The 288,358-nt window shown below is 44.8% G+C and overlaps 3 protein-coding genes across 3 annotated transcripts; 1 reads left to right on the top strand and 2 right to left on the bottom strand.

Annotated features, from left to right (window-relative positions):
- Positions 1-60,149: 60,149 nt before the first annotated feature.
- LAYN (layilin) lies at positions 60,150-100,813 on the bottom strand. The gene is made up of 7 exons (XM_066606966.1): positions 99,421-100,813; positions 90,421-90,718; positions 80,634-80,791; positions 77,969-78,013; positions 66,981-67,055; positions 65,215-65,311; positions 60,150-61,589 (listed from the first exon to the last, which is right to left on the bottom strand). Exons 1-7 carry the CDS (start codon positions 99,497-99,499, stop codon positions 61,226-61,228), a joined length of 1,116 nt encoding a protein of 371 aa, XP_066463063.1. The 5' UTR covers positions 99,500-100,813; the 3' UTR covers positions 60,150-61,225.
- Positions 100,814-118,388: 17,575 nt separating this feature from the next.
- HOATZ (HOATZ cilia and flagella associated protein) lies at positions 118,389-187,879 on the bottom strand. Its single transcript, XM_066606965.1, has 6 exons — positions 187,655-187,879; positions 185,051-185,086; positions 177,417-177,487; positions 138,681-138,740; positions 130,818-130,870; positions 118,389-118,637 (listed from the first exon to the last, which is right to left on the bottom strand). Exons 1-6 carry the CDS (start codon positions 187,833-187,835, stop codon positions 118,577-118,579), a joined length of 462 nt encoding a protein of 153 aa, XP_066463062.1. The 5' UTR covers positions 187,836-187,879; the 3' UTR covers positions 118,389-118,576.
- Positions 187,880-227,831: 39,952 nt separating this feature from the next.
- BTG4 (BTG anti-proliferation factor 4) lies at positions 227,832-230,073 on the top strand. Its single transcript, XM_066605601.1, has 4 exons — positions 227,832-228,212; positions 228,909-229,046; positions 229,125-229,332; positions 229,843-230,073. The coding sequence occupies exons 1-4, from the start codon at positions 228,040-228,042 to the stop codon at positions 230,026-230,028; spliced, it is 705 nt and encodes a 234-aa protein (XP_066461698.1). The 5' UTR covers positions 227,832-228,039; the 3' UTR covers positions 230,029-230,073.
- Positions 230,074-288,358: the final 58,285 nt, after the last annotated feature.

Below are 288,358 nucleotides of genomic sequence, written 5' to 3'. Positions count from 1 at the left end.
CTTTTGAAGGACTCCGTTTCCACAACCCTATACGGCAGCATCTCAAGGCTGATAAATTTGGCTATGTGGACGGTTAACGCTTGAGCGTGCGGGTGCGTGGCGGCGTACTTGCGCTTGCGCTCAAACACTTGCGCTAGCGACGGCTGGACGGTACGGTGCGAGACATTGGTGGATGGGGCCGAGGACAGCGGAGGTGAGGGTGTGGGTGCAGGCCAGGAGACGGTAGTGCCTGTGTCCTGAGAGGGGGGTTGGATCTCAGTGGCAGGTTGGGGCACAGGGGGAGAGGCAGCGGTGCAAACCAGAGGAGGTGAACGGCCTTCGTCCCACCTTGTGGGGTGCTTGGCCATCATATGTCTGCGCATGGTGGTGGTGGTGAGGCTGTTGGTGGTGGCTCCCCGGCTGATCTTGGCACGACAAAGGTTGCACACCACTGTTCGTCGGTCGTCAGGCGTCTCTGTGTAAAACTGCCAGACCTTAGAGCACCTCGGCCTCTGCAGGGTGGCATGGCGTGAGGGTGCGCTTTGGGAAACAGTTGGTGGATTATTCGGTCTGGCCCTGCCTCTACCCTTGGACACCGCACTGCCTCTTGCAACCTGCCCTGCTGCTGCCCTTGCCTCCCCCTCTGAAGACCTGTCCTGAGTAGGCATTGCACACCAGGTGGGGTCAGTCACCTCATCGTCCTGCTGCTCTTCCTCCGAATCCTCTGTGCGCTCCTCCCTCGGACTTACTGCCCTTACTACTACCTCACCGATAGACAACTGTGTCTCATCGTCATCGTCCTCCTCACCCACTGAAAGGTCTTGAAACAGTTGCCGGAAGTCCCCAGCCTCATCCCCCGGACCCCGGGAACTTTCCAATGGTTGGGCATCAGTGACGATAAACTCCTCTGGTGGGAGAGGAACCACTGCTGCCCAATCTGAGCAGGGGCCCGAGAACAGTTCCTGGGAGTCTTCCCGCTCCTGAGCATGTGTCATTGTAGTGGAGTGAGGAGGCTGGGAGGACGGAGGAGCAGCAGCCAGAGGATTCGGATTTGCAGCACTGGACGGCGCCGAACTGTGGGTGGATGATAGCTTGCTCGAAGCACTTTCTGCCATCCACGACAGGACCTCCTAACACTGCTCATTTTCTAATAAAGGTCTCCCGCGTGGACCCATTAATTGGGCGATGAATGTGGGGACGCCAGAAACGTGCCTCTCTCCTAATCGCGCAGCAGTCGGCTGCGATACACCTTGATCAGGAGCTCGGCCTGTGCCCACACCCTCACTTGGGCCTACGCGTCCTCGGCCGCGTCCACGTCCTCTAGGCCTACCCCTACCCCTCAGCATGCTGTATTACCAGTGATTTCCCAGCCAGGAAATAAATTGGCGCAAGCCTGCAGGCCAAATAGAATTTTTCCCTTTTTTTTAAAAGGAAAGGCCCACTGACTATATTCAATCAATTAACAAATGTGTTCTGTGGCCCTGCTGTGTGTCACAGAAGTGCAGTGTTAATATTAACTGCAGCAGAGCGGTGATTTCGCAGCCAGGAAATAAATTGGCGCAAGCCTGCAGGCCAAATAGAATTTTTCCCTTTTTTTTTTAAAGGGAAGGCCCACTGACTATATTCAATCAATTAACAAATGTGTTCTGTGGCCCTGCTGTGTGTCACAGAAGTGCAGTGTTATTAACTGCAGCAGAGCGGTGATTTCGCAGCCAGGAAATAAATTGGCGCAAGCCTGCTGTTACACTTAGCTGGCTGCCTATGATTTTTTTTTACGTACTCCACCCACCACACACGTACCCAGAACGCTGAGGACTGTCAGAGGCAGGCCAAATAGAATTTTTCCCTTTTTTTTTTTAAAGGGAAGGCCCACTGACTATATTCAATCAATAATATATGTCTTCTGGCCCTGCCTACACAATTCTGTCCCTGTAGTATTACTGCAGGGCGCAATGCTCTGCACAGCCGATTTTGAAAAAAAAAAAAAAGTGCAACACTGCTAACAGCAGCCTGCACAGTACTGCACACAGTTAAATGTGGCCCTAAGAAGGACCGTTGGGGTTCTTGAAGCCTACACTCACTCCTAACACTCTCCCTGCCTAACCACCACTTCTGTCCCTGTAGTATTACTGCAGGGCGCAATGCTCTGCACGGCCAATTTTGAAAAAAAAAAAAAATGTGCAACACTGCTAACAGCAGCCTGCACAGTACTGCACACGGATAGATGTGGCCCTAAGAAGGACCGTTGGGGTTCTTGAAGCCTACACTAACTCCTAACACTCTCCCTACAGCAGCTCCAACACAATAGCACTTTCCCTCAGCTAACTCACAAGGCATCTGTGGCAAGCCGCGGGAGGGGCCGATTTTTATACTCCGGTGACACCTGATCTCGCCAGCCACTCACAGCAGGGGGGTGGTATAGGGCTGGAACGTCACAGGGGGAAGTTGTAATGCCTTCCCTGTCTTTCAATTGGCCAGAAAAGCGCGCTAACGTCTCAGAGATGAAAGTGAAAGTAACCCGAACATCGCGTGGTGCTCGTTAAGAGTAACGAGCATCCCGAACACCCTAATATTCGCCCGAGCATCAAGCTCGGACGAGTACGTTCGCTCATTTCTATTTACATGCAAGAAAAAAAACAGTTACAAGAAAAAAAGAGGAAAATAAATAAATATTGATCTAAACACAGGATTCATCGCTTTCTTATGGTCACTCTGTTGACCGCACAAGAGGTTTCTCTACAGATGTTATTTTCTCTACATCATTTATTAATTGGTGTTTTTGGTGTTCTTGGTACCCTGCGCATAGGAGTCTTTTTGTTTTCTTGTAACTGTTTGTTCTTAGTCCCTTCTGGGGTTCTCTGATACCCCAGAACGTCTCCTTGCATTCGCTCTCTTAGGATATCCTTTGGGACAGGGTGTCATCCGCCACGAGCACGTCCTCTATTTGAATACCACAGACACTACAACAAACTCTTGCAGGTTATTTCTTCAAATATTTGGTTGCAATCAACACCTCCATCCACAAAGACCCTGTCCTGATTATTTTTGGGCTTTACATGCAAGAAAGATAGGGCAAGTCCTATGCTTTCTCACGTGTAGTATCAGAATCCCAATAGTGAAAGAAAAAACATTGCACTCAACGGTTTTATTTAGTTCCGTATTTTCACGGCGGCAAAACGGGACAAAAAGACGTCCATCTGTTTAAGTCCTCGATGTGTGTTTTTGACCTTCAAGTGGTGTTCCAGGTAAATTAAGTTCTCCCCTATCCACGGGATAGTTAGCTGATTGGTGGGAGTCCAACCACTGGAAGTCCCACCGATCACGAGAATGGGGGTACAAGTGGTCTCCAAATAAGTAGAGTGGAGGTTGCACATTTGTGCTGCTGCTCCATTCATTTTAATGAGAGCATCTGAGATTTCCGAGTGTTTGTACTCCGCAATTTACGATGTTCTCATTGAAATGAATGGGGTATCAGCGCACATGTTCGACCGCCACTCCATTCATTTGGAGACCACACAGACCCCCAATCTTGGGATCAGCAGTGGTCCAAGTGGTCAGAACCCCAGGAATTAGCTAGCTAATGATACTCCTTTAAACCAACTACAGACAACTGGAAATCCACTAAGTAAGCAACAAGACTTATTGAACTGTAGGTTCACCTTTACAGCTTGTATACAAGAAGTTTAGTTTACCATATGAACCATTTGACTTATGTATAGATTATAACTAAAGAGACATATGGATTAGACAAGGCAATAGGTTCATTGTCCTGTCCATAAGCTACAATGAAAACAACATAGAGATGAATGTGTATACATTAGGGAGCTGCGTAGTCTATTCACTGCAGTAGACTAATATCCATGGCTTCTGTTAACCATTAGGCCAACTAGACATAAACCGAGGGCCTGGAATCAGGTAGGATCTGGGAAGATGTATAAAGAATGCACCTGAGATTCTCGGGCAGGACTAGTATCACACAGTACATGGATGCTCCGTCAGTGTACTGTGCGATGCGTGAGACACTGCATATTGCAAGTGCTATTCTCACATGGAAATAGGACCAGTTTCCGTTTTTCTGTCTCGCACTATAGGTGTGATAGGAAAAATTACATAAATTAACCCATTGAATACAAGTTTTTTGGCGTATGTCGTGCACATTTACTCATTGCGCACCGAGACAGGTCATGCCGCTTATTTTTTTCATGTGAACGAACCCGTTAAAATGTAAAAATTGTGCATGTAATGTGCTGCGCAAATACGCTCGTGTGAACGAGCCCTTAGTCTGTATATTCAGGTTGGAGGAGGCCAAATTTAAAGGGGTTGTCCCGCGCCGAAACGGGTTTTTTTTTTTTTCAACAGCCCCCCCGTTCGGCGCGAGACAAACCCGAAGCAGGGACCTAAAAAAAAATCTGCACAGCGCTTACATGAATCCCCGTGCTCCGGTGACTTCTTACTTACCGGCTGAAGATGGCCGCCAGGATCTTCTCCCTCGGTGGACCGCAGGGCTTCTGTGCGGTCCATTGCCGATTCCAGCCTCCTGATTGGCTGGAATCGGCACGTGACGGGGCGGAGCTACCAGGAGCCGCTCTCAGGCACGAGCGGCCCCATTGAGAAAAAAAGAAGAAGACCCGGACTGCGCAAGCGCGTCTAATCTGGCGATTAGACGCTGAAAATTAGACGGCACCATGGAGACGAGGACGCTAGCAACGGAACAGGTAAGTGAATAACTTCTGTATGGCTCATAATTAATGCACAATGTACATTACAAAGTGCATTAATATGGCCATACAGAAGTGTATAACCCCACTTGCTTTCGCGGGACAACCCCTTTAACTTTGTTTGTAGGATCCGGCACACTGATGCTGTCTATATTTCCACATATTCCATATTGTTTCCTGTTTTGAGGCTATAAAAGCTAAAAATATAATCTATACATTTAAGTAGCATAAAGTAATGTTAGTGAATACAACAATAATACTCAATGATTAACCCATTAGTGGTATTAACGACAGGCACCACATTTACATTTTTCACCCACTTTACCATATATATATATATATATATATATATATATATATATATATATATATAGGGACCAAATGAAATCTGTTCTTTAGTATCTTTTTTCCATCCCATCTGGCTTTTACTCAGACCGGCTGGCACGGCATTTATGAAACAGTATAGCAGGTTACGTGTAGACGGCACCTTGTCAAGTCATGCAGTATTCATTTTGGAGTTGGGTAAACCAACCCTTTCATTGCAGTAATAGCAGCCTCCTATCTCTCATGATATCTCTTCATTCTGCTCAGATACAACATCACATTGTTTAATGTTCCCAATAGACTTACGTCATGAATGGAACAGGAAGTCTAACAAGGACAGTCATGGTGAATTCCTAAACTCATAATCTAAAGTCCGGTTATTATAACCAACATGATCCATCAATAAAGTCAGAGTTCAGATATGTACAAAAACGTTGTCATATAGTATGTTTAATTCTGTCCTGAAGCACTACAGGGGTTCGAGCCTCTATATAGACCAAGAAAATGGACATACCTATACAATATCCATGCCATATTGCATAATACTGCTAGCTGTACAGCGTACTGTTCATTGATCAGAGAGTTATTACACCCATATCCTCCTCACAATATGCAATATGCGCTAAAGACAGGGAAGGAGGTTGGCTATGCTATGCGCAGAGTCGCAAAGGGCGACAGGCAGTGCAGCAACATGCTTGTGATACTGAAAGCAACATCTGCTTGCTGGTGGGACAGAGGGGATGCAGGAGGAGGTGGGCAGTCACAGTTGTGTCATTGCGTAAAGGACTAATCCCAAGGGGTTATATGTGCTATAGAGATTGACTGAAGAGATGTACGGAAAATTATGCCAAAATTGCCTTGTGTGCCAACATTTGCACCAAATTTTGGGGCAATGGAACCGAGTATGCTCACTGGGGACTGACTAGAGGTTATGAAAGTGAAAGGGTAATTTGGCTGCTTAGCTGAGTAGGTGCCAAATTGAGGAGCAAGGAGGCTGCTGACTGAGAGAGGAAGAGCAGGAAAATGAATGAACATACCGCCACCGGCAAGAGTACAGAGAGAGGAGTGGAAAGTAGCACTACCGACCTCCAGACAATGCTTTGGTATTTTGATGGGGTCGGTGGAGCTGTGACTCCCACACACCGAATTGTAAGTGAGGCCGGCTTCAACTAGAACTTAAGTGTGCACACTATTAGGGTCAGAAATAGCTAGCCAGGAGGCCTGCTGCAGCGGGCAGAGCCTACACAGAGGAAGACAGACTGCTGCCAAGTTTCCATCGCTCCCACCCCCTTTTACAGACCGAGATATTTTTGCAAGGGGAGAAGCAAAATGGACTTTACCCACAGCCCGTCTTGGGTGGCATGCAAGCCTCAGATAAAAGAAACATTGCAAGTGTTTTTCATAATTTATATTTCTGTGTAACTATATCAGTAGTAAGGTGCTAAGGGATTGTCCAGTTACCGAACAACTCTGCTTCACTAGCACTGGCCACTAAAAAAAAATAAACTGAAGCATACTTACCCCTCCATGGGCTGCAGCACTGGATTCCAATGATTGCTGGGACATTATGTCACAGGAAATCAGCTGACCGTTGCAGTCAATGATTGGCTGCAAAGTCCCGTTTATGAACTCCTGGCATCATGACACTCAGGATGTGAGGGCCAATGCCAAAGGAATTTGTGACTACTCTGCAGGTTCTCATTGGCTGTAGAGGTCACCTGATTTCCTGTGACATCATATGTCACAACAATTACTGAGCTGCAATGCTGGATCCCAGTGGCCGTGGAGGGGTAAATATGCTACAATTTATTGTTTTAATGCCAGTAGTGCTATTGAAGCAGGGTTGTCCGATAACCAGACAACCCCTTTAAGAATACTACTTGGAAGATATTACTGCATTAGAGTTGATAGCAAATCCTGTCTAATAAGTCGAAAAGGAAAGTTCAGTTTCTTACTGTTATTAATCTATTGCTTACTTTTATTACTGCATTCTTATATAAAACTTGTATGTTTTGGTTACTCCATCTGCTGCATCATATCCCTAATCCTGCATTGCTACACCTCCAGCCACGACAAACTGTGGTGAGGGTGGCCTCTGTGCCCCCATGTTTTGGAGGCCCAGTCACAGTTTCTCAATTTGACTAGTCCTGAACCCTAGAGTTATACTTAATTGCTATACACAGTCAGCACTGATGTATTTTTTGATTGTTTGTACTGTTAATGGAATAAATTGTGTTAATAGTATTTTAGGGATTTACCTTATAAGCAGTTCCCTCATAAATTCACATTGAACCAGTTACATAGAATATTAGACCCCATTTACACAGTTTTGGTAATTAACCATTGAAGTCAGAAGAGCAAGTCCTAAACAGACACTAAGGGCAGGGGCGTAACTATAGAGGATGTAGGGGATGCGGTTGCACCCGGGCCCAGGAGCCTTAGGGGGTCCATAAGGTCTCTCTTCTCCATATAGAGAGCCCAGTACTATAAGTAAAGCATTATAGTTGGGGGCCCTGTTATAAGTTATGCATCGGGGCCCGGGAGCTTCAAGTTACCCCTCTGACTAAGGGCCCCTTCATATGAGCGTATTTGTGTGCGCAATACGCAGAGAATAGAACCCATTGATTGTAATTGCCTCATTATCATCACCCTTTTTTGTGCATATGGAAAAAAACGCACATACTCTATTTTTGTGCGTACGAAAGGTTCCCATAAAAGTCTATAGGAGATGCACAATACGCTGCACAGTTCTGCTGTAAAAAGAACACATTTGGAACTTATTAGGATAAATAGCCTTTAAAATCACAATTATGGTGTATCTCGCGCCCATGTGAACTGACCTTGCAAGCGCAAAAAGTACAATAATATGTACAAAAAAGTGTGCAGAATTGCATTGTTCAGGGCGCTGTGCTTGTGTGCAGGGGCCCGTAGTGCTACATTTTAGCTTGGCACATAGCCTGTATTTTTAATATTTCCTTTTGTAGGTGGCATTATATATTGTTTATACAAACATAAGCACTTACTACAAACATTGTGTGATGTTTTGTTCTTTAGTGCTACATTGGAATGGTGAATAGATATTCTGGTGTGATAACAACTGCTCTCATTGGGCATTTTCAGATGCTTTTGATTTGGCAGTGCCCATCTCAGTCTGGGCTGAGGGTGCCATAGGTTGTGTGCGGACAGGCTGGCTTTCCTACACTTTTGCACTGGCTGCTGTCACAGTAATTATGAGTTTTTGTGTCCTTAAACAAACTCTTCTTCCAGCGTTCTGTTTCCAGATTGCCAAATATTTCTATGTATTTGCTTTTTCACACACAAGATAAACCAAATATTTATCTGTATTTACCTTTTAACAGTTTCCACATAGATGTATTCTGCGTAGCACAAATGTAAATGGTTCCCATGCCAATGTTTCATGCAGCTCACCCAGGCCAGGCTTAAAAATAAAAGTTTGAACCCCCCCCCCAAAAAAAAAAATCACTTTGCTTGGCTACAGTTTGTTTTTTTCTGTTCTTTAATAGTGCCACTTGGGTACCCCAATGAGTAGTGCCATATTACTGGTGCCATCAGACTGGCCTCACTAAAGCAGATCTGTAAGCCTGAATGACAATTAGGCAGAAAAGCGTCATGGGATCTGAGTGTTCAATGGTTGATTGTCTTTTAGATATACTCTCAGTAATGAGGGTTTTAGGTATTTAACCTAGTGCTTGAGTTCATTTCAGAGTCAAATGAGATCATCCATTGAAGATTCCTGAATATCTGCCCCAGTAACAGCTGGCTTGACATTGGCCAGTGTGAAAATTCAGGAGAGGAACAGCTGGCCTAGTAACTAGGTCTGATTGGATGGCGGTAAAATGGCGGGAAGGAGTGGCGCTATAAGGAATTTGGAGTGATTCATCAGCAGTTGAAGAATTCAAGTCAAAGCTCCCCCACCCTATCTCCCCTCTTTTGATTTATGCTGTCGTGGCATTTAAGTAAGTGCGACATCACTCGCTAATGGATTTGATGTCTAAATTTATTGGTTGCGATGGGGACTTGGATCTGAAAGACGGCTCTCATTGAAATCAACGCAAGCTGTGCCTGCAGTTACAAGCCCTGTCCACTACACAGAGGTCAGCGTGGAGACTTCCGCTACTTCTGCTTCAACCTCTGTGTATTTGCGATGCTGACAGCATGCACCCGCTCAGCTAATCGGTTAGGGTCCTGAGCGATGGACCCCAGCCAATCAACTACTGATGACCAATCCTTAGGATAGGTCATCCATAGTATTTTCCACAGAAAACCCCTTTCATTTGGTTTCATGGCATTAACGCATAAGATCCCGTGTCACCTGAATATGCTGCCCTATATAAGGACTGCATATGACAGGGACATATTAGAGAATTGGCTCTTATGTGTGGTCTTTGACCTACTTGCTAACTCCACTTGGGGATGGCACAGTAACTGATGTGGACACAGTAAATTTAGGAAAACGTTTGCTATTTATAGTCTCAGACTCCACCTTTGAAGGAGCCTGTGTGGCGACCTTAGGTTATGGTGCCCATAGGACTTGACAGTTTCCCTTTATAGTGGGTCGGTCAGGTTCCTTAATGGATAGGCACGTAGGGAGGAAGGTGTTATAACAGGAGTGCTTACCCGGGGTATCAATATGGTCTGAGAGAAACGCCAGAAGAAATCCTGGTTGTATGGATTTCTAGGCAGCAAATGGTGAGGCGGTAAGTAGGCAGGAGTTGTCCAACTGCTTGATAAAGTTGACTAATTAGCATAGGCATTCTGGTATTCACAAACTTTAACTCACAGCTCAGGTAGTACAAGGGTAGCTGGTGATGGTGGATGGCACTTATGGAGGCGCTTTTCCATTGCTGGTTATCTGACCACTCAGCAGTTTCTAGCCCTGACTGCTCCCTCTCTTTGTGGTCGCATTCAATCTCTCACTCTCTTCCACTTTTGGGAGTTTTCTCCTCCTCACTTGCTGAGTAGTTACTCTCCCTCTTAATATTCCTATGTGGGGTCTTATGTAGATCTGGACCCATCATGGTTCTTATAAAGACCTGGGGCCATTGTGAAGCCATGTCTCATCATTATTGCACAAAATGGCGCTCACATTTAAGTGACATTACACAAATCGTGCATACTATAAAAACAGTACTTAACTCCTAGAAATAAACTTGTTGCTGACAGTAGACCCTCTATTACCTTTATCTCTTTAGACCCTACAGTACCTGCATAAAATGTGGTTAGCACATAACATGGCAAAACAGTGCAACAGCAAAATGGCGGTATTAAACTTGACAATCCTAGTTATGGTCAGTACGACCTTAGCAATTCACAACAGAACAAACGGTAATAAACTTTTGGTAAGGGGGTGCGGTACATGGTGGCATGTACATTAACCCTCAGACATGCCTGCTCTTCTCTTTGGCCAACTGTCCTAAATGGCAGACTCACACAGATGTAGCAAACGTTAACTTGACATTTAACACATTATGATAACTTAACTACTATTTACTACAGTGCTGTAAATCGAGTTATCATGATGTTCCAGTCAAGTTATTGATTGTTATATCTGTATGTACAAGTCCATAGTATTTATGAAGTAAGAGCTCCTCTCTGTGCTAACTGATGGGTGACAGTTGCATATTTAAATGATGCAATAGTCAATTATCACTAGTGAGATGGACTGTGCTCTTTGATATTTTTGTGCTGCTTGGTCTGATAGGAAAGGGGAGCTGTGCCTGTACTAGGCTGACCTTACATAGGGTAGTGGGTTTATGTCATAGATCTGTGTTAACAATATTGTAAGGTTCCCTCATTAGTAGTAGCATCATCAGGTGGTCCACAGCAACAATGCAACTGTTTTACTCACATAACCTCTGATTAACAGCCACAAGGGCAGTTTCAGACAAATGTGTTTTTTCACCCTTATGCCACTGCGATATTCACGGATGCATAATGGGAGAAAATAAAAATAACTGATATTAATGGATTTCAGTGGTTTCTATTAGGTCAGCTTCTCAGACTTGTCTTCCCTCTGCTGTTTTTCGCAGATGCGGGCGTCATCCTGCTTTCTCCACAATATGAACTGCTGCACACTTCTTGTCAGCATGTGAAGGGTTACCTTCTCAAGTGCTCCCAGCTCAGCTGTAGAGCATGGGCAATTACCTTCTTATTCAGCTGAGCTGGGAATCCTCCCTCATTGCCTCAGTGTTGGTGTGTGTTTGTCTCAGACACCTAGCATAGGTCTCTTTTCTCACTACTTTGTTTGTGCTTATGTTAGGTATAGCAGACAGGTCTGCTGCTCTGCCCTGTCTGTTATCTGAGTTTTTATTTATTTTGTTTAAACATCTCCGGGGGTGATGGTTCCTGACTCCTCCCCCCAGCTACAGGCTGTTTGCCAATCACTCCACTATATAGCTTCCCCAGAGCTGTTATCCAGTGCTTCTGGGTTGTTGTTGTACTTTATGATGGCTGCTGGCTGCTGCTCTTGCAGTATCTCTGTAACTATTGATCTCAAGTCTGCTGTAGCTGTAAAGTACTTGTGCTTCATCCTGATCTTATTTTCCTGCTTACATCCTTGGTTCCTGTTTCTGTGTGGTATAACCTGTTCTGGTTAGGGCCTTGACAGGGTGATACAGCGCCCAGGTTCTAGCTCGGGTTCATCCTTGTCGGGGCAATCACTCCGCTCTGTTAGACAGGGACTTCATTACCCCTCACCAGCTCAGGGCTAGCTTAGTTCCAGTCTCTGCCTCATACCAAGCTCTGGGTCGGTTGTCAGTCGTGTCAGGTGGTTTTCCTGCTCGGAGGAACGACACAGTGGTTCCACACCCGAATACGTAACAGCTTACTCCTGATTCATATCTGTATTCATATGTTTGCTGCCTCATAGTCTTTGTTCAGATCCTGTCTCTGTCCTCATTATCTGTCTCTCTGTCTCTTGTCCGTGTGAATAATCATGTCCGCACAACGGGGCAAAACAAAACCACTGATTTGAATGGATTTCAGTGGTTTTGTTTTCACTAGCTCTTTTGTTGGCCATTAATACTACAGCCAAGAAAAGATAATACTTGCCCTATCATTCCCGCACATAGTATTAACCACATGCGGGAAAAATAGGGCAGAACCCATCTTTTCTAGGCTGTACAATTAACCCCTTCAGTGGCAGGTTTATTATTACCATGTCAGCGCAACAAGCGCTGGAGATTTTCCTGAGGTAATTCGAAGTGGCAAACGTGTACAGTGGCACAATAACTGTGTGTCCTGGCCAGCATTTCAGTACTAGAGCTGTCCAAGGAAATCTTCCTGGGCTTAACTGCATGGTCAGTGCAGCAAGTCCCGGAGATTTTCTGGGCGTGCCACTAAAGGGGTTAAAGGACGAGAAAATACCCAGTGAAAATAAAAGTGCTGAAGTCCTTTTGAAATCAGTGTTTTTGTTTTGTCCCATGTGGCCAAAACCACGTTTGTCTTAATTCGCTCTTAAGTAAATGAAGCGCATAAATATGCTGTAAAAAAACCACACACACTTGCATATACACACTGCATTTTTATGCAGCATATCAACGTGACCGAAACCCGCAATATGCCCGGTTGGACCTATCTTCCTGTGTTTTAAGACTTAGCTCCAGTAGAAACGGCAGAGCAAGCTGTCTCGTCTGCATCCATATCGCATATACACTGTGCACCCATCTCTCCATTCATTCTCTGTCTGCATGCGATGGAGAGTGCTGTTCTTTTCATAGGTAGGGGGCCCAGAAGATTAGACCCCACAACTATTAGATATTTATATAATTATGCCATAAATGTCTTTTGTGGAAAATAAACTCTTTCAGGCCAAACTATTATGGACATTAAAGAGTTAATATAGAGTTCCTATCGGATATCATCTCACTATCAGTTCTTATGATGCCATAATCAGGAGACTTATCCAGAGACTTCCCTAAACCAGTGTTCTCTGGAAATTAGATTATTCATCATCCATTATTAATATAGTGCTGACATATTCCACAGCACACTACGGAGAATACATTCACTGACATTAGTCCATGCCCCAGTGGAGCGAACTCTCTAATTTCCCCCATATCTCAGCCATATACGTCTAATTCATCCCACTCCACAAGTCACCAGAGTCCCTTGTTGAATCTTGTTGCCATTGCAGTGTGATGACTTGTCTTTCAGCATTATGTGATAGATAGTTGTGAGCCATAACGGTGACTTCACTAATATGTTGCGGCTGGGGATTTGTACCGCAGTAAAAAAAAGCTGAATTTAAAATGTAAGTAGAGTAGTATGTTCGAATTTTCCACCATTTTCAGTCATTTTTAGGTATTGGAAAACACCTTAAATATTGTTTATAGGAAAATAATCTTTCTAGTTAGGTAGATACTATGCATTACTAAATCGCTTCTAAGTGATAGTGGTCTGGTAAGAAGCACATGCTGATGCATGCAGTTTTTCTGCAGTTGTAGGACTTGGTATTCCATATATGCTGCGTTCCGCATTGTACTTTTTCTCCCCATTGTAGTTATTTAAGTCATTGAAAATTTATAACCTGTATTTTATTGCACTAGTTCTTTCATGTGGCAGAGGCACCTATGGGACACCTTGGGCACCAGTTCCAGGATGCAACTACATCCCCTGCCCCTAAAAATGCACCCGGTGATGTCATACATGGAAATCAGTCTTATGCCGTAATGTACTCAATGATACCCCACCATAGGGATAACTCTACAAAGCAATAATAATGGTAGTGACATCATAGCAGATAGGTAATAATGACCAAATTGAAGCAACAGCACAGGAATAAGAGTCACAGTGAGGTCACAGGGATACAGGAATAGTGTGATGTCAGAATGCAGAAATAAACATAATGATGTCACAGTGCAGGGTAATAGGCAGTATCACAATACAGTGACAATACATTCACTGATGTCCTGAACCACAGGCAACATAAAGCAGGGCCAGGTATGTTCATTACCTCCGTGTATGCTTTATTCTGAAACGCCATGGCATATCAGAATAAACACACTTTGACTTGGAGTTAAGCTCCGAGTCAAGAAGACGGGCCAGCTGGCCTCTTCCCGCCTGCATCATGCAAAGTGACAGCTCTCTTCCTATATACAAGAGGAGAGAGCTGTCACTCTGCATGATGCGGGTGAGGAGAGGCCAACATGGCCCGCCTCTGTGACTCAGTCAAACTTTAAAGTGTGTTTATTGGGAAACGCCACAGTGTTTCAGAATAAAACATAGACAGGGGTAATCAGCATACCAGTCCTGGGCTCATGCTGCCTGTGGTTCAGGCAAAATGAACTAGGCGACATAATCCCTTTAAGGCCAAATGAGTAAAAAAAAACCCAAAAAACAACATTTAGGCCTCATGTTCACGGGCAGGTCAATTCTGCATTTGGGAGCCCGCAGCGGAACCCAACCCTGCCCACAGACAAGGACCCTACTTAGCTGTCCGGGTCTTCTTTTTTCTGTACTGCGGATGTGTGCGAAAGTGCCAGCCGGTCTCTGACAGCGTGAGGGCTCCTATCCACTTGCACTTTCTAATATTAAAAAAGCATCGCAAGTTTGTGCTTTGCTATTTTTGTGCGATGCGTTTTTAACATTAGAAAGTCCCATTGACATTCACGTTAAAAAAACGCAGCATTAAAAAAACACAAGTGGGTAGGAGCCCTGAGTCAGATTTCTGCTGCCTTCCAATCAGAGGCTGTAGTGTCACTGCCCGTTCTCCCAGCGTCAGAGCTCACATTCTGGGCACCATGATGCCAGGAGTTTGGAACAATGACACTGTTGCCTCTGGGTAAGTACAGTTTGTTTTATTTGTTTTTAACTTACTTGGCTCTAATTTTAAACAGTCCGTTTGTAACTGGACAGCCCCTTTAAGGCATGAGACATGAGAAGCAAATGAACAAAAAGAAGAAACCAGGAAGCCAGTGCAGAACAGTGTATAAAATAAGCTGTACTTGCGCAGGCGTACGTGAGCAAAAACGCGACAATATGTGGGGATACGGAGCGTATTATCATATGGTCATGTGATTCTGGCCGAATAGTTGGATGAAACAGTGAAGCCTAATAGACACATCTAAGAGGTGTTGCACATAGTTACGTCCACGTACAAGTAAAACAAACAGTGATCTCACAAGTGTTTCCTTGTCAGAGTGCAGTGTCCCATAGGGAGACCCCGAACACCTGACATACGTGGGGAGCTGGGAGGGTATAGTTTTGGCTTGTCACTGCGGTACTTACCAAACCCTTACCCAGAGGGAACATACGCAGCCAAGGCCAGAGTATTGCTGCAGGCCATCTGGGACACCCCTAGGATAGGGAGATTCCCACTAAACAGGATAACAGGGGTTGTAGTTGTCACAGGTGAAGCCACCGTTCCTTCACACACGGGTATGACCCTTGGCGGAGAATAAATGCAGCAACAATCAGTTCTTGAGTACCACGGGTCTCTAGGAATGGTTAGAACCCGGCGTAAACTTTACTTGAAAACTTTAAACAGGTAATACAAGGCAGTTCTATTAAAGACTTTACAGTGCAGGCAAATGACTTCTGAACATAGTTCCTCCACACAGCTCTCATTGGCTCTAAGACGCACATGTGTGAACAAAGCTTGTTAACTTGCAGTACCTCCACCCCAACCTGAAGACGCGTGGGCGTGATAATTAAAGGGTGTATCTCTACGCGGTGATCCAGGCTCAAGACTGCTGCATAGGAAAACTTAGACGATTAGGTAGTACCTCTGCATTGGCCTTGAGAAGAAGTAGATACTTACAAATGCTCTCTCACTATTGGGGGCTCACTCCACTTACATTCAGAACACAAGCAGCACGGGAAATCTCTCCTCCTCCTCCGTCTTCACCACAGGAAGGCTGAAGGTGCCTTCATGTGGCTCTGTGTTGGGTGAACTAGGTGGCAGGCAAGATGGTAGCCCTGCTACTCCAGAAGATGGAACTCTCCTTTCCCACTCTCAATCACTCCTATTAATACCATCTTTCATAACATACCACATGACATGGCAAACTTGATACATTTACATGCTGGCTTTGGATTTGATTAAAAGTTTAACCTCTTAGGCACTGGAAATGACAAGACAGGCTTGCACAGTGCATCCACATAAGACAAACATGTATGACATTTATGGAGGAGACTAGGATGATGTACTGGGTCACTATAGAGTATAGTTGGGCTCCTTCAGGGAACGCAAGAATGGAAAGCTGTATAAGGGTACTTTCACACACTGGAATATTCCACTGTCCAAATCTGCACCAAAATCTAAATGTCTAAATATGCATTTTAACATGGAATTGCCAGCAGAATGAAATTATTTCAATTATTAGATTTTGGGGGGGATTTTTCTGCTCAGTGCAATATTCTGCAGCGGCTTGCAGAATATTCTGATACATGTGAAGACACTCTTAAAGGGGTTGTCTCACGCCGAAACGTTTTTTTTTTTTTTTATTCAATAGGCCCCCCGTTCGGCGCGAGACAAACCCAAGGGATGGGTTAAAAAAAAAAAAAGTTTATTACTTACCCGAATCCCCGCGCTGCGGCGACTTCTTTCTATATTTAACAAGATGGCTGCGGGGATCTTCACCCACGATGCACCGCGGGTCTTCTCCCATGGTGCACCGTGGGCTCTGTGCGGTCCATTGCCGATTCCAGCCTCCTGATTGGCTGGAATCGGCACACGTGACGGGGCGGAGCTACGAGGACCAGCTCTCCGGCACGAGCGGCCCCATTCACCAGGGAAAAGACTGGACTGCGCAAGCGCGTCTAAAAACGCCAGAAGACAGCGAATTTAGACGGATCCATGGCGACATTTGATACATGCAGTCCCACCTTTGTGACTCATGCCTATCTCTAGTTGGGGTCTTCATGGCTCCTGGTCCAGCAGAATACAGTAGTCAGGAGTTACAGAAACGGCCAAGCGGCTGCACTTCGCTCTTTCTGTACCTCTCTACTGGGCCATTGAATTCAGTCAGGCCACTGGGACCAGAACTGGAGATACGCGCGGGTCACAAAGGTGAGTGAGACCTGCATGTATCAAACATGTCAGGTGAATATGCCATGAAAGCCTCAGATTGGAATATCCCTTTAAATTCTAATGCACATAAATTATTTAGATTCTTCTGAAAAACAATAATGTTAAAATAATACAAAACTGAATTATGGAATTTTGGGGACATGAATCGATAAATATCTGTACATTTCGGCAAGAACTTTCAGCCACACTTCACGTTTTAAATTTCTAATTGTTTCCATAGCAACTGAAAATAGGCCACCCAAACTAAAATGTTTACTTATTTTCACTGCAAATTAACAAAAAAATACCAAAAAACTGAAAAACAGTTTCTAGTATGACATAGAGAGAGTCATTACAATGATGTACTGACTGCAGAGATACACTGTGTAATGAGTACGCATGCATTATCTATAGCGTTCCGCAACATTCTGAATCCATTATAACTCACGTTCTCCCTCTGCTGGTAGGAGTTGGGCAGCAATGAAAAAACATCTTTTTTTAAAGCCAGTATTGTTGCTACTATTATGGCTCGCCCGGACAGGCGTAAACGCATTTCGGTCACGTAATTATGCTGCATATTTATGTAATTGAAAATCTCTTACACCCGTGTATTTCGCCCGCGGGTTTTCATGCGGTCACATACAGTATTTGCACAAGCAAAAAAATACATAGATGGCCCATGTATTTGCTGCACAAATATGCAGGTTTCCTGCGGATTCACTGTATAATTGCACCGACCCTTTCTCTTCAGTGGCCTAATGCCTTGCCTAATATGCGCCAAAATAGGACATGTTGCCTATTTCTTCCCGCAATCCAACATAGCGTTAAAAAATACACTCATGTCATGTTGGTTTATTCAATATCTTATAAATTGTTAATTTCAGAAGGCAATGAATTTGTTTATATTTGTAATGACAATAGTGATATATAAATAAAGAATTTAAAAAAATAAATAAATACACTCATGTGAACAAACCAATCGAAATCAATGGGTTCTGTTCATACACAAATATGCTCATGTAAATAAGGCCTTAAACACACTTTACAGACATTAACTCATGGTTAACAAATGCCCCCTGTATGTAGTGATATATCTCTATGAATTGTCACACTGATTCAGTTGATGATTGTTCTTTGCATATTGTACCACTAGTAATTATTAGGAAATTATAGTACCAGCGTTTCTCATGGCGCAATGCGCCACACAGCTCTGCTGCATGCACGTCACACACACAGCACTGCTACATACATTGTTCATCCCATAGAACACGGATCAGAAGCAACACAGCACTGGAGGTGAAGAACCTGTAATGACGTCACCATCATGCTCCGCCCCATGTCACATAACGGTGACGCTCATCCTGAGTGATGGGAAGGTCATCAAGGGTCCTTTATTGCCAGTGAGGGAGTTACATGCTCCGCGCCTTATCTCATGACGGTGACGTCCTCAAAGGTCCTACATCCTTGTGCAGATTAAAGGCAAACTACAAACCTCCTACGGCCTCAGTTGCTGTGGAATACTAACACCTAACCAGCCAGCAGCCGTGTGCGTACAAGACCTGTGATGATGTCACCGTCAATTGATCAGGGGCGGAGCATGTAAGTCACTCACTAGGAAAGAAGGACCTTTGTTGACAACACCATTATGTGATCAGGGGCAGAGTAAGTCACTCACAAACCCACTCACTCACACATGGACAGATAGGTCGTCATTAGTAGTTTGATTATGTATCCAGATACCCTTTACTTTACCCTTTAAGCTCTGATTGGCTGAGACAGTCAATGAAAGGCTGTGATTGCGCATCGAGCCAGAGCCGACAACCAATCACAGCACTCTATTGCTGGAGGCAGGGTTCTCAAACCTGGCCTACAGCAATAGACTTGGAGGTGCAGAGGAAGCCTGGATCAGCGGCAGAGACCAGCGGCCGCGACCCGGACTGCAGCGGCTAGGTGAGTACTGCTTTTTTTTTTCTTTTCAGCATCCTTGGCTGCGTTTTCAGCCGAGCTGAAAACGCAGCCAAAACGCTGGCATAGAGTATGCCAGCGCTGCTGAAACTGGCCGGAATCTGCAAACGCCCTGTGTGAGGGAGGCCTTAGAGATACAGCCTGCAGAGGGGAATATGGTGATAAATGCAGGATACAACTCATAATGGCTAGTTATAGAGTTATTGCTCATGTACACACATAGCAGCTTATTATGAAAAGTCACCTGAAAGTGCACGTATAGTATGCTTTTAACTCTTTGCTTACTGAACTAATTTATTGTGACTAATTGATACAACTCTTTACTTTGCTTGTTTTCTGTTCTTGCAGACTCATACACCACCATACCCACACAGCACAACTCAGCAGTCCGCACATACATGACTCTCACATGCAGAAAGCTGCAAAACATGAATTTGAAAAAGTAGCAGTTCATGTGACCCGAGTTTTCTAACAATCTCAATGTACAAAGATTTAATTAAAATTTTGTTAAACCGTGTTAGCCTATCTTCACATTGCATTTACATTTTTTTATATCTTTCGCAGACCCTCCCTGTCTCTGGCCCTAGTCATATACCTAGTTGCCTAGTGGTTAAAACATCCCTTCTCCTTGTACATACAGGATTTGTTAAACTGAAAAACATAAGAAATCTTCACAGCAATTCTCAAACATAAAGCATATTCTGTATGAAGTCATGCTGGTCCCACATGATTGGGTTTGTGGAATCCACGATCGTCACCCACATGGACGATCCGCGGTATTCTGCACACATTCAAACAATAGAACATTCGCATGTCCGCGCAAATGAGCGGACAGCTATTGCAATTTTCGCTTTCGGAAATAAAATCGCAGCATGTTCTATTTCAGTGTGGATTGAAGTCAATGGAAGGCGTTCGACCCACGGCCCACCTGCAATTGATTTTGCGGATAGGTCGAGAGTACCCGCATCATTGCCTAGTGATAGCGTGGGAAAAAGAAAGATTTAAAAAAAAAAATCTGCACTGCGCATCTCCGACGGCGTCTTGCTGTGGCCATCCGCAATACAGCATATACCAGGTACATGCTGTCGCCAGTCGGGGACAGGGACAGATTCCGCTGCGAGCTCCCACATGCGGAATCTGACCCGTCCGTGTGAGACAAGCCTTACAGTATATTATATGCGGGAACTATATCACAGTAGTATTTAGGTTCTTCAAGGGAGTGTTGTTTGGGTACTGCATATGATTTGCTACAATATAATATAGACCCGAGGGAAATCTAGGCTAGGTAATGGCCAAATAAGAAAAATTGCCCACTGGGCATAAGTAAGCCTAAAAACGTAACTTTTATTAAACACATATAATACCACCTACAGAAGTAAATATTAAAAATACAGGCTATACACCATGTTAAGCCAAAATGTAGCACTAAGTAACAAAACCACTTGCTTATATATTCATACATACATATGGGTATGAGTGTGTGTGTAATATATATATATATATATATATATATATATATATATTACACTGTATGTGTATATATATTACACACGCACATACAGCGCATCCGGAAATTCTTCACTTCAGGTCCATTTTTTCCCATTTTGTTATGTTGTGGCCTTGTGCAAATTTAAAAAAATCAAGTGTTCCCCCGTCATTCTGCACTAATCAATGCCACATAATGACAAAGTGAAAACAGAAATCTTAGTTTTTCAGTTTTAAAAAATTTACAAAGATTTTGCATTGATATTGTAACACCCGAATACTCTTACTGTGCATATGGCCGGAGGCCTAGTCCTTGTCAGGGTGACACCACCCCCTAATTGGACTCTCCAGATGATATGCCGCAAAAATGACAGGGATGAGTCCAGTAAATTAGTAATATGAGAGTGAGCAGATTTACAAATTTGGGTAATTTGCAATGAACACAGTGGATTACAGTACTTGGTGAAATGTAGTTGAACAAGATTACAGGTACAGCAAGCAGGAAAAGTACAGTTGTAGTGATGACATTTGAATTTCAGCACTCTCTATATTATATTTACTGTAGATTAATGGACTAGACAATTTTGCCACTAGTAGATTTGACTGAAGAATTGATTTAGGTAAACTGAAGAATAAGTGAAGCAGAAGGCCAAGGGGCTTAAAGACTGATCACGGCTTTGAATTCACTGGAAAGTTATGACTCACTATTATTGTAGAAGTGGATCTCGGAGAGATGCTTCTCTTCCTCTGCTGTGGGATGCCAAGGGAACGGGTGTTAACTGCATTCGACCCTGGGGCAAAACATGCTGCACTCCTCGCACTCCCTGTCTGACATCCTCCTCCTTTCTGACTCTGATGACGACTGACTAACTGCTCTGTCTACCTTCTATTTATAACATCTCTCTTTCCTTCCCGCACTTTCTCAACTCCTCCTCCTCCAATTAGAGGCCAGCTGACATCAGGGATGAGCTCATTGCTTAGAGCAGAAGGTGGAGACACAGGGTCTCTCCCACAGATAGCACCTTTTGTATCCAAGGATGGCATACAGACAGGTAAGGCAGGGCAGTGTGCTATGTGTGTTTTGTAGTGCCCGCTGGGACACTACAATATAAGTATTCAGACCCTTTAGTATGACACTTGGAAACTTAGCTCTGGGGCCTCCTATGTCTCTTGACCTAACTAATTGGATAAAATCACCTTGGTAAGAGAGGTGATCAAGAACCCAATGGTCACTCTAGCTGAGCTCAAAGATTCTGCGTGCAGAGAAACTTCCAGAAGGTCAACCATCACTGCAGCACTCTACTAATCTGGGCTCTATGGCAGAATGGCCAGAAAGAAGACCTCAGTAAATCATACAGGAAAGGTTGCCTAGAGTTTGCCAAAAGGTATATAAAGGACTCTCAGATGGTGAGGAAAAAAAAGGTTCTCTAATGAAACCAAGAGTGAACTTTTTGGCTTCAGTTGTAAGCATTATATCTGATGGAAACCAGGCACTGCTCATCACCTGCCCAATACCATCCCTACAATGAAGCATGGTGGTGTGGAGGTATTTTTCAGTGGCTGGGACAGTGAAACTTGTCAGGGTGGATGAAAAGCTGAATGGAGCAAAGTACAGAAATATTCTTAATGCAAAGGGACCTCAGACTGGGCAGAAGGTTCAACTTCCAACAAGATAATGACACATAGCGTAGACAACACAGGAGTAGCTTACGGACAACTTTGTGTCTTTAACAGTCCCTATCCAACCTGACAGATCTTGAGAGGATCTGCAGAGAAGAATGGCAAAAATCCCCAAATCCAGGTATGGCATTATACCCAAGAAGACGGGAAGCTGTACTCGCTGCAAAAGGTATTCAAACTAAGTACTGAGTACAGGGTGTAAAAACCTACATAGCATCCAGAAACCCCAGCAGGTATTGTGTTAGCTGAGTGAGGTGTTTAGTGCAGGACAAACAAATCAGAGGCTGGATACTTGTAAAAACAGCAACTAGAGGTTTACTGAACATTTAGGCCTCTTTCACCAGAGCGACAGCGATATCGGCGCGGGAAAATAGCAGCAATATCGCTGCGTTTTCTCGCTGCGATATCGCGATTTTGTGTTGCTTTAAAGTCACACGACTTTGTAGCGCTCTTTTTTCAGGATCTTCAGGGGAGCTTGAAATATAAGCCTTACCCTGAAAATAAGCCCTGGCTGCATTACAATTTTAAAAAAAAACATCACCTAACAGCCTCTATCAAGTCCGCCGCATGGCTCCTTTTTAGCTCTGGCAGACTTGCTTGTAGTTTTTAGCAAGCAAGGTTTGGAGGTTCAAAATCCCCGCCTCCAGGAAGTGCTGGCTGTGATTGGTTATTGAGCACCGTGGCTCAGCCAATCAGAGTCAGCGCTTGATGAACCAATCATAGCCATTTAATGCAAGCAAGTCTACCGGAGCTAAAGAGGAGACACGCGTCGGACCTGACAGCGGATGTTAGGTGATGTATTTTTTTAATGCAGCTATGGCTTATTTTAGGGCTTTTACAGTAGGACTTCCTACTGTAAAGGTTTCATTGCACCGCATGAAAACCGTGTTTTCCTGCAATGCGATGCAACAGACAAGAAGGCTCCATAGGGAAACATAGGCTACAAAACATAGCTAATCGCAGCAATATTCAGCAACCTGCGATTTTTTCCCCCCCGCAATGCAGTAATCTACAAAACACCGCTAATGTAAAAAGAACCTATTGGAAAGTGTGGGCTTCACATACATGTGATTTGTAGCACTGTTGCATCGTGAGAAAATCGCACGATTTTGACACCCGTGTCAAACCAGCCTTAGCAGCAGGTTACAGCCAATTTTTTTTACCATAGCCACAACAATCACAGCACTTGTAAAATCCACAGTATCCACCATGTGTAGCTCTCACAAACTCGGAGAGCTCTGCTGTATCTCTGCCAGCAGCTTAATCAGATTGACTTACTTTAGGTGATCCCTACTTCTCTCCTGTACTTTCACTAGCCTGCATCCCCTCACAATATCGCTTGTACCTTATCCAAGCCTTGGGGTTCACTTTGAGTTCACTCCAGGCATATTTTACTCCTGCTGGTCTCCTTGCACAAGCTGAGGCTCCCTCTAGGATTGGCAACAATTCTGCAGTGTTGGGTGCTGTACGCCAAATGAGCAGATAATCCACTACACACTCTGCTCTGTAACAACTCTACACTACATTGTACTGACCCAAATAGAAACCTCTCCCTCCAGAATGGTTGAGGAAGTAAGAGTGGCTGGGACCTTAGGAGTCAGTGATCATGCTATCCTTGAATTTTGATAAAAAGAGGAGGAGGAGATGAGAAGACTCAGACCTCAAGGTTGGATTTCAGAAAGGCAGATTTTAATGAACTCAGAAAGAGGATAGGAATAATTCAATGGCTGGATGTTCTTAAGGACAGAGATGTCCCGAAAGGTTGGGAAATATTTTGAAATGAGATTCTCAAAGCAAAATCGTTAGCACTCCCTAAAAAAAGGAAGAATGGGAAGCATCAAAAGAGACCAGGATGGATGAACAAAGAACTTGCACACATGTTAAAAAGGAAGAAAAATATGTTCATCAAATGGAAAGAGGGGGGAATATCTAAAGAAGAATATAATGTGGTCTGCAGAAACTGTAGGGCAAGTGTCAGAAAAGCTAATAATGAATTGAGGTTTGCAACAGAGGCGAAAAGCAATAAAAAAGGATTTGGGGGGTATGTCAAGAGGAAAGGAAAAGTCAAAGATGCTATTGGATGCTTACAAGATGAAAATGGTGAATTAGTTAAGAATGATGTTGAGAAGGCCAAACTTTTAAATTCCTATTTTGTATCTGTTTTCTCTCAGAAAGTAGATGTAACATCAGCTGATCTTCCCTGTGCAATTGGGGGAATAAAAGAATGCAGGCTATCTATAAGCGGAGAGATGGTGAGGGAACACTTAATTAACTTAAATGAATTCAAGTCTCAAGGTCCAGATGAATTACATCCTAGGATACTAAAGGAAGCAACGGAGGTAATTGCTGAACCACTCGCTATAATCTTTGAAAATTCCTGGAGAACAGGAGAAGTCCCAGAAGATTGGAAAAGGGCAAATGTTATCCCTATCTTCAAAAAAGGGAAGAAGGAAAATCCAGGAAACTACAGGCCTGTGAGCCTGGCTTTTATTTCCAGAAAGATATTTGAACAAACTATTAAACAGCATCTATGGAAGTACTTGGATGAAAATGGAGTAATTAACCAGAGCCAGCATGGGTTTGTAACAAACCCTTTTTCCTTCTATGACAAAATCCCCAACTGGGTTGATCAGGGAAATGCAGTGGATATCGTATATCTTGACTTTAGTAAAGCATTTGACAAAGTATCTCATACTATACTTATTGAAAAAAATGACCAAATATGGGATTGACAAGGCAACTGTCAGGTGGATTCACAACTGGCTGAGCGATCATACTCTAAGAGTAGCTGCACATCCAAGTGGAAGAATGTAACAAGTGGGGTACCACAAGACTCTGTCCTAAGCCCAGGGTTGTTCAACATTTTTATAAATGATCTGGAGGAGGGAATTGATGGGAAACTGATCAAATTTGCCGACAACACAAATCTAGGAGGGATAGCTAACACTAGTGAAGAGAGGGAGATTATTCAAAAAGATCTATAATAGCTTGAACAGTGGGTGCCAACTAATGGAATGGTGTTTAACAAGGAGAAATGCAAAGTCCTACATGTGGAAAAATGAAAAAACACATACAGAATGGGAGGAATTGGGCTAAGCAGCAGCACATGTGAAAAAGACTTGGGTATACTAATAGATCATAGACTGAACATGAGTCAACAATGTGATGCAGCAGCCAAAAAGGCAAACACAATTCTGGGATGTATTAAGAGAAGCATAGAGTCTAGATCACGGGAGGTAATTATCCCTATCTACTCTTCCTTAGTCAGACCTCATCTGGAATAATGTGTCCAGTTCTGGGCACCCCAATTTAAAAAAGACATAGACAAACTGGAGCAAATTCAAAGAAGAGTTACCAAGATGGTGAGGGGTCTGCAAATCATGTCCTGTGAGGAACGGTTAAAAGATCTGGGAATGTTTAGGTTGCAAAAAAGAAGGCTGAGAGGAGACTTAATAGCTGTCTGCAAATATCTGAAGGGTTGTCACAGTGCAGAGGGATCGGCCCTATTCTCATTTGCACAAGGAAAGACTAGAAGCAATGGGATGAAACTGAAAGGGAGGAGACACAAATTAGATATTAGAAAAAACTTTCTGACAGTGAGGGTGATCAATGAGTGGAGCAGGTTACCACAGGAGGTGGTGAGTTCTCTTTCAATGGAAGTGTTCAAACAAAGGCTGGACAAATATCTGTCTGGGATGATTTAGTAAATCCTGCACTGAGCAGGGGGTTGGACCAGAGGACCCTGGAGGTTCCCTTCCAACTCGATCATTCTATGATTCAGAAGCTTCTAGCATCTTGTAGCTCAACTGCTCCTTGACCAATCAGTAGAGGATTTCCCAGTTGCTAAGGCCAGGCCACATAATTAAATACAATATTTTATATGTATATAGTAACATTACTCAGTAGTGCCAATATTGGGTCACTACACCTATGTCAATCCAAAGTGTTAGTTTTTAATTCTTTAAAAAATTACAGATATTTCTAAGATGATCAGTTGTCACTTTGCCATTATGGGGTACTGAGCGCAGGAAGATGGTGAAATCTTGAATTTTTTCTTGCACAAGATCAGAACATAACAAAATGTAAAAAAAAAAGTGAAAGGGTATGAAGACTTTCCAGACCCACTGTATCATATGTGTGTGTGTGTATATATATATATATATATATATATATATATATATATATATATATATATATATATATATATATATATATATATCATACAAATGCTAAAAGTTAAGTTCTAATACATTATGGGACATTTACCTTAGGTATCCTTTTGCCCAATCTGCATATTATTTCGGCACTATATGGTGGTATTATTTAGGCTGCGTATAACAGTATTATCTTGGCACCTAAAGCTTTATGCTACCTAAGGTGAAGTGTGAAATGCACCTCACCCCATCCTGCCAAAAAAATACTCTTTTTAGAGACATTGAAAGTGCCAAGACACCCAAGATACCCAACATATGTTTGAACCATTGAGGTTTGTCTGAAGTGACAGAGTAAGGCTGGCTGTCTACGGGCATGATACACTTTCCATAGGATAACTATGGAAAAAAAAGACCAATGAACATGAGCGGAAAATTGCGGCATGCCACGATTCTCCGCGATGAACCTATCATTAGGATAGATTCATCGCGGGAAATCACTCAGAAAATTGCGGTGACATTAGTGCTCCACTGCAGCTGAATATCGCTCGCGATATTCTGTCCCGTCCTTGAATACTCAGCCTAATAGTGGCCCAGTAGTAATAGTCACCCACTTAATGGGCTAGTAGTAATACTATCCCTATTAGTAATAGTGACCTCCAGTAATAGCCCCAATAGTAATAGTGATCCCCTTTATATCCTCAGTAGTAATAGTGGCCTGTTAATGGCACAAGAAGTGGTAGTAATGACCGCAATAGGAGCCCCAGTAGTAATAGTCGCCCCGTCAGGGACCCCAGTAGTGGCCCCAGTGTGGTCCCAGTAGTAATAATATTCAGTTAGTGGTCTCAGTATTAATAGTGACCCCCATTAGTGGCCCTAGTAGTAATAGTGACCCCATAGTGCCCCTGATAGTGGCCCCAGTAGTAATAGTGACCCCCACAGTGGCCCCAGCAATGATAGTGTCCCCCATAGTGGCCCCAATAGCAACAGTGTCCCTGGTAGTAAACCTCCAGCCAAGCAGCAACCTGACACGTATTAGAGTCATTCCATCTGCAGCTCCTGTCTGGATACCGCTGCTGCTGCCGTAATCAGTCTGTGGCCCCTGTCCACACAGACACCAAAGAGTGAGGTCAGGGGTTATAGACTGATTACAACAGCGGTGGCCACCAGTACAGATGGAGTGAGTGAAATGCTTGTCGGGTTGCTTCCTGACTGGCTCTCAGCTGGCAATTGTTTTTTATCATTTATTAATATGGCCGGTATAAAATAAAGACCAGTCAGGCCAGTGACTGCGCTACTTGTTCTGTTTGAAGAATGGAAATGAAATGAAAGAAAATGGAAATGAACAGAAATATTTCCTTTTTTATGAAAACACTGAAATCAATGGAGAGAAACCCAAAAATGTTTAATTCTCTTTTTAATCTCCGTTTGTCTACTCTACGAATGGAAGAGAGAAATGGAAATGCTTATTGGGACTAACACCAGTGTGAACGAGCCCCAACATTGTGCTGACAAAGACAAAAAGAAGATGATATAAAGTAGCAGAAGGCCTGGCATCAGTATGTCTGAGGTCCGTGGCAAAAACATCCACCGCAAGCGAAGAATCAATCAATATTTACCTTGAAGCAGATGAAATATGATTGGAATTCCACATGGGCTCTTATGAAACTGGTCTGACGTTAGCAGCGGAGGACTATGGCCGGGGAGATTCCTATGTGGGGACCACACACAGACGTGTACTTTGCTTATTACAGTTAATGTTAGGAGAGCAGACTAACTGCCAAGATGACACTGATTTACAGAGCTTATGTTTGCTGCATGATTATGACGAGCTCAATGGCAGCAGCTAACATGTAGTCATACCTGGTAAGTAGCAGTGGTGATAACTTATGGCCATCCAGCAGCTTGGGAAACTACAATTCCCAGCATTACCTGACAAGTTCTTTGTAATATTGCTGAATGTAAATGGACCCACAGTCAATCCGGTCTAACTCCGTGCTTGATCCAAATGAGGAATAATCCTAAATAGCTATGCAATGTTGCTGAATGGGGTCTAATGATAGGGTTAGGCCTTTGTTATTACATGTGGAGGCAGAGACTTTAACCCTTCTTCTTGCAACTGAAGCACTATGGGTATATTACCAACATTGGTAAATTAAATTCCATTGTCTTTCTACTTGTCACTGAGACCCTATGGGTATACTGATAGATAGGGGCGTAACTATAGAGGATGCAGGGGATGCAGTTGCACCCGGGCCCAGGAGCTTTAGGGGGCCCATAAGGCCTCTCTACTCTATATAGGGAACCCAGTACTATAAGTAAAGCATTATAGTTGGGGGCCCTGTTACAAGTTTTGCATCGGGGCCCGGGAGCTTCAAGTTACGCCTCTGCTGATAGATATGTCTAGTCATCGTAGAATTAATCAGGGAAGGCCAACGTGGCATTGAACTAACACTATACATGAATGTGCCAAGTGGAGGAGCAGCGGAAAAGCAGCTTCTTGTCACGGTGGCGTCGCTGCTCTCCTCTCTGGAAACTATGTGTTTTTGGTGCGGTTTCGACAGGAGAAAAAAAGGCAGTTGTCAAGTTTGTGATGCCAGTTCATATACAGACCATGGTCTATGCCGGACAAAACAGTAGCAGAGCTATTGGAGAGGATAGAGCAATGCAGCGCAGACTTGTTATCTGGACAACAAATAGTCTCTTCCCACAGTGAATAAGCATGGGAATCTTTCCTATCCCCTATACTCTGACCTCCTGATTCGCTCTCTCCTATTTCTTTGAGTTTCCTTTCTTCTAGAACAGGGGTGTCAAACTCATTTTCACTGAGGGCCACATCAGGTTTTTGGTGAACTTCAAAGGGCCGATTGTAAGACTGTATAGTAAGGGCTCGTTCACACAAGTGTATTTGCGTACATAATATGCAGTGAATAGAAGCCATTGATGTCAATGAGTCATTCACATGATGTATATTTTCACACAGCAGGACCTATTTTGTTGTGTACTACGCACCCCAATAGGCCATTCAAGTGAATGGGCCGCGTAAATACGTGGTGAATGCGCAGGAAACCGATGTATTCAATGCATATTTGCGCACCATCTCAGTGGGCCCATCTGCGTTCTTTTCTGCATGCCCAAATACGTAGGCATAAGCGATTTTCGATTGCGCAAATACGTAGCGTATTTGTGCGACCGAAATACGATTACACCCGTGTGAACGAGCTCTAATAGTGACCCCTATAGTGGTCGCAGTAGTCATAGTGACTCTGATAGTGGCCCCAGTAAAAATAGTGACCCCTATAGTGGTCGCAGTAATAATATTGACTCTCATAGTGGCCCCAGTAAAAATATTGACCCCCACAGTGGGCCAATTAGTAATAGCGATCCCCACAGGGGCCCCAGTAGTAACAGGGTACCCCACAGTGGCTCCAGTAGTAACAGGGTACCCCACAGTGGCCCCAGTAGTAACAGGGTACCCCACAGTAGCCCCAGTAGTAACAGAGTACCCCACAGTGGCCCCAGTAGTACTAGCGACCCCCACAGTAATATTAACCTCATCCCAGCAGCAATATAACCCCCCCCACCCAGCAGCAATATTAACCCCTCCCCCCACACCAATATTAACCCCCTCCCAGCAACAGTATTAACCCCCACCCCCACCGAGCAACAATATTACCCCCCCACCCAGCAACACTATTAACCCCCCAGCAACAGTATTAACCACCACCCACCCAGCAGCAATATTAACCCCCACCAGCAATATTACCACCCCACCCCCGCAGCAATATTAACCCCCTCCCAGCAGCAATATTAACGCCCTGCCAGCAACAATATTAACCCCTCCCAGCAGCAATATTAACCCCCCCCCCCCAACACACCAGCAATATTAACCCCCTCAGCCCCGGCAGCAATCAGCAATATTAACCTCCTCCCAGCAACAACAATATTAACTTCCCCCTTTCCCAGCCATATGCTTACCTCCTCCTTGCTGTCAGCGCCGCTCCTCCTCGGATCGTACTGAGCCCGGGTGGCATGTTATCTTTTTCCACAAGACTTCTGCACTATTGAGCAATTCCAGCAACCTGATTGGTTGTTTGGTGAATTAGCGAACCAAAACAACCAATCACTGTGAATCAGCCAACCCAGACAACCAATCACGTTGCTGGAATTGCTCAATAGTGCAAAAGTCTTGTGGAAAAAGTTAATATGCGCCCGGGTGCGCTCTTACATCTGTGTGCAGCACGGCATGCTTCCTCCCTGAGTCCTCTCCTGCGGAACTGAAGAGCAGGGGACTCAGGGGAGAAGGATTCCGACTGCACACTGATGTCAGAGTGTGTGCCGGGATCAGCGCTGTCAGTGTGATTACAAGTGGGGAGCTGCGGCACCCCAGCTGGTAATCACTACAGTGGTGAGCAGCCGTCGGCATGCCGCGGGCCACATAACATGAGGCAGCGGGCCGGATTCGGCCCGCGGGCCTTGTGTTTGACACATGTGTTCTAGAACATTACAGTTACCGTATATATTCGAGTATAAGCCGACTTTTTCAGCACATTTTTTATGCTGAAAAAGCCCCCCCTCGGCTTATACGCGAGTGAGGCAGGTAAAAAAAACCCGCAATACTCACCTCGCAGCCGGCAGCCGCGATGGTTTCCCCGGTGGTGTGGCAAGCTGCTCTGTATATCTCCCCACTGTCAGCTCTTTCTGCTAAACGCTTTGAATTTCCCTGCCGTCAGCAAGTTAGCACTGAGATTGGATCGAGCTCCAGCCAATCACAGCCGCCACTCGATTATTCACAACCATTCAGTGAAAGATATCACTGAATGGCTGTGCTTGGTTCATCGAGCACATAATAATGCATTCTCTGAGCCTCAGCATCCTAATTCTGCGTCCCTCAATCCACCATAATCTAATTGCATGTGCTCTGTGCCCTACAATCTAATTGTGCATCCCCTGTGCCCCGGTCAGCAAGTGACAATACTCGCTCTGTGCCTTTGCCCCCCCAATAGTCGTCTTCTGGAACCTTCATTTGTATGGGACCTTCATATCTTTATTCTGCTCCCCTTCACATAGCATGCAAGCGGTGCAGGGCATTGTGTGCAGCCTGCATCCCTCTCCCCTGACTGCTGTATTCCGGTATCTCTGAGAAAAGTAGAGGAACCAAGAAAGAGTCAGGAGATGAGAATACAGGCTGCACACAGTGCCGTATTCCGCCGGCATACTGTGTGAAGGGGAACTGAATAAACATATGAATACTGGAATAACTATAGGGGATGCAGGGGATGCGGTTGCACCTGGACCCAGGAGCCTTAGGGGGCCCATAAGGCCTCTCTTCCCCATATAGAGAGCCCAGTACTATGAATAAAGCTTTATAGTTGGGGGCCCTGTTACAGGTTTTGCATTGGGGCCTAGGTGCTTCAAGTTACGCCTCTGCATTAAGGGGTTAAGAGAAGTTGGGGGGCTCCAAGATAAAAATTTGCACCCGGACCCATGAGCCTTTAGCTACGCCCCTGGATATGAAGGTACTAGATGAGTCAGTGCTAGTGTGGCAAGGGGGGGCTTTGGGCCCCCCAGACTTAAAGGCCTGGTTGCAATTGCGACCCCCTTTGGCTATGTCAAGAGATAGATAGATAGATAGATAGATAGATACTATTCCTATCATGTGTGCTGAGTAAACAGCAGTACAATATCCATACAGCAACAACCTGTACGCTAGCAATCTCTTGTCCATAAAGTGAACACGCCATAACATTGTGGAAACATTTTGTGTTGTTTCTCCATGAATCCCATGGTCCGTTTGCCAAGTCCACTCAGTAGGCACACATCAAAATTTTCCGCCTGTGTTTTACATCACCCATCATCATGCCATCTCTCTGAAGTGCAGTAAAATCCCATGTTGACACTAGGCAGATGATGTACAGAGACATTAATTACAATGATGAGCCCAGACCTGCTCTGCTATTTTATTCTCTGAAGTCTTGGCCAGACAGCAATGGGCCAAGTGTCTGTGTTCTAGGTAGAGAGGATTAGGAAGCTGCTCTTTGAAGTGTTATTAGAATATATATACAGGTGTATCCTCTCCCGGAGTCTCTCTGTCTCTCTGCCCTTTTCTCAGGATATTGTCCATAGTGCTCCAATGCCAACAAAATGTCCATGGCTGTATAAAAAGAGAGTGCAATTTGGAGCTATGTCTGAATGAGAGATATACCTATGCACTGCTCAAAATAACTGACAGAACACTTAAGCATCACAGTAGGACACCAAGTCATTTAAGGCCTTCTTAGACAGGTCGCTTATTAGCCCTCAAAAATGACCCGCAAACAAGCGACCTCCGGTTCATCAGCTGATCATTCAGTTTTAGCGAGCATACAAATGCTCACTGTGGGGCAGTACATCTCCCTATGTGAGCTGGGAGACGTATAGCTGGCCTATGGGGACAATCGAATGTAGGAGAGATCGTTTGTGTGTATATGCTGATTCTCGGCGCATTTAAAAGAAAATTAGACGAGTGCCAATTGACATGCATGTTGATTGGTACTCATTACATCAACTCAACAATTAAACTTTGTGGATATCAATCTGTCCAGTAAGTTTGCACTTAGACAGCCATGTGTGAGTTGTGCCCAAGATGCTCAGGTTAAACGTTCCTCTGAATGAACCCTAGGGGTGCTATTACACGTTAGTGTTTCTCCATCACTCAACACAGATGTATACTGGTCTACATGGTTGTTACTAAACTGTCAGAAACAAACTCCATGAGGGGAGCCCAATGTCCTGTAGTGGGACCTGTAATCACAGCCCAGCATTGTGTAACTCTATTGGCACTTGAAAACACCGGTACTATACAGTGCCACTGGTACTGGCAAGTCTGGTTCTCTTGAGGACCTTTCACACAGGACGGAATTACACCGCTGGATGCAGCAAAAGGGCTCATGCCCATGGGCGTTTCGGTAGAACGCTGTGGGGATACCTGCAGCATTTTACCGGTGTCTATAATGCTGGCACAGAGAGGCAAAGACTGCGTATGGGCAAGTGTACTGTACATGCCCAAGTATTTCATGCACACGGATACGCGCATTTACTTTCATTGACTCCATTCCCCACCGTACGTGTAATACGCGGTGAAGAAACGCCCGTGGACATGAGGCCACATATGCAGCTGCTTAATTCCAAACTAAAATCTGCAGATCTAACTGCATATTCTGATGCCGAATTGCAGGCAGGTTATAACGCTTTCCAATCCACTGTCTGACGTCTTCCTACATTCTGATTGAAGCTTGTACAGCTTCAATGTCAGAAGACGTCCGACAGGGTATTCTTACCATCTATTGGCGGCCACACAGCTGTAGGAGCCTCCCTGGCACACACACACTGGCGTTAGCCAGCAGACGGCACCGTTGTATAACAGCAAATAGAGAAAGCCTTTTAGGAAACCCTGAATCCAAATTTGGATTGGAAAGAGTTAAGCCATGCAGATTTTGGTGTGGAATTTACTGCAGCTTTGCGACGAATTGTGCGGCCTATTCTGTCCCACGTGAATGGCCCCCACAGATGACAACAGGTTCACACTGAGCAGATATCCCTCATTAAGAGAGATCCGATGTGTGATGTAAGTCTTTCATTAATTTGTTGAGGAGTGTGTGTGTATATATATATGTATATATGTATATATACATACCCAAAATATATATAGAGAAAAATGACACTGCATGTTAATTCATATTACAAAACATGTTGCAAGGTAAACTGAGGCCCAGATATATTAAGGAGAATTCTCGCAGCAGGACCCGACCTGAGCCCCTGCAGAGAGCAGCGCGTACTCACCTGCTCCTGCGGCCCCGGCTGTTTGATGTGCCGGCTGCCGGGCAGCCGGCGCAGGCCGGAGCTGGTGAACGGGGAGTGAGATTTCTGTGCAGGGCTCGCAGAGCCCCGCACAGAAATAGAGCATGCAGCAATTTGTTTGCCGCGTGAGATTTCGCGCGTACAAATCGCGGCCATCTGCCTAGGATTGCATTTGTTAACGCAATCCTATGGCAGCTTCCACGGGCGGAAATTCCACGGCAGGCAGCCTTAGATAGACGTTTCCTACAACTGTATTACTATAATGTGCGCTGAAGTAAGATATGACAAATTTATTAAGAGGAACGTGCCTCTTACTAAATTTTGCACATTTTTTGGCAGTCCATCCTGGCATAGCTTTACACCAAAATTGAATCCAGTCTTTGGTGTAAATTCGACTTAAAACTATAGGGTCACATGCCTCCCGCTGAGCCCTGAACATGTTTTTAGAAAGCAATGTGTAAAAATAGAAAAAAAAACTCTTAAGTTTTTGCAACTTTTGTACGCCTACAAGCTGGCACAAGTGCCTTGATCCCTCCCCCCCCCCCCCCAAAAAAAAATGTTTTGCCTAGAGTACTTTGATAAAGGGTTATTTGAATGATACCAATTTATGTTTCCTTAGCACAGTATAGAGTATAATGGAGAGTGCCTATATAAGTCTTCCCTATTTCTCCTCCCATTTATAGTCAGGTTCTAAGACACAGAAGTGGAAATGGAATTCATGTTCTCCCGATCAGTGAGGGTCCAGCAGTGGGACCACCAATCCAGTGGATTTATGAAAGCTCATTATGGGTATACCAGTTTAGTAATCAATAGGAGGGTCACTGTAAGATAACGAAAAGGAAAAACAAAATGATCCATTTCCAATGTTAAAGGGAATCTGTCACCTACTTTTAGCCCTATGAGCTAATATTATGGGCTAAAAGTAGGTGACTCACTGAGTCCAGGGATGTAAGTATTATACTTACCTTCCCCGTCCTCCCCCCCCCCCCCCCCCCGGTGTCAGCGCTGAAAGCCGCCACTCAATGCATTGCACGGCGGTGCTGGATAATCCTCCCCTAGAACGGATGGTCTACTTCGTGTGGGCATTAACAAGCCCAATATGTATTTATCTTCTAGTCAGGTTAGTTTGTGATGCTTTTACATGGATCTACCACTCAAACTGCCTGTAGGGGGACACAGGCACTCCTATCACAGTTACTGATGATGATCACGCAGCTCCTGTGATACAGTTATAATAGAGGAGATCACAGGTCACCTTCCTAACTGTATACTTAGCCTAATTTCACATGGGCGAGCGCGATATGAGGTCGTGAATCCCACCCCCATATTGCACTCCCCACCATGTGAATTCCTCGCAGATGCGAGGCATTTGTAAGTCAAAACAGCCTTGGGGATGTAGCGATCCTCCGCCGTGGCTGTCATTATTTTCAATGGGGGACCAGCCCCACTGAAAAAAAGGGCACTGTGATGCGAGAACACGCAAAATAATAGAACATCTTGCAATTTGTTTCCTGCATCGCATCGTGGTGTCATGTAGGAAAACATCGCTCATGTGTATGACCCTATTCAAAAGAATGAGGTTCATATTTGTGCGTCTCGCCACACGCACAAATTTCCTGCGATTTTCTCGCCAGTGTGAAGGCAGCCTTATGGTCTGCAGCTTATATAGATGAATACAGAAGGTAATGATAATTAAACTGCCTCCCCGAGCAGGCAGAATGGTATAAACTTAGTTAATGTTCTGCTGATGCATCATGGGATAGATGATAAACTGAAAATAAAAAATCTCAGCCTTCAGATGGTGCCTTATAAGCATCAGACAGGGGGCTGCACTTCATGGAAGGGACTGGAATACACAGAAGAGACCTCCAGAGTGTGACAGGCAACCATCCGTGGGAGACAGGCATGGAAAAATGTGTTTCTGCTGGATTGGCCCCTTAAATGTACAGAATAGATGATTCTAAACATTCTTGTAATATGTTTTATTAACCTATTTTGTACATTTTTCCTTCAGATGAGGACATTGCTAGGTAAATCTGTATTCACCTAACTGCATAGCAGAAGAGGGTGCTCCAGCTGTGTCTGCACTGTTCTCTATAGTGTGCTGCGAAGACCCTAATTTAGCTCTAATGCGCCGCCTATTGGCAGAAATATGTTCTACTCTGTAAAACAAAAATGATAAATAGTGCTGTGAAAGAATGGTGTAGCTATATAACATATTTGGTGGATCCCACATCTGTAACATTTCTGATGGCTGACTAAGACTCTAGTTAAGTTATTCAATTGTACACACATAGCAATAAGAATGGCCGGCCCACTTAAAGGACTACACCAGGAAACTAAAATGACAGCTTTAAAGGGATTGTTCCACATTAAATTTAAATGTAATACTCACCTCTCTTCTTTTCCAAGTAAGCTGCACAATGGTTCCCATAGCACTCATGGTCTAAGTTTACATTTAAAGTCAGGTGACTGCTGCAGCCAATCAGAGGCCACAGAATCACAATCCCCAATCCTGGCAACATGCTAACACAGAGGTGAGTATTGCTTCTTTTGTAGTTTCAGGTCATGGTCAACTTTTATTTATTTATTTTTTTTACAGAGAGACAACCCCTTTAAGATATGTCAGTAGTTTACTGCATACGGAACTAATAAAACAAGTACATAGGGAATGTTTTGTCTCGAGACATAAATCTTTATATTATGGAATGGTTATTACGATTTATTGCTTGACTGTGCAAGAAATGGAATAATTGAATATGTTTGCGCAGACATGTCAGGAAGAATACATCAGGAATGTGAGTTACTAACATAATGTTTGTGTACTTGGTGATAACACTGGACATACCATTGTTATTAGATTATCTTTGTAGGAGAGGTTTCCTTTGAGTCACATGCCATTAAAGAGGAGAACACTCCAATAATAAGTCACTTAGTACAGATGCAGATACTCATGCCTTTGTTAAAGGGAATCTGCAGGTCCTATGACCCCATTAACTAAAGTTATGTGTTCAAAGGACAGGGGCCAATGAGTCTGGGAATATGACTTTCAAACTCGCCTGCCTACTTGTTCCCTCAAAGTCCGCCGGGGTACATGCATTGGACTCCTTTCTACATTGCATCCATGCGTGCACATTCTGTCTTCTCATTATAAACTAGGATGAGGTCAATGCATATGGATTTATACCGTACATCTCCTACCCCTTCTATGTATTCATAGAAAAGGAGTATAATGTTTTATATAGTGAGCTCCCTCTAGTGGTTGCTGCAGGTAACAAGGATTCTATCAATTAAAGATGTCTCATTACCGGACAACTTTGCAGCTACAGCTTCAATTGTCTTAAAATAAGAAAATGAGCTGTATGTTAGAGCTTGCTTCTGGGATCTGTTGTTCTACATGTCTTCCCAGCAGCTCAGCTTCACAGGTGTGATTGATTGTGCTGCCTGAGTGTTGTTTGCTCCAATCCCCAAGGTTTGTGCTCATATATATACCAGCTCCTTTGTCAGTGTCTGGTTTTCCTTTTTCAGTGTGAGCAGTCTTGTGTTCCTGCTTGTCTTTACAATCTTATGGGTCTGTTTAAGGCCTTCTGATCTGTCTGTGCTGGCATTGTTGCCAGTTCTGTTTCTGTATTTGTGTATTTGTGTGTGTGTATACCTAAGCTGCTTGGATCATTTACCATCTAGAGCTAGTTAGGTCCTTAGGTTCCAGTGCGGGGCCATCCATATCGGGGCGATCGCCCTGCTTGCAGGCAGGTATCCTGGGGTTAGTTGTCTTGTTAGAGTAGAAACCAACAAACGCAAATAGTGGCAGCAACAGCGGTGTAGTATATAAATAAAAAATAAAGACCTAAGGGTCGAAACTTTGCCTGACTTTTAGCATGGAGCAATAAAGTTTCTTTTTTATTTATATACTTCATCGTTGTTGCTGGAAGGAGTTGGAGGTCCATGACTCCTGGTTTGTGGCTGTGCAATTCTCCTCATCCCTCTCCATAAATGGGATAATGAAGTGAGAGCTGCTGGATCCTTTCATCTATTCACTGTTAGAGTAGGAACCATGAGACATCGAGAACCCTTGAAGTTGGGCTAAAGTGACTGGGCCAACTAATTCCTCTGACTTTTTTTCCATCTGTTCAATCGTGCGGGTATGCTGGTGAGTGTTTTGGGTGTTTGGCGTTTGTCTTGCCTCTGTTCGTCTGCAAGTATGTAGTCTGTCTCTGTCTTGCGTTCTGTTTTGAGTTCTGTCTATGCCTTCTCAGTTCTGTCTGTATTCCTGTATCTGAGCTCATTCTGAATTCCTGGCTACAGTCCCTCTACCTGAGGAGTCAGCTGCCGACCACTCCAGGACTGGCCTCAGCTTGGATGGTTGGTCTAGTTGATCCACATTCCGTAAATCTGTAACACTGTACTTACCCATCCTCAGCCGTGGGGAACCAGCACTGTTGCTTCAACATTCATTTGGTGATTTTTGTGAAAGATGATGTCACAGAAAGTCACCTGGCTGCTATAGCGTCACCATTCTGAACTCCTGGCATCATGGCGCCCAGGATTTGAGCGCTAATGCCACGTGAACAGGCAGTGACGCTGCAGCCTCCGATTGCCTGCAGTGGTCAGGTAATTTCCTGTGACATCATCTTCACAACAATCACCAGCGGGGCAATGGTGCTGGATCCTCATGGCTGAGGACGGGTGATTACAGATCATTTTCTTATTTTAAGACACTTGGAGCTGCAAAGTTGTCCAGTAATGAGACAACCCCTTTAGTTCTCAATCAAACGAACATTGGTAGAATATCCTGGAGAAATACCAATAAGTATAAAGTGTGACTGTTCCCACTAGTCTTTTATGACCTCTTGGGGAATACGTTATATAGTGGTTATTTATTTTAGTTTTCCCTGAACAGGTGGGTATAAACTAGCTGCTATCATACTCCCATATACAACACGCACAGAGAAGAGGAGACCCTGCTGCTCTATCACTATCTGTCATATAGAGAGAAGCAGCAGCAGCATGAGGACACTGTAGAGGAGTATACGGCATAGATATGATCCCAGAGACAGTAAAACACTTATGATTAGCTGCAGCAGTGTCTCTATGTGATTCTCTACCTCTGTCTCCCTTCTACACTTACATCCTCCTCCTCCTCTGCTCTCCATAGACTTCTACTATAGGCATCATGCAGAGGTGTAACTGCAAGCTCTTGGGCCCCGATGCAAAATCTCTAAAAGGGCCCCTTACCTACCATGTGCTGGTGACTTCTCATGTGATGGAGGTGCCTTTGGGCCCCCTAAGGCTGGGCTCACACACGCCGGAATCCTGGTGGAAATCTCCTGGTTTGGCCGCAGTGAAAAACCGCGAGATTTCCCCCGGGAAAAAGCGCTGCTTCAAATCCCGCAGCACTTAGCGGCTGGTTTTGAAGCAGCCTGGCCGCACGCTCTTCCGCTGCGGCCAGCGTTCCTATAGAGGAGAGCGCGGCTGCAGCGGAAGAAGAAAAAAAATGAACATGCTGCGGCCGGCAAATCCGCACCGCAGCGTCGGCTTTGCCACAGTGGTTTCACCGTCCCGTGTGGAAGAGATTTCTGAGAAATCTCGTCCACATGGCTGGCTAATCCCGGGATTAGCGGTCGCAGGCGGATTTTCCGTGGCGAAATTCCAGATGGAATATCCGCGGCAAATCCACCCAGTGTGAACCCAGCCTAAGGGTCCAGGGCCCAGTAACAACTGCTACTCCTGCACCCTCTATACCTACGCCCCTGCAGTAAACAGACTCATCCACTTTTTCTAATTCATCTCAGGTTCTCTGCTGCTAGAAATGGATTTCACATGGCAATAGGCAGTAAGCAGCAAATTAGAAGTAAGTGAGACCTCTTAGTGACCAGCATTTGAGATGGATGTATGCACAATTGCACACACTTCAAGCAACACATTTGTGCTGTGAACAAGGTAGATTTGTGCATGTATCAGCGCATTTCATTGTACTTTCTGCGCAGGGCATGTTCACATGGGTGCGGGACCCCCCCGCCCTACACCCGCTGTACTTTAAGAGGCTATTTAACCTAATGAGGTCCAGATGTGTTCTTTTTTTCACAGAATTGCACGCATATCGCGCACATTTGTGCACCTCTCGTAGACTTCTTTGGGGAGCATGTCCTATTTTTTACCACAAAATGTGTGCGCAAAAAAAGAAAAGTGATAATGGACCCATTGAAATCAATGGGTTTTATTCTTTGCATATTGCTTGCTCAAATACAAAATTGAGCTAGGAAAGCTGTACGTCCATCTGAAGGAGCCCTTGGGCTACCTGCACACGGGTCAAGTACGATGCTGGGCTGAGAAACTCGACCCCATATCACACTCCCCAGCGTGAATTTTCATGCCAATGCAAGGGATTTTTCTGGCAAAAATGCCTCCCATCACTTCTGTGAAGTATCGATCCATCAGCGCGGGAAACCTGGCATCGCACTCCCATGCATATCGCACACCGTGCAATGTGTTTTACTGTCCCATTGAAAACAATGGATGATGCATTCCGAGGAATGCGAAAAGATAGGACATGCAGCGATTTTACATCGCTCATGTATATGACTCCATTCATAGTAATATAGTATGTAAGGCCGAAAAAAGACACATGTACATCCAGTCCAGCCTATTAAAGGGGTTGTCCCGCGAAACAAAGTTGGGGTATACACTTCTCTATGGCCATATTAATGCACTTTGTAATGTACATTGTGCATTAAATATGAGCCAAACAGAAGTTATTCACTTACCTGTTCCGTTGCTGGCGTCCCCGTCTCCATGGTGCCGTCTAATTTTCAGCGTCTAATCGCCCGATTAGACGCGCTTGCACAGTCCAGTCTTCTCCGTGTTGAATGGGGCTGCTCGTGCTGGAGAGCTGCTCCTTGTAGCTCCGCCCCGTCACGTGTGCCGATTCCAGCCAATCAGGAGGCTGGAATCGGCAATGGACCGCACAGAAGACCTGCGGTCCACCGAGGGTGAAGATCCCGGCGGCCATCTTCACAAGGTAAGTAAGAAGTCACCGGAGCGCGGGGATTCGGGTAAGTACTATCCGGTTTTTTTTTTCAACACATGCATCGGGTTTGTCTTGCGCCGAACGGGGGGGCTATTGAAAAAAAAAAAACCCCTTTCGGCGCGGGACAACCCCTTTAACTCCCAATGTTGATACAGTGGAAGGTAAAAAAAAAAAACAATGAGGTGGAAGCCAGTTTTCCCCATTTGAGGGAAAAAAATTCTTTTCTGACTCCAATCAGAATAATCACCGACCCTTCTGAAGTAATTAGTGATTATAAAATATAATATTGTAACGCTCAAGAAAGATGTCCAGGCCACCCTTGAACTCTTTTATTGAATTTGTCATCACCATGGTCTCATGCAGAGAGTTCCATAGTCTCACTGCTCTTATAGTAAAGAACCCCTTCTATGTCAGTGTAGACCTTCTTTCCTCTAGATGTAGAGGGCGCCCCCTTGTTACAGTCACAGTCCTGGGTATAAATAGATGATGGGAGAGATCTCTGTATTGTTCCCTGACATATTTAAACATAGTTATTAGGTCGCCCCTCAGCTGTCTGTTTTTCTAAACAAAATATTTCTGATTTTAATAACCTCTCTGGGCATTGCAGTCCGCCCATTCCATTTATTACTTTAGTTGCCCGTCTTCGTACCCGCTCAAGCTCTGATATGTCATTCTTGAGCATCGGTGCCCAAAACTGTCCACAATATTCCATGTGTGGTCTGACCAGTGACTTGTAAAGAGGAAGAACAATGTTCTCATCATGCGCCCCTAGACCTCTTCTGATGCACTCCATGATCCTATTTGCCTGGGCAGCAGCTGCCTGACACTGGTTGCTCCCGTTAAGCTTACAGTTAACTAAAGCCCTCAAGTCTCTTTCCATGTCAGTGTTACCCAGTGGTTTCCCATTTATTGTGTAATGGTAACCTGTATTTCCTCTGCCTATGTGCAAGAACCTTACATTTATCAGTGTTAAATCTCATTTACCATTTTTCTGCCACCAACTTCTCCAGATCCTCTTGGAATCTCTTTGCATCCTCTCTTGTGTTCATTTCTTTACATAGCTTTGTGTCATCTGCAAATATTGTTATTTTAATGCACAATCCTATAAGGTCATTAATAAATACATTAAAAAGAATACGGCCCAGTACTGCCCCCGTGGTATCCCACTAGTAACGGTGACCCAATCAGAGTATGCACCATTTATAACCCCCTCTGCTTTCTATCACTGAGCCAGTTACTTACCCACTTACACACATTCTCACCCAGATCAGCCATTCTCATTTTATATACCAACCTTTGATGCAGCACAGTATCAAACGTTTTGTCCAGAAACACAAAATTCAGTGACTCTCCCCGGTCCAGTCTAGAACTTACCTCCTCGTAGACGCTGATCAGGTTGGTTTGACAGGAGCGATCTCTCATAAACCCATGTTGATATGGAGTTATACAGATATTTTCCTTGAGGTATTCCAGGATAACATCTCTTAGAAACACTTTAAACATTTTACCCACAATAGAAGTAAGACTTACTGGCCTGTAGTTACCAGGTTTGCTTTTTAACCCCCTCTTTGAATATCGGCACCACATTGGCTACGCGCCATTCCAGTGAAACAGACCCAGTCACTACAAAGTCCTTAATTACAAGGGTCTGTCTATCATATTACTTAATTCCCTTAAAACCCTGGGGGTGTATGTCATCGGGACCCGGTGATTTGTCTATTTTAATCTTTCTAAAACGGCTCTGCACTTCTTCCTGGGTTAGACTAGTGACATTTAGTAGAGTGTTTACTTTATCATACTTTATCTGCATCGCATCTGACATTTCATTTTCCTCTGTGAAAACACTGGAGAAAAGGCTGTTTAATAGATTTGTTTTCTCCTCATCACCCTCTACAATTTCTCCTACATTATTTATTAAAGGGCCAACACTTTCAGTATTTAATCTTTTTACTATTTATATAGTTGAAGAACAGTTTAGTGTTTTTTTTACTCTCTTTAGCAATAAGTCTCTCTGTCTCCATCTTTGCTGTTTTTATCTGATAATGGGGTTCATATTCGCACCTTCCAATGCACAAATCTTGCACGAGTTTCTCAGCTGTGTGAAACCGGCCTCAGAGAGATATTATCTAGCACATAAACAAACATTATAGGTAAATAAAGCCATTTACACTTTTGCTAGTTCTTACATTTCTATCACATAAGCCCTAGTTTGTTGTAAAATTAGGGGCCATTTAAACCACCATGTGTGGATAATCACAAAAAAGTGTGTGGTCTTTTGGGACTAAAGCATTCCGGTTGTTAAGGGGTAATTAGTGTCAACTGGGGCATTTAATTATGGAATAATAATATTGCATGCAGAAGCATTATTTTTCATCAGAGGACTGTGGAAAGTGTGCTGCGGACCAGCTGATCATAGCTGCAAACACTGTATGTTCTACTAGGGTGTGATGTTCCAGGTAAGACTTATCAGTTTATCTTCCATAGACTGTAGCCACATTGTCATCAGTGCTATGGACTCCGCCAACTGTAACATTACATCACCGCCACGGTCAGACCTGACGGAGCTGTTCCACCAGTCATGTACATAAGCACTAGAGTAAGCAGGGCCGGGTTCCTGTCTGATATTTACCTTCAGATCCAGACAGGAGGCATCAGACTGCAGACACTGCTGCGCTTGCTGGGTTAACACTTCAAGTGCCATCACAGAAGATCAGTACCTTTTGCTTTCGGCCTTTTTTTAAAAGTTCTATAGAAATAAGTGTTAGTCTGCATTCACACGGGCGATATCACGCTTGTAAAGCTGTAATGTTCACTGCCAGTGCATAGAGACTTTGGAGAAAATCGCATTGCTGAATATGCGATTTTCATTAAGAAAAATTAAACATTGCACTTGCATGAAACTTGCATGTACATGCAGGTGCAGTGCGATTTTTTTATTTTTTTTATTTTTTTTTATGCGTTGGAGTCAATGAGTAAGATTTCTGTGGACCTGCAGAAAAAGAAGACATGTTGCAACTTTTCTATCCCACAACTGCTGTCAGACAAAATTGCACTTGTGAATAGATCCATTAACAACTCTCCAGATACTCGCCCGTGTGTATACACCCTCAGGCTAGCTTCACACGGGCGTATTTAAACATGTATAATTTGTGCGCCTAATATGCCGAGAATAGAACCCATTGATTTCAGTCGGTTTGTTGACATTTCTGTATTTTGTTCATACATTTCAGTCGTGCATTCTTCTGCGTATTTGCACACCAAAGGTCCCCATAGAAGTCAATAGGGGGTGCGCAAACACAAACGCAATACGCAAGAAGATGCGTAATTCTAACGCATGAGAATCCCGCTAGTGAAACCATTGAAATTAATAGTTTTGTTTTACCCCGTTTTGCTCCCGTGATTTTCATGGCTGCATAAAGGGACTAAGACACGGCCATCTGAAGAAGCCCTAAGGGTGCTTTCACACAAGCAGAAGTATTCCACAAGATGCACTGAAAGTCATAGAAAATTCTGCACTAAGCTCCATATATAGGCATGTAGGTACCTGAGCGGAATCCCACATGTAGGCACATCTAGGCCACCTATACATTACATTGCGTATGGGTGGTGTACAGCGCGGGAAATGTAAAAAAAAAAACAAGAACAGGAAGACTGCACATGCAGAATGTGTGGGATATGCTGTCATGCTCAGTATAATATCACTGCCATACGTGGTGATAGGCCGGCTCCACAGCGGTAAAACCGTGCGTGACTCACACAGGGCTGTACGCATACAGTCGTGTGAGCCCAGCCTAAATACAGGTTTGTCTCCATCCCAAAAATCCAACTTACCTGGGATTCTGCAGTCCAAATACCTCTGTCTAATTCCTCTGGATCATGATACCCTTTACAACTGCACAAGGGTGGATATGGCGGGGTCCAGTAGTGGACATGTCTGCAAAAAATAAAGTCGGCACCTCCAACAAATAAATGGGAAGGCACATGTGAGCCATGGCTGCAACAAATACAGTAACAGAAACACATGCTTCTGCACCCAAACACATTTACTATCCCAATAAAGCGCCACTATTGTTTACACACAGCCAAGTCACATTATTATGACCACCTCCTACTTCCAATGTCAGCGGCATGTAGACCATGAAGGAAGGGACGTGTCGTGGGCTGGCTTGGTGGGTGTAGAAGATGTGTGATAGGCTGTCAGCTCATATACCAACTGTTGGGTAAAATGGGCGATTTATCAGAATTGCAAAAAAGGGATGATTATAGGATTTTTAGTCTGGCGGTATTTTTCAAACAGTGCAGTTTGTGAAGCTTTAAAGTGCTGCTGCGATGAAAGTGGCACCACTGAGAATAACAGACGTGGAAACTGCGGAGCACCAGGTGCCATGGATGTGAGAGGTGAAGTCAGATGTGAAGGTGCGTGAGGGCCGACAGATACAAGGGAGCAGCTCACCATGAAAATGAAGTGTGGGGCTACCAGACGAGTGTCTAAAACAACAGTTCACCTAAATATTTGCTGGAAACAGCGAACTTGGGTGATAGTTGTCCTGTGTACACGCTGCCACTGACAGGCACTGAGCAAGAAATCGCTCACTTGTCGGGGGGCGCTTGGTTTTTAGCTCACGTAAAAACAAAGCAACTATTGGCCCATGTAAGCAGGCGCCGCTCATCTATGAATGACTGCGTGCTTACAGGAATGGAGGCAGGCAGCCGGAAGAGATCTCCAGCCAGCTCTGCCTTTGTTCTCTGAACAGCTATCGCTCCCATGTGAAAGCACAGAAGTGATAGTTGGTGGGACAGCTGTGTGGCACTTGTGTGCCCAATAGTCATTCTGTGTAATGGTACCTTAAAGGGAACCTGTCATGACCTTTGAGCCCCATAGCACTATTTTATGCTCACCGGAAGTCCCGCTCCCTTGCTGTGTCCCTAGCACTAAACTGTTGATGACCCATCCTCAGGATCTGTCATCAATAATGGGTGGGGGTCTTTCACTTGGGATCCTGCCGATCAGCTGAGTGCCGCTATCCCTTTAGTCCTTACCGGACACAGCGCAGTATGGTGGCTGTGCTTGGTATTGTAGTTCTGCCCCATTCACCAGGTCACGTAATGAATGAATGTACTGTCACTAGCCTGAGAAGAGGCCGCAGTGCTTGCTGGAGCACCGCAGCCTCTTCAATCAGGTGTTCAGTAGGATCCTAAGTGGCAGACCCCCAGGATCAACAACCCATGATAGGCCATCAATAGTTTAGTCTCTGAAAACTTCTTTAACTATACCACCATCTTGTGATGAAATAAGGAACTGCAGGCTGAATAGCTAGGTAGAAATTTGCAGTAAATTCAAAAACAAATCCCAACAATATCATGACACCTAAGTGTAACATGCCAAATTGTGGAGAGCGAGCAGGACTTGTGCAAGAGGTCATGAACTGTTTTGAAATGGAGTGTCTTTACAGCAGCTCTGGATGTTATCAGCACTGTCCGTATGCTGATTTGTATCACTGCTGAACTGCTATCACAGCAGGATGCTGTTTGCTGGCATTTTAGGTCAGCAACACAAAAGTATACAAACATAATAAACTATTAATATAGCTGTAAACTGCCCCCCACCCCCCAACACCTTCTATATGCCCTGGCTACTTGCCCTCAAGCATCTATGTGGACATGCGGCAAGTTGTAGCTTTGCCATCACTGCTGATTCACCGCTGGGGACCACTGCAGTAGACCAGGGCTCGGTGATTTGGCTGAAAGATGACATTCATTCTTAGCATTTGTCTACCAGGGCCAGTGATTCCCAACCAGGTTGTCATGATGCTCCAGCTCTCAAGATGCATTCATATAATGCAGGTGGAGACAAAAAAAATTCATCCTCTAGTAGATTAGCAGATGTGCCAAGCACTAGGCATGTCTGCTGGAATTACTGCCTCCAATGTGTCCAGAAGGTATGAGATAAGTGTGGGCACCATTGTATGTCTGCCACAGATCAGCGCGTTCTGCTTATTGCTATGATGGCCGCACTCTGAACGGGATCCCTCAGGGGGGTGCTGGGGTTTAAGCTGTAAATATGATTACTTTGGTGGGAGAGAATGGGGAAGCAGTGGGATGTGATTACATTTACCGATGACTCGATCTAAATTAACATAGTCTGGTCTGATTCATTTAGCGATCTCGAGTCTAAATTAATTGTGGCATCTGCCAGCTGAGCTAATTTTTTTTGTATGGGGTACAAATAAAATTTATGGTCTCATGTCTAAAATTGGAATTTATTTTGGGGTCTAACGTCTAGAGTTTGCTGTGTAATGTTTTTCAGCTTTTTTCTTAAAGGGGTTGTCCAAGTATAAAATAAAAAAATTAAAATGGCCAGGGATGGTATAAAAAAAAAAAAAAAAAAGTACTTACCATTCTTCTTCCCTGGTAAACAATGGAGCGGCTCTGGTGAAGATCCCGCTGTCAGCACAGATTGGAAGTCAGGTGACTACTGCAGCCAATTGGAGGCTGCAGTGCCACATCACAAGCTCCTAGCATCATGGAGCACAGGATATGAGCGCTGATGCCAGAAGAATGGGCAGTGATGCTGCAGTGGTCACCTGACTTCCGGTCTGGACTGACAGTAGGGTCTTCACCGGAGCCACTTTGCTGTTTATCGGTAGGAGAAGAGAGGCAACTATTGCTTCTTTGCTTATTTTATATCATGCCCATCTATTTAACATTAGGCCAGTTCCAAATGCAGCAGATTTCCTACAAATTTACTGTGTGGATTCTGCAACTCAAATCTGCAGCAAGTTACAGTACAATACAAAGCAATCTGGTTTCCAGAGCACCATCTATATGAACCAGAAAATGTCTTCATGGAACTCGAAGCATGCTGTAGATTTCCTAGTGTTCAGCACGCTCAGGGCGGTTTCAGACAGCCGTATGAACAGCTATGCTTGCTGCTACGGAGAGCAGTTGCGTATGAATGGGTCTTTTTCTTCTTCTTCTCCTGCTGTTTAAACTCTATGCCATAGCACAGGAGTTTTAAAATAACAGTGGGACGATAGGTCCTGCCCTAGTAGTATTAACTACGTGCGGGAAAAATGGGGCTAGTCCTATTTTTTTCTTGGGTGTAGTATATTTTTCATAGACTACATTGCATTGCATGCTGCACTTTTGTCTGGGATTTTTTGCCATATCTGCAGCTGAGGTTTTGAATGGAACCTCTGACGCACATGTGAAAAGGCCCTAAAAATCTCTAAGGATTTCTGCTGTTCCTTTACATATCTGTTGAGTAACTGCTTTCTTTACATAATTTTCTGGACAAAGAAAGCTGGGAGTCTAATGGAGAATGAGCGATGTAAACCTTTCCTAATCATTATATAGAAAATGTCACTGGCCACATGGATGTTGGCTCCAGACAGTCTGTTAGAAGTGTTAATGGAGGGGGCAAGGGGTATCGAATATGGATTACATTGATTCGATTATGTTGATGTGGAATGTGTACTTTTCAGCCTAAAGGCCCATTTACACACAACGATTATCACTCGAAATTCGTTTAAACGAAGGCATATGAGCGATATCTTTGTGTGTAAACACTACCATCCTGCACTTTTCGTCTGAACAATTATTTTTAGGTCAGCTTAAAATCCATCGTTCATGCTGTGTTCTCCATGGGAGCTGGAGATTACATTGTATTCTTTCAGTAGCCTGTGCAAGGACAATGGATTGCAGAGCTCAGACCACATGCTGGGTTTTGCACAGAGCTCCAGGAGGCTCATTAACACAGAAATGAAGATGATAACGTGCTAATAGACATTAGTGTCTATTAGCACTTTATGAAAAACGATTGCAAAAACTGTCAATCTTTCAATCATTTAAAAGATTGACTTTGCGTGTAAATGGGCCTTTAGGAGCCTTTTACATGGGTCGAGAAATCATTGAGATTCCTGCGATCAGCAAAATTCTAAACAATTATTATTCAATCTAAATGCATGCACGACTAAGCAATGAACGATAAGTTTGTTCATCGTTCAGTTCCTGTATGCATAACAACTGAATGGTGAATCGGCCACTGTAAACTGTCTATGGATGACTGCCTGTTTACTTGGAATGGAGGTGTGCAGCCCTGATCGGCTTCCATTCACTAGGAATGGTCCTTCCTGTGTATAAGCACAGGAACAATCACTGATTTGGCATTTGTAAAACAACACTAAAACCTTCTGTCTGAGCTTGTCAGTAAAAATAAATACAAAAGGGGGGAATGACTGAAAGTGCAAATTACACCTACCTGAAAAAGTTGATTGAGAACTAATACTTAAAGGGGTTGTCTCACGGCAGCAAGTGGGGTTATACACTTCTGTATGGCCATATTAATGCACTTTGTAATATACATCGTGCATTAAATATGAGCCATACAGAAGTTATTCACTTACCTGCTCCGTTGCTAGCGTCCCCGTCGCCATGAATCCGTCTAATTCTGATGCCTTCTTGCTTTTTTAGACGCACTTGCGCTGTGCGGTCTTCTCCCCTTCTGCTCGGTCCAGGCACGAGCGGCGTTCTGGCTCCGCCCCCTTCTACGCGTCATCGCGTAGCTCCGCCCCATCACGTGTGCCGATTCCAGCCAATCAGGAGGCTGGAATCGGCAATGGAACGCACAGAGCCCATGGTGCACCATGGGAGAAGACCCGCGGTGCACCATGGGAGAAAACCGCAGTGCATCCCTGGGAAAGGACCGGCGGCCATCTTGGGAGAAGATTTTTTAAAGTCCTTATTTCGTCGGATCGGTAAGTAGCAAGCGGCTTAAAAAACGCTTTACTTTGCTATTTTATGCCAGGGGGGTGACAGGGGGAATGGGGTAAGGTAAAATTTTGAGGTTTGCCGCGAGACAACCCCTTTAAGCTAGAGAATTTATGAAGCAAACATAAATGTATGTATCTTTTGGGAGTAAGCAATGGGAAAACAAAAGAAACGATACAGGCCTCTTACAGGAGCCATTGATCAGACTTGGATGTTCATATGTAGCTTAGTTTTCCCAATTAAAACACTTGCTCATCAGCAGCACATCTCATCATGTCAACTAGGGGAAGCCCTGACGACTAATGCCATCTGTATGAGGACAAAACAACTGTTCTTCTCAATAACAGGGATCTTATGCCTCATAAATGCCAGTAAAAAGCAACTATCAACATGCTAGTTTGTTGATCATCTCTCCTTAACCAGCAGAATATATGTAAAAGGCCCTCAAAAGTCCAGCTTTGTTTTCCCCTCCCCTGTATTTATTTGATATTTTTCTGTAGAGAATACTGTCAATCAATGGACCAAGCATATTGCATGGGAACAAGCAGGACACTCAATTTCATGTATAAGAGCTAAAACAGACTGGCGCATGTGCAAATTCCCTTGCCGCTACGGAGCGTATTTGCACATGAACCAGGTAAAAAAAAAAAAAAAAGAAAAACTGCACATGAGAAAGATAGGGCAAGTCCTATCTTTTATTGCTCGTAGTATTAACGCGCGAGAATCCAGCTAGTCAAAACAAAACCATTGAAATCAGTGGTTTTGTTTTGTCATGTTTTGCAAAACATGACAAAAACACGGCTATCTGAAGAAGCCCTAAGGGCGCCCACCCACTGGCGATTTTTTTCCCTGCGAAATTCGCAGCATTTTTTTCTCTGCAGGGGTCTATGGGACTTGTAATGTTAAAATCGCGATCGCGCAAAATCGCGATTTTGCGGTAAATTGCGATTTTGCGCGATCGCGATTTTAACATTACAAGTCCCATAGACCACTGCAGAGAAAAAAATGCTGCGAATTTCGCAGGGAAAAAAATCGCCAGTGGGTGGGCGCCCTTAGGCTGCATTCCCACGAACGTATATCAGCTCGGTTTTCACACCGAGCCGATATACGTCGTCCTCATCTGCAGGAGGGGGGAGGATGGAAGAGCCAGGAGCAGGAACTGAGCTCCCGCCCCCTCTCTGCCTCCTCTCCACCCCTCTGCACTATTTGCAATGGGGAGAGGTGGGACGGGGGCAGGGCTAATTCCCAGAACTTAGCCCCGCCCTCGCCCCACCTCCTTTCATTGCATGAAAACCGAGCCGATATACGTTCGTGGGAATGCAGCCTTACAGTGGATTTTTCTGGTTGTTATCCAATAAAATAAAGACATTCAGGTCTATGGCCTTTTGCAGATTCACCATAATCAAGTTAAATCTTGATAAAGATAGCAACAGACTCAGTTCATTGGCCACAAGCAAAAACAATAGCAACCCATTAGTGAATGTGTCATAACAGGGGATGTGGAACCACTGTGTTACGGACCAATTTTCGTTTGGGCTACTCCGCAGGATGGTAAATAGGGTTCCCTGTTTCTTATCCTCTAACCACTCCGTGTTAGGTGCACTGTTCAGACACAATCTTCTGCTTCTGTGTCTGGCAAATATGGGCGTTATCCCTTTCTCTCTGTTCCCTGAGTTTATATTCACTCTCTTCCAGCACTCCTAGAGTTAATAGCTTCTGGTCTCCTGGTCAGCTGATGCTCCTTTTCTAATCACCATCTTATATAGCTGCCCTGGGCCTTTCAGATCTTGCTGCAGTGTTGTTGGGAGTTTGTTCCTTTCACTTCATGTCCGGCCACTGCTTCGGCAGTTACCTTGCTGTCTGCTTATGTTCTGTGTTCTTCATTCGTGTACTCTGTAGTCTGTTGTTCCCGTTGTCTGCTTCTCTGTTTATCCTTGTCCACTTGTTTCTCCTTTGCTTCTGTACTCCCCGGTGTTGTTCTATCTTTGTCCTATAGGTGTTCTGGCCCGCCAGGGTAAGTCAGCACCTAGAGGAAGACCGTGGGGTCATCCTTATCTGGACAAGTGCTCCACTTCTAGGCAGGGGTCTCCCTTTCCTAGTTATCAGTTCAGGACAAGATACCTTCCCTAGTTTCCATCTATATACGGGGCTGTTCATCTGGTATCTTACCTCCCACGCTGGGGTTGGCTGTTCGCCGTGCTTGATCGGATCTTCACCTACCCAGTAGATTGACACAGTGGTTCCACATCCGCAGTCCTTACACTCCAATTGGCATCTGGTCTTAGCTGCACATCTTAAGACTAGTCTTGGTCCAGTGGCAGCCGACATGGACAGGTCAAAAGCACAGAAACACAGTACTGGTGGAGTAAGCAGAGATCTAATCGATACACAAAGCCAAGGTCAGGATAGGCAGGATTTGTGTGTTATAGCGAGACCAGCAGAAGGTCAGGGCAGGCAGCAAACAAAAAAATTGTGATCACAGTACAGGTAAGCTTGGTGAATCAGGCATGGGTCAAACCAGGAGTCATCAGGATACTAAATCATCTTTGCTGTACCACAGTTCCCCTACAGTGGGGGAGAGTGCCTTAAAGTGTAATTGCTATTTTTAAAAACGTTTGATATGCCAGATTGACATGCCAAACGTTTTGATCAGTATCGATCTGGGTGCTTAGACCCCTGCTGATCGCTGACATGACAGGGATGTACACTCATCAGAGCTCTGTGCCCTTTTGATGGAAATCGTAGTTTGCCGGCTGCTAATGGCAGCTGAAGACAGATGCATAGACCTATAGATTTCTACAGATCTCTATGCATATGTCTTCATCAGCTGAGTGGAGCCCACAACGAATGATGACAGCTGAAGGGGCACAGTACTGGGGTGAGGACTGCAACCCATTCATTTCAAGGATCGGTAGGGGTCTCAGCACCTGGACTTCCTCTGATCAAAAATGTTGACAAGTCTCTATGACATTGGAGACAAAAGAACTCTGGAGACTGTACCTACAACATTTGCTAATACTAGTCGTACATCACTTCAACTTCATTTTCAGCACTTCCATCCATATTAACAATCCCTAGCACCTCAGCTTCAAGCACTAGTAGGCCATCTCCTTCACTTTTTAAACAGTTCTTCCATCCATATCAACAATCCCTAGGACTTCTGGTTTATTGAGTGCATTGAGCTTTTTAAAGATTGAATAGTTTATTTGTATCTTAAGAATGCACTCGATCCAAAAAAGTACTTATTACAAAAATCTGAATCAATACTTATTCCCAGCAATAGATGCAGAATGGAAAAAGGAACAGCAGTCGGCTATGGAAACAGTCAAAGAGGACCCAGCATGCCTAATTGGAGATAGACAGTCTTGCAACCCTGGATATTCTGCAAAGTATTGTATTTACTCACTGATGGACATGGCACCTAAAAAAAATTGTGCATTCACAGTTAAACAAATTGTTCCTCCATTATCTTCTGTTGTTCTCAAAAACATTTCCTTAAAAAAACTTAATACCCTTTCAGAAAAGGATATTCAAATTGAAATGATAGCAGCGACAGACATGTTTCTATTTGAAAAACAAGAAGTAAAAGCTACCCAGAAATAATCCATCAATTTAATATTTGGCATATCGCAGAATAAGTAAGAAACAAACTTCTAGTAGCATCCAAAACTAGAGACTGAGAATGAATATCCAATAGGATAGCAGATATTAAGAATCACCTATGAAGGTGCACCGGAACTTGTGATCTATTACTCTCCCGTTGACTGTCTGTTAGGGCTGGCCAGGGCAGATGGACAGGGACTCCCTATGCCAACCCTCTCCCGTGTCCCTACCTACTTGCCCCCCTGGGCGACGGTCCCTGTGCTGCACTAGTGTCGGGGATCCCGGGAAGAAGGGATTGGGAGACAGACAGGTGGGAACCTGAATAGTTACTGGACGTAATCAGCAACCAGAGAGTAGTCAAAAACCAGGCAGGGTCAGAACCAGAAAGCATGTGCACAGTACCGAAGGATAACCAGAGGCAAAGTCAGAGGCAAGCAGTAGGCAAACACTAGATGTCAGGTCCATGAAAGCGGGTGTCAGCAGAACGGATCAAAACCAAACACTGGCAATGAGAGACTGGCCGACCAGGTTTATATGTAGAGCTCCCCGCCCAGAGGAGTTCTACATATGACCACTGGGGGAATCATAAAACCGCTACCCCCCCCGGCGGTGCGCACTGCCCAGAGCGCCGCACAGCGGACCAGTGGACGGGCGAGCCCGTGCATGATGCGGGGTGCACCGCCGGCCGCCGAGACCAGCCACCAGAGTGGGGGAACCCCGGACAGAGACGCCAGCCCAGGCCGCCGCACCCCTGGTGGTAACCCCAATTCTAACACTGTCTTTACGGCAACACATCTGAAATATCCACCAGTTGGGAGGAAGAGGATACTGAATAACAATGTCTTCATGAGACCTATAGCAACGAAGATGTCCCAGAGATGAAATGATGTATAGCTATGTATAGTTACACCCTTCGTTGTTTTGTAGACTGCCCGCTGTATCCTCAAGTGGACTGGGTCTTTTTTCATCGGGACCACAACGTGAATTGTTCTGGAACCAAAATGGGTTAAGCTGATTTTCTTCATCTATTCCCTCACTTAGTCTTTGTAAAAGATGGTTGAAACCTCTAAAATTAATTTGAAAGGTAAAGTATTTTTAATTCCATAAAAACTGAAATGAAAGCATTGAAACCTCTCCTTTCTCCATTCCAGCAGGATCATGTTCATTCCTGGCACTTTTGCAGAAAACAATTACGTGGTTGACCACATAATTCTTTCCGCCACAATTGTGGATAGTCCCCCTGATATGTATATGACAAATTACATGTTCTCTTACATCTGAAGTGTATCCAAGGAAATGTTTACATTTCTAGCTCTGTTCTGTGTAGGTATTTGTACACAAAGTTTAGTTGTCCCCATCAATTCAGACAATGGGGTTCCGGAGGATTCCACAATGATTGCAGTGTTGCTTAAACACCATTACATTCATTTCAATAGGATTACCAGGGACAGCTGAGTCTAAGCTTATGGCTTCAAAGGAATTTCATTGGCAATCCCCTTTATTTAAAGTTGGGTCTTGTGACATAAAATGATAAAAATCCGTAATGGCACGCTCCAACACTCAAGTCGTGTAGTTTCCTTAGAGTGTAAGTCAAACTGTAATATATTACAATACTACAGGTGAGGGGGAGCGCTGTAACTGCCGAAATCAGATGCGGATACACTGCTGATTTTGAGTCAAAATCTGCAACAAGCCACAGCATTTCTGCTATGTATGAACATGACCTGAATGTTGTACTATGTGAAATAAACATGGTAACCACATCGGAAATTCTGTACAGTGTGTTGCAGTGTTATGCAAATAAGGAAGATTAAAAAATACCTCTGCAGTGCCACCTATTGGATGGCAGCATTCCTTCAAGTCAAAGTGACTTTATAAAAAGTCTTAACAATGATTGGGAACAGGAAACCAAGCCAGAAACAATGCACATACAGCTGTTTCGGGGTGCTTGCCCCTTCATTGGTGTGCACCAGGCTTCTGGCTTAGTTTGTGAGAGGCCTATAATATGGGTCAGGAGGGGTGTTGTGTCTCCTTAAGAAGAGCACCCTAAAAGTGTGTGGAGACACCTAGGGGGTGAGTGGGTCGGGGGATAGGATAGTTTCTCCCCAAGGAGACCACCTAGAAGGTGTGTGGGGACACCTTAAAGGTGAGTAAGGAAACTTATAAAGCCATACTAGCTTCTTTATTTGCATAAATTACCCAGAGGAGCTAGCATTGCTCCACACACCTTTTGGGTGCTCTCCTTAAGGAGACATGACACTCCTCCTGACCTAAAAGAAATCCTGCCTCTGGCACATCTGTATGCATGTGTGGTGTCCATTCTGGTCCAGAAGGTTGTCGATCCGCAGGCGAGTAACCCCAGGAGGCCAGATATGCAGTTGCCATGGGGCATCGAAAGCTGCAGGCTGCAGTTTAAAGGGCCGGGAGGCAGAAACTGTGGTTGTCTGAGTGGCAACAAAGGTGCGGCAAAGGACGTGTCCGCAAAGTAAGTTGGTGGACTTGTCTGCTGCGATGAGAGTAACTACTAAAAATGCAAAGAAGAATAAAAAGAAAAGGAAGACTGATTTTAGAGAGACAGAAGAGGTAGTCCATATGGACCCTGTTCAGAAAGAAAAAGAAAGTAAAAAGTTGCGAACAGCCCCCCAAGATATGGAGGAGCTGCTGAAACAACTGGTTCAGAGGGCCACCCAGAAGCAGGAGACAAAGCTACTCCTAATTAAGCAGATGGTTGCACTGACAGAGTCAGTCAGGGCTGAGGGGAATGAGTGCCTCATAAGATTAAAACTGATTACAGGTTGTTGCTGAAACAGAAAACCGTTCAGTGTGAACAAGCCTTAAAAGAGTTGGGAAGTAAGAAAAATAAATATGAGGGATATCTTTCAAATGCCCATGAAGATACAAGACCTCAGAAATATAGCCAGAGATTAAGCTGGTCACAGAGTATGCCTAGAGGTGCAGTATGAACAAGACTGTAAGAAAATGCAAGTAAGAACCCAAAAGTTAGAGATGACATGTTACAAGTTAGAAAGAGCTTCTACAGATGTATGTAATCAAGCTACAGATTTGCATAATCATGTTGCAGAGTTGAAAAGGCAGTTAGCAAAGAAAAATGGTGAATGGGAGTTGCAGATAACTGAGCTCAAAAAAAGCTAGAAATGGAGAAAGCTGCTTACAGCCAGGCAGAGAAGCAAACAAAGGTCTTGCAAAACATACTTGATTTCAAGGAAGACCAGGAAGCACTCCATGAGCGACTGGTGGATCAGCTTCAGATGAGCTTGGATGAGGTAGCTGAAGAATATGAAGCTCAAATCCATGAGCTTCAACAGAATCATGCTCTAGTAATGGGGAAACTGTCCAAACGGTTAGAGCCCACTGGAAAGGTGAAAGAAACTTTGGAAAATGAGTGTACTGAGCTGACCTATTGGAAGACAAGCCTGAGTCTGAATTCAAGAGAAATGCAGTAGAGATGCAGCTTGAAGAGCTACAAGTAAAAATCACTGAAGGTGACAGAGTGCAGGCAGAGCTGTCTGAGAAGCTGAACAGACTACAGGTGGAATTGGAAGCTCAGGTTGACGGGTCTCAGAAGTTGGTGCAAGAAGAGACATGCCAGAGGCTTGTCCTTAGTGCACCCCTGAAGAGCATGGAAAGTGAGAGCAAGGTGTTTCTCAAGCAGTTAGAGGAATATGCAGAACCTAAGAGAAACCTGGCAAAGCAGATTTGAACACTTCAGGCTCAGGTGTCAGATATGGAGAAGAATAATGCATGCTTGGATTCTGTGGAAAAGCAGAAGAGAGATTGGTTTCAGACTTGACAAGTGCTCAGAAGGAGATGAAAGTCAAACACAAAGCATATGAGAATGCAGTTGGGATCCTGAGCCGGCGTCTTCAGGAAGCACTGACTAGAAAAGAAAGAATGGAATTTGAACTCAATAACCTCAAAGTGCAAACTTCTGAAGGAGGCAGCAGTCAAGCTTTTCAGGAAAAGCTGAATGGATTAAAAAGTGAATTAGAGACTGTAAACCATAGCAAGGCCATGCTTGAGCATGAGCTACAAAAAATCATACTGCTCAACAGCCAGGAACTTGAAGAATATAGAGAGAAGGTTCTTGAGCTGGAATATTAGCTGCAGGAATCTCGTGGCTTTAAAAGGAAAATTACAAAAGTAGAACTCAACAAGAAACTGGAATTAGAGTTTGAACGAGGGAAGCTGACTGGACTTGGACAATCCAATACTGTTCTACATGAACACCACAGTAGATTTGAAGCTGCTCTGGCAAAGAGAGAGGCAGATTTGGTTCAATTGAACTTACAGGTTTAAGCAGTAAAAAAGAAGAATACAGGAAAATGAGAGAACTGGTACAGAGTCTACAAGATGCCCTGGGAAAAGAGAAAAGATCACCAATTTGGCTGAAGCACTGTCCCTGTTTGTACGTCTCCAGAACGATCTAGGTGATCAACTTGCTAAGATGTCACAAGTTAACCAAGAGGTAGTAAAAATTAAAAGAGACCCCAGAGGCTGGGGTTTTGACCCTGGTGGGGCTAAAGCTGTGATAAGGCCTATGGCCTTTATTGGGGAAGGGAGGGAGAGGGCGGGGGAAGAGATATGAAGAGGAGCAGTTCAGAGAATGGCCTGCAGTGCCTGAGATGAATGAGAACACCATTGGTGTGAGAGGAAGTTGGATAAAGTGTCAGTTCCTGCCAATCTGACTACTTCAATACATTCCCTGTATAAATGGAATTATCCCTCCCTACTTAAGAAACTTGCATTGGACCTGCTGAAATGGGATAAACCCTACTTATCATGGGTGGGTAGGATTAACTTGATTTAACATGGTTACTTTGCCAAGAATACTTTCTCTCTCTTTAGATGCTTACCAGTACATATCCCTCTGCCCGCCCTCCGTAGCTTCCAGTGTACTGTACTTCAGTTCATATGGGCGAACAAACGTCCAAGGATCAAACATACTATAATGTACTACCACTGATGACTGGGAGGCCTCTCAATGTCCAACCTAGTTAAATATTCCAAATCTGCGTGATTAGCCCAATGGGCTACATGTTTGGGTAGCACAAATAACCCGACGTGGGTGGATATTGAGAAAAGAAGCAAAGGAAATCCCAAAGCCCTGCGGGGATTCTTCTCTCTCTTCCTGGAGCAGCTGCGCCGCTGCAACCCTATTCCCAACCCCCTTAATAAATTTGGTGCATGTCTGGCCAGTTTGTGTGTGAGTATATGAAATCTATGCCAGCTAGACCTCCATTATAATTTACGCCCAATTCTGGTGTAAATTATAATAAATGACTTGAGCTGATGAGGCCACACACCCTTTTTATAAAGTCACATCCAGTTTTAGAAAAGTGCACAGCAAGTAGCAAAAATGTCTGAAAGTCGTGAATTTTTGTACAATTTGCTAAAGATTATTCAGACTTTATGTGAGAAAACTGGTTTAAAGTGTGCCTGAGTTTACAGATGCCTTTTCAGAATAAGCTGCTGTGTGCACACGAGGAATAACACTCTTTTTGGCTATTATAGGACTTCTATCTTGAATTTTTGTGTATATCTGATTCTCCATCCTCTCAGGGCTTCTGGGAAGAGACTCTGCTGTGTTGTGTGTGCTGAGTTCTATAGACTATGGCAGAGAACTGTGGAGATCCTGCTCTCCAACTGTCTGTTAAACACACACAGATAACCTCCCCATGTAGGAGTATACCGGAAGATTTACCATTGTACATGTGTATAAACAGCAGTAGATATTTCACCATTAGCTCCAGTATTCAGATTGTGTGTTAGTGTCTCTCCCTCCTCCTTCACTGCATACAGTTCAATGAGCCCAGTTGGCTTAATTCCCCTGCTTTGTTTGAAAAGTTAGTGTCCATTTAAAGGGGTTGTCCAGTTACTTCTTGTATTTGTTTCTTTCACATATCTGCACCTTATATTATATTTTCATCAGTACTTACCCGTTCTCGGCCTGCCAATCGGAAGCTGTGGCATCACTGTTCTGAACTCCTTGTATCATGGCAGCCAGGATGTGAGCGCTGATGCCAGGAGAACGGATGGTGACCCTGTGGCCTCTGATTGAAAGCCAATGGTCACTTGACTGGGAGAATCCCGGCGATGCATGCTGGATCGCCAGGGTCCAGGACGGGTAAGTTCTGCTGTATTTGTTATTTTAATACATCTGCGCTTGCTGTTTAAATTTTTAAAAAGTAACCAGACAACCACTTTAAGTTGGAAGCACTGGCGTAACTATAGGGGATGCAGTTGCACCCGGGTCCAGGAGCCTTAGGGGCCGATAATGCCTCTCTTCTCCATATAGGGAGTCCAGTACTGTGAATACAGCATTATTGTTGGGGGCCCTGTTACAGGTTTTGAATTAGGGCCCAGTAGCTTCAAGTTATCCCCCTGCATTAAGGGGTTAAGAGAAGTTGGGGCCCCAAGATAAACTTTTGCACCTGGGCCCATGAGCCTTTAGCTTCGCCCCTGGTTGGAAGATAAATTCTCCCCATAGTGTGAAAATGTAGCCTCTTATAAAACAGAAATGTAAGTATTTTCGGATGAAATAAGCACATAACAGCTGATAACAACAGCCAGGAGTGGTTTACTGATGGAGGGCAGTTTACACAATGCATCATATTGCTGAGTGTCACGGCCGATCTGCAGTGCTAGGAAGAATCTGCTACATGGTGGTATGTTCACTCTTCAGTCATATAACCCAGTGGTAAACAGGCATAGGAAATACTGCGAGCTATCTGCAGATGATCACATCTTTACATTAGGATAATGCATATTTATATTTTCATCATACAGGCAGATACATACAATTGTCCAGAGAAACTGAAATTCGGCTGTGCTGAAGCAATTTTGTCTTGTCTGGGGATTTTGAGGTAGTTTGTAAAACAGGATCAGCTCCCCAAGGGAAAACCGTGCGAAACACATGACAATGAGAACCAGCAGCTTGCAAAAAAAAGAAACCAGTACAGTATGCTTTTGTTTCTTTAACTATACTGCCATCTTGTGGTGAAATGAGTAGCTGCGAGCTGGATAATCAGAAATCACAGTGGGTTCACTCCGGCATTGTGATTTTCAGTCATAATTCCATCTCTCTGTTCTATTTTTGGAGCAGAGAAACGGAATTAATACGGAAATAAACATTTCCATTTTTTTTTCTTAGTTTTCAATGGTTTTTTAAAAAGAAATGAAAGCAAACAGAAAGCCTTCAGGTTTCTTCTGCTCCGTTAAGTTTCTTTTTATTTTAATTGACCAAAACTGCACAGTTTTTCCTGTTAAAAAAGGACATCTGATAGAACAGAAGCTAATTGAAAGCTTTCCATTTGCTTTGAGTTTAAAAAAAAACAAAAAAACATTGAAATCAATAAGAAAAAATGGGAAACATTTATTTTCTCTTTCATTAAGTTTTTCTACTCCAAAAACGGAACAGAAAAACAGAATTATGCTTGAAGGCCTTAACACGGTGTGAATGTGTCCTAAATTGAGAAAATAATAGAATATCATTATTGTTCTTCGTTTGCGTTTTTTTCCACAGGTTTCTCGAGAGGGCCAGTCTCACGATGTTAAGTTCCCTTAAGTTGTGTATTTATTACACAGAAGCGCAAGCAGTCCTCCTTACAAACGATATCTCCTTAGTCCATTGTATTCAATAACCGTAGATTTCGTTTTCTACCCAGCCTGACTCTGTACTTCTGCCATACCTGTCGTTACAGAGCTCGTAGAGTTCGTTAGTGACAAAGCCGCTTTCTGTGCTGGCTAGAGTAACAAATCCGCTCTCCGAATGATGTCCTGCTATGTTGTCATAATCGCCTGAGAGGTTATCAGCAGGTGACAATTCTCCAGAGAGACCTCGGAAGGACGTGTTCTGAATATCTGGTCTTGTGCCTGTTAAGTCTGCTTCCGTCTGCTTCTTAATGACATTGTAGATTTCCAGGCTTGGGCTGTTCCGCCGGTTTGGAGCTAACCAGAAGCTGGGCTCCTTAACTGATGCTTCATGTCTTACTTGTTTCCTTGAAGAAAACAAAATACCTCTGCATTAAACCCAAATCAGAAAATATCATAAAATGACAAATTTTCTATTATAGAATCTCTAAGTATATTATAAATAGTAAATCTCCCACCTATGTCAAGTGTATGTTAATAGGACCCCATATGCTGTCCTTTGGTCAGTCAAAACAAAGCATGCAATAGACAGCAGTTTCCAACCTGCAAACATGACAGCTGTTGCATAACTGCAACTCCCAGCAAGGGGCTGTCCAGCCATACTACAAGTTATAGTTTTGAAAATGCTGGAGAGTCACAGCTGAAGACCACTGCACTAGTATTGGCCTGGTGAGTTGGCCCCTTAAAGATGATACACTATTAAAAGTTTTTTTACAGTTGCAATCAAAATTATTTAACCCTGTGAATAGAACCCATCATAAGAGCAGACATTTGCAAATCAGATGTTGTCTTAAGCACACCTGATGCAACTAATTAAGGGCTTCATTAGTTGTATCAGGTGTGCTTGAGATAAAACACATCAAGTAGCTGGACTGCTTATGGCTTTGCTGACTGTGATGTCTGATTGCATGTTAGAAGTATGGCAACAGAGTGGTCCAGAATGTTAAGAAAAGAGATCATTGTTTTACACAAACAAGGAAAAGGATACAAAGAGATAGCAAACTCAGAATGTTCCTAGAGATACAGTTGGAAGCATAGTTCACAAGTTCAAAGTTAAAGGAACACTGGTTGCACTACCTGCATGTGGCAGAAAGAGGAAACTATCACTAGCTACCACCAGATTCCTGAGGAGACAGATGCTCAAAAACCATCAGGGGACTGCAAAGACCTGCAGCAAGATTTAGTGGCAGCAGGCACTGAGATTTGTGTTTGCACAGTAATGCGCATACTAAATGCTGATGGTTTCCATGTTCAAACTCTAAAACACATGTAACTCTACTGACCCAAAAGCACAAGAAGAGTCAGCTTCAAGATGCTCAAAGTCATATATATATAAGTCACAGAAGTTTTGGGGATCCTGTTCTTTGGGGTAATGAAACAAAACTGAAACTTTTTGGTCTTATGGACCAGCGGTATGTCTGGAGAAGGTAGAATGAAGCATACACTGAAAAGAATACCCTGCCTACAATGAAACATGGTGGTGGCTCAGTGATGTTCTGGGGCTGCTTTGCTTCCTCTGGCACTGGAAACCCTCAGTGTGTGGAGGACAAGAAGGATTCAATCAAGTATCAGGAAGTCCTAGGAGTAAATGTCATCCCTTCTCTGAGGAAACTGAAGCGTGGACATCCTTGGACCTTCCAACAGGGCAATGATCCCATACATACCTCAAAGTCCACCAAGGCTTGGATTGGAAAATACTAGAGTCATCACAGTTGCCTGACTCAAACCCCACAGAAAACCTCTGGTGGCATTTGAAGAATACCGTTTCAGCACACAAATCCAAGAATATTAGTGAACTGGAGGTCATTGCCCATGAGGAATGGGCTAAAATACCTCAGAAACATGTCAGAAGCCGGAATCTGGATATGCATCAGATTTTCAGAAGGTCGTAAAAGTAAAAGGTGCTTCTCATGAAGGGGTTGAATAATTCTGAAACTGCAGGAGTCATTAAAAGTGATATTTTGTGTTGAACTTGGAGAAACCACTTGTTATATTAGTTGTGTTCAGCTATTTAAATTGTTTGTCTTTTTGCAAACAGGTGAAAGTTTGTAAATTTGGCAAGTAAACCTGATTTGCAATGGGGGTTAAATCATTTCGATTGCAACTGTAACTAGGCCAGTGCTACCCAAACGAGGTGCTGTGGCACTCCAGCTCTCCAGATGCATTAATATACTGTAATGCCGGTGGTCACAAGAAATTCAACCTGAATTCTCTAGCAGATGCGACAAACACTAGGCATGTCTGCTAAAACTACCGCTCTCATTGCCACGCTGCCCTCCAGAGAGGAGCATGAGATGCGCGTGTGGAGACTATTATGTGTCTGCCATGGATCAGCACTCTCTATGTATTTCTAGGATGGTGCTGGGCTGTGAATATAATTACTTCAAGGGGACGGATTACTTGGAATGATGAAGCACTGTATGTGATTACACTTACTGATGATGGGGTCTGAAATAATACAGGGGTCTAATTAATTTAGGGGTCCCTGTATCTCCCATATTACTTGTTTTTCCATAAGTAGGCCAGTTTCAGATGCAGCAGATTCTACACCTCAAATCCGCAGCAAGTTACGGTACAATACAAATGGGTGGGGTTTTCATCATCAACAGGAACGGAAATCAGGGCATGCTGCAGATTTTCTAATCCACAACACACAACCCAACCACAACCTTGTGTTGGGGAAATGCAACAGATGTTACGCTTTGCAGCGCAAAGAGTGTAAACAACTGCAAAATATGCTACAATATCCGCATGTAAGATATGAAAATTTTGCTACAGATTAATTGCAGATTTGCAGTAGATCCTCAAAGGAAATGTTCTACCATGTCTATATATAGCCTAAATTGGCAGGGAATCCCAGAGAAAATTTCAAGTGGGAGGTCTCCACCGCTCACTAGAGATGAGCGAACGTACTCGGTAAGGGCGATTTCGCAATCGAGCAGCACGATTTTCGAGTACTTCACTACTCTGGTGAAAAGTACTCGGGTGCGCCGGGGGTGAGCGGGGGGTTGCAGAGGGGAGTGGGGGGGAGAGGGAGAGAGAGAGGGCCCCCCCCCCTGTTCCCCGCTGCTACCCCCCGCTCCGCCCCTCCCCCCCTGCCCCCCAGCGCACCCGAGTACTTTTCACCCGAGTAGTGAAGTACTCGAAAATCGCGCTGCTCGATTGCGAAATCGCCCTTACCGAGTACGTTCGCTCATCTCTACCGCTCACCATCAATGAAATCTGACATCATCCATTGACAGTGTTCTAATTGGACTTAGTACAAGGGAATGGAGGAAAGTAGAGAGACAAGTTGTGAGAGAGTCAGAGGGGCCACAGCTGCAAAGCTATCGTGCAGCCCCATTGACATGAGGACATGACAGGTCACCACCGTCTCACTCTTAAAACGGACTACACTGGTCAGCAGGGGCTGGAAAATCATAAACTTCTACTGCCCTGTCTTTACCTAATGAGCCCATTCTTCTTCACAATTGGGTTCCAAAGTTATCCTGCACCGTATGCAACTCACCAGGGAAGAGTTATCTGGCCATGAAGAGTCTCGCTAATTCATGAACCGCTGAACTAACCACAAGCCCTTTCTCTTGGTAGGCAGGATTTCCTGTGTGATGGGGGATGTCCAATAAGCTGTCCATGAAGAGGAAGTGGTCGTGGTTAGCTTTGCAGCTCATGGATCGCTGGACTCCTCTTGGCCAGATGACTCTTCTCTGCTGAGTTGCATACGGAGCAGAATAACTTTAGAACCCAATTGCAGAAGTACATGGGCTCATTAGTAAAAGAGAGGGCATTAGAATTAATTGATTTTTCATCCCCTGACAATCCAGTGAGATTTGTTTTGGGGTGAACTGGTGGTGGTATGTTTTTTTTAAGGTTAGGGTGCTCTGTACTAGTTCTCATAATTAGCAATAGTGTTTGCATCTGTACTGTTCATACATTTCTCTTAAACATTAATGCAAATGTACATGTAAAACTTGCCTCCTCTCTATGATGCAGCAGCACAACACTCCAATGAATATCAGCAGCAGCGTCAGAACGGGGATAGTTGCAATAAGGATGAAATGCAGATTGGACTCTAAGAAAAGAAGACAAATTATTTCATCTACAAACACCTTAAATTCAGAGCTGTCATTCAAGCTCAACCTAACAAGATGCCCGCGCCCCATACCCTGCGCCCCAGAGACTACAGTGCAGTTTTGCCTATTTGATATAAATAGTTCTCTTGGTGCAGACCTCCAATCTAGTGCCAAGTGTATACAGCAAAGCAAGTGTGCTAAACTATATTGTCTACTGATAATACACTCATTGCTTATGTCCCTCTTTTCCACCACTTTGTTATTAAAGGGGGTTTCCTTAGGATAAGCCATTACTATCAAATGGTCTACCAGCACCCCTGCTGATCAGCAGATCGTCGTGTCCCCTTTATAGTTTACCAGGCACATCGCTCCATAAATTCCATAGTGGCTGTGTCTGGTATTGCAGTTCACTGCATCTCCTTCCCATGTAAGTGAGTGGGTCTGAGCTGAAATACAAGGCTAAAAAAGTACAGAGCTCTGGAGGGTAAAGGATAAGGGAACAGGGCTTTCACTGAGGGGATGGCCCCCTCAATTAGCTGATCAACAGAGGTGACGAGATCAGAGCCCCACCAATTAGATATGTTTGGGTGACATGGGAATACCCCTTAAGAAGCCTTAGGCATATTCAGTCTCCTTTACCCGAGATATCCCAGTCACCAGTAGTGGTGAAACAGTGGCCTCCCACCTACTAGAAAGTGCGTACAATGAGAGTTAAGTCATATATGTGTCCAACTCTCCACTGTAAACAGAAGGGCATTCAAATGTAACATGTGGCCCTAGGATGGAGTCAAAGGCTGCATCTGAGGCTCCCATAGTGTGCTACTATAGGTTGACTACTACTAAAATAGACTGTCCAGTGGATATTAGGTTGGCAGTCGGATATGATCAAAGTACAACAGGTTTCTCTCCTTTATCTCTTCATCCTCCCTATACATTACACGCTGCCATGTGTGACGCCACATAAGAATGCAGCCCATTTATGAAATTCTAGCCAATGTCATTGCTAGATATCAATGTATCCAGTTTTATATACCTCCCAGTTAAAGGAGATGTCCCGAGGCAGCAAGTGGGTCTATACACTTCTGTATGGCCATAATAATGCACTTTGTAATGTACATTGTGCATTAATTATGAGCCATACAGAAGTTATAAAAAGTTTTTTACTTACCTGCTCCGTTGCTGGCGTCCTCGTCTCCATGGAGCCGACTAATTTTTGGCCTCCGATGGCCAAATTAGCCGCGCTTGCGCAGTCCGGGTCTTCTGCAGTCTTCTATGGGGCTCCGTGTAGCTCCGTGTAGCTCCGCCCCGTCACGTGCCGATTCCAGCCAATCAGGAGGCTGGAATCGGCAGTGGACCGCACAGAAGAGCTGCGGTCCACGGAGGAAGAGGCCATCTTCAGCGGTGAGTAGAGAAGTCACCGGAGCGCGGGGATTAAGGTAAGCGCTCCGGTGAGCTTTCTTTACCTCCCTGCATCGGGGTTGTCTCGCGCCGAACGGGGGGGGGGTTGAAAAAAAAAAAAACCCGTTTCGGCGCGGGACAACCCCTTTAAGTCCTATCATACCGTACATTCACCAATACACAAGGCTGAGCAACATAACTGTAACTGCTTAGGATTACATTTTTATGTCCTATCTTATGTAATATGTATTGACGGAGGACGTCCGTTACCTTCAGCGTCTTTAGCTGTCTGATTGACATTCTTTATGGAAACATCCGGGGGTCGGCTGGCAACTGGTTCAACATCTTTAAAACAAGAATAATTGAAATGTACTAAGAATTTACCAGCAGTTTCTTCTCTTTAGAGATATCCATTTGGCATGTACTGTATGTGATGGGAACACTTTTAGCAGGACTAATACACTGATACAGAGTGCCGGGTCCGAGCAGATGGAGCCTGACACACAGATTCTCTCTTTGGTGGTCTCTGAATCCCTTGTGTCATCTATCGCCCCCTTCACTAGGCATCAGTGTATTAGTTTCACCAAGAGTGTTCGTTTAAAGGGAATCTGTCACAAGGTTCATGCAACCCAAACCACAGGGGCAGCATGAATCCAGGACAGGTATACAGAAAAAAACAAACAAATACACTTTGAAGTGTCACTTGAGAACCGAGCTCTGAGTTTCGGAGGTGGACAGCGCCAGCTTCTTCCCACCTGTAGCATGAAGACTGACAGCTCTCTCCCTATACACAAAAGCAGGGCTGTATTTACACTACTAGTACAGTTTTTATTGATATTTAGAGTTTAATGTCTCAAATGTACTTTGAAATGAAAGCGGAGAACAAATAAGTTAAGATGAATAAAAATAGTGGATTAACTTTGTTTCACTAAATTAAATTTAGATTTTTGGACTCTTGAAAGTAGCCCCCTCTAGCTGATGTAACAGCTTTATACAATGGAGGCATTTTCTACAATTACATTCAGAAATTCCTCAGAAAATTCCTTCCAATATTGTTGCAGAGGTTGTAGGTTGCTTTGCCTTCACTCTTCTGTCCAGTTCATCCCAAAGAAGCTCAATGGGATTTAACCCTTTCCAATCCAATGTCGGGCCTGCCCCGACATCATAATTTCCCTCCACAGCTCAGGTCCGACACTGCAGGGCAGAAGTGCATCTGTACCCGATCGTTAGACACATCGGGTGCAGATGCACTACTGCACTGATACTCATCAAGCACCCCTGAGGAGAAGGCAGAAAGGGTTTTTAACCCTTTCTGCCTTCTCCTTTACACATTACATAGCGCTCAATAAGCGCTATGTAATGCAGAGAGATTCCTGCCGGCGATCATGTGACCGCCAGTGTTAACTGACCCCCAGCGGTCCCATGAACGCCGAGCCGGGAGCCTGCGCCGTGGAGGGAATGCGGAAGTAATACTTCCGCATTATCCTTCTGCCTCCCGGCCCGGCAATCATGTGACCGCTGGGTGCCACCTGACCCCAGCGGTCACATGATCACTGAGCCGGGAGGCAGAAGGGAGAATGCGGAAGACGCCGGACAGGTAAACAGGTCCCCTCACGGTGCAGTGAGCACCTGCACCCTTCTGAACTCTGTCAGTTCAGGAGGGTGCAGGGAAAATTTATTTTTTTCTCATCCATTCTCCCCAGCTCCAATTTATTTGGAGCTGGGGATAATGGATGAGAAAAAAATAAATGGATTAGAAAGGGTTAAGTCTGTAGACTGTGCAGGCCGTTCCATTCTTTCAAGCCTCACAGCTTCTTCTTATCTCCTTATGTTCTGGATCATTGTCTTGTTGTTATATGCACCCCTGACCAACTAGGCGTACACCAGAGGGTATTGCATGGTGAGTAAAAATGCGGTGGCAGACCTTTTTGTCCAGGTTGCCAGTCAGCCCGTGCAAGTTACCAACTTTGGAACCTTGAAAAGAGCCCCAGACCATCAAACTTTCTTCTCAATGTCTGACAGTTGGTGTCACACACTCAGGAACCATCCTTTCATCTACCTGACAGTGTACAAAAGCCCTGTGTGATGTACCAAATATGTCAAATTTTATTTTATCAGTCCATAAGACCTTTTTCCACTCTTCAGTAGTCCACTAGAGGTGCTGTTTGGCCCAGGTAAGTCTTTTTATATTGCAATCTTAGCAGTGACTCTACCTGTCAAGCCTGCAGATAGAAGTCTTCTCTTAACAGCTGAGATGGAAACTGTGCTGCGCTTGAAGATTTTGTGCTGTGAAGCGCTGATCACACAAACTGTTGACTCCAGTTTCCAAGTGCCTTTTGATGGTATAAGAAACTGTACGGACTGCCACCTTGGCTTTCTTGGCAATTTCTCTGTAGGACAGACCTGCAGTTCTAAGGGTTATAATTAGAGATGAGCAAACGTACTCGTCCGAGCTTGATACTCGTTCGAGTATTAGCGTGTTCGAGATGCTCGTTACTCGTAACGAGTACCACGCGATGTTCGAGTTACTTTCACTTTCATCTCTGAGACGTTAGCGCGCTTTTCTGGCCAATTGAAAGACAGGGAAGGCATTACAACTTCCCCCTGCGTCGTTCAAGCCCTATACCACCCCCCTGCAGTGAGTGGCTGGCGAGATCAGGTGTCACCCGAGTATATAAATCGGCCCCTCCCGCGGCTCGCCACAGATGCGTTGTGAGATAGCTGAGGGACAGTGCTATAGTGTTGGAGCTGCTGTAGGGAGAGCGTTAGGAGTTAGTGTAGGCTTCAAGAACCCCAACGGTCCTTCTTAGGGCCACATCTAACAGTGTGCAGTAGTGTGGAGGCTGCTTTTAGCAGTGTTGCACATTTTTTTTTTTTTGGTATATCGGCCGTGCAGAGCATTGCGCCCTGCAGTAATACTACAGGGACAGAAGTGGTGGTTAGGCAGGGAGAGTGTTAGGAGTTAGTGTAGGCTTCAAGAACCCCAACGGTCCTTCTTAGGGCCACATCTAACCGTGTGCAGTACTGTGGAGGCTGCTTTTAGCAGTGTTGAACATTTTTTTTTTTTTGGTATATCGGCCGTGCAGAGCATTGCGCCCTGCAGTAATACTCCAGGGATAGAATTGTGTAGGCAGGGCCAGAAGACATATATTATAGATTGAATATACGCAGTGGTCCTTTTGAAAAAAATATTTGAAAAAAAACTAGTTGGCCTGCCTGTCACTCTGCTCAGTGTTCTGGGTCTGTGTCTGCTGCGGGTTGTAGTTCTCCAAATATATAGGCAGCCAGCTAAGTGTTACAGCAGGCGTGCGCCAAATTATTTCCTGGCTCTGAAATCACCGCTCTGTTGCACTTAATAACAGTGCAACACTGCAGTTCCGTGACACACACATCAGGGACAGAATTGTGTAGGCAGGGCCAGAAGACATATATAGATTGAATATACGCAGTGGTCCTTTTGAAAAAAATATTTGAAAAAAAACTATTTGGCCTGCCTGTCACTCTGCTCAGTGTTCTGGGTCTGTGTCTGCTGCGGGTTCTAGTTCTCCAAATAAATACGCAGCCAGCTAAGTGTTACAGCAGGCGTGCGCAAAATTATTTCCTGGCGTTCCGTAAGCGAACTCAGCCTACAACCACAGGCCAATAAGCGGCACATTAAATTACAGTGTTGTGTTTCTGCATTCCTGGTAATACAGCATGCTGAGGGGTAGGGGTAGGCCTAGAGGACGTGGGCGCAGCCGAGGACGCGGAGGCCCTAGTCCGGGTGTGGGCACAGGCCGAGCTCCTGATCCAGGTGTATCGCAGCCGACTGCTGCGGGATTAGGAGAGAGGCACGTTTCTGGCGTCCCCACATTCATAGCACATTTAATGGGTCCACGCGGTAGACCCTTATTAGAAAATGAGCAGTGTGAGCAGGTCCTGTCGTGGATGGCAGAAAGTGCTTCCAGCAACCTATCGTCCACCCAGAGTTCTGCGCCGTCCACTGCTGCAACTCAGAATCCTCTTGCTGCTGCTCCTCCTTCCTCCCAGCCTCCTCACTCCATGAAAATGAGACATTCTGAGGAGCAGGCAGACTCCCAGGAACTGTTCTCGGGCCCCTGCTCAGATTGGGCAGCAGTGGTTCCTCTCCCACCAGAGGAGTTTATCGTCACTGATGCCCAACCATTGCAAAGTTCCCGGGGTCCGGGGGATGAGGCTGGGGACTTCCGGCAACTGTCTCAAGACCTTTCAGTGGGTGAGGAGGCCGATGACGATGAGACACAGTTGTCTATCAGTGAGGTAGTAGTAAGGGCATTAAGTCCGAGGGAGGAGCGCACCGAGGATTCTGAGGAAGAGCAGCAGGACGATGAGGTGACTGACCCCACCTGGTTTGCTACGCCTACTGAGGACAGGTATTCAGAGGGGGAGGCAAGGGCAGCAGCAGGGCAGGTTGCAAGAGGCAGTGCGGTGTCCAAGGGTAGAGGCAGGGCCAGACCGAATAATCCACCAACTGTTTCCCAAAGCGCCCCCTCGCGCCATGCCACCCTGCAGAGGCCGAGGTGCTCAAAGGTCTGGCAGTTTTTCACTGAGAGTGCAGACGACCGACGAACAGTGGTGTGCAACCTTTGTCGCGCCAAGATCAGCCGGGGAGCCACCACCACCAGCCTCACCACCACCAGCATGCGCAGACATATGATAGCCAAGCACCCCACAAGGTGGGACGAAGGCCGTTCACCGCCTCCGGTTTGCACCGCTGCCTCTCCCCCTGTGCCCCAACCTGCCACTGAGATCCAACCCCGCTCTGAGGACACAGGCACTACCGTCTCCTGGCCTGCACCCACACCCTCACCTCCGCTGTCCTCGGCCCCATCCACCAATGTCTCTCAGCACACCGTCCAGCCGTCGCTAGCGCAAGTGTTTGAGCGCAAGCGCAAGTACGCCGCCACGCACCCGCACGCTCAAGCGTTAAACGTGCACATAGCAAAATTTATCAGCCTGGAGATGCTGCCGTATAGGGTTGTGGAAACGGAGTCCTTCAAAAGTATGATGGCGGCGGCGGCCCCGCGCTACTCAGTTCCCAGTCGCCACTACTTTTCCCGATGTGCCGTCCCAGCCCTGCACGACCACGTCTCCCGCAACATTGTACGCGCCCTCACCAACGCGGTTACTGCCAAGGTCCACTTAACAACGGACACGTGGACAAGCACAGGCGGGCAGGGCCACTACATCTCCCTGACGGCACATTGGGTGAATTTAGTGGAGGCTGGGACAGAGTCAGAGCCTGGGACCGCTCACGTCCTACCCACCCCCAGAATTGCGGGCCACAGCTCGGTGGTGGTATCTGCGGCGGTGTATGCTTCCTCCACTAAACCACCCTCCTCCTCCTCCGCAACCTCTGTCTCGCAATCAAGATGTGTCAGCAGCAGCACGTCGCCAGCAGTCGGTGTCGCGCGGCGTGGCAGCACAGCGGTGGGCAAGCGTCAGCAGGCCGTGCTGAAACTACTCAGCTTAGGAGATAAGAGGCACACGGCCCACGAACTGCTGCAGGGTCTGACAGAGCAGACCGACCGCTGGCTTGCGCCGCTGAGCGTCCAACCGGGCATGGTTGTGTGTGACAACGGCCGTAACCTGGTGGCGGCTCTGCAGCTCGGCAGCCTCACGCACGTGCCATGCCTGGCCCACGTCTTTAATTTGGTGGTTCAGCGCTTTCTGAAAAGCTACCCTCGCTTGTCAGACCTGCTCGGAAAGGTGCGCCGGCTCTGCGCACATTTCCGCAAGTCCCACACGGACGCTGCCACCCTGCGCACCCTGCAACATCGGTTTAATCTGCCAGTGCACCGACTGCTGTGCGACGTGCCCACACGGTGGAACTCTACGCTCCACATGTTGGCCAGGCTCTATGAGCAGCGTAGAGCTATAGTGGAATACCAACTCCAACATGGGCGGCGCAGTGGGAGTCAGCCTCCTCAATTATTTTCAGAAGAGTGGGCCTGGTTGGCAGACATCTACCAGGTCCTTGGAAACTTTGAGGAGTCAACCCAGGTGGTGAGTGGCGATGCTGCAATCATTAGCGTCACCATTCCTTTGCTATGCCTCTTGAGAAGTTTCCTGCAAAGCATAAAGGCAGACGCTTTGCACTCGGAAACAGAGCCGGGGGAAGACAGTATGTCGCTGGATAGTCAGAGCACCCTCCTGTCTATATCTCAGCGCGGTGAGGAGGAGGAGGAGGAGGAGGAGGAAGATGAGGAGGAGGGGGAAGACACAGCTTGGCCCACTGGTGAGGGTAGACATGCTGCTGGCCTGTCATCCTTTCAGCGTGTATGGCCTGAGGAGGAGGAGGAGGATCCTGAAAGTGATCTTCCTAGTGAGGACAGCCATGTGTTGCGTACAGGTACCCTGGCACACATGGCTGACTTCATGTTAGGATGCCTTTCTCGTGACCCTCGCGTTACACGCATTCTGGCCACTACAGATTACTGGGTGTACACACTGCTCGACCCACGGTATAAGGAGAACCTTTCCACTCTCATACCCGAAGAGGAAAGGGGTTCGAGAGTGTTGCTATACCACAGGACCCTGGCGGACAAACTGATGGTAAAATTCCCATCCGACAGCGCTAGTGGCCGAAGGCGCAGTTCCGAGGGCCAGGTAGCAGGGGAGGCGCGGAGATCAGGCAGGATGTACAGCACAGGCAGGCCAACACTCTTTAAGGCCCTTGACAGCTTTATGGCTCCCCAGCAAGACTGTGTCACCGCTCCCCAGTCACGGCTGAGTCGGCGGGAGCACTGTAAAAGGATGGTGAGGGAGTACGTAGCCGATCGCACGACCGTCCTCCGTGACGCCTCTGCCCCCTACAACTACTGGGTGTCGAAGCTGGACACGTGGCCTGAACTCGCGCTGTATGCCCTGGAGGTGCTTGCTTGTCCTGCGGCTAGCGTCTTGTCAGAGAGGGTGTTTAGTGCGGCTGGGGGAATCATCACAGATAAGCGTACCCGCCTGTCAACCGACAGTGCCGACAGGCTAACACTCATCAAGATGAACAAAGCCTGGATTTCCCCAGACTTCTCTTCTCCACCAGCGGACAGCAGCGATACCTAAGCAATATGTAGGCTGCACCCGCGGATGGAAGCATCGTTCTCTATCCCCATCAAAAACGGGGACCTTTTCGCTTCATCAATCTGTGTATAATATTCCTCCTCCTCCTCCTGCTCCTCCTCCTGAAACCTCACATAATCACGCCGAACAGGCAATTTTTCTTAGGCCCACAAGGCTCAGTCATATAATTTTTCGAAACAATTTTTATACGTTTCAATGCTCATTAAAGCGTTGAAACTTTCACCTCCAACAATTTTTAGTTTAACTGGGCTGCCTCCTGGCCTAGTTACCAATTAAGCCACATTAACCAAAGCGATTAATGGGTTTCACCTGCCCTCTTGGTTGGCCATGGCCAATTTTTCTGATGTACATTAGTACTGTTGATACAGCAATTTTTGTGGGCCCTCGTCTACAGTGTAATCAAATGAATTTTTAGCCCACCTGCATTACAGCTGACGTTACATCCGCTGTGATGGGCAATGCAATGGGATATTTTTATGTACCGCCGGTGGCTTCCTGGCACCCACCCATGCTGTCGGTCCACACGGAGTTGTAAATGCATCTGTTTCCACTTCTAAAGAACCCCAGTCTGACTGGGGCATGCAGTGTGGGCCGAAGCCCACCTGCATTAAACATGACATTACTACCTCAGCTGTGTTGGGCAATGCAATGGGATATTTTTATGTACCGCCGGTGGCTTCCTGGCACCCACCCATGCTGTCGGTCCACACGGAGTTGTAAATGCATCTGTTTCCACTTCTAAAGAACCCCAGTCTGACTGGGGCATGCAGTGTGGGCCGAAGCCCACCTGCATTAAACATGACATTACTACCTCAGCTGTGATGGGCACTGCAATGGGATATTTTTATGTACCGCCGGTGGCTTCCTGGCACCCACCCATGCTGTGGGTCCACAGGGAGTTGTAAATGCATCTGTTTCCACTTCTAAAGAACCCCAGTCTGACTGGGGCATGCAGTGTGGGCCGAAGCCCACCTGCATTAAACATGACATTACTACCTCAGCTGTGATGGGCACTGCAATGGGATATTTTTATGTACCGCCGGTGGCTTCCTGGCACCCACCCATGCTGTCGGTCCACACGGAGTTGTAAATGCATCTGTTTCCACTTCTAAAGAACCCCAGTCTGACTGGGGCATGCAGTGTGGGCCGAAGCCCACCTGCATTAAGCACGACATTACTACCTCAGCTGTGATGGGCACTGCAATGGGATACATTTATGTACAGCGGGTGGGTTCCAGGGAGCTACCCATGCTGTGGGTGAACACGGAATTCCCATTGCGGAGTTGTACGTGCCTGTGACTATTTATAAAAAACCGCGGTCTGACTGGGGCGTGCAGACACCTTGACAGAATGAATAGTGTGTGGCACATAGGTTCCCCATTGCTATGCCCACGTGTGCAGCTCCAGATGGAGGTGGCACAGGATTGGATTTCTCATTGCTTCTGTACAGCATTGTGGGCTATCGCCCCGCCCCTTTTAAAGAGGGTCGCTGCCTAGCCGTGCCAACCCTCTGCAGTGTGTGCCTGCTTTTCCTGTGGCAGACGCCCTTATAAATGGACATGAGGGTGGCGTGGCATGTGGGCAGCTGAAGGCTGGGCAGGGACAGTTTGGTGTGCGCTGTGGACAGTGGGTCGTGGGGGGGGGGGGGAATTGGCAGCATTGTGGCTTAATAGTGGGACCTGGGAACTTGAGATGCAGCCCAACATGTAGCCCCTCGCCTGCCCTATCCGTTTCTGTGTCGTTCCCATCACTTTCTTGAATTGCCCCGATTTTCACAAATGAAAACCTTAGCGAGCATCGGCGATATACAAAAATGCTCGAGTCGCCCATTGACTTCAATGGGGTTCGTTACTCGAAACGAACCCTCGAGCATCGCGAAAAGTTCGTCTCGAGTAACGAGCACCCGAGCATTTTGGTGCTCGCTCATCTCTAGTTATAATGCTCTGTCTTCTTTGGTTAATTGTCTTTTTCTTGCCATTATGATAGCAATGTGTTCTGTCCTGAAGAGTAAATCTGTCCAAATCCTTCCCTAGAGGTTATTGTAATGCAGTCTGTTCCAACACTGGTTATATAGAATCAGAGGGTTTACAAATAATCTACAAACATTGAGACACCATTGGGAATAGTTTGCATCCCATTTCAAACCACAATTTGCTTTCTGTACTACAGAGCAGCCGTCCTTGATATGTTCCCTGAAAAAAGGCCCTTTAATTAAAATCATAAAATCAGACTTCTGTTGTGCTTCAGGTTAACATTTTATAATATTTCTATGTTTTTAACTTACTTTTGAACCATTTCACATTATTTGCTGGATCTTAATTGTGTTAATGTCAGAAATTACTGCAAAAATGGAAGAGTTCTAAAACTATTGAAGGTAGTGTACAGTTCATGCTGCCCTGGCACGAAGCCTGAATACATCCCTAATAACCCTTTCCAATCCAGTGTTGGACCTCGTCCGACATTGTGATTTCCCTTGCACAACTCCCATGTCGGGCGAGGTCCGATACGTTTCTAACACTATACAGAGGAGAGCTCTGATGTCAGAGGCGGTTCTGTATATGAATATTTCACTATGCAGAAGAAACAGCTCCAATGTCAGAGCTTTCTACTGCATATGTATATTAAAAATAGTGCAATGCAGGATTGATAATAGGAAATATTTTACTACTTTTTATTTTTTCAAATATCTAATGAAACTTGTTTGACTTAGTTTTCCATTTTTTTTCAGTCCCCACTGGGGACTTGACCTTGCGAACTTGGTTCACTCATAAAGTAAAAAGCAGTCTATGAGGCCCTGCTTATGGTAGTCCCCTATGCCACTAACACATCTCCTCAAGTACTAGCAGTCACTCTGTGCTCCTGACCACCTCCCCCAAATAATACTAGGCACTTTGTAACATGCATTAAACATTTCATATTTTTAATCAAAATTGTTGTAGCTTTATTTTAACCCCCTCCTCACCACCACCCCTCCAGCACACTCTGTACTGCAAAGAGCTCTAGTCTTCTGTAAAGAGCTCTGCGCTGCTGTAAAAACGCATGGAAGGCGGTATGTGCACCCAGATTCATCCTCCCACCTCCTCCACTCTAGTGTGCTTTTGTGTAGTAGAGGATCCAAGAGGGAGAGGTTAGGGGCATCCCTGAAGCAACACTGAGTTCTTTAGAGAAGAAACTAGAACTCTTTACAAAAAAACTGATTGAAACTATGCTGTCAGTGTGGCCATGAGTGAACAACGTCCTCCGCTGGCAATATTGCTTGTAAGGCCAGCAAGGAGGGGCTTAAAAATAAAGTAATTAAAAAAAAAATCAGCTGGCCTGGAGCCGCCCTAGGCACTGGACTTCCGGTGTCTAAGAGTAAATACAGCCCTGCACAAAAGAGGAGAGAGCCATCAGTCTACAGGGAGAGGCCAACGCAGACGGCTTCCATGACTCGGAGCTTGGATCGATAGTCAAACTGTGCTTTTATTCTGAAATGCCATATCTGTGCTAAATGCATATCTGTCTGGTTCGGACAGCAAGAACATTGAGGCAGATTCCCTTTAATTATACAAAAACAAATCATTAAAGGGGTTGTCCCGCGGCAGCAAGTGGGTCTATACACTTCTGTATGGCCATATTAATGCACTTTGTAATATACATTGTGCATTAATTATGAGCCATACAGAAGTTATAAAAAGTTTTTTACTTACCTGCTCCATTGCTAGCGTCCTCGTTCCCATGGAGCCGACTAATTTTCGCCCTCCGATGGCCAAATTAGCCGCGCTTGCGCAGTCCGGGTCTTCTGCAGTCTTCTATGGAGCCGCTCGTGCCAGAGAGCGGCTCCGTGTAGCTCCGCCCCGTCACGTGCCGATTCCAGCCAATCAGGAGGCTGGAATCGGCAATGGACCGCACAGAAGAGCTGCGGTCCACGGAGACAGAGGATCCCGGCGGCCATCTTCAGCGGTAAGTATTGAAGTCACCGGAGCGCGGGGATTAAGGTAAGCGCTCCGGTAAACTTTCTTTACTTCCCTGCATCGGGGTTGTCTCGCGCTGAACGGGGGGGGGGGGGTTGAAAAAAAAAAAACCCGTTTCGGCGCGGGACAACCCCTTTAATGTATGTGGGAAAGTTCTCTCTACTGCAATAAAAAGAGCACACATGATGTGATTAGTTTTCACATACTTACCAGCCGATGACCCATTCCGAATGGGGGGATGTGTTGACTTCACTGCTAAATAAAGAAAAGACACAAGTTTTAAAACCAGATTCCTAGTCAAGGCGGATTATATTACGCTCTACAGTGATGTTCTATGTACATACCTCCCAGCATTTGCATCCCGATTCACAAGACATTTTTAAGCCCCACACAGATTTGCATAGGAAAGCCTACAAAACTTCCTCAGCATGCCCATTTTCATGCATATCTATCCAAGCCCCCCCAGTTTGTGACCGCTTTCATGGGATAATTGAAAAGGATGCAGAAATGTTAAATTCTCAAGTACTGAACATATATACAATGGGTTCGGAAAGTCTTCAGGCCCTTTTACATTTTATTATGTTTTGGCCTTGTGCAATTAAAAAAATAAAGTCAGGTTTCCCAATCATTTTGCACTTAATACTGCATAATGACAAAGTGAATACAGAATGCTACAAATCTTTGAAAATTATAAAAAAATAAGAACTAACATTTTGCATTGACATAAGTATTCACACCCTGTGCTCAGTACTTAGTTGAAGCACCTTTAGCAGTGATTACAGCCTCCATTCTTCTTGAGTATGATGCCATAAGGTTTACACACCTGGATTTGGGGGTTTTTGCTATTCTTCTCTGCAGATCCTCTCCAGCTCTTTCAGGTTGGATGGGGGCTGTCTGGGGACAGACATTTTCTGGTCTCTACAGAGATATTTGATTGGGTTTAAGTCAAGGATCTTGTTTCTCAGTCTGAGAGCCCTTCAAGTGCTTTATGCCAAAATTCAGGCAGGCTGTCATGTGTCTTTTACTGAGGAGATGCTACTGTCTGGCCACTCTGCCTAGATTGGTGCAGTGCTGCAGTGACCTTCTGGAAGTTTCTCCCATCTGTACACAGAATGTTTGCAGTACATTCAGTGTGACCATTGGCCCTTCTCCCCCGATTACTTAGTTTGGTGGTTCAGCCAGGTCTAGGAAGAGCCCTGGTTGTTCCCCTCCTCTTCCATTAAAGAATTATGGAGGCCACTGTGCTCTTGGGAACTTTTTGTAGTCTTCTCCAGATCTGTACCTAAACACAATCCTATCTCTGAGCTCTAAAGGCAGTTCTTTCCTCCTCATGGCTTGGTTTTGCTCGGATATACATTGTGAGCTGTGACACCTTACATAGACAGGTGTGTGTCTTTTAAAATTATGCCTAGTTAACTGAATTTACCACAGGTGACTCCAGTCAAGGTGAAGAAACATCTCAAAGATGATCAAGCAAAATGGAAGGCCGCAGAGCTAAGTTTTAAGTGTCATACCTAAGGTTTCTAAATACTTTTACAAATCTTTGTAAATTTTTAACATTGTTTCCACTTTGTCATTATGGGGTATTGTGCAGACTAATGTGGGGAAAATTAAATTCTTTTTATATTTGAACAAGGCCACAAAATAACAAAATGTAAACAAGTGAAAGGGTGTGGAGACTTTCCAGACCCCCTGTATATCAATAACGCGAACAGAAGCAAATTTAAGGGTTGTTTCCTTTATTTTACTTTGGGTTGTTTCCATCACGGTTTCAAATAATACTTTATACTCTTCTGTGAACGCCCAATAATCCTGTACAGTCTCCAGGCTTCTTGGATATGATGCTACAAGGTTTGCAACCTGGATCTGGGGTTTTTCTGCCATTCTTCTCTACAGATCCTCCCAAGTTGTGTCAGTTTAGATGGGGACTGTCTGTGGACAGACATTTTCAGGTCTCTCCAGAGATGTTTGATTAGGTTCAGGTCAGGGCTTTGGTGGGACCCTCAAGGACAACACAGAGATGTCCCTCAACCACTCCTGTGTTGTCCTGGCTGTATGCTTAGGGTCATTGTCTTGTTGGAAGGTGAACATTCTGCCCAATCTGAGGTCCCTTGTGCTCTGGATCAGGTTTTCATTAAGAATATCTCTACTTTGCTCCATCCAGCTTTGACTTTCCCAACAAACTCTGACAGACTGTAGTTATAAAGTAATACTGGGTGTTGAAGTTTGCTTAAGAGATAGAGGGCCACAGATTTGAAATCATGGATCCAGGGCAGAAATAAACAACCTTTTCTGTTCTAAGGGCCATGGTTTCAGTTTGGATCAATCCCAAGAGCCACAATAAAACTTAAAGTAGTATTACCACCTAAGACATCCATGGCATATAGAAATTATGTCCTGAATATCTGACAGGTTGGAGTTCTGAAGTGGAACTGGCACCTATTGAGAGAATACTGGTCTCCCTCTCCCTTGTTCACACTCCAGAAAAGAGATGATGTATGCGGCAATCTTTAGTGTAGTTTACGTGAGAAATGTTTTATTGCCCCCATAAAAGTACAATGAAGATAGTGGCTCTCATGCATGACTGCTTCTCCACCTTATCTCATTTCTGGAGAGCTACACAAGGGTCGAGAGACCTCGTTGCGCTGATATACGGTGGTCCTGGAGATTGCCACATAATGTCTTTGCCCCATGCTACACACTACTCCTCTCTCACATACAAAATCCATGCGAGCAGCCATCAGGCACATGTCTCTAACCAGATGGTTGGGGGCACACAGAATGGTATTGAAGATTGTACACCGGTGAGCAAGGGAGTGGTATGGAATTGGATGAAATGTTAATGATTTCTCATAATAACCGAGACAAGACTGACCTTCTGAATATTTACATATGAAATTGTTCTTCATGTTGCATCGGTCATCATTCCATTGGAACATATACCGTCCACCAACACCAGGGGGAGCAAACGGCTGGTAGTACATGACTACACAGACCTCACTGCCACACGATGGTTCATCCGCATACCAGTTCCTGTCAAATGAAAAGTTTAAAATTCTTACAAATAGTAGCAATAGACTATAACCTGCATGTGCGCCAGAAAAGTAACACTATCCGCTCTAGAGGAGTCCTGGGATTGTACATGGATATGGTTTTTTCAGTGAAAGTTACTGAAACTTACACAAAAAGTCAATAATGTTCTTAAGGCCCTTCTACATGGAACGATTATCGTTCAAAAAAATCATTCAGACGAGCGAAGGTGAGCGATAATCGCTCAGTCTAAATGTAGTCAACGACCGAACGATAAATGATAAATAGTTCGCTTTTTGCTCATCGTTCATTTTACGCAGAAATAAAAATCATCGTTGGCTCGTTCACTAATTGTTCAGTTCAAACAGCAATCGTTCAGTTGTTCTCGCTCACTTATAAAGCAAATGTGAACAACTGAATGACTTCTCATCTGAACGAGCCAGTGATGTATCTGTATAAACAGGCCGCCCAAGTGAACGAGCGGACTCTGACATGATTCGCTTGTTCAAATGATATATCGTTTGGTGTAAACGGACCCTTACTAAAATAATGGAAGACCCTTTCCTTCCACTGGTCAATTATACACTGAATGGCCATTTTCTTTTTTAAAGATATGATTGGAACTTCGCTGTTTGGAAATTAGTCCTGTGACCCCGGAGTGCAGCATAAAAATGAACACATTTTCAGTGGATCAGTTTCAGTGTGAATCCACATTAGATGGGAAAAGTCCAGCCAACTGAGCGACTTATAACAAGGTCCGGGCATTGTGGCTAGACTAGCCGGAGTCAGGATTTCGCTGCCAACTGTGTCAGGTTTTCTCATGCAGCAGTGTGGAGAGTATTCTAAGAATGGCGTAATCAAGGGAAAACATCCAGTAAAAGTGGGTCCTATGGACATAAACAACTCGTTAACTAAAGGGATCACAGGAGGATGTCAAGAACTGTTCTGACAAACAGGTGTGCAGTCAAGCAAATTGCAGTGAAATAGAATTGGTGCTCCAACTAACATGTCCGAACGCATAACTTATTGTTCCTATATGCCAGGGCAGTCAAACTCATTTTAACAGAGAGCCACATTAGCCTTATGGTTGCCTTCAAAGGGCTGATTGTAATTGTAAGCCCATTTGGTAATATTGACCCCCATAGCGACTCCAGTAAAAATAGTGACCCCCATAGTGGCCCCCTTAGCAAGTGTCCCCCTATCGTGGCCCCAGTAGTAATAGTGACCCCCATTGTGGCTCCAGTAGTAATAGTGACCGCCATAGTGACCCCAGTAGTAATAGTGACCGCCATAGTGAACTCAGTAATAATAATTATTCCCATAGTGGGCCTAGTAGTAAGAGAGACCCTCATAGTGGCCCCAGTAGTAACAGTGACCCCCTATAGTGGCCCCAGTAGTAACAGTACCCTCTATAGTGTCCCCAGTAGAAATAGCGTCCCCTGTTCTGGACCCAGTAGTAATAAGTGACCCCATAGTAGTCCCAGTAGTAAGGGCAACCCCTCTATTGGCCTCGGTTGGGCAACATCCCTACAAGCATTTCGCTCACCTATGTTGAAGTCCTGGTCCAGGGGCGGCAGCAGCCATTGCTGAGTCTGTGATATTGACCTCTCCGCTTGACATCTACACTGCATAAAGGATGGCGCATGCTGATGCCGGGTGTGTGTGGGTGGGGATAGAGGTCAGTGGTCACAGACTCTGCACTACTACCACCAGACTGTAGCTGCAGGCTAGTTGGGTGGAATGGCAGTTAAGTTGCCGGACAGCTGGTGGGCCATGCAAGATGAAGTGATGGGTTGGATTTGGCCTATAGGCCTTAAGTTTGACATGAGTGCTTTATGCAAGTGGAAGATGGAACAATGCCTCTGCAGCACCACCTAGTGAAAGGCAACATTCCTGCAGGTCAATATCAGACCTTTTAACAAATCTTGTAACAACAATGACTGGGAATCCAAAGGCAGAGCTACTCCAGAAGGAAAAGATAAAGAGTGCAGACTGGCTGTTTTAGGATTACCCCTTTCCCCCCAAACAGCCTGTCTGTGTACAGTTTATCTTTTCCTTCTGGAGAACACTCTGGCTTTGGCTTATATTCCGGTCACTGTTACAAGGCTTATTAAAAGGCTTGAGATTGACTTGCAGGAAAGCTGCCTTCCAATACATGGCGCTGTAGAGGCATTGTTCCATCTTCCCATTTCCATAAATTTCCTAGAGAAGCATGGATGGCTTTATAAGTCTCCTGACTAGCTTCTCTCCTTAAGGAGAAACCATACCCTTCCTGACTTGTCATTCCTTAACATGGATGGGCTATGACAGCAGACGACCAGTTCCAGCACCATTGCGGTCTATGAGAAACAGGAAGACAAGACTCAAGTGGGCAAAAGACCACAAAAATTAGACCACTGAGACATGGAAAATCATCACCTGGTCAGATGAATCCACACTTGTGTTGCACCGTGCTGATGGGAGGTCAGAGTTTGGCACAAGCAGCATGAATAGATGAACCCTTCCTGTCAGCTGGTCAGAGAATGTCAGTACCTCCATCTAGTTTGCCCTAACTACAAGGACGCTTTCTTGTCCAATATTCCTGCAGAATGAGTTAAACACCCAGTGGAATCTATGCCACCACAAACTGCTGTGATTCTAAAGGCCACAGCAGGTCCAATGTGCTACTAGATGCAGTGTCTAATAAAGTGGCCACTCAGTGTAAGTGCTGACTGCTCCGGACAATGGTTGTATACCAGCCGAGGAAGTATTGTGCAAGCACATATCACAGCATTTTTAGACACTGTCTGGCGTTGCTTTCTGAGCAGATCTGGTACATTAGTTTGCAATACACCCATAGTTTATCTTCTACATCATGTGGTCATTTTCTGAAATCATGGCTCTTGTGTACGACTGTAATGGCCAAAGCTATCAGATACTAACAGCCAACAGATACAAAGCACAATTTATGGCTCACGTGTGTCCAATTATTGTATGTTATGTGTATTTCCAATGTCCTTTTTAGCTCCAAATTATATTTTGATTAATTCTTGTAAAGACTGGAACTCCATTTTTCAGGTACAGACCTACCAATCTTCTGCCTAGCTGTAGATTATAAATTATACGGTAATCGGTTTTTTAAAAAAATGTACAAAAAAAAAAAAAATTATATTAGGATTAAATTAGTGATATATTATGTGGCGCAGAGTGTAAGCTATCGCTCATGACCTGAAGGTTGCAAGTTCAATCACTGCATGGTTCAGGTAGCCGGCTCATGGTTGACTCAGCCTTCCATCCTTCCGAAGTCGGTAAAATGAGAACCCAGCTTGGTGGGGGGTAATAAGTAATAATTACCTGAAAGCGCTGCAGAATAACTTGGTGCTATACAAATAACAAGATTTGTTTATTTTTTGATTTAAGATTAGTAACTGATTGGAGCATTCCTGATTATGTTCAATGATTATAGTGTTATATATGCTTCCATGCAGGTCATTTATATGAAGGCGTTTCTAGATTTCCTATTTTTTAATAACATTATGAAAGATTGTCAAAATCGATGTGGTTTAAAAAAAAGGATTGTTACGTAATTCATCATCTTTTAAACTTATCAGCTCTATGAGTTTAGAAAAGGGAGGCATGTATGTTTTTCTTTTCCAAGAAGGTCATGAAAGCAAGTGTTTTTACAAAGGCGTAGCCTTGGTGTTCCAGACAGTCATTTGGAACGCATAAGTATAAAACGTGATGACGCGCACGCATCACTCCTTCTAGCGTCATCACGTTGTAATCCCTTTGAGGTGAGATGTGTAGGACACATTGTGTGTGGTTTTGTCACCGCCTGGTGACGTCGGCCGTGGCAATAACTGTTAAGTCGTGGTGTGGTGTCACCGCGTAGTCACGTCGTGAGGCAGAAGAGCTCTAGAGCGTATTTAAGAAAGGGAAATTAACATATAAGGATGCTTGAAAAATGGGGGCTGTTGTCCCGAAACGCGTTGCATCGTGCAGGATATTTTCTATTTATGTTATGTTTTAATTGTTTGTTTGTTCGCTTGTTTAATAAATTAGTGCCTATATATATTTTGGAAGATCGTGAATTGGACTTCTCGCCTGGGGAGGTATTTCAAGGCTGTTTCATTCAAAAGGGGGGGTCTCCAGGGAGGGGACTTCCCCACGAAGTAAGTGCTTTTCTCATGAATTATTGAAGAAGTTTCGTTACACATCCCATCCAATAAGGAGCGCAGAATACATATGTTGTTTTCTCTCTGGTCACATTTCCTGGGTTCCTGTATTGAACCTGGTGTTCAGGTTTCTGCGGCTCACCAGAAGGCTCTATATGGTTAAAGGAAGGGATCTGCTTGGAATTGATTATGTGGAAGATCGATCCCTGAGGTGCAGCGGTTGGTTTCTTCCTTTATTGGGGGGACAAGACCCCAAGCACCAGGTGAGTCTCCTCTACTTTTTGAACAATTTTTGAATATATTGAAAATCATATACCTTGAGCGCTATTCCTGATATATGTGTTCTCAGGATCGGTGAGGGGCACAGTGCTCAGACCCTCACCAGCATTAAATGATCCTCTAATCTGTGGATGGGGGATAACTTTTAACTTTGCACAACCCCTTTAATTTTATGTCTATGCTAAGGATTTGGAAATCTTCATCACAAAAATGGACCTGCATCTGTTAGAGATTAATGGGTTCTATCACTTCAGTTTTGTTCCTTCAAGTACAGTATGACTCCCAGGACTGGGGGCTGCGAATCAAACACACACTTGATCACTGACTGACTACCAATAAGAGCTCCAGGCCTCATATCCACGGGCGTTTTTTCATGAATGGAGTCAATGTATTTTTGTTGATCCGTGCACATGTGCGCCTGGACACTGTGTGTCGATATGCGTGAGAAAAAAAATTGCAGCATGATCTATTTTGCGTATTACGTGCGTACAGCCCTATTGATCTCTATGGGTGCGCGTAAAAACGCATTTTGCCAGGAGAAATGCAATGAAGTGAAAGAAAAGCAGGAAGAAGTTTTTTGCGCTTTTTTGCACGTGCCCTGAAACGTGGTGTAAACGCAGTACGTACGCAGGCATACGCATATAAAAGCACACACAGACGTGATCATATGCTGGGAAAAAGAATCAATGTGCGTGGATACACAGCTAATTACACGCAGCGTTTTACACATACACCCGTAGACATGAGGCCTTATGGCTCACTCACATGGGCGTATGTGTGTTAGGTATGTAATGCTCATGTGTTTTATACACAGTGCTAAAAGCCCATTGATTTATATTGGGAGATTCAGACATGCGTTTTTTTCACGCGTGTAAAAAACATAGCAGCCTGTCCCATTTTGGTGAGTAATACACATTATAGTCTATGTGGGTTACAAATACGCAATTAAATTCATGTGTGGCTAACTGTGTAATACGCATTCCGCACGTGAAAAATATTATATGCAGCCCCCATACACCCGTGAGAGTGAGCCCTAATGTGTACCATAGGCTTAATCACAAGAATTTGCACTTTCTTAAGAAATAATCTGTAATTAACCCCTTGATGCTATCTGCAGTGTATTTATGATGGATGGTACAAGGTGTATGGAGGGGCTCAGAGGATAAACCTGTTCCATATGTAGTGGATGTTAGCTGTGTGTTACACTCAGCAACAATGGAGCTTCTACCCAGACATTTAGCTTTAACCCCCAGCACCCGTGGCATTTAAGCAGTTAGACAGGAGGGGGCTCCCTTTTCTCATCACCCTCCTCCCGTGGGGGTTGATAAGTAGTTATGGCGGCTGGCGCCTGATTTCACTGGAAACTTCCAGTGAAAAATCTGGTTTTGTCACAGTTCACAAAATAAGATATAAAATATGAGTGCAACTCACATAGACTTGTGTTATGACGGACGACCGCACATAATAAATAAGTTGCCGTTATTATAGTAGGTTGGTTTATATTGATTCGGTGCGGTTGACTGGCTGGTCCCTGGACACAAAGTCCCTGAGCATCTGTTAAAGTGATATATTATTATTGCGGACTCTGTTTTAAGATCACAAGCAGACAAAATGTCATCATTTATTAAAGGGGTTGTACCAGAATTTCAAGTGGATAGGTGATAACTTTCTAATCGGTGGGGCCTAACCACTGAGACCCCCACCAAATTTGAGAACATCCTCCTCATTGTGGAGTTACTGCACCCCCTGCAGTGAGGAGGAGACTGAATGAAGCACTGGTTGCACAAGCACACCAGAACTCCATCCTTTCTCCTTAGGGAGAGCCCCTACACGGTGAGCGAGTGAGGAGACTTATAAGGCCAATCATGCTCCTATGGGTAATATGCAAATAGGGAGATGGAACAATACCTCCACAGTGCCACCTATTGGAAAGCAGCCCTACAGTAGGTGGCACTGTGAAGGTATTGTTCCACCTCCCTTATTTGCACCAGAACTCCATTCACATTCGATGGGACTGTCGAGATGCCCAAGGGGCAACCGCTTGGGCATTTCCATCAGCCTTATTGAAATGAATGGACCGCTGACCGTGCTGGTATGGCCAGTGCTTCAGTCATAGCGGGACAGAGGAGGTCTGTTTTTGAGATCAGCAGGGGGTTTCAGCAGTGAGACCCCTGACCGGTCAGCAAGTTAACACCTATTCTGGCAGATAACTTGAAATTCTGGTAAAACCCCTTTAAGAAAGTTCATCTGTCAAGCACAGTTCTTGTGTCTTCAGCCATGTCTTCATAACTAGGGGAGCAGATATACCGCAAATTAGGCAGACTAAAGTGCCATTTACACGGGATGATTATTGCTCTAAATTCGTTCAAATTAATTAAATTGAGCGATAAATCGTCCAGAGTAAATTAAAAAAAATTGTTTACTATTAATTCACTTCTCATTATCGCTGACTTTCTGTCAGCATGAAAACCATTGCTGGATCGCGGGCTGGTCGCTGCATGTAAACGCTCCCCGTGCAATACTTCACATGAAGGCGAAGCGCTGAGCGAGAAGCCAGCGATCCAGCGGTGAACTCCACCTTTCCAAACGCTCTGTACGAGCACTAACGTTCTTAGCGGTGACATCAACGCTCATGCGGTCGTTTAGATGTACATGGGACATAAGGGATGACTGTTGGGCGCTTAAGACTAACTTCACAAGGGCGAGTGATTTCCCCGTGGATGTGAGGCGTTTTTATCACAAAACCGCTTCGCATCACTCCGGGGAAGTAGCCGGAAGTTTCGGCTTTCAGCCACAGTGAACAATCGCTGAGTTTCTCCCATTACTTGCAATGGGGAGACCTCGCATCGTATGCACCTAGCACGTGGCGTGAGGCTGCCCCCTCCTCTTCTCCATCTACGCAGCTCCTATTGGACAAACCATCAGGAGATTTGGCTTTCAGTATTATCTCTATGCTGAGGACACCCAGTTATACACCTCCTCCTGTGATATCACAGCAACATTCCTCCAGAACACCACGACTGTCTGTCCACCGTCTCCAATGCTAGGTCCTCTCTAAAACAAGACCTACTGGTGTTTCCATATCTCCTAAACCAAACCCCTCTGTACTCCGGCTGATAACATGCTCCCTGACCTACTGACTGCAATCCCTGCTAGCCACTATCAACTGCTCCCTGCAGTCATACCGATTCGGCCACTATACGGCTCACTTTGACCATTGTCTATGTATAGCACCCCACACTCTCTATCTCCCCGTACCGTGCACATCCCCAGCCCCTATACCTTCTGTATCACCCCCACTATTCCTGTAGTATGTAAGCTCGTTGGAGCAGAACCCTCACCCCTACTGTTTCCATCAATTGATTACTTCATGTAACTGTAGTTTTGTTTCTGTTCCCCCTGTCTTGTAAGCGCTGCGGAATATGTTGGCGCTATATAAATAAAGATTATTATTATGACATCAGGCCCAGTTTTTGGGCCCGATACCGCACTCACGTAATGTAAAACAGTAGAATGCATTCTATTAACCAGTAATGTTAATTCAATGTCATTTAAGACCATATAAATGATCCGTACTTCCATCTTACTGGTAATAGTTGTTAGAAAATCCCCACTATTCCTGTTCTGGTCGCTGAGATACATTCTGATAGAGTTCACTTCGGCTTATTCCATTAATAGTAATGCAGCTGTGGTCTGGCACACATCCTAAACACATGCAGGACTGGCATTTACTGTTGGCGCTACCTCAGGCTAGAAATTGTGCAGAAGCAGCTCTTAGAATAGGGCTATTTGTTCTTCATGGTTAGTTTTTCTTTGAGTTTCTGGTATTTTAACTGAATTTGCAGATGTCTAGTGCTGAGCATACAACAAAGGTGTCTGACAACTCACCTAAAGGGGGACTCTGGTTTAGAATGCCCACTTCAAGTACCCCATTAACACTTTTATTATAGAAGAGAGTCTAACTAACTGGAGCCGATAGCGACTGCAAGAAGTGCCCCTTTTTTTTTCTGGAGGACCCAGCATATCCATGCAATGCATGGAGAGCCCATAGTGTTCAATGGACACACCATATAATGCTTCATTCCTCTGTAGTGGCGCTGCAGGGGAATTAAAGATTTGTTGCCAAGGTTTCTTGCAGATTGCTGCTAATTGCAGTGTATTCCAGCAGCAGGACTTGTGATCAGATTACTTTCCCTGGACCCTTTAACCCTTTGCAATCCAATTTCTATCCTGGTTTTCCTAGGGGGGCTTACTCTCTTTCAGCTGTTATACAACGGTGCTATATGCGGACTAAAGCCAGTACTGCATGAGGTGACACGTTGGATAGGCTCCTACGACAGAGAGGCTGGCAATATACAGTAAGAGAACCCCGATGGATGTCTTCCAACATCGGAGCTGTACAGCCTTAAATCATAATGTCTTCAGAGGTTAGGCAGTGGATTGGAAAGGGTTAAATCAATGAAAAAAAAATTATCAAATGCAAACAAACCTGTTAACATTTAGTAAAGGATTTGGTACAGCGGTAATCAACACAGCATGTTATGAAGGCCTCAAAGAGAATACGTTTTGGCCACAACTGGTTTAGAATTTGCCTTTAGGCTGCCCATACACATTAGATAGCTGTCAGACGGATGCTTGTTCAGCCAACTGCTATCTCACCTGATACCCCCAGAAACATGCGAGGTGGGCTCGGCCGTGTTCTGAATGCAGAGTGGGGAAGAAACAGCTGTCAGAGATGCGAGTTTGCCTCAGGGCATGGGCATTAGACACTTGAAAAAACTAACTGCCTAATCCTTATCTTCCCCTACATCTGCCATCGGGGGAGAGTCAGGAAGCCTCCATATGTAATAGATGATTGGCCAGATTTGCCAATATTGGTGGCTTCATTATGGTTGTAACTATAGGGGATGCAGTTTCACCCAGGCCCAGGAGCCTTAGGGCGCACACAAGAATTCTCTTCTCCATATAGGGAACCTAGTAGTATGAATAAAGCATTATAGTTGGGGGCCCTGTTAAGGGTTTTGCATTGGGGCCCAGCAGCTTCAAGTTATGCCTCTACTTCAGCTTAATGTGTTCGGTCAGTCTTAGTCCAACACTTGACTTTAGCTATGTAGTTGCAAGATCTCATTGTAGCCAACTACTACTAGAACTTCCAAAAGATAAATAGAAAAGAGCAGAACGGCATTTACTTCCACTTACCAAAATGTTGGTTTACTGCCATCAACCCATGTGTACAGACTCTGACAGTCACTAGAAGTTGGCGATTCATCTTCAGTTCTCCGGAGGCCTAGCCAAAAATCCCCGTCAGAAGCTGTGAGACTCTGGATGAGCTTCTGGATGAATTTCTGCTCTGCTTCAGACTTTATAGTTATCAGATGACCACCGTCCCTTTTACATTCATCCTGCGCTTCCTGGAAGGACAATCTTCTTGATGTATCATGGAAGTAAATGATCTTATAACAGGGTTTCTGTGACCCTTGCCTGCAGACAATTTGTCCTATAACATAGAGAGAATACATTTACATGCTTGCAGTGTCATTAGAACATCGAGAACCGCAAGGTTTTACTTTAGTGTCTGTTTTTAGTTACTTTTTATTACTTCTGACTATGTAGATAAGATTGAAAAGTCAATAGCACATGTTAGAGTGCGCCTCTCAACAGTCATAATTTTCATGGCCCTATCCCACAAAAGGGACTCTAAAAATGCAGATATTGTGCAAATTTGCAGTTTTGCCAGAATTCCTTGGCAGAACAGGTTGGGTTGAAATGTCAAGTGATTTGAGAACCAAATGTTGGGAGGCGTAGTTCGTTACAAGATTAAATTGGTGAGGATCTGAGAGCAAAGTCCTCACTTAACAACTGGCTGTGTCTTTACCGTTTCCATAACTCCTATTCACATCTATAGATGTAAGAGAAACGTGGTAGAACAGCCAGTTCTGGCGTTTCCGTACTCCTTGCCACCCCGTCTGCAACGTATGAGCTGGTATTTCCAACACAGCAGTGCTTAGCTGAGATGGGAATACCCCTTTAAAAGAACAGATCATTATTGTCACAATGTGTTGCCACCGCTCTCCTACCTCACCTGTCACTCAGTGCCGCCATACTGCATGCCATGCTGTCATCTTCTACATCCCTGGTGTCTGCCCGTAGGGATCACATGTGCTCCCACCCTCACTCTTAAAGGGTCAGTGTGCACTCCCTAATGTAGTCCCCTTCCAATCACATTCCTGCACCTGCTATACTAGGCATTTACCTCCTAGAGTAGATGCCTAAGCAATTGGTCTACTACAACCATTTGTAATAAAGCTCCAGTTTGTGTATAGTCTTGTTCTAACCCTTGCCAGACTGACTATTCTGACTTCTGTGCTCTCTGACCTCGGCTCTGTAACCTTGGACTTTGTTTTTGCTTGCCGCCTGCCCTGACCTTCAGCCTAGATCTTGCTATTGTACCTGTGCCGTCAGGCCTTACCATAGCCTATAGAAAGACTCTTGTTTAGTCCATCAGCTACCACACCTCAACCCAGTGCAGTGTCAGCAGTCACATTACCGGGACTACGTGTGCGTGTAACTATTTTGGATCTACTTTTGCTACATAAGCAGTTGCCTAACATAAGGTGAGCTTCACTTTAAAGTCTATAGAAAATGACCTATTGTAGAAGTCAAGTTTTTATGTTAAACATATTTTTAAGAATTTTTCCGTTTTTTTTAATTTCTCCATCTATAATTGAAAATAAATCCTTAAATCCTGCATTTTTCACATTGACCACCACAGTTCGTCCCGTGTAAAAGGGCCCTAACCAGCCACCCCATATCATCTCAGGCAGGATTGCGATTGAAAGTGGCACCTATATATAAATAACACAGGATATGACAGTCACAATAGGTGATGGTCACAGCTCACCTCCTCCCCCTCCCTGCACAAGTCAAAAGGCATGCTCACAACACGGTCTCATAGAAGTCAATGGATCAGCTCCTGTTCATTGTGTGAATGGTTCATGATTTCTACTGTAAAGCATCTTTAGATGCCGTTATCTGCAGGTCAGGTAAGATGGCCACCCTCATACTTATGTACAGACAATAGATTAAAAAATATACAGTCAGAAAAGAAGAAAAGTTTAGAAAAATAGAATATGTTCTAATGTAGAATAGATCTGCATTATCTGCTTTTAAAAAGCAAGAAATTATAGGTGGTACTTTATTTTTAACTATTTCACTTCTAGAAAGGATTGAACCACATGACAAGGAGTACCCTAATAACAGACTGTATATAAATAAATGGGAAAAAGAAATAAAAAATAGCAAAAATACCTACCTGGTTTATGTGTTACATCCACTAATGGAATGCAGTAAGACAAAGAACATGTAATATTATTAACAAATATTCATTTCTATACAAAACGTCACAGAATTAATTGGTTGCTTCATGTGCTTTAAACAGTATGCTTAATTATTAAAGGGGTTATCCAGTTGTAGATTTCGGATAGGTATCAATAGAAGATCAGTGAGGATCTACCGCCTGGGATCCCTGTAGAACAGATATTCATGCAGTGAGCTGACTTCTGCATGAAGCAGACAGCTCCGTTCTCACTGCAGTGGGCAGGCTCGGCATTACGGCAAAGTTCCTATTCACCCCAATTGGATCTTTGCCTGTAATACCAAGCCTGATCACTACAGTAAGAACATTCTAAATCAAATCAGTATTTGGTGTGACCGCCCTTTGTCTTCAAAGGAGCATCAATTCTTTTAGGTACACTTGTACAAAGTAAATTTCTTATAGTTTTGTTTCTACAATTCCTATGTGTCTCCACGGAAACAGACAACAAACGAACCCTGTGCAGTCTGATCCTGGGGTCACTTTCTTATCTGTCCTCTACTTCCAACTAGCCTGCCAAATAAGACAGTAGAGGACAGATGGAAGACAGTGTGACTGCAGGATCAGACTACATGAGTTTATTTGTTGTCTGTTACCATGGAAACATATAGGCCTGTATAGGAGTTGTAGGAACAAAATGATAGGAAATTTTTAATGAAGATGATTTGCAAAGATCTTAAGTTTTTTGTTTTTTTTAGATACAATGGGGATGTTACCATAACTTTTGGAGTTAGTTGGCTTTCAGTCACTGGAGGCTTTAGCTGTTGGGAAGGGACCGTACATGCACTGTTATGCAGGCCCTGTAGATGTCAAGCTTAGGCTATATTCACACAGGGTGAAATTTGCTGCGGATTTGGTGTGGAAATCACCGCCTCATTCGAAGAGGAGGAATCCGCACAGTATTTCTGCTGTATAATTGACATTCTCTGAATTGAAAATCCACACCGCATGTCAATTTCAGGTACAGATTTTGTGCGGATTATTTCTGCAGCATGCGGATAAGATTTTGAAAATCTCTTCCACTTTGCTGCTATTGTAAATGCTGTAGAATTTCCGTGTGGAGGGTCTGCACAGAAAATCTGCCTCTTGTGAACATAGCCTTATGGTGCAGCCACATACAGGGGAGTTGTTCTACTGTGACTCTTGTAGCAAAATCCACAGCAAAATCGGCATACAGATTGTACTGAAACTTACTGCAGATTTCACAGCTATACATTGAAGGGCTGAAATCTACATTGAAAATATGCAGCACACTCATTTTTCCACATTTTGGCTACATGTGGAAGTCGTAGCAGATTTGGCTTGCCAATTGAATTCGATGGGGAAAATCCACAGCAAATCCACAATCGATCTGTGTCATGAATGTACAAGTTGTGGATTTAAAAATCCACTTTGCAGGGCAATTTCCTTGCAGAAAATATTTCCCCAGTGTGTGAATGAGAATTGTTCAGATCTCATCTACTTTGCTACAACTAATCCCCTGCGGATTTTCTATGCAAAATTCCGGAAGAGAATCAGCAACATTTACTTCCCTCGTGAACGTAACCTTATGGGGGTCCTGACTTTTGCTTCACATTATCATTTCATGTTCAAATTTTTTGGTAGCTTGACACTTCGGAGAATTTCCAGAGAGACAGCACACTGTGTCAAAAAGGTTCTTAACTAGAGATGAGTGAACGTACTCGGTAAGGCCGATTTCGCAATCGAGCACCGCGATTTTCGAGTACTTCACTACTCGGGTAAAAAGATTCAGGGGGCGCCGAGGGGCGTGGCGTGGTGTGGTGGAGCTCTCTCTCTCTCCCTCTCCCCCCCACTCCCCTCTGCAACCCCCCGCTCACCCACAGCACCCCCCCGAATCTTTTCACCCGAGCAGTGAAGTACTCGAAAATCGCGGTGCTCGATTGCGAAATCGCCCTTACCGAGTACGTTCACTCATCTCTATTCTTAACGTCTGCTCTAAATGATTCTGTTAGTCGGCCGCTCGGGATCCCTGCCGATCAACTGCTCATCTGGCCGAATGTCAGTGCAGTGTGCTGAACCTTGTCATCGGTGGCTGAAAGTGTAATAGCCAGCTTAACTCCCATTGAAATCCATGCAAGCAATGCCTCTTATTGCACGTCTGGCTCCTCACTACCATCACAGCTGGAAGTGTAATCGGAGGCAGCACTCCCATCGGTTTCAATGGGAGTCAAGCCGTCTATTACACTTGTGGCACTGCCCACCAATGACGAGGTCTGTACTGACAGCGGTCCGGAGTTTCAGCTGATCGGGGATCCCGAGCAGCAGACCCCCACTGAAAAACTACTGACGACTAATCCCGAGGATAGGTCATTAATAGTAGATGTCCCGGAATACCCCTTTAAACTACAGTTCAGTCTGCTTATGTAAATGCCCCAGTATTCTATACCATGAGATGTTTAGCTCCTTTATAAGTAGAAGGACGATCTAAGCCTTATAAAGACCCAAAGATATTTTTCAGAACATTATATACATATTTTCAGACCATGAGACAGGAAACACATTTTATTAATCCATTTCTTCAAGGGCAAGAGTTCAGCAGATGAATAAAAGATCCTTTCAGCAGTGAAAAGCCACTGCCTGAATATACTGTGTCATGATGGAAGCGTTTCACTGGCCAGTCTTGTAGGGATAACACAGTTTAGATTGTGGGTTCCCTTTGGATCAGGGGGGTCAAACTCATTTTCACTGAGGGCCACATCAACCCTATGGTTGTAATAATGTATAGTAATGGCTTGCTCACACAAGTGTATTTGTGCAGCATATTACGTGCGCAATTTTTGCATGCATAATACACAGTAATAGAAAACATTGATTTCAATGAGTTTGTTCACATGAGAGTATATTTTCACGCGATTTGCGATCTTGTAGAAAAATATGCGGCACAACCTTTTTTGGTGCGTATTACACACTGCAATAGGCCATTGAAGTGAATGGGCCCGTGCAAATATGCAGGAAGCCTGCGAATTCACTACATATTTGTACACCATTTCAATCAACGTAGTAGAGGGAGGGGTATTGTCACTCCTTAAAGGAAATTAAAAACCAAGCCAGATTCCATACACAGACAGCTGTTTCGGGGTGTTTGCCCCTCATCAGTGTGCAGTAGGATTCTCACCAGCCAAGCCAGAATCCTACTGGATATTGATGAGGGGTAAACACCCCGAAACAGCTGTCTGTGTATGGAATCTGGCTTGGCTGGACATTGATTCGAAGGAATGCTACCATTCAATAGGTGGCGCTGTCGAGGTATTGTTCCATCTTACATAGTAAAGCGTTGCTGGCCTTGCATTGAAATTAGTGGGGGGTTTTATGGCTCATGCTGACAGCCCTCCAGGGAAAAGAATGCTCGAAGGCTGGGTTCAAACAGGTGTAAATCCAGCAGAAATCTCATGGAATGTCTGCAGCAGGACCGCACGGAAATTCCGTGAGATTTCCACAGCGGAGAGGCAGCTTCAAAACTCGCGCCAGTCGTCGCAGGTTTGAAGCGTCTTATCTGCCTGTATTCCGCTGCAGAAATTTCTCCCCATAGAGAGGAGAGAAGCCACAGTGGAAATGGATAGATAGATAGATAGATCAAATGATCGGAGTTGGATGGATTGAAGTTGGAGAGATAAAACAGGAATTAAGGTTCTTTTACAAAGGAGCAATTAGTCATTGGAAAACATGAACAAGTCACTTGAATTCAAATGACGTCTGTTCACACGTGCAGATAAGTGTTAAAATGTTTTCGGCATTTTTTCATCATATCTTGTTCAGTCCATTGTTGGTCTTAGGGCATTGCTAGAGAGTCGTAGGCCCGGGTGCAAAACTCAGCTGGGGCCCCACCCATGTGCTGCATATTACCACCCTACCGTGGCAAGATAACATTGCCATACTGTGACTGTTTATTAACTGCATACCGTGACTAAATAATAGCAAAAAACTCGGAGAAGAAAACACCACCAAGCCGTGACCAGATAATGCCACCATACAGTTGCTGAATTGTATCACTACACTGTAAGTGAACAATAGTATAATATTAAATAGATTGTATGAGTTATATATTTTTTTAACTAATGTTCTCCGTGCCTGAAAATAATACCATATGCCAGAGGCGTAACTTGAAGCTTTTGGGCCCCAATGTGAAATCGGTAACATGGCCCCTGACTATAATGCTTTATTCATAGTACTGGGCTCCCTATATGGGGAAGAGAGGCCTTATGGTCCCCCTAAGGCTCCTGAGCCCCGATGCAGCCGCATCCCCTGTATCCCCTATAGTTACGCCCCTGCCATACGCTATACTTACCACTCCCGGCTCCCTACATGTCCGCTGCCAGCAGCTCTGATATCCCGTATGACACAACATTTACAGGTTGCGGATAGCCTGCGTACGGGACATCACTGCCTGCTGCAGCCAATCGCAGAAGCGTTTTAACACAGGCTGACTGCAGCCTGTAAACACGAAGCCACTGGTGGGATTGGAGCTGAAAAAGGGGAGTATAGCATATTTTATTATTTGCAGACATGGAGAGCATCAAGGCAAAAAAAAATTATACTTCAGAGAATCCCTTTAAGAGAATGGTCACACGAGGCGGAAATGGTGTGGAATTACCATAGTGGAAATTCTGCAGCAAAAAATGCATCAAAATCTGCTGCTGATCAAATGCTGTAAATTTAGACTTGGGTTTGGTGCAAATTCCCACAAAATCTGCTGCAGATCTTGCTGTGGATCCACACCAAAATTCACAATGTTTAAACACTTCCTAATAGTGATTATAGTGCCACCACACAATACTAATGTCCCCAAATATGGCCACTTATAGTAATATAGTCCTCGAAAGTGGTCTCTTTAGTAATAGTTCCTCCAATTGTGGCCCCCAAGGATGGCCCTTTACCCTATTTTAGGTGCGCTAGCCACCCAGCTTTTCTATCAAACACTAATTTCATGCATTACGCTCAGTCATCTAACCCAGAAGTGTCAGAGCCCAACTCTTCATCCGTGGTCTGCAGCCCTGCAGGGTTAGATGACTGAGTGACAGTGACAGGAAGGAACTCAAACTTTCTCTCACTGCCATGTACTCACCTAACCCAACAGTCTCAGAGACTGACTTCTCTGCATTCTGCTGTAGGTAGACCAGGATTCGGGCTCTGACACTGCCAGGTTAGGTGACTGAGCGCGGTGACACAAAATTAGCGCTTTGATAGCAATGCTGGGTGGGCAAAAGCAGACACAGCAGACATATTAATGTGGCAATTCGGGGGTCCTGCGAACCCAATAGCTGTGCCACTGGATACCAGAATACCAGAATGTACCGTACAAAAATGGAACATTTTGCTCTACTGGCTAACACGGTACCAGATCTTTGTTTTCATTATACCTACTGGTTGGTCTGTTAGGGGGTTCTGAAAATGCCTCGGAATGGTCTGCAAATGACTAAATGATCGCCTTTTACAAGAAATGACTGGCAAATGATGATTTTTACGCTTGCAGAAAAGGAATGACGAACAATAAACAAACTAATTATTGTTCATCATTCAATTGTTGGGAGTGTTTACAATAAACGCTTATCATTAATTTACACATGATTCAATGATTATTTGAATGGTAATCGTTCCGTGAGATAGATAGATAGATAGATAGATAGATAGATAGATAGATAGATAGATAGATATGAGATAGATAGATAGATAGATAGATATGAGATAGATAGATAGATAGATAGATAGATAGATAGATAGATAGATAGATATGAGATAGATAGATAGATAGATAATGAGATAGATAGATAGATAGATAGATAGATATGAGATAGATAGATAGATAGATAGATAGGTGATAGATAGATAGATAGATAGATAGATAGATATGAGATAGATAGATAGATAGATAGATAGATAATGAGATAGATAGATAGATAGATAGATAGATAGATAGATAGATAGATAGATAGATATGAGATAGATAGATAGATATGAGATAAATAGATAGATAGATAGATAGATATGGGATAGATAGATAGATAGATAGATAGATAGATAGATAGATAGATAGATAGATAGATAGATAGGCGAATGTGAATGGATGGATAGATTAATTAACAGGAGTTGGATGAATAGATTTTAGATAGATAAATAGAATTTACACCAATAGATTGCATTTGTATTGGAAGATTTCTTGTGTTCTTTATAGGATCGATCAATATATAGATAGGAGTTAGAAAGAATATGGGACGGATCGATGGATGGATTGACCTATAGGAGTTGGATGCATAAATAAGAGTTACACAAATAGATTGTACCAGTATTGGGAGATTTTCTTTGGGCTTAATGACTGTTCTTTAAGAGATAGCTAGATAGATAGAAACATTTTTTATGCTGTTTACCTGGACACTACAATTTCATACATGATATAGAAACCAGATAGGTAGATAGATAGCATTCGTAGCCATACACACAAAAAAAGATCCATAAATACTTCCAAAATTTGATGACGTTCAGTGCAACTTCCTAAAAAAAAAAAGCAGACGTGATACGCGCGCGCGCGCACACACACACACACACACACACACATTATATATATCTCAAAGCTTGCTGTATAATTACAGGAATACATGGATAACTGAATAAAACTGCAAAGTACGATAGAAGTCTCAGCAATAAGCTGTCCCCAACTCTAGGAATCTGTAGCAGTACATGAGTAAAATATACTAGAAAGTGTAGTAAAATACAGAACATTCATTTTGTAGCTGTGAGGCTGTATATGATATAGTCATATCTGTTGTATGATCAGTCCTTGACAATAAAATATTCTTCCTGATTGTACTCACCACTCTGCAGCCTTGTTCCTCTACAGGAGTGGAAATAGATGAAGACAATGCTGACAAGCGCTCTGAGAAGATCCATCATTTCAATGCTAACTTGTATTGGAGGTTCTGTATAGAAGGTGCGCAGAAGAAGCAGGTGCAGAATGCTGGTGTTCAGAGAGTCCAGATGTGCAGCAGAGCCCGCTCATCCTCTGGGGATCCTTGCCCTGAAGCGGTGGTCTGCAGAGCTCTGCCCGCTTCACACTCCTGAGCGAAAAGAAATTCCGCTGTACGGTGATCAATACAAGTCTATGTGACACATTGCTGGAGGGGCAGGATCCAGCCTCAGCCAAACCAATCCAGAGAGCTGCTTGATGTCTGCTTCATTAGAGTAAGAACTTGTCAGGAGTCCCATAGCTGAGCATTGTCATTTTAATTACTTGAAAGCAGTGACTTCTTAAAACCTTCCGGATTGATTCTGATTACCAGCAGCTTCTAGGAGTAGCTGACATGCACTAAATATCTCGATAACTCAGCTGCCTTTCACTACAGGTGATTTCTGCTTCCAGGATGATAATATATACGGTAGAGAAATTCAAGTCCAACTTTTTAATCTCAGAACAGATGGAATATTATTAATCTAAGAACCCAATTCCGGGACGGAAATTATTGATTCTATCATAGTAATCAATAGTTAGACTATTGATTCTGGAAGATGGGGCTAATATCTGGAGACGTTACTGGAAATTAGGCAAATGATGATGGCCAAAATATTAATTTGCTGATGAATTGATGTAGAAAATGTATAAATGGTGCAACAATTCCTGTTTTCTATGGAAAAAGCACAACAATATACAGATGTAGCAGAGCTGAACTTGTAGGCATGGGTTTATTTCATCATATCAGGATGCACAAATTAAACAGTTCTGCTACATTTGTAGTTCCGCATGATTTCTCTAATTACTGCAGAACAGTTAATCCTATGGAGCTCTTTCTAGTAATGCTATAATAAGATATTCTGAGACGCTGCTGATATATTTTTCTGCCCCTTCTAATAAGCCGCTAGTCATTAAATCATCACATCCTTAGAAAAGAAAGGATAAATCTTCAGGCTGCTGCTCCTGTATTAAGACAGTTATTGATTCTTCGGGCCTCCTTAACATTTACAAAAAATGCACATTTTTCTTCCTGCGCTGGGCTGTGTCAGCAGAAAGCCTCGGCGCTCAGAAAGGCCGTTAACTTTTCTCTCCTACTTTCTTTATGGAAAACTTACTCAGCAAAAATGTCCAGAAACCTGAAGCTTTCCAAGGTGCGAGGAGCCCACGCTTCTTGTAAGAAGTTAGCAGCTTGGCCCAGTGCGTCTGGTCAGGAGGTCTCATGCAGAGTTGTGGTGGGGAGCTGGAAGACCCGCTGGATGTCTCTGCTCCCTGCAATCCTCCTTTTGGCCGAGTATTCATAAGCCTGAACACTATTTCCTTTTTCCCCTGCTGCAGAGAGATGAGTGGAGCCAGAAAGCAGTGCAAGCGCAGATGATCCGGCTTTTTTATAAACTTGCGAGATGGAGTAGTGAAAGAAACTATTCATGGAGTCCGTTCAAGACATTTCAACAGGCAGAACTTCTTAAAGCAGAAATCCCCCTATTTTAGACAGATCGCATATATTAAGATCGTCTAAATTAGATGTCAGAACAGCCTGTCCGATTTTGATCTGTGAAAAGCGGACCGATTTTAATCTGCGCATGTCCGTGTTACATCCGTCTGTTTTTTTATTCTGTAAGCCCCACTTTTTTTTAACATTGCTTAGCAGCGATACGTGAAAAATGGAATGCATACAGATGTGATGTGCGGGCACTATATTTTGCACACTAATGGGGTACTGATGTCTGACAAGTTGGACCTGAATAGGACACGCTGCGATTTTTTTCTTTTTACATTGATCATCAGTCCATATAAAACAAAGAAATGTCCGCAGTAGCCCTATTGACTGATATGGGTCCGTGTGCTGTCCTTATGTCGCCTGTTGTGGACCTGGATAGTACATGGATGTGAAAATCGCATGTGTAAATAAGCTGTTAGTGGCACACATTAAAAGGGGTTGTCCGGGACATTAAAAAAGTTAAATCGGCTTATAATTAAGAAAAATTTAATACTTACCTATCACCTATCCTGGTGGTTCCCCGTCCAGCGCTGCATCCCCGATATCTGCCGCTCGGGACTCGGAAGACATGGCAAGTAGTTACATGCCTTTCATTGTGCAAGAGACCGCCTAGCCAGTTACATGTACATTGCCAGAGTGGGCATGTACAATATACGGCATGTGACCACCTGCTGCTTCTTATGGGTTCTGGGCCATGGGGACCGGGGCTGCAGTGCTGGACAGGAAGCTGCCTGAGTTAAGTGATCTGTTGGGGGACCAGGGGCTGTGACTACAATTTTTTTGCATGCTCCTTTTTTATATACCCCTTCCTTAAAAGTAATAATTCCTTAGCGAGCCTTCACCACAGCCATGTCTTCTTCTCAATCATAAGTGCTGCAGCTGCTTCCCCTTCTTTGTGTATACACTGAACGGCTACTTTAATAGAGACATCCATGTAGTAACATCTTGGGCCTTCTTTGACTTTCAAAAGCGCAGTAATTTGTCGTGGCATCCATCCACAGGTATTAGAGGACCCAGAGTGTGCCAAAACTACATACCCCACATCATTACTCCACCTCCACCAACCTGAAGGGTTGACATTTGACAGGAAGGGTCATCAATTCATGCTGCTTACGCCAAATTCTGCCCCTCCTATCAGCATGGTGCAACTGAAATCTGGAGTTATCTGACTAGGCAATGTCTTTCCACTACTACTTAGTGATCCAATTTTTATGCCCACTGGAGTCTCGTCTTTCTGTTAAAATCCTGGCCCGGCTAGTCTAGCGCCGATGACCAGGCCTCTCTGATCGCTGTGTTTTCCCATCTAATGTAGATTCACCTTAAAATGATCCACAAAGAAAAAAAAAAATAAATCACATGATTTTATGCTGCACCCCGCGGTCATGGATCTAATTTCCATACAGGAAAGCTCCATTTGTCAGAGGGACAGTATCTCTAATAAAGTGGGCTTTCAGTATACATTGGGTATTTGAGACCCACACTGGCTAATGGCAGTGACTGAGTCTCACACACCCTTATATAATATGCCATTGACCATTTTAATGAAAAAGGGAGGTGACAGGCCAACCTATGAGGATGCAGTTCTCCCCTTTCTTTGTACGATCAATCAGAAGAAAAGACTGGTTGCCTAATTCCAAAATTGCCTCGGTAGATCATGATCTTGCATTTGGGCACTACTGATTTAGGGGTTGTACACAACGATGGTAAGTGGGCTTACTTCGTGGAATTACAACCCCCCCTCCCCCATATCTGTTCCCCTTTTAGATATCCCTTATTACTGAAAATTTCTCACTCTGAATGTTAAAGTTATCATAAGAGTAAAGCAATTATCATTGTTTCTATTAGAAATGTAAGAAAATTTCCAAAATTGATGAGAAAAAAATGAAATGCATCAGCCAGAAAAGGTTCACAAAGCCCTCTCCATCAAACCGCAGCGAGAGACAAATGGCAATAACCTAGAACAGTTGTGAGAGTGTTCCCAAAGGGGACTGTTTCCAAAAACAATCCAAGGGTTCAGTGACAACTCATCCAGGAAGTCATAAAATCCCAGAACATTCAAAGAACTGAAGGCCTCTCTCATCATTCAAGACTACAAAAGAAAATGGTTATAAATGTGATTCATAGAAAATTAGGAAGAAGGAAATCACTGCCAAGAGTAACATTCATCTCACACTAATTAGTGCAGCATGACTATGACCCAAAACACAGAAGTCTACATGTGAATGGCTGAGGAGAAACAACATTTTGCGGTCAAAGTCTTGACATGGACCCAGTAGAGAAGAACTGAAACAAGCATTGGATGGTGTGAAACCTGCAAACGTGTATAGTATCAATTGAGCTGATCCCACCTGAACAGATCAGCATATCCCATCAGCCAATCAGAAGAACAAAGCGGTAATAGCAGTAACAGAGATGGTCACATGCACTTTACTACCAAAAGAACCAGAATTGGACACTTGAGAAAGAAAAATCAAAGATAATATTTATTTACATATGTTAATACTTCGGGGAGTCCCTTTTGGCCCTAATGAAATCGGATACTCTCCATGACACACTTTCTTCTAACATACAAATGGCAAGATGGAACAATGCCTCTACAGTGCCACCTATTGGAAGGCAGCATTCCTGAAAGTCGGTCAGATCTCTTAACAAGCCTTGTAACAATATAATAACATAGCATAGTATGTAAGGCCAAAACAAGATATATATCCATCTAGTTCAGCCTATTAGCCCCTACTCCATGTTGATCCAGAGGAAGGCAAAAAAAACTCCAATATGAAGTAGATGTTAATTTTCTCCATTTAAGGGAAAGAATTCCTTCCTGACTCCAATCTGGTACTCATAACATTCCCTGTATCAACAGCTCTTCTGAAGTTATTAATGACTATAACATATAATATTCTAATGCTCAAAAAAGTTTCACTGCTCTTACAGTAAAGAACCCCCTTCTATGTCAGTGTGGTAAGCTTCTTTCCTCTAGATGTAGAGGGCGCCCCCTTGTTATAGTCACAGTTCTACGTATAAACAGATGAGGGGGGGAGATCTCTGGATTGTCCCCTGATATATTCATACATAGTTATTACGTCGCTTCCCAGCCATCTTTTTTCTAAACTAAATATTCTCAATATTGATAACCTCTCTGGGTATTGTAGTCCTCTTATTCCGTTTATTACTCTAGTTGCGCACCTTTGTACCCGCTCAAGCTCCAATATGTCCTTCTTGAGTAGCGGTGCCCAAAACTGTCCACAATATTCCATGTGTGGTCTGAGCAGTGACTTGTAAAGCGGTACAACAATGCTCTAGACCTCTTTTGATGCACCCTATAATCCTTTTTGCTTTCGCAGCAGCTGCCTGATACTGCACAACATTTCGACCGGCACACAGGTCTTTGTCAAGCATTGTGCTTAACAAAGAACTGTGTGCAGGTCGAAACATTGCAGCTATTCATATGGAGGAATAAAGCACAGATGTTATTGCATCACTGTATGCTGCCTCGGACCACTCTCTGCTTTCTATTATTGAGTCAGTTACTTACCCACTTACATACATTCTCGCCCAGACTGGGAATTATGAGCCAAAGCAAGAGTGTTCTCCAGGTGAAAAACATAACCATGCACAGACAGCGGTTTCGGTGGGATTGCCCCCATCGGTGTGCAGTAGGTTTTTGGCTTGGATAGAATGTAATCGCGGACCACCAACGACGTCACAGCGGGAGTCGGCTCCCTCTGTGCACCCTTTACATGTCATGATGTACATAGATAGCAGGATGTAAGGGGTTAACAGCGGGAATTGTTGTTTTTATTGATCCCTGCTGTTGCAGTATGCGATCAGCTATTGGCCATAGCCAGCTTCAGCTGCAGGGTGCCACATGCTCAGTTTCAGAGGCCGTGCTATCCAAAGAACGTAAGAGCTGTTAAGGGGTTAAAGATATAAGTTTATAACATTAGAAATTTCTATATTATTTAATACTTATGTTTCTTCACACTATATTAGCCGGATTCTCGGCTGTATCATCTTCTAGACTTCTTACTGCTGGTTATGTTTTCATGTAAAGGTGTAGCAAACTTTAACTTGACACATGATGCATTACATAAACTGCATCCCAGAACTGATTCTTGCTCTTACAATGGCTTTTGTTGTGTTCTGATAGGATAACTTGTCGGCATTTGGTTACATTTCGCTACATCTATATATGTGGTGAAGAAAGACTGATGCTCAGAATTTCCTGACCGCTGTCCAGTTCGTTTACTCTTCCAAGCAGCTTGACGTGAAAGGAAATCCTGCTGTGGAGGCTTCTTTTTGTCACACGGACAATAGGAAATAAAAATGAAAACAAACAATAAATACTATTTAAAGAGGGAGCAGTAAACTGCAGTCAGATTTAGGGGATGTGCTAATAGTGGGATGTGTTATTTTGTTATACATGTACACTAACAATATATTAAGAAAGTCATATATATATTTTGTATTATCAGAAAGTGATTATTTACATCCACTTCTAAACCCAGTTGTTCACTCCAACATGTGAGAAACATGAAATCATCCTGTGTTGTAAATACTATACTGTAGAAAACTATTTATGTTATTAACAAAATAGGTATTTATCAGGTAGTTTCTGATCCAGAATGGTCAAGATGATCTGAATAACCCTGATGGCAGGTGCTAGATGTACTGGTTCTAGTCTTAGTACAAACTTTCAAAACATTTTTAAGTGTTCTGTGCACTTCCAAAAGTGTATAAAGAATAGAGCAGATGGATAGTTGATGCATGAATTTGTATTACGGCCAGCAGGATAAATCCTGCTGCATTGTTAGCTTCTGCTTTTTAGGGCTCTTTCCTATGAGCGTATATCGGCTGGTCGATATAAGCTATGTTGGGAGAAATAAATCTGGTGAACAGGCGCACAAATCAAATGTTTGTGCACCCGTTCAGACGGCATGGATCCCGGCGCATATACGCCGAGACTACCATGCCGTTGCTGCTTTCCCCTCCCTCCCCATCGCAGGCTCACCTCTGCTCTCATCCTCGCTAGGTCTTTGCAATGGGAGGGTCGGAGCTAAGCACCGTCCCGTCTCCTCCCATTGATGGCTATGGACAAGGGGCGGGGAGATGGCGGAGCTTTGCTCCACACACTTTCCGAATCTTGTCCGCAGCCAGCAATGGGAGGAGGCGGGACTGGCTGGCACCTAGCTCCGCCCCAGTCCCGCCCCCTTCCATTGCAAAGAGCCAGCAGGAAGGAGAGCAAAGGTGAGCCTGCACGGGGGGGAGGAGGGCAGAGGGAGGGAGTTTAGCAGCCATGTATTCCGGCCCAAAAGATAGTTCCAGGACAGTCTTTTGGGCCCGACGTAAAAATGCTCAGCCCTATATTGGCCTGGCGCTTTTGTAGCTTAGGAATACGGCCATGTGATCCAGCCATGAAAACGGCCGGCCGATATACGCTCGTAGGCAAGTGCCCTTAAGCTGATGTTGTGGCAGTTGCTATGACCCATTGAAGGGGACCAGCTGCCTACACTGCTCAGCCTCCTTGTAAAGAGGAGAGTCTTACTGGTTAGGCTCTTTATAAGTACTTTAGGCTTCCGCAACATAGTGCTGTTCATAGCTGTTACAACATGTCTTCTATCCATGATCTCTTGTTCTCATTCCTGGTATCTAGTGCTACTTCAGTCTTGCCTTAGACCCATTTACACATAATGATTATTACTCAAAATTCATTCAAACACACAAATGCATGTGTGAATTCAGTGTGAATGCGAAAAAAATTTGCTCAGTTGTCGCTAGCGGTTGTTCAAGCTGACTTTTCAATCAACTTAAAAAACCTCATTAGCTCGCTGGCTTGTCGTTCCATGTAAATGCTCCCTGCTCAGCACTTCCCATAAGAGGGGGAAGCGCTGAGCGAGAAGCGGACCAGAAGCCAGCGAGTCTTTCTGTTTGAATGCTCTGCATGAGCGCCGACGACCTTAGCGATGATGTCAGCGCTCGTGCAGTCATCCAAACGACAGGGCCTTTAGTGTGTTCAGTCAGTGTGTTTTGCTCTCCGGTTTTCGAGTCCATTCTGTGTTTTATAGTTTAGCGTTTGTCTAATCTTTCCTTGTTAGTTTCTGTCTGCCTTGGGTCATTCCAGTATTTTCTTCTTTAGCTTCCCTCCTGTTTTCAGGGATAGTATTTCAGACAGGATCATCCATAGAAACAACTTGTGGCTGTTTACTAACAGTGCGGTCCGGTGATGATGGGCAGTGTCAGTTAGAGATTAGGGAGAGTTGTAGAAAGTGCCAGTGTTAGGGTCAACATTTCACTGATTGTTACTTGGGTTCCATACTATCTGTTCCTGTCTCCACTGCCAGTTTTATGTTTATCATTAGCATCATCATCATTTATTTACCATCACCCTCTTTCTCAACCCTGTTGTCAATGGGGGAATAACTAGTTGCATTTGTGTTATGTGCTTCAGATCTATATTTCTTGCACTGTTTAGCTGTTACTCTATTTGGTTTCTGTTGTAAATCCTGAGGGTTACTTTCCAGCGGATGTTGTTACAATTTAGTGGAAATACATCTAGAAAATATATAACATCTGTGTGCATGAATAACAAAGAGGGTCCTAACATATTATGCCAATTACCCAGCAAATATCTTCTGAACACATTAGCAATCAGCCAAATGTCTATCTATATTGGACACAAATAACTACTATGGGCTCTTTTTTTGTGCCGATCAGTGTGGATGTAAACCTCCAAGGCAGAGGTTCCTGTTAACCCTAACTCTTAGGCTGCCTGCAGACGGGCGGAAATTCCCTGGCGGGATTTCTGCTCCTGGAAGCTGCCATAGGATTGCGTTAACAAATGCAATCCTATGCAGACGGCCGTGATTTGGCCGTGCGAAAACTCATGCGGCAAACAAACCGCGGCATGCCCTATTTCTGTGCGGTGCTCGCAGAGCTCCGCACAGAAATGTCACTCACCGGCCGCCGACTCCGCTCTGCGCATGCGCCGGCTGCCCAGCAGCTGGCATAAGAAAGAGTCGGGGCCGCGGGAGCAGGTGAGTGTCACGCTGCTCTCTGCAGACGCTCAGGTTGGGTCCCGGTGTGAGAATTCTCGCAGCCGAATCCGACCCGGCCATCTGCAGGCAGCCTTAGAAGGGAACTGTTAAAATACAGAATGTGAATAGTATAAAAAAATATATATATTTTACTAGCCTCCACCTTAGAATTACATTTCTAGCTCTGAGTAGAGTTACCTTTAGATTAAAATGTAGTTTTTGTGTCAGTCTTTAGCACAGTATTTTAAAGCCAAACACAGGAGTGGTTCGTCTGTTTTATTTATCTTTCCTCTTTTCGGATCTACTCTTCGTTTTGGTGAAGGAAAACATTAATCACAAACTGCTGAAAAAACATGCATCTATGATTCCATCTTTAGAGTCAGAGGAAATACAGCACATCTAGATGGACACTGAAGGTGAAAAGTTACAATATGAGGATGCCCTGCAAAGTTCAGGCAGGCAGCGAGGCCCTGAAAAGTCAATAACACTGGGATGGTTAGAACCGAGGGAAAGGACAAGTTGTCGAAACAAGTGAGAAAATAAATCATTATGCGGAAACGCATCCACAGAAGAGAGAAAGTCACAAAAGGACATATATGAAAGAAAGATATCAGGAAATAGAAAGAGAGAGGCTGAGCACTCACCAGGGAGCCGCAGAGGAGATCTCAGCAGCCATTTACAGTATTCTGGACCTGCTATTAAACTGCAACAGAAAAAGTGTATTTCTTAAAACTTCTCCTATATAATGCAATTGTTGATGGCATTGTTCTATGTGGAATGGTTTAGTGACCAGAGAGATTTCTCTACATTTGTAGTATCATCATCACAAACCCGAAATCTTTTATTTCGTTTTTAAAGGGGAAGTTCCAGCTGGATAACCCCTTCATTAAAAGAGGTTAGGATGAGCAGCACATGGTCACATATTTCCTCTGTGCCACTGCAGAAGTGAACTGCATCTGCAAACAACCAACCATGGAGGAGATCTGAGTAAGGTATCATTTTTTGAGATTGATAGAACATGCTCACATGGTAGAGATGATTACCATAACTCAAAGGGGTTGTTCCAGGAATTATTGACAGGATAGGGGATTACTGGTGGAAATCTGACTGCTGAGACCATGCAGGGAGGAAAGGTCATAGGTCACAGTCTGATTCCAACAGCAGCAGTGGTCACCATGGGGGCCGCAAATGGAATGAGTTAAAAGCTTGATGGTGTTGGGTTGCTGCCTGGCCAGTTGTGCACTAAGGGCTATTAACTGGGGCAAACAAGTTAATACTGTTATGACTGGGGCCACGATTATCACTGGGGTCAGTTACGGGGGCACTATTACTACTGGGGCTACAGACAAAGGTCACTATTAATACTGTGACCCTAAACAGGGTCACTATTACTACCGGGCCAGTAAAGGAGTTACTACTACTATTGAGGCCACTACTGGGGGCACTATTACTACTGGGGCTACTAACAAGGATCACTATTAATACTGTGACTATAAACAGGGTCACTATTACTAATGGATCATTAAAGGAGATGTCTCGAGGAAGCAGTGATTTTTTTTTTTTGCCCAGTCCCCCTAATTAAACATACATTACTAATTACCCCTGTAAATGACTTTCCTAGCTGGTTTGTACTTACCGTTCCAGCGTTTCAGCAACTTATAAAAGTTTCCCCAAGATGGCCGCCGACTCTTTCCCCGTCGCTCGCTGCAGCCCGACGTGCGCGCTCCCGAGACGCTGCCAGCTGTGTCTCCATGGCAACCGGACGCCCTGCAGCCGCCGACCAGACGCCGCGCAGCCGCCGACCAGACGCCCCGCAGCCGCCGACCAGACGCCCCGCAGCCGCCGACCAGTCACCCACCGCCAGGCAGCAGGTAACCGGCGCTAGCCCCCGGCTCCCCAGCGCTACGCTCCCGGCTCCCCAGCGCTAGACCCTCAGCCCAGGTGAAGGCCCCGGAGCCCAGCGCTAGGTTCCGGAGCCCAGGTGAAGGCCCCGGAGCCCAGCGCTGGGCTCCGGGGCCTTCACCTGTCAGTGAACATCACCCCCGACCCATCACTTACCCCCCTGGCCCAGCGACAGCCCCCCCCGGCCTAGCGACAGCCCCCCCCCGGCCTAGCGACAGCCCCCCCATCGCAGCGGCAGCCCCCCCCGGCCTAGCGACAGCCCCCCCATCGCAGCGACAGCCCCCCCTGGCCTAGCGACAGCCCCCCCATCGCAGCGGCAGCCCCCCCCCCATCGCAGCGACGACAGCCCCCCCCCGGCCCATCACTTACCTGGACGGCAGGACAGCTGGGCGGCTTCTCCGGACAGCTGGGCGGCTCTGCACCTTCCTCTAACAGAGGAAGGTACAGAATGGCCGCTCCAGCGCGCTTCCGAGCAGTGACAGCTCATCTGCGCATGCGCAGAAGAGCTGTAGCGGGGAGCACACTGAAGCGGCTCGTGCTGAAAGGAGAAGACCGGACTGCGCAAGCGCGTCTAAAAAAGCAAGCTGCCAGCGAATTTAGACGGAACCATGGAGACGAGGACGCTAGCAACGGAGCAGGTAAGTGAATAACTTCTGTATGGCTCATATTTAATGCACAATGTATATTACAAAGTGCATTAATATGGCCATACGGAAGTGTATAACCCCACTTGGTTTCGCGAGACCACCCCTTTAAGGGAGTCACTACTACTATTGAGGCCACTACTGGGGGCACTATTACTACTGGAGCTACTAACAAGGGTCACTATTAATACTGTGACCATAAACAGGGTCACTATTACTAATGAGCCATTAAGGGAGTCACTACTACTATTGAGGCCACTACTGGGGGCACTATTACTATTGGGGTCACTAAGGGGGGCATAATTACTAGTTAGGGCCACAACATTAACAGAGTTTAAAATATACATCATGATAAGCCACGCCTCCTTTTACCCTGGACAGTATTTTTCTGTGATAAAGGCGACAACCCTGGTTGTCCATGATAATGCTGCTCAGCTATCATATCACTGTCTGATGTAGTTGACATATGCTGGATTTCCTGTGTTGACTCATGACTTATGACAGTGCTGCTCTATTGGCATAACCAGCTCAGGCTTCAGCTGCCGCCTAGTAGAGAACACCAGACAATTTCTCTTCAGATAAATTAAACTTTGGGGGGCAAAAAGAGCTCCATTGGTCTGGCTGAGAGCTGAATTTACAGGTTTTGTCGGTCTTCGCCCTACTAGCAAATACAAAATCAGCCGTGTTCACAATGTGTAAGTTTAGATGCTTCTTTTGACAAAGAAGCGATCCTATTCAGAGAAAATATGAAGTAAATACTGTAATTTTTGTTTTTGGAACACATTTGGGCTAAGAAAAATGCATCAAGAGCTTCACCAAGGCAAGAACTGAAAGGTCCCTTAATTTCCAACTCACACGCCAAGGTGTGATTACTGGTGGGGTGAGGTTGCAATCCTAGCATTTCTTTTTTGATGTGCCACAAGTCCTGTAAAATGTGATTGTTCTCAGTAAGAGAAACCAAGTAATCTTGTAGATCTGATACCTTTTAATGGCTAACAAAAATACATTATGTCATAGCGAGCTTTCAGACCTGCGCTGGGTCCTTCCTCAGGCTTAAGCTTAAGACTGAAGAGGGACCCTGCACAGGTCCGAAAGCTTGCTATAAAAAGGTATCATATCTACAGGATTACTTGGTTTCTCTCACTGAGAACAATCACATTTTGCTCTACTGGCGAACACCGTACCAAACTCCTTTTTTTTTCGTTTTACAAATTCTGTAAAAATGTAAGCCATGACAGTACAGAGCCTTCCTCACTGTAATCTGCTTTAGGCCATACTTACACGGGGGTTCTGATATTGTGCTGTGAAAAATTGGGTGCAAAAGACACTGTCTATGTGCTATCTGATGTTTATGGAGACACAACATTGCATATGGTATTCTCGTCTGTGAAAACAGTATTTTTTCACATGGACTGTCTGTACGTGTGAAAAATTGCATCTGTGAAAGCCTCATTGACTATCATGGGTCCATGTGCTGGATGAACCTGAATTACACCCATGTGAATAAAGTCTTATACTTATGGACATTCTAGGGTAACTCCAGATAGAAATGAAAAGTTCTTTATACATAATGGGGACACATCCCATGCGATAAGTTTCCTATTTCCTGCTTCTGAGGTCTGCTAACAGAAAAGCACCATATTACTAGTAAGTTTGCATGTACAACAAGGTCAAGTAATAGACCTAATAAAGCCTGAACATAGTCCTCAAGAGCAACAAAGGAGAGCTGTGCATGTTAACCAAGTTGAATGTGTGTATATAGGACTTCAAAAGGCATTAATGGAAGCCACATTAGCTGGGTATACAATAGGTCCACCAGACCTATGAAGTTGTGAAGCCTACCTAGACCTTTTGTAACACAGCGTTCTTGGACCCACTGTATCACTAACCGATTTGGCTTTGGGCTACTCCTGAGGGCAGCTTCAAGAGGTGTTTGCTGCAGGAAACCTCTTGGATGTTACCCCAGGAGTAGTCTCAGTATAGTAGCAGCTGACCCTGGCAGGTCAATATGTACTAAGTGTGGTACCATGGGGCCAGGCTAGGGCATAGTCTGATAACAGACTGAGGTCAAGACAGGTGGACTTTGTGCAGTACAGTAAACAGGCAGAAGGTTGGGGCAGTCATGTTCAGGCAGAATATAGTCAGTCAACAGGCCAAGTTTAGAACAGACAGAGTTCAGGAAAGCTGGGTATCCATACACATGATTCAAACTGCGAAGCTAGCCGAATACAGACACACCTTCACTGGAACACTAGGAAACTTATTGCTCTACCATCTTCCACTGGGGAGTGATCTGCCTTAAAGGGGTTGTCCCGCGCCGAAACGGGTTTTTTTTTTTCAACCCCCCCCCCCGTTCGGCGCGAGACAACCCCGATGCAGGGACTTAAAAAAAAAACCGCTCAGCGCTTACCTTAATCCCCGCGCTCCGGTGACTTCTATACTTACCGGCTGAAGATGGCCGCCGGCAGCTCTTCTGTGTGGTCCATTGCCGATTCCAGCCTCCTGATTGGCTGGAATCGGCACGTGACGGGGCGGAGCTACACGGAGCTACACGGAGCCCCATTGAAGAAAGCAGAAGACCCGTACTGCGCAAGCGCGTCTAATTTGGCCATTCGACCATTTTAGACGGCGAAAATTAGGCGGGCTCCATGGAGACGAGGACGCCAGCAGCGGAGCAGGTAAGTGAAAAACTTTTTATAACTTCTGTATGGCTCATAATTAATGCACAATGTACATTACAAAGTGCATTATTATGGCCATACAGAAGTGTATAGACCCACTTGCTGCCGCGGGACAACCCCTTTAAATAAACCGGAAGAGCTCTGATAGGTTGGAGACAGGAAAGCTGGGTGCGCATGCTGACCCCTTAGGAGATGGGTTGCACGCACTCCCTAGAAGTTCGAGCAGAACTCTTGTTCATGGGCTGTGTTTGGTATTACAGCTCAGCACTATTCAATTGAACGAGAAGAAGGTGCAATACTATAAGCAGCCAATGAACAAGAGTGGTGCTTATGGGGAAAAAAATAGGAGACCTTTTTTCCTAATCACGGGTATCTGCTTTAAAAAAAAACAAAACAGCACTTCCCTTTAAAGCAGGAGACTGGGAGTTAAGCCATAGAAATGACTTGCTCCGGTCCGATATCAGAGTAACAAATTTCTACAACAGTCTATAGATGATCGGACTGCTTTTGTCCACTTTGGAAGTAAGGTGCGGGCATTGGGCAGACCATACCATTAAGAAATTAACCAGTTTTGCACTGAGACACTTTATATTGCATCACTAGACATTATTTATGTGCTAACCAGCCAACTCATATATTATTGAGCAGAAAAGTGCTATTTGCTAAAAAAAACAATATCATGATCTTTCATAAAATGTGCTTTAAGTAGTATAACAATCAACAAGCAGCATCTACAGCTGCAGATTAGCAGTTTGAAGCAGAAATGCAATTGTCATTACATGGATACACTTTAAGGACTCCTGTCCACGGGTGATTGTGCACTGCATTCCCCGCGGCGATAATCGGCCGCGAGGAACGCAAGGGAACGCTTTCCATAGCATTGCTATGGAAAGCGCAGCCCCCCCTTTCCACGAACGGGCGGCAAATCGCGGCATGCAACGATTCTCTGCAGTGATCCCATCTATCAGATAGGCTCATTGCGGAGAACTGACAGTTCTCACCCCTGCTCCCGGGCGGTGGAATATCGATACCGATATTCCACAACGTCCGTGGACAGGCGGCCTAAATATGGACAGAAATTACAATAAATGGTAAAACTGGTGATCACTACATGCACTCCTATATGGTCTCTTTTTTAGCTCCTGGTTTTCCCACTGGTTCAAGCATTTGCAGATATACTGTATATCCATGTTTAACCCTCGGTATTCACTGTATTGTCTGAAAAGACCCCAAGTTATAATTTTTGCTTAAATCGATTTAAAAAGTGACAGCCATTTGTGACTTTGTCAGGTACGGAATGTCTTGTAAGATAGTAAAATCGTTCTGCTTCTAGGTTACTTTGTTTTATAGCAAATCTCTTCAGGGGTCACTTCTTACTCCACAATGACATTTTCATAGTAGAAACATTGTGGGATCAACTATCACCCGATCTTTAAGTTTGTGCATGTTGCAACATTGCTGTTCAGTAGAATCCTGAAGTTCAAAGCCAGAAAATCAAGACCTGTTGATAGCTCCATCTTCGGATCCAATTGCAACATGGCTCATTTCACATATGCCAAAACAAATGGTTTGGGTCTTGATTCATTCTTTCCATTAGGATGATGAAATAAATGAGTGATCTAAGAAGCCTGTTACTGTTCACTACAATATCACCACCAAAGGTGGAGCAGACACTTATTAGACGTGTGCCAGATACAAAGTGACAAGGGGAACATGAAGATGGACTCTTTCACTATTCTTCTGTATCCACAATGGAACATTGGTCAACAGCCATTTGGTTTTCAGGTGAGCAGTCAGAAAAGTGACAGGAATGTCAAAAATCGAGAGGTAGAAATTCCTACAATCACTTGCACAAGAACTGACCTCGCCAGAAACAGTCCGAAGATGCGCCAACGCTAGAGTGACAAGATGAGTGAAGTTGAAGACAAATCTGTGTGGCTTTGTTGAAGATACTCAAACTGTCCGGCATCCACACTGACTGACACACAAATATAGAAGCTGCCCAAAAACTTGGCAAGAGCCGACAAGCAGGAAATTATGCTGTCTCTGTAAATGAAAGAATGGTAGAAAACCAAACAAGCATACGGCAAATACATTTTTTTTTCCTGCACCAAACATCGCTCATGTATATTTCTCCATGGAGTACATACTTGCATGAGATGTGTGTATCTCGCCATGCACCAATCTCACGCGGGTTCCTCAGCCATGTGAAAGTGGTCTTGGTAGGGAGATGACATTAGTCCACAGTAAGTACACGGGGTTGAGGGTATCTCTATAATGCACTTTAAAGATGTTGTCCTACTATAAACAAAAAAAGTTTAAACAGCTGGCCATCATCTAAAAAGAAGCCAAAAGCCAATACTCACCTCTCTTCTCCGCCACCCCAGTAAGCAGCGCGATGGCTCCATTAGCTTTCCCGGTCTGTGTATACAAAGGAAATCAGGTGCCCGCTGCAGCATCATTGTCTGTCTGCCCAAGGAAGGTGAGGGTTTTGTTTGCTTTTTTAGATCATGGCCAGCTGTTTAAGGAAGATTTTTTGTAGCGGCACAACCTCTTTAGGGACCTTTCACACAGGGCAGAAAATTTTGCAACAGCGTTGCGGAATATGTTCTCCCGTGAAATATTCAGAAGCAAAATCTGAACTGATAATGTGGATTTTAATGCAGAATTGAAAACAGCAGAACTCTGCCAGCAATTCCACATCAAAATCCACAATTAGCTATGTGGATTTTGATGAGGAATCCCGGAGCGGCATATTCTGCAACGCTGTTTCAGAATATTTCATCCCGTGTAAAAGGTCCCTTATATGCGTTATGTATTCAGTTTTTGCTTACTCAGAAATTGCGAATAGTATTGAATAAAAATGATAATTTTTAATGCTGGGAACCATTTTCCACATCAAATATATTTCTATAGATAGCTTGTGGTTAATAATTATTATCTCAGTAGTGTAAGGTATCAGACAGTTCAACAGACCAGGGAGCTACTTCTGGTCTATGGCCAACTTAAAGGCGTATTCTGTAAGTTATGGCATTTCTGTCAGTTGCAACTCTGAGCACAATGCCTGGTGAGGAGCAGAGAAAATGCAGTAGGGGCTACATTATAGGGATTGACGGGTCTCATCATCTGGACCCACCAAAAAACAGTATGTTATGGGAAATTATAACAGGATGCCATATCTTACAGTTGTCTAAAAACCCCATTAAAGACAATCTGTCACCTCCGAAATGCCCCTAAACTACAGTAATGCAATCAGTAAATAGCCTAAAAGATGCCGATTCCAATTCAGTAATTCTTTCTACTCAACTTCACCCCGTGCTGCAAATGAGTGATGCATCGCATTGCATGGATGAAGGAGTCCTTAGGAGTTCTCCTCATTATATTTATGTATTGGCTTAAAGGATAAGGAATCAGCATCTTTCAAGACATTTAAAATGATTACTGTAGTTTGGGAGGTTCAGAGGTGACTGATTCTCTTTAAAAGGGAATCAGAAAATGACCTGCTGAATAAATGAAGTCTTTACGTTAAACATATTTAATAATTTTTGGTGTTTTTTTTTACATTTTCGATATTATGATTTATATTTAAAAAATTCATACTATCCTGCAGTTTTCACACTGACCAATAAGCTAATAATAATCGGACACTTCCTGTTCTGTGGAGTTCGCTTCTCAGCAGTCATCTCATTATCATTACAGGCAGGATTACACTGAAAGGTAACACCTACATATACCATAGATAACACAGGATTTACCATTCACAATAGGTGATGGTCACAGCTCACCTCCTCACCTTACCTGTATAATGACCTATGCATATGTCACAGAGCATGCCCACAACACTCTCCCATAGAAGTCAATGAGTCCCCTGGTGTCCTTTGTGTCTATGGCATATGAGGTTGCTGTAAAGCATATCTTTAAATGCTGTTAGCTGTAGCTCAAGCCAGATGGTTGCCCCCATAGTCATGTACAGAAAATACCTGTGCAGGGGTCATTGTACAAGGAAGGGAAGTAGATAGCCACAGTTGATCACCTATAGTGAATGGTAGATCCTATATTATCTACATATAGGTGTTAGCTTTCAGTGTAATCCTGCCTGTGATGCTAGTGAGATGACTGCTGCATATCTTTCTCTACTGATCAGGAAGTGACAGGCTAGTATTCGGCTCTGTGGTTGTTACTTTTAGTACACATCTGAACTGGCAAACGCAAAAACGGGACTGACGGGCAGACATAACACAAGGACTGACAAATAACCCAAAACACTCACCTTGCATACCTGCATGCATAAACAGATGAAATAGATACAGAATTCGGTATTTGCTCTTACCTAAGCCCACGAGCCCGCCGACAAGGGTCATCTAGTGGGACCCTACTTTTACAAGACAACTTTCACATGAAACCTGCCTGCATGCAGGGCGATTGTCCCGGCAGGGACGGCCCCATGCTGAAACCTAAGGACCTAACTTGCCCTTGATGGTAAACAATCCAAACAAATTGGACATAGTTCAAACCAACACACCAATGTATACCGCACAGAATCAGGAATGCTTATATACCACATGTCCAGCCACCTGCATGGAAGAAAACACCATGGTGTTGAGACAACCAGCATCCTCAGTAAGAGGGGTTGATATTTATATGCAGCAGACCTGGGGGATTGGCTGGATGGGGAACTCCACGCCCAACCAGCTCAATTAACCCATGCCTGTGAAGGTGTGCTCCTGGAAACTCATAGAACTCCAGCCACATAACCTAACAGTGGTCAGTGTGAGAAATACAGGATTTCCTTTTTTTAAAAAAAATATAGATTTTGACTAAAAATAGAAAAAAAAAATTCTTAAAAAATATATTTAACACAAAACCGTGATTGATATAATGGGTCATTTTCTAATGACACCTTCCCTTTAAGGACGGTTATCTGTTGCAATGGCATAGCAATGAGGTAGTAGTTCCTTAAAAAAGATAGCTTTAGTGAAACCGAAAATCTGTAGTCATTACTGATTTATAGTTATTTCTACCATAAATAGATGTTTGCATTTATTCATGACAAAATCAATCAGTGCATTACACAATAAAATCCTATACTTTATTATATACTCAGACAATTAATTAGATGAAATGAGAGTTATGGGTGCATGAGACAGACCATGTGGGCAAAAATAGACCGAATCGGATAATATATTTATAAAAAGGCCATAAAAAAATGACTGTCCCAGAAGCCATCACTGGTTCAACCAGGGTCCCGTTGCGGAGGTTACAGTTACTCAAGCTGCCTTACGGCCTTTATATCTTCCATCTCTTCTATATCCGGTGTGGGTAACCTTGAGAAAAAAAATAGTAATGTGAAATTCTACAGTATACTTCTAAGTTTTATTTTTCTTTTGAAGTAGCTTAAAAAGGGTTGTCCGAGTCTGAATGATTGACATCCCTGTCCTTAGGATAAGTCATCAATAGTTGATCGTTGGGGGTCTGCCACTCAGGACCCCTGGTGTGATCAGCTGTTTATGTGTACAGATCCAGAATCTAACAACCCTGTATGCTTATTACAGTCCTTTTACACTGTGTCAACGAATGATAAGCGAACAAATCATGCATCGCCCAATTGTTGGCCGTGTTTACACTGAACGATTATCGTTGAGTTTTTCGGATCACCTGAATGATAATAGTTCCGTATAAAAGGGCCCTAAGCTGCCCAGGTTAGTATGGAGGGCATGGAACCCATTGACGTCAATAGGAATAGTGCCTTGATAAAAGAGCCGGGATGCTATAATGTGTACAGAGCTGATCACCAGGGCTCCCGAGTGGCAGACCCCACCGATCAACTAGCGGTGACCTAGCCTGAGGAGAGGCCATCAGTAGTTCAGAGTAGACCGAACAACCCATTTAAATGCCTAATAAATCACGTTTAGAAACTGAGGATTGTGCAGAATGGACAAAAGTAACTTGGATGTTTCACATTTTGCTTGTTTATGACCATCTCAAGAGTAAATACTTGTAGGTGGGCACTTTCAATAGTCAAAATCGCAGATCTTCAAGTATGTTAAAACATTCAATTGTAAGCTCTGTAAATTGCTGTGTGTAAATGCAATCACTTGATGGTCTGGTGATTAAACTATTCATCTGGGCTCTGCTGCCTGAACGCTATGCCATCGATGACTGATGATGTAAACACACTGTCCAAGTTTTTCTAAATTGGTAGTGAATAGTCGTGTGAGCCAAAAGTCCCTAAATCATAAGCATTAGCAAAGTATATAAATTAACCTGAATAGGTCAGAAAATTCTGCGGTGATTCATTTTCTAATACATCATGAAGGGGTTGGAGCGCTGGTTTTCTATTACAGGGTTTCAAATATTCACACACGAAACAAAGTGTCCAAAAGAGCGCAGTGGTGAAGAGTTAATGAATAGGGGGGGTAAGGGTCCCGCTGCCAAGACCATTGCAGTGGATCTCCGCTGGGGCTAGTAGGGGGTGGTCACACTGACAGCACTTCTGTATGGTTTAGGTGTGTCCTGTACAATAACAAACACGGCAAGTGATTCTTTCCAAGGTAGAACAAAAAATGTCACAAATTGCTTTTAGGCCGAGTTTACACTAGAAGTGATACGGTGGATCCCATTTTACAAAAAGGAACAGTACAAAACGAAAGTGAAGGAGGATAAAAATTGACTGCTTTCCTTTCATTTTTTCAGTCTCCAACTGACTACAATGTAAAAAAAAGTATTTGTTTTTGTTCCTTTTTTTTTACTGGAAATGAAAGCCCAGCGGTCTGCGTTTTTATTCCAGTGTAAAAAGTGGAACGGAGACAAAAAAATTGAGTAACAGAATTAAACTGGAGGTCTTAAGTTTCAATGTATTTCTATAGGCAAGAAAACAATTGTTTTCATTCCATGTTGGTGCTCCTCAGCTGGAACTGCTATATGGAAAGCAAAAGCGCTAGCGTCCCTTACACTGAACGGCCACTTTATTATTAGGCACACCGACGCTTTAATGATTGGCACTTCTCTGCATGGAGGTTAGACCCGTGACCCTGGAGTGCAGAATAAAATCAAGTGACAAGTTTTCTGTGGATCAGTTTCCGTGTGAATTCCCATTAGATTGGGAAAATCCAGTGATCTAAGCGACTTCTAACAAGGCCTGGACATTGGTGCTAGACTATCCAGGGCCAGGATTTCATACCCTGCCAACCTTGTGGGATGTTTCCCTCTAAAAGTGTGGAGCAAATGCAGAAAATGGTGTGATCGAAGGAAAATATCTAGTGAAAGGGGATCCCGTAGATGAAAACAACTCTTTAACAAAAGGGGTCAGAAGAGGGTGTCAAGAATAGTTGTAATGAACAGGCAGTGCACAGAGAAGCAAATTACAGCAGATTACAATACAGATGCTCCAACTAAGGTGCCCCAATGTACAACTTGTCATTTCTTAGCACGCATGGCCTATAACAGCAGGCAACCAGCTCCAGTGCCATTGCTGTCTAATAAAAACAGAGAAGTGAGACTCCAGTGGCAACAGAGGGCAAAAATTGGAGTAGTGGAAAAACAGCTGGTCAGATAGATCCAGATTTCTGTTGCACCATGCTGATGGGAGGTCAGAATTTGGTGCAACCAACATAAATTGATGACTACTTCCTGTCAGCTGTTCATAGTCAACACCTCCATATAATTTGCTAAAACGACAAGAAGCTTCCTGTCTGAATGGGCCAATATTCCTGCAAAACTATTTCAACACCTAACAGAACCGGTCATGATGAACGGCTGCTGTCCTGAAGTCTAAAGGCCCATTTAGACACAATGATTAATCGCTCAAAATTCGCTCAAAGGCAATCTTTTGAGCAATAATAGTTGTGTGCATTTACATGGCAAGATGATCACTTAAACGGCAGTTTGAATGACAGTTTTGAGCGTTCACTTTGCATAAGCTCTTAAGTAGCTAATTGGCTTACTTAAGAGCTTATTAGTGCGTAAATGAAGGCTCTCACTGTATACAGAAGAAAGCTGGAGCGCTGTCTTCTGTATACAGCTGCTGTGTTCTCAGAGCGCTCAGCTGGTATTCAGCTGAGCGCTTCGAGCGGGATATGCAGAACACAGCTGCAGTGCTGTCTTCTGCATACTCCTGCTGTGTTCACAGAGTGCTCAGCTGGTATACAGCTGAGCAATCTAAGCGGGGAATACAGAAGACAGCTGGACAGCTGTGTTCTTCATACTCCCGCTGTGTTCTCCGAGCGGGATACCAGCTGAAACAATAGTATCAGCGGTATCCCGCTGAGAACTCAGAGCACGGCACTGATGAGACTCATCGTTGTCTTTTAGCTAGCTGAAAGACAATGATAAGTGAATCATTAATGAAAACTGTAGATAGTCGCGCCTTTAGACACAAGTATCGCTCAAAAGATGGTTTTTAAGCGAATTTTGAGCGATAATCGTTGTGTCTAAATGGCACTCACAGGAGTTCTAACGGGGTGTTTGTAATAAAGTGGTCATTCAGTGTATGTGTATGGAAGAATCATACGCATCATTTATAAAGACAAGTACATTAAGCCCCACTGATTCCTTATACAGGTGCCACCAAACGTGACAAGTCCTAATGGTACGTGTGGCTGACGTATCGTTGATACATTGTGCTTTCTAGTTTAGTACTTGTTACGTGAGGTTGTTAACATTGACCAAAACACCTACAACGGGAGCGATGTTGGTAAGTCTTGATTTCAGTGCTGATTAAATGGATGCAGAATCAATACTGAGGTCTTGTCCTGCTCACACAGACAAAGCCGTCCTGCACAACAAGACCGGTGAGCAAACCTCAGACTCACTTTATTTAATGTTCGCCCAGAATTGTATGAAATGGAACCTGTTCACAGATATGAGAATTAAAAATGAGCATTTATCCAAATCAGGAGAGATGATCCAAGCCAGGTATATAGATATATACTTGTTCCTTCATCAAAGGAGTTGTATCACTATAAAAATAAAAATTAAAGGGACACTCCAGTGAAAACATATTTTTCTATCTCTGCCACCTCCACTGGATTGCCTGTCACACTCTGGAGGTCTCCTCTGCCTGCTATCCCAACTGATTCCCTGCAGTGTAGCCCCCTGTCTGTTGCTTATCAGGCACCATCTAGATGGTGACATGTGTCACTTTAACATGGATTAACACAGTAAAGATTTTGCATATCCAAGTGATTCTGACATTGTTTTTTCGCCACATGTTGTACTTCATTTAGGCAGAAAAAAAAAACTAATAGAATTTGTGTATAATTATTAAAAGCGACAAATTTGGGAAAATTTTGAAAAAAAGCATCATTTTTTAACATTTTCAACTGCAATATCTCAAGAAAATAGAAAATTTTTTGCTAAGATATATATTTCCATCTGTTTACTTTATTTTGGGCGCACATTGGAAAAACTTTAATGCAATTTAGATGAGAAAAAAGAAAATTTCATATTTTTGCAAATATGTAATTTTAAAAACACAGGATTTTTTTTCTATAGTGCAAAGACATTTTGCTTGAAGACGTTTCAGGCCCCATTGCCCACTTGTAGAGCCCTTGAGAGGCCAAAACGACAGAGAACCCCCACAAATGACCCCATTTTGAAAACTAGACCCCTTAATGCATTCATCTAGGGGTGTACTGCGTATTTTGACCCCACCACTATTGAATGAATCGAAGCAAAGCAGAAGGAAAAAATTATGATTTTTGTTTTTTTGGCAATTGTGTCATTTTAAAAATAGTTTTTATTGTGCAGCATACATAGGAATTAAGACTTTCACCCCAAAATGGATACCCCTGTTTGTCTCGTGTTCAGAAACATACCCATTGTGGCCCTAATCTTCTGTCTGGATGCACAACGGGGCCCAAACTGAACGGCACATCAAACTTTAACTGTCTTTTAATTTTTATGTGATCGCCATTATCCATGAATAATGGCGATCACGTGACCAAGGAACACTCACCGCAGCCCCCTGTGACATCTCCAAGCTCTCGGCTACCTTTAGTAGCCAGGAGCAAGAAGATTTTAAATTTCACCTTGCCCTCCCCAGCTTCTGCGCTTGCGTCCGCCATTTTGGCGACAGGTGCATGCGCCAAAGCTGGGTAGAGGTCCACGGATCAGGATCCTGTCGGGGGACATCGCGGGTAGGCTTAATTCAGTATTTTCACCTCCCCTCATGGATTGGATCCAAGACGGGAGGTGAACTTCAGCTTTTTTTTACTTTTACGTGATCGCAGTTATCCATTGGATGCATTTAGTAGCCAGGTGCGGGGAGATTTTAAATTACCCCGGCAATCTGCAGCTTTTGCGCCTGTATCCGCCATTTTGGTGACGGACACGCGTGCAGAAGCTGGGGTAAGGTCTGCGGATAAATCCGGGACCCTTAGTTACCGGCTGCGTCTCCAGGACGGGCCGCGTCTCCACTGCGCACGCGCAGAATCTCGGAGTTCAGCCAGGACGGACGGCCGCCCACAGCAAGCACTGCTTGTGACGTGCTTGCTGTGGGCGGCCCGTCCGTTCACCTCGGAAGTGGCTGACGGACGGAGCAGAGCAGGAAGCGGTCATTTTGACCGCTCCTGCTCTGCTTCTACAAGCCACAGAAGAAGATGCCGGCTGGAAGGGACCTGGCCAGGCAAGGGGAGTACAATTTTTTTTTTTTAGTGTCAGAACCTCTTTAAGGTCGGCTCTGATCAAGTTTGTGTGGGGTCACTCGAGACCAAGAATGGGAGTGCGTACCCTATTGGAGGGGTATGTCTGCCAAACTGTCTATGGCCTGTGCTGCACAGGAAAAAAATTACAAAATTCTTGCAAGATGGTAGATATCCTACCCGCCTCCATGCTATATTCCCTTTGGTGTCTGAGGTGTGTTGGCGCAGTGGAACTGATAGGGGTACAATGATGCACATTTGGTGGAGCTGTGACTTGTTGAGACCTTTTTGGGGACAAGGTATTCTCCACATATAACTTAATCAGCTGGGGAAATATTAACAATAATGCCCAAATTGCTCTCCTATCCATACTGCCGGGCTCAATAGGTTCACAGAAAAAGCGTTTACTCATGTTTTGCCTAGCAGTAAGAGCAGTCATCCCGCGCCATTGGTGTTCCACACAAATTCCTTCCATGACTGAGTGGCTTCAGGAAATGTCTCATCTGTGCCTTATGGAGGAATTAAGTGCAGAACATAATAGAGAATCTGAAACATTTCTGTCCGTATGGCAATTGTGGATAGACTTGGAATCTTCTTCAGAGTTTCGAGCGCTGCTTTCCTAGTTGCTCACTCGCCGCGGGGGTGAGACGGGTTATTAGAAGGTAGTAATTTGGATATTAAACACTCCCGGGGGTGGCCCTGAACTTTCTCCCTCCCCTCTTCTCCCGCTTCCTTCAACCAACTATCTACCCCTTCTTTAAACCCATCCTTTTATTTATTGATTTAGAAATATTATTTACTTTTTTATTATTTTTTTTATTTTTTACCTTCTTTCTCTTCCTTTTCCCATAACTCATGTCCTCTCTTTTTGTCTCTCTTCTATATCCCATTCTTTTTCATTGTTGCAAGAGGATAAGGCCTCTGGCTTCTACCCGAATACTACAGACCGCAAACATTTTATTCTCAAACTGCATGTTCGGGTATTATTATTATTGGGGTCACCCATTAGGCCGATTTATACATGTTGGTTCAAAGAATTATATTAGGTTATGACTTTTTATAGGTTTTGCGAGACCTTCTTGAGATTTGTATGTTTTGTAACCTATCCTATTGAAAAATTTAATAAAAACAGATTGAACAAAAAACTGCTCCTTCTGTTATTTTAGCACTGCTGGACCTGTACAGGAAATGTTGTTGGGTAACTACACAGCCCCTTTAAGTTTAATAGGGCAATACATTAGGGTGGGTGTTCACACTACAATATTCCGCTGTAACCAGGACTTGACAACTGAAACAATCCAGAGTGCAGCTGCTGTCTGGCAATTAGCAGTTATCTGCATACAGATACAGTGGATCACTGCAGTGTGCGCAGGTACTCTTCAGGTACGATCACATGTTGCGGATTTTGGTGCTGCTCTGCACCAATTCTGTTACATGTTAACCAACCACTTTAGGATCGGAGATTTATCACTTTATTTTTCTTTCTTTCTGGCCTTACAAGAGCCATAACTTTTTAATATATTTCCATTCACACATCCATGTGTACTTGTTTTTTTGAGGGCCAAGTTGTGTTTTTAAATGGAACCACTTAATGTACCATATAATGTACGTAAAAGTGTTTGAAAGTTTTTCACCCCTTACTGACAGCCAATACGCCTTTTTACTGACCTCACTAATGGGCTTTTAACCTGCATGTACGTCTTTTAACCCCTTCATGACATGGCCTATTTTGGGCTTAAGGACGCAACAATTTTTGGCGGATTTTCTTTTCCGTTTATCAAAAGCCATAACTTTTTTATTTTTCCGTCGACGCGGCCAAATGAGGGCTTGTTTTTTGCGTGGCGAACTGTAGTTTTTATGGATGCCAATTTTGGGTACATAGAGTATATTGTAAATTTTTTTTTTTTTTTTAATGATAGCAGAGAGAGAAAACGCATCAATTCTGCCATAGATTTTTTTATTTTTTTTTTACACCGTTAATCATGCAGCATAAATGAGACATTCCATTTTTTCTGCGGACCGGTACGGTTACAACGATACCAAAATTCTAACATTTTTTTTAGGTTTTCCCACTTTTCTGCAATAAAAACCCTTTTTTTTGGAAATCTTTTTTCTATTCTAAATCGCTGCATTCAAAGTCCCGTAACTTTTTTATTTTTTGATGTACAGAGCTCTATGAGGGCTTATTTTTTGCGAGACGAGCTGTAGATTTTATTGGTACCATTTTGGCGTACATACGGCTTTTTTGATCACTTTTATTGCGTTTTTAGTGAGGCAAAATGCTAAAAATGAGCATTTTGCCTCAGTTTTTTAGCTTTTTTTTTTAGCGTTTTTTCCCGTGCACAGTCAAAAGCATGTGCAACTTATTGTACGCATCGTTACGGATGCGACAATACCAAATATGTGGGGTTTTATTTTATTTTTTACCTTTTTTTATGCTAATCTGTGAAAAAGCATAAAAAATGGTTTTTTTACTCTTTTTTTTTACATTTTTTTAAATTCATTTTTTAAATCTTTCTTTTTTTACACTGTTTGTGTCCCTCTGAGGGACTTTAATCACTGCCCTGATGATCGCTGTCATAAGGCATGGCAGAGCTACTGCTCTCCCATGCCTTATCGCTCATACAGCGATCTCAGGCATAGGCAATACAGGACGCCAGTGTCTGGCGTCCTGTTGCCATGGTGACAGGCCGGGCTCTCGCGATGACATCGCGAGTTCCGGCCGGAGACACGAGGGAGCCGCGCTCCCTCTGTGAACTCTTTCCCTGCTGCGATCTACTTAGATCGCGGCAGGGAAGGGGTTAACAGTGGCGGGCGCATCTCCGATGTCCCCCCGCTGTTGCAGCGAGACGCCGGCTGTGAGTGACAGCCGGCTCCCGCTGCGGGATTATCTCCAGGACGTAAGTTTACGCCCTGTTGCGGGAAGTACCCGGCTCCCAGGACGTAAACTTACGCCCTGCAGCGGGAATGGGTTAAAGGCGATGCCTTAGCTGACTACTGACAGCCAGGCTCCTGCTCTAACTGCCAGATGCAAAGAAATCTCAGATTCTGGCAATTTAACCCCTTACATGCCACAATTAATAGCAACTACAGCATTGCAGCAGATGGCAGGGAGAGGGAGTTCCTTCTGTTACCCATCGGCATCAAATATAAGGTAACAATAGGTTCCCCTGACAGCTAAAAGCCTGGAAAAGGACTTCATGTCTGCCATGTAACTCTGCATATTAGGCCACACCTCCGGCAGAGTATAATGGGCTGCTGTCAAAGGCTTAGTAGAATGCACTGCATAAGCAATGCAGTGTACTATCCTACCGATTGAACTATCGCAACTTCAAGTCTTCCTGAAGGACTACAAAACAGCGTAAATAAACGTTCAATAAAGTTTTAGTTTAGCTTTTTAAAAAACCAAGTTTAAAGAAAATATGCATTTTTTTCACAAAACCCCTTCAAATGGATAAAAAAATACAATTTAAAAGCAGTACATAATAGGCATTACCGAATTTGTAACGACAAAGCCAATGGAAATACTTTGTTATTTATCGCACGCCTTAAAAATAATAAACACAATAAAGGCTCGGTCAGACGAGCGTGTATTTTACGAGCGCATGATGCAAGTTTCTAAAACAACCAATGGGTTCCTATAAAAGTGTTCACACGTGCGGAATTTGAAGCGGAAAACAGCGCGCACCTAAAAAAGATAGGACATAGGTGTGCGTTTTTCCAGAGTTTCCATTGACTCCTGTGGGAGCAGAAGTTAATGGAAAGTCCTGCGCACGGAATAGCTAACCCGCTGCTTACAGCAGGGCATTTAAAAGGTGCTTCTGACCAGACGCGCCTTTTAAATGTCCCACTGTTAACCCCTTAGTCCCCGTGGGTCTCAGTTAAACCACGCAGGGAGTCCCCTCATCACTGAACACTGTGACAGAACTGTGACAGTGTTCAGTGATGAGGGGACTGCAGCAGAATTAAAGACTCCTGCCACTGCTGTCATCACAATGCTATCTCATTGCTTTCAATGGGGCCAGCACTCCTGTCGCCCCATTAAAAGCAATGGAATGAAAGCAACCCCCACAGGGATTTTCTAGGAAGGGCTTGAAATATAAGCCCTTCTCTGAAAATAAGCCCTTGCTGTTGGAAAAAAATAAAATTATACATCACCTAGCAGCGCTGTCGGGACTCCGGAATGTCTTCTCCACCGGAACTCTTCTGTATCATTTTTTCTGGACAGGTATTTAAAATTCCCGCCTCCTGGATGCGCTGCCTCTGACTGGCTGAGTGCAGGAACCAATCACAGGCATTCAATCACTGAATCAGATGATACACAAGGGTGCCGAAAAGAAGATGTGCCGCAGCCCTGACAGGGCAGCTAAGCGATGAATATATTATATATATATAAAATCTATTTTTTTCCAGCAGCTAGGGCTTATTTTCAGGAAAGGGCTTATATTTTAATCCCTTCCCTGAAAATCCCAGCTGGGGTTGCCTTCATCCCATTGCTACAGCTGTGAGAACTGTGGCAGGGGATTCTTTCGTCCCAGTGGGGAATCCCATCATCACTGAACACAGTGACAGTGCTGTTACAGTGTTCAGTGATGATGGGAACTTCTTGGAGCAGCTGCTCCAGTAAACAGGCAAAATTTCATGCGCTGCGCATATGAAACTGTGCCTGCTAACGCGTTTTTCTGCTTATGTGAGGAGCACATTTTTTGCACACATAGGCATGCAAAAAAAACACGCTCATCTGACCACGGCCTAAACAGGAATCCAGAAGGCACATATACCTGAAAATGGCACCAATTAAAAACACAAGTCTTCCTGCAAAAAAAAAAAAAAAAGATGTGGCGATGAAGCTTCAATTGCTTTTCTTTAAAAATGTGCTTTTATTGTGAAAAAGTAGTAAAAAATAAAGAAATCTATGTAAATTGGGAATTCCAGTAGTCGTGCGGATCCAGATAAGAAACGTATGTTATTGTTAGCAAATGATGAGTGCTGTAAGAACAAAACCCGGAAACAATGGGGGAATATCTGAGGGATTTTCCAAATACAACTTGTCGCCCTCATATGGCTATGTCAACAAGTTATGGCTCTTGCCATGCAACAATGACAATCGCTTGGTCCTTAAAGCAAAAAATATGAAAAGAGAAAAAGAAAAGGCTCGGGGTCCAGCAGGCCCGCCGTAAGCAATACCAAAACAAATATATTGGCCAAAAGCAACAACCCTTTATTAAATGGGTTCTGTCCTTAGAAAAAAATGCAATACTTACCTATTCCTCCCCAGGCAGTCTTATTACGCAATCGTCTACTCAGCCATCTTCTTCTGGCTCCTCCTGTCCCCTGGATCACCTCACCTCCAGCCGGCCGGTTCTCTTCTTCCTGTTTTGAAGCGTCCATTCACTGCAGTTCACTTCCTGCAGGGCAGTGAATGCTGCAAATGATGTAGCATTCTCTGCCTAGCAGGTGATGCTGAAACATTAGCAGCCTGCTCTAGCGTGCATGCGCGATATCCCGCCACTAGTGTTTCATATAGTATAGTGAGATATAGTGCATGTGCAGCATACTGGGATTTGGCATTCCCTGATGGGCAGTGAACACTACGTTATTAGTGACCGGGCACATTGCCCTGCAGGAAGCAGAATGCCGGCAATGTACGCTTTGTCACCGGAAGAAGAGGATCCGTCTGGCTGGAGGTGAGGTGACCCGGGGGACTGCAGGAGCCAGGAGAAGATCGGTGAGGAGAAGATGCGGTAAGAAGACTGCCTGGGGAGGAATAAGTAAGCATTTCTTTTTTTTTCTAATGACAGAACTCCTTTAATAAAGGGTTGTTGGTTTTAGCAAAAATATTCATTTTGGTAAAGCAAAAAAAGGTAAGAGGTTAAGTGGGGAAAAATGAAAAAAATGAAATTGCGCCCTTTTTGGTGGCTTTAGTTGTTAGTGTTCATAGGGTAGTACAAATGACACTTGTTCTGTAGGTCAGTGCAATTATGGTGCTGACAAATTTAAATTGGTTTAACGTTCTTCTATTTTTAAAAAGTAAATTTTTTTTTTTTAAACAAAAATTGCTTTTAGTTGCCATATTCTGAGACCCTTAACTTTATTTTTTCGTTGATTGGGCTGTGTGAGGGCTCCTTTTTTTGCAGCATGTGCTGTAGTTTTCATTATTACCATTTTGAGATGAATACATCTTTTTGTTCACTTTTATTCAAATTTTTTGGGAGCCTCGGCCTTAGGCAGCGCTTGCTAGGCATCTATGCATGGCAGCCCTGGAGCCTTCAGTAGGTTCCAAACTGTCATGCTAGCCCATTGGCACCTTATGATCCTGCTGTGGGGGAGTGCAGATGGGGTGCAGGGAGGGGTTTCCCCCACTTTTACTGACTGTTTAGACATGTGGTCAGTCGTGACCGCGGCACTAAAACAGTTAACTGCCGCAATCAAAGCTAACTCTGATTGCGGTAGTTACTGGCAGCTGGCAGCAACAAGTGATAGCAACCGAGCATGGAGCGGACACGGCTTATGAGCCCAATATAGTTGCGGGGCCGGTACACTCTCCTATTAGCTAAAAGGCACCTTCTGCTAGGTAGGTGGCCCTACTTCTGGGAATCCCACCAGTCAGGAAGACAGGAGACAACTGACCTGCCAAATCAGGCAACTGATGGTGACTGCATTCAGATGGAGCTGCGCATGTTCACGGCTCTCTCAGTGTAAGTCTACTGGAGATACAGAAGCAGATGATCCTGTTCTTCCTATTGAAGTGGTTTTGGGGGGGGTGGGGGCTGAGGTGGGACTCTTACAAATCAGACATTGTGGATTAGTCATAAATGTCTTTGGTGGGTAAAGTCTACATATAAATATAATGTAACAACTCACCTTCGCTCCTCTATTTGGATATTTGGTTTATGTCCCAAAGATACAAGTTCTTTCTAAATAGAAGAGAGTGAAACATCGTAAGACAATTCTGTAAAATACAACGATAACGCTTTACTAGTATATTAGGGAATTGTACTATAAGCGATTCCCTAAAACACATCTTTTGCCCGAGTCCCTCTGTCTTCCGGATTCGGAGCTCCCACCTGCACACACCAGGTGCCGCCAGGAGAGGTGCTTATAACTGTCTTCATTTTACAAGATGCGGACACAGAATCCAGGCAACACGTTTCACTACTGCACCAATGACTTCCTCCGGCACACAAGGTGCTTCTTCCTCTCTTTTCTGGATTCGGAGCTCACAACTGCACTACTCTGCGGTATACGTTTTTTCTTATTTTGCCAGTCTGAGGCTTACAGTGACATACTGTATGTATGTTCATTTGTAGTCGCATATGCCTCTATGTTTCTGACATATACGGGCTGTTGCAAAGTCATTACAAAGGCTCTCTATTCTCTCCACTTATCTGAACAATGCCTGTATTCTGCTGATGGCGCCAAGAGAACAACCATGGAGAATAGGATTTTCCCTAACATACTTGAAAATAGCAGGCCTGTGTTTGTAAGTGACTACCTACAGATTAAAGGGGTTGTCCAGTTGTAAACTATGTCTGCTGCCAAGGACCCCTGCCATTTAGCTGTGCACCCGGCCAGGCTTGGTATTAGAAGCAAAGTTCCCATTGAAGGCAGGAAGAACCTTGCCTGTAATACCATGGTTTGCCACTGCAGTGGGAACAGAGCTTTCTGCCTCCTACAGAAATTAGCTCAGTACATGATCACAAATTGCGGAAGCGACTAGCCGTTTGGTTGGGTTCCCAGGTGGCTAACCCACACAGATAAAGTATTGACAGCCTATCTTAAGAATAGGCCATGAATAGTTTACAAATGGGCAATGCCTTTGAACTCTGAGGGAGATTTGTAACATAAAACGGGGTGTGGCTAGCTTGCACAGAACTTTTTGTAATCTATGCTGCACCCAACCACTTTTCTGAAAAGGAGAGTGGCTTGTTGAAAGGGGTCAGCACCACTCTAACAGACACATTTACGCATAATCTAAACCAGTAACTGACAAGTCATACAGTATTAGAAATCTACTCCAGGTCCACAATGGCATATTCTTCTGTGTAAGTGCATGGAGGGGCCGAGATGTGCCTAATGTATGAAGAGTCATGTGTCTCAGCTGTCTGCTGGGGGTGCAAAAAGTGGTATTTTGGATGATCAGCTGATCGCCCCGAGCCCTGCATTCTTACGGGAGTTGTGGCATTTTAGCACACGCCTTTAAATTTGGGGAAAAAACATCCCCCCTTTAAATTCTAGGCTGTATTGCCCAGCCCTACCTGCATCTCAAATAGTCTCCAGAATCCGCCCTTTCCTTACTGCATATATACATACATACATACATACATACACAACCTCTTGTCGACCTCATTCATTTTCATTACTGTAACTCTAATTCATTACTAATTGGTCTTCCATTTGCTAATCTTCCCCCTCTGCAATCTAACTGGAATGCAGCAGCCAGGCACAATTTAAACACATTACTGCGGACTTAAAGCATATTTTCTGCAGGTCTTCCACTGTGGAGAGCCCACAGCAGACAAGCGCCATGTCAAGGCGCCCTAATACGGTGTTTCATGTCTTTTTTTCTCTGTCAGCTCTGCTTTGTAATGTGCTGCGGTATATGTTGGTGCTATAGAAATGCTGATTATTATTAGTATTATTTGGTTGCAAGTCTGACCGGTGTGTAAGAAGATGTCCGGAGCCGCGGCAAGGAGATAGAATCCTAAATATAAAAGACGGGTCAATTCTGAACTGCAGTCTGTTTTAAAGCAGACAGGAATCTGAGTGGCCCGGGCCGTCTGAACTGCACTTATCTGTCTCAAAACTGAAATTCCTCTGGATTTATACTGCACTTACTGTAACCCCGTGTGCCAGAAGAAGAAAGACGCTGAACATCGCCGACAGTCCAACTCCAGAAAATCTTATAAGGACACAACAAAATGTCACATGTGTGATGCTTCCTATCAGAACACTGTACTTAAATGTCACGGTCTGTCAGGAGTCTGAAAAGCTTGAATAAAAGCAAATTTCGGCTCCCGGACACCCTCCGAAAATGACATTAAGGCAGTCATTAGAACCCTCACCACCACTGACTGGATGGCAGCGCTGACTATTGGGTACCACGGTGCCAAGACCTCATGGTAGTAGCACTATAAGGCCGGCGTTACCCCATCCACACATAAGATTGCAGTCTTTCCCCGGTCTGAAAAACATGTTTATTTCCATGAGCAGCAGCTTATGGCGGCAATATATATTCCTGGTAGCATACAGGATCAGACATGTTGAAAATCTCAGCCGATGGTGGCAAATGGTGACTGACAGTTCCTAACCAATAGTAAATGTTGTGAGGGCTTTGCTAATATTGTACCGACGCAAAAGAAATGAAAGATTTACAACACTGTTAAAGATATTTAAATTTTGTCTTTTAATTCAAGTAAGCCGACAGAGACTGCAAAGTGGTTTTCATATCACTTAAAATTGCTCCACAAGCACTCTAATTCCTGGTTGCTGCTGATCAGGTCATGTGACCTCTACAGCCAATCACTGGCTATAGAAGATCACTGCTCTGGCCAGCCGTCACATGTCCTGGTCAGCAGCAACAAGGGAGTACAGAGTGGTTATACAGCAATTTTAAGCAATAGGGAAACTCCTTTAAAGGAGTTCTGTCATTAGAAAAAAAAAATTCTATGCTTACCTATTGCTCCCCAGTCAGTCTTCTTACTGCATCTTCTCCCTGCCGATCTTCCTCCGTCTACTACAGACCCCCGGGTCACCTCACCTCCAACCGGCTGATTCTTCTGCTTCTGGTGACGAAGCATCCATTCTCGGCAGTCTCCTTCCTGCAGGGTAATGTACGCTTTGCCACTAGTGACGTAGGGTTCATAACCTAGCAGGGAATGCCGAGCTATTGCCGAAACTGCGCATGTGTGCTATCTCTCTGCAAGTACTGTTGTATTATGTCTCCCCCATAAGTATGGCTGTAGACCAAGTGATGGGCTGTATATAGCCAGTGTACGACCACACTCTGCTGATAGGCTGCCTGCAGAAAGGTCCTAGCAGCGTGTGGATTTAGTTTCGCCTGGGATGGAGAGTTAGGGTTTGTTTCAGTTTAAGGCTTACATAATTAGCTATAAATGCTTCCATGTGGGAGTCGGGAGGCATTAACGTGGAAGTATTATCATCTAATAATGTAAGCCTTACATTGAAAGTAACCCTAACCCTCCAGCCCAGCCCTAAGTCATTCCCCATGCTGCTAGGAGCTTGCCGCAACTCCCCTTCATACATGCCGGAACCAAACAGCGTGGACCCCACTAACTATAATAGGGTGACTCCTGGCTTAAGAATGTCATACTGTGCTGCTTCCTCTGGGTTTTTCTGCCAGGTCAACTCTAGAGACTCCGAACAGAACCTCCGACACAGATGTGAATGGGTCCTTAAACAAAAGGTCATTTTCTGATTACACATTCTTTTTAATATCACTATTAAAAGTGCTTCAAAAAATAGATCAAAGCAAACCGTCTGTAAGATTGGTTGGGTACCTGCCCATTTGAATTGAGCAATCCTCTATAAATCACATAAGCTCTTCAGTAGGTGGGCATTTTATCCATCATCCCAAGCTCTAAGTGCCAAGGTGTAGGTGCCATTATGCCACTTAAGCGCTCTTGTGTATGCGCCAGTCGGCTTGTCCGGCCAAAGAAGCAATATGTTTTGTGCCGCTTTTCTTTTGTGTTTACAAACAGTAAACATTGATCAACAGAAAACTCATCCAGCGGAGGAAAGCTGAAGCGGTAATTACAGCTGCTGCAGTCCTGCGATGGGATAATCTACAATGTATTATTAATACCGAATTTAAAGAGAGATCAATAAGGATCAGGATGGCAGGCAAAAAAACGGCAGAGCAATGGCTTCATAAATCACTGGGAACAGCTGTAGTAGTGCTGGCAGATTGATATACCACATCCCACGCCGCTGCGCTGCATTGTTAAATAGAATGCAAACAGCTGAGTACAACGAGGGAAGAGTCAGTCCACAGTCGGCACATATTACTGGACTGCCCATGGAGATTTATAGAGCGGCTGCGTGCTCTCTGCCCCATGTACAAACTCCAGGATTTTGTGTGCAATTTAGCTAAGAGATTATAATGCTTTGCTAAGACACCATTTGATATAAAATCAGAATAAAGTAAGAGGGCACAGCGGTTGGGATGAGTTTGCATCCACTTTGGGGGCAAATTATCATGGCTGTGCGCCACAATTATAGCATAAAAAGTAGAACACAATTGGCACAGTTGCACAATAACTTGCAACTTTGTCCTCTTTTTGCAGTTCTTGCCCTACAATATAAGTGGGTGGGGCTTAGCAGGAGGGGTGTGAGTGGCCCCTCCTGCTAAGCCCCACCCACTTACATTGTAAGTGGCAACCTGGCATATTTACAGAAATTGGCATAATTTTTTGTGCAATTCTACACTTGCTGGTGGACATTTGCATTTCTGGTGCATGGATATCCAACGATGCACCAAACTTCTTAAGAGGTGTATGTTTCTTAATGAATGTGTCACTTCTTTCCCAGCTCACTGCTGTTAAGGAGGGGTGTATCATTGCCGGTCTTTAGTAAGCCTGCCCTGTCTTCATGGAGTTTGACCTACCTCCCTGTGTTAAGGGAACCCGTCAGGTCCTACGAGCACCATAGGCTAAGGGCCCTTCTTCTCTGAACGATTAGCATTCAGAATCTTGTTGAAGAATTAGTTCATCGTTCAGATCGTGTGGGCATAAACAAATCACAAGACGATCTGTCCGTGTAAACAGGCTGTCGTTCTTCTATTCCCGTAGTGGTGGCAACAGAAGAGCAGGGAATAGAGCCCCCCAGCTTTATCAAGAAGATTAGAAATCATTCATGTGGTTGGGTTTTTAAGGTGGGATTCGCATGGGGCTCCACTCGGGAATTCGCAATAAAACTCATACCATTTGGAGGCAGGCTTTCTGCGGCTGATCTGTAGTGGAGCGCCTGCTGGGGCTGATTTCCCAACGTGTGGACCCAGCCTCAAAGGCAACTCGGATGATTGGTGTACTTTTAGGGGAACTGGTCATCAGGGTTTTCCTTATTAAACTGCCACCACAGTGCTCACACTCAGGTTCAATACACTCCAAACATGTTTGTATAGAACAGAAGAAGGCTCGTTAGCCCATATAATTTGGTGTCATGTATGCAGATTCAAAGTTCCATGTCACAAGAGTGGACTACCTTAGCTCTCAGTCATCACGTAATTAGATAACAAAGACCCCCTCCACTCTATGCCTGCATTCCCCAGATATTGGCATCAGCACAAGTCGCGGTGAAGTCCTGTATGGTGGTCTGTCCCCTAGAGATCAGCAGAGTGCGTGGGACTCTGGCTTGGCCAGGCTCAAAAATCCATCTATTGCAGCTTCCTGTAAAGGCGCAATGCACTAGTGAAGTCAAGGTGTAGACACCCAGACCCAATTCACATGTGTGCTTCAAATGGGGACAGAGGGCTGCACAGTGCAAGTACGGGATTTTACCACAACTTGCACTGACGTCAGCAGCCGAGGGAGGAAGGCATATAGTGGATGGGGTTTATATTAGCTAATGACACGGTGACTCGGGGCTAAGGTGACCTGCCCACGTGATTTGAAACTTCAAATTCGCATACATGGCACCAAATTCTAAGTTTGGGAGCTATCGATCATGCTACTATTTTATGCAAACATATGTCTAGGGCAGTGATGGTAAACCTTTTAGAGACCAAGTGCCCAAACTGCATCCCAAAACCCACTTATTTATTGCAAAACGCCAACATGTCAGGGGGCGGGGCTTATTACCACATATCATTTGTCGTTGTAAAAAAGGACAAGCCTGTTTCAAAATAGACAGGGTGCAGATTTTGACTGCTTTTTGGATGCGTAAATGCTGTAGTATTTTCCACGAAAATTTACGCCACCTGTAAACATACTCCCGTAGTAATAGTGACCCCCACAGTGGCCGCAGAAGTAATAGTAACCCCCACAGTGGCCTCAGCAGTAATAGTGTTCCCCAAAGTGGCCTCAGCAGTAACAGTGTTCCCCAAAGTGGTCTCAGCATTAACAGTGTTCCCCAAAGTGGCCTCAGCATTAATAGTGTTCCCCAAAGTGGCCTCAGCATTAATAGTGACCCCCTCAGCAATAATAGCGACCTCCACAGTAGCCCCAGTAGTAATAGTGACCCCCACAGTAGTTTCAGCAGTCATAGTGACCCCCACAGTGGTATCCGTAGTAATAGTGATCCCCACAGTGGTCTCAGCACTAACAGTGACCCCCACAGTGGTAATAGTGACGTCTACAGTAGCCTCAATAATAATAGTGACCCCCCACAGTGGTTTCAGTAGTAATAGTATCCCCCACTGTGGCCGCAGTAGTAGTAGTGACCCCCACAGTGGCCTCAGTAGTAATAGTGACCTCCACAGGGGCGCCAATAGTAATAGTGACCCCCCACAGTAGCCCCAGTAGTGATAGTGACCCCCCCACAGTGGCCTCAGCAGTAATAGGGCCCCCCAAAGTGGTCGCAATAGTAATAGTGACCCCCACAACAGCCTCAGCAGTATTAGTGACCCCCCACAGTGGCCCAAGTAGTAACAGTGACCCCCACAGCGGCCCCAGTAGTAATAGTGACCCTTACAGCGGTCTCTGTAGATATATTGACCCTCACAGTGGTCTCAGTAGTAATAGTGACCCCCCATAGGTACCCCAGGAGTAATAGTGACCTCCCCACAGTGGCCCCAGTAGTAACAGTGACCCCTAGAATTGCCCCAGTAGTAATACTGACCCCCCACAGCAGCCCCATTAGTAATAGTGACCCCCCCACAGTAGCCCCAGTAGTAATACTGACCCTTACAGTGGTCTCTGTAGATATATTGATGCCCACAGTTGTCTCGGTAGTAATAGTGACCCCACCTATGGTGTGCCATAGGTTCGCCACCATTGGTCTAGGCGTTTAATGAACCATGACTGTAAGCTCTATGGTCCAGAAAATCAAATGTGGTGGCAGCATCAATGGTGGATTTGTACTAAAAACAACTTTTATTGCACCATCACAAAAATAAAACAGGCAACGTTTCGACTGTTAAAGTCTTTTTCAAGCCTGCAGGCTTGACTACTGGGGCTGATATAGGTGATACTATTAGTAATAGTCCACAGTCCCAGGTGTGGCTCGGCATAAACTATATACCTCTGCTGAATACGTGCAAATTACTGGAGTGCTGCGGGATTCTTCCTACTGAGATACCTGTATGCTCTATGGTGGCAGTTTAACGATGGAAATCCCGATAACAGGTTTCCTTTAATTAGTTTTAAGTATTATGAGGAGGGTGTCTAAATGATACAGCAGGCATCATGAAAAGAAAAAAATCGTGTCTCAATTTCTTTGGAATACGGATATACAGTAAATTACTTTGGAAATCACCTCTTCAACGGGTCCCTATTTGGCAGGCTTCCATTCATTTCCAGCATTTTGTGCAGTCCACCGTGTTGTTCTTTCTGGCATGAAATGCCAAACATTAAAAGAAACCTACTGAAATGGAGACCTATTGCTCCCTGCATCAGTAGTTTTCATTAATACCAGACATAGGATCCATTTAGGGGTGCCATTTTCAGTATTTTCAACAGAAGCCCAGACGGGACCCCTGGATGGAGGCCATAATGAGGTCTGAACAGGTCCTTACAGGCATTCATTATAACCGTAATAACATAATTGTACCTTAATACGATCTTCTCTTTGCTTTTTCAGCAGAGCAATGATTTCTTCCCTCCGTTTAGCCTTTATAAAAGGAAGGGAAATGGTAAAACGGTTACCCGCACACACTAAGGATATACAGTAGTACATTTTTCATGCTGCATTTTTACCACTTTGAAGTAAATTGAGGAAAATGATCTAAAAGAAAAAACCCTTCTTAAAGTCCAATTAATTCACCTGCATGACTGTTGTAAAATAAAGTACTGTCATGAGCGATCAGCCATGTAGTGTAGTCACACTGCCCTGTACTGGATCAAAGAAACCCCCCTGGGCCGTAAGTATCAATAATGGACTAGAAGGCATTATACCACTACTAGAGATGAGCGAGTATACTCGCTAAGGCACATTACTCGAGCGAGTAGTGCCTTAGCCGAGTATCTCCCCGCTCGTCTCTAAAGATTCGGAGATGGGGTGACAGGTTAGTTGCGGCGGGGAGCGGGGGGGAGAGAGGGAGAGAGAGATCTCCCCTCTGTTCCTCCCCGCTCTTCCCCGCCGCTCCCCGCCCGCCGCCGGCCCCCGAATCTTTAGAGACGAGCAGGGAGATACTTGGCTAAGGCACTACTCGCTCGAGTAATGTACCATAGCGAGTATACTCGCTCATCTCTAACCACTACATAAAACTGCTTTATGATATAAAATATCTTAAAAAGCCACAAACAATGAGAAATAAGTGGCAGATAGAACAGTCAAAGGCCATGTCATTGTGATGTACAGGATCTGTCAGAAAACACCATGAGGTGTAGCGCAATGCAATCTATTGCTGATGAAGCAGTGTTACTCGAAGGGGTTACCCAGGGTGAAATTATCCCAGGGGTCCATCATATCAGCGTCTGAGACCACTGGAGGATCCCCCTAGCATTTAGAGGGCCACTTTGATAGGGACAGATTTTGCTCAGTAAAATAACAAAGTCACATAGTATGGAAGGCTGTAAAAAGACATACAGTATATCCATCCAGTACAGCCTATTATCCCACAATGTTGATCCAGAGGAAGGCAAAAACCCAACAAGGTAGAAACCAGTTTTCCTCACCTTAGGAAAAAAATTCCTTCCCAACTCCAATCTGTCAATCAGAATAAATCCCTGGATCAATGATCCTTCTAAAGTAATCAGCGACTACAACATGTAATATTGTTGGATGTACTACTGTATGCACAGACAAGCTGATCGCTCATTGCATGCATCTGACACTCCATCTTTCTTTGAGCATTGTTACAGATCATATAAGGCATATCAATTTGCACATTGTTGGATTACTCCCAGAGTACTCCGTGACATCATTGAGTGAATAAGGGAGATGGAATAAATCCCCCACAGCGCCACCTATTGAAAGGCAGCATTCCTTCAAGCCAAAGTCAGACTTTTTATACAAGCCTTGTTACAATGACCGGGAAATAAAAGCAAAGCCAGCCTCCATGTACATACAGCTGTTTCAGGGTTTTTGCCCTTCAGCAGTGTACAGTAGGAGTCTAGCTTTGCTAGTGAGAGGACAGGGGTCAGAAACACTATCTGTTCTCCTTAGGGAGAGCAACTAACTAAGTGAGGAGACTGAAATGGCCATGCACGCTCCTCTGGGTAATATGCAAATAAGGGAGATGGAATAAATTCTCCACAGTGCCACCTGATTGAGTGAATCATGTGACCTGCTGATGCAATTGTGAACAACCTATATAGAGGAAGGATCTCCTTCAAGCCACTCCGTTCTAGCCATGCTCAGTCGAGACCAGCCAGGTCACACCATAATTATCATACTGAGATCTGGCTTTATCCTTGAGGCTTTTGCATCTATTTTTATGCTGCCCAACTATCTGTCCAGGAGAAATTGGAGAAAAGCTTTTGCACTGGGCGATGCCATCTTGATGCTCTGCTTTCAACCTTGCTTTTGGATGGAGCACAGCCAGCACAATCCGAGTATGCTCTGTGGGGTGTGCTCCAGTAACAATGAACAGATAGACAGCGTGCCCCACAGATGCTCCGGGCATTGATGAACAGCTAGAGCATGTGTTCTACACTCCGAGCAAGCTCAAAATGTAAAGTTGAATATGCTTTTTATAAACATATATTTTTAGGCTTTATCAAATAATTAAAGGCATTTCCCAATAATAATCTTTTCATGAACACAAGAGATTATTTACCTTCCAATCTTGTAATTATCATAAATGACCATTGACCATAATTATCATTAATGACCTATCATCATGATAGGTCCATCAATAGTTGATCAGCTGCGCTCCGCCGCTCGGGAACTCGGTCAATCAGCGCCGCTACACACAGGGGTTGGAGCGGAAACCACTTCTCAGACTCCTGTGTAGTTGCCAGCACTTGTGACTGCAGGCTGGGGTCCCATTGAAATAAGAGCTGCGCCTGCAATTTTAGGTGCCAGTCGCTACACAGGAATCAAGAGTGGTGGCATGTCAGTTTCAGTGCGGCTTGGCAACAGCATGTGGACAAGATTTTTGCAAAATCTCATCCACTTTGCTGGCTAATCCCAGGATTAGGAGCCGCGGGCGAAATTGCTGTGCAGATATTTTGCATGGAAATTCCGCGGGAATTCCGTTCCCTGTGAACCCAGCCTAAGGCTATCTAATGTGTGAAGTTAGTGAAGTGGTCCGAGGATGTGCCAAATCCATCACAGCATTGCACGCTCTTTGGCACGCATGGATCTCACACTGTACACCATCTCATGGGTAATATACTTCACACCTGTATTTTGCGCCAAAAAACCCCCCAAACAACTAGTGCGCAATAGTACCAAATCTTGTGCATCTACTTTTGAAAAGTGTAAATCATTAAAAAATTTGTCTAAAGTGATTTGGGTTAAATGTTGGTACAGTTAATGGCGGCATGCTGGTGTAACAAGTACATGTGGCCCCGTGTGTGGCAGAGACCTGGAGGCGATGTGGTAGGTATCCTGTAATGCTGTCAGAAGCCTTAGAATAACCAGATGTCATCCAGCCTTCAGCCCATCCCTATACGGCTCCTCCAGATGTTGGCTGGGAGTGGGAGGAAAAATGTGATAAAATAGGATTATCAGTCTTCTTCCTTCTTGCTTTGGAAACAGTTCCCAAAGACATGAACTCGGTCACCTTAGGTCGCATGCACAAGGCACATATTGCGGTAACATCCACGTATTCCATGGAGATTCACTGTGGATTTTGTTACAGATTTGCTGCAGTTTCATCTAGTCATTTGAAGAAGAATATCTGCGGTGAACATCCCCAGCATAAATAGATATACTGCAGATAGAGATGTCCGCACGGCCGTCAGTAAGGCTCCTTCACGCGGGTGTATTTATGCACGCAGTTCGCAGAGAATACAACCCATTGATTTCAATGGGATAGTTCGCACTTTCTCGTGTGCACAAAAAAAAAAAAAAAATAGATCTTGGCTCCATTTTTGTGCGCAGTTGCCCACCAAGGGTCCCCTTAGAAGTCTATGGGAGGTACTCAAATGTGCATAGAGGTGCGATACCCTGCGCAATTCTGTGAGAAAAAGAACACATCTGGAACTCATTAGGCTAAATGGCCATTTAAATCAGGGCACAAATGAACATGCCCTGCATGCGCAAAGATATACAGTAAAATACCCCAATATGTGCGCAAAAAAGGCTCGTGCATAGCGCAAATACTCTGCGCTGAGGCGCGCACAAAACCGCAACAGGGAAGACCTCATTTCATATCCTCTTGTTAATTGTTCAGCCGTACTTTATTAGGAAAAGCTTATGGAAACTGCAGCAAGAATGGACATATGAGTTATTTCTCCCATGATTGATTTTGTTTATCCATTCCTGGTTTTTAAATTCAGACTATCAGCCCAAGTGAAAAATCACTCGACACAACATATTCAAATGAATGGGTTTCCTGCTTCCATTTTTCTGTACTAGATTAGATGATAGTTCATCCTCCTGACTGTATACATATGGTCTTTAACTTATTTAGGTGAACACAGAAGGAAATGATAAATCAGGCAATCCTACCAGCAGGCAGAGATGGTACTGCCTCTAGCTGCTCATGTGATGCTGTGCTGGTGCATCATGGGACTATTGCATAGAGGAAGATATAGAAAGGAATCTTAAAATCAAGATGTTGTCAGATAAGCATAAAACAGGAGGCTGCACTGCATGGAAGCGACTGCATTATACATAAGAGATGTCCAGAGTGTAACAGGCAGTCTGAGGAGGGGGTGCAGGGATGGAAAAGTGTGTTTGCCCCTTTAAAAAGAGATTGTTCAGGATTGAAAACAGATGGCGGCTTTCTTCTAAAAATAGCACCACACCTCCCAACAGGTTATGTATGGTATAGCAGCTCAGTCCCATGCACACCAATGGAACTGAGCTGTAATACCAGATAACTCCTCTTTTTCTAGTCCTGGAAATCCCACCCCATGCCTAATAAAGATATAAAACCCTACAAAATGAGTCAGCCCAGAATGTTGGAACTATTTAGACTTTATAAAACGTGCAATGAAAGCTGTACGTTAAACGTAATACTCCTCTAAGACTATAAAACGTAATATAACCGCCAACATCATGTATCACACCAGGTATACGAGCCTAGAATGTAGAAGATGAGAAATCCCATCTCTTGTATACCGGTCTGTAAAATGGTTAACGGCATCGATAGCAGCAGCCCTGCTTCTTAGCGGATCCGATTTGGAAAGAAATGTTTAATGTTTCCTAATGGACTGGAAGCACTACTTGTGCAATTAATTGGAAGCGCGTATTTGCTGACTTGCAGAATGCACCGTGCTGCACAGCTCAGCTTCTTCAGGAGCTACTATAAAGATTTGTACGGCTGGCGTTTGGCCCAGCCGCTCAATGCGCTCTTTTTACATTAAAGAGAGTAAGAATTTTACTGGAATGACAGCAAATTTGCCAGTTTGCACAAGTTATGGCCGACGGGGTGCACACTGCTGGGCTGAGGTTTTATGCAGGGCACATAAAACTGATGGGATGCGTTCAATTAGTTTTAGCTAATATTAATGTGTGCCCATCCATGCTAAACAAGGGCAGCTCTCCCTCATTGACCCAGTATTGATGGGTGCAAAGATCTCGTCACAGAACTGAGGCTTAATCCGTAATTATAGTGCTGCATAAAACAGTCATTTTTACCATGTCTGTTTACCAAGATGAATGGTAATGAGGAAAACCAAATTCTGGGACTTTTTGCTCAGCGCTGATCGCGAAAACCAGACATCAGCCATTGGATATGTATTAAAACAGCAACTTTATCTAACCTCCATCCAAGGTGTTTCAAGGCTGGAACGTCGTCTTCATCGCAGGGCCGGCCTGGTGTGGAGATATGTTGTACAGGTGGAGAATTAATTTGCCTTTCTACTGCATATCCATTGACTAACCTTAGGCTTTTGTAAGCAGTGCTAATCAAAGGATCTCTGATTTTGTTAGTTGTCCTGTCCAACGGAATCCAAAAGGAGGTACAAGTAGCACCTGACCACTTAGCCTGGTTTGTGCTGGTACCTGCAGTAGTGCGGCCACTAGTACACGCGATTCAGCACTAATTGCCGGGCTGCACCTGCACTTGTAAATTCAGCCCAGCAATTATCTAGAAAACTGAGCGCTAGTGGAGGCCACCCACACTCGTGTAATAATCTTATTGGTGTTGTGTTCACTAGAAAACCATATCAAAAGGTGAGCAGTACATTAATTGTTTTTAACCCCTTATTTGCTACCCAAACATATTTCACAATGGTGCGTCATCTTAGCTTTACCTTCCGTCTTGGAAGCTCAGTATTTCCTGGCCGAGGTGAAAAATCCTAGGCTGCTTTCTTGACCACCTCACTAGGGGTTACGGAAAACAGGCGAGGCGGCAGCCTTACATGGTTTGCATGGCTTCCACTGAAATGTTGGGTGTTATGGAAGCAGTGCTGCAAAGCTACACTGTTTCTGTAATGCCTGGTGAAGGGGTCGAGGAACCAGCCGTGGATTTCTCAGCTCAGCCAGGAAGAGCTGACATGGGAATACCCCTTAACCCTTTCCAATCCACTGTCTGACGTTTGAAGACATTATGATTTAAGGCGGTACAGCTCCGATGTTGGAAGATGTCCGTCGGGGTTCTCTTACTGTATATTGCCAGCCTCTCTGCTGTTGGAGCGTATCCAATGTGTCACCTCATGCAGTACTGGCTTTAGGCAGCATATTGCGCCATTGTATAATGGCAGAAAAAGAGTAAGCCCCCTGGGATAGAAAATCAGATTGGAAAGTGTTAAAAGGGAATGTGTCATTAGAATCAAGTGTTTAAATCGAGCCTTTATAAATCACAAAAAAAAAAATCCTATAGAATATGTTAAATTGTCTAGGTCACCATTTATAGTATATTAAATTTTACAATGAAAGGTAACACAACATATATATATATATACACACACACACAGAAAAAAAAAATCAAGTGCCTACAAGGAGTTATCATTTTTTGCCATAATCGGCATGCATTTAAATCTCAGGTAGATATACAAATAATTAGCCTTGTGGTAGGATTAGATGAACGGTCTTGCCACGTGAGGCCCTTGGCCTATAAAGAGGCTCTCAGAGGCTCCTTGTGTGTAGTGACATCTTCTTCTGCTTTTGTAGAGCTTGTTGATCACAGCTCACCTCCTCCCCCTCTGTGCATGATTACCTCTGCACATGCCAAAGAGCATGCCTGCAACACTATCCAGACACAGGTTCCTATAACAAATATGGCTGCTGTAAAGAAGATCTCTGAATGCTGTTAATAGCAGCTCAGGCAAGATCACCATCCTGATAAAAAGAGATTAATAGATTACCAAAGGAGTGCATCAGTGTCTGGTTTTATTAATTAGATACAGGCGATGCACTCCTATTAAATATTTTTTGGTCATTGTTTTTATCCCTGAGGTTTACAGCAGAAAATTTCCATTCTCTGAATATCTATAGTTATAGTTACAGATTAATTGGACTACTTGCCATTTCTGCTTCTCTCAGATTCAGCAGCGCATCTGATTACGGTGGGGGAATTCATTATCTTACATTAATACTTGCATGGTAAAAGGATTGCTGAATCTAAAATTCATGGGATGCATTTATAATCTAATTGAAATTATTAAGGGAAGCGGAGCTGTCCATATTAGTTAGATCTATAATAGAGATAGGCAGACATTAGGGAGATATTTAATTACAGCGCTAGTTTAACCCCTTTACCAGCCTCATCAATATAGTATACAGACAGGCAGATAGAGTGTATATTACAGAGTGACAGAAATCCGGTGATTGTGATGAAGACATCCATGTCTTCAGGGGCATAACTATAGAGGGTGCAGAGGATGTGGTTGCACCCAGGCCCAGGAGCCTTAGGGGGCCCATAAGGCCTCTCTTCTCCATATAGGGAGCCCAGTACTATGAATAAAGCATTATAGTTGGGGGCCCTGTTACAGATTTTGCATTGGGGCCCAGAAGCTTCAAGTTATGTCTCTGTGCAGTATGGTTTAGGTATAGGTACGGGTACAGAAACAGATAGAGGAGGGGCCCCAGCCCCCTTTTTGCATCGGGGCCCCTGAGCCTTTAGTTACACCCCCGCATGTCTTTATTCAGTCCGTGTTAGATTTTGACTCTTTCAATAAAGCACGGCTCCAGATGGCAACCAAAATTGTGCAAATAGCAGATTTTTAGGATTGTCACAATATGTGACCAGATCTACTGCCATGCGGCAAGGTAAAAACAAACAAACAGACACCCTACATTTAGGCCAGTTTCACACAGCAGAGAATATTGCGCAAGATTTGTGCATTGCAAGACACACAAATCTCACGTGCATGCGAAGCCCCTCCTTTTTGAATGGAGTCATTTACGAGCAATGTTTCCCCTTACAGCATTGCAGTGCGGGAACAAATTGCGGCATGCTCTAATTTTTTTGTGTTCCTCAGAGAGCATCGCTTATTGATTTTTATGGGACCTTTAATGCCTCACATGCGATGCGATGCGATGCTTCCCATTGAAATCAGTGGGAACACCTCCGATCCTCTCGCGCGATAGAGGATTGGAACTTCACAGATGCACTTTTGCCTGAAAACCATCTTGCATCCGCATGTTCACGGCCCAATATCGCGCTTGCCCATAAGTCGTCTTAGCAGACATGTCGCATGCTAGCGCCACCTCTGCTAGGAGTACCACCTCTGGCACACATGCATTCCCCACCGGAAAGGGTCGTCACATTAGACAAGTGGGATCAGAAAACATCACTATTGCCATTGTCACTGCGGCTACTTCAAAAAGTGTATGTAATATAGGGCCTGCCTGAGGTGCTTTGCATATGATTACTGCGAGGCGGGAGGGGGATACAGGTGTTAAATTCTGGATGTGTGTATCCTGCAAGGGGAAGCTCTGGGCGTGCGTATCCTGCGAAGGGGGAGCCCTGCATTCTGGATGTATATATCATACAGCATAACATTATGTATAGAATACTGGATGTTCCCATCATTAGGATGTGTAAGGGATTACTGGGGGGAGAGCTTTGGATGATGGGTAGTTTATACTGGTGGCACTTTATACATCATTTATAGTACTGAAACACGTTTTTATTTAGAACCTCTATATTATACACGTATTTACATTTTCAGACCAAAAATTGTCTTTATTTAAGCAGCCAATGGCTCATAGGTATTTTCTTTTTAGTGTGGGACACAAACTATAGTGCAGAAGCCATAGATGCCTCCTATAAATGTGTGACACCCAAAGATGCACCTCCAGCACGATGCCCAAATAATACTGCAAACGCCAGATTCCCCCTATTATAAGAATGCAAATGCCAAAGACGACCCACATAACAGTGTGTAATCTACAGCTGGTATTATTGTACCTTGATGCCACCGGAACTGGTTTGTGTGCTCCAGGGTAAGGCTAGCTGCCCTCTATTATTGTGTAACAGTCACCGATACACCCCATAATGCAAAAGCTATAGAGTATCCATATAACTGCAACAGCCAAAGCTGGTCCTCCCCCGTAACAGTGCACCAGCTATGGACACTCCACAGTGAAATAGCCACGGATGCCCCCGTTACAGTACAAAAGATAGAGGCCTCCCCATAGCAGTACAACAGCCACAGCAGCCCCATTATAAAGCTGAATTCATACAGGTGAGTGCGATATTTGTCCAAGCAACTCAACTGATACCCAAATACACTGTGTATTTGTGCATGTAAAAAAAAATTTTTTAATTATATTATATGGGCCCATGTATTCACTGCGTAATTGCGCTGGCCCATTCTCTTCGATGGCCTACCACAGTGCGTAATATGCAACAAAATAGGGCATGCCGCTTTTTCATGCGATCGAATGTTGTGTGAAAATATACTCATGTACAGACCTATTGAAATCAAATTCATGGAGTATTACGCACACAAAAATTGCATGCGTAATATGCTGCGGAAATACGCTTGTGTGATTGAGCCCCAAAAGTAAACTGTTCTATTAAAACAAACAAAATAACTTTGAATAAAGTCCATTTCTAAAGATTAACATAGAGCAGAGCAGTACACCAGTGTTGGGGCCGATGAAGCATACATGGTTTTCTCTACCATGGCACACATCTACTGAGGAATGAGTTCCACAGTACTCAACAGCAGCTGTGCTTGGGTGTTCTTTGTGGTGCCCCATGGCAACTGAGACACAAGGCCCATGCTGAGGAGCTGGCGGGGGTAGAGATGGCACTTGTCACGGTGGCTCTACCAGACTGCTCCCGGGAGGGATGCACGGAACCTCGGCCAAGGCACCACTAGGCCTCTTTCAGGCAACGCCGGGGGGCAGTTAGCTGAATAAGTGTAGTGGACTAGATGAGTTGTCACGTGTGACGCCACCGTTCCTTCACACTGTTAATTCTCTGGCGGCAAAATAAAGATAGTCCACACACACAAACTGAACTTAAAAACTCAAATCTCTGAGAACGAGCGACATTCCGCAATGGCTGTGGACAGGGGGCCTCACTCTCAATCACTCACATTTATAATCATACGACATCATGTGACTAGACAAACTTGTTACTTTTTCCAGACACATCTCAGCCACTTACAGACATTAACCTCTTGCATGCTGCATCCACATAAAAGATATGACATGTATGACAATTATGGAGGGGCCAGATAGAGGTGTTTCAGGCCACTACATTCTTCATCATCCCTTTTATAGAACTAATGGATCTGCACAAACATGGACAATCTACAGCCCCTCAGGCTATTACAGGAGAGTGAGTGAATCCAATGACAACATTATATTATTGAAGCACTGTTTAAGTTGCTGTCCTTAGAACAGTCCATCAATGATAGATCAGTGGGGGTCTACTGCGCAGGACCCCTGACGATCAGTTATTTATCAGGCTAATGCACTCATGCATGGAGCAGATTTCTGCACAAAGCGAACAGCTCTGTTTCCACTACAGTGACCAAACCTGAAACTGCAGGCAAAAAATCCCAGTGAAGTGAATGATACCTTTGCCTGTAATAACAAACTGGGCCACTGCAGTAAGAACAGTGCCATCTGCTGCCTTCAGAAATCATCTCAGTGCATGAATGCAGCAGCCCAGCAAACAACTGATGACAGGGGTCCTACGCAGCAGACTCCCGCAGATATACTACTGGTGGCCTATCCTACGGATAGGCCATAAACAGTTTACAAGTGGACAACCACTTTAGTACAGTTTACTTCTTTGAATAGCCTCCAAAATTTGGGACATTTATAGATTCTACAATAAACTGCTCTTTCCAGCTTGAATAACTGCACTAACATTTATAGACACCGGTTCATGCCATTACACAAAATAACGTATTTACTGCGGTGTATTTAAAGGTAGAGCTCTCATGGGATCGGTTACCTCAAGATCTCATTGTTCCTTGGAGAATGCACTCACTTAATATACAAGCTTTCAAGCATTGTCTTCTCTGGAAACTACATATGGTACTTACAAAGGCTCCTGCAAATATAAGGATTAAAAATATCAGTTTCCATGAAATAGGCTATAGTTGGAAATGATCTACAAAACCAGGTCAGGGGAACTGAAGAGATTACTCTGCAGATACTGGACAGGGGGTGCGGGGAAGCTTTGGGTCATTAAAAATGTCAAGATAATGTAGATTTCCTATATTGCCAATGTTTGTCTGAGTGCCCAGAATTAATTTGTCTTTCTAATATAGTATTTGGCTCAACAAATATGACAAGTTTTAAGTTATTGGCGCGGTATAAGATGTGCTGTGTCACGTAGGCCTTATTAAATTAAAGGGTTTCTATATTTTACCATTATACACCTACTTTCTATGATCGATCCTACATGATTGCTGGTTATTGCACAGTGCGGCTTTGACAACTTGCTGAGAATCTGAATCTTTAAGATAAGCCATCAATATATGATCAGCGAGTAAATCTAAAAAATTACAGCAGCACTCATATTAAGAAGAATGCAGATGCAAGTCTCCCACAGAGTTTGAATCAAAGCTCCAAGTAATAGTTTTGCTTGAGAAAGGTTCTATAGAAAGAAGCTGAAATGTGGCAAAAGGTGAAATTAAAAACAAAACAAACAAAAAAAAAAACTGAAAAAAAGGAGTCCTTCATATGCTGGATGTGCTGTCTGCATGTCTACTGGGAATACATGATTTGTGGTTGTCTGAACTCTAACACTTCTGCCAATCAGCATCTTAGCATCCTTAAAGTTATTACCTGGGATACTAATGGCCTATCCTCAGGATAAGTCATCAATATCAGATAAGTGGGCATTCAACTTCTGGCACTACTGTCAATCAGCTGCTTAAAGGGGACATGTCACTCGGGCGAGCGCTGTAGCCTCTTTGGGTTAAGACGCAACGTTCATCGTCACATAGCCTACATGCAGATCAGTTCCATTCAAGTGAATGGCACTGAGCTGTGAATGGGGTTGAGGTGTAACACATTGTGTTTCCCTGGAAATAAGCCCTACCCTGATTTTTCAGGATTTTTGAGGAAGGCTTAAAATATAAGCCCTACCCTGAAAATAAGCCCTAGCTACACTACATTGAAAAAAAACAAACAACAACAAAAAAAAGGGGAATACATTACCTAGCAGGTGCGGTCTGCGTTCCTCACACCACTCTCCGGAGGTCCGTGCTGTTCCCCTCGCCACTTGTACACAATCACTTCCTGGTGACAGGATTCATAAATCCCGCCTCCAGGAAGCGATGGCTGTGATTGGCTGAGTGCGACGCTCAAAAAACCAATCAATTCAGCGCTCGATGAGCCAGTCACAGCTATTACATTGGTGTATCCAGCGTTACATTGATTGGTTTTTAGAGCACCACGGCTCAGCCAATTTATAAATACCGCCTCCACAACGCGATGCCTGTTGATTGGTTCTTTGAGCGCCGCGGCTCAGCCAATCAATGCAGCGCTGGAAGAACCAATGCTATAGCTGTGATTGGGTCAGAGCACTGCATTTATTGGCTGAACACGGCGTGTGAGAAACAATCATAGCCATCGCTTCCTGGAGGCGGGATATATTAATCCCTTAACTAGGAAGTGATGATGTACGAGCAGCTAGGAGTGAAGAACAGCGCAAATCTCCGGAGAGCGGTGTGATGATGTGCACAGAGCCTGCTAGGCAAGTAAAAACACAGTAGGTACCACTGCTACAAGATGTACAGGGATGGTAGACCTGGAAAAGGCTGCAGTGCCCTTCCAAACATTGCAGCCTCTGCAGATCAGTGGGTCTGACGGTTGTTGGTACCCCAACTGATCTCATATTGCTGACCAATCCAAGAGAAAAGTCATTAATATATTTTAGTCCTGAAAAACCCCTGTAATTTTTTTTTAATTCAAACATAGAGGGTATGGCTAAGCATGGTATTGCAAATTAGCCCTTTCATGTGAAAATGGATGACCTGCAGTACCAGGCATGACCATGTATGTATAAATGCAGTGATGTGCCTGGATTAAAAGTAGATAAATCATTGCATGATAGAGTTGGAAGGGACTTCCAGGGTCATTGGGTCCAACCGCCTGCTCAATGCAGGATTCACTAAATAATCCCAGACAGATGTCTGTCCAGCCTCTGTTTGAAGACTTCCATTAAAGGAGAACTCATCACCTTCTGTGGCAACCTGTTTCACTCAGTGATCATCCTTCCTGTCAGAAAGTTATTTCTAATATCTAATCTGTGTCTCCTCCCACCGCTTCTAGTCTTTCCTTGTACAAATTAGAATATGGCTGATCCCTCTGTACTGTGACAGCCATTCAAATATTTGTAGTCAGCTATTTAGTCTCCTCTTAGCCTTCTTCTTTTACACACTAAAACATTCCCACATTCTTTAATCGTTCCTCATAGGACATGATTTGCAAACCGCTCACCGTCCTGGCAGCTCTTCTCTGAACTTGCTTCATTTTGTCTATGTCTTTTTTAAATCAGGGTGCTCAGAACTGGACACAGTATTCCAGATGAGCTCTGACTAAGGAAGAGTAGAGGGGGATAATTACCTCCTGTGATCTAGACTCTATGCTTCTCTTAATGCATCTCAGAATTGAGTTTGCCTTTTTTGCTGCTGCACACTATTGACTCGTGTTCAGTCTCTGATCTATTAGTATACCCAAGTCTTTTTCACATGTGCTGCTGCTTAGCCCAAGTCCTCCCATTCTGTATGTGCTTTTTTTCATCTTTCTTGCCCAAATGTAAGACCTTGCATTTCTCCTTGTTAAAAAGCATTCTGTTTGTTGCGGCCCACTGTTGAAGCTTTTCTAGATCTTTTTAAATCCTCTCTCTTTTCTCTAGTGTTAACTATCCATCCTAGCTTTGTGTCATTGACAAATTTGATCAGTTTCCACTCAATTCCCTCCTCCAGATCATTTATAAAAACGTTGAACAACACTGGGCCTAGGACAGAGCCTTGTGGTACCCCACTTGATACATTCTTCCAGTTGGATATGCAGCCATTTATGCACACTCCGAGTATGATCCTTCAGCCAGTTGTGAATACACCTACCGTAACAGTAGCCTTTTCAATCCCATACTGGTCATTTTTTCAATAAGGAGGGTATGAAATACTTTGTCAAATGCTTTACTAAAGTCAAGCTGTATTGTAGCTACCCCATTTCCCTGATCAACCCAGTTGGTGATTCTGTCCTAGAAGAAAGTTAGATTAGTCTGTCATGACTAGAGATGAGCGAACGTACTCGTCCGAGCTTGATACTCGTTCGAGTATTAGGGTGTTCGAGATGCTCGTTACTCGAGACGAGCACCACGCGATGTTCAAGTTACTTTCACTTTCATCTCTGAGACATTTGCGCGCTTTTCTGGCCAATAGAAAGACATGGAAGGCATTACAACTTCCTCCTGTGACGTTCCAGCGCTATACCACCCCCCTGCAGTGAGTGGCTGGGGAGATCAGGTGTCACCCGAGTATTTAAATCTGCCCTGCCCGCGGCTCGCCACAGATGCATTCTGACATAGATCAGGGAAAGTGCTGTCTTGCTTTAGCTGCTATAGGGAGAGTGTTAGGTGTTATATTCGTCTTGAAGAACCCCAACGGTCCTTCTTAGGGCCACATCTGACCGTGTGCAGTACTGTTGAGGCTGCTTTTAGCAGTGTTGCACAATTTTTTTTTTTGTATATCGAGCGTGCAGACCATAGCATCCTCAGTCTGCAGTCATTTTACAGAGTATAGGGGCAGTACTGGTGAGGCAGGGACAGTGGGAAAGGTGAAAGAGATATACTGTCTATATAGGCAGTGGGTTTTTTCAAAAAAATTGGGGAAAAATACTATATTTGGGCTGCCTGTGACCGTCTTCAGTGTACTGCGTGTCCGCTGGGGGTAGTAGTCCTAATTAATACGCAGCTAAGCGTTACAGCAGGCTTGCGCAAAATTGTTTCCTGCCTCTGCTGTGCCCGTTACATCACCGCCGTCATAGCGCCAGAGGGAAACAGTATACATAATATACGCTGCATACAGTATCTGTCTTGTGTTTCAGCTCACCATTTAAAAAAATAGAAGCAAAATACATAGGCCTACCACTGGCCTTTGGCCACTTGACTGCTTCTGCGCTGTGAATTCCACTAGCTCAGTCATACGCACCTACGTCTCACTACAGGCGTGCGCAAAATTGTTTCCTGGCTCTGCTGTCTCCGTTACATCACCGCCGTCATAGCGCCAGAGGGAAACAGTATACATAATATACGCTGCATGCAGTATCTGTCTGGTGTTTCAGCTCACCATTTAAAAAAATAGAAGCAAAATACTTAAGGCCTACCACTGGCCTTTAGCCACTTGACTGCTTCTGCACTGTGAATTCCACTAGCTCAGTCATACGCACGTACGTCTCACTACAGGCGTGCGCAAAATTGTTTCCTGGCACTGCTGTGCATTCCGTAAGCGAAGTCAGCCTCCAACCACAGGCCAATAAGCGGCACATTTAATTACAGCGTTCTGTTTCTGCTCTACTCGTAATACACCATGCTGAGGGGTAGGGGTAGGCCTAGAGGACGTGGACGCGGGCGAGGACGCGGAGGCCCAAGTCAGGGTGTGGGCACAGGCCGAGCTCCTGATCCAGGTGTATCGCAGCCGACTGCTGCGGGATTAGGAGAGAGGCAAGTTTCTGGTGTCCCCAGATTCATCTCACAATTAATGGGTCCACGCGGTAGACCTTTATTAGAAAATGAGCAGTGTGAGCAGGTCCTGTCGTGGATGGCAGAAAGTGCATCCAGCAATCTATCGACCACCCAGACTTCTACGCCGTCCACTGCTGCAACTCTGAATCCTCTGGCTGCTGTTCCTCCCTCCTCCCAGCCTCCTCACTCCATTACAATGACACATTCTGAGGAACAGGCAGACTCCCAGGAACTGTTCTCGGGCCCCTGCCCAGAATGGGCAGCAATGGTTCCTCTCCCACCGGAGGAGTTTGTCGTGACCGATGCCCAACCTTTGGAAAGTTCCCGGGGTCCGGGGGATGAGGCTAGGGACTTCCGGCAACTGTCTCAAGAGCTTTCAGTGGGTGAGGAGGATGATGACGATGAGACACAGTTGTCTATCACTCAGGTAGTATTAATTGCAGTAAGTCCGAGGGAGGAGCGCACAGAGGATTCGGAGGAAGAGCAGCTGGACGATGAGGTGACTGACCCCATCTGGTTTGCTAAGCCTACTGAGGACAGGCCTTCAGAGGGGAAGGCAAGGGCAGCAGCAGGGCAGGTTGGAAGAGGCAGTGCGGTGGCCAGGGGTAGAGGCAGGGCCAGACCGAATAATCCACCAACTGTTTCCCAAAGCGCCCCCTCGCGCCATGCCACCCTGCAGAGGCCGAGGTGCTCAAAGGTCTGGCAGTTTTTCACTGAGAGTGCAGACGACCGACGAACAGTGGTGTGCAAGGTTTGTTGCGTCAAGATCAGCCGGGGAGCCACCACCACCAGCCTCACCACCACCAGCATGCGCAGACATATGATGGGCAAGCACCCCACAAGGTGGGACGAAGGCCGTTCACCGCCTCCGGTTTGCACCACTGCCTCTCCCCCTGTGCCCCAACCTGCCACTGAGATCCAACCCCCCTCACCTCCGCTGTCCTCGGCCCCATCCAGCAATGTCTCTCAGCGCACCGTCCAGCCGTCGCTAGTGCAACTGTTTGAGCGCAAGCGCAAGTACGCCGCCACGCACCCGCACGCTCAAGCGTTAAACGTGCACATAGCCAAATTGATCAGCCTGGAGATGCTGCCGTATAGGCTTGTGGAAACGGAGGCTTTCAAAAACATGATGGCGGCGGCAGCCCCGCGCTACTCGGTTCCCAGTCGCCACTACTTTTCCCGATGTGCCGTCCCAGCCCTGCACGACCACGTCTCCCGCAACATTGTACGCGCCCTCACCAACGCGGTTACTGCCAAGGTCCACTTAACAACGGACACGTGGACAAGCACAGGCGGGCAGGGCCACTATATCTCCCTGACGGCACATTGGGTGAATTTAGTGGAGGCTTGGACTGAGTCAGAGCCTGGGACCGCTCACGTCCTACCCACCCCCCGAATTGCGGGCCCCAGCTCGGTGCTGGTATTTGCGGCGGTGTATGCTTCCTCCACTAAACCACCCTCCTCCTCCTTCTCCTACGCAACCTCTGTCTCGCAATCAAGATGTGTCAGCAGCAGCACATCGCCAGCAGTCGGTGTCGCGCGGCGTGGCAGCACAGCGGTGGGCAAGCGTCAGCAGGCCATGCTGAAACTACTCAGCTTAGGAGAGAAGAGGCACACGGCCCACGAACTGCTGCAGGGTCTGACAGAGCAGACCGACCGCTGGCTTTCGCCGCTGAGCCTCCAACCGGGCATGGTCGTGTGTGACAAGGGCCGTAACCTGGTGGCGGCTCTGCAGCTCGGCAGCCTCACGCATGTGCCATGCCTGCCCCACGTCTTTAATTTGGTGGTTCAGCAGTTTCTGAACAGCTACGCACGCTTGTCAGACCTGCTCAGAAAGGTGCGCCGGATCAGCGCACATTTCCGCAAGTCCAAGACGGACGCTGCCACCCTGCGGACCCTGCAACATCGGTTTAATCTGCCAGTGCACCGACTGCTGTGCGACGTGCCCACACGGTGGAACTCTACGCTCCCCATGTTGGCCAGGCTCTATGAGCAGCATAGAGCTATAGTGGAATACCAACTCCAACATGGGCGGCATAGTGGGAGTCAGCCTCCTCAATTCTCTACGGAAGAGTGGGCCTGGTTGGCAGACATCTGCCAGGTCCTTGGAAACTTTGAGGAGTCTACCCAAATGGTGAGCGGCGATGCTGCAATCATTAGCGTCACCTTTCCTCTGCTATGCCTCTTGAGAAGTTCCCTGCAAAGCATAAAGGCAGACGCTTTGCGCTCGGAAACAGAGGCGGGGGAAGACAGTATGTTGCTGCATAGTCAGAGCACTCTCGTGTCTATATCTCAGCGCGTTGAGGAGGAGGAGGAGGAGGCGGAGGAGCATGAGGAGGAGGGGGAAGAGACAGCTTGTCCCACTGCTGAGGGTACCCATGCTGCTTGCCTGTCATCCTTTCAGCGTGTATGGCCTGAGGAGGAGGAGGATCCTGAAAGTGATCTTCCTAGTGAGGACAGCCATGTGTTGTGTACAGGTACCCTGGCACACATGGCTGACTTCATGTTAGGATGCCTTTCTTGTGACCCTCGCGTTACACGCATTCTGGCCACTACGGATTACTGGGTGTACACACTGCTCGACCCACGGTATAAGGAGAACCTTTCCACTCTCATACCCGAAGAGGAAAGGGGTTCGAGAGTGATGCTATACCACAGGACGCTGGTGGACAAACTGATGGTAAAATTCCCATCCGACAGCGCTAGTGGCAGAAGGCGCAGTTCCGAGGGCTAGGTAGCAGGGGAGGCGTGGAGATCAGGCAGCATGTACAGCGCAGCAGGGGAACACTCTCCAAGGCCTTTTACAGCTTTATGGCTCCCCAGCAAGACCGTGTCACCGCTCCCCAGTCAAGTCTGAGTCGGTGGGAGGACTGTAAAAGGATGGTGAGGGAGTACATGGCCGATCGCACGACCGTCCTCCGTGACGCCTCTGCCCCCTACAACTACTGGGTGTCGAAGCTGGACACGTGGCCTGAACTCGCGCTGTATGCCCTGGAGGTGCTTGCTTGTCCTGCGGCTAGCGTCTTGTCAGAGAGGGTGTTTAGTGCGGCTGGGGGAATCATCACGGATAAGCGTACCCACCTGTCAACCAACAGTGCCGACAGGCTTACACTCATAAAGATGAACAAAGCCTGGATTTCCCCAGACTTCTCTTCTCCACCAGCGGACTGCAGCGGTACCTAAACAATACGTAGGCTGCACCCGCGGATGGAAGCATCGTTCTCTATCACCATCAAAAACGGGGACCTTTTAGCTTCATCAATCTGTGTATTATATTCATCCTCCTCCTGCTCCTCCTCCTGAAACCTCACGTAATCACGCCGAACGGGCAATTTTTCTTAGGCCCACAAGGCTCAGTCATATGACTTTTGTAAACAATGTTTATACGTTTCAATTCTCATTAAAGCGTTGAAACTTGCACCTGAACCAATTTTTATTTTAACTGGGCTGCCTCCAGGCCTAGTTACAAATTAAGCCACATTAACCAAAGCGATTAATGGGTTTCACCTGCCCTTTTCTGAGGTACATTAGTACTGTTGGTACACCAATTTTTTGGGGCCCTTGCCAATAGTGTAATCCTAGTAATTTTTATGGGCTTCGCCTGCACTCATGGTACAGCAAGGTGTGTGGGGTTGGCCTACACTTTTGCTACATAAATGTAACTGGGGCCTTGTCTATACTGCAACTACTGAAATGTGAAAGAGACTGTTATCTCCTTAAACTGCTGCAACGGGAATGTTACTGTGGCCTGTCTTGACTGTTACTACTACTGAAATGGAACTAATACTGTGCTCCCCCTATACTGCTGCTTTGGAATTGTTACTGGGGCCTGTCTTGACTGCTACTATTACTGAAATGGAACTAAGACTGTGCTCCACCTATACTGCTGCTAGTGATATGTTACTGGGGCCTGTCCCTAATGCTACCGCTGAAATGTTACTAATTCTGGGCTCTACCTATACCACTGCTAATGCTATGTCACTGGGGTGTGGAAACGGAGGCTTCCCAAAGACATGATGGTGGCGAGGCCATTTCCCACCAACGCGGTTACTGTTAAGGTGCATATAACCACGGACACGTGGAGAGGACACGTAGTGCCTCAAAAACATCCCCCTCCTCCTCCAACAATGAAAACATTCTTGGCAAATACCTTTGCATTGGTCCGTCTGGTGGCAGTCCAAGAATTTCACCTTTACCGACACAACAAGAGAGCCCCTCACCATCCCCCCACCACGGCCCACTTAATCCTGGCCACATTCCGAAAACCAACTAAATAAAACCGCGTTACTAGGTCCGCAGTCGCCACCACATTCCCACCAACGCGGTTACTGTTAAGGTACATATTACCACTCTGACTGGGGCATGCACTGTGGGCCGAAGCACACCTGTATTGTATGTGACGTTAGCTCTGCTGAGCAGGGCACTGCAATGGGATACATTTATGTACCGCCGATGGGTTCCAGGGAGCCACCCATGCTGTGGGTCCACAGGGACTTCACATTAGGGATTTGTACCTGCCAGTGCCTATGTATTAAAAATACCAGTCAGACTGGGGCATGCAGTGTGGGCCGAAGACCACCTGCATTTAATCGGACGTTACCTCAGCTGTGCTGGGCAATGCAATGGGATATATTTATGTACCGCCGGTGGCTTCCTGGGACCCACCTATGCTGTCGGTCCACACGGAGTTGTAACTGCATGTGTCCATTTCGAAAGAACCCCAGTCTGACTGGGGCATGCAGTGTGGGCCGAAGCCCACCTGCATTAAACCTGACGTTACCTCAGTTGTGCTGGGCACTGCAATGGGATTTATTTATGTACCGCCGGTGGGTTCCAGGGAGCCACCCATGCTGTGGGTGCACACGGAATTCCCATTGCGGAGTTGTACCTGCCTGTGACTATTTATAAGAAACCCCGGTCTGACTGGCGCATGCAGACACCTTGACAGAATGAATAGTGTGTGGCACATGGGTTCCCCATTGCTATGCCCACGTGTGCAGCTCCTGATGGAGGTGGCACAGGATTGGATTTCTCATTGCTTCTGTACAGCATTGTGGGCTATTGCCCCGCCCCTTTTAAAGAGGGTCGCTGCCTGGCCGTGCCAACCCTCTGCAGTGTGTGCCTGCGGTTCCTCCTCATGGCAGACGCACTTATAAATAGACATGAGGGTGGTGTGCCTATAAGGCCAGCATGTGGCATGAGGGCAGCTGAAGGCTGCGCAGGGAAACTTTGGTGTGCGCTGCGGACGCAGGGTCGTGCGAGGGGGGGGGGGGGGTTGGGCAGCATGTAACCCAGGAGAAGTGGCAGCGGAGTGTCATGCAGGCAGTGATTGTGCTTTGTTGGAGGTAGTGTGGTGCTTAGCTAAGGTATGCCTTGCTAATGAGGGTTTTTCAGAAGTAAAAATTGTTGGGGGGGGGGGGACCCACTCTTGCGGCTTAATAGTGGGACACGTTTCTGTGTCGTTCCCATCATTTTTTTGAATTTCCCAGATTTTCACAAATGAAAACCTTAGCGCGCATCGGCGATATACAAAAATGCTCGGGTCGCCCATTGACTTCAATGGGGTTCGTTACTCGAAACGAACCCTCGAGCATCGCGAAAAGTTCGTCTCGAGTAACGAGCACCCGAGCATTTTGGTGCTCGCTCATCTCTAGTCATGACTTGTTTATTACAAACCAATGCTGGCTCTGGTTAATTACTCCATTCTCAAAGTACTTGCATAAATGCTTTTTAATAGTTTGGGTACAAGATCTTTCCCAGTATAGATGTCAGGCTCACACAGGCCTGTAGTTTCTTGAGTCCACCTTCTTCACTTTTTTTGAAGATAGGGACAACATTTGTCCTTTTTCACTCTTCTGAGACTGCTGTTCACCAGGAATTTTCAAAGATTACGGAGAGTGGTTCAGCAATTACTTCTGCTTCCTTTAGTATTCTAGGATGTAATTCATCTGAGTCTGGAAACTTGAATTCATTTAAGTTAGATAAGTGTTCCCTCGCCATCTCTCTGCTTATAGATAGCCTGCATTATTTTATTCCCCCAATAGCAAAGGAAAGATCAGCTGATGTTCCATCTACTTTCTGAGAGAAAATAGATACAAAATAGGAATTTAAAAGTTTGGCCTTCTCATCATCATTTCTAACTAATTCAGCATTTTTATCCTATAAACATCCTATAGCATCTTTGACTTGTCTTTTGAGATAACCCCAAAATCCTTTTTTTTAATTACTTTTGGCCTCTGTTGCAAGCCTTAAAGGGGTTGTCCCGAGGCAGCAAGTGGGTCTATACACTTCTGCATGGCCATAATAATGCACTTTGTAATGTACATTGTGCATTAATTATGAGCCATACAGAAGTTATAAAAAGTTTTATACTTACCTGCTCCGTTGCTGGCGTCCTCGTCTCCATGGTGCCGACTAATTTTCGCCCTCCGATGGCCAAATTAGCCGCGCTTGCGCAGTCCGGGTCTTCTCCTCTTCTCTATGGGGCTCCGTGTAGCTCCGTGTAGCTCCGCCCCGTCACGTGCCGATTCCAGCCAATCAGGAGGCTGGAATCGGCAATGGACCGCACAGAAGCCCTGCGGTCCATGAAGACAGAGGATCCCGGCGGCCATCTTCAGCAGGTGAGTATGAAGACGCCGGACCGCCGGGATTCAGGTAAGCGCTGTGCGGGTGGTTTTTTTAACCCCTGCATCGGGGTTGTCTCGCGCCGAACGGGGGGGGGGGGGGGGGGTTTAAAAAAAAAAAAACCCCGTTTCGGCGCGGGACATCTCCTTTAATTCATTATTAGCTTTTCTGACACTTGCCCCACAGTTTCTGCAGACTACATCATAATCTTTAGATATTTCCCCTTCTTTCCATTTCAAACATATAGGTTTCTTCCTTCTAGCATGCAAGTTCTGTGTTCATCCATCCTGGTCTCTTTTGATGCTTCCCATTCTTCCTTCTTTTAGGGATTGTTAACGATTGTGCTTTAAGAATCTCATTTCGCAATATTTCGCCCTACCCTCTTTCTGAGTCCATTATAATCTACCTTTCTGAAATCCAACCTTGAGGTCTGAGTTTTCTCATTTCTTCCTTCCCTTTTTATCCAAAATTCAAGGATAGCATGATCACTGCCTCCTAAGGTCCCAGCCACCTTTACTTCCTCACAACCATTTCCTCCCTGGTAAGAATTAGGTTCAAGATAGCAGATCCCCTTGTTTTCTCCTCTACGTTTTAGAAGATAATGTTGTCAGCAAGAACAGCTAAGAATTTGCTGGATCCATTACTCTGATGTAAAGAGAGTTCATCAATATCTTCTGATTGTCCAGGCGGCCTATAGTAAATGCCTACAGTAGTGTGTCCTTTCTGTTGTTCTTTCCTTGTGTTCTTACCCAAACAAACTGTTTCTACAGAACTGCCATGCTCTGAAGCTTGAATCTCTGTGGAGACGTCTGCTTTCCTAACATACAATGCAACGCTTCCTCCTCTTTTATTAGGTCTGTTTCTTATAAAAGGTTGTATCCTTCAAGCCTTGTATTCCAATCATCCCAAGAAGTTTTCGTGATGCCTATGGCATCATATTTTTCTTTCTGTCTTAGGAGCTCAAATACCCCTTGTTGGTTTCCCATGCTCTGTGCATTTTTGTAGAAACATTTTAGTTTGTCATCAGGGTCTCTTGCTCTATATAAGACCATATAAGTGACTTCAATCAGTAATAGTAATGCAATCACTCACTTTCCCTTTTCTTCTTTATCTGGCCCAGACCACCATGATGACTTTCCCTGGTCACAACTTGTCTCTGCAGAATGACACAGACATCTGACTCCTAAATTTTCTAGCCACCTGCCTTTGTTTTCCAAACCTTTACATACTCCCTGTCCATAGTGCCTCAGATAGTAATAATGCCACCCATGGTGCCCCACACAGTAATCCCTCTTTTTGTGCCCTCTATAGTCCCCACACAGAAAGTGTGTCCTAGGGACAAACCACTACTAAGTTAAGGAAAAACAGCGCAAGGCCAGCAACGCACACATGCTAAAAAAGGCTGCAGAAATTATGCAGCATTTACACAACAAGGCATTTGGAGGAGATTAAAAAAAAAATCTCCTTCACACTATATGGAAATTTTCCGCAATAAATCTGCAGAGTTTTTGAAAAACTGTATTCTAAATCTGCAGCAAGACTATTTATGTTCCAGATTTCCATTTAGGTGTGGATTTGGCCACTGCGTATTTGCTGTAGGTTTTTTTGTTGCGGAAAGCCCTGGCAGATAAACACCCTGTGAAGGCGGCCTTAGGCTAACTTCACACGGGCAAGCGCAATATGGGGCTGTGAATCCCACGCCTATATCACGCTCCCCACCATGTGAAATCCCCAGGGATGTGAGGAGTTTTCATCACTTCGGGGATGCAGGGATCCTCCAGTGAGGCTGTCACAGCCATGGCAGAGGATTGTGGAGTGTCTCCCATTGCTTTTAATCGGGATGGCGCTGCTGTTGCCAGCCCCATTGAAAATAATGGGACTGCGATGTGAAATCACGCAGCCTGATAGCATCACATCGCAGGGCCATGTGTGAAAACATCGCTCATGTATAATGCCCTATTAAAAAGAATGGGGTTCATATTTGTGCATTTCAAAGCACACAAATCTCGCACGATTTTTATCACTTGTGTGAAGCCAGCCTTAGGCTATTTTCACGTATAGCAGAAATGCTGCAAATTATCAGCACTAAAATTCGCAAGCTACAGATATTCCTCTGCTATAGTACTTGCAGTGTTGAGACTCGAACTCAGGACCCCTTGCTCTCTAAGCTGAGCCATCCAGGCCTCTTGATAAGTTTCCCTTTCAGCCCCTGTTCTAGCTCCACCTGTTCCCGATTAGGACTCACTATAAAAGCCTGGCCCTGCTACTCCCTCCTCTGCTCCACAGCATTGATCAGCTCAACTTCTACCTGCTCCTCTGCTATTGCTACAAACCTCCTGATACTGACTTCTGGCTTCCCTTCTGATCATGCTACTTGCCTCATCCATCTGTATTGCAAACAGAGACTTCCCATTGCTGACCCCTGGTTTACCTTCTGACTAAGTTACCCGCCTCATCCATCTGTACTGCAAACCAAAACCTCCCCTTGCTGATCCCTGGCTTCCCTGCTGACTACGCTACCCACCTTATCCATATGCAAACCAAGACCCCCTGTTGCTGACTCGTGGCTCTTCCCTGACTACTCTCCAGACCTGCGGCTATTAGACCCCAGGCTCCAACCCAGTGCCTAAAGCTGCTACAGGCAGTGTGGATGATCTTCAAAGAAATCCTATCCACGTTAAGGAAAATGTTATTTTACCTGTGGTGTGGATTTTAAATCCGTAACATGTGCATTTACACTGCAGTATGTCACCTCTTCAAAACACACACAAGAAAAAAAAAATTCAACGTCAAAATCACTGTATTACATGCACGTGTTGACACAAATCTGCACCAAAATCTGTAAAATCTGCTAAATGTGAATGTAGCCTTGAGACTGGCAAACTACTGCGAGGTAGCACTGAAGCATGTCCTGCGTTCCTCAACATTGCAATGTTTACTGAGGAATTAGCAATAAAGGCCGGAAAAAAAATACAGTTGGCTCTAGAAAAATGCTATCAGTCATTTTTTATTTTTTATGAAATTAAAAACAAAATGTGGAAGAGCGAGAGAGAACAAATGTTAGTTCTTCACAGGTAGTGAAAATGCTGCAGATTTTCCACAGCATTTTACAGTCCCAGTAGTGTGGATGAGATTTCAAGAAATCCACATGCCTCCGAAAACATCTGCAGGGTAAATTGGCCTGCGGTGCAGAACTTAAATCTGTAGAATGTCAGTTTTTGCTGTAGTCTTTAGAGATGAGCGAACATACTCTTTTCGGGTGTTTTTGCACTCAAGCACCGCTTTTTCCGTGTAACTGACTACTCGAACGAAAAGATTCGGGGCGCCGGGGGTGAGCGGGCGGTTGCAGAGGGGAGTGGGGGGGGGGGGGGGGGAGAGAGCTCCCCCCTCTTCCCCACTGCTACCCCCCGCCTCCACCATGCCGCCCCCCGTATCTTTTCGTCCGAGTAGTCAGTTACCCGGAAAAAGCGGTGCTCGAGTGCAAAAACACCTGAAACGAGTACGTTCGCTCATCTCTAGTGGTCTTTCAGTGCGGATGTGGTCTTCAAATGATGGGTTGAAATCCATGCCAAATTATGCAACAAGAGCCTGAGTGCTGGAAAACACGGTTAGTACCCAGGCCAACTTCTGGTGTTTAGTGTCCAGCCGTCATCAGCCACCACCATCATCAAGCTAGGGATGAAAGGGAACTTTGAGGTTTGCCTGACAGCTCTCTCCCTATACCCAAGCAGGGAGAGGAGAGGTCAGTCTGCTTGCTGTGGGCAGGGTGAACCTGATGCGGCCCGCCTCCAACTCAAGAGCTCTGTTCCAGAGTCAAACTTCAAAGTGTATACGTATATTCTGCTTAGTTACAGAATAAACACTTACATGGGGGCGCTGTGCAGACCTGTCAAAAGTTTATGCAGTCCATTATTTGGGCAGCATAAACTTTGTGATTGGCTAGCCACCCTTTAAAGAGAACCTATCAGCAACCCCTCCCCAAACGAGCTTGGCTGAACAATGAGGTGAGCCGATTCACTCCAATGAAAAAGCTGTAGGAACTGGTGATTAGTAACCATCCATATCATGTTTTTAATGTACTTTTAGCTTACATATTAAAATGTACTGAGTGCAAATTTTAGCATATATTTTGAACATATAGCCATAAGTTTGTCAGTTTTAACATTAAAAGATACGTTTTTCACTGTGAAATCTTTTTTTAATAAAACCTTGTAATTGAAAAAACGTATGGAAATGAACACCTTTACATTTCCATCCAATTTATTTTTTTATTTTATTTTTTTACAATGATTTAAATGGTTTCGTTTTCACTAGTGCGATTCTCGTGCAAGAAAAATAAGCCTTGCCCTATCTTTACTGCACACCGGTCCTGCCCTATCTTTCCTGCACACCGGTCCTGCCCTATCTTTCCTGCACACCGGCCCTGCCCTATCTTTCCTGCACACCGGCCCTGCCCTATCTTTCCTGCACACCGGCCCTGCCCTATCTTTCCTGCACACCGGCCCTGCCCTATCTTTCCTGCACACCGGCCCTGCCCTATCTTTCCTGCACACCGGCCCTGCCCTATCTTTCCTGCACACTGATCCTGCCCTATCTTTATCTTTCCTGCACACCGGTCCTGCCCTATCTTTATCTTTCCTGCACACTGGTCCTGCCCTATCTTTCCTGCACACCGGTCCTGCCCTATCTTTCCTGCACAGCGGTCCTGCCCTATCTTTCTTGTACACTGGCCCTGCCCTATCTTTCCATCTTTTTGCACGAAATTTGAATAGCAAAATAAAAGGAAAAAAAAAAACCTGACTGGTTCATATGAAATACGCTTCATAGCAGCGAATGTATTTGCGCAAGCAGTCATCTGTCGCAGCCCTAAAACATGCACTTGACAGATGGATAAAACGTGATGACATGACGATCCAGCAAGAGAATTCCTGTCAGTTGGGGAGGGGGGGGGGGGAGCACAAGAGTCGCACCATTCTTGTTTTCTGCACTTGCTGGGAAGAATGTAACAAGCATCAACCTCTACGGTGTCAGAAATGTAGCAATCCATGAGGAATTTAACTTAACTACCATACCTTGCTCCAAAAGCCATTGAAAAGACGAAAACCATGGAACTGTATTTTCTATTAAAAAGTTAAGTGTCAAGTTTAACTTTGTTACATCTGTATCCATGTAACTCACTGAGTATCTACCACTCATCTGTTTACTAAAGACTAAAAATTAGTCTAGAAAAAAAAAAATTGTAGCAGGCTAGTAATTCTGTGTTTACTGCACTTTCAGGGGAAATTGCTGCCGGTGTTAGCTAACGAGACGGCCCACCTAATAGCTAAGGGCAAATTAATGTAAAAATTTATTTACAGTGAAAAATGTGGTATTAAAACAGCACTTTTTTTTTTTTTTTTAAACTCGTTTTATTGAATAGTATGCATCACATACAACAACAATTGAAATTAACTGTGTATACATCAAGAAACTCTTTCGCATTGATATTCGGTACTCAAATACGTTACATTTTCTCTGTGTTTATCAAGTATATATTGATACATGCATTTATAGTGTTAATGACATTCTTGTTTACTTTACATGTCGAGCCTGGGTGTGATTCGTCTTAGTAAATTTTGAAACATTTCCTGTGTGGGGTTTGGGTTTGTTGACCCGCACCAGATCCCCCAGACTTTATCGAATTTTTCCGGGTATTTTCTGTTTTTGTAGACAATTTTTTCGTATGGTAGGATGGTATTAATAATACTCTGCCATTTTTTAATTGTCGGAGGGCGCCTATCCATCCATCGCAGCGCTATAACCTTGCGGGCATAAAATAGTACTTTAGTAAGAAATATTTTATCATAGTGCTGCCACTGTTCCTCATCCATGATCCCCAGCAGACACATTGCAGGGTCCAGTGGTATTGGTATTCCCATCAGTTGGGTTAGGAACTCGTATGACCTCTTCCCAATACATGTGTACCATCGGGCAGTCCCATATTAGGTGGTTAAAGTTTGCGTTTGGTGCACGGCAGGGGTGACATTGGCTGGTAGCTGATCTATTCATTTTGTGGAGTCTAGTAGGTGTTAGCTAGCATTGATGCAGGATGTATAGTTGGGTTAGTTTATTATTTGCGGCTGGTGAGACCCCGGTGTATGTAGCCATCGCGGTCTCCCAGTCCTTATTAGTCAGTGTTGGGATAAGTTCTCTCCATCTTTCCAGCGCTGTCGTTTGTGTGCCGGGGGTCCTGGAGTGTAGCAGGTGAGTATATAGTGCCGAAATTAAGCCCCTGGGACCTTGTGTGTGCAGTATGCCTATTAATGGGTATGTTGAGAAGGGTCTCCTGGGTTCCGGAAATTGGGCTGTCAGCGCGTGTCTGAGTTGTAGGTATCTGAAAAAGCCTGCTCTAGGGACCTGGAATAATTGTTGCATTTGCTCGAATGAGACTAGTATTCCATCAATATATAGGTGTTCCAATGTGGTAATTCCCAGGTTTAACCAGAATTGTCTGCCTGGTAGGTTCAGTAGGTGCGGCAGCACTCTGTTGTTCCATAAGGGGGTCTCCAGGGGGGTGTCATCCCATCTAGTCAGTTGCCTACATGCCTTCCAGACATTTGTTGCAAGCCTGTGAATGGGCAGCATTTGTTTTGTCAACAGTCCTGGTGCCTCCAGAAGAATCCAGAGTGACGTCTCCGAGAGGAAGTACATCAGGTGGTGCTCGGAGTTCGGGAGGGGAGAGCCCGACAACCAGTAGCGTATATATCTGACTTGTCCCGCTAGGTAATTTATTTTGAAGTCCGGTAATGCCATCCCTGCTAGTTCTTTGGGTTTTTGTAGGGTCTCTATACGGAGTTTGGCTCTGGATTTCCCCCAGATGAATGAGGTTATTAATGAGTCAGTTTTTTTGAAGAATTTTTTGTTATAGTCGTTTCTGCGTGCTCTAACCGATATAGGTATTTGGGGAGTATTATAATTTTGATAAGGTTTATTCTACCTGCTACAGATAGGGGTAGAGGGCTCCAGGCTTTTAGTTTCAGTTGCAGGGTTGTCATTAGGGGTGCGATGTTTAGATCAAAGCTTTGGGTGTGGTCTCTGGTGATATAGATTCCTAAATATTTGAATTGGGGAACAATTTGCAGGTTATGGTATACTTCTCCCGTTCTCCACTCCTCTCCCCTCAGCGGCATAAGAGTAGACTTCTGCCAGTTGATACGTAGGCCTGAGAAATTCCCGAACTCGTCTATTTGAGAGATGGCCAGTGGTAGGGTGTGTTTGGGTTCTGACATATAGAGTATTATGTCATCTGCATATAGTCCTATCTTATCCTCTCTAGGTCCGATCTGGATCCCTTTGTATAGTGCGTGTTGTCTGATCTTTAGAGCCAGGGGTTCTATGGCAATTGCAAATAGAAGCGGGGAAAGTGGGCAGCCCTGACGGGTCCCCCTGTGGAGTGGGAAGGAGGTGGAGACCAGACCATTCGCCATTATCCTTGCCGTCGGCTCGCTGTATAGAATGGAGACCCATTTGATAAACGCCTCTCCGAATCCAAATTTCCGCAGGACCTCCATCAGGTATGGCCATTCTACTGAGTCAAATGCCTTGGCTGCGTCCAATGAGGCCAAGGCCCAGTTCGCTCTCCACCTCCACCCCACCTGCGTGATTACCTGCGTCCTTCTAATATTATCTGACGTGGACATTCCCGGAATGAAGCCCGATTGGTCTGGATGTATAATGTCTTTAATTACTTGGTTTAGCCTGGAGGCCAACACCTTGGTAAGGATTTTATAGTCCGTGTTTAAGAGGGAAATAGGCCTATATGACCCACATTCCTCTGGATTTTTGTCAGGCTTCAATATGAGAACTATATTAGCTTCGAGCATCGATTCTGGGAGGTGTTTTTTCTCAAATATATTTTCATATAGCGAGAGTAGTTGTGGTGTTATTTCTTCTCTGTATTGTAAGTAAACCTCTACTGGTATGCCGTCTGTACCCGGGGTCTTATTTTTTGCCATGTTCTCCATTGCCTCCCCTATCTCTTCTATTGTGATGGGGTCGTCTAGCAGGGATCTATGTGTTTCTTGTATTACTGGGAATGTTATACTGGTTAGGTAGGTCTCCAGCTCTGTTGGGGTGTAATTAGTTTGGGATTGGTATAGGTCAGAGTAAAGATGTTGGAATCTACTTAATATGTCTTTGGGGTCCGTGATTATTGTGCCCTCTGCTGATTGAATCCTTAGTATGGCCGGAGAGGTAGTCTCTTGTCGGGCCATGTATGCTAATAATTTGCTGGACTGGTTACCCAGTTCGAAGAAGGACTGGCGTGTAAAGAATAATTTCCTTTGGGCTTTCTCTTTTAAGTGTAACAAATACTCTCTGCCTGCTTGTAGCCATTTATCTCTTTTTGCGTTTGAGGGGTCAGATATGAATTCCTTTTCTAGTTGTCGGCATTGTTCCGCCAATTGTTCTTCCTTTGCTGTGGTTTTTTTGACGAAGGAGATTGAGGATTTAAAACATCTTCTAAGGTATGGTTTGAAGGCTTCCCAAACCAACATCCTATCTGGGCTCGCTTCGTGTGCTTCATAGTAAATTTGAATTTGGTCAACTATTCTATCATTTGGGCCAAGCAGTGACAGCCAAAACGGGTGTATTCGTTGCTTTCTGATAGCAGGAGAGCCTGGATTTTTGAGGGCCATACGAATTGGTGAATGATCTGATACCCCTCTTGGGAGGAATTCGATGTATTGAATTTTTGAAAATAGTGAGGGAGATCCAAATATGTAGTCTATTCGACTCAACGCATGATTATGGGCTGCGTGGCAGGAGAACTCCCTCCGGTGTGGGTGGAATATTCGCCACATGTCCAACCATCCCGTCACCGAGATCATAGAGGCTAGACGGGTTAGGCCCGTGTCTCCCGATCCCCGAGCACCACCCCCAAATCTGTCAAGGGTTGGGTCCATGACCATATTGATGTCTCCCATGCAGATAGTCGTTGCATCTGGTGAAAATGAGGCAAATTGTATGCCTTCTGCCAGAAGGGCTGTTGACGTTGATGGTGGATTATAGTAACATAGGAGTACATATAGATCGTTATTTATTTTGGATCTTACGAAGATAAACCTGCCCTCCGGGTCTCTTTTCAATTGTTCCACCTCCCATCTGAGTGATCTCTCTATCAGTAGTGACACCCCCCTGGAGTATGATGTGTGGTATGAATGTGCCGACCACTGGACCCATGGCTTCGACAGACATTTGGAAGTTTCAGGCGTAAGGTGGGTCTCCTGTGGGCACAGTACATGTGGTCGCCAGGAGCATATTAAGGAATTTATTGTGGTTCGCTTCCTGGGGGACCCCATGCCTCTGACGTTCCAGGACACGAAGGTTATCTCAGCCATTGGCGGAGGTGATTTGATTGAGTCCGGATAGAGTTTTTTATGGTATCATGGCCCCCAGGAAACCCCCCCGTCACACCTCACCATTTCTTTGTTACTTGTTATGCAATCACATTTCAGTACATTTACAGAAAAAACATTATCATTGAGCACCCGATGCATACAACTAAAAAACATTGCGGTAGTATATTACCAACTTGTAACTTCTATAACTTGTAATTAAACAGGTTTTGGTTACTGACTATGTCAATATTCGTGGCTAATTTTTACTCGGGGTAACCAACTTAGCATAGCTTCAACGTTCGCTATACTCGTGGTTCTGTTGGGTTGTTAAAGCAGTGGTGTGAGCCGACCATATTTCGTTTTATATTGGATAGGTGGACTCCCTTTCAGAGGGAGAGAGGAGGGGGGAGGAAGGGGGGGAGGAGGAGAGAGGGCTAATGGGGAGTAGAAGGGAGGGGTGGGGGTAGAGGTGGGAGTGGGTACTATGCCGGGGTCGGCCCGGAGGCTATGCTTCATCTTTGGTTTAATGGTTTGCAATATCATTAAGTGGTTTTAGTAACACATTTGTATATCACATGTAAGTCCCATCACCTAAAAGGGAGACAAGAAAGCGGTAAGGTTTTGTATACGTTACAGTCCTTCTGGTCGTCGTCTGGTGGTTAACCATTTTTCTGCTTCGGATGGTGAGGTGAAGAAACGGGTGCGCTCTCCGTCGATCACTCGCAGTCGCGCTGCATACACCATGGAATACGGGAGCTGTAAATCTCGAAGTTGCCTTTTGACGCTGAAGAATGACGCCCTTTGTTTTTGGAGGTCTGCCGAGAAATCCGGGAAAATGGATATTGTGGCGTTGTCGTGGCGTAGAGGTCCTCCTTTTCTGGCGGCTTGCAGAATAGTATCTCTGTCGCGGGAGTTGAGTAGTTTTGCTAGCAGAGGTCTGGGTGGGGCCCCAGGTATGGGCGGCTTCATTGGCACTTGGTGGGCTCGTTCGATAACGAAGATTTGTGATAGGTCAGCCTTGGGAAGAAGTGCGCGGATCCATTTCTCTAAGAATTCTTCGGGTCTCTGCCCCTCGGTTCGTTCTGGGAGGCCGACTATGCGCAGATTATTGCGTCTCGAGCGGTTTTCAAGGTCGTCCGCTTTTTGTCTCCAGTATTCGGCTTTTTGTGTGAGGTCTCTTATTGCGGCTGACATTGGGGAGATGGTATCATCTAGTGTGGATATTCTGTCTTCCGTATTTGTGACTCTTTCTCTCAGGTTTTGGAGGTCTTGTCTGAGGAGGCTTACATCCATTTTAACTTCGTCAATTTTACTGGTTAGAGTAGTCGTAGAGGTTTGGATTGCGGTTAACAGTTGCTCGGACAGCTGTTGTAGGGTTTGGACTGTCCCCTCCACTGGGCTTAAGTTGGTGCTTTTTGTCAGGGGGGGTGAGCCCCCTGGGGCCGGTGGTGTGGGGTTGGAGCCTGGGTCCTTGCGGGTTTCATTTCTGGAGAACGCCTTCAATTTATCAGCTGCGGCATTCTGCCTGGTAGGCCCCATGTTGCCCTCTCAGGATTGTTTGGTGGCGTGCTCAGTTGCTTTGTCTCAGGTTTGTTGTGTTAGATGCTGAGATGTCCGCTGGCGCGCTCTTCTTATGGCTTGTGTATCAATTCTATATGGCGCAGGGCTTGTATATATGGTGCTTCGCCCCTGTTTCGTTTGACTGCTATGCTTTATTAGCAGTGCCGGTTTGCCGCCGTTTGCGGGGTGGGGTTCTTCTGCAGGATCTGTGCCACCCTTTCCCTCTATTGGGGGTATTCTGTGGTTGTTTCTGTGCCCTCTTTCCTGGGTTTGGTGGGGAGGGGGGGGGGTCTGCTCCTGGACTCTGATTTGTGTAGGGTATAGTGGCTACTGCCCCTTCTCCCCAGCACTCACCGATTGCTGCTCCCGGTGTTACCTTTTTCTTTCCGTAAGGAGTTCTCTGCGCGCCCCCGCTGCTGAGCCTTTTTCCCTTCAGAGCTTGTCGGCTCCGTTCACAGGCCGGCTGTTGTGTCAATTGCGGCACCGCGGGTCCGCCGCTGGCGTCGCTATTGCCGCTGGTATTGCAGGTGCCTCACCGGGTGTCCGGCTCCTTCCCTCCCTGTGTCAGCGCAGGGGGGGGGGGGGGGTTGCTCCGGCGGTTGTTCGCTCGCCGGTAGTCTTTCCACAAGATGGCGGCGGCGGCTGCCGCTCCACGTGCTCGTTCTTACTGTGGGTGCCGTGTGGATACTGCGGTGCTCTGCGGTGTCGCCGGCGGTCCCGGTCTCCCCCTCACCTCTTTCTGTTGCGTGCAGCACCGGGTCCGCACCCCCGACCGCATTCTTTTAATAGATTATAATGAGAATGTAACCAAACCTCAATATGTACCTTTTACAAACTACTACTGTTACCAATGATCAATCAATGGGAGTCCTTTTATCTGCAGTGTACTTCACTCAGATCAATGGCTAAGCAATCATTTAAAGCTACATACCGGGACTTTACAAAGCCTCTGTTTAATTACACCGTTCAAAGTATTTAATATAACTTGGACATATGTCCATTAAAGTACTCAGTAGACCCTATATATCCCTCTGACAACGATCAATCTGGAAAGACAAATGCTGGCATCCCGGTTTTGATGTCTAATGATTTTCTTTCCAAGAAGATGAACTACAAATGGGTTTTCACGATTAATATTGATGCATGAGGACATGACTGGCATAACTACGGAATTGAAACAACAGGACTAGTCAAGAAACAAAGTCTCCACAATCAATTAAACATAACATCAAACATTAGTGGATTTTCATATGTCAGCTCTATTCCTTCTGATTAGCAAGCTGTCAACTACCGGTATAGTGACATATCAGCAAAACAGACCTATTTACAGATGCCCCAATAAGACAAATTCATCAATTTTTTGATGACATCCTTGTGTAGATATATATGACATCAGTAGGTCCTTTTTAACATCTATGTCATTCTGCATCGCAATGTAACGGTCAGTGAATTACTGAGAGCACAGATCCCATCTGGGTTCTCCCTCCTAACAGACCTGAATAGGAGTTAACCCACAAGAACCGTGTCTAGATCTGAATGAAGAAGAAACAAACATTAGAACATTTCCTATTTGAAAAATGCTTAAGGGGCCATACCAAGATGATAGGTTATCCCCCGTGTCCACAGGATACAGGATAGTCTGCTAAACAGGACTCCTCTGTCCCGACTGCATTTCACTGCGGGGGTCACTTATACCCCTGGAGTGACACCAGTATGAAGGAAGCACTGGAGAACATGCGTGGTTAGAGCGCCATTCATTTCAATGGGGCTGATGGAAATACCCAAGTGGGTGTTTCCACAATCCCACTGAAGGTGAATGGAGCGCAAGGGCACTCGCAAGACCAGCACTCAATTCAGTCTCCTTCTCACTGTGGGCGGATGCAAAAAAGGACACGGGACCCCCATTCGAGATTGGCACGGTGCTCAGTGTTGAAAAACTCAATTATGGCGTGCCAGGCAGGAAGAAAGACCTTATAACAGAATCTATGCTTTGTGATTTGTGTGGAGGGTGTTGGAAAACCCATCCAGTGTAATAAATATGTGATAACTGAGAGTCTGGACGGCACAAATACTTGTTTACTGCGCTGTAAGCACAATCACATTTCCAGTTGGAAGTGGCAAAGTAATATATAAAGCCTCGTGGTCGTAAGAAAATGATAGTTTCATGATTGGGTTAGTTTTCAATATAATATAGAAGTGACCTGGACGAACAGCTTTACAATTAGCCCCTCTCCCTCTCATCGGATCATAGTATATCTCTGGCAAACGCTGCCAGCAAATAGGAGATTGAAACCAACGCTGACCCCTTCATCCGCTGTCTGCTAGAGAGAAAACTCTATTAACTAGATACACTGGCACCATAAATCTGCTACTCCTGGTCTTTTATGTGCATGCAGTATTATGGTTTTTTATGTGCATACAGTATTATGGTCTTTATGTGCATGCAGTATTATGGTTTTTTATGTGCATGCAGTATTATGGTTTTCTACAGTGAAGGCGGTTTTTATGGTTTTAGCAAATAAATGTTATTCTTTGTATAATGAAAAGTTACAGAAAATGCAAATTTACTTTTTATATTCCGGTTTAAGATCTTTATTTTATTTGCTGTCATTCGATAAAATTCTTCATCGCTTCCTTCCAGCTGATACAAATCTGCCTTGGTCATGTGAGGGACACAGAGGCGCACCAGTGCTACTATAGCGCAAGGTCAAGACATTAAGGCCACCTTCATAAATGCCATAAACGCTGCGGATTTTACTATAAACGTACAAGCCATGTGGACACGATCTCCTTTACATAGAATGGTAAGTTTCCACATCGAATCAGCAGAGTTTTTGAAAATCCCTGTGGCTATTTAGGCTGCCTGTCCACGAGCGAGTTGTTATTGCGTTAATCCGGCGATAATCCGGCTGCGGGTAACGCAGCGAATGCTTTCCATAGGCTTACTATGGAAAGCGCAGCCCAATGTCCAGAAGCGGAGAAAAATAGCGATTCTCCGCTCGCAGGATTTGAATCACGGCATGCTGCGATTTTCCACGGTGAGCCTATCTATTAGATAGGCTCAGCACGGAGACCTGTTCGTGCTCCCCTGCGGCGAAATATCGCTATAAATATTCCGCCTCGGCAGTGGACAGGCAGCCTTATACTGCAATGTGGAAAAAGTTTTTTAAAAACTCTGCGCTCCTTAGGAAAAAAGGGTCTAGGTAGCCTTCATCATATATGGATAAACTTCCATTTGACAACAATACAATGTGTTTCGTCACTCACTGGCGACTTTATCAAGCAACTGGAATGCTTTGTATTGTGTCTATCTGAGCATATTACCCAGAAGAGCATGCATGGCCTTATAAATCTCCTCACTCGCCTTCTAGGTTCTCTACTCAAGGAGATACAATACTCCTCCCGCCTATTCCTGATAGATCACACCCTGTTATATAACTATATTAATAGACCGCATACTATAGTGTAGCAGTATATTTGCTGCGGGTTTTCTGCTGCGGAAAGTCTGCAACAGATATACTATATGTGAATGCACCCATACATTGTACTGTACGGTCTGATGGAAGAACAAGTGCTACACTCCCTCAGCCAATCAGGGGGAATTACACAACAGGCATACTATAGTATGCGGCCTATTAATACAGTTACATAACGGGGTGCGATCTATCAGGAATAGACGGGAGAAGTATTGTCTCTCATTGAGTAAAGCACCTAGAAGGTGAGTGAGGAGATTTATGGCCATGCATGCTCTTCTGGGTAATATGCAGATAAGGGAGATGGAAAAATGTCTCTACAGCCCCACCTATTGGATGGCAGCATTCCTGCAAATCAATGTCCGACCCTTTATACAGGTCTTAAAGTTTGGGAATTGAAAACCAATGGATCCCATTCAATTCCCAATCAGAACAATTTGCGCTACACTCCCTCAGTAGGTCTACTGGGACACCTAATATAGTAACATAGTATGTTAGGCCGAATGAAGATAATGTCCATCTAGTTCACCCTATTTCAACCTCCTTGTTGATCCAGAAGAAGGCAAAAACCCCAAGAGGCAGAAGCCAATTAGCCCTTTCGGGGAAAAAAATTCCTTTCAGACTCCCTAATGGCAGTCAGACTAATCCCTGGATCAACCTCTAATAGTTCCTACCTGTCTGTAAACCCAGATCAACAACCCGCTGGTCACCTAAAATTTATATCCTGTAATATCCTTCCGCTCTAGAAAGACATCTAGTCCCCTCGTCCTAGACTAACTCCTCTATGGATTTTGCCATCACCATGTCTGTAGGCAGAGAGTTCCACAGTCTCACTGCTCTTACAGTAAAGAACCCTTTTCTGTGGTGGCGAAACCTGCTTTCTTCTAGACGTAGCGGATGCCCTCTTGCTACCGTCGCAGTCCTGGGTATAAGCAGATCATAGGAGAGATCCCTGTATTGTCCCCTCATGTATTTATACATAGTTATTTAACATTATAAGCGCTGCGGAATAAGTTGGCGCTATACAAATAAAGATTATTATTATTATTATATTATTTGATCGCCCCTTAACCGTCTTTTTTCCACGGTAAATAGTCCCAGTTTGAATAGCCTCTCTTAGTATTCCTGTCCCTTCTTTCCATGTATTAGTTTAGTTGCCCTTCTTTGAACCCCCTCAAGCACTGTGACATCTTTCCTGAGCACCGGTGTCCAGAACTGTACACAGTATTCCACGTGAGGCCTGACAAGTGCCTCATATAGTGGGAGGATAATGTTCTCATCCCTCGCCCCTATACCTCTTTTAATGCACCCCAAGGCTCTATTTGCTTTTGCAGCAGCTGCCTGGCATTGGTTACTCCAGTTTAGTCTACAATCCTCTAGTACACCCAGGTTTTTTTCCATCTCACTTTTCCCTAGCAGTACCCCCTTAAGTGTATATTGGTGACATCCGTTTCTGCTGCCCATTTGCATAACCTTACATTTATCAATATTCAACTTCATTTGCCATTTTTCTGCCCAAGCCCCCAGCTTATCCAGGTCCGTTTGTAGCCGCACATTGTCCTCTGTTGCATTAATTATCTTGCATAATTGTGTCATCTGCGAATATTGATTTTACTGTGCAGCCCCTCTATCAGGTCGTTGATAAATATATTGAACAGAATGGGGCCTAGTACCGAACCCTGTGGCACCCTGACAGGGGTGTTAAATATTATCTATATATCTATATATATAAATTATTTGAAGACCTGTCACAAATTCAGTTACAACATGAGACAGAATAATGCCAAAGGAGAGTAAGTATTTGCTTGGATTTTCTACACTTACTGTCAAGTAAGTTGGGACCACATTGTGGTATGAGAGATAAGCCCAGGCAGTCTACTACTATCTTACTAGATCCAGGACAACTGATCAGTCTGAGCAATTGGATCACTAGAATCTGGTATTTGGTATCTGGTATGGTAGGTACCCCTCCCCCCCAATATAGCCCACATCCTGTGGATATGAAGGTCTAGGTGCGTCCCTGTGATTTACTGCACTTACAGACCTCAATCCTATTACATAGTAACATATGAACCGTACTTACTTTCTGCATATAAACGGATCGCTGCTCTGCGTCTTGCACTCTCTGTGCTTCCAGCAAAAAATATTCTGTCTCTGAAAAAGAAAACCTATTTTCTGATATAAGTTTAAAAAGGCGCTAGGCAAAAATAACGGATTAACGCAGCAGAATGCAAAATGTTACACGCAGAGATGTAAACCAATTTTGAACAGGGGATTAAAAGGAACCCGTCACCACGTTTGAGTCTTTAAACCTGCCTACAGCGGTAAAACAATTAAGTAGCGTACTAAAAATTATATCTTTCACCGTGTGCGCCAGACTTCGAGCGGAGGGGGCTCACACTTTATCCATATTACATTGCCAGAGAGGGGGCGGTGTTAAAAAAAGCCATTCGACAATGGCACAAAAAAGACATGGTAGACAAAACTCCTTAAAGTCCTTTTCCACAGTCTTATTTCAGGTCCATAATGAGTGCCAATCGACTAGAAAATAAGTTAAATCGCCACTTGTTTAAAGGGCCTTCATATAGGTCGATACAAAATATATGGGGAATGAATGATTGCTAAATAGAGATGAGCGAATGTACTCGTTTCGAGTAATTACTCGATCGAGCACCGTGATTTTCGAGTACTTCCGTACTCGGGTGAAGAGATTCGGGGGGCGCCGGGGGGCGGGGGGAGGCGTGGTGGAGCGGGGGGTAGCAGCGGGGAACAGGGAGAAGCTCTCTCTCCTTCTCCCCCCCCACTCCCCGCTGCAACCCCCCACTCACCCACGGCGCCCCCGAATCTTTTCACCCAAGTACGGGAGTACTCGAAAATCGCGGTGCTCGGGCGAAAAAGGGGCGTGGCCGAGTAGGCTCGCTCATCTCTATTGCTAATACAATCCATCATTCCTCATGCACTTGTCAGCAGCACACCCTGTTTACATGGAGATAAGCTGCCGATAGCAATGAACTTTGCAAAGTTGTGATCAATTAAAAAACGAGTGTTTGTTTGTTGGCTGACCACTTCCCCGTTTACATGGGACAATCCAGAATGAGCATTCATATGCAAAACTGTGTAAAAGGGGAAGCTGTCAGATTGAGGATGCCGTCCTATCTGCAGCCACAGGACTGCATGTTCACAGGTTCCCTTTAAGTAGGAGTGATCTACTTATAAACTGTGGGGTATTTTTATACTTACTGCTCTGCAGGGAATGTGAGAGAAAAAAAGTGGATTATACCCACCTGATAATCAGGTTTCCAGTAGTCTCCACGACAGCACCAATGAGATTGCCTCCTCCTGGTAGGACAGGAACATACTGAGAGGTTAAAAGCTCCCCCCCTTCCCCACTTTCCTCAGTGGATTCTAACGAATTGCCGGGGCAGGAGCTAAACTTAAAGGAGATGTCCCGAGGCAGCAAGTGGGTCTATACACTTCTGTATGGCCATAATAATGCACTTTGTAATGTACATTGTGCATTAATTATGAGCCATACAGAAGTTATAAAAAGTTTTATACTTACCTGCTCCGTTGCTGGCGTCCTCGTCTCCATGGTGCCGACTAATTTTCGCCCTCCGATGGCCAAATTAGCCGCGCTTGCGCAGTCCGGGTCTTCTCCTCTTCTCTATGGGGCTCCGTGTAGCTCCGCCCCGTCACGTGCCGATTCCAGCCAATCAGGAGGCTGGAATCGGCAATGGACCGCACAGAAGCCCTGCGGTCCATGAAGACAGAGGATCCCGGCGGCCATCTTCAGCAGGTGAGTATGAAGACGCCGGACCGCCGGGATTCAGGTAAGCGCTGTGCTGTTTGTTTTTTTAACCCCTGCATCGGGGTTGTCTCGCGCCGAACGGGGGGGGGGGGTTAAAAAAAAACAAACCCGTTTCGGCGCGGGACATCTCCTTTAAATTTCTTCCCCTAACCGGGGTTTTTTTATTTTTAAATTTATTATTTTATTTTTATAGGGCGGGAAAGGTACGGGTGCTGTCGTGGAGACTACTGGAAACCTGATTATCAGGTGGGTATAATCCACTTTTTCCCCCAGTCGTCTCCACGACAGCACCAATGAGACGTACCAACTAAAGTTTATTAGGGTGGGATCGCTGCCGAGAGGACTTTGCGGCCGAAGGCCATGTCCTCGTCCTGCTGCACTTTTACCCTATAGTGTTTAGTGAACGTGTGGGGTTTTTTCCAGACTGCGGCCTTGCAAATTTGCTCGACCGAGGCTGAACTGTGTTCGGCCCATGAGGACGCCACTGCCCTTGTGGAATGGGCCTTAAGAGCTAACGGGATCTCCTTCCCGAGGGCTTTATAGGATTCTATGATGGCCAGGCGGATCCACCTGGCTATGGACCTTTTCGCTGCTTTGCTACCCTTATTTGGTCCACTGAACTGGACGAACAGGTTGTCGTCCCGCCTCCAGTGGCTCGTTGTATCTATGTAGGTTAGGACTGCTCTCCTAACGTCCAGGCAGCTTAGGGTTCTTTCCTCCTCGTTTTTTGGGTTGCTGAAGAATGAGGGGATTATTATATCCTGGGACCTATGAAAATCTGACACTACTTTCGGCATAAAGGCCGGGTCTGTTTTAAATATTTGTTTGGTGTCTGCAATTTTCATAAACGGGTGGCGGATGGACAAGGCCTGTAGTTCGCTAACCCGTCTTGCGGATGAAATGGCTACTAGGAAGATGGTCTTGATTGTAAGCATTCTTATAGGTAGCGACTCGATCGGTTCGAATGGTACCGCTGTCATGGCCCCTAGAACCCAATTAAGGTTCCAGTCTGGGAACAGGTTTATGGGCCTAGGGCGTAATCTAGCTGCTGCTGTTAGGAACCTGTGGACCCATCTATCGTCTGCGAATTTTGTGTCGCAGATAGCGCTAAGGGCTGAAACTTGGACTTTTAGGGTGCTCGGGGAGAGGCCCATCTCTAAGCCCTCCTGCAGGAATTCTAAGATTAGCGGAGTGTCGGGGATAGAATCCCCGCGATCCCTTCCCTGTCTCCATGAGGAAAACTTTCTCCAGACCTTCTGGTAGATCAGGTGGGTCGTCTTTTTCCTACTGGACATTAGGGTTTCTACTACTTTCTCTGAGAATCCTTTCTTTCTTAGCGAGGATTCCTCAAGAGCCATGCCGTTAAATGGAGTTTGTCTAGGCCGGGGTGGTTCAGTGGCCCCTGCGATAGAAGATCCGTCCAGGTAGGGAAGGTGACTGGGTCCTGGACGCTCAGTGTTGTCAGAAGACCGAACCAGCTTCTTTTCGGCCAGAAGGGGGTCACTAGGATTAGCGTGCATCCCTGGGTTCTGAAGTGCTGTAAAACCCTGGGGATTAGTGGTATGGGAGGAAAGGCGTAGGCCAGTCCTTGTCCCCAGTCCTGGCCTAGGGCGTCTACCGCTATCGGATGATCTCCTGGCCGGAGGGAGAAAAAGTTGCCTACTTTTGTGTTCTCCCTGGTTGCGAAGAGGTCCAACTGTGGGGTCCCCCACCGGTTGGTTAAGATTCTGAATGCCTCTGGGGAGAGGGACCACTCTCCTGGGTCTATCTGCTTCCTGCTGAGGAAGTCTGCTTTTCCGTTTAGTGTCCCCTTTAAGTGGGTTGCCGTGATCGAGAGGATCCGGCCCTCCGCCCAGTGAAAGATTTTCTGTGCGATGCTTTGCAGTGGGGGAGATCTTGTGCCCCCTTGGTGTCGTATGTGAGCGACCGCGGTGACATTGTCTGACAGTATTTTTATGTGTTGGTTCTGTAGCGAGTTGCCCAACTGCTGTAGAACCTGCCAAACTGCCTGTAGTTCTCTGAAATTTGAGGACTGTTCTTTTATCCTCTGAGGCCAGGGACCCTGAAAGAATTGGTTCCCCACATGCGCTCCCCATCCACAGGCGCTTGCGTCTGTTGTGATGTGGATGGCTGGGTTTTGTAGCCAGTGAACCCCTCTCCGCAGGTTCTCTGGGGATGTCCACCAACGCAGGGATGTTTTTGCCCTGTTTGGGATGTACATCCTTGCCCCTAACGAGGACTGCCTTTTGTCCCACGAGGATAGGACTACGGCCTGCAGGGCTCTGGTGTGGGCCTGGGCCCATGCTACTCCTGGGATGCATGATGTCAAGCTCCCCAGGAGAGACATTGCCTCCCGAATTGTGCAGAATCGTCTTCGTAGGAAGGTTTTGACTATTCTGCGGATTTTTTGTATTCTCTCCTCGGGTAGGTAGGAGCATTGCGATTCTGAGTCGAGAGTTATTCCCAGAAACGTCTTCTGCTTGCCGGGATCTAGGCTGGATTTTTCCCAGTTTATAATCCATCCCAATGATTGGAGAAGTTGTAGCACTGTCTCCAGGTGTTTGGTTAGGAGTTTTTTGGACTCTGCTATTAATAGAATATCGTCCAGGTACGGTACTACTAGGATCGATTTTTCTCTCAAGTGGGCGGCTACCTCTGCCATAATCTTGGTAAAGATTCTGGGAGCTGAGGATATCCCGAAGGGCAGGCATCTGAACTGGTGGTGCTCTATTCTTCCGCCCATGTCCACTGCGAACCGCAGGTATTTCTGTGAATCTTTGTGGATCGGGATGTGAAAATAAGCGTCCTTTAGATCGATGGACGCCATGTAGGCTCCTCTGGGGATCAACTTTATTGTCGAGGAGATGGTCTCCATTTTGAATCTCCTGTATCGGACGCAGGTGTTCAGGTCTTTCAGGTTTATTATCGTCCGGTGTTTCCCGCCGGGTTTTTTTACTAAAAAGAGCCTGGAGTAATAGCCCTGGGTTTCCTCGTTTCGCGGTACGGGAGATATTGCGTTTAACCGTTGCAAGTCGCGCACGCTTCGCCCTAGTAAATGTAGCTGTTTTTTTGGGGCTCGCGTGGTAATAAATTTCCTTCTGGGGATGGACACCAGCTCTATCTGGTATCCGTACTGTAGGATTTTTGGGATCCATGGGCCCCCGCAGATTGCGGCCCATTGATCCACAAAGCTCCCCAGCCTTGCCCCTACGGGGATGGCGTCAGGGTCTTTGCTTCGGCTCCCCCTGGTGGGGGTTGAAGAGGATATTCCTTCCTCTGCCCCCCTTGGGGTAACTCCAGCGGCCTGTCTTGCCCTTGCCTCGGTAGGCCTCGGGCTGCTGCATTGGGGCCCGGGGAAAGGTCTTCACTCTCTGTGGTTTTTCCTCAGGGAACCCTTTTTTCCTGTCGGCCGCCTTCTCTAGAATTTTATCTAGGTCCGGTCCGAATAGAAATTGGCCGTAGAATGGGAGGGCACACAATTTGTTTTTCGAGGCCAGGTCGCCTGACCATGATCTCAGCCATAACACCCTTCTGGCTGAGTTAGCGCGGGCTGTGGCTTTTGCTGAGAGTTTGACGGTCTCGGCCGCGGCGTCCGCTAGGAAGTTAGTGGCCATGCGCAAGATGGGAAGGGAGTTAAGGATCTGATCTCTTGGTGTTTTGTTGGTCAGGTGTAGTTCCAGCTGCTCTAACCATACCCCCAGGGTCCGCGCCACGCAAGTGGCTGCGATCCCTGGCCTAAGGATGTTTGCCGCTGCCTCCCATGATTTCTTTAGGAGTCCCTCTGCCTTGCGATCCATGGGGTCTTTTAGCTGTGCGGCATCCTCAAAGGGAAGAGTCGTCCTCTTGGCTACCTTGGCCACCGGGACGTCTACCTTAGGTATTTCGTCCCAGCTTGCGCAAGCTTCCTCCTCCAGGGGGTATCTCCTTTTTACGCCTCGAGCGGAGAAGGAACCTGCGTCTGGTTTACTCCACTCTCTCTGAATTATTTTAGAGATGTTTTTGTGGACCGGGAAGGTATGTTTGCGCCTCTCCCCAAGTCCACTGAATATCTCATCCTGTCGGGTCCGCGGCTCTCTGGGCTGTTCTATTTTTAACGTAGCCCTGACTGATTTAATTAGTTCCGTCAACTCGTCTTGATGGAACAAATATTTCCTGTAGTCCTCCTCCTCTGAGGACTCTTCGGCCGCCTGTTCCTCTTGCTCTGATCCGATGGAATTCTCGGAATCAGAAGGCTCCTCGGGAACATATGCCTTTCTTTGGCGTTTCGCTGGCGGTGCCGGCAGTGACGTTAGAGCTGATCGAACTTCCTCCTTCACCAGCTTCCTAACGTCATCCAGGAATCCCCCCGATTCCTCTCTGACTAGCCTAGCCACGCATGCCTTGCATAGAGGCCTCTGATACGTGGCTGGTAGTCTCGTCCCGCATTCCACGCATTTTCGCAGTTTTGTTCTGGGGGGGATGTCTTTTTTATCCCCCTGACAAACAAAGCATTTTTGCGGGTAAACATGCAATTTTTCCATATACAGCATACTGGATATTTGCATTGTATTTTTGCCGCACTGGCTACTTACAGCCGCTGAGGCTGAGGTTTCAGCTGTCTCTGGGGCTGGAGCACTCATCTTTATACCAGTGCTGCAGACACCTTGCGACCTGTAGTGCTGGTGTTCTGGCTTCTCTCAGGTTCCTATTTGAATTTTCGCGCTCCTGCGCTAAGCCCCGCCCCCTCCGCTCCTAATGCAGACGCGATGACGTCATCGCGCTGGACGTAAGATGCGGCCCCCCGCCCCCTGCCGTCAAAGGGCTTCCTGGAGCGCCGCGCTGTAATTTCTGCCGGAGGACGAGGGGGACTGAGGCTCCCGCTTTGAACCCCCCATGGGCCGCCGCGGGAGGAACCTGGCCCGGGGGTTACCACCCTGATGTGGCGTCCCGGGAGTCGTCTGGCTGCGAAGGGATGACAGGGTGAGCCACTGCCTTCCGATCCGCCTGTATACTTTCGCTGGCTTCTCCACCAGCTCCTCTCATAGATCCTGCCTCCTGGCAGGACAGGAAGACACTGAGGAAAGTGGGGAAGGGGGGGAGCTTTTAACCTCTCAGTATGTTCCTGTCCTACCAGGAGGAGGCAATCTCATTGGTGCTGTCGTGGAGACGACTGGGGGAAAAAATGTTTTCTACCTCATTGGGGATTTTTGCCTTTCTCTGGATCAACATGAGGAAGGAGAGGAGGGGAGGGGCAATAGACATACGTCCATCTAGTGCAGCCCAAAATACTATATTACTATAAAGTGACATGCTACGGATTAAAAATTCTCAGTAGAGGTCAATTTACACTGCGTTATTGTTCTCGCAGTTTGTGGATGACTGCTGGGGATTTGCCGCTACGTGTGAACACACAGTGCTCTTACTGAGGGTAACTGCAAGTGGCGCCCAAGAGTCTCCGGCAAATACCGGTAGCATCAGCAGAGCTTGGAGTGCGCACTTTCATATGCATTGGCATGCCCTATTTTTCATCCGTGGAACGGACTGGAGGACTTGCCACGTAGACCACGAGTCTGTGCTAAGAAATGTCCATTACCTAATAGGCTAGAATGGGGTTGTGTGGGGTCTGTGGAATTCCATAGACAGCACATTGCACAAAATTAGTTAGTGTACACCTAGACTTACGCCGGGCGCACACCAACGGGTCGGATTGCGCTTGTGGATATCCACAGCAGAAAATCTGAGAATGATTGTGCAAACGAAGAGAAAGAGATAACCAAGAGCCTGCAAGGGTGAGCTGTTCCGCACAGATCATCCCTAGCTGCCAGCGGATACGGTTCTGAACATTGCTTGCACGCAGCGGCTCTGCTTGGCCATAGATCTACGCATGCGGTACCATCATTCCAATAACGAAGCCTGCATTCTATACTCACTGAGATCCTCCAGTTCCTGCCAGCTGTAATTCTTTCCTTGTAATTAAAATGAAAAAGACAAATAAATAAGTTAGTCAATGAGAACGAACCCTAAAAAACACTCTACCAACAATACATCAAGCCTTGCTCCACCCCCCGATGATACCACCACAATACATCAGGCCTTGCTCCACCCCCCCAATGATGCCCCTGCAATACATCAGGCCTTGCTCCACCCCCCGATGATGCCCCCGCAATACAGCAAGCCTTGCTCCACCCCTCGATAATGCCCCCGCAATACATCAAGCCTTGCTCCACCCCCCCCCCGATGATACCACCACAATACATCAAGCCTTGCTCCACCCCCCCGATGATACCCCCGCAATACATCAGGCCTTGCTCCACCCCCCCAATGATGCCCCCGCAATACATCAAGCCTTGCTCCCCCCCCGATGATGCCCCCGCAATACAGCAAGCCTTGCTCCACCCCCCGATGATACTCCCGCAATACATCAAGCCTTGCTCCACCCCCCGATGATGCCCCCACAATACATCGAGCCTTGCTCCGCCCCCACGATACATCGAGCCTTGCTCCACCCCTCCTGATGATGCCCCCACAATACATCAAGCCTTGCTTCACCCCCTCCAATGATGCCCCCACAATACATCAAGCCTTGCTCCACCCCCCCGATAATGCCCCACAATACATCAAGCCTTGCTCCACCCCTCCCGATAATGCCCCACAATACATCAAGCCTTGCTCCACCCCTCCCGATAATGCTCCACAATACATCAAGCCTTGCTCCACCCCTCCTGATAATGCCCCACAATACATCAAGCCTTGCTCTACACTTCCCGATGATGCCCCCACAATACATCAAGCCTTGCTCCACCCCTCCCGATGATGCCCCCACAATACATCAAGCCTTGCTCCACACCTCCCGATGATGCCCTCGCAATACATCCACGCCTTGCTCCACCCCCCGATGATGCCCCCGCAATATATCCACGCCTTTCTCCACCCCCCCGATGATGCCCCCGCAATACATCCACGCCTTGCTCTACCCCCCCGATGATGCCCCCGCAATACATCAAACGTTGCTCCACCCCCCAATGATGCCCCCGCAATACATCAAGCATTGCCCCACCCCCCGATGATGCCCCCGCAATACATCAAGCCTTGCTCCACCACTCGATGATGCCCCCGCAATACATCAAGCCTTGCTCCACCACTCGATGATGCCCCCGCAATACATCAAGCGTTGCTCCACCCCCCGATGATGCCCCCACAATACATCAAGCCTTGCTCCACCACTCGATGATGCCCCCGCGATACATCAAGCGTCGGCTCCACCCCCCGATGATGCCCCCGCAATACATCAAGCGTCGGCTCCACCCCCCGATGATGCCCCCGCAATACATCAAGCCTTGCTCCACCCCCCGATGATGCCCCCACGGATGCCGCTGCACTCACCATTGTACAGCACTGGAAATGTGACTTTTCATTTATAATAAACCATTATATGGGATCATTTAGTAAAAGCCATGTATATTGATCCCTTTATGTATTCCTGACAAGGCGGTTTCAGCTCAAGTGTCATTTTCGTGACCTCGGAGGCTGATGAGAGGATTAATGATGAAGCGCGGCTAGAGGAGCCCATTGATCGGGGCGGTCAGACTGGGCGATTTCTGCATACACTGTCAGCCTCATCTTCGTAGCCCCATATTGGGAGGGGAATCAATAATCATTATAATGCTTGGGTATATATTTGCAAACTTAAAGCTAAAAGGGGCATCAGTTGGGCTCTCTTGCTTTTTTTTGGATGCGTGAAAAAACGTAAATACGTATGCAATATGAACATAAACAACGAGCACCAAAGGGGCTCAAAGGTGAGGAAACGGAGTTACGCAGCGCGCACTTTTGTAGATCGTTCTGCACCAATTTCGCAGAGACACGACGCAAAAACGGGCCACCGGTCAGTATGACACCCATATTCCCCCCCTCCCCCCATATAGCGGTTTACAGACTTTGGCCAGATGTTGCGCAGTATAAAATCCGTACAGTATTTTGGTAGATCGCGGCCAAAGCGGCGTTATGATGTGGATTCACTGTGGAATTCAACCCTTCATTTGATTAGGAGAAATCTGCGCAGAAGATGACGGGTTTGGATCTAAAAATCCGCATTGCAGAACAGTTTACATGGCAGATTGTGTTTTGAGATTTCCTGCAGATCTCATCCATGCTGCGTTTACCACAAAACACAAAATCCGCAGCATTACACTACATGCGGACGAAGCGTAATTGTCCCGCAGTCTGCAGCGTAGCATGTAATGCGCCGGGTCACAGCATTCGCCGTGCAGCAGTACTGCGCCGGGCACATGGGACTGCTCGCCTATAGGAATAATGGAGTTTTATCACAATTTTGTTCCTTTTTTTTTAAATTAACCTCATGGATGTCACGTTACTTCCTGGAAAAGTCTCTGTTGCCCGTAGCAACCAATCACTGCGCAGCTTCTTGTTTACCACAGCGATGTAAGAAATGGACGCTGCGCTGTGATTGGTTGCTATGGGCAACCAACACTGCTAGACATGCGCAGTACGACCCCTCCTAGCTGCGCACTTACGAGGCCCGGCCTCCCCGGCAACTCTCAGCCTCTGCTCCACGTCCCCGGACACCAGCCGGGACTCCAGCGGCGGCTGCAGGGTGATGGAGTTCCAGAAGATCTTGCTGCACATCACGTCGTGCTCGGCAGAACCGGCGAATACCGTGTAGTCGTCACATCCCAGCTCCGCCTCGTCGGCCATGCCGCAGTACTTAGATGGGAATATTCGTCGCCATGGAAATGAAACGCCGCGCAGGCGCAGAGTGAGGCGGGGAAACAAACTAGATCAGATGACTGCTGCAGTACTGAGCTTGGGCAGCTAGAGGGCGCTGATACTGTGGAATGTGGGGAAATTCTGTGCAGGGAGACTGATGACTAGTGGGATGGGGAGGTAAGGGGTGCACTGCAGAGGGGAGCAGAATGGCGGAGGCGGTACTGGAGGATAAGGACGTTCTTGAAAACTGAATGTGGCATACAGTGGGATATATATATATATATATATATATATATATATATATATATATATATATATATATATATATATATATATATATATATATATATATATATATATATATATAATCCGTTTTTCACCAGAATTGTAGTTTTGGCACAAAATTCCGATTTTTCTTTTTAGCATTTTTGCTGGTCCCTGACATTTTTTGTAAAACAGTGGGCAAGGGTTATTATTAAAGGGGCATTCTGCTAAGGGGACTTTTTTTCTGTTTTCATCCATCCACCGCGCCAGGCTTCTGATACAGCTTTGTAAACAGGAGTATGCATCGTACTAAAACCCATCAATGGCCGCTGTTAAAAGGCCTAGGGGGGTCACTAAGGGGTTAAAATAAGAGGCCTCCATTTTTTGCAGTGCTTTATTTTTCTCAGTTGGAAGAAGATAAAACACATTTATCAAAAGTTTGAGAAACTTGTTCCTCTGAAAAAGCAGACATCGTTTCTGGCTTTTCTTGATAAATAAGCCCACTAAGTTATGCCCCTCAGTGCTGGAATCAGCTGCTGGGAAAATGTAGGAACTTTTAAAAAAGTCACAAATGCTAAAAGATAAAAAAAAAACATTGCCACAAAAAGCACCTGAGAGCGGTTTGCAGAATCGCGTCTTTCCGTGTGGTTTTTTTGTAGAGAATAACGCCGCAGCCGAAAGTCAGCTGGAGGTCAGTAAGGACATAAGAAACTCTCTACGAATGGCGCGCTTTATTTTGTGTGGCACCAAGAGAAAAACGAAAAACGGACAAGTAAGGGCCTATTCAGACGGGCATATGTCATATGTATGGAATGTGCGGCCCCCATCAATATGGCCACCTGCAGTGAGCAGTGCGACTCACCTTCTTCCGCGTCTTCCATCTCTGCTATGCGTCGGCGCATGCGCAGAGAGGTGCCGGCCCGTCACCACTGACATTTCTGTGCGGGCCTCTGTGAGACCCGCACAGAAATAGAGCATGCCGCGATTTGTTTTCAGCACGCGTTTTTACACGTACAAATGATGGCTGTCTGCCTAAGATTGCGTTATCTAATGCAATCCTATGGCAGCGGGCACAGGCAAAAAAAACCCCAACATTCCACCATCTTTCACTGCGTCTTGTTTCTACGGCGCACAAACGGCAACATAAATGACAGGATAACTTTATTCTATGGGTCGGTACGATTACTATGACACCAAACTTGTAGAGTTTTTTTTTTACTATACTCCTGTTTTTCTTTTTAAAGACATTTAATTTTTTTCAGTTATTTTCTGCGGACATCTTCTGCGCGCAATAACTTTTTTATTTTTCCGTCGACGTAGTTCAGCGATGGCTCATTTTTTGCGGGATGCCCTGTATTTTCCATTAGTACTAATTTGGAATAAATATGACTTTTTGATCATTTTTTATTGTGCTTTTTCTGGGCGACAGGGTGACTCAAAAAGTTCATTTCTGGCGTTCTTTATTTTTTTCAGACGACGTTCACCGTGTGGGATAAATAATGTGCTACTTTGATAGATCGGACTTTTACGGACGCGGTGACACCAAATATGTATTTTTATTTTATGATTTAGATTTTTTAATTACAGATATGGCAAAAGGGGGGTAATTTAAACTTTTATTACTTTTTTTTTAGAATTAAAAATCTTTTTTTACTTTACTTTTCAGCCCCCCTGGGGGACTACAACATGCGATGCTTTGATCGCTCCTGCAGTATGACGTAATGCTATAGCATTACATCATACTGCATTCTGACAGGAAGCCTATCAAGCCCCCACCCACCCCCTCCCCCACGGGTATGGCTTGATAGGTAGTCTCCCAAGGCAGCCCTGGGGCCTTTCAAAAGGCCCCCGGCTGCCATAACACCTGCACGGCTCCCCCCATCTCACCAAGGGGGGGGGGCGTATGTCACCCCCAAACATCGTTCAGGGGCTTTAAATGCCGCTGTCAGAATTGACAGTGGCATTTAAAGTGATAATAGCCGCGAACGGCTGATCGCGGCTATTGCCCGCGGGTGTCAGCTGTAGTAAACTCCGCGACCTCTCAGCATGCATACCCCGACGCTCCAGGACATACATTTATGTCCTGGAGTGGGAAGGGGCTAATATAGTATTAATGGAGACCATGGAAAAACATGGTAAAAAGTGTGTTTTTTCCACGATCGCCAGCAGGGACTTTTTTGTTTATCCCCGTGGGATTCCCAGGCCTATCCCGCTCCATCTGTGGGCATGAGCCCTTAGACTTAAAACAAACAGACTTCCTCTCCGGACCCAGCGCTCCTCTTCATGGTGACGGCCTTGTTTTATATCCTATTTTTTAAAATCCAATAAAAGTATTTATATGAAACCAGAATCTGTGTTTCTTATCGTGCGATTCAATCGCGGGCGGCGGCGATGCCATGGGAGATTATTCAATCGCGGGCGGCGGCGATGCCATGTGAGATTATTCAATCGCGGGCGGCAGCGATGCCATGTGAGATTATTCTATCGCGGGCGGCGGCGATGCCATGTGAGATTATTCAATCGCGGGTGGCAGCGATGCCATGTGAGATTATTCAATCGCGGGTGGCAGCGATGCCATGTGAGATTATTCAATCGCGGGCGACGGCGATGCCATGTGAGATTATTCAATCGCGGGCGACGGCGATGCCATGTGAGATTATTCAATCGCGGGCGACGGCGATGCCATGTGAGATTATTCTCAAACAAACATTGCTGTTGCTCAAAAATCGCAGGAGCAAAGACGCGATCGCCCGTGTGGAACTACTCTCCGGGCGCGGCCCTTTCTTTTTTCTCCTCACTCTTTTATTGATCCCTCAATGTGCCGGTCGGAGGGATGTTTTTTTGCATGAGAAGTTGAATATTTCAGTGGCATTATTTAATGTGCCATATAATTTACTGGAAAACTTTAAAAGTGGAGTGAAATTGAAAACCCCGACAATCCCTCCATCTTTGGGGGGGTCTTGTTTTCATGGCGTACACACTGCGGCAAAAACGACACCATACCTTAAGGCTACTTTCACACAGGCAACTTTTTCATCAGTTTTTTGTGAGTCAAAACTAAGAGTGGAGCGTATAGAAAGTAGAATGGAATGATCGGCATTTCTTCCATATTTTGGACCCGCTCCTGTATTTGGCTCACGAAAAACTGATGAAAAAAATTGCCTGTGTGAAAGCCACCATTTTCATGGCCGGCCGATATATACGCTACCATCTGATGAATTGGATTCCAATGCATCAGATCAGACGGGCGATTTTCCGCCACATTAAAGCGCCCAGATGGCCAAGATAGTGCATTCTGGCCCGGCACTTTTACGGCGGCTACGAAAAATAGTCCTGGAACTATCTTTTTGGCCGGAATACAGCGGCGGCTGCATGGACTCTTATGGGAGCCAATGACAGCGGCCGGAGAAGGGAGGTGGGAGTGTGACTGCTAAACTTCCTCCCTTTTTTTTCCTCTTTCCGTCCCTTGCAGGCTATTTGCAATAGGATGGGGCGGGGCGAGTTGCTAAGCTCCCACCCTGTACTGCCCCCTCCCATTGCTGGCAGTGACAAGGGGCGGAGAGGAGGCAGGAGCTTAGCACACTAGCTCCCATCCTGTCCTGCCTGTTCCCCTTGCCGAGAGCCGGTGAGGGGGAGGGAAGGGGAAGACAGTTTAGCAGATGTAAACTGTCTACCCCCGCCCGATGGTATTGCAGGCTTGGTTTATATGTGCCAGGCCCGGGCCGTTTGAATGGGCGCAGAAACAGCAGACTTGTGCGCCCATTCATGCGTTTTTACATTGCCGAGGGGCGAAGGTGAAATGCCCATGTGAATAAGCCCTTAGTATTTGGGTCGGTACGATTACAACGATATGAAGTTCATGGAGTTTTACTTTTGCTGTACTGCTTTTAAAAAATAAAATATCTTTGAAAAAAAAAACAGTTTTCTGCCGCCATTCTCAGAAAGCCATTACCTTTTCATATTTCCGTTTATATGGTTGTGGGAGGACTCATTTTTTACATTTTTAGGTCTTATTCAGACGACCGTATATAGACTGGGTATTCATGCCGGCCGATATACAGCATCCTTCTGTGCAGGGGGAGGAGGCTGGAAGAGCCGGGAGCAGTGCACTGAGCTCCCGCACCCTCTCCGCCTCCTCTCAGCCCCTCGGCACTATTTGCAATGGGAGGAGGCTCAGAACGTAGCTCCACCCCCACCACCTTTAATTGCAAATAGTGGAGAGGGGGTGGGAGCTCAGAGCACTGCTCCCGACTCTTCCAGCCTCCTCCCCCTGCAGAGAGAGACGCCGTATATCGGCCGGCATGACCACCTGGCCAATATACGGCCGTCTGAATAAGCCCTTACACTTATCATCTTGGAGTTTGTGTGTCTTTTTGATTGCTTTTTTTGTTACATTTTTTCTTGGAGACAGCATGACTAAAAATGTGCAGTTCTGGCGTATTTTCTTCCCCGAACGATGTGCATCATGTGGGATAAATAATGTGTTACTCATAGATCGGACTCTTACGGATGCGGTGATAAAAATAAAAGCACATTTGGTGTGTTTTTATTATAAAAATGAAAAAGGTTTCTGTTTTTTTTTACACTTTTACTGCCTTTTATTTTTTCTAATAATGAATAAATTTTTTTAGCCCCCATAGGGAACTTGAACTTGCGATCGTTTGATCGCTCATGCAGTATAATGTAATATCATAGTGTTACATTGTACTGCATTGTGACAGGCAGTCTATCAAGGCATGTCACAGGCGATCCGTCATAGCAGGCATGGGGGCCTTCAGAAGGTTTCTGGCTGTCATGGTAAACGGACGGCTCCTCGCGATGCAAACGCAGAGCGCCCCCAAACAATTGGGGCATATAAATACCGCAGTCAGAATCGGTAGCGCCATTTAGAGGGTTAACAGTAGAGATGAGCGAGCATACTCGCTAAGGACAATTGCTCGATCGAGCATTGTCCTTAGCGAGTATCTCCCCGCTCGGCAGAGAAGATTCGGCTGCCGGCGTGGGTGACAGGTGAGTTGCGGCAGTCAGCGGGGGGGGGGGGGGGAAGAGATCTCCCCTCTGTTCCCCTCCGCTCTCCCCCTCCGCTCCCCACCCGCCGCCAGCAGCCGAATCATTGCTCCCGAGCAGGCAGGTACTCGCTCATCTCCAGTTAACAGCCACGATCAGTGTTAGTGCTGTTGCAGGCAGGTGGCCGGAACCCACCTTGTATGGAGCAGGACTGGCACGGCCCACTCCATGTAAACCCTGCACATCCAAGATGTACATGTAGGCCCGGTGGTGTTAAGGTTCACGTGTAGGGAGTAGAGGGGATGGGGAAAAAAAAAAGTCACCAGGCCTTTCTGTGTTGGGTGCCTAAAACTAGCACCTTAGTAGGGAGTCTATTTTGACGTTTGCTATGGGGAACCCCTCTCTTCTATACATGTCATTGCCTGGTTCAGAGATGGCAGATAGCAGTACAGGCGCTACCGCAGTGACTGGTCTTTACAAATCCTCATTCACATGTGGCAGAAAAATTCTGAACAGATTTTTTTAGCATATGCTGCAAATTCTTAAACACACAGTATGCCTCATATACATTAGTGCCGCGTCCAAACTCACCCTGAGGGCGGTTTCACACGGGTGTAAAATCTGTGCACACAATGCGCAGAGGATAGAACCCATTGTTTTGAATGGGTTCATTGTCACTTTCGCACACATTTCACAACATGCTCTACTTTAGTGCGCATTTGCGCACTAAAGGTCCCGTAGACCCTGAGCGATTGCGCAATTTTGCATGGAAAAGAACACACCGGGGACTAATTAGACTAAATAGCCTTTTAATTTGGGGCACGGGACACTGATGCTAACCTTTCCATTATGGTTTTTCTCTGTATTTTTGCTCCTTGTTTTGGCTTACAAATACTGATTATGCTGTGTGAACGTGAACTAAGGGTGGCTTCACAAGGGCAATAAAATCATGCGATTTTGGAGCAATGCGAGAGTGAGTAAAAAAGCTGAATTTTGAAAACAATGATTTTAAATGCTTTCCTTCACATTAGCGATGTTTTTACTGATGCGATGTTGCAAGAAAAAAAAATAAGGGCACACCGTATCTTTCTGTGATATATAGCCTCCTTTTCATCGCATCGCAATGCACGAAACGTACAATTTTCGTACGATGAAATCACGCGATTTTATTGCGGGCGGCAGTGATGCGAGATTATTCTAAAAAAAAAGGATCGCTAACGCTTAAACATATTGGGAACAAAAACGCGATTTTGCCATGATTTTCTTGCGGCAAAATAGCAATTTCCCATGTGAAACTAGCCTAAGGGACCTTTCACACAGGGCGGACTATTTCACAACAAAGAAATGCACCAACATCCACAGAGATACAGATATATATAAAATATATTAATTGTAGCAGTAATATTGATACTATAGAACCAGACGCTTGAAAACGGAAGGTATGCCATCTAAACTGCCCCTGCGGCATGGTCACAGCACATTATGACATGGATTCCACACCAAAATCAACATCCCTTTTATTTGAATTGGAATCTGAAATTTTCTACCACCGATTTGAAATCTGCATTGCTAAAAAGAAAAGCATTGCCATGTCACATCTTGATGCGGAATCAGCTTTATTTTGTTTTAGGACTGATACATTGTATTAAATCCTAGAAGTATACAAACTAAACATTCAAAATACAACTCAATCCGTTGTTTATTTAGTTATGTGCCACAAAAGTGTAAATAAATGAAAGCAGACCAGCAGCATGCATAGTAGAAACATGTATCCAGACTTGAGTCTTGTGCCGTTCAGTCCCCTTTACCTGGCTGTATAGTTAGTGATTGATTGCATTTCAAATCATCTAACTACACTGCCTGGTAACTGGGCTGTTAATCCACACAAACCCTGGATATGACGACAAAGTATGATTCCGTGATCTACAAGGAGCTGATTACTACCTACATACGAAAAGATGGGAACACCTCTAGATTCAGCACTTGGACAAACCTGCAAGATCTTACAAGAAGCAGCAGCAATTCCTTCCAGGTTCACCCAAAAATAAGTATTTTATAGCACTAAACAAGTCTATATACCCCAGAAGGTTACAGTCTCCAAAAAGCATCCAGACACATAACAGAACCTCTTGTTCTTCATTCTCTGGTTGGTTCTTTTGCGTTAGGTTTTGATGGTAGTTTAGTTAGTGATTGTAAACTGTATTCACACAATCAGCTAACTACACTGCCTAAAAGCCAAACACAGGCTGAGCATCCATCCGTGCGGCAGACCTGAAGATAGAAAGCAGCCCATTAATAATAATAATAGTAGTAATCAGTTACACTTATTAGATAACAGCCACAAAGATTACAGGCAGTAAACAAAGCTTTATATTTGCAATGGAGGATACAAGGTCAGCCTAGAAGGAGAGATGTGTCATCTCCAATTGTTCTCCTCCAGCAATAGGATACCCACCTTTCATAAAAGAGATCTTCTTGAACTGTTGGGAAGTAGCAAGAAGCCCTGGGAGCTCCTTCAAGGAAAAGCTTCTTCTTTTGAACTCTTTGGACCAACCCTAAGTTTTCTCCTTTCTGTATACAAACCGTATCCATGGACATGTGTATGTAATATAGAAGAAGGCAGGTGTATGGTCACTGCCAAGCCACATGACAGACAGGGCTTGTTACCTATGAGTGCATTTCAGAATGCGTTTCCATGGACAGCAGGAAGGAACACGAAAACCTGAAGTGTAATCATAGCAAGTCAATCTGACCTCTGGCAAATTACTTCATGTCACTGGTAAAAATTCAGTTGAAATTAAAATGTAGGTTTATAATTGACTATGTTGAAAAATGGGGTGATATAGCCAGAAATAGAGTAGTTCAATTGAATCCCTGGGACATCAGTCTGCATCCTGTCTTTAGGGTGATTTCTCACACTCTGGGATGTTCTGCTCCAAACATATTTGCACCAAAGTCTGTATAACATGGATTTAACCCATGCAAATCTGCAGAGATTCGCCACAAATGTCAAAACCCACGTTAGATATTCTTATTTTGGTGTAGATATGTTCAGCGCATATGAAAGTGCCTTTAGGGCTCATTTACATGAGTGTAAATATGCAGCATAATACAGGCATCTTTTTACGTGTGTAGCATGCAGTGAATAGAGCCCATTGGTTTCAATGGGTTCATCCACAGTCGCATGAAAAAAAAATGCAGCATGTCCTATCTTGGTGCACATTACACACCGTACTAGCCAATTGAAATCATTGGGCTTGCGTAAATAAGCAAGGAACCTGCATATTCACGTACAAAATCAACGGGATTTTGTGGGGGGTTTTTTAGCATGCGGAAAGATGCAGCATTTTCGCCTGTGTAAAAAGACTGCCAATAGGCAAAAAAACGCCAAGTAAGGGTTTATACCCATGAGCGCATATCGGCCGGCGTTTTCACGGCCGGCCGATATACGCTTCCATCTAAGCAGTCCCCTCTTCCCTCCCCCTCACCGACTCTCTGCTTCTTTCCTGCACTCCTGCGTTTGCAATGGAAGGGAGCCGGAGGGGGCAGAGCTAGGCTCCACTCTGTCCTGCCCAATCCCATTGCTGGCTATGTGAGTGAGTGGGATGGACAGCGTATATTGGCCAGGCGTGAAAACCCGGCCGATATATGGACGTCTGAATAAGCCCTAACAGTGATTGAAATATGCATACACCCCTGTGAAAGCGCCCTTTGACTGCTTCTGTGCTTATAGGGATGAAATGCTAGTGTGAATCAAGCCTAAGGTCTCATGTCCACGAGCGGGCCGGCAACCCAATACTGCCTGCGGCCGGTGACCCTGCGTACCTTTCTGGGTCTTTTTTTTCTGCACTGTGGATGTACCAGCCAATGCGCCGGTGCACACGCACAGTACACTTAAAAAAAAAAAAACCCTCCTGCTTTCCCGTGGAATCTGCAGCTCATGTCAATTTGGAGCCGCAGGAAAACGTAGCATGCTGTGATTTTCCATCTGCGAGCAGAAACCACAATTGTTTTATGCTCCTGGACATGAAGAATCATTTTTCCATAGCATGCTGTAGAGGGTTATTGCTGCGGATTTCGGAGCAGAACGCCCACTGCGGATTCCGCAGCAAAAATCTGCACATAGACGCTGGGCCTTACATAAAGCCAGCTTCCAAACTGCACAATCAAAATAGGTGCATATTACCCATTGGAAACCCAAAAATGAACACAGTATTGCAGGTGAATCTCAAGCTTCTGAAAGGTCATATAACATCACAGGTAGAACAAGATGCCTGGGTGCTGCACCCCCTTCAAATAGCTGATCAACCAAGGATAAATCATCAATATTTAAAGGAGATGTCCCGAGGCAGCAAGTGGGTCTATACACTTCTGCATGGCCATAATAATGCACTTTGTAATGTACATTGTGCATTAATTATGAGCCATACAGAAGTTATAAAAAGTTTTATACTTACCTGCTCCGTTGCTAGCGTCCTCGTCTCCATGGAGCCGACTAATTTTTGGCCTCCGATGGCCAAATTAGCCGCGCTTGCGCAGTCCGGGTCTTCAGCAGTCTTCTATGGAGCCGCTCGTGCCAGAGAGCGGCTCCGTGTAGCTCCGCCCCGTCACGTGCCGATTCCAGCCAATCAGGAGGCTGGAATCGGCAGTGGACCGCACAGAAGAGCTGCGGTCCACGAAGACAGAGGATCCCGGCGGCCATCTTCAGCAGGTGAGTATGAAGACGCCGGACCGCCGGGATTCAGGTAAGCGCTGTGCGGGTGGTTTTTTTAACCCCTGCATCGGGGTTGTCTCGCGCCGAACGGGGGGGGGGGGGGTTTAAAAAAAAAAAAACCCGTTTCGGCGCGGGACAACCCCTTTAAGTCTTAGAAAACCTGTTCAGGCTGCCTGCACATGGGTGGATTTTTGTTGCGGAATCCACAGTGCGCATCCGCACCTGAGATCCATAGGAAATGCTGTCCATAGCATGCTATGGGAAATCGATGCTTCCTGCACATGAGTGGAAAACAATTGCGACTTCTGCACGCAGAGGAAAAATCGCAGCATGCTCCATTTTAGTGTGGTTTCTGTACGAACGGCTTCCATTGAAGTCAATGGAAGCCATCCGACCCGCCACTCTACCGCAATGACATTGCTGAAAGGTTGCGGTTACCTGCAGCATCGCCTAGTGACGGTGCGGGAAAAATAAGAATTAAAAAAAAAATCTGTGCTGCACGTGTCCGATGGTGAGCAGTCCAGACCATCCTCAGTACAGATGGAAACGAAAGAAGACAGGTACGCAGGGTTGCCGGGCGCGGTCAGAATCGGAATCCGCTGCAGAAACCTGCATGCGGAATCCGGCTCTGCCGTGTGCAGGAGGCCTTGATGGTACATCCAGACATTGACTTTTTTTGCTTTGATTTACACAGGTTGTAGCAAAGCACTAGTTTGTTTTTTGTTCATAAATTACCTGATAAGAATGTTCAGGAGAGGAGAGAGCAGAGGGGAAACTGAGCAGTCAGTCCAGGCTCAATGACAGAGCTCTTATAGAGGCTTTTGCTGTAGTGTCTATACCTAGTGAGAAGTAGAGGTTGCAGAAGACAAACTGTACATCATTCTTAATCAAAATCTATAGCAAAAATAATTGTCAGCCCAAAGTCCATGAACTTAAAGCAGAGAAAAAAAAGTTTGACCCCAAGAGGAGCACATACCCTGTAACTGCATGATGGATCAGTCCGCACCCTCAAAGCCAACTCTACAGGGAAAGAACAAAAGTACAAACTTCGCAATTGAAATATACTCCTTGTAAAGAAAATCCCTACCCAGAAGTAGTTGGAATGCAATTAAACCTTCTTTGTGTGATTATAATGTTGATATACGTAAGTGACTACAATATCAGAGCAAAAAGATACTTTATTGTGGAGGACTGAACCCTTGAAGGGAGGCTCTAGTACCCTGTTGTACCAGCTCTAGCTTGGATACAAGATGTGATACGGGCAGGCATGGAGGCTCTAGTACCCTGTTGTACCGCCTCTAGCTTGGATACAAGATGTGCTACAGACAGGCATGGAGGCTCTAGTACCCTGTTGTACCGCCTCTCTATTGGATACAAGATGTGATACGGGTGGGCATGGAGGCATTAGTACCATGTTGCACCACCTCTAGCTATGATACGGGCAGGCATGGAGGCTCTAGTACCCTGTTGTACCGCCTCTCTATTGGATACACGATGTGATACGGGTGGGCATGGAGGCATTAGTACCATGTTGCACCACCTCTAGCTATGATACGGGCAGGCATGGAGGCTGTAGTACCCTGTTGTACCATCTCTAGCATGGATGCAAGATGTGATACGGGCAGCCATGGAGGCTCTAGTATCCTGTTGTACCATCTCTAGCTTCGATACAAGATGTGATACAGACAGGCATGGAGGCTCTAGTACCCTATTGTAGTGCCTCTAGCTTGCATACAAGATGTGATACGGGCGGGCATGGAGGCTCTAATACCCTGTTGTACCGCTTCTAGCTCGGATACAAGATGTGATACATGCGGGCATGGAGGCATTAGTACCATGTTGTGCCACCTCTAGCATTGCTGCCAGATGTGATACGGGCAGGCATGGAGGCTCTAGTACTCTGTTGTACCATCTCTAGCTTGGATGCAAGATGTGATACGGGCAGAAATTGAGGCTGTAGTACCCTGTTGTATCACCTCTAGCTTGGATACAAGAGGTGATACAGGCAGGCATGGAGGCTCTAGTAAGCTGTGTACCATCTTTAGCTTGAATACAAGATGTGATACAGGCGGGCATGGAGGCTCTAGTACCCTGTTGTACCGCCTCTAGCTTGGATACAAGAGGTGATACAGGCAGGCATGGAGGCTCTAGTAAGCTGTGTACCATCTTTAGCTTGAATACAAGATGTGATACAGGCGGGCATGGAGGCTCTAGTACCCTGTTGGGCAATCTCTAACTTGAATACAAGATGTGGTACAAGTGGGCACGGAGGCTCTAGTATCCTGTTGTACCATCTTTAGCTTGGATACAAGATGTGATATGGGTGGACATAGAGGCATTAGTACCATGTTGTACCTCCTCTAGCTTGGATGCAAGATGTGATACGGGCAGGCATGAAGGCTCTAGTACCCTGTTGTACCACCTCTAGCTTGAATACAAGATGTGATACGGGCAGGCATGGAGGCTCAAGTACCCTGTTGTACTGTCTCTAGCTTGGATACAAGATGTGATACAGGCAGACATGGAGGCTGTAGGACCCTGTTGTACCGCCTCTAGCTTGGATACAAGATGTGATACGGGCGGGCATGAAGGCTCTAGTACCCTTTTAGGCCACCTCTAGCTTGAATGCAAGATGTGATACAGGTAGGGATGGAAGCTTTAGTACCCTGTTGTCCCACCTCTAGTTTGGATACAAGATGTGATACGGGCAGGCATGGAGGCTCTAGTACCCTGTTGTATCACCTCTAGCTTGGATACAAGATGTGATACCGGTGGGCATGGAGGCTCTAGTACCCTGTTGTATCACCTCTAGCTTGGATACAAGATGTGATACGGGAGGCATGGAGGCTTCAGTATCCTGTTGTACAGTCTTTAGCTTGGAAACAAGATGTGATATGGGTGGGCATGGAGGCTCTAGTACCCTGTTGTATCACCTCTAGCTTGAAAACAAGATCTGATATGGGCAGGCATGGAGGCTCTAGTACCCTGTTGTTCCACCTCTAGCTTGGATACAAGATCTAATATGGGCAGGCATGGAGGCTCTAGTACCCTGTTGTATCACCTCTAGCTTGAATACAAGATGTGGTACGGGTGGCCTGGAAGCTTCAGTATCCTGTTGTACCATCTTTGCTTGGATACAAGATGTGATACGGGTGGGCAAGGATGCTCTAATAGCCTGTGTAGCCACTTCTAGTTTGGATACAAGATGTGATGCAGGTGGACATGGAAGCATATAGTTTCCGTATGCAGCATATCAGTCCACATTTACCTGATCCTCTAGATCATGCAAACTCATAGTCTGTCAAAATTGGCATCCCAGATGGTCCCATACATGTTCTATGGTGATAAATCTGGCACCCAGGCAGCCACGGAAGTGTGACAATGTTGTAGAGATATTCCTGTGACCCCCTTGTGTATGCGGACAAGTATTATTCTGCTGGAAAATGCCTCTTGGAAGCTGCCATGAGAGGAACACATGTGGCTGCAGGATGTCCTGACCATAGCACTGAGCTGTTATTGTCCCTCATAGCACTATTAGAGGTGACCAACTGTTGTATGCAATGGTCCCCTAGACCAACACACCAGCAGGGGAGCAGTGTGCCACTCCTCAGCAAGGGAAGGATTGAGGCGCTCACCCCCCTGATGTCTCTAGACACAAGCACGCCCATTGTCAGTGCTCAAACTACACCTGGTTTCATTGCTGAAGACAACCTGGTTCTACTCTGTAGCAATTTCAATTTCAAAGGCAGTACACGTAATGGGCGATCGCCAAATGTCCTTCAGCCAAGTGCCTGGAAATGGTTCTGACAGACACAGGGGGCTATAATGATGGTATCACCTGTCTCTGGATGGTGGACAACAACATCTGGAGATGGCCTTGCTTGTAGGACGATTAGACAATCCTCTCTACTGGCGGTCTGTCGAGGGTGTCCTAAGCCCGGTCGCCTTATGTGCCCTCACGCATCCACTGATCCCAACGCCTCCTGTATCCTCGTGGAGTTACATTTGGGAATTCCCACAAGCATATTTTTCATGCAAATTATGGTCACGTAAAAAACCTAAACCGCTGAGTGTCCTATTTTGGTGCGTATTACACCCATTGAAGTCAGTGAATATGAAAAAAAACCATATTTACTCTTTGGATCAATGGTGTTTTGGGTTTTTTTTGTGCACTTAAATATGCATTATTTACAAGCCTAAAAAAATCCCGTTAGAACAAGGAATTGAACATACAGAGAAAGTATAAGGCCACGTTCACATGGGCGACAAAATCGCACGATTTTCTCGCAATGTGACAGTGCTACATCTATATCACACACAGCTCTGCTACATGCACGTCACACACACAGCTCTGCTATGTTGCTTTCACATATGAGCTGCACGTGATTTACGAACTTCAGCAGCTCGCTGAGGACACATGTTCGCTTGTAGCTTTCGCATATCAGCTGCACATGATTTACAAACTACAGCTGGTAGGTGAGGTGACATCATGGTTTGTCGTTGTGACATGTAAGCTGCATTAGCTTCACCGCGGCGTTGAACCCTCTGTGGTAACATTTTTGCACAACAGCGACGGTCTGTTTCAACACTGGACAACGGCTGACGATTAAATGAAGGCTGGACTGGTGTTGGCGACATTAGCACTTGAGATGACATGATATCACGTTCGGATGTGAAGGTAGTGGGGAAGGACTATGCTTCAATGTTGTTGGTCAGTATGCACCTCCAGCCATGTAGGTGTCATTTATTGGAGTCTCCACACAGGTGTCCAGCAGTCTCAAAACTATATACAAACTGCCAGACTGAGTACTGCTGTATCCATAGCAACTGAGGCCACAGGGGTTTGTGGGGGAAGTAGTCCGTCCATAATCACTTATTCAGTGGAAAAGGAGGATAAAGCACCTGTGATGATGTCACTGCCGGTAAGTGACATCACAGGCTCTGCATGTAACTCACATGTCACACACACAAATTTGACAGACAAGTGGTCATTAGTAGTTTAATAGTTTTTTTTAATCTAGCAAGGGCTTATTTTCAGGGTAGGGCTTATATTTCAACATCACCTTCCCCCCTGAAAATCCTGGCAGAAGAGTGCTACAAAGTCATGTGACTTTGTAGTATCACAAAAATTGCGATATTGCCGTGAGAGAACGCAGCGATATTGCACAGAACACAGCTGCGAAATCACAGTGATCTTCTCGCGGTGATATCGCTGTCGCCCGTGTGAAAGAGGCCTGATGGAAAGATTTGCATCTCTTACGCATTTTTGACCCGCTCCTGATTTTGGCTTACAAAATACAGATAAAAAAAAGGTGATGTGTGAAAAAGCCATAAGTTGCGTATTTTTGCCCCGGTTTTAGGCCTGTGAATGGGAAAAATACATGTGCAGAACTTCCCACGTGGGTCCACATCCCTGTCAGCCTCCCCAGCATGGCCTTGGAGAGAAAGTAAGGCTGTATTTACATGGTTCATATTCTTGCGCATGTTTTGTGCATTGCGAGTCACAGAAAATTATATCCGTTGTTTGCAATGGGTCTGTCTACATGGGCGGTTTTTCTCCTGCAGCGACGTCCTATTTTTGTGCAAATCTCACACATCTGATCCCATACCAGTGGAAAAAATAAAAAACAGACACATAGAGAGCACACAGATGTCATGCGAACACGCGTGTATTAAAATTGGTCCATTTTTCATACATTGAAAGAGGACACACGTGTGAATACAACCTTACACATGGGGGCGACACCGATGCACAGGGATCTACATGTATCACCTATAAGGTGCCATCTGTGTTGTTGAGCATCTACCTCAGCCAAACCTAAAGGGGTATTCCGGAGACCGGGCAAAATGTTCAAAATTCCACAACGTTCCCACTTGCTGCCATTAATCTGAACATTCTAAATCATCACGTTTTTTTCGCTGACCTGCACCCCCACTGCTTTCCAGACAGCTTCAGATTTCATATTGATAGTTAAAATAGCCGCCGAGGAATGAAAAAACTACATCTCCCACAATGCACCATTACCAGTTAGTCTAATCATACACAGCCCACTTTTTACAGTGTCTAGCACAGCGTTTTAAACGCCCCGCTAAACGCTGTAAAACGCTCTCATTGATTTCAATGGAGCCTCGCGAACTATGGTTCGAACGCTGTCTGCCCTACTTTCGTGCGAAACAGCTGTCTGTGTATGGATTCTGGATTGGCTTTCAATTCCCAGTCATTGTTATAAGGCTTGTATAAAGAGTCTAAGATTGACTTGCAGGAATGCTTCCTTCCAATAGGTGGCGCTGCAGAGATATTGTTCCATCTTTCCTCTTTGCATAATACCCAGAGGAGCATGAATGGCCTCATAAGTCTCCTCACTCACTCACCTTGTGGGTGCTCTCCCTAAGGATGTGACAGTGCTACAAATCACATGTAAGGCCGGCTGTCCACGGGCGATGCGGTATCCCGCGGCGAAGCTCCACCGTGGGAGCCACCGCCGAATCTCTGCCGGTCAGCCCTATCTAATAGATAGGCTGACCGTGGAGAATCGGAGCAATTCGCAGCACGCTGCGGATCGCCCACCGCGAGTGGAGAATCGCAATGATTCTCAGCTCGTGGACAGGTGCCGATGCTTTCCATAGCAATGCTGGGTAGAGTCTATGCTTTCCAATGGGTTCTTCCACATAAGTGATTATACAAGAGAATACAAAATCGCGACGTGCTCTATACAGCCCAAAAATGCGGTTTTCATGCAGTGAAATGCAACTTTTACAGTAGGAAATCCTACTGTAAAATCTCTAAAATAAGGCCTGGATGCATAAAAAACAAAAAAACAAATACATCACCTAAGAAGCGCTGTCAGCTCTGCTGCATCTTCTCTCAGGTCCCTATTCAATGAATGGCTGTGATTGGTTCATCGAACAATGGCTCTGATTAGCTGAGCAGCTTTGCTTGGGAGCCAATCAGAGGATGCGCTTCGTGGAGGCTTGGATTTTTAAATTCCTGAGCAGGAAGAGATGCCTGAAGACAACTGCCGGGGCCTGAGAGAAGATGCGACAGAGCTCACAGCGCTTCTTAGGTGATATATGTGTTTTGTTTTTTTGGGGGGGAGGGGGCCTTATGAAGATAGGGCTTATTTTTGGGGTAGGGCTTATATGTCAAGGCCTTTCGAAAATCTCAGCAGAAGAGCGTTTACAAAGTTGCGTGACACAAAATTGTGATACCGCCGCGAGCAAAGGCAACAATATCACGCAGAACACTGATGCGATATCGATGCGATTTTCTCGTGGCGATATCGTTGTTATCAATGGGAAACATCACTTCACCCATGTGTGCATCTTGCACACCATGCGATGCTTTGCCAACCACATTGAGAACAATGTGCGATGCGAGGCGTTTCGTGGGAACGCCCAAAGTTAGGACATGCTGCGATTTTATCCTGCGCCATGATGCAATGCGGAAAAAAATCGTTCATGTGTAAATTCATTGTCCCCATTCAAAAGAACAGAGTTCATATTCGTGCGAGTTATGTGCAGCTCCCAACGCACAAAACTGGTGCGAGATTCTCACCCGTGTGAATGTAACTTTAAGCTCAGCCTTGGATGTCTGCTATTTTTTCCATTAGCACACAAAATCGCTAGCGCAAAACGCATTAATTTCAATGGGTTCTCTCACATTCTGCATTTTGTGTACAAATTTTGCGTATGCGAAAAAATACACGACATTTGCGCACCGAAGGCCCAATAAGAGACTAGTCGACTTCATGGGATAAAAGATAACAGCCGGTTCAATCATGTGCGCTGATGTGAACGGTAGCGGTAGCGCAGACAAGTACAGTAGAATGCACAGACACACATGTGATAGTGCTTCCTTCACAGCGCAAATACATCACAATCGTGTGCGTATCTACGTCTACGTGCGTGTACAGGAGCCCTAAGGCCGGCTTCACGCTGGTGTAAGCGTACTTCCGTGCACATTTGTGCTGTGTATTTGCGCGATGGGCATTACATATTTGCGCATGTGTTTGTATTGTACTGTATTTTGCACGTATGCCCTTTGTATCTGCGCGCCCCCTATAAATCACGCACACATGCTCCCATTGTTTTCAATAGGCAATTAAGTTTAATTAATTTATTATGTTCCATTTTCCTGCACAATATGAAAATAGGACATCGCAATGTTTTGCGCGACTGAAACAAAAAACGCACATGTGACCAAACCCATTGAAATCCATGCTGTGTATCCCCTGTGTATTATGCACACAAATTTTGTATGCTTAATACGCAGCTCATATGCATTTGTGTGATTAGACCCCAAGGCTAGTTTCACACGGGCGATCGTGATATTGCGCAGCGTGTCTTTTTTCCCACTGTCTTTTCTCACTAAAACATTGCTGCCACTTGCGATTTTCTCACGCGTTTTTGCCATTTTTGCCTACGATTTTGTAGTGCGAAAGCTAATATGACTTTTTAATGTTAAAAACACATCACATCGCACAAAAATCGCAAGTTTGTGGTTTGCGATGCGATAAAGAGGAGGCTCCATAGGGAAACATGGGAGATACAAAAAAACAGCAAAACGCAAAAAGATAGGACATGCCTCGTTTTTTTTATCGCAATGTCGCATGAGTGAAAACATCTCAAATGTGAAGGAAACCATTAAAAATCATTGATCTCATAATTCTGCATTTTCACTCACTTTCGCATTCTGCGAAAATCACGCGATTTTCTTGCCTGTGTGAAACCAGTCTTACAGACTTTGGCCGCTGCACAGGTCACACACCCAGAGATCGTAGTGTAGTCCTGCAATCTCGCAATGTAATAGAACTTAATGCTGTTGTATTGTGACTTGTAAGGCTAGCAACATTCTGCCGCGGGGGAAAAGGATGGAGAATTCACAGGTCTGTGCGGTGAGCCTATCTGATAGGCTCACCGCGGAGAATCACGGCAAATCGTAGCATGCCGCAATTTGAATCCCGTGAGCAGAAAATTGCTGTGATTCTCCATTCATGGACATCGGGGTGCACTTTCCATAGTTAAGTCTATGGAAAGCATTCACTGCATTACCCGTGGACGGATTATCGCCGCAGATAACGCAGTGACATATCGCCCGTGGACAGCAGGCCTAAGTTGCCACGACCTGTAGATCGCAAAAAAAATTTTTGTGACCTGCAGGTTGGGGTCGTGGTAACTAGTGAGTCGCAATGTACCGCATTGAATTCTATTAAATTATGAGACAGCAGGACTACACTGCTGTCTTGGACCACGTGACCGGTGTGACATTCACAGTCATCAATTGAGTAAGTTTTCTGTGGATCAGTTTCAGTGTGAATCCACATTAGAATAGAGAAATCCAGTAATCTGAATAACTCCCAGTGGGGCCCAGTCATCGGTGCTAGGCGAGGATTTCATACATTGCCAACCTCGTGGGATTTTCTCATGCAACAGTGGCAGAGTATACAGAGAATGGTGTGATCAAGGAAAAACATCCAGCGGAAGGGGATCCTGTAGACGGAAACAATTCATCGACAAAAGGGGTCGGAGGAGGATGTCAAGACCTGTTCTGGCAAACAGGTAGCGCACAGTCAAGCAAATTTCAGCCAAATACAATGCTGGTTCTTCAACTAACATATCTAAATGTACAACTTCTTGTTCCTTAGCCCGGATAGCTAAAACAGCAGATGATCAGATTCAGCGCCATTACTGTATAAAAGAAACAGAAAGACGAGACTCCAGTGGGTAGAAGAGCGAAAAAATCATCACCTAATCAGATGAATCCAGATTTCTGTTGCACCGTGCTGATGGAATTTGGTACAAGCAGCATGAACCGATGAACCCTTCCTGTCGGCTGGTCAGAACATATAAGCACTGCCATCTAATTTGTAGCAACTGCAAGAAGTTTTCTTGTCCACATGGGCCAATATTCCTGCAGAACGATTTCAATGCCAACTGGAATACAAAACACAACAAATTATTGTGGTTCCGAAAGCCAAAGCAGGTCCAGTGCACTACTAGATGGGAGTATCTAATAAAGTGGCCAAGCATTGTATACCCAGCTTAGTAGAACTAACGGAGGTCTGGGTATTATGGCCTTGATATGGATGCTAAAATGTTCCTGCATTATGGATGCGTGAGGCGGCCTAAGCAATCTGCAGTGAAGAAGGGACATACATTTACATTTCTATATGTTTTTTGATATACCATATTTATGGCATACTTTAGTAAACTTTTGCAAATCTATGTTTGTTCCACATAAAAAATGTAAACTTAGCTAAATGTGGTGTAAAAAGGGTTATAGGTTTAATACATATGGCAGAGCCATGTAAGGAGGCCGTATGGGAGTAGGGTGCTTTCTAACACGGGTGACTGACAGGAGACAACACATGCCATGAAACATATCAAGCCATGATTTTTTTGTCTGATTAGTAAGAAAAAAGATGGTAAAGAAAAATGTAAAGAAAACTTCCATATGCCCCTGTTTGAAATCAGACACATATGGATGTACTGTAAGGCACCATGCTTTACTGTGGGTGCTCGATTATAGTTTTGTAGAACATGAAGTGCTGATATTGCCATGTGTATAAAGCCTAAATCTGAGATGCTATCAGGGCCTTAAAAGATCAGGGGCACAAGCTCGAAGACATATTGTGCCCCCCCCCCCACACAATGATTATATATAATCATATAAGATTGTTGCTGCTATGTCAGATGTAAATATTACCACCATACTGCAATTAAATATTATCTACATGCAGTACTATTACTGAACAAAACACGCTATGCAAAGACCAATGTTACCACTATACAAGGCCCAAATAATACCATCACACCATCACCACTACTACTCCATAATGATTGACTAGTATTACCATACTGTTAATAACTAAAAAACACTATACAAAGACCAATATTGCCAACATGCAAGTCCGAATTAATAGTGCCACACCATTACCACTACATAGTGACTATTACTTCCATACTGTTACTGTATAAAAACCACTGTACAAAGGCTAATATTACTCCATACAGTAACCATATAGCAGTAGATACCTTTACACAGATGCTCTTTAGACTATATAAGTGATTACAGTACCGTTACATCCAGTGATCACAGATGACATTCTCTGACTGGAGTCAATCACTTTTTCCGTCTTTTCTATCCAGATCTCCATGATGACTTCTTTCAGACACAAATTGTCTCTGCAAAGTTTGCAACACAAACATCCTTGTTTCCTTGCTTTCCCAGCACCCCAAAGGTCTTTACCAACTTACACCAACTCATCATCCTGCTGCTACCACTATATCTGTACCTGTTAATGTCCCATCTGCCCCTATTACTGCACCAGCTGTGTGGTACGGTGCCCGCAAATACCCTACTTCAGAAATAAATACACTTCTCATAACTATATATACCCAAAATGTAGTGCTACACAGAGAGCACCCCTGAAAAGTGTATTGCCCTATATGTTAATGTCAATAATAGTGTCCCCATAATACTAATAGTACCCCTTAATATTAATGCCCCCAAATGTCCCCTTTATAGTGATAATGTCTCCAAGTTGCCCCCATTTGGTAACACTGCCCTCTCAGTACTGTCCTCAAACAGCCCCTTAATACTAATACTGCCCCAAGTGGTCCCTTTATAGTGATAGTGTCCCCTAGTGGCCCCTTAGTAGTAATGCTGTTCCTAAGTAGCCCCAAAATAGTACTACTACCCCCTAATAGCCCCCTAATAGTAATATTGTGCCAAGTGGCTCCTTAATAGTAAGGGTGTCTTCAAGTCCCTACTTAATTGTAATAGTGTCCCCAAGTGGCACCAGAATAGTAACACTGCCTTCCATTTCCCCCTTAATAGCAATAGTGCCCCAAAGTAGAACCCTCAATATTAAAACTGCACAGAAGTGGCCCCTTAATAGCAATTTTGCCCTGAAGTGCACCCTTAATTGTAATAGTGCCTCCCAATAGCCCCTTTATAAAGTCCCCAAGTAGCCTCTTACTAGTAATTCTGCCCTCCAGTAGCTCCTGAATAGTAATAAGGTACTATTGCATCTTGTCACCACCTGAAGTAAGGGTGGAAACAAGACTTAGGCTGCTTGACAGGCCAGTGACGCCACCAGGAGCTGATTGGCTGATGCAGTTGCTCACTGTCCCTGAACCTGCCCTGGTATTTGGGTGTCTGTGCTGGCCTTGCTATCCTATCGGCCATGTGCTGCGGCCCTCCGTCTCCCCAGTGTGGAAGTGAGTGATTGCTTCCCATCTACAGACCTTGAGGCAGGAGATCCCGTGCTGTACTGCTTGATTCCGACTGCGGTGTCAGTGTGGCTGCTACCCCTGGCCTCAGCGCTGTCAGCACTCTCTGTGCTGCCATCACTGCTGTCAGTGTGGCCCTCACTGCACTTCCTGCTTCTCTGTCGGCTGCGGCTGTACCTTGGAGGGACAGACCGTGGCTTGAGGAAGACAGCAGTGAGCAGAATTGCGAGCGTGGCAAAGGAGAGTGACAGGGATGCCAGCCTTCAGCGGCGGGATGTGGATGCTGACGGCTACTCTGCTCCCCTACTTCTTCTCCCTTCAGCAGCTGGCACCGGCGCCGCTGCTCAGAGGCAGATGGGGGTGGAGTAGCCCCCAGCTGCCGCAACTCAGTGCTACAGCACAGGGGAGGACAGTGTGGCCAGCGGCGCTGCGGTCATCCCAGTGCTACAGCATGGGGGAGGACAGTGTTGGCAGCGTGGTTAGGTGTATCTTCCCTGCCCGAACAAGTATCTTCCCGGCCGGCCAGTTGGACAACAATACTGTCAATCGGGAGCTAGGGGCGTTCCTCCATGTAAGAGCTGTCAAACGCCTAGCTTCCGGTGGTGAAAAGATACAATAATACCTAGTAATAGTACCTGTTCCAGCCTGAGACTGGTGGTGAGATGGAATAACGTCATCACACCGCTTGCATCGTCACACTGGAAATCCCAACCTACCTCTGCCCTATTATACACTACAGGTCTGAATAACGTCCTGACATGTACAGGGGTTGCAGTGTAAGTCCGGACACCACTATAAGAAACAGCTGCAACATAGGCAAGCCAGTTGTAGAGAAAAGCCATTTGGCTCGACCTATCTAGCACAGTTATCAGTTATATTGGTGTTTTGCAGACACCGATACAATTGATAGTTGCTCTTACCTGGAGATTCAGAGCACTGGGCAAGAGGTCAGAAGTATGTGCCCTGTATCTACAGTACTAGTGATGACCCTGGATCTTACAAACAGTCATCAGTAAAAGGTATAGTGCTCCACAGCTTTCTATTAACCTAATGGTTAAACTGATGCAACTAAAGTATATCAATACTCAAACATGGCAAAGCAGTGATGTGTACTGAAATGCAAAATATGAACAAAGGTTCTGTTCCGTCTACCAACATGGCTTCCATTTTTTTTCAATAATCCATGAAGAAAATACAGGAAGAAGGCATCAATTAGTTCCGTCATGATAAGTTTTATATATTTTTCTCTTTTTATGTAGCAAGAGCATATCCTGCTGCGCTATACAGAAATTGTCACTGATCACATCATTCACTGTCCTCAATGGGGCTTACAATATCACTGTTCACATTTCTGTTTGTTTTTTCTGTCCTAAATAAAGAAAAACTCGCAAAATAGGTTGTTCTACTTTTTCCCAGTAAAATAATAGAAACCTTGATGGAAACTAGATAGAACCCATGATAGTCAATGGGTTCCTTCAGGCGCTGCTGGTTTCCGTCGTTTGACAAATCTGGCATGCAGTTCTTTTTTCATTCTTCTGTTCCGTGATAGAACAGAGAAACGAAAATGTAACAGAAATGGGAACAGAGCTTAACACATCTTCTGAGGTCTCCAGGAAGTTGTTTGCATCGAGGCATGGCTCACACTGACAAAACTTTCTTGAGAATAACAGATTTGTCAGTAACCAGGCTTTGAGAGCCTTTATTTAATAGGCAAAGAACGTGTGAGACCCGCACTTCCAAACTCATATCCTTAAACACCTTTGCCTATTTGCTTTAAAAGAAGTCATTAACATAGAGGTTCACTTACTTCTTCTGCCTGTTAATGTGGATGTTTACACAATGTGCACAATAAAAGACATGAACAGTACAACAGTTTGTGTTGTTAGTTAGATTTTGTTTGTCTATAATTGTGACTTAGATAACAATCAGACCATATTTTATTAATAATCCAGGTTCATGTATATTTTTTTCAACTGTATCAGTACAAGGGAGAAGCTGAAAGGTTCTTGGCCCGATCCCCTTCCTGAAGTATGCAAAATGTTGTCATTGCTGCTTACTTGCCAATTTTCAGGATATTGACACAAATTTTTCTTCTTTTTAACATCACTAAAAGAAAAATGTGGAATTCTCCAGCATGGAACTGTGAGGCATCATGAATCTCCTGTTCATGCAGAACAAAACACCAAAGGAAACTCGTGAGTGCCGAATGGGTGATCAGCGCCCGTCATACTCAACCGTGAAGAAACGGTGCACCAACATTCAGCGGGCTGATTTTTCCACCCAAGATGCTGACAGATCTGGGAGACCGATCACAGTGTCAAGACCTGAAATTGTTGATTGTGTTCATGACATGTTTTTGGATAATCGGTGATTCTCAGTGAAAACAATAGCTGAGACACTGCAGATATCCAAGGACTGTGTTTGGAGTATAATCCATGAACAATTGGATATACACAAGCTTTCATCCAAGTTAGTACAAAATGTTTGAATGCTGACCAGAAGTGCACCCCAGTGAGCACTTCCAAGGTGATTTTGAAGCATTTTGGGGAATCGAGTGCTAATTTTGTGGAATGACTGGTGACTGTTGATGAAACTTGGTTACTCCACTATGATCTTGAGCACAGTCCTCACAGGGGTGGCACACTGGATGTCCGCACCAAAGAAATCAGCAGAAAAGGTCATGATCACCATTTTTAGAGATAGCATGGGTATTTTAATAACAGAATATCCTTAGAGGGGGTCAAACCATCAATACAGAATAAGTACTACTGTCACTTCCTGGGCAAAGTGAAGGCCAAACTTAAAGCTACATAACAGTATATAGCACTCCTTCACACAAAGCTGCCAAGACAATGAATCGTTTGAAGGATTTGGGAATTCAGTGCATAGACATCGACCCTACTCAACAGATCTTGCTCCATCAGAGTATTTCCGAACCGAAAAAAAATGATGCAAATTTTTGAGGGATTCACAGGTGAAAGCAGCAATAGAGCAATTTTTCAGTGACCAAACATCCAAGTTCTTTTTGGAAGGGGCAAAGAAACTTCAGAAATGATGTAACAAGTGTGTTCAACTTCAGGGGGAATGTGCTATGTATCATAAAAGTTTAATTCCCCATTTAATGCTTGGTCAGGCTGAGTACTTTTCAGCCCCTCCTCATATGCCTTAGGATTCTGGGAGGAAACAAGAAATCCCGGAAGAAACCCCCTTAAACAGGAAAAGAACATAAAACCTGCATGCAGACTTGGTCAAATATGAACCCAGGAACAAGTATTGTAAGGATTCTCCCAGCATGTACTGAATGTCATGATGAGTTTTTTTCTTTTATCATTAATAGGTTGCAGACTGAGATAAAAAACATTATGCAAATGAATGCAAACGACTTTACGTAATCCATTTATATCAGTCACAAAGCAAAAAAAAATCTTAAAATAATACAACAGTGAACTAAAGCTCCTTTAACAGTGGCAGATTTTCTGGCAGGAATGAGAGGCGGCTGACATTCTTGTAAGTTGATTGGTGCTCGTTCAGCGCCACTCACATACATATAATATTGGGGTTATTAATCTGCTACACCTAAGGTATTTATTATGATCAATTTCACATAGAGTATATCAGTCAATGACGTATAAAGTAATAGTACATCTATATATTAAGAGCTGAAATAACAGCATCGAAGTAATCACCATCTGTCCAGTCCCAGCTTTTATTAGTCACTCTTATACTTTATTTTCTTGCATAGCGTAAAACAGCCCCATCAAATATTCATATGCCAACCTGTGCACAAACACCATGGTATCCACATCTCAATCAATAGTGTACAAAATTAGAATCACATTGCAGTCAGTAGATTTTTCCTGCAAGAAGGATAAGGAAAACTTATACTATAACTGCAGAAGTTTCTGTGGACCATGCCGTTTGGGAACTGGCAGGAGTTCCATGTCTATATGGTTGAATCACACAGTATATAAGCTTTGATGCCCCTTCGGATTTATGTTTAATGCCACTTAGCAGGTCAGGTCATACAGTAGTTGCCATCAAACATGTTGGGATTGATAGCCATGGTAACCATGCTTTACACTACTGGGCACTCACCCCGCCTGCTGTTGTATTCAAACATCTCAGATTCCACCAAGCTGCTTCCATAGAAAATAATTTACTAACAAAGTCATTGTATGAGTGACTCTTCCAACTGTCTTACCTGTAAGTGCATTGGATTGTCCTCAGGAACCTGCTCAACAAGACGCTCCTGTAGATACAGTAGATGGAACCCATTTTCTTCAATATCTGATCATAGCATCCAAACACACAGGGAAAAAAGCTCTATTTGCTATATAATAGGTCTGCTAGGTGGGCTAAACACATAAACATGACTATGTGGCCTAGTATTAGAAGTTGTAAAAACTTTATGGCAATCCCGCTCCTGATTGGGCCTTGTGGTTACCATAGTGCTCTGCCGGAGTGACACCTTTTTCTTACTTGTACAAGCTCAGGCTTGTCCGCAGGTCAGATTTAATCAGTGTAAGAATGTTTGCTCAGATTTCGATGTTTAAATAAAGAGGACCATGTGCAGTGATGTATTAAAGGTGGCTGGATACATATTGGGACATGTTATAAGGAGCTCTCATGTTATGGGTGAACTGATGGCTCTATTGAATCTATTATGATACTTGTTGTCTAATTAGTTACAAGATGTTTACCTGATTATTAATACATCAAGACAAGACTGTTCTAGCAGCTGGACAGACCTCATGCTGCTGGCCCAGGGATTTGCCAGTTTCCCCCTTTGCTCTGCTGCTAGGTGTTTGCATTGTGGATACACTGGATGCTTAAAGTGCACCCGCAGCTTTCTTGATATGTCTATTTTCAATAAATACTTGCTTTCTCCATATAAGGGCTTAAACAGATAGGTGTGTTTTAGTCTCGCTATGTGGCAATGAAAATCACGGCTGCATAACGGGCCGAAACAAAATTATTGATTTCAATAGTTTGGTTCTCACTATTAGAATTCTCACACGTTCATACTACCCTGTTTCCCTGAAAATAAGACATACCCTGAAAATAAGACATAACATGATTTTCCAGAATTTTTGAGGATGCAAAATGATTTTTCAGGCTTTTTGAGGATGCTTGAAATATAAGCCCTACTCCAAAATTAAGCCCTGCTAACAGTTAATTAAAAATGTCATTTTAAATAGTGTCCAGGCAGCTATACATGTAAAAAAGTTAAACCTTTTTGAACAAAAATTAATATAAGACACTGTCTTATTTTCGGGGAAACACGGGTATGTGCAAGAAAGATAGGGCTTTTTTTTTTCAAACTCACACACACTAGCATGGAGTTTGAATAGTCCAAAAAAACCCCAACCTGGTTCATGTGCTAAGACGCACTGTAGCGGCAAGTGTATTAGCATATGCACCCATGTGTTTTTGCCTTAATAACAATTGAAGGACATCTCTTAAGGCTGGATTCACATGGGGCGGAAATGCCACAGAATTCTGCTTGCATTTTTAAGGACTCTTTCACACGGGGAGCTAGGTGCTCAAAAATCACATGCATAAAAAACATGCGTTATTAGAACCAATGGTTTCCTATGGGAACATTCAGATTCCTTCATCTGAACGTTCCTATAAAAACCATTGGTTCTATAAGCCGCATTGTTTTTATGTGCATGATTTTTGCGTGCCTAACTTCCCATGTGAAAGAGTCCTAAAACAGACTAAGCAGGATAGCGGTCGAGATTTGCAAAGATCTTGTTCACACGCTGCTGACAATCCGCTGCGCAATAGCCGTGCGGAAACTGACATGCGACGTGGAATTCAAATCCGAGACCTGTCAATTTCTGCACCGTTTCCACTGCGGACTCTCTTCTCTCTATGGGGAGAGATTTACAAAGCGGAATACAGCTGCGCAGGTTTTTAAGCAGCCTCTCCACTGCATAAATATCACTGAATTTCCGTGCCATCCAGCTTTGGACACTCAGCGAAATTTTCGTCCCATGGAAATCCTGCCTTAGACCCTGTGCACACTGCAGAGCCAGGTTCCACATGCGGAATCGCACAGCAGAATCGAGCCCTGGGAACAGCGGCGTCTGTGCGTTCCTGGTACTTTCAGTTCTCATCTGTATTGCGAATGGTCCGCATGGTTCACTCGGAACATTTGCAGTACAGATTTTTTCTTTCAAACTACTGCTTTTCCCACATCATCGCCTAGCGGTGTCATGAAATCCACAATGTCATTGCAGAAGGGCAGCGGATCGGATGGCTTCCATTGACTTCAATGGAAGCCGTCCGCACTGAAAAATGCAGCATGCTGCGATTTTTCCTCCATTGCGGAAATCGCACTTGATTTCCGCAAGTGTGGAAGAAGAATCGATTTCCCATAGCATGCTAGGTGTGCTATTTGCTGTGGATCCGAAGTGTGGATGCCTATGGGCAGGAGCCAATAAGGTCTGGGCTCATATGATCAATGTAGTCAAAATTGTTGAACATAATTGCTACATTTTTATGCCCCCCCCCCCCCAAATATCCCATTTCAACTGAAAATACCTATATGCATACATTCTCATTGGAAGGACAACAAACCAAACAACCCAACACATCCTACTAGTTGTTGCCAACATAAGTTTTCATGCCACCATGGAAGTAAAACTAAGATAGTGACAGTCAGAGAACTTGAGCTGCAGCGTTCACATGTGGTTCCTGTTGGATGACGGCAGTTTGTGCCACGTGTTCTAGGAGACAATGGGGAGATTTATGAAACTGTCTACAAGAAAAACTGTCTTTGTTGCCCCTAGCAACCAATCACGGCACAACTTTCAGTTTGTATTCTGGTCCGGTAAAATGAAAGCTGCGCTGTGATTGGTTGCTAGGGGCAACAAGGACAGTTTTTCTTTTAGACAGTTTCATAAATCTGCCCCATTATTTCTGCATCTTTGTTTCTTTGCAGAATCCAGTCATCCATTGTGTCACATTAGAATGTCTTAATGCTTCGGGCTTGTCCGGGCCTGTAGGAGAATGCCACTCAGAGCGCGGTGCCGTCGTATGCCATTATTCCTAGTCACCGCCTGTACTCCACTACTCACATCTCCTGGAATGAAATGTATAACACAAGATAGAGTAATACGGCTATATGGTGATTTTGGCCACACAGGTTGTACAACTCTAGCTCACTGTGTAGCCTTACGCTCTCAATGAAGTCAATACGATTGCGGTGCGACCTGTAAGCTGCTGCGACGCACACATTGCAAAGAATCCCACCTTGTATACTTTGCAATCTGTGGGTCGCAGCAATTTGCAAGTCGCACCGTGATCCCATTTAGTTCAGTGGGAGTGCGAGGTCACAGGGCTGCACAGCAATCATCCGTAGTGCAACCACACCAGAATGTGCATATTGTTTGCAGAATGGTCGCTGCGTATTTGTGTGCGCAAATTCATTTTTTACTGTGATTTTGTGCGAGCAAACATGCAACGTTACTCTCAGCCATTGAAAATGCCAATTAGTGTAATGACTACAGTAGTTTCTTTTAGGCCTCCTTTACATAAGCATTTTTGCGCATAAAATCGGAAATGCAACCATTAAAACTCACATTGATTTTCGCCGCTGACAAAAGTACGTGACATGCTCTATTTTGGGCCAAGGCTCCATAAAAGTCCATGGTGCCTGCAAATGCACCCTTGTCCTGTCCAAAATTGCACCATTCACAGCGCAATTTCGTGGTTAATCAATAACAGCAGGTACTAATTAGGCTGGACCACCTACTCATTAGAATGCCTCGCCTGTTCAACCATGGCGCGGGTGTCTCCTGGACCGATGTGAACATGGCAACAGCACAGAAAAGGATACTTACCTGCACCGAAACACTTGTGAGAAGACATGCTGGGGCTTCATTCGGAGAGCAATTACATCACGCTCTCACGAACGTGCTTACGAAACGCTCATGTGATGGAGGCCTTATGCTGGGTTCACACAGGGCGGATTTGTTGCGGTTTTTCCATCGCGGTTTTGCCGCAGAAGAACTGCTTCTGCGGCAAAATTGCTTCAAAGGTTATTTTTGTCTTGCGTATTTTCCGTGCGAAAAATCTGCAAGCGTTTTTTTCCGCAGCGCTTTTTAACTTTTGCAGCGTATTTTGGTGCGGATTTTGCTGCATCCATAGAGGTCTATGGACCAAAAAGCGCTGCAGAAAAGACAAAAGATTTGACATGCTGCGTCTTGAAAAAACCGCAGCTGCATTTCCGCACTGCGGCAGTGCGGAAAAAAATCCGTCCTGCAAGAACAGCTTTTTGCCCAAACACATTTGTGCTGCATTGCACTGCAAACGCAGCGGTTTTGCCGCAGTGCGGATATGCAACGGCAAACCGCAGCAGAACCACAGAAAATCCGCCCTGTGTGAATCCAGGCTTAGGGTTCCTTCACGCGGCCAGGTTTGCATACATTTTTGCACACGCAAAATCTGTGCATGCTAAACACAGAGAATAAAACCCATGGGTTTATTCTCATAAGCGCATTTTGTGGGCACGTTTCGTGTGTGCGCAAAAAGTCCTGCTCTGTTTTCCTATGTTGTTTCTCGCAGCGAAACTGCCTCTGAAGTCAATGGCAGGTGCAAAATTCTGCAAGAGGAGGGATGCGCCACTGCGCAAGATGCAGGAAAAGAAGGCAGCCGGCCCCTACTAGCCTTTAAATAGCCATTCCACGGAAAGAGTGTGTCGCTCCAGCGAGTTTATTTGCACTAACGCTCGTGTGTCTCTGCCCTTAACCTGCGCAAATGCTCAGGAAAACAGGGCATGCTACGTATTGTTTAGCATGATGAAAATGAACATGCGAAATAAGTCCATGTGAATGAACCCATTGCAATCAGTGGGCTATATTCTCTGCGTATTGTGTGCGCCAATGCGTTCATCCATGGCTTAAGGCCAGATTCACACAAGCATATTTGCATGTGAAAAATCTTGCATGTGCAATCAGCCGTAACATTAGTCGTGCTGTCGGGAGCGTTTCTGCGCTTACGCTCATCTGAAGAAGCCTTTAGTTCTTGAAGTTCATGTGTCACAAAGCAGAAAAAAGGGCAAGTGTAAGACTGTATTCAGATGGCACAGTTGAGGTGTGATTAAAATCCTACCTAAAGCCACACATAAGGATTTACCGCGATCCCCTGTGGTTTTCAACATGGTTGTGGTAAAAGCTGTAACCAGATCAAAATGTGCTATGAAAACATGCATTTTTTAAATGTAGTTTTGACCGTCTGCACTGTCTGAATGCACCCTTAGGGCCTGAACAAAGTTAACCCTTTCCAATCCACTGTCTGACGTCTGAAGACATTATGATTTAAGGCTGTACAGCTTCGATGTTGGAAGATGTCGGTTGGGGTTCTCTTACTGTATATTGCCAGCCTCTCTGCTGTCGGAGCCTATCCAACATGCCACCTCATGCAGTACTGGCTTTAGCCAGCAGATAGCGCTGTTGTATAACAGCAGAAAAAGAGTAGGTCCCCTAGAAGAAAACAGGATATACATTGGATTGGAAAGGGTTAACAAGGGCCAATTTATAAAGACTAGTGGAATGGGCCAAAGCATCTCCAAAAAGGCAGATATTGTTCCTGGTATGTAGTGGTTAGCACCTACCAAAGCTGGTCCAGGGAAGGACAACCGGTGACAGGTTCATGGGTGTCCAAGGCTTATTGATGCACATGTGGAGTGATGGCTGTCCATCTTGGCCGATTCTACAGAAAAGCTACTGTAGTGCAAATTGCTGAAAAAGTGCTGGCCATGATAGGATGGTGTCAGATCACAGTGTAGTGTCCTGCTATATATGGGGCTGCGTAACTATATATATATTGGCTGGCCGATATATGTTACCATCTGAGCTGTCTCCCCATTCTCTCCCCCTCATCGACTCTCTGCCTGTCTCCTCCCCTCCGGCTGTTTGCAATGAGAGGGGGCAGGACAGGGGTGGGGCCAAGCTGCCACCCCTCCCTGCCCCTTGTCCGCAGCCAGCAACTGGAGGGGGCTGGACAAAAGCGGAGCTTAGGTCCGCCCCTGTCCCACACTCTCCCACTGCAAACAACCAGAGAGGAGGAGAGAGGCAGAGAACCAATGAGAGGGAGGGAAGGGGGAAGACAGCTCAGATGGTAGCGTATATCAGCCAGCCGTGAAAACGGCAGCCAATATGCACTCCTGTGAATAAGCCCTAAGGCTGTTTGCTGTATGCCTTCAATTTTATATTTTCATTAGTCTGCTGATTTCACGTATATAGTTTTATGGGTTTCCCAATCTAAGGGCTCTTCCCCACTTGTGTTTCTCTTGCGCATTTTTTTTAACGCGATATTGCTGCATTTTTTTACGCAAATGTCAATGGGACTTTCTAATGTTAAAGAGGCATTGTTCAAAAATCGCAAAGCACAAATGCATTTTTAACATTAGAAAGTCCCATTGATATTTGCATTAAAAAAAACGCGCAAGGAAAACGCAAGTGTGGAAGAGCCCTAAATAATATGGCAATGAGCTGGAATATGATCACTTACTCTCTGTAAAGCCTTCATCCAGGCTTAGAGGGTCATTCTATGACGTGTTTTACTCCAGATATGAGATCTGTATAGACATACGTCTATATATGTATTTAAATTGTACATTGCCTTGGGCATTGATGGTGCTGCATACATAAAAATAAAATGCGTTTTTTGAGATTCGCCTTTTTGACACACCACTCAGTGTCAAAACGACGCTCGTGAGAAAGAGGCCTAACGCACATGGCACAGCACACTGGTGAAGTGGCAATGTGCTGGGCAGTGAGAGTTCCGCCCTAAGATTCCTTCCACCTGACTCGCTATTGCCATAAAAAAGATGTTTTTAAGGACTCATTTACATGAGGGAATTTGCGCAGCTAACTTACGTGTTAAAAAAGATCGCGACTATTAGAACCGCGCAAAAACCACACACCTAAAAAGATAGGACATCAGCGACTGAAATTCCCTGCTGCGTGAAGAGATAGGAAAATAAAGGGAGGGGAGGCAGTTTAGCTGCGTCCGGCGCTCGGAAAAGATGACAGGTGCCTGTATTGTACACGTTAGAGGTCATTAGGAGGATATCTACCGACCGAGGGAATTTCAAACAACAGCGCATTTTTTCAGCAAAATGCCACTCCAGATCGCGTGAACGTGCGATTTTTACGTTAATGAGGCTCGGGACTCAACCGAGGAAAATCGTCTATTCACGCGATTTTTTAGCACAGTTAGCTGCAATTCTTTTGCGCGGCTATCTACTACATGATTTTCACGTCCGTGTGAATGAGCCCTAGAGATGAGAGAAATGATTCTTGATGTTGTTGGAAGCTGCGCTACCTCGGATTGGTACTGAGCTATACATGCGGCTGGGGGAGGTCCGCACCAAGCGAAGCACGTCAACCAAGTGATGCACGGGAGTTATGTACAAATCATACACATGGGTTGAGGAAAGATAGCCGCTGACGAAAACACCACTAAAGGCTCCTGCACACTGGCGATCGCGATATCGCTGCGTTTTTCTTAACACAAATGTCAATTTGTGCGAAGCGTTTTTAACATTAGAAAGTCCTATTAACATTCGCATTACAAAAACACAGTGATATCGCGGACGCCAGTGTGCAGGAGTCTTTACATACATGTCAATGGCGAAACTCCACTGCTGTGCATTATTACTGGACTGATAATCTGAAGCTGCTAGGGCCTCCTGTCCACGGGCCATATATTTCATTGCGTTATTCGTGGGTAACGCATGAAACACTTTCCATAGGATAACTATGGAAAGCGCAGTCTGATGTACAAGAGCAGCAAACTGCCGTGATTTTCTGCTTGCATGTAAAAATCGTGGCATACTGCGATTTTCCGCAATGAACCTATCATAGGCCGGGGGGGGGGGGGGATCGCAATGATTCTCCGCTCGTGGACAGGTGCCGGCGCTTTTCATAGCAACTATGGGAAGTGTCGGGACTGGCATGATTAAACTGCCGTGGACAGGGGGCCATAATGATAGGTTAATCACAGAAAGTCACATTAAAATGCAACGCCCGTGGAAAGTCGGCCTAAAGAAGCAGGAGGAATCCCCAAAAATACAACCTGTAAATTGGATGTTATTACTAGTTCTCACATAGTATACTACGGAAGGATATCTTATTTACTAGTTCATGTGGCTTGTAGATACCTTGGAGTGGACTTTGGCACCATCTACTGGAGGAACTACGGTACTCACTGGTACATCTTAGCTTGCTTCATCAGTTTGCATGGAACATTGTACTACTTTCACAGTAAGGCCTCATGTCCACGGGGAAAATCAGGCCCGCCGCGGATTCTTCATGCAGAATCCCGCAGCGGGTCCCTCCTTTCCCGGGGACACGAGGCTAAAAAGAGGAATTAACTCACCTGTCTGGACGCTGCGGACCTGCCCTCCGTCGCGGCCGGATCTTTTTTTCTTTGGCCCGGCGGATGTGCTCGGCCCGCCGGCAGCGTGCCACGCGCATGTGCCAGGCAGTCCATTTTTTTTTAACTCCAGCTCTCCTGCGCGCGGAGAGCAGAAATTCAGGCGCGGGTGTGCCGTGGATCCGGACGGCTTCCATAGGCTTCAATAGAAGCCTGCGGGAGCTGTCCCCGCGGGAGACCCGCACTAAAATGGGGCATGCAGCGGTGTTTTTCCCGCACACGCAATCCGCGCCTCGAGGGGAAAATGACATCCGCAGGTATTTAACTACCTGCAGGTGTCCAATGCATCCCTATGGGGCGCGGATCCGCGTGCGGGAAAAACACTGCGGATTTTAAATTTTATTTTTACTGTGGACATGAGGCCTTAAGGCCGGACTCACACAAGTGTAATTTAATAGCATATTACGCGTGCGATGTACATGTGCATAATATGTGGTGAATAGAGTTAATGAAAGTACGTTGATTTGCATTGTACATAATTGTAATAACATTGCATGTGTTACGTGAAGACAGCGTGCTTGAAATATGTTGTTTTGCGCAGTCAAAAATCGCTGCCATATGGGCTGATAGGCCGACTCACACAGCAGTAAAATGCTGCGTTATACACGCTCGTGTGAGCCAGCCTTACCATCAGTTGCGCATTCACCATACAGGCAGACCATGCTACTGCTGTGGGGCCCCCAGTGAGTAGGGCCAAAGATTCCCTACATAGAGCCATAGCATAGCACTTATAGGGGGTGCTCAGCGCATGAAGATGTTTACAGTTTCTGCTGAGCTCAGTGATAGTGAACTGTTCACTGTATGCCCCCTACTGGTGGCTGCAAAAGGCAGTTCTTCATCATCTACGATGTGAAGGGGACATCTAGAGCTGTTAGGCCGCGTTCACATGCTGTAATTTTGCTGTGGATTCTGTGTCAAATTCTGCAAAATTCACACTATTTTAGCAGTCTACTGAAATCTGCAACATAGTTTATAATGAGGAGATTTTTTTGCTAGCAGATTCTGAAATCCGTATGTCAGAAAAGCAGAATTCACATGTCAATTCTTCATGAAGTTTCTGCATGAAATCCATTCGGTGACCATGTCAGGCAACCGCATGTGGATTTACGTTATAGATTGGGACTAAATCCGTGTCTGCATCTGCATGGCAATCTGCAGCGGAACTACAAGACTCGGAGTAATACCGTGTATTTAAGTGTCAGATCCACCCTGGTAATATTTGACATGGATTATGGGAGTTTACACCTAAGAGGGAAATGTATCAATGTTTTTATGCAACTTCTATAGTGTGAATACACTGAAACATATGATGTTTGGACACGGAGCCAGAACTTCAGTAAAGTTGGTGGTCATATTTTAAACTGGAGAAGAATAAAAGCTGCCAGAAAAATGGCATCAAAAATGTCCCTCATGATAAATCCCCCCATACTGTACAATGTGATGGCAATCCCAAGGCTGATGGTTTCATACTGTGTAAACCCCAATCAGAGAACCGCTGTCCAATATTCGAGGGGTTTCTGAGAGATGCCATCCTAAAGTACCTCAAGGAGAACAACGGAATAACTCCTCATCAGCATGGGTTCATGAAGGGTCGATCATGTCAGACCAATCTGATCAGCTTCTACGATGAAGTAAGCTCTAGGCTGGAACAGGGAGAATCTATTGATCTTGTATATCTGGACTTCTCTAAAGCCTTTGACACCGTGCCACATAATAGGCTAATATACAAAATGAGGCAGCTCGGATTGGGTGAAAACGTGTGTAAGTGGGTAAAGAATTGGCTCAATGATAGAAAGCAGAGGGTGGTAATAAATGGTTCGTACTCTGATTGGGCCACAGTCACTAGCGGGGTGCCACAGGGTTCAGTATTAGGCCCCATTCTGTTAAATATATTTATCAACGACCTGATAGAGGGGCTGCACAGCAAAATATCAATATTTGCAGATGACACAAAATTATACAATATAATTAATGCAACGGAAGACAATGTGCGGCTACAAACGGACCTGGATAAGCTGGGGGCTTGGGCAGAAAAATGGCAAATGAAGTTCAATGTTGATAAATGTAAGACTATGCACATGGGCAGGAGAAACGGATGTTACCAATATAGACTAAATGGGGTACGGCTACGGAAAAGTGAGATGGAAAAAGACCTGGGGGTACTAGTGGATTGTAGACTAAACTGAAGTAACCAATGCCAGTAGGCTGCTGCAAAAGCTAATAAAGTCTTGGGGTGCATTAAAAGAGGTATAGGGGCGAGGGATGAGAACATTATCCTCCCGCTATATAAGGCACTTGTCAAGCCTCACATGGAATACTGTGTACAGTTCTGGTCACCAGTGCTCAGGAAAGATGTTACAGTGCTTGAGGGTTTTCAAAGAAGAGCAACTAAACTAATACATGCAATGAGGGGACTGGAATACCCAGAGAGGCTATCCAAATTGGGATTATTTACTCTAGAAAAAAGACAGCTAAGGGGTGATCAAATAACTATGTATAAATACATGAGGGGACAATACAAGGATCTCTCCCATGATCTGTTTATACCCAGGACTGCGACAATAACGAGAGGGCATCCGCTACGTCTAGAAGAAAACAGGTTTTATCGCCAACACAGAAAAGAGTTATTTACTGTAAGAGCAGTGAAACTGTGGAACTCTGCCTGGGGAGGTGGTGATGGCAAAATCCATAGAGGAGTTTAAGAGGGGACTAGATGTCTTTCTGCAGGGAAAGGATATTACAGGATATAAATCTTAGGTTTGTTGTTAATCCGGGTATACAGGCAGGTAGGAACTATTAGGGGTTGATCCAGGGATTAGTCTGATTGCAATTAGGGAGTCGGGAAGGAATTTTCCCCCTAATTAGCTCCTGCCTCTTGTTTTTTTTTGCCTTTCTCTGGATCAACAACATAGGAGGATAAACAGGCTGAACTACATGGACATTGTCTTCATTCGGCCTTACATACTATGTTACTATGTAATCTCATCTTCTGAATATAAAATCGTGCGGCTAAAAGCGGCATTGCAAAACCACAGAAATTCATGATCAAACTGTAGGGCTGGGATCACATGGGACCGAAATCCCAAGGAAACCTCACAGAATGACCGCACAGAAATTCTGCGAGATTTCCGCTGGAGAAATGCAGCTTCAAAACCTGTGGCCTTTAGCCGCAGATATTGGAGCAGCTTCGCCGCCTGCATTCATCTGCACCCAACGGGGAAAGGATTGACATGCTGTGGATTCGAATTCTGCGCCGCATGGCAATTTCAGCGTGATTTGGCCGCAACAGATTGGCGCCAGTGTGAGGATTTTTGCAAATCTCATCCACTTTGATGGCCAATCCTGGGATTAAAAACACGGGGGAATTCCCGTATTTGCACGGACATTCCGCTGCAATTCCGCCCTGCGTGACCCCGGTCTAAGAAGTTTTTGACAGCGGGGTTATAGGTGACTGATGTAAATGCTCCATCAGATCTGCAGCGGATGTCATGTGCTACTAATGACACCTGGAGACACCTGTGTCAGACCGGCCTCCTGTGGACGACCTCCTATTTAATCCTCAGGCAGAGGACTGGCTGCTACACCAGGACAGGCTTGTACTCAGTAAGTATGGAGGGAAGGAAGAGGCTGCTGCTCTAGTGCTAGGGAGGGTTTGGGAATGCTATAGCTGTGTTGCAGGGGGTTATAATGGTTTCTTCTGCTGCATATTATAAGGTTTTATAAAACCTGATTGACCTGCTGCAGAAAGCATCCCAAAATGTAGAACCTGCTTATCCTTGGAGTTTTTGCAGCACCTGGAGATTTCTGCTGTGACTAATCCTTGTCAGTATCCCCTGCATGTCTCTGCGGTCTTTGGGATGTCCACATGGTGGGTTGTTGTGTGAACCAGGGGTGTAACTATAGGGGATGCAGTTGCACCTGAGCCCAGGAGCCTTAGGGGGCCCATCAGCCCTCTCTTCTCCATATAGGGTGCCTAGTACTATACATAAAGCATTATACTTGAGTGCCTGGTACAGATTTTGCATCAGGGCCCAGAAGCTCCAAGTTACGCCTCTGGTGTGAACCCTCTGCATAGAGAACCTCTGGTGGTTACTGTGGCAGCAAATGGGATGAGACTTTAAAAATCTTGTCTCCATCATGTCAATTATAGCTGCAGATTGTAGTTATGGATTTCACCTCTTCAAATAAGGTTGTGAATGGCTATAGCCTGTGTCCTACAAATGTATTTGTGTGGGCAAAATTTGTGCATGCAATATGCAGTGAATAGAACCCATTGATTCACATAAGTGTAATTAACTTTAGTGGCCTTTTCAATGCATATGTGTATTTTATTGTACTTTGTCAGTAGGACACAACCATGCCCTTAAATGGACAGCTTTTTTTTTTTTTTCTTTCTCTTTTTGAGGTCCCGGTTTTGTTTTCCATTGGCATTGCACATCTCCTTGTGTATCTTTGCACTCCTGATAGGCTTCTATGGGGAATATTGGTGCTCCTCACAGTAGAGGCTTGCCCCTTTCTATGTGGAAATATGTGCATGAACCCATTGAAATCTAAATTGTGTGCAAGTTTTGCATGCACAGATGTGCTATGTGGAGGAGTGCTAACACTCAAGGTTGACTGCGTCCTACTGTTCTATATGTATCTTGCTGACTTATGAAGTCTTCAACCAGTCAATAAATTAAAAATACACCCTCAGGGCTCATTCACACGAGAATAGTGGCTTTTTTTTTTGTCAGCCGTGTCATGGCTGCAGCATGACCAAAAACTGCATGAATGGGTGCACAGATCTGATGTTGGAATGCTGTTGGGTGGGGGGTAGGAGGCAGTTTAGCCCTTCTAAAATTCCTCCCCTTTCTGCTGGCTCTCAGCAAGGGGAAGGGTGTGAGCTATTGTGCTAAGCTCCTGCCCTTGTTGGCTGCCAGCAATTGGACTGGGTAGTAGCTTAGCAACTATCTCCTGCTGCCTCCCATTGCAAACTACTGGCAAGGGGTGGAGAGGAGTAGGGAAAGGGGGGGGGGGTGTTTAGCAGATATGCTGCTCAACTCCCTCCCTTCTGACAACCACCATAGGCTCCAATAGGAGTCTATGGGAGCCTCGGCCGTATTCCGGCAGGAAGATGGTTCTTGAACTATCTTTCCTGGCTGTTGTAAAAGTGTCTGACCAAAATGCGCCATTATAGCTGGGTGCTTTTACACAGCGGCAAAACGCCCATCTGAACTGGTGCACTGTAAAGCAAAGAATCTGGTGGGCAGTGTATGCCGGCCCTAAAAAACAGGGCCGATATATGCTCGTGTGAATGAGCCCTTATGTATTGAACAGTACCACAAAGGTCCGCTGTACAGAAGGGAGCTCTAGTATTGTGAGCAGGGATTAGGGTTAGGTATACTTTGGATGGAGGAATCGATTATGATGTAAACTCCTACAGTCGTTCAAGGCTTTGCAGTGCGGTATGTTGGACTCTAAATGTAGACCTTCCCATCTTCCCACAGCTCTTCAGTCTTCCTGTGCTAGATTAGAAAAGTCATGAAGGAAGAAATTGCTGCCACAGTTGTCTTCATCACAATGCTGGTGAAGAAGCACAGGAAGCTGAGCAAGCAGGACATAGAAAAGTTTGGTGCCAAACTGACGACCATACTGTTTGCAAGGTATAAAACACACTGGTATACGGAAAACCCATCCAAAGGACAAGCCTTCCGGTAAGATGTTAATGTGCATTATCGAATGTTTGTGAGCCCAGTATCTATAGAGCTCTCTGAGTTTCTTAGTCTACCTGTAGTCTGACTTACGACCTGTACATGGTTATCAGACATCCTGGCTTGCATAGATGCATGCTTATGTCTAGCATAGGTAGAACCCTCAAATACCCAGTTCACTAAGCCCTTATGTGCCAATGGGCACGGTCCCTGGCACTCCCATTTTAAGTGCAGATTTTTGATGCACTGGCTGCAGCAAATGTACTATATGTGCCTGTACCCATGGTGTGCTAACGTAATGGTCTGCCTTAATACCTGATTACATCTTGCCATAGTCTAGTATTCTTGAGCCCCAACGGAAGGTATTTCTCCCAAGGAATGTATGACATATTGGCTATTAATGTAACACTGCATTGTCACTTTGTCCATATGGATCTGTTGGCCTATAGTGCAACTTCTCTGCAGTTGTACAATGTGGAGGCAAGTTCCATTATGATCCAGTGATCTACTTAATGATATATCATATCTGGGATTGCCATTTAACTTTCTGTGCATCACAACTAGCTGCTATAGCATGACTGGTTCACCTGCAGTACAGTTATAATGCTTTTTTATGTAACTTGTGTACTGGAGACTCGCTGAAAGATGTCACTCTTGCCTATTACTGGCTGTAGTCTGACTAAATAAAATCTCTTCCAGATGCATAAGAATAAATAGGTGGCAATCAGTTGATTCTGTCTTGGAGCAAGCCTGTGCAGAAAGCGGTGTAGTATTAGAGGACCTTGGATTGCCAAAGGAAATGACCATATGGGTGGATCCATTTGAAGTGTGTTGCAGGTAGTGTCTTGTATTGTACTGCATATAAAAATATATTCTGACCAGTGTATACACTCTAAAGCTACTCTTCCTGCACAGATATGGTGAGAAAAATAGTCCCTTCACAATTGCAAGCTTCATGGGTAAGGAAGATTGTAATGTGTCGAAGAGAATTAGCACAGCTGTAGAGAAGGCAACTTCTGACTATCACTCTGGGACGTCTTCAGATGAAGAGCCTCCAGTCAAGGAACCAAAAACCATTCCTACTGTAAGCAATCCCAACAGTATCTACCAGATGCACAAGAAGGTGTGTGGCTTTTATTTCATGACTATGGCTTAAAGGCATGAAGAAAACTGCATTGACTATGTGGATAATGCAACACTGTATTACAGGTGTTCCTGTCTTATGATACAACATATCCTCAAGATATGTCACAATATTGCTGGGTGGGGTGTGACACTTGGGGACATCTTCTGAACTGCAAGTGGGACTTCAGCTCCACTGTGTCCCACACACTAGACTCTGCCACTGATGCAGTGGTTCTGGCATATCCTACCAGTATACCATTACCTCTTGGTGGAGTTGAAAAATACTTTAACAAGGACCTGGTACTTGCCCTGGCATATAATTTTAGTAACTAGACTTGTTTCCAGAGTCATTTCCATAAAATGGATCTGGAGCAACATTCCTTAGATCTAAACTGTGCCATTCCTGTTGGGCTAGAGCTGCATGGTGACCTCTGGTGCAATGGAGGGTAGGGTGGTTGCCTTCATATTGTAGCAATGAATGACTTTAACCTTGGCTTATCTCTTACAGGGTGCAGATTATAGCCAGCCTAGACAAGCTTGGTCCCAATTTCCTCAGCGGAAGAACTACCCAAATGAAGGGCATCAGCCTGCAGGCTACTATCCTCAGCGTAGAGTTAACAAACACTACAGACAGCCCGCTGCATTTTCAGGTCCTCGCATTGACCGGTATCACTGGGTGAACACGCGACGCTGACAAGGATCACATTTTAGAGCCAAAAAAAAACCTTAGCACTTTTATACAATGTTTTTATGAAAACAGAATATTTATAATTTTACATGTTTGTCCCATATTTACAAAATGACATGTTAAAATGTTTTAAAAAATGAATAAATTAAGCAATTCTTTTATGTGCTGTGATACTTTGATTTATTTATAAAAAAAAAAAGTCTGGTCTGTAGGGTACAAGCACCACCCCCCACTTCTGTCTCAATGTAGCTTATTTACAGGGGACCTATTGTTACATAAGCCTTGTGGACCTATTCACAATAGTGTCTAACTTTCTGTTTGGCTGTTCCATCATGGCAACAGCAAAACAGAAACCTTTCAGCCCATAGACACCTGCAGCAGGTGAAGGAATTTTGTCAGTATTTTCCACCTCACCCCTCTGTCTAGAGGAAAGGTTTCATCACCAACACAGAAGGGGGTTCTTTACTGTAAGAGCAGTGAAACTGTTGAACTCTCTGCCTGAGGACATAGTGATGGCAATATTGATAGAGGAGTTTAAAAGGGGGCTAGATGCCATCTCTAGAGCACTAGAATCTTTCAGGATATAGACATTAAATAACCAGCCACGTTGTAGATCTGGGTCTTGTTTTTTAACGGTCAACCCGTGTGTGTGTGTGTGTGTGTGTCCAACAAAAGATTCTGTATACTGCAACTCCAAAGATCCATAACAAAAACCCTGTTAATGTGTAACATAAAATGTGCACAAAATCTGTTACAAATTGACCCTATGTGAATGTGTCCTTAGGCTTTATTCCCATAGTGTATTAGAATTCCAGATTAGTTATTTTTGGTGCCAAAAATCAGATCCCATAATGGAGAAACTTTTCTCAACAAAGCTATGGTGCTCACAAGGATACGAAGATTAGTCTGCACAGCCTCCACTTATTACAGAATACTAACTATAAAATGGGTATGTAGGATGCTCTTGCACAGTCATCTAGCCTCACAACATCTCAGTTCCTCATACCCTTACACTTGCTCATTTTTTTGCTCTCAACCTATCTCCTTGAGTGGACTGTTCACTTGCCACCTAATATATCCCACACTGACAAATGTATGCCACAAGATAATCATTATCCACGTCGCCTATCAATGGTGGGTTAATGTTCTTGGTGATTGGGGTGCATTCATATCATGGTTGTAGTTGGTATCTATCTAGAACGGGGAAACTTCCTTGTTGAGAGGATTCAATCTTGGCCAATGGCTTTTGTCCTTTAAAAAAAAAAAAAATGAAATTACAGCTGCGGCATGTTTTCAACTAAAAAAACCAAGTAAGATTCCACTCTCCATTCTCTCAATGTGTCTTGGGGCTCTTTTCCCACAAGAGTATCAGCTGGCTGATATATATGCTACCATCTGGGGTGTAGAAGCTTGTGAACTGTCACATGAATCTAATTTGTGCGCCCATTCATATGGCATTGACCCAGCACGTATGCTGAGGTTACCATGCTCTTGCCCCTCCCTCCACCTTGCAGGCTCTCCTCTCTGTTCATTCTCTGCAATGGGAGGGGTGGAGCTAAGCACCATCCTGCCTCTTCCCATTGATGGCTTAGCTCCACCCACATCTCATCCACTGCCAGCAATGGGAGGAGGTGGGATGGACCAATGCTCAGCTCCAACTCCTCCCATTGCAAAGAATGAGCAGGGAGGGAGTTTAGCAGCTACACTGCTAAACTCCCCACATGCAGCCACTGTCACTGGCTCACATAGGAGCCCATGCAGTGGCCAACATATTCCAGCCCAAAAGATGATTCAGGACTATTTTTGGGCCCGATTGTAAACGCCCAGTGCTAGTTTGGCCTTGCGGTTTCCCGTCTCAGGAAATACTACCGTATATAAAATTTACTATTGCTGTAATCATACTGACCCACATAACAATATTTCTCACTGTGGCAGAAGAGTCAAATTGAGTTCTAAGATTTTTCCGAGTTGATTCTTTCTTCTTATTAAAATAACATATATTAAAACCAAGCTTCAACTAACAAACACGTAAGCATCAAAAGATTTCACCCTAGTGGCAAAAATAGTGCTTCAGAGGAAGGCAATTCACTAAACATTCACAAAATGACTTGTTTCCTATATTAATTAGTCCCTATATAGACTGAAGACCTCCAAGGAATGAGGACTACAGTAGGGAAACCCTTTTGAGCAAGGTCCCCCTACACCAACTTTTTTTTCAGCAGAGTCACCAGCCTTGAAGGTAGGCTAGAGGCCAATTTGGGAAGGACTGCCTTAGAATTGGCCCTTTGCCAGAATTTGGGAATGAATTGCTCTCCATTCTTAAATGACCTCTTGGCAAAATCCCCCTAGGGAGTATCTTATTTTTTGTTTGGAGCTAGATTGGTTGTAGACAGCAGTGGTACATGTCTTTATAGTGTGTATGTAGAAGCCTGTGGCCCTCCACACTTGACTTATTGACTTGACGTCAGATACATTGTTATAGCGCAAAAGGATTTCCTACTGTAGTCCTCGTTCATTGGCGGTCTTCAGTAGCTTCAATCATTGAAGCTTGGTTTAATTGGTTTTAATAAGATAACTTGAGAGAAAAGAGTCAACTCAGTGGGACCCACTATTTATTTATTTTTTTTTACTGCATTGAACACCATGAGAACAAAATCCTCCCAAAAGTTGCACAATTGAATTTTTTTTTTTCCATTTGAGCCCCTTTAAACATTTTTGAAGGTTTTTTTTTGTGCATTATATGGTATATTAGAGGTTTACTGAGATATACAATTGTAATGTAAACAGGCTCTTCATGGGTTAAAACAATAAATCCTCTTATACTGGCCCCCTTCATTGGTTTACAGTCTGCAGTCAACATGTGTTGCAGCAGACTACTGCAGTCAATGACATCTTGTAAAAAGGCTGCTGTAGACATGACATTATGGAGAAGATTCAGTGGCGGCGCTGGACGTAATAGGGAGCCTAGAGGTGAGTATAAGCTGACTTGATGTTAAAAGGTACCATTTAATCAATGAATAAATTTTATCCTGCAACATACAAGCCCTCTTACAGCTATTTTTATAGAAAAATAAAGTTAAGGTTTTTGCAAGGTGGGGATGAAAAAAAATAAACAAAATGAGAGCTCTGGCTTTGACCATAAAAAATAGTGCAAGGGTACAGCAGGTATTCTCGAGGCCTCATAGTAGAACTCAGAAAGGAGCCTCAATTTACTATGAACACTTTCAGCAGCAAGAGAGTTATTGAAATTCCTAGTTTATATTCTTGCCAGTCTTCATTCTCTTCTCTCTCCTCTATTGGTTTTAAATCAACAGACTTCTTTTTTCCTCTGAGTATAAGCTTAAAGGGAAACTCCCGATGAACATTCACTCTGATCTGTGGACAGCATGGTATAGAGGTGGAGATGCTGAGAAGATTGATATAAGGGAAAAGATTTGGCATAACTTTTCCTCCCCAATTTTGTAGAACAATTTGTATGATTTAGTGAATATAATTGTATCAATAATGGGTCGTTTGCTGAATAACCTGAATTAGTCTAATTACACAGGTCTGCAAGAAAAACATTTAAAGAGCTGTTTTGGTTATTCCACGTAATCTTTATATTTTTTGGCACGCTGCATCCGAAAATGACCTCCGTTTTGTCATAGGACATCACGTTTCCTGAAAGTTCAGTTAAATAAGGCAATACCTTAAAATAAATGAAAATGGACTTATAAATTACAAATTTTACATGAAAATAATTTTTGAACTGCAACGATCTCATTAAAACACTAAAATCATTTCATCTTCCCTGTGAGGCTCCTCTTAGTACATTTACGCTTGTGAGTAGTATCTGGAATGTCTCTCTGAAGCATTCAACAGTAGTCGGCCATCATTGTAATGTTCCGTTTTCCCTGGTATCTTCTGTCCATCTCTTTAATGCCCTGGTAAAAAGGTAGAAAGAAAAATGGCCCCAGCGCTCGCTGGAGAAAAATTCCAATATGTATGGAAATAACTAGTTTATTTTGCAACGCGTTTCAGCCACTGTACGTGGCCTTTTTCAAGCATAAAAGTCATTTATACACCATGTATGAATGACTTTTATGCTGGAAAAAGGCCACGTACAGTGGCTGAAACGCGTTGCAAAATAAACTAGTTATTTCCATACATATTGGAATTTTTCTCCAGCGAGCGCTGGGGCCATTTTTCTTTCTACCATTTTCCTGAATTTATTGGGTCTCCTCCTTGGGGCACTCAAGGAACCCTGCAGCTCTCCCAATCTGTGGATGCGGAGGAAGAATTTTCATCAAAAATTTTAAGGCGATCTTGGACCGAGAGGTGCTGGCAGGGCCTGTCTTGGAATAAGACCCTGCGCAGTACCGGGTAAGTCCTCTTTTAATATCTTATATCTCACTATATATGACCGCAGGAGCGCTACGCTGACCTCTGTATATTTCATTTTAATGCCCTGGTGGAATTGTTCATCTTGTTGACTTACAGCTCCCAAATTTTCAGGAAAGTAGTCAAGGTGGCATTGGAGGAAATGTACTTTCAAACTCATCAGGCAACCTGCTTTCAGCGTTCGTCCAACAATCTTTTTGTAGTCAGGATCTTTCTTATTGCCTAAAAGTTTCTCTACGACTTCTTCAAAAAGCAATCCACCCTTCTTATTGAGAATTCGTCATGGTATGGAGGCCTGGAAACTTGGTGACCAAATATTTCGAGCATTCTTCATCTCTTGGAAGTGATTTCACGAATTGCTTCATCATTCCCAATTTTATATGGATAGGTGGTAGAAGAACTTTATGTGGAGGGACCAAAGTTTTTTGGAGGACATTTTTTTTTGACCGACTGAGCACCCTCAGCTGCCAACTCGTCTTGGTCCAGTGATTTTGTCTGTTTTGACTGTCCCATAAACACAGAAAACAAGGGTATTTGGTATATCAAGCTTGTTGCCCGAGCAGCATGCACAAGACTTTTAAATCCCCACACACTTGCCAACCATGGTCTTCATAGTTAAGTTTACGAAGAACCAATCCAAGTTCTCGTAAGTTTCCTTCAAGTGTACGGAATGACCTACAGCGATGGAAACATAACAACCACCATTGTGAAGCAAAACTGCTTTGAGACTTCTTTTTGAAGAATCTATGAAAAGACCCCATTGCATTGAATCATATTGGATTTTGAACTGACCCATCAAACCTTTGACATCGATGTAATAAACTAACTTGTCTTCCTGGGCAAAGTAAGGTACAAACTCCTTTTCACGATGTCTGAACCATGAAAAAGACACTCCTGGCAATAATAAATTCCTGCTTTTGAGCCTTGAACCGAATAGTTCAGCGGCATCTTTGGGAAGATTCAAGTCTCTTACCAAATCTTTCATCTCCTGGGAAATAAATTTTGGTCTTGTATCATCTTCGAAGTCAGAACTTGATTCGTCATCTGGTTCAGGTATGACTCGACCTTCATCGGAGCTGGGTATCTCTTCCAAGGTAGCAGGGGGCTTGGGTACTGGTATATCTGTGCCATGGGGGATGGTACGAAATGCTGAGTGAAGATTGGTGTATAAAAAGGAATGCTTCCATTTGGAATTATACCCTTTCACATCGCATGAACTAAAGTAACAGTCATCACTATGGTTCTTTTGCTCTCGCTGTACCATAGGAATCCCATAACAAAAAGCTTTTTTTCTTACTCTTGAACCAATTTTGGAGGTCCTCAACGCACTGTTTGCATACTTTATGAGGCGCCAAAACTTTATCTTGATCTCCAAGTTTTAGTCTGATTATGCAAAGTATACTTTTTCTTGCAAAGTCTGTAATATTCAGCTGTTGCTTCAACACTGTATATTCACCACAAATGAAACAAACTGTCAGGCGAAAATAATACACTTCCGCTTAGCTATAACGCTAACTTGGGGAAACACGATTTAAGAATGAAGAGCTAACACGAAGATATTGTGGGAGTTACTCCCTCTGTTTCCGTTTGTCAGCGGCCACAGCAGCAGACAGCCGGCGTCACTGGCAGCGGTGGCAGACACTGAGCGGAGGAGCGAGCTGTCCGCGGCCACAGCAGCAGAGAGCCGGCATCTGGGACAGAGCTGAAAGGCGGCACAGGGAGCAGATGGCCAGGGGAGATGCTCTGTGGCTTCATAAGTCACAGCGCAAGGGCTTCGCCAGGGGAGATGGGAGGGCACAGCCTCACAGCAGAGGGATTCCTAGAGCAGCTGGAGTACCACACTGTCAGCGCAGTTAATAGTGATCCAATAGTACCTTTTTAAAGGGAATGTGTGAGTTAATCTTTCATAAATTCCTGCACTTCAGATATAAAATAACCCCTTATTGACGTCTATATTGAGTTTTTCTGTCCTGTTATTGCAGGACGTGTATTAAGGGAGATTGTGCTGCAATCTCCCTCCATACATCACGGGTGTCAGCTGTCTCTTACACCTGCGACAAGCCAGGTGGCTGATTGGGGCTGTTAACCCTTTAAAGGCCGCTGTCAAATCTGACAGGCATTTAAATGCCCCAAACACCCCCCCTCCCCCCCGCAAAGAGATCGGAACAGCCGTGCAGGTGTCTTGGCAGCTGGGGCCTATCTGAAAGGCCCCAGGGCTGTCATGACACAATGCCTATCAAGCCATCTCCATGAGAGTGTGGGGGGTGGCTTTGATAGACTACCTGTCAGAATGCAGTATGATGTAATGCATTACATCATACTACAGGAGCACCAAACAAAAATACATATTTGGTATCTCTGCGTCTGTAAAAGTCCAATCTATAAAAATAATGCATTATATTCAGCACACGGTAAATGTTGTCTGAAAAAAAATAAAGAACGCCAGAAATGTGCTTTTTGGTCACCATGCTGACAAGAAAAAAATCTAATAAGATGCAATCAAAAAGTCATATGTATTCAAAAAATCGCACAACTATGTCGATGGAGAAATAAAAAAGTTATTGTGCGCAGAAGATGGAGACAGAAAACACTTTAAAAAAATTAAATATCTTAAAAAAATTATATATAAGTAGTACAGCAAAAAAAAACAAACATATGTTTGGTATCGTAGTAATCGTACTGATCCATAGAATAAAGTTAGCATGTCATTTTTGTTGCAGTTTGTGCACCGCAGAAACAAGACACACTTTTCCTCCTCCAAGAAAAAGGCTCCCTGAAATTGAGTCCTTCCTGAACCTTCGCAAACATAGCTTATGGGCAAGAGTAGGGATGTACATGTACATCATGGGATAGGAAGAGGTTCCCACAAAGTGCTGTACATGTACAGCACATGGATGGCGTAGGTTCAACTCCTGAGCCAACACCAACAACAGCCAGGATCGGCCCTATTTAACAGCTGGGGTCCCACTGCAAGGACGGAGATCAGAGAGAACACCAATTTTTCCCATTAACTCCTTATATGCTGCCCTCAATGTTCATTGCCGCATGTACTCAGCTACTGTTCTTTTTTTGACGTTCGTTGTGTGGGATAAATATTGAGTTACTTTGACAGATTGGACTTTTATCTGCAACGCAACAATACCAAATATATATTTTTGTTTTATTACTTAGACTCTTTTATCATATATATGTCAAAAAGGGGGGAGTTTAAACTTTTATTACTTTTTTTTAACAGTTAGTAAAACTTTATTGATCCTATGTGACTGCTGTGGCAGAGGATTCCTTCATCCCCATGGTCCTCGCGCGGGTGAAGGAATCCCGTGCCGCAGCTGTCACAGCTGTGTCAGGGGAGCACAATATTCTCCCTATTGTTTTCAATGGGGCTAGCGCCCATTCTTCTTTGCGATGCGACATTGCATTAAAAACATCGCAAATGAGAATGGAACCATTGAAAATCATTGGTTTCATTATCATGCGTTTTCACTCACTCTCGCATCGCAGGGAAGTCGCATCACCAGTGGGTGTGAGCCCCTACTCTGTATCAACATGGGTTTAAGAGAGATTGCTTCTGTAAAGCTAATCGAATCAGCTTCTATGAGGAGGTAAGTTCTAGACTGGAATAGGGAGAGTCACTGGATCTTGTGTATCCAGACTTTTCCAAAGCATCTGATACTGTGCCACATTTTGGGTTGGTATGTGAAATGGGAATACTTGGTCTGGGTGAGAAGTGGGTAAGTAACTGGCTGAGTGATAGAAAGCAGAGGGTGGTTATAAATGGTACATACTCTGATTGGGTCACCATTACGAGTAGGGTACCACGGAGGTTGGTTTTTGGCCCTATTCTTTTTAAGAAATTTAATAGATGCTCATTTAATATATTTAAATAGAGTGTTGTGACTGGTGCCCCGACATTGACCTCCTGCTTACCTGTCGGGCGTCTTCACTCTCCGCTCTGCGATGTGCCGGCTGGCACACAGCCGTGCATGCGCAGAGCAGAGTCGGCGATGAAGTTTCTGTACAAGTCTTTGCAAGGCCCACACAGTTTTCGTGCCATGAGAATGAGAATTCGATGAGTTAATAGTTTCACACGAGACCTTGTGTGAAGCTTCGGCATAAAGCCATGTATACTCCTTCCTTCCCTTTTTTTCTTGATAAAAACACTTGTCTGTAATAATAAATGTAGAATTGTTTTGGTATACAGAGAACTGGATCTATCTCATTGACTCTTTCCGGCCGGATACACAATAATAATTTGGAACTTGGCAACATATCATTTGGGGTCCCTGGAATATCCCTAACAAGGGCGATCTGGACACCTTTCTTGAGTGATACAATATTATATAGTATAATCATTAATAACTTCAGAAGAGTTGATGATCTGGGGATTATTCTGATCCCCAGTTTGGAGTCAGGAAGGATTTTTTTCCTCCTAAATAGGGAAAGTTTTATCTGATTGTTTTCATTTCCTTCCCATGGATCAACAGTTGGGGGGGGGGGCGTAACTGGATGGACATATGTCTTTTTTCAGCCTTACATACTATGTTACCACATATATACACACAAATACTTCTATATACATTTCTCTCTAATGCCATCCCATAGTTAGTAACTTTGGCTACTTACAGGCCGGCTGCTTGAGCTACTAAAGCCTCATGTCCACGGGGAAAATCGGGCCCGCTACGGATTCTACATGTAGAATCTGCAGCGGGTCCCTCCTGCCCCGCGGACATGAGCGCTGAAAATACAAATAAATAAGAATTTACCTATCCGTAGCGGGCGGCGAAGCTCTGCTCTTCCTCACGGCCGGATCTTCTTTTTCGGCCGGCGGATGAATTCCTGATGCCGGCGGCACGTCGCCGGCACGTCGTCGACGTGCCGCGCGCATGCGCCGGGCACATCCGCCGAGCCGAAGCAAGGGAGATGCGGCCGTGAGAAAGAGAAGAGCTTCCCGGCCCGCTGCGGGTGAGTAAATGCTTTAAATTCCTATTTTAGGTCTCCCGCGGATCCGGACGGCTTCCATAGGCTTCAATAGAAGCCCGCGGGAGCCGTCCCCGCGGGAGACCCGCACGAAAATGGAGCATGGTCCAGATTTTTTCATGCTCCATTTTTTTTAAAATCCATTTTATTGACGATCCGCGGGTATTTATCTACCCGCGGGTGGTCAATGCATCCCTATGGGGTGCGGATCCGTGTGCAGGTAATCCGCTGCGGATCCTAAATCATATTTTGCCCGTGGACATGAGCCCTTAGGAGCTGTCTCTCAGAAGGAACACAAGACCAGGGTACTGACTAAATCAGCTTTCCAAATTTGCCAGCGATAGGTTGTGGTTAGAGATGAGCGAACGTACTCGTCCGAGCTTGATACTCGTTCGAGTATTAGCGTGTTCGGGATGCTCGTTACTAGAGGCGAGCAACACGCGATGTTCGGGTTACTTTCACTTTCATCTCTGAGACGTTAGCTCGCTTTTCTGGCCAATAGAAAGACGGAAGGCATTACAACTTCCTCCTGTGATGTTCCAGCCCTATACCACCCCCCTGCAGTGAGTGGCTGGCGAGATCAGGTGTCACCTGAGTATATAAATCGGCCCCTCTCGCGGCTCGCCACAGATGCATTCTGACATAGCTCAGGGTAAGTGCTGCTGATGCTGGAGCTGCTATAGGGAGAGTGTTAGGAGTGATTTTAGGCTTCAAGAACCCCAACGGGCCTTCTTAGGGCCACATCTGACCGTGTACAGTACTGTTGAGGCTGCTTTTTGCAGTGTTGCACTTTTTTTTTTTTTGTTGTATATCGGCCGTGCAGAGCATTGCGTCCTCAATCTGCAGTAATTTTACATAGTGTAGGGCCAGTAGTGCTGAGGCAGGGACAGTGAAAAAGGTGAAAGACATATACTGTCTATATAGGCAGTGGGCTTTTCCAAAAAAATTTGGGACAAAAAAATCTATTTGGGCTGCCTGTGACTGTCCTGAGTATACTGCGTCTCTGCTGGGGGTAGTAGTCCTAATTAATACGCAGCCAGCTAAGTGTTACAGCGGGCTTGCGCAAAATTCTTTCCTGGCTCTGCGTTGCCCGTTACATCACCGCTGTCATCCTGTCCAGAGGGAAACAGTCTGCAGTAATTTTACATAGTATAGGGCCAGTAGTGCTGAGACAGGGACAGTGAAAAAGGTGAAAGACATATACTGTCTATATAGGCAGTGGGCTTTTCCAAAAAAATTTGGGACCAAAAAATCTATTTGGGCTACCTGTGACCGTCCTGAGTGTACTGCATCTCTGCTGGGGGTAGTAGTCCTAATTAATACGCAGCCAGCTAAGTGTTACAGCAGGCTTGCGCAAAATTCTTTCCTGGCTCTGCTGTGCGTTTCGTAAGCGAAGTCAGCCTCCAACCACAGGCCAATAAGCGGCACATTTAATTACAGCGTTCTGTTTCTGCACTACTGGTAATACACCATGCTGAGGGGTAGGGGTAGGCCTAGAGGACGTGGATGCAGAGGCCCAAGTCACGGTGTGGGCACAGGCCGAGCTCCTGATCCAGGTGTATCGCAGCCGACTGCTGCGGGATTAGGAGAGAGGCACGTTTCTGGCGTCCCCACATTCATAGCACATTTAATGGGTCCACGCGGTAGACCTTTATTAGAAAATCAGCAGTGTGAGCAGGTCCTGTCGTGGATGGCAGAAAGTGCATCCAGCAATCTATCGACCACCCAGACTTCTACGCCGTCCACTGCTGCAACTCTGAATCCTCTGGCTGCTGCTCCTCCTTCCTCCCAGCCTCCTCACTCCATTACAATGACACATTCTGAGGAGCAGGCAGACTCCCAGGAACTGTTCTCGGGCCCCTGCCCAGAATGGGCAGCAATGGTTCCTCTCCCACCGGAGGAGTTTGTCGTGACCGATGCCCAACCTTTGGAAAGTACCCGGGGTCCGGGGGATGAGGCTGGGGACGTTCGGCAACTGTCTCAAGACCTTTCAGTGGGTGAGGATGACGATGAGACACAGTTATCTATCACTCAGGTAGTAGTAATTGGAGTAAGTCCGAGGGAGGAGCGCACAGAGGATTCGGAGGAAGAGCAGAAGGATGATGAGGTGACTGACCCCACCTGGTTTGCTAAGCCTACTGAGGACAGGTCTTCAGAGGGGGAGGCAAGTGCAGCAGCAGGGCAGTTTGGAAGAGGCAGTGCGGTGGCCAGGGGTAGAGGCAGGGCCAGACCGAATAATCCACCAACTGTTTCCCAAAGCGCCCCCTCGCGCCATGCCACCCTGCAGAGGCCGAGGTGCTCAAAGGTCTGGCAGTTTTTCACTGAGAGTGCAGACGACCGACGAACAGTGGTGTGCAACCTTTGTTGCGCCAAGATCAGCCGGGGAGCCACCACCACCAGCCTCACCACCACCAGCATGCGCAGACATATGATGGCCAAGCACCCCACAAGGTGGGACGAAGGCCGTTCACCGCCTCCAGTTTGCACCATTGCCTCTTCCCCTGTGCCCCAACCTGCCACTGAGATCCAACCCCCCTCTCAGGACACAGGCACTACCGTCTCCTGGCCTGCACCCACACCCTCACCTCCACTGTCCTCGGCCCCATCCACCAATGTCTTTCAGCGCAGCGTCCAGCCATCGCTAGCGCAAGTGTTGGAGCGCAAACGCAAGTACGCCGCCACACACCCGCACGCTCAAGCGTTAAACGTGCACATAGCCAAATTGATCAGCCTGGAGATGCTGCCGTATAGGCTTGTGGAAACGGAGGCTTTCAAAAGCATGATGGCGGCGGCGGCCCTGCGCTACTCGGTTCCCAGTCGCCACTACTTTTCCCGATGTGCCGTCCCAGCCCTGCATAACCACGTCTCCCGCAACATTGTACGCGCCCTCACCAACGTGGTTACTGCCAAGGTCCACTTAACAACGGACATGTGGACAAGCACAGGTGGGCAGGGCCACTATATCCCCCTGACGGCACATTGGGTGAATTTAGTGGAGGCTGGGACAGAGTCAGAGCCTGGGACCGCTCACATCCTACCCACCCCCAGAATTGCGGGCCCTAGCTCGGTGGTGGTATCTGCGGCGGTGTATGCTTCCTCCACTAAACCACCCTCCTCCTCCTCCTCCTACGCAACCTGTGTCTCGCAATCAAGATGTGTCAGCAGCAGCACGTCGCCAGCAGTCGGTGTCACGCGGCGTGGCAGCACAGCGGTGGGCAAGCGTCAGCAGGCCGTGCTGAAACTACTCAGCTTAGGAGAGAAGAGGCACATGGCCCACGAACTGCTGCAGGGTCTGACAGAGCAGACCGACCGCTGGCTTGCGCCGCTGAGCCTCCAACCGGGCATGGTCGTGTGTGACAACGGCCGTAACCTGGTGGCGGCTCTGCAGCTCGGCAGCCTCACACACGTGCCATGCCTGGCCCACGTCTTGAATTTGGTGGTTCAGCGCTTTCTGAAAACCTACCCACGCTTGTCAGACCCAAGTGGCAAGTCCCACTCAGACGCTGCCACCCTGCGCACCCTGCAACATCGGTTTAATCTGCCAGTGCACCGACTGCTGTGCGACGTGCCCACACGGTGGAACTCTACGCTCCACATGTTGGCCAGGTTCTATGAGCAGTGTAGAGCTATAGTGGAATACCAACTCCAACATGGGCGGCGCAGTGGGAGTCAGCCTCCTCAATTATTTACAGAAGAGTGGGCCTGGTTGGCAGACATCTGCCAGGTCCTTGGAAACTTTGAGGAGTCTACCCAGATGGTGAGCGGCGATGCTGCAATCATTAGCGTCACCATTCCTCTGCTATGCCTCTTGAGAAGTTCCCTGCAAAGCATAAAGGCAAACACTTTGCGCTCGGAAACAGAGGTGGGGGAAGACAGTATGTCGCTGGATAGTCAGAGCACCCTCCTGTCTATATCTCAGCACGTTGAGGAGGAGGAGGTGGAGGAGCATGAGGAGGAGGGGGAAGAGACAGCTTGGCCCACTGCTGAGGGTACCCATGCTGCTTGCCTGTCATCCTTTCAGTGTGTATGGCCTGAGGAGGAGGAGGATCCTGAAAGTGATCTTCCTAGTGAGGACAGCCATGTGTTGCGTACAGGTACCCTGGCACACATGGCTGACTTCATGTTAGGATGCCTTTCTTGTGACCCTCGCGTTACACGAATTCTGGCCACTACGGATTACTGGGTGTACACACTGCTCGACCCACGGTATAAGGAGAACCTTTCCACTCTCATACCCAAAGTGGAAAGGGGTTCGAGAGTGATGCTATACCACAGGACCCTGGCGAACAAACTGATGGTAAAATTCCCATCCGACAGCGCTAGTGGCAGAAGGCGCAGTTCCGAGGGCCAGGTAGCAGGGGAGGCGCGGAGATCAGGCAGCGTGTACAGTACAGGCAGGAGAACACTTTCTAAGGCCTTTGACAGCTTTATGGCTCCCCAGCAAGACTGTGTCACCGCTCCCCAGTCAAGGCTGAGTTGGCGGGAGCACTGTAAAAGGATGGTGAGGGAGTACGTAGCCGATCGCACGACCGTCCTCCGTGACGCCTCTGCCCCCTACAACTACTGGGTGTCGAAGCTGGACACGTGGCCTGAACTCGCGCTGTATGCCCTGGAGGTGCTTGCTTGTCCTGCTGCTAGCATCTTGTCAGAGAGGGTGTTTAGTGCGGTTGGGGGAATCATCACGGATAAGCGAACCCGCCTGTCAACCGACAGTGCCGACAGGCTTACACTCATCAAGATGAACAAAGCCTGGATTTCCCCAGACTTTTCTTCTCCACCAGCGGACAGCAGCGATACCTATACAATACGTAGGCTGCACCCGCGGATGGAAGCATTGTTCTCTATCACCATCAAAAACGGGGACCTTTTAGCTTCATCAATCTGTGTATTATATTCATCCTCCTCATCCTGCTCCTCCTCCTGAAACCTCACGTAATCACGCCGAATGGGCAATTTTTCTTAGGCCCACAAGGCTCAGTCATATAATTTTTCAAAACAATTTTTATACGTTTCAATGCTCATTAAATCGTTGAAACTTGCACCTGAACCAATTTTTATTTTAACTGGGCTGCCTCCAGGCCTAGTTATAAATTAAGCCACATTAACCAAAGCGATTAATGGGTTTCACCTGCCCTCTCGGTTGGGCATGGGCAATTTTTCTGAGGTACATTAGTACTGTTGGTACACCAATTTTTTGGGGCCCTCGCCTACAGTGTAATCCAATTAATTTTTTGCCCACCTGCATTAAAGCTGACGTTACATCAGCTGTGCTGGGCACTGCAATGGGATATATTTATGTACCGCCGGTGGCTTCCTGGCACCCACCCATGCTGTCGGTCCACACGGAGTTGTAACTGCATGTATCCACTTCTAAAGAACCCCAGTCTGACTGGGGCATGCAGTGTGGGCCGAAGCCCACCTGCATTAAACATGACATTACCTCAGCTGTGCTGGGCACTGCAATGGGATATATTTATGTACCGCCGGTGGCTTCCTGGCACCCACCCATGCTGTCGGTCCACACGGAGTTGTAACTGCATGTGTCCACTTCTAAAGAACCCCAGTCTGACTGGGGCATGCAGTGTGGGCCGAAGTCCACCTACATTAAACATGAATTTATTACCTCAGCTGTGATGGGCAATGCAATGGGATATATTTATGTTCCGCTGGTGGGTTCCAGGGAGCCACCCATGCTGTCGGTCCACACGGAGTGGTAACTACATGTGTCCACTTCTAAAGAACCCCAGTCTGACTGGGGCATGCAGTGTGGGCCGAAGCCCACCTGCATTTAACATGACATTACCTCAGCTGTGATGGGCAATGCAATGGGATATATTTATGTTCCGCTGGTGGGTTCCAGGGAGCCACCCATGCTGTCGGTCCACACGGAGTTGTAACTGCATGTGTCCACTTCTAAAGAACCCCAGTCTGACTGGGGCATGCAGTGTGGGCCGAAGCCCAAGTGCATTAAACATGACATTACCTCAGCTGTGCTGGGCACTGCAATGGAATAAATTTACATACCGCCGGTGGGTTCCAGGGAGCCACCCATGCTGTCGGTCCACACGGAGTTGTAATTGCATGTGTCCACTTCTAAAGAACCCCAGTCTGACTGGGGCATGCAGTGTGGGCCGAAGCCCACCTGCATTTAACATGACATTACCTCAGCTGTGATGGGCAATGCAATGGGATATATTTATGTACTGCCGGTGGGTTCCAGGAAGCCACCCATGCTGTCGGTCCACACGGAGTTGTAACTGCATGTGTCCACTTCTAAAGAATCCCAGTCTGACTGGGGCATGCAGTGTGGGCCGAAGCCCACCTGCATTTAACATGACATTACCTCAGCTGTGATGGGCAATGCAATGGGATATATTTATGTACCGCCGATGGGTTCCAGGGAGCCACCCATGCTGTGGGTCCACAGGGACTTCACAATAGGGAGTTGTACCTGCCTGTGTCTATGAATTAAAAACCCCGGTCAGGTTGGGGCATGCAGTTTGGGCCGAAGCCCACCTGCATTTAATCTGACGTTAGCTCTGCTTTCCAGGGCACTGCAATGGGATATATTTATGTACAGCCGGTGGGTTCCAGGGAGCCACCCATGCTGTGGGTGCACACGGAATTCCCATTGCAGAGTTGTACCTGCCTGTGACTATTTATAAAAAAACGCAGTCTGACTGGGGCATGCAGACACCTTGACAGAATGAATAGTGTGTGGCACATGGGTTCCCCATTGCTATGCCCATGTGTGCAGCTCCAGATGGAGGTGGCACAGGATTAGATTTCTCATTGCTTCTGTACAGCATTGTGGGCTATCGCTCCGCCCCTTTTAAAGAGGGTCGCTGCCTAGCCGTGCCAACCCTCTGCAGTGTGTGCCTGCGGTTCCTCCTCATGGCAGACGCACTTATAAATAGGCATGAGGGTGGTGTGGCATGAGGGCAGCTGAAGGCTGCGCAGGGACAATTTGGTGTGCGCTGTGGACACTGGGTCGTGCAGGGGGTGGGTGTTGGGCAGCATGTAACCCAGGAGAAGTGGCAGCGGAGTGTCATGCAGGTAGTGATTGTGCCTTGTTGGAGGTGGTGAGTTGCTTAGCTAAGGTATGCATTGCTAATGAGGGCTTTTCAGAAGTAAAAATTGTTGGGAGGGGGGGCGGCTACTCTTGCCGCTATTGTGGCTTAATAGTGGGACATGGGAACTTGAGATGCAGCCCAACATGTAGCCCCTCGCCTGCCCTATCCGTTTCTGTGTCGTTCCCATCACTTTCTTGAATTGCCCAGATTTTCACAAATGCAAACCTTAGCGAGCATCGGCGATATACAAAAATGCTCGGGTCGCCCATTGACTTGAATGGGGTTCGTTATTCGAAATGAACCCTCGAGCATCGCGAAAATTTCGTCCCGAGTAACGAGCACCCGAGCATTTTGGTGCTCGCTCATCTCTAGTTGTGGTCAAGCTAGGTATCTGGAGTCTCTTCTTTTTGCCTTTTTTCCTTCCACTGCACAGACCTGCATAGTATAAAAGGCAAAACCACATTTGCGCATGCAGGAACATACTCCATAGCGGCGAACATATTAGCAGATGAAGTGTTTTTTTTTTCAGACTATTCAATTCAATTTTGACTGTTTAAGCCGAAAATACAAGGCTAAAAGGAAAGTAAAAGTGTGGCTCACACAACTTAATGTTACAACTGCTGATCTAAATATATTATGCTCCCTTGCCAATAGTTGGAATTCGAAAGTGACGATATCCATTGCATCCATTCATGAACAGGTGTGACCTTTCTGGATTGTAATGAAACTGAAAGCCCTACAGAAATGAAAGCCCCATCATTTATTTATATCTCCAGGCTCAAACTAGAAGGCTGACTAGACCACCTGCTGACTCACACTTTTCTGTAAGTGTTGCGGAATATGTTGGCGCTATATAAACAATAAAGATTATTATTATTAAAGTTATATCCATCTGACACTAAGACTGATTTATACCTCATATGAGATGGAAGATAATATAAGGTTGTTCCACATTTGCTTTGGGGATTCTCCTCTCTTGCTCCGTTTGGGGAGCAGGAAATCCCCATGGTTAAACAGTTCCGTCTCTGAATGGCACAGCGCTGGACAGACCCCATTGACTGTAATGAGGTCCATCCGCTTTCCGCCCAGCTGCCTGGCTTTAGGATCAAAAAGAATCACTGCATGCAGCGCTTTTGAGCTTGATCTGTGATGGAACCTCTGGCCAGAAGTTCCAACAGAGAATTGAAGCCTTACTAATCTGATCTCACACATGAGCTTAAATATTTCTGGTGTCACGTTTGTGAACAGCACAAGTTCAGCACAGCTCATAGACATCATCAACATGTGAGACCAAGATATAATTAATGTTCACAATGGACCAATATACTGTAGACATATTTCATATCTCCAAAACTACACCAAAGCACTTGTTAAGAAAATTGTAAATGAATGTATCAGTTAAGTGTTTTCGCCATTAAATTGTAGACTAGGAAGATATGGAATCCTGCTAGTATGAGTAGTGAAGGGGTTAAATGTAACCATTTCTATATACTAAGTGAGTGTATGTTACTGGATAGGACAGAGATAAGATAGTCCTCCAGACCCCTCCCCTGCTTTCTATCCTAATGAGAATATAATGGTTTCTTTGTATGTTATAGTTACACCTTAAAAGGTGTGAACTTCTGTAAATCATTTTATTTATAGCTTATCATGTATTCTTGTTAGTTTGGGAGATATATACTTTTCCTGTGATGTCATTTAAGATATTTAACAACATGCAGCTTTGAATACATTAGAAATCATTTGATACTGCAAAAGGCTGATGTGATTTGTATTTCTCCTAGGGGCCCATGCTTCTAAACGGGATCTGAAGTTGTCTTCTCCTTCATAAACAAATTCTCACACCAATAAGTCTAACCCACAAGACACCAAAACATAGGAAATAGAATTTATTAGAACTGAAGATTACTAAAAATGTTTTAAAAGACATAGTATGCATATAAACAGGCTCCCACAATCTGGTAACATTACATTTAAACAAGCCAATACATTGGAATGCAGAAGTGTATGGAGATTGAAGATGCCTGTAAATATATGAATACTATGGGAACAAAACAGTTAAAATTATTTATAAAAAGGAAACTACATCTATACAAAATGAATCTAACACATATTCAATACTTATGTAGACAAAACCCACTATAAACAATTAAAAACATAATTACATAACACTGAGAGGGCGATACTGGAAAATACGCCAATTTATAACACACAGTGGAACAGACTAAAGAAAAGGTGCAAATCTCAAAGATTCATTTAATCCCTTTGGGCGCACAGTGTCCAGAGTGTAAATCCATCTGGACTCCTTTTGTGCCAAGGTTCGTTACAGAATTTGGAAACATCTTTACAATATTAAATTTACATGTTGTGCCTCTTACAGTGGCATTAAATTGTGAACTAACGTATATCATTAGATGTAGATGGTATGCGCCTTGTTGAAAAAAATAGTTTGCACCAGGATTAGAGTGGGTGATGGGGGGCGGAGCCAGCCGCGGAAGAAAGAGGACGCAGTCAGCCGAACTCCGGCAACTAGGCCCAGAAACTAGCCCAGAACACCTCACCAGAGTCCCGAACGCCGAGGAGCACCTCACCGCTAACCTCCCGACCAGCTAGGGAGCATTTTGAGACCGCTCCGGTCCGCCGCGGTGGCAACGGCGATCGGGGCCTATACTGAGGGCCGCAGCCTCGGCCTCGATTCCCGGGCGCCGGCGGCCGGCGTGAAAAGACCCAGGCGGCGGTCGTGCAACCGGAGGTAGGGGACAGCGAACGCTGACAGTGATAAGCAGGAGGGACCGCGGACGGGTCCACCCGCGCCCCCCCCTCCCCCTCCGTGACACCGGGGTCTGCAGCAGCGGGAAGGGATAGCACGGAGAAGGCAGCCCTCTCGCCCCCCCCCCCTCCCCTGCACCCCTCTCACATCAACAACCTCTGGTCGCCTCCTGAGAAGCAAAAAGACAGAGGAGGAGAAAATAGTATAAGAACACAGACCCCCATCCCTACCTGGTACTTCAGGAATAGGCCCCCCCCTCACTTCCCTCACTTGCATCTGGGGAGGATTGGAGGACTTTTTGAGTCCACAAGAGACTTTAAATGTTAAGCTGGCAAACAGCCACAGCCACCACAGAACCTCTAATCAGGAAAACCAGGACCTATCAGACAGGGTAAACAGGTGTGGAAGTCCAAATAAGTCACCACTATATAAGCCTCCTGCCTGCATGCACTACCCCGACAGCAAATGCCATCGAGTACTTCACAGTGCTTCCTACTGTTAAGAGAGGCTGCCTCTATAATTCGCTCTCCACAATCCGCACCTCACTCTTCCTCACCACTCACCCAGGTGCAAGATCAAAGATCAGGCCTCACACCGGTGCGGAAGCCTAACCCAAAGATTCGTGCCCCGGGACTAAAGGGACGAAGAGAAACCAGAATGGGCATATAATCCACTACAATGCGTTGACAGACCCCTGAGACACATGCGAACACCAATAGCAGACACGGAGTTACAATACAAGGCCGCATAATTCTGAATTAGCAACCCATAGCAACACGCAAACCAGTCTACCGCAAAATGGTAAAGATCGGGAGAGATAAAAGCAAAACACAAACCGAAACCCCTAAAGTCAATAAGAACCAAGCGGAGATGGAAAAATATCTAAAGAAGAAACATAACTCCCCGGCAGCAACAAAACAGAGACCCCCGCGGGAAACTGCTGCAGACCCGCCTTCAGAGGACTCAGATGAAGAGAGCATTTCAGCCACATCAGAGCATAATGAGGAACGGGATGGAGACCCAATATCTCGCTCCTTCCTAAGAGAAATTCTTACCCAGGCCATTTCCCCAGTTTTGAAAGAACTTGCCGACATAAAAACCGAGGTGAAACAGATAGGCCACAGGGTAGAAGATTTAGAAACAACCCAGCAAGAATTGATCCAACATAACCTAGCCCTTCAAGCTACTGTGTCAGAACAACAAGACCAGATGAATCAAGCAATGCTCCTAATCGAGGACCAGGAAAATCGAAGCCGGAGAAAAAACATTAGAATAAGAGGCCTTCCAGAATCCATCGCCCCAGAGGCATTAAACGCAGCCGCTTCACAAATATTCCAATCGCTCCTTGGAGAAGACAAAGCGGATAAAATAGTGATAGAAAGAATCCATAGAGCCCTGAGACCAAAACCTACACCACAGGAGCCACCAAGAGATGTCATCTGCGGTTTATTGAATTATCTCGACACCTCGGCAGTCCTCCAGAAAGCCAGAGAACTGAACGAGGTTCTCTACGAAGGAGAAAAAATCCTTTTATTTCAGGATATTGCCCCCAGCACTCTGGCCAAAAGGCGCATACTAAAGCCCCTGACAGAGGCACTTCGAGCAAAGAGGCTACCTGTGAGATGGCTCTTTCCGTTCGGACTTGCAACTTTCAAGGACGGCCAACAGATAGTCATCAGAACACCAAATGACCTCGGGAAGGCGTGGGATAGACTTGGAATCCCCCCTATTGAAATACCATCTTGGTTACCCTGCCAGACAAAAACTCCATTACCACAGCTGAAGACACCCGAAGACTGGACAATCAATAAAGTCCCCAAGACTCCTAGACACAAAAAAAAGAATACAAACTGAGACCTAGAAAAGATTGGAGATGTTCCCTCCCAATCTCTGCCGGATGACGATGAGACCTAAGCCACCTCTACGTTTACTACAACTCAACCCACTTCCCTACCTCCACAACTTAACCATCTTTCGTCTTACCTTCCACCTATACCTCGAGCCCGACCGCATCAGCAGCGAGAGGAAGAGAGAGGTGGACTGCCAGAGAGAAAACCCCACCAGGTACTTCGCTGACTCGAAGGGACTCTAAAGCAGGTAACAGACGTCGGATGGGGGGTTACTACCCTGTGCAGCGCATCCGGGACGCCGGGTGGGACTCGGGCCCCTCTCCCTTCCCACTCCCCTAGCCCCCCCCCCTCCATACCCCCCCCACTCAGATGGGTCTCCCTGGACCGCCCGGCATTCCCCCCCCCCCCCCCCTCCACATATGCTGTACAGACACAATTCCATCAGCCACCCAAGACTCAACAACACTATACCTGCTGGACTCCAAGGTGGAGGCACCTGACATGTGGCGGGGATTCACAAGAACTAATCCTCCTACGCGGCTAATAGGTCGATTGACCTCTTACGTTATACATTTTTAGACATTTTCTGTGTTTGCTATTTTATACCCGATAAGATTGAGAACTGAAGTTCGCATGGTACCCGGGGGTCGCACCCAATTTAAAAGGGTGTGCGTCCAACCCCCCCAACCCACGGAGAAGGGGAGAAGCCAAGGGGATATTTCCCCACCCTGGGGACTGACTGAGGAACAGACCCAGGGCCCCTTTGGGTATGGCCCTCCCTTATATTCGTGCTGGATATGTTTCCTCTATTATCCACATTACGTGGAGTTTTATTTGTTACATCTGTTTGTTAACCCAGGTTTAAACAGCAAGTCTATATTCTATCTACTACACAGAGGCAGAGCAGAACCAAACATCAGTGTCAACCCCTCAGACGCAGACTATGGCTGAGATTAAGGTGACCTCACTTAATGTAAGAGGCTGGAACAATCCCCAAAAAAGATCCCAGACCTTAAACCTTATGAGAAAACATCCCCCGGAAATACTATTTCTTCAGGAAACCCACTTCCGCCACAAACACATACCGAAGCTCCCAACGTATACATATTCCCAATGGTACCACAGCACATTCTCCACGGCCTCCAGAGGAGTCACTATCGCATTACATAAAAATGTCCCCTTCACACTAACGGGGGCGGAACAAGATCCAAGGGGGAGATATTTATTTCTAAAAGGCACAATAGCACACAGGCAAATATCACTGGCTAACCTGTACGCCCCAAATAAAAATCAGGCTCAGTGGCTCGTATGGGCCTTAACCAAATTTGGAGAATTTGCAGAAGGGCTACAGGTGGTCGGTGGCGATTTTAACCTAGCTATTGAACACGCAATTGACACAACCTCAAATTCCACTTCAGTCCCTTATAGACAAACCCGTAGACTAAAGAGCCTACTGACGGAGCTGAACTTACGAGATGCCTGGAGATTAAAAAATCCTAACATAAGGGAATATACGTATTTCTCACATATTCACAGGACATACCATAGAATTGATTATCTTCTCATCTCAGGTAAATTCTTACACTCTGTCACTGCGGCTGACATAGGCCAAATTACCTTATCAGATCATGCCCCGGTCAGCCTCTCACTGATAGTGGACAGCCTGCCGAGGAGGGAATGGAATTGGCGCCTTAATTGCACGCTGATAAATGGGAGGGAAAACCTCTCCAACCTCACAGAGAAATTGGAGGAGTTTTTCTCAATTAATGATACCCATGAAATCTCGGCCCCAATTATCTGGGAGGCACACAAAGCTTTTATGAGAGGGGAATTGATTTCACTGGGGGCCAGTATTAAACGCCAGAGAAATGAAGAAATTAGCTCTCTCCTAGCCCAAATCTCAAATAAAGAATCCTCTCATAAAAACAACCCCGTGGACGAAACCCTAAAAGAACTCACAAGCCTGAGAGACAAACTCAAAAACGTATTAAACATAAAATCAGCAAAGACCCTGCTCTCCACCAAATACAAAATCTACGCACACGGCGACAAAGGATCAAAAACAATGACACGACTTATTCAAAAACAAAGAGAGAAGGCCTTTATCTCCCAAATAAAGATTCCTACAGGAAAATGGGGGACATCAACTGAAGAAATTACCCTAGAATTTGAAAAATATTATACGGACCTATATAATATAGACTGCGACAACGAGAATTCACAAAATGCAACGCATAATTTCTTAAAAAACTTAAATCTACCCGGTTTATCAGAAGAGGACGCTTCCTTACTCCTAAGCCCGGTTACGGACGACGAGGTGACGGAGGTCTTGAACTCCACCCCCAACGGAAAAAGCCCTGGACCGGATGGACTCCCCACTCTATATTACAAAAAATTTGCTAACATACTTACCCCATACTTAACTAAACTCTGTAATTCTCTACTCTCGGGATCACCCCTTCCTAAGCAATCATTAGAAGCCCATATCACACTTATCCCCAAGGAAGGAAAAGACCCAAATTTGTGTAGCAACTACAGGCCAATCTCGCTTCTAAATGCGGACATTAAAATATGGGCAAAACTATTAGCTAAAAGAATATCCCCTCTCCTCACTAAACTAATTAACCCCGACCAAGTCGGTTTTGTCCCGGGTAGGGAGGGTAAATATAACACCACTAGAGTAATACACGCAATTCACTACGCCAAATTAAACAAAATTCCTCTAGTTTTGCTCTCTACGGATGCTGAAAAAGCTTTCGATAGAGTAAAATGGAGCTACATGGAAGCCACACTAACCAAGTTTGGCTTCCCGCCCACATTTATTAAAGCTATCCTATCTCTCTATACAGAGCCAACAGCGAAAGTTCAAATAAATGGCACATTCTCCAAACCCTTCGCTATAAAAAACGGCACCAGGCAGGGCTGTCCACTATCTCCAACGCTTTTTATATTAACAATGGAAACCCTCCTCCAAGAAATCAGGCAAAGACCAGAAATTATAGGCCTTAAGATAGGGAACATGACGCACACCACGGCGGCCTTTGCTGACGATCTCCTTGTGTTTGTCACCAACCCGACCAAAGCACTGGCGGCGCTTATGGGCACGTTTGACCTCTTCGGAGGCATATCTAATTTTAAAATAAACTACGACAAATCAGAAGCACTGAACGTCTCTGCCCCGCCCCAGGTTGTTAAAAATTTGAAAGACCAATATGCTTTTAAATGGCCGACATCTAAGATCAAGTATCTAGGAATCACACTAACAGCCAAACCCTCCCAGCTCTACGAGGCCAATTTTACCCAACTGATTAAGAAAGTGAAGACTCAACTCACACAATTCAATATACCAATGATCTCATGGCTGGGCAGAAAGAATTTCATCTCTACCTATATACTGCCCCAGATAATTTACATACTGCACTCGGTCCCAATAGAAATACCGAACTCCTTTTTCAAACACTTACACAAGCTCTTTAGGGAATTTATATGGGATAAGCATAAATCAAGACTGGCGTTTCCGATTCTAACCCAAAAACGCCCCCAGGGAGGCATGGGGCTTCCGGACCCCCAGCTCTATCACAGGGCGATTCACATCGCCAGATGGCTCCTCCTGTTAGATAAGGGAGCAAACACACCCTCACTAGACATGGAGAAAGAGATACTAGGAAGGGACAACCAGGCTCTGCTCTGGATAAATAGGCCACCTCTCAACAAACACACAAACCTGAGCCCGATCACAAAATGTACGATAAAAATTCTAAGATCTTTGAGATCAGAGACACCAGAAGGCTACTCCCCCTCTCCAATGACCCCGGCCAACCTGATACCGGCCATTTTAGCAAATAAACCAATTAAAGCGGAAGGGGTATGGGATAAGTTAAGTGGCCTCACAATCCACGATATCCTTAAAGGTCCCAAATTAACCAGTCAGACGCAACTGGACACTCTCCTACCACAGCTCTCCCTGGACTTCCTGAAAAGGGCAAGCCTCTTTTCTGCTCTGAAGCGATTTCAGTCAACTCTCCCAGGGGAGCTGAGAGACCCACTTTGGTTTGAGACCTACACCACACTCCCTTCCCGCCCGAGGAAGCTAGTCACCCAACTATATAAAAGCCTCCTCTTACAATCCGCCACAGATAAACCCTGGTTCCTCAGAGAATGGGAGAGAGAATTGAACATAAACTTGAGTAGAGAAGAGACCCACAGAGTCTTAAAAAACTCACACGGATTCTCTAGGTGTGTAAGAGTGCAAGAAAACTCATACAAGATTTTAACACGATGGCACAGAACTCCTGTCATTACCTCCAAGATGAACCCGGGATCGCCAGACACCTGCTGGAGATGCGGGGAGGAGAGAGGAACCACTTTACACATTTGGTGGCAATGCACCAAAATTAAACCTTTTTGGCAATCAGTCAATAACTTGATCAATAAAATTTGTCACACAAAAATCGCTCTCGAACCGGGGGAGGTTCTCATCTGGCTACCCTCGAAACAATTCAAGCCATCACATAAAAATCTAATGACTAGCCTTCTCACAGCAGCCAAACTACTGATTCCCCTTTTCTGGTTGAAAACGGACACCCCAAAAATCACGCAATGGCTGGAGAGGATATCTCAAATTTACAGATTCGAAGAGATGCTAGCCTGGGAAAATGGCTCAAGAGATGACTTTGTCACCTTCTGGGCGCCCTGGGTCCATTTCCAGAATGACAGAGAAAACTCAGATTCTTAAATAAAAATTTGCTTACCTAAGATAAAGACCAAAGCTCTGCTATGCCTCGCCTCACGTTTTCGCCCATATAGGGTATACCTTGCTGTATGTTATTACCCCTGTTCCCCAACACCCATGTCCCAACCAAATACCCCCCCCCCCCTACCATTACCCGTTGTTTTCACTTGTCGCCAATGTCAGAATTGCTTCACTAATGCATAGAATTAATTGTCTTTACTACAATGCGATAATTGCAATCTGTACCATCAGACGGCCCTGCGTGGCCAAAAGGCATTGGACCACCCGTGATATTGTTACCTTTTCAATAAAAAGATATTGTTTAAAAAAAAAGAGTGGGTGATCAAAGTGTGGACAAGGGTTATTTTGAGTGAACAGGAGATTTACGAATGTAACAAGGTGTGAGACAAACCTCCTCTACCTACTTCTAGATAGAAGTACACTGTGGTTGTGTGTTAAAGGAAAGGCAGTCCGCTACCAGACTAATTGGAATATGGAATTCCAGTACCTGACTGATTTAAACTGGAATCTGGGATTTCAGATTAACAGGTTAAGGGTTTATTCTGGAAAGTCTCTGCTAATGTGTAAGGTCATTCTGAAAGATAAGACAGGACAGAGAACTGACTGCAGTAGAGGTCATATGGGTCTGGTAGGGGTACTCTAGGAGCACCAAAGAATATTTTAAAAGGTGGGTGTGCATAAAACTGGCTGTGTTGATGTTGAAAAAAAAAGAGAAAGAAGTTTAGAGGCAAATGCAGAAGCTGGATAAACTATCATGAACTCACAATGAAGGGCTTTGTATAGAAGTCCCTGCTTGGAAAGATGTGAGATTATAGTCAGAGCATGTAGAAATCAGACCCAGAAAGAGTTAATTTATTTTCATTGTCTCCAAGAGATAAATGTGTGAGTTGGAGAGAAAATGTGTTATTGCTGCACAAAAAAATGGGATGTGATTTTTTGTCTGTTCTGATTTTGCTGTTTAAACATAAATCTGTCACAAATCTGGATAAATGGGGAGGGTTAGGGAAAGCTACCCTGTAAAAACGCTGTCTTGGAAACCCTATGAAAGAGCTCCTAAATGATTCAGATATGGTATCCAATGGTAGGCCCCCAAGACCAAAAGTTACTCTAAATGCGACTGGTCAAGAGCAAGATCTTAGTACACGTAACCAGGGTTTACTTCATGATGCAACTGGGGGAAAGCTGTTGAGGAGTGCAGCTGCTGATGTGACTCATGTTGGAAAGAAAGGACTGCGCTGTACCAAAGCTCACATAGCCACAAGACTGGAAAAAATCTGTCTTCATACTTCTGACAAAGACAGGTGACTCCTGGAATTGCTTCAACTACCGAACAATAGCCCTCATTTCACATGCAAGTAAGATCCTACTCAAATCATACAGGAAAGACTGAGGTCAGTAGTCAAAATGGTACTCCATGATGGGGTTTCAAGTGAAATAGTGGCACCTATGATCATATTGAAAATCTGCACTGGACCATGGAAAAAGCTTGAGAATATCAAAAGAAAATCTATATGTACTACATCAACTTCATCAAGTCCTTTGACTGCATGGACCATGACAAGCTATGGCATGCCCTGGAGAGAGACAAGTTATGCAGAAAAGCCTGCATGAGCGGAAAGCCTGAGAGGGTAGGAGGCACACCCTTTGCTGGGTGATGGCATGCAAATTTTGGACACCAGCTCAAATTGCAGAGAGGACACTGTATGTTTAGTAAGAGGCCAGATGGCCAAGCGTAAATCTGTGTTTTTGTACGGTGTTGATGTCAAGTGCTGCTCTGAAATTTTGCTGTAAAGAAGCAATAAACCTGGCAGAAAACAGATTTAAGGAGAAACTTTGGTATGAAGGTCAATTTTATCTGTGTTCCAATCATCTTGTGAGAAAATGACACGGTCATATGATGTACCCAACTAGACTACTGTATATTCTATGCTGTCCCTGAAAGCTTCTTCTTTTGGTACATGCACTGCATGTGTTTATATACCATTCATCACCTACGTACATGCCGTGATCAGTCACAGCCAGCTAACACAGCTCTTGACCCCTCGTTATCCATATGCTGTGACATTTGCCTCAACTCCCTCCTCCCCATGACATACATCATGGAGAGCAAAGGGGTTAATAAATGCTTCCCTATGTCTGAAGGAAGCCATCATGTGTTTTACATGAGCTCGGTGCCACACCAGTGTATTTTACCTGCAGGTCTCTTGGTGCAAACTCCAAGCAACATAGGAATTCATGATGCTCAGAGTTTGGGTCAAGAGATCCATGGTCAAGCTGAGATACGCAGCCATATTACAAATTCAATAATGTGGATAAAATACACTGGTGAGTCACTGACCTTATTTGGACATAGAATCCTCAGCTGCTGGAATTCATCTGCCAACGCCCATGATCGAAAGTGAAAGTAAACCTCAACTGTGAGATGAATCATGTGCCCATGGCCTATAAATATGATTCCACTGGCCTTGATCACTAAACCTCTTCAGGATCCAGTCATTGAGAGCTGTGAGATCTTTACTGAAGGGTAAGTCTTTTTATGCGGGACATGTGTGGATGAAAAGTCATATTATAGCAGTATAATTTTACAGTATTCATGTAATTCTGTAGATGTGATGTCACTTTCTTTCGATTTTTACATGCATAAAGTGTAGCTGTGTTTTTGGTACAATAGCGCGGTACAGTACTGTCGCTGATTCATTATAAGGCACCACCACAAGCTATAATGACTGCTACTTGCCTGTTAAAGGGTACAACTGATATTATTAGTGAGCTGTTGTAAAGCTATTAATACAGAATTTAATAGTATTATACTACTGGTGGCCTAAACATTTGTTGGATGATCAGTGCTAATACGTTATATTAAAGTGACTTTACCGGGTCTCCTATGTGAGGGCAGTTTATGATGGAAGTGCCGATGCTGAGTTCAGGGATATACTGTGTATAGCTTTTTATGATTTGGTTCAATCATTTCATTTAAAGAGGTTATCCGCAAGATTAAAAATGTTAAACAGGTTTAAAATAAAGAGAAATTGATTACTGACCTATCCCGCCTGCTCCCCGTCTAGCTGCAGCCCCGATACCCAAAGCTTGGAAGAAAAGGTGTGTGTGTGTGTGCGTGTGTGTGGGGGGGGGGGGTCATGTGATATTCATTGTGCATGTGACCACCCAGGCACTCACAGGCTTCAGTGATGATTCTGCTGAGGCCAATCATTGACGATAGTGATACCGCTAGTTCTCCTGACATCGGCACTCACATCCTTGGAGGCATTAGTGCCAATTAGTAGTTTGCGCAAAATGATTGCTCAAAAGCCATCTTTTGAATGATCATCTTTGTGTGTAAAAGGGCCTTTAGTCTATTCCCATCCTGAAAGAGATATGCTCTGTACCTGGAGAGAGACAGGTTATGTAGAAAAGCCTGCAGGAGCCAAAGGCATGACAGGCTAGGAGGCACACGCTGTGCTGGTTGACTGCATGTAAAGTTTTAGGTACCAGCCCAAATTATAGTAGGGCGTTGTATGTTTAGTACAAGGCCAGACGGCCAGGTGTTAATCTGTGTTTTTGTATGGTGTTGATGTCAAGTGCTGCTCTGAAATTTTGCTGTAAAGAAGCAATAAACCTGGCAGAAAACAGATTTAAGGAGCAACTTTGGTATGGTCTATTTTATCTGTGTTCCAATCATCTTGTGAGAAAATGACATGGCCATATGATGTACCCAACTAGACTACTGTATATTCTATGCTGTCCCTGAAAGCTTCTTCTTTTGGCACATGCGCTGCATGTGTTTATATACCATTCATCACCTACGTACATGCCGTGATCAGTCACAGCCAGCTAACACAGCTCTTGACCCCTCGTTATCCATATGCTGTGACATTTGCCTCAACTCCCTCCTCCCCATGACATACATCATGGAGAGCAAAAGGGTTAATAAATGCTTCCCTATTCCAGAAGGAAGCCTACATGTGTTTTACATGAGCTCGGTGCCACACCAGCGTGTTTTACCTGCAGGTCTCTTGGTGCAAACTCCAAGCAACATAGGAATTCATGATGCTCAGAGTTTGGGTCAAGAGATCCATGGTCAAGCTGAGATACGCAGCCATATTACAAATTCAACAATGTGGATAAAATACACTGGTGAGTCACTGACCTTCTGTGGACATAGAATCCTCAGCTGCTGGAATTCATCTGCCAACGCCCATGATCGAAAGTGAAAGTAAACCTCAACTGCGAGATGAATCATGTGCCCATGGCCTATTAATATGATCCCACTGACCTTGATCACTAAACCTCTTCAGGATCCAGTCATTGAGAGCTGTGAGATCTTTACTGAAGGGTAAGTCTTTTTATTCGGGACATGTGTGGATGAGAAGTCATATTATAGCAATGTAATTTTACAGTATTCATGTAATTCTGTAGATGTGATGTCACTTTCTGCTGATTTTTACATGCATAAAGTGTAGCTGTGTTTTTGGTACAATGGCGCGGTACAGTACTGTCGCTGGTTCATTATAAGGCACCACCACAAGCTATAATGACTGCTACTTGCCTGTTACGGGGTACAACTGATATTATTAATGAGCTGTTGTAAAGCTATTAATACAGAATTTAATAGTATTATACTACTGGTGGCCTAAACATTTGCTGGATGATCAGTGCTAATACGTTATATTAAAGTGACTTTACCGGGTCTCCTATGTGAGGGCAGTTTATGATGGAAGTGCCGATGCTGAGTTCAGGGATATACTGTGTATAGTTTTATATGATTCGGTTCAATCATTTCATTTAAAGAGGTTTTCCGCAAGATTAAAAATGTTAAACAGGTTTAAAATAAAGAGAAATTGATTACTGACCTATCCCGCCTGCTCCCCGTCGAGCTGCAGCCCCGATGCCCAAAGCTTGGAAGAAAAGGTGTGTGTGTGTGGGGGGGGGTCATGTGATATTCATTGTGCATGTGACCACCCAGGCACTCACAGGCTTTAGTGATGATTCTGCTGAGGCCAATCATTGACGATAGTGATACCGCTAGTTCTCCTGACATCGGCACTCACATCCTTGGAGGCATTAGTGCCAATTAGTAGTTTGTGCAAAATGATTGCTCAAAAGCCATCTTTTGAATGATCATCTTTGTGTGTAAAAGGGCCTTTAGTCTATTCCCATCCTGAAAGAGATATGCTCTGTACCTGGAGAGAGACAGGTTATGTAGAAAAGCCTGCAGGAGCCAAAGGCATGACAGGCTAGGAGGCACACGCTGTGCTGGTTGACTGCATGTAAAGTTTTAGGTACCAGCCCAAATTATAGTAGGGCGTTGTATGTTTAGTACAAGGCCAGACGGCCAGGTGTTAATCTGTGTTTTTGTATGGTGTTGATGTCAAGTGCTGCTCTGAAATTTTGCTGTAAAGAAGCAATAAACCTGGCAGAAAACAGATTTAAGGAGCAACTTTGGTATGGTCTATTTTATCTGTGTTCCAATCATCTTGTGAGAAAATGACACGGCCATATGATGTACCCAACTAGACTACTGTATATTCTATGCTGTCCCTGAAAGCTTCTTCTTTTGGCACATGCGCTGCATGTGTTTATATACCATTCATCACCTACGTACATGCCGTGATCAGTCACAGCCAGCTAACACAGCTCTTGACCCCTCGTTATCCATATGCTGTGACATTTGCCTCAACTCCCTCCTCCCCATGACATACATCATGGAGAGCAAAAGGGTTAATAAATGCTTCCCTATATCAGAAGGAAGCCTACATGTGTTTTACATGAGCTCGGTGCCACACCAGCGTGTTTTACCTGCAGGTCTCTTGGTGCAAACTCCAAGCAACATAGGAATTCATGATGCTCAGAGTTTGGGTCAAGAGATCCATGGTCAAGCTGAGATACGCAGCCATATTACAAATTCAACAATGTGGATAAAATACACTGGTGAGTCACTGACCTTCTGTGGACATAGAATCCTCAGCTGTTGGAATTCATCTGCCAACGCCCATGATCGAAAGTGAAAGTAAACCTCAACTGTGAGATGGATCATGTGCCCATGGCCTATTAATATGATCCCACTGACCTTGATCACTAAACCTCTTCAGGATCCAGTCATTGAGAGCTGTGAGATCTTTACTGAAGGGTAAGTCTTTTTATGCGGGACATGTGTGGATGAAAAGTCATATTATAGCAGTATAATTTTACAATATTCATGTAATTCTGTAGATGTGATGTCACTTTCTGCTGATTTTTACATGCATAAAGTGTAGCTGTGTTTTTGGTACAATAGCGCGGTACAGTACTGTCGCTGGTTCATTATAAGGCACCACCACAAGCTATAATGACTGCTACTTGCCTGTTAAAGGGTACAACTGATATTATTAGTGAGCTGTTGTAAAGCTATTAATACAGAATTTAATAGTATTATACTACTGGTGGCCTAAACATTTGCTGGATGATCAGTGCTAATACGTTATATTAAAGTGACTTTACCGGGTCTCCTATGTGAGGGCAGTTTATGATGGAAGTGCCGATGCTGAGTTCAGGGATATACTGTGTATAGTTTCATATGATTCGGTTCAATCATTTCATTTAAAGAGGTTTTCCGCAAGATTAAAAATGTTAAACAGGTTTAAAATAAAGAGAAATTGATTACTGACCTATCCCACCTGCTCCCCGTCGAGCTGCAGCCCCGATGCCCAAAGCTTGGAAGAAAAGGTGTGTGTGTGTGTGTGTGCGTGGGGTGGGGGGGGGGCGGGGGGGGGGGTGTCATGTGCTATTCATTGTGCATGTGACCACCCAGGCACTCACAGGCTTCAGTGATGATTCTGCTCAATCATTGACGATAGTGGCACTACTCGTTCTCCTGACATCGGCACTCACATCCTTGGAGGCATTAGTGCCAATTAGTAGTTTGTGCAAAATGATTGCTCAAAAGCCATCTTTTGAGTGATCATCTTTGTGTGTAAAAGGGCCTTTAGTCTATTCCCATCCTGAAAGAGATATGCTCCGTACCTGGAGAGAGACAGGTTATGTGGAAAAGCCTGCAGGAGCCAAAGGCATGACAGGCTAGGAGGCACCCGCTGTGCTGGTTGATTGCATGTAAAGTTTTGGGTCCCAGCCCAAATTATAGTAGGGCATTGTATGTTTAGTACAAGGCCAGACGGCCAGGTGGTAATCTGTGTTTTTGTATGGTGTTGATGTCAAGTGCTGCTCTGAAATTTTGCTGTAAAGAAGCAATAAACCTGGCAGAAAACAGATTTAAGGAGAAACTTTGGTATGAAGGTCAATTTTATCTGTGTTCCAATCATCTTGTGAGAAAATGACACGGCCATATGATGTACCCAACTAGACTACTGTATATTCTATGCTGTCCCTGAAAGCTTCTTCTTTTGGCACATGCGCTGCATGTGTTTATATACCATTCATCACCTACGTACATGCCGTGAACAGTCACAGCCAGCTAACACAGCTCTTGACCCCTCGTCATCCATATGCTGTGACATTTCCCTTAACTCCCTCCTCCCCATGACGTACATCATGGAGAGCAAAGGGGTTAATAAATGCTTCCCTATGTCTGAAGGAAGCCTACATGTGTTTTACATGAGCTCGGTGCCACACCAGCGTATTTTGCCTGCAGGTCTCTTGGTGCAAACTCCAAGCAACATAGGAATTCATGATGCTCAGAGTTTGGGTCAAGAGATCCATGGTCAAGCTGAGATACGCATCCATATTACAAATTCAACAATGTGGATAAAATACACTGGTGAGTCACTGACCTTATGTGGACATAGAATCCTCAGCTGTTGGAATTCATCTGCCAACGCCCATGATCGAAAGTGAAAGTAAACCTCAACTGTGAGATGAATCATGTGCCCATGGCCTATAAATATGATTCCACTGGCCATGATCACTAAACCTCTTCAGGATCCAGTCATTGAGAGCTGTGAGATCTTTACTGAAGGGTAAGTCTTTTTATGCGGGACATGTGTGGATGAAAAGTCATATTATAGCAATGTAATTTTACAATATTCATGTAATTCTGTAGATGTGATGTCACTTTCTGCTGATTTTTACATGCATAAAGTGTAGCTGTGTTTTTGGTACAATGGCGCGGTACAGTACTGTCGCTGGTTCATTATAAGGCACCACCACAAGCTATAATGACTGCTACTTGCCTGTTAAAGGGTACAACTGATATTATTAGTGAGCTGTTGTAAAGCTATTAATACAGAATTTAATAGTATTATACTACTGGTGGCCTAAACATTTGTTGGATGATCAGTGCTAATACGTTATATTAAAGTGACTTTACCGGGTCTCCTATATGAGGGCAGTTTATGATGGAAGTGCCGATGCTGAGTTCAGGGATATACTGTGTATAGTTTTATATGATTTGGTTCAATCATTTCATTTAAAGAGGTTTTCCGCAACATTAAAAATGTTAAACAGGTTTAAAATAAAGAGAAATTGATTACTCACCTATGCCGCCTGGGGTGGGGGTCCTGTGCTATTCATTGTGCATGTGACCACCCAGGCACTCACAGGCTTCAGTGATGATTCTGCTAAGGCCAATCATTGATGATAGTGACACTGCTCGTTCTCCCGACATCGGCACTCACATCCTTGGAGGCATTAGTGCCAATTAGTAGTTTATGCAAAATGATTGCTCAAAAGCTATTTTTTGAGTGATCATCTTTGAGTGTAAAAGGGCCTTTAGTCTATTCCCATCCTGAAAGAGATATGCCCTGTACCTGGAGAGAGACAAGTTATGTGGAAAAGCCTGCAGGAGCCAAAGGCATGACAGGCTAGGAGGCACACGCTGTGCTGGTTGACTGCATGTAAAGTTTTAGGTACCAGCCCAAATTATAGTAGGGCGTTGTATGTTTAGTACAAGGCCAGACGGCCAGGTGTTAATCTGTGTTTTTGTACTGTGTTGATATCAAGTGCTGCATTGAAATTTTGTTATAAAGAAGCAGTAAACCTGGTAGAAGCCAAATTTAAAGAGAAACTTTGATATGGAAGTTGATATCATGAGATGACATGATAGGCAATCAGTCAGGAAGTTTATTAAGCCTATATATTTCACAGGAATTAAAGAGAAATGCATCAGAAATTAGAACAGTTCCATTTTTTGGGCAGATTTTCAATTTCCAACCATTTTTACTATAACACAGAACGAGTTAGCCGAAAAAGCTAAGTTTAGAATTTCTTACCCGAATTCTGCAGTTTTTAGAAATACCTTTATGTGGGCGTAAACGGCTGTCCAGGCACAGGACAGGATTAAGAAGGGAAAGGAGCGCTTTTTGTCTATTTGAATGCAGATTTTGCTGGAAACATTTTCAGACCCTATGTTGTGTTTGCAACCCTCGAGGCATCAGTACATTTGAAATCCCCATGATATGACCCCATTTTGGAAGCTGGTCCCTTCATGGAATTCTCCCAAACCACTGAGAGCTGTGAAGAAGGACACATTACACACTAACACCCCGTACTGTCAGAGATATCTGACAGTACGACAGACCTCTGGGTCTTCTTCAGTAAGAAGGCCGCACATTGGCTGTCATTTGTAGGTTCATGTGATTCTTCCACACAGTGAAGTGCAGTCTATTAAGAACATACCTTATTGTTTATTATATTTACTCAAGGTAATAAGTTATAAAAGAGAATAAAAAACCTGCCATATGTCTGAAGTGAAGCCCAGCGAAGTTAATGGTGAGGACTAGCTTATATGCCCCCTTGCAATTGTGACCCCATGTGAGCCCTATTGCTAAGCCACAGTGTTAGATGGCTAATAGGAGAATACAAAACTAGGAATCATAGACCACTAATCCATGATAGTACTATCTTTGTTTTTTTTATTTTTTTATTATTATCTCTTTTTATTAAGAAATTCTTAATAAAACATATAAGTCTGAGAAGCATATCCATACAGATTGTTTAAACATACAGGAAGAAATGTACATTTATGATTGAGACAAGCAGGTCTCGCAGGAGATACATTCTGTCACACTTTAAAATGACTATGAACGTTCTCATAAATATTTTAATTCTATAAGGATTATGTTTTTTAAGCACATCATAAGACAATGGTGATGTCAATACCCATAGAAACGGTAACCTATAAACCAATAAAAGGGGTGAAAGATGAGGGTGGGAGGGGTATAGAGTCATCTACGCTGGTTCTTAATAGATTCTGGCCTGAAGACATGCTATTTGGTTATTTATGAGGTATTTCCTCTGTAACTGAATGTGAAATCCTCAATCGCTGAGGGGGATGTGTCTGAGTTAAGCAGAAGTGGGATAGCAGATTGATATTATAGTGACCATCTGGTTATTTTTTAAAAACAATCCAAGGTGACCAGATGGTTAGAAATCTATTTCTGGTGGCATTTCCCAGCTTATAAGTTCCTAAAAGTGGTATATTTGATTGGGTTAGGGAAGGGGGTTCTTTGTTCCACCACATTAGGGGTATGAGTATCTTGGCTGCGGATAATAAGATTGTTGGCAGGGAGTCTTTTCTTGGTTTAAAGTTTCTAGATGGTTGCCACAGTAATACCTCCTCTGGTGCCAATTTTAATGAGGTCGGATAGATTTTGTAGATTTGGTAAAATATTTGTTTCCAACTATCCCTGGGCAATTCCACCAAATGTGGAGAAGAGTTCCCCCTTGGGGACCACATCTCTAACAGCTATCAGAGGGTGTTAAATTCAGTTTGAATAGTTGATGGGCAGATTTGTACCATCTCGTAATAAGTTTAAAATAATTGTCTTGAATGCGGACACATCTTTACAAATAATGAGAGTTTCTTAAGATTTTGTCTGTATTTTCTTTAGACAGGGAGATGTTCAATTCTTTTTCCCATTCCCTTAAGTCCCACGGCTTGTAATTGTACTGACCCGCAAAAAAAATGTATTTAATTTATACGACGTAGTGAACAACATGGAAAGAAAACAATGGCAGAATTGGGGTTTTTTCATCCTCCCCACCCTTCAAATTTAATAAAATTTATATATTACATTCTATGTACTCCAAAATGGTACCAATAGAAACTACAATTCTGACCAAAGAGAACATCTTCAGGGAGCCCCAATAGGGAGAGTAAGTATTAAGGGATGTAAAGTGCGGCGTAATACTTATGCGCTATATAAATAAAGGTTATTATTATACAGGAGAAAGAAGCACGGTGGTTCAAATTTGGCCAGGGGCAGCATCTGCATGGAGTTTGTATGTTTGCATAGCCTAATGGGAATAAAAAGTATAGAGCGTTATGTAAAATGTTGTATAATACGTATATAAATGAAGGTTATTATTGTTATGCAGGAGGAGGTAAAGAAGGAGGAAGAAGAAGCATAGTAGCTCAGTGGTTAGCACTGTTGCCTCACAATGCTGGGGTCCTAAGTTCTGACAAAGCAAAACATCTGCATGGGGTTTGTGTAGATTATGAACCCCAAAGGGGACAGAAAATATTAAGTGATGTAACATGTATATGCTATATGAAAAAGGTGAGTATTATTATAAATACTAAGAGCTTTGTGAAGGTTCAGTTCAGACTAATTTGGACTGAATCAAACTTTTGGTCGAAGTTCGGTGAACTGGCCGAGCTGTACTTTTCAAAAGTTTGCTTAACGCTAGAGATGATAGAGCACCAAAATGCTCGGTTGCTCGTTGCTCGAGACGAGCTTTCCGCGATGCTCGAGCGTTCGTTTTGAGTAACGAACCCCATTGAAGTCAATGGGCGACTCGAGCATTTTTGTATATCGCCGATGCTCGCAAAGGTTTTCATTTGTGCAAATCTTCAAAACCTACGAAAGTGATGGAAACGACACAGATACGGATAGGGCAGGCGAGGGGCAACATGCAGGGCTGCATCTCAGGCTCCCAGGTCCCACTATTAAGCCACAATAGCGGCAAGAGTGAGCACCCCCCCCTAACAATTTTTACTTCGGACAAACCCTCATTAGCAAGACACACCTTAGCTAAGCACCACACTACCTCCAACTAAGCACAAGCACTGCCTGCGGGACACACCGCTGCCTCTTCTCCTGGGTTACATGCTGCCCAACCCCCCCCCACACGACCCAGTGTCCACATGGGCACACCAAAGTGTCCCTGCGCAGCCTTCAGCTGCCCTCATGCCCCACGCTGGCCTCATAGCCACACCACCCTCATGTCTATTTATAAGTGCGTCTGCCATGAGGAGGAACCGGAGGTACACACTGCAGAATGTTGGCAGGGCCAGCTAGCGACCCTCTCTAAAAGAGGCGGGGCGATAGCCCACAATGCTGTAGAGAATCGATGAGAAATTGACGTTCGATCTTCATTCCAAACCTGTGCCACCTCCGTCAGGAGCTGCAAACGTGGGCATGAGTTACATAGCTATGGGGAATCCATGTGCCCACACAGTATTCATTCTGTATAGGTGTCGCATAGCTCAATCGACACCGCAAGGGGAAAGCCATCTGCACTCTGCCCCCTACCCAAGTCAGTCAGTGTCTTTGTGCCAGACAGGTCAAACACCGCGATGGGAAGTCTGTGTGCACCAACAGCATAGGTGGGTCCTAGGCAACCCAAGACATGAACAATAAATAAATCAGAGCGGCCAAACATGGCAGACTTGCACCACGCCGATGACATAGGCCTCGGCCCAAAGCTTCAGCAATCGTAGGCATGAAGCGGACTTCGATGCTAGTTCATATGCGACTGGCTCATTAAATCAGTTAGCTTTCCTTTCACCGCTCCGATGACTGGATTAGCAGGAATAAGCTTCACAGCCCCAACCTGGCGTACTTGCACTTCCCCCGGGACATAGGCCTCAGCCCACACCCTCTGCAAACGCGAACATGAAGTGGACTTCAATGCTAGTTCATCTGCGACGGGCTCAGTAAATCAGTTACGTTTTCTTTCCCCACTCCAATGACTGGATTAGCCAGGAAAAAGTTGCACAGCCCCAACCTGGCGCAGTTGCAGTTCCCCCGGGACATAGGCCTCGGCCAACAGCTTTGGCAATCGTAGGCAGGAAGCGGACTTTCACTGCACCCAGGACATAGGCCTCTGCACAAACCTTCAGCAATCGCAGGCCTAGAGTGGACTCCAATGCTATCGTAGGTGTGAACGTCTCATTAGCGCTGTATTGCTCCTCTTGTTTGTCCCAATGCAGTGCCCCGGATAGCTGAGGTAACGTGAGATAAAATACAGGTTGGCTTTGGCCCACACTGCATGCCCTAGTCAGGCTGGGTTTTTTTCATAGTCACAGGCAGGTACAACTCCGCTTTGGGAAGTCTGTGTGCACCCACAGCATGGGTGGCTCCCTGGAACCCACCGACGGTACATAAATAAATTCCATTGCAGTGCCGCGGATAGCTGAGCTAACGTGAGATAAAGTACAGGTTGGCTTCGGCCCGCACTGCATGCCCTAGTCAGTCTGGGTTTTTTTCATAGTCACAGGCAGGTACAACTCCGCTATGGGAAGTCTGTGTGGACCCACAGCATGGGTGGGTCCCAGGAAGCCACCGACGGTACATAAATTAATCCCATTGCAGTGCCCCGAATAGCTGAGGTAACGTGAGATAAAGTACAAGTTGGCTTCGGCCCACACTGCATGCCTTAGTTAGTCTGGCCTTTTTTCTTAGTCACAGGCAGGTACAACTCCGCTATGGGAAGTCAATGTGCATCCACAGCATGGGTGGGTCCCAGGAAGCCACCGATGGTACATAAAAAAATCCCATTGCAGTGCCCCGGATAGCTGAGGTAATGTGAGATAAAATACAGGTTGGCTTCAGCCCACACTCCATGCCCTAGTCAGTCTGGGTTTTTTTGGGGGGCCAGATACGTAGAACACCGCAATGGGAAAACTTAGTGCACCCATACTATGCACAGACCCCTGTAATATACCTGTAGCAAAGGTATAAGCTGACCCCACTAACAGTTATGTTGGAGAGGTCTAGGTAGACCCCAGTAACATTTCTGTAGTTACAGTATAGACAGACCCCAGTAACATTTCCGTAGCAGCAGTATAGGCAGAGCCCAGTATTAGTAACCTTTCAGTAGTAACAGTATAGACAGACCCCAGTAACATTTCTGTAGGAGCAGTATAGGCAGAGCCCAGTATTAGTTACATTTCAGTAGTAACAGTATAGACAGACCCCAGTAACATTTAATTGCAGAAGTATACGCAGACCCCAGAAAAATTTATGCAGCCGCAGTATTGGCAGACCCCTGTAACATTTCTGCAGCTGAAGTATAGACAGACCCCTGTAACGTTAATGCAGTTACGCTCCTCTCCTTTGGCCCAAACAAGTTTCTCCGATAACTGTGGTAACACGAGAGAAAATACATGATGCGCATTGCTGATCCCTTGACCCCAAGCGGGAGGAGGAGGTGGCATGACAAGGCCAAGACACCATGACCAGGACCCGCTATAGTCTCTGTGGGAAGCACGTTAGCAGGCCCAGGGTCAGGCTCGGTTCCGCGCCTCCACCTTGAATTTTGCCTCCATGGGCAAAATCAAACCTTCAGATACATATAAGAGCCAATGGACAAAAGTAAAGCCACAGAACAAAAGTGGAAGCGACAACAGCTATGTGGAAAAGCTAGTATTTTCTGAGACAAGAGGGGCATTTGATAGCAATGAATAGGATATTCTAGGTACTAAAAGTCTGAACTCCTCCTCATATCAATCAGAAACATGGAAAGGCTTCATTCATGTGTTTTCTGTTGACCATTTCAAAGTGTTAGCAATGCAAGTTTCTGGCTATACCACTCATCTTTGTCAGGAATTACCAAAGATGATCAAAAGTAAAGGCCTCATCAATCAGTCCAAAATCAGTCCAGGAGTATGTGGATCTCAGCTGGCCTGCTTCCACCAAGGATATGTGCCTGCTGCTACTCTGTCCCCAGCCCTGCAGGGATGCTGTGTTCTATAGACTGCTCTATTCCTACCTCAGCTGTACACTAAAATATGTAATTATTATCAGTACCAACAAGATGGAAGCCACTATTGCTCTACCGGTCGGCTGAATGCTTCAGCTAGGAATAATGGAATAGGACCCCAGTTGTATTTTGTTGGTTTTCGGAACTGTGGCCAGGATTTAGAGGGACGGCCAGGGGCATTCGTATTGTGCCGGTAGAGGTGAAATTCTTGGACCGGCGCAAGACGGACCAAAGAGAAAGCATTTGCCAAGAATGTTTTCATTGTTGGAGAAGGAGGAGGGGGAGGGTTTAGAGGAGGTGGCATAGACCACCGCAGATACCAGAACCGAGCGGCGGTGGACGTACGCTGTGCGGGAAGTTGACGGGACGCACACAGGGGTGTAAAAAATTAGGCAATTATTGGCCTGCACTTGCAGGATCACAGCGGTACTGTAACGCACACTGTAAGCTGAAAAAATTATACGCTTGCCTGCAGAAAGGCCAAGCTGGCTAATAGTGAGCCACTACAAGTCACAGCAGCCAGAACAGTAATGCACACGGTGACAGGTAGCCCTAATCAGGAGCTTTTTGGGGTACTTGTTGACAGGATTCTATACTAGCACTGTCCCTGCCTCACCAATACTTCCCCTATACTCTGTATAATTGGCTGCAGACTGAGAACGCAATAGTCTGCAGAGCCCAAGATGAAAAAAAAATTGTGCAAAACTGCTCCCAGCAGCCACAACAGTAATGCACACGGTAAAATGTGGCCCTAAGAAGGACTGTTGGGGTTCTTGCAGACGCAAACAGTAGCCTAACATTCTCCCTATAGCACCTGCAGCACTATCCCTAATCTCTGCCAGCGTGTGTCTGAGGTGAGCAGCGGGTGGGACTGATTTAAATACTCGGCGGTCACTTGATCTCACCAGCCACTCACAGCAGGGGGGTGGGATAGGGCTGGAACGTCACAGGAGGAAGTTGTAATGCCTTCCCTGCATGTCTATTGGCCAGAAAGTGGCGCAAAACATGCAGGGAAGGAAATGGAATTGACTCGAGTACCGCATGGTGCCCTCTCAAGTAACGAGCGTCTCGAGTACCCTAATACTCGAGCGAGCATGAAGCTCGGACGAGTATGTTCGCTTATCTCTACTTAACACTATTTATGTCCCTTTATCCCTGTTGGAAGTTTACACAATGGTCACTATTCTTTAAAGCGTTGTCTAGTAATTTTTTGTTTCAAATGAAGGCGTACAGATTTCTGCTTGCTGGCAATAAATGGAAATATTGGGTTTTTCCACCTAAAGGAGGAATACCCCTACAAACCTAACCTTTGCTAGGATGTATTAGTCTGGAGACCAGGATAGTAGAGGCTTTTGTGCTGCTGTGTTTAGTTCACAAAGGATTATGTGGACAGATACATTGTAGCAAACTGCCTCAGGATCACCCACTGTGCCATTCTTTTGGGGTTTGTGAACATACTCTCTAAACTTGCACTTATTCTGTGCTTATAGGTATCTGTTATTTTTCAGACAATGTTTCCTGCTTCTTGGGGACAGAACAGTAATCCTGCAAACCAAGGCGGTTCCTCTAACCCTCCTCCGTGTCAACCTCAGGTATGGGACATTTGGTATGCAAGATATCTCCCGACATTTACAGAGATGATCCTGGAAAACTGTCAATGTCCTTCAGAACATAAGATTTATGTTATGTTTCTTAGGACCACCTATTCTGCAGACAAATAGATCATCAGGCATAGATTTAGGCCATCTGAAGATGGCATGTTAGGGTAGGGGGTCTATATTAGCAGAGACATAAATAAGGCTGGGACTTATCCAAATGCCTATGATCCCAGAAAGGTTGTGTTAAAGCTGAGGGTTAATGTTGGCAAAGTTAAAGAAAATAGACCACCCATTACAGAAGACGTGGCATTATTATGGCTATGACACTGTCTGAGTCCCACCGTACTACGGTGCAAATCCTAGTAGCCAGGCGGAAGATTGAATCTACAATCCTAGAACAGTTTGATTGGTTGACATTGTCCATGGAAATCCTTCTGATCGGATTAAACTGAGCAATTTACTCACCCTTCTCTGAATATAGTGTTATGCCTTACGCTGTTCAAATTGTAAATTGTGTGTAAAATTAATATCCTTAACTTTCTGTATATCCCCTTAGTTCATACATAATGTCTAGATCCATTGAACTTTCCTCAGTTCTTAATTTTCTCTTGCACATTTCTTTCCCAATGATACATAGAGTAAATCAGTTATTAATCAGGTATTTTTTATTTTACATTTTTTGGTAAATTTTAAGACATAAATCAGAATTCTGGAATAAAATGACATTTATATAACCACAAATGATCAGAGTTTGTACACAGTATTCACATTATACACAGCTGTGCTGCCCAAAACACGATCTGACAACCTTACCTTCCCAGTAGGCGTGTCTACTTGAATAAAGGGTGAATAAAGTCCTCCAAGGCTTCCTTCATAGTGTGTCTGTGCTGTACGTTTACAGCATACACTTGTCTAAAGAGTTCGTGGACGTACTCGCTGGGAAAGTTTCAGGCACATGCAGTAAACTGAACCATAGATCCCAATGGAGGCCAGTCTTAATTTTTAATATTTCCGCAGTTAATTTAACTTTTTAGAATTTTGAAGAACTGCTTTAAATATTTTTGTCATAAAGCAGAAATATTAGCCCCAAACCACCCTAGACCACCATGGATAGTAAATATCATCAGTAACACAATCATCACTGTAAACCTCTAGAGCAGTGTTTCCCAGCCTTTTCAGTCTTTGGGCACACTTGCGATTTTTTTTTTTTACCTTAGGGCACCTCTACCAAAACAGCGGTGTGGTCAGGGACATGGCAAGATGCATATCTTATCAGGATGTATGATTTTACTTAAGTTATTCAGTGGATCTAGTAGTAGCAGTGCCCACTCTCCTAGTGGCCCCAGTAGCAATGCCCCTTTTTCTTACCTTTATCAGGTATATTGCTCCCCTTGATTGCCCAATCATTAAAAATACCCTGTCTTATTGTTTCCATCATTAAAAATGCTCCCTTGGTAGCCTAGTTTCCCTATTAGAAATGCTGCCCCTTGTTGCACTGTTATTAATAATGGTCACCTTGTTCCCCTGTCATTAAAAATCCTTTTTTACCCATCTGTAATAATGATCTGCCTCATGGCCCCATCATTAATAATGCTGTCCTTTGTTGCCTGTGTCAGTAAGAATGATTCCTCTTATTGCTGCATCATTAATAGTGCCTCAGTTTGTTGTTCCCATGAGTAACAATGGTGCTCCTTGTATCCCTTTATTAGTAAAAACCTTCCCCCTTCTTGCCCCCATCAGTAATAATGATCCCTCTTGTTGCCTGTCAGGAATAATGCTGCCTCCTGTTGTCGCCATCAGCAATAGTGCTCCCCTGGTCCCGCTTATGCCATATATTTTTAAAAAAAGTACAAAACAATAAACTCACCTCTTTTGCTGTCTAAGCTGTTTCACTCCAGCAGTCCTTCCACTTCAGCCCATCCTGACTTTTGGTTTGCATCGTCACACATGACCACTGTGTCTAATTGGCCTGAAAAAGAGCTCTGTACCTGGAGAGAGACAGGCTATGCAGAAAAGCCTTGGCGATAGCATGTAAATTTTTGAGCATCAGCCCAAATTGTAGAGAGGGCACTATATGTTAAGTAACAGGCCAGATGGCCAGGTGGTAATCTTTTTTTCTGTACTGTGTTGATGTGAAGTGCTGTGCTGAAATTTTGTTGTAAAGAAGCAATAAACCTGGTAGAAGCCAGATTTAGAGAGAAATTTAGGCATGGAAGTCGATTTACTCTCTGTTCAAGCCATCTTGTGAGAAAATGACACGGTCATGTGATTTATCCATATAACTGTTTTATCAGCTGTCCCTGGTTACTTCTTTTTTTTGGCACATGCACTGAATGAGTTCATATACCATTCATAACCAGTCAGTTGCACCAAAAAATACTGTACATCTATCTAGATTAAAAGGGGTTGTACCAAGGTTGACTTTTATCACCTGTCTCACCACTGATCCCCCTCTTCTCTTCACTGCAGGTTCATTGCATTTATGCACAGTGATGTGGAGATTGACTGGCATGGTAGTCACACATAAGCAGTGCCGCTCCATTCATTTTAATGGATCTGATGGTAATAGCCTCTGTGAACCTCAGACAAGCCGTGATCTGTCACAGCCAGCTTACACTGCGGATGGTGCAGGCACAGCTCTTGAGCCTTCATCATCCATGTGCTGTAAATATATGATATTTCACCTCAACCCTCTCCTCCTCATGACGTACGTCATGGAGAGAAAAGGGGTCAATAAATTCTCTTCTGTGTGTGAAGGAAACCTAAATGTGTTTTGCATGAGCCTGGTGACACACCAGCATATTTTTCCTGCAATTTTGGATATGTAATATGGACATGTGTTGTAGCCTTACCACAGGTCTCTTGGCGCAAACTCCAACCATCATAGAAATCTATAATTCTCAGTTTGGGTCAGAAGATCCATGGTCAGGCTGAGACATGCATCCATATTACAAATGCAACAACACGGGCTAAGTACACTGGTGTGTCACTGACCTTAGGTGGACAAATTTTCCTCAGCTGCTGGACTTCAACTGCCAAAACCCATGCTCGAAATTGAAAGTAGATATTTATAACATTAAGTAAAACGCAACCCTGAGATGGATCATGTGCCACTCGGCCTATAAGTATGATCCCACTGGCCTTATTCCCAAAACTTCTTGAGGGCTCAGTCATTGACAGCTAAGAGAACTTTGCTGAATGGTAAATCTTTTTATGTAGGATATGTGTGGATGAAAACTCATATTATAGCAAATGATTTTATAATATCCATGTCATTCTGTAGCTGTGATGTCACTTTCTTCAGGTTTTTTCATGCATAAAGTGTAGCTGTGTTTTTGGTACATTAGTGCAGTACAGTACTGTTGCTATTTCACTAGAAGGCACCACCACAAGCTATAATGACTGCTACTTGCCTGTTACAGGGCATAGCTGATATTATTAGCAAGCTATTCCAAAGCTTTAAAAACACAATTTAATAGTGTTTTATATTGGTGACCTAAACATTTGCTGGATAATCAGTGCTAACACTTTACATTAAAGGACTCCGTCAAGTTTTTCTATTTGAGGGCAGTTTTTGATGGAAGTGGAATTCAGTGATATACTATGTATAGCTTAATATTAATTGATTAAATCATTTTATTTAAAGATGTTTTCTGGGATATATAAGAAAAAGTAAAGCAAGTTTAATCTAAAGAGAATTTGGGCACCTAAACATATATATCTGAAGCGTAGGTATCTACGTAGGTATCAATACCTACACTTCAGATATATATACTTCAGAGCAGAAGTCTCAGGAAGGGAGTGTTTTTTCCTACAATTACCTCACCAATGGTTATCACCGCATAACCTGTTTTGCTTGTCCATCTCCAAGATTTCTGGAACAATCTACAAAAAACTTAAAATATGCATTGGCAATTAGTTTATCTTTAACATGCTCAAATCCAACAGTATCCTGTGCCATAAGGGCAATCTAATCATGTTGACACAGGACATCTGGTTGTTCTTTGGGCTCTGGTGATTTGAAATAGAATATTTTCAGTCTGCTCAGTGGTTGCTGTGTTTATTTTTTCTCCCTTTGAATATAGTGAAAGTGATGTAGCGGGATTCAACAAGGTTTCTTTTATTGCCCTGGTCTGTAGTAAGGCATGAATTGTTACTTCAATGGTTGCCTCTTGTGCAGAATTCAAGGGTCGCTGACGCGTGTGAGGAAGCACAGCCCCTTCTTTCAGCTTGACCAAGACTGGTGGGACTGGAAGTTTCCCAATATCAGTCTTGCCGTTTGCCCATAGTGTCTGTGGGATCTTAGTAAGCTAGACTATATCTGCAGTGGGCATGAACTTGTTAGCTTTTTACAAGAAGATAAAAGCTTTAAACAAGCAAATTAAAACTTCATCCACCTCAGAGCCAATGGTAACAGTGCCATCATGTGAGAAGTGGATAGTGGCTTGCAAGGCTTGTAGCACATCTGCCCCAAATAGCTTTATAGGTGCAGTATCTGTGCTTGTGTTAGAATCTTATGCATGGAAAAGAGAGTTTGTGACCCCACACAATGTCTGCATTAGAAATGAGAGTTTTTAAACAACATCTTAAAGACCCCTAGTTTCACTTCCATTAATTCTAAACAATCATGCGCTTGAAATTTAATGTCATGATCTCCCCCTGCTGCCCCTACCAACCTCCTTTCCAAATTCAGCAGAAGGAATAAAGCTGTATTTAGAACTACTTTGATCATCATGTGGTGGTGCTAGAAGGGCGGTCTTATATTTAGTGAGTCTGGCAGTCTGCTCTTTGGTGTGAGCCTGTACTTTAGAGCTGCTTGAAAAGGTGAGCATCAGGAAAGTACTCAACAATTGTGCTACCAGTTCAGCATTTTTTAATGGGCTTCCCAGTGGATGAAGTAAAGTCTCTGGCCTGCCATGCAGGCAAGTAGTAATTACATATACCGAAACAGTACTTACTGTCAATATAAATTTTGGCTACATGATGTTCTGCCATTATACGAGCTTAAGCTTCAGTGAATGCCCTTAAAGGGGTTGTCCCGCGGCAGCAAGTGGGTCTATACACTTCTGTATGGCCATATTAATGCACTTTGTAATATACATTGTGCATTAATTATGAGCCATACAGAAGTTATAAAAAGTTTTTTACTTACCTGCTCCGTTGCTGGCGTCCTCGTCTCCATGGTGCCGACTAATTTTCGCCCTCCGATGGCCAAATTAGCCGCGCTTGCGCAGTCCGGGTCTTCTGCTCTCTTCAATGGAGCCGCTCGTGCAGAATGCAGGCTCCGTGTAGCTCCGCCCCGTCACGTGCCGATTCCAGCCAATCAGGAGGCTGGAATCGGCAATGGACCGCTCAGAAGAGCTGCGGTCCACGGAGGAAGAGGATTCCGGCGGCCATCTTCACAGGTAAGTATAGAAGTCACCGGAACGCGGGGATTAAGGTAAGCGCTCCGGTAAGCTTTCTGTACGTCCCTGCATCGGGGTTGTCTCGCGCCGAACGGGGGGGGGGGGGGTTGAAAAAAAAAACCCGTTTCGGCGCGGGACAACCCCTTTAATTCAGATTCCTGAACTGACACACTGGAAGGCAAAGGTTCAATCTTCAGCCTGGTCATTAACTAATGTTTTTTTTTAACCAACTGTGACAGCAGTTTCTGTGTTGAATGAGGTACTTGTATCACCAATGGATATTCCAGTACCAAATTTTGCAACTTTTTCCTTGAGAATTGCACATGCTGCAATGGCTCTGCTACGTAAAGGAGCTTTCTTGATCACCATATCAATTCTAGGGGAATAGCACCAGTAAGGTCACTGTTTTCTTCCATGTTTTTGGGTGAGTCTACCCTTGGCGTGTCCATCAACTTTATGACAAAAAAATTAAAAGGAATCTCATAGTTAGGGATTCCTAACTCTGGAGCTGTTACAATTGCAGTTTTCAATTTCCTGAACCCTTCTTTTGCTTCCTCAGTGAGCTGATAGGACTGTTCCTTATTGCAGGCAATCAAAACCTCAAATAAAGGCTGTATCAGGAAGGACACTGAAATAATCCATTTCCTGCAATAGCTGATCAATCCAAGGAAAGATCAGAGTGCCCGTACACCAGTAGGGTCTATGGCTTGTGCAATAGCTGTTTTTCTATTGTCTGTGATATATTTCATCTGAGCTGAAATGCAGTGTCCCAAGAACACTACTTTGGTTTTTGCAATTTGTCCTTTGAAACTTTATACCCTTCGATAGTGAGAAACAACAGAAGGGATTGGATCTTTTTCAAACAAATATCCCTAGTTGTAGTACAAAAGCATCAAATCATCAACATATTGTAACAACTGGGTATATTCATCTTGCGGATGCCAGGGAGATAGTACATAGGCTAATGCTTGTGAAAAATCCAATGAAGAAGTTGCCTATTCCCATCTTATCCCCAGAATAGCTGTAGTGCCTCTTGAGGCTGCCGCTCTGTAAGATCTTATGATTCTTTAGATCAGGTAGAGTTAAAAATGATAGTTGTATACAACCACACCCTTTCAATAAACCAGAGAAGAAACATGCTGAGTTTAGTAAAAAGGGGAAAGTAGCAATCCCGCTTCTGGAAGCGTACCCTCCTACTTTATAATGAATAAAAAGTGGGTGTAACAACATATAGAAAGAGGGGAAGGATTAAACAAATTACATAATCAAGGTATATAGTTATATACATTCTTTGCTACAAAATGATTTTCCATGGGTGGAGGACTATTTTGGCATAAACAGGCTAATATCTGGTGGTGACGAGTGCAAATTTCATAAGAGTTGGACAATACAGAGGGTAACTCCCTAAATTCTAACAATTTCTGTAGTTCCTTTCTGAGAATAATTGGCACACCGATATGTCTCTGCAAAAAAACATATGTGAGCACATGATTATAGTTAACTGAAGCCCAAATGCCCATGGAGAGGTCAAAATGACTTTTCCTTTTTTTAAAGATGAAATTAAAGGCATAAGTATATTAGAAGTCCTAATATACTAATTTAGGACAACTAAATTTCTTTAACCCCACTACAGCAATACCAGGTGGAGTAGTTAAAGAAATCAGCGGGACAGGCTGTTTTTGTGCTTCTTTTGTTTCTTTTTATTAATTTTTTTCCAATATGCTTCTTGCAATCACTAATGTCTATTCAAATCGGGGCATACATACATTCGGGACAAATCCTTTTTAATTCTGTCTGTATTTCCTCCCGTATGGCATTATTAAAACAGGTACAGGAGGGTTGCATATCTTTACTAATGTCGGTATTGATATCATATTCCTGATCCACAAATATATTAGCACATCTGGGGTGGCCTGCACAGCTTCAGGCAAACCCATAGAGAGCTCACTAGAAACTAGTTTAGTTAACTCTTGAAGACACAGCATGAACATAAAACACAATGATGATAAATCACTCCAAGTAGTGTCATAATTCATTTGGATACATTTATGCCTTTGTAGAATCCTATAGATATTTTTATAGGGATCTGGCAACTTACTTGTCATGGTCAACTGTTCACTTTGTGACCAGGGTTTTATGTCAGGTAGTAATTTATGTATTTCTTTCTCCCTCTCCATCCCCCTGCATCATTGAATTTTGTATGATGATAGCAAGGTATGCTCCAGTCTCTGGAGGAGCAGAGGGAACCATATAGTGCATACCTCCTACAAGGCTTAACTTTCTGAACGTCCCACATTTTTTAACACTATTCAGTGCTCACCAACTGAGCCTTATTGCATTCACATATCCATGTTTTTTATCCAATGATCCTTTCTGTGTGCAAATTCCCTCCATCTCCCCACATGAAGATACCCTTTCCTAAGCATGTTTGCTTTCTTCAGGATGCTGCATACATTTTTTGTTGCTGATTTTCTATGTGCTATCCTTACCAGATACCTCATTATGGGTTTTGGGTCCAGTTTCATGTTTTGTACTGATCTAGCAAAGGTAGTTCCCATAGCAACTGTCACAGGTAATGATCCCTCTGTTCAATATTTACTATGTAAATCTGTTAAAATACCTGGCTACTTAAACAAAACAGTAGATGTATAATTCCAGGCAACAGAATGCAGAGTAGCTGATTTTGGAGAGGAATTTGAACTTGTAACCCTTAAACACACACTGCTTAAGCATCCACACCAGAGTCCCCATCTGAGTGTTCAAATATATTTTAACACTCAATGTTATGCACCCACTGAGGTATATACAAATTAATATCAGTAACCATTTATTCCCTAACACAGAAGGATGTGGAGCAGCATGATAAATGTTAAGGAACAGTAATAACACACTCGTGATATAATAGTTGCTCATACCGTGTCTTCCCCAAAATAAGACCTACACTGATAATAAGCCCTATCATAATTCTTAAGGGGGTGGAATATAAGCCCTCCCCCCAAAATAAGCCCTAGCTACACTACATAAATAAAAAACAAATGCAATACTCCCCTGCACCCGGCGTCTGTGTCCCCTGCAGAATCGTCTCCCTGGCGGCAAGCTGTTCTATAATCCTCCCCTCTGTCATCTCTCTGCAAATGGGGCTTTGAATTTCCCTGGATTGAGTGCCAGCCAATCACATCTTGCACTTGATCATTCACAGCCATTCAGTGATTGACATTACTTAATGGCTGTGATTGGTTCATCGAGCGCCGGCTGTGATTGACTGGTGCTTGATCCAATCACAGCGCTTACTTGCTGGAGGCAGGGGAATAAAAGGCTGATAGCAATAGTTCACATGAACAAACACTCACTTAATCAATTAACAAAGAGCCTTCAAACAAGAAAACAGTAATCATGAGCTCCCCCAGAGAAATTAGGTCTAATGATTACAGTGGTAGCAGCACAAAGACAGACAATCAGGAAAACAGGAAGAAACAAACAGATAACAGAAAGTAATTATACCTGATGGAGATCGAGATGCTACTTTCCATCCTTCTGCACTGACCTATAGGATCTTCTTCCTCTCCCAGTGGAGGCTCTTTACCTGGGTCTGTTCTCATCCGCTGGAGTGAAAGGTTCTCCGATTGAGTGTAAATGAGAAATCAAAATGATCACAATCTCGCTGGGGCCTCCAAGTTGTTAAAGAAATTCACCAGGTCAGGTAGAATTCAAATGAAATCAAATAGTCGGCCACAACTTTTGCTTAAAGAAAAACAGGCAAAAAACATTTTATGGTTTTAGTAAGGGAATGATCACTGACTACCTTTCTTTGTTTATTTTCATAGTCAAAAGTAAGATACAGTACAACATTAACAATTTATCAAATTTGACATATAACCTTGGCATATTAGCTGTCTTCTCATACAAACTTATTATAGCACCTCATACTTAGCAAAAATGTCACACCATCTGTGGAATCATCTGTTAGTCATTGTTCATAACAATGGAACTCATCACATCTACAATTCTTCCTTTGTGCTTTGGAGATGATAACCAAAAACATCAAATTCCCTAGGTTTCTCAGAATTTTGACATTATTATTATAATTATAGCTTCAAAACTGCCAAAAGGTCATCCTGAACATTTTGCCCAAATCTTAAAGACATAAGTGCTCTTAAAGCTACTAAGTTTCTCTATCACAAGCATTCTTAATCATGCACAGAATGACTTATGTATCTTCATCTAAAACATTATCTAGTTTTTATCAATTTCTAAGTTAGTGCATATCATGGAATTTGTGATTAGATTAGTTATATTCCAATAGGTGTAAGGGGCTGCCCCAGGAACAATATAAATGAAGTAGTTCTTGAATGATGCGATTTCGTGGCTGTCATATTAACGGTATAGTACCCTGCGATCACCCCATAATATTGACAATAAGATCTAAAATGCTAAAAGGCCAGCATCAGACTTATCTCTGATTCTAGCCATTGCGGCTAGGTGTCAGTTTTTGAACATAGTCGACAGACACCATGTATGGAGTGGGCTTGGCTCCCATGCTCTCTTTATACATTGTCGCTTTACATTTGTCGTACATGTACAGAGAATGCCAGCAAGGGGTTAACTCTTGCTAATCCTGGACATAGAAGTCCAGTGGGCGGTCCTGTAAGTGAATGATAGACGTATCTGTATACATTATAATACAAGTAATGATGTAGTTTACTGGTAAGTCTCTTATGCTTAGAATGAGCAGGAATTAAATGAAAAATTCCAAGTTATACTAAATCTTAAACTAAACCATAAATTATTTATCAATCTGCTCAGCTCCTTCCTGCTTTATAACATTCTGCCCACGTGGAGGAACGACTATTGGGTTGCCATGGCTTTTAATGGGAATAAATAGAGAGAAAACACAGCAGTACAGAAGAAAAGATTATGAGCCCCAAAGAGGACAAAAAATATGAAGTGCAATGCAATATGTTTATGTTACATACAAAAAAGGAGAGTATGATTAATGAGATCAAGAACTTTTTAAAGTTGCAGTTTGGTTCAAACTACTTTGGACCGAACCAAACTTTTGGCCAAGGTTTGGCGAACTGGCCTAACTGATCTTTTCAAAAGTTTGTCAACACTATTTATGTCCTTTCATCTGTATTGGAAGTTTACATAGTGGTACGGAAAAGCTCATATTCCTAAAAGGGTTGTCTAGTATTTTTATGCATCAAATCAATGTGTAAAGATCTCTGCTTACTGTCAATAAATGGAAACATTCAGTTTTTCCACTCAAAGGATAAAAAACCCTACAAACCTAACCTTTGCTACAATGTATTAGTCTGGAGACCAGGATAGTAGAGTCTTTTATGCCGCTGCTATGTTTAGCTCCAAAGGGTTATTTGGACAGATACATTGTAGCAAACTGCCTCAGGATTACCCATTTTGCCATTTTTGGGGGTTTGTGAACATGCTGTATGATCTAAACTTGCAGTCTTATTCTGTGCTTATAGGCATCTATTATTATTTTTCAGAAACTGGATATTGCTGCTCCTTTTTTTCAAATGAGTATTCCTACAGGCCCTCCATGCCCTCATCCTTCTGCACCTCAGGTATGTGACATGTAGTATGCACCCACATTAGAAATCATTGCACTGGAGATACTATTATCCATTAAATTATATGTGATGCAGCTCATGTAGAGAATTAGAAAAATAAACCTTATTATTGGGCATGATGTTGTCCACTCATGGACATCATATAGTGATAGCAAATATTGAAATGGAGTTTTCTTGTTTGTGATAATGACTTGTATGGTGAGACAGGAATATGTAAGGGTCTTTTTACACAGGATGGGTTGTCAGGGCGAAAGATAGGTCTTCTTATAAAGAGGTGGGAATCGGTCAGTGGGGACTCTTAGTCTACCCCCATCTTGAAAGAGAAGCTCTGTACCTGGTGAGACACAGACTATGTGGAAAAACCTGCAGGAGCCGAAGGACGTTCACGGTAGGAGGCACTGTGTATAGTTTAATATGATTCGATTCACTCATTTTATTTTAAGTTTTCAGGGACATATAAAAAGATTAACCACTTGAGTGGCACGCTCGGAAAATTTTCCGGGACGAGCTCCACTGCTCATAGCAACATAGCCCGGAAGATTTCTGGGCTATGTATCACTATGGGAGCTGCAGAGCACAATGCCACAAGCTGTAACATTGTGCTCTGCCTGCACAGTCCCACAGAGAACAAAGCAGGGGCTTTGAAAAACCAGCAGAAGATATTGCCGATATGTCGGCAAACTCCTGCACTGGTTTGTTTACAGGTTGCCATAGAGACCATCGGCTTGTCAGAAGCAAGCCAATGGTCTCTGTGGCAGGGAGATCTGGTTGTTAGCTGTCAGAGGACAGCTAGGTACTAGCTCTTACAGCAGAGATCAAAGAAAACCTCTGATCTCTGCTGTGTTAACCCCTTACATGCTGCAGTCTATGTGACTGCAGCATGTAAAAGGGCTGTCACTGCAGCATGTAAAGGGCTGTCACCATCGGACCCCCGGAATGTGATCAGGGGCCCTGAGGGGTCCCTGTAGAAGTCCCCTAAAGGGACAAAAAAAAAAAAAAAAGTTAAAAAATTATAAAAAAAAATAATAAAAACACTTGTCTCCCTTTACTTTGTAAAAAAATCAAAAATACAATCACACATGTGGTATCCATGCGTCGTAATGACCTAGAGAAGGAAGTTAATGCATTATTTAACCCCTTAATGACATGGCCCCTTTTTTTCTTTTTTCCCCATTTCTTTTTTTCCTCCCCCCTGTTTAAAAAATCACAACTTGTCCCTTAAAAAAAAAGCCCTCATATGACCATGTCAATGGAAAAATGAAAAAGTTATGGCTCTTGAGACGCAACTGCAAAATTAGTTGAAATTCAATGATTAGACCATTTTAAAAAACCTGCCCTGGTGGGCACGACAGGGTGGTAGGAAACCCGCCACTCAAGGGGTTAACAGGTTTAAAATAGAGAAATTGATTACTCACCTAGCCTGCTCCTTGTCCTGCGCTGCATCCCCAACCCCCTAACCATGACATGTGTCTTAGGATCTTACAAGATAAATCTAATTATGAAATACTTCCAACTGACCCTACGGATAAATTCAATAACGAACTTAAAGAAATCCTTTCACAAGCGAAAGAAGAGTCATTAATCAACGAAAATGAATTCAAATTTCTGTATTCTGCAACCCCTCAGATAGCTACCTTCTATGGATTGCCAAAAATCCACAAGGGGTTGAGCCCTCTTAAGGGACGCCCGATTGTATCAGGGATTGATAATCTGACCCAAGGAATTAGCAGATATATTGATATCATTATCAGACCTTTCGTGGAAGCCCTCCCAGCCTATGTCCAGGACACTACCGATGTCCTAAAAAAACTCGATGGTCTTGTTCTATCCCCCGACACCAAACTGGCTAGTTTGGATGTCGAATCATTGTACAGTTGTATACCACACAAAGGGGGATTGGAAGCAGTCAGCTTTTTCCTCAAACAAAGAGGAACCCAGTTTAGAGCACATGACACCATGCTCCTGGATTTCCTCTCGTTTGTTCTCACTAAAAATTCTTTCTTGTTCGAGGGGAAGTACTTCCACCAGCTCAGGGGTACAGCTATGGGGAGCCCCTGTGCCCCCAGTTATGCCAACGTATACCTGGGCTGGTGGGAGGAAACCCTCATTTTTTGTGAGACAAACGAAATGTGGTTACCATCTATAGAGTTATGGATCCGTTGTATAGACGATATCCTCATTTTGTGGACGGGCTCAGTGGAGGGATTCCACAATTTCGTTCAACATCTGAATCAGAACAGTCTAAACCTATATCTGACGGCAGAAATCAATCCCACGACAATCACATTTCTAGACCTGAAAATCAGCAAAATGGAGAATGGCTCCCTGGAGACTACAGTTTTTCGCAAAAGTACGGCAAGAAACACACTACTTCATTGGGAAAGTCATCACCCGATAGCCTTGAAGCGTGGAATACCTAAGGGCCAAATTATTCGAGTCAGGAGGAATTGCTCCTCTGACAAAGAATTTCAGTCTAAATCCAGAGAAATGTCCCTACGCTTCAAAGACAGAGGCTATCCAAATTCAGTAATAACACAAGCCAACGAATTTGTAAAAAACAAGCGAAGAGAAGAATTTTTTCAGAAAAAACAGCACACAATGGGTGAAACCAAAGTCCGAATTGTTGGGACTTTTGATGACTGCGTGAAGGAGGTACGAACGATATTGGAAAAATATTGGTGTATACTTCGGCGTGATGCAGACCTGCAAGAATATATACCGGAAAGGCCTCTAATAACATTCAAAAGAGGAAGAAACTTAGGTGACCGTTTGGTACATAGCCATCTTAGACCAAACCCACAGTCCAATACCTGGCTAACATCCGATTTACCTAAAGGTTGCTTTACATGTGCAGGGTGTAAGGCTTGCAAATTCATTCAAAGAGGAAGTACCTTTAGAAGTTCTTCAACCGGGAAAGAATACTCTATCAGCGATTTCATCAACTGCAGGTCTCAATGTGTTGTATATAAGCCAACTTGTCCATGTCCCCTCGACTACGTGGGAAAAACCACTCAACAGCTGCGTCGACGGCTGTTAGCACATATTGGGAACGTAGATAGAGGGGAACATACTAGCTTGGCAACACATATTAAAGAACATCACCAAAATAATCTAATTGTCCTGAAGTTTCAGGGTATTGAGATACTCAGAGAAAACGGAAGACGAGGTAATCGAGATCGGAGATTGCTTCAGAAAGAAAGCCAATGGATTTATAGACTCGATTCCTGTGTCCCCAGAGGGCTAAATGAATGCCAATCATTTTCATCATTCATTTGATGTCCCTCTTCTCCTTCAACCCATTGATATGTTAACTACCAACTTAAATACTGGCATTTTCTTCATATTTAGGACAGTACTACATAACATGCAGCTAATGGTAGTCAGAGATTGAGTTAAATCTATCTCTACTAGAGATGAGCTCGAGTAATGTGCTTTATCCGAGTATTGCTGTGCTCGGGTCTCAAGATTCGGGTGCCGCTGCGGCTGACAGGTGAGTCACAGCGGGGAGCAGGGGAGAGCGGGCGGGAGAGAGGGAGAGAAAGATCTCCCCTCCGTTCCTCCCCGCTCTCCCCTGCAGCTCCCGTGTCGGCACCCGAATCTTGAGACCCGAGCACAGCGATACTCGGATAAAGCACATTACTCGAGCGAGTAGTGCTTTTCCGAGTACGCTCGCTCATCTCTAATCTCTACATAATGATGCAAATGAAATTGCATCATCAATTATCTATGACCAAGGATCTTATATAGATAAATACCTACGTATCATATATCTCTACTATGAATATTTGAAATATCATGATTTTTGATAAGAAATCTGATCGATCTCAACCTTACAGTAATAACCATCTTACTGATATATGGGTATAGCTAATTGACTAATTGGATTACGGCTATCTGATTCTACCTAATAAATATATGCATAAAATGAATATACCATAATTCATGAATTGACATAAATATATGCATACAATAATACATCAACCAGCATGTTTGATGAGAGATGCATTTAATAAACTACATATCTCTCATGTCCTAATATGACTTTTATTCTGATGTTCCATCCATAATTGCCGGTATTACTATTTACATATTAAAATGTGCTTACTATCACTTAAAGAGGTTTCAACCATCATCTATACCGTTATGCCTCTAAACATTGTCTAAAATCGCCCATCCACAAGGGGTAGAGGCACTGTGTCCTTCACTGCCGCCGCCTTCGGTATCTGCGTTGCTTGGTCGCCATAGCAATGTATCGCAGCTATGTCATCGGACGGCGTACAGCCGCCTGGTTGGCAAATGGCTGGCGTCTTCACGCTTGGGCTCCACTGCGCATGCGCAAACTCGTGTAATATCGCGAGAATTCAGTAGAAGGTGTGTTGCGATGCTGCAAGCTGATTGAAGGCACAGCAACCAATCCTCTTGTTTGGGAGGCGTGTCTTGTACAATATAAACCTCTGTTGGAGGTTCAGTTACCATCTATGCTCATTTACCTAACAGCCACTGTGCTGTGCAGATCTATCATCAGCCACTGTGCTGTGTGGCTCCATTACCCTTCATATGTAAGGTATACCTCACATTATTTATCAATTTACAAGCCATCTTTATGATTATATATCACCCGAGTATGAGAGGCTTATCTATCTATTGATGATTGCAAATATACATAGGCACTTCCTAGATAGGAACCTAGTATTTGCATATCATCTTACGTGGTGATATATCATCTGAGCCTGACATAAATCCCTCTATAACAACAAGGTGTATAATGCTTTCTTCACAAAACCACATACAGTTCAAGTGAAGATGACATCCCTGTATGTTGCATGCATCAAAGTGAATACAAAATTTTTTTTTTTCTCCTGTATGAAATAAAGGATAAATTGAATTGGGGACGAATTATATGTACTCTAGAGAACAACAGCACTCAGTATATCTAGATAGTACTAATAGTCTTCTCTCATATTATATCATCTGGTGAACTAGTTCACAAGGGAATTTACTGTGATTACTTCTAAACTGTGGAAGA

This window comes from Eleutherodactylus coqui, chromosome 6, assembly GCF_035609145.1.
Source record: "Eleutherodactylus coqui strain aEleCoq1 chromosome 6, aEleCoq1.hap1, whole genome shotgun sequence".
NCBI lineage: Eukaryota > Metazoa > Chordata > Amphibia > Anura > Eleutherodactylidae > Eleutherodactylus > Eleutherodactylus coqui.
The sequence above is the reverse complement of the archived record's forward strand: the minus strand, read 5'-3'. Positions and strand labels throughout refer to the sequence as shown.

Excerpts from the sequence above, each read along its gene's own strand:
- HOATZ (XM_066606965.1), bottom strand. The coding sequence starts at position 187,835 with ATGGCCGACGAGGCGGAGCTGGGATGTGACGACTACACGGTATTCGCC. Across the intron at positions 177,488-185,050 it reads GCAGGAACTGGAGGATCTCA|AGACAGAATATTTTTTGCTG; the intron begins GTGAGTATAGAA and ends TTTCTTTTTCAG. Across the intron at positions 138,741-177,416 it reads GATCCGTTTATATGCAGAAA|GCTAAACGGAGGGAAGAAAT; the intron begins GTAAGTACGGTT and ends CCTTTTATAAAG.
- BTG4 (XM_066605601.1), top strand. The coding sequence starts at position 228,040 with ATGAAGGAAGAAATTGCTGCCACAGTTGTCTTCATCACAATGCTGGTG. Across the intron at positions 228,213-228,908 it reads TCCAAAGGACAAGCCTTCCG|ATGCATAAGAATAAATAGGT; the intron begins GTAAGATGTTAA and ends AATCTCTTCCAG. Across the intron at positions 229,333-229,842 it reads TCTACCAGATGCACAAGAAG|GGTGCAGATTATAGCCAGCC; the intron begins GTGTGTGGCTTT and ends TATCTCTTACAG.
- LAYN (XM_066606966.1), bottom strand. The coding sequence starts at position 99,499 with ATGATGGATCTTCTCAGAGCGCTTGTCAGCATTGTCTTCATCTATTTC. Across the intron at positions 78,014-80,633 it reads CATATGTAAATATTCAGAAG|CAGTGAAGTCAACACATCCC; the intron begins GTCAGTCTTGTC and ends TTCTTTATTTAG. Across the intron at positions 61,590-65,214 it reads TGCTGCATCATAGAGAGGAG|GAAACAAGTAAGACATGAAG; the intron begins GCAAGTTTTACA and ends GTTTTCTTCAAG.